Here is a 214,549-nt window from a genome sequence, read left to right on the forward strand (position 1 = left end):
ACAACATCTGGCAAAACAAGGAATGCAGTAAGAGAGTTCCTCCCCTTGAGGAAGTGGAAAATGTATGCATACAACAGAATGCACAACTGAATCCACAGTCTTTAATGAATGCAGAGATTTGTTCTGGACACAGGTACTTTTGTGATTGTCCCCACACCCTCTTCTTCTCCCCCTCTAAAAATTATTCTAGTTAGTGAAATGTAAAACCACACAAAGACCAGAATACATATTCACACATCAGAGGGTTTGATACTGTTTTTCTTAAGAAAATTTCACTCATTTAGAATTATTGACTGTAAAGTCCAGTCAGTACAGCAGAAATATTCTACATAGATCATTGGTTGGAATGCACAGTACAATATTTGTGAACACACTGTCACAAAAGACATCTGGATGAACACTAACAAGTGTCGTAGATCTGTCAAACCACATTGCAAGCATGTGCATCAAACCAGTCTGGGTTGTATGGGAAATTACCAGAACATGGAAAAAAAGATGTTAAAGTACATGGGAACCTGCTACAGTCACTTTCCTCTAGAGTCACTGCTGCCACTAAAAGGTCAGGAAACTTGAACTGCTGCTTGTCACCTGAAACTTTGCTTCTGTTTCACAGGGATTGATGTCACACCTTTATTTCCAGACCTGAGTTATTGTAATTTTGCTTGAACTGGAGCAAAGAAGAGAAGGACAAACGCACACCCCATCTAGCAGAGCTTACTTCTCCAGACCTGCATGGTCAAACAGCTTGAGATCAGAGGTCTTGCCTGTAAAAAGGCCACAAAATTTGAAAAAATAAACAAAGCAGAGCTGAAATAAAGCAAACGAAAAAAACCAAAACCAAAACAGAGATAACATGATTTTATACAGCCTGCAATAAAGCTATAGTCCATGGTACATTTTTGTTCACATTACACTTATTAAGGCTTTGACTACTGGTCTTCTACATGCACATTTTATATACAAATAATCCTCTGTGTGTAGGCATAAATTACTTTACTTTTCTTGATCTAAGCAAGAAAATATTTTCATGCATTTGCTTCTCCTAGTATTCACAATACTTGGCCCATATTCTATTCAAGGATTTCTGAAGAGGGCTGGGTCTACTTATTATCCATCTCAAAAATGCCCTTATCTCCAGGAATGTTGTTTGTGTCAGACAGTGGCACTGGCCCCACGCTTCTCCACAGTCATACACCAGAGAGGAGGTGCCGCTCCAAAGCCTGACAGCACAATGGTTATGTAAACATAGCAATCCTTGGATTATAAATACTTTATTAAAGCTAACATACCTCAGCTTTTAGCTCATAATTGCCCGTGAGTGCCTTAATGAAACATTCAGAATTAAGTATTTTTTTTCCTCCCATGTCAACTGCTCAGTTACAGTGGTTCCCCCAAAACATACTTTTTTTTTTTTTTTCTGAAAGAAGCACCAAGCTACCTGTTAATTCTTCAAGCCTGTGGCTGCATAGCTCTCATAGGCAAACAAGAACATGTCTGAGCTTTATAACTCTTAAGTGCTCTAAGTCAAAGTTACCATCTCACTTGCAGCCTTGCCGTGAAGTTAAGAGACTGGGCCAGCACCAGTGACAAATGGGGAGGAAGCAGAAACCAGAAGAACTCTTCCATTTCTAGCCCCATGCCTGCAGGTTGCAAGTTTGACAGGTTCCCAGAGATCACCAAAGCTGACCTTAGCATGGCCTGTGTCCCTCTGCCTCAGGGACACCATGATTTCCCCTGCCCCAGTGTTTTCTTCAGCGAGATGTTCTGGCCAGCTGAAGTTGCAGAGCACCTCTAGGTTGTGGTAGGGAGCCCTGGGGAGAGCAGCTCCACTATGAAAAGGAAGGGCTCACAGGGAAGTGGTACTACAGAAAGGAAGCAGTGTAAAGAAGGCTGAGAAAGCAGGCATGGGTGGAGTGAGAAGGAGAGATTCCTTATTAAAGACAGGGCCTGGAGTGCTGCCACAGCCCTCTGAGCTGCCATGCATGGTGATATAACTGGGGCAGGCTGTCAACACTGAGCTTTGCCACCATCATACAGCTTTGCCTTGCATCTCACCACATTTCCCTGTCAGCCACTCCGCCCTTGCCTTGAGCACTGCATTGAAGTATTTCCATTCAACATATACCATGACAATTACTACAAACCAAATACTGTGTCCTCCTCATTCCCTGGAATCCAAGTAGCTAGAAGAGACTGTCCCTGTCCCCTGCCTTGCTCTCCACTCAACAATAAGCAAGACAGTAATAGAGAGGACAGAAAGAGTGATGCAGGCACAGCCATATGGTTGGTCTCTTATTGCACAGAGTAGTTGGGGCAGGTAGGGTGTGGCTCACAAAGTCCTTTGAAAAAATCCTACTGGATGTCTGTCCAAAACACTTGCTCCAGAAAACATGTTCAGACAGCTCATGTGGATGCTTGGGAAATGTCACCTAGAAACAAGATATGCAAGAGATGAAGGCTATTCTCAATTCAAGTTCAGTCTTCATTCAGCCCCATGGCAAGTTGTGCAAAATACAATGTTTATGCCCTGGCAGGTATGATTAAAACACAATTTTTTGGTCCTGGGTAGGTTAACAAGAAAGGGTCATGCTAATAATTGCAGAGGCAAACCTTTGAGACTGGATTTAGTTTTAGTTACAGAAAATAATGTACACTGCTTTTGGCCAAGTGCACAGAAGCTTTAAAAATAAAAGACAAAGATCACAGTTAAATGTCTCAATCTTCAGGGGAATATCTGTGAGGAGCAGTCAAACTATTTTTTCATGTGCAATGCATCCTGAAATTTGGTACTTATGTATCGGGCATGAAATCCTTTCTTGTTGATGGTGTCATCTGTATGGAATCGAATCATAATGGAATCCCCTGCAGAATAGATTTCTTCCAGAGGCTGCAGAAAAGGAAAGAAGACAGTACACAGTAGTCAAATATGGAGACTAAATAACTGTCTGCATCACGACACTAGAGTTTAAGCCCACAGTGAAGACAGTTTGGCCAGTAAACATGGAGACTTGAATGCTCAGTACCTCCTGCCCTTATCTGCCTTCCTAAGCACATTCCTTTGTTCTTTATGTTTGAAGACTGATGTCAGTCCACTCTACAACCCCAGTCCTTCCAGCTGCTTTTTTCACAGACCTCTCTGAATATTCTCATTCCAGTCTTCAGGTTTACTCAAATTTGTCATTGTCTTTTCAGGAGAAAACTAGAAATTGTTTTGCAGCTGAGGCTCTCCTGGGGTTCAGATAACTCAGGTACTTATCTTACATGACCTTTCTGGTTATGTCCCACACTATTGTGACCTGCTGCAATCTCCTTGTGCTTCCCTTTCCCAGCCATCTTCATTCATCAGCGTGCAGGTAGGTAGATTACTACCCAGCTGCCTTGAGCTTCTTCACACCAAGCTGCTCTGCCTTTATTTGCCTTGGTTTCCACACCATTTCCCCAGTTTGTGAGAATTTCTTCCACACACCTGGTCCCTGACTGTCTCTCTTTAAATTCAATAAGAGACATCTCCATTTCATTGCTGAAGGCCTAGACAAATCAAACACAGACCTTCTGATTTCAAAAACCACACACCATTACTCATGTTAGAATCACTTCTAGTAATGGGGATGCAGGTGACAGTTTAGGGGACAGCAGCAAGCATCACACAGCTCTAAGTCTCTCCACCGTTCACCCTTGCACAGCCACAAGACAACTTGGCTTGAGCCAGAAAACAACACAGGATGAAACTGGCCTTTAGAAGCTATTTCCCACATTTACACAAGACTGATGGCAGGTCTGGGGCACAGCAGCATGGCAGTCTCATCCTGCTGTACATGGCCCTGGGCTACAAAGGACAGTCAGGAAGAATTTTCCAGCCAACACTGTGTAACAGAAAATGGTCGTGATCTCCTGAGGAAGGGAAAGAAGCAAAACCCAGCCACAAAGCATTCTCAGTACGAGTTATGACAGCTGCCCCTCCCCAAAAACAGTATGAGGGTACTTCCTTGGCCCTCTCAGTGACCCCTCTGAAATCCCTGCTCTCATGGCTTACCCCCGAGCCACAGAAGCGTCCCAGACGGGGTGCAGTGCTGTCGTAACCATCGTAAATCTCCATGTAGTCGTACCCACAGTCAGCCTCCTCCTCTATCTCAAACATCTGGAATATTAGCTCCACCCCATAACCATCTTCTGCTACAATCACCCATTCACAGTTGGCTTGACCTGGGTAGTTGTTGTCCCCATACTGAGCATGGGAATACAGATCCTTAGCTTGTACTTCAGCCTTTAAGATCCCACCACACTCTGAAGGGAGAAAAGGACACAAAACAGTCTTTCAACGTTCTTAGTCACAACAAAGACTCATCCCACTTTTGGGTCAGTCATAAGCAGAGAAGACTTCCAGCTTGAAGTGCAATAGGAAAGGTAATTAAACACTGCACCAAACTACAATAAACCAGTGAATTCTACAGACACCCATGAATCCAAAGACCCACAGAGCTTAGAGGAACTTGGTTTTTTTGGTACAGAACACACATGGAAAGAGGTGATCAGTTTAGACTGTAGGACAGGGTTTTTGACACATATTCTGGGAAATTTTATTGTATTAGAAAAAAATCACTTTGCTCTTTGCATTTGTCCCGTAGATGAAATTCTGACCCCAAGTATTTTGTCAGCAGGAAGCAGAAGCACATCAGAAAACTGGTGACCAAAACAATCCTTTTCTGTCCACACAATGCACAAAAGTAGCCCTTTGTTTGTGTAGAACATGTGTGCTTTAGCAGAGCTTTCCTGCAGCCAATGAGGAAGACACTTCTTCACCAGTGTCACGTGCACGGCTACTTCGAGCATGTTTCATCTATTTACAGTGGCAGGGATTTCAAAGAAATGAATGTTGGCACAACACACCCACCTCTGGGCTGCACAGATAGGAGAATCAAGCTGTGTCATCCACAGCACAGCTCTGCTTCTACTACAATCAATCTAATGTGGGCCTGTTCTGAGGGTGGGCCAGTACATGGGCTAAATTGCATCACCTCCTTGTCCAATGGTTGATGTGGAACAAAAGGGATTATTGCTCAACCAAATACCTCAAATTAAACAAAAGAGCCTGAACAGGAATGTCCAATACCAAGAGAATTTGGAGCTGTTATGGGCACTGGTATTTATGGTATGACACTGGCAGCAGTCTGGGAACTGAATGTACACCACTTAAAACCTAGGCTAAGCTTATTTAGGAGCAAGGTGTATCTGTTTTTACCTAGTAAAAAATGTAGTGAGACTTGATGACATCTTTTGGCACTGGGGTATTGGCAGGCAACCAGCTTACCTGTGCTGTGCTTTGCCTGGAAACCTCTCCTTTGCACAGAAGCATCAGAGTAAAACCTGAGGAACATCTTGTTGGTAGAAGCCACTACAGGGTCTGGTTTCTTGCTGCCACAGAAGCGCCCAAGGACAGGTGACTTGCTGTTGGGCCCATCATACACTTCTAAGTGGTCATAGGCACATTCTTGGTGCTGCTCAATCTCAAACTCATTGAAGGTCTAGAGCAAGAATATGGAGAATTAAGACAGTTAATATGGAGAATTAAGACAGTAAATCTGACTATTTAGCATACAGTGAAATGCCAAGTGAGAAACAGATCAAATGGTACATGTGTCCCACTCTCCCCATAAACTAAAACAGAATAATTTACTTTCAGAGAAGAGTGATCTCAAGGTGGCAAAGATCAGAATTCCATATCAGTGTGCTGTGTTGCCTCAGTCTTGCTGCCTCACATGTGTGCCTGACAACAGTTATCAAATCCAAGCCTCATAACACTTATTTTTCTGGCTGGAAATTCTGCCCAGCACACCAGAAGGGCAGTTCTGTAACATCACTTCCACTCAGCACAGGGATTATTTCCCCCAACATATTGGCCATCTGCACAGCTTTGGGCATGTCCTACCATTTGCATCAGGGCATGATGTAAAATGGGCCTGACACCTCTCCCTCAGAGGGGCTGGGGGCTGGCTCAGCCACCACCTTATATAGAAATGGCCCCAAGAGAGTGGCTCACAAGGAGGGGTAGGGGTGGGAGGGCATTTATGCCATCTGTTCACGGAGGGAAATCCTCTACAGCTGTCATCTGCTGGAGCCTCCTCCAAGCTGCCTCTCCTCTGCCTTGTGTCCCTCTGAGATCTGCCCTTCTGCAAGCCAGGGCAGCCTCGCAGAAAACTCTCCTCCAAGAGCCCCAAACAGGACCTGAGGGCATCAGCCTCCCACTCACAGAGTGGTAGTGGGGAGTCACTTCAGCTGCTCACAACCCAGTCTGCTTCTTGCCTCACACACCCGCTCTCTGGCTACTCACTACTTTCACTCGGTGGCCAGGTGTTGCAGAGATGTCCCAGGTGCACTCTTTCCGGCTGGGATACTTGTCAGGCCAGTTGGGACTGCTCATCATTCCCTCTGCACCACTCAGCTTGTGCTCACAACCAGCTTGGGAGAGAGAAATCGCATTGGGGCAAGTCTCACATGGCAACCCTGCAGTGTCCCACATGGTCCTCTCTGCCCACTGAGACCCTCTGCAGGGCAGAGATATGGAAGGCTTCAGTCACCAAACAAGACCTTTTACTATTACTCCATAGTTCTGGTGGGGTTGTCCTGTACTTATTTTGAGCTAACCTGGTGATGGGGAAAGGGACCATCTCACTCTCCTGGGCCTCATTAACCTAACCTATGTCCTCACACCCTAATCTACTCTCCTGCTCCTTCACCTCATCTGCCCTGTTGCCAGGGCCATAATGTCAACCCCTCCGCAGTGCTGGCTCCGGAGCTATCTATCTCAGCCTTGCCTTGTTTTGCCAATTTGGAGAGCTTTATCAGCTCATGGAGAGGTCAGACAAGGACCCTAAACCATATACAGGAAAGCCATGGGAGCACACAGCAGGGATAGCGGTGCAGGAAGAAAGGTAGTTTTGGCATCAGCAAGTGGTTAGATCAGCCCATCCTTTCTCTTCTGACTCACACACAATAATTAAATGAAGCAGCAGTGACCAGTCTAATGATGATGTCCCACAACTGCTCCTTTTGCAAGTCAAATTTCACTCCCCACCCTGTCTGTTCCCTGTGGGCATATAGAGAGCAAGACTGGGGAATGGGAATGGTCCTATTTCTAGCCAGTTTTGCAGCTAGCTAGGGCTTTTTCACTGCCCTTACTTGGTAAGCTGTACAAACTTCCTTTCAGCACAGGTAAACCAAACAGTGTTTGGAGTACCTTGGCATTCCTGAGGGCAGGAGTGGGGACTTTACCTTCTTTACAGTCATGGCCGTTTTCATGCAGCACGAAGCCATTTCTGCACTGGCACATATAGCTCCCAAAGGTGTTGATACATTCGTGCTGGCAACCACCATTGTCTTTGGAGCATTCATCCTTGTCTGGGCAGGATCAAACCAACAAATAGTGAGTTAACAGTGACACAACCTACCACAGTCACCAGCTGAGAGCCCCATACCCAGGCTGGTAGATAGCAATGTAAACCTCCAACTATACTGCTGGATTAGTCCAGTCAGCTTTTCAGTCCAGATCCTATTCTCTTCAACTGCCTCGCATTCCATAAGATGTATCACAAATGTGTTCTATTCTATAATATAAGTTATTGGTAAAACACTCCTGTCTAAAAGAAATCTAGAGCAGCATCTCATTCCTTAACAATAGAGCCCAGGAAAATCATCAAACAAATTCACTAGCTGAGATAAAAATCTACTTCATATTTTCACATTCTTATGTGCTCTAGTGAGCCTCCATTTCTAAATAGCTCTGTCTGAGCACAAACAGCCAGCTGATGAAGAAGATCTAAAGTATGAGCTGCTCCCTAAAGCTGAAATATGCCTCAGTGGATCTTGACTCCTGTGTGTTCAGGACTATGCTTTCCTCAGTCTCACTTTCTGAGCATAGGATCTGCTCATGGTTTCCAGTCCACTTTAATGCATGAGAAGTTTATCTCTACTTTTTCTTGGGATAATGCTCTCCCTAGATCTCATTAAATTAATCTGTCTCTTCACTCCCAAACGTATTTCTAGATGAATCATACCCACCTCATCCTTCCTCCTGTACAATTTATTAAGGCAAACCCTTAGTCCTGATTCTACTCTGCACCTGTCCTAATTCAAGGCTGTTTTTTCTGATCATTCTCCTCAAAAGCATTAATACTCCTAGGCCTCTGCTGGAGAGATGCAACGAAATTGAATTTCTGCTTCCAAATGACATACAGGTAACCTCCAGAACTGCCTGCCAACAAGGCACATCACTGACAAAGGACTGAGAACAGGATGAAAAACTTCCACTAGTACATGCTGCTTTCATGGGAATGATTACTATATAGAACACAACTGGAAATTTTTGAAATCTTCTAGTTTCAGAGGAAAAAGCTTTCCTCTAATCTTCTAGGGACAGAAACAATTTCCAGGGTTAGGTTCCACATTGCTTCCTGCTGTTGAAGGACTGGAGGCATTGATGGAACTCATCCATCTTGCTGACACCACACTACGAAACTGGACCATACACTGCACTGAGAACCCAAGATGAAGGTAACACAGAACAGAGCAACCACACTTTTAGATTTAATGAACCAGGTCAGGCTCTGACAGGATGTCGAAGAAAATTCACCAAAACCACGAGGTTCAGTCAGAGGAGACAGGTCAGCAAATGAAAGAATACAGCCACATACCAGAGAAGTAGTGAACTTTAAAGCCTTTCTTGGAGACCGTGTTGTCAGATTTGAACTCCAGTCTCATGTTGTTGCCATATGATGTGATTACTTCAGGCTTCTCTGAGCCACAGAATTTGCCATGTAGCTTGGAATCAGAAGCCAGCTCACTACGAACCTCAACATAGTCATATTTACAGACCTGCCAAGAGAGGAAGAGATTTCTTAGCTCTGTGGCCTTGGAACAGAGCATTTCAGAGGAAGGGGACAGAGAAGGAACAGAAACAGCCTTGTACTCAAATACATTCCTAACTTGCGAAAAATCTCCTCTGTCAGTTTTCTCACCCCTTCACTTGCTGCCCTGATCTTAAATGATGGGTGTCTTTTTCAAAAGAGGAAAGGTTCAGTGAATTTAGCAAAAGTAATTATTTCCACCTTATCCAAGAACCTGACAGTGTTGAATGAACTTTAGCAGCCTCTTGAATTATGGAAGTGCCCCATTTACAGCAGGGAAATGCAGACCTGAGTGCTTTGCTCAAACTTTACCGTGCATGGCAGAGAACACACTCTTTTACTGTTACTTCCTTTAGCATTGAAGAACTCATTGTTTATTTCCAACTATTTTCCTGCAAAAGCAGCACTGGAGAGGTGGGAGGCGGGACACCTATTAGGGATGGAAAATACCTACAATTATGCAAAACTAGTAGAGAAAATAAGCCCATTGTGCTGGTTTTGGCCGGGCTAGATTAAATTTTCTTCACGGTGACTGGCACTGGGCTGTGTTTTGGATTTGTGCTGAGAAGAGGCTTGATAATATCAAGACATTTTGTTGCTGCTGAGCAGGAGTTGCATGGAGTCAAGACCTTTTTTTGCTTCTTGTACTGCTCCACCAGTGAGGAGGCTGGGGGTGCTCAGGGAGCTGGGAGGGGACATGGCCAGGACAGCTGATCCTCACTGAACAAATCGATATTGCATACCACAAGAGATCATACCTAGTATATAAAGTGGGGGTGAGTAGAGAGAAGAAGCAGGAAGGGGAGACATTTGGAGTGACATTGTCTGTCTTCCCCAGTAACTACTATGTGTGATGGAGCCTGGATCTCCTGAAGATGGCTGAACACCTGCCTGCCCATGGGAAGTAGTGAACTAATTCCTCATTTTTCTTTGCTTGCATGAGTGGCTTTTGCTTTATCTATTAAACTCAACTCATGAGTTTCTCTCACTTTTACCTTTCTGATTCTCTCCCCCATTCCTCTCCACGGAGGAAAGAGAGTGAGCAGTTGTGTGGTGCTTAGTTGCCAGATTGGTTAAACCATTGCACCCACTTATAATAGAACAGCTTTAATCCTTCCACTCCATAGAGAAAGCAAATCCAGACTTCAAGGAGAAGAGTCACTGTTATTGTTGTATTTACATTGAGGGTGGGAAAACAACCAGGAGCTCCACCAGTAAGACAGAGCCTCCTCCTCCTTGTACCCCAAGGGTTTATCCAGTTCTGATTTAGCCAGTAGTCCCACCTCTGAGATGCAGGGACTGGTTACGTACATCATTGCCTTCCAGCTCAAACACTTCGAACTGCAGAGAGATCCGGTACTGGGCTGGAGCTACCACCTGCCAGACGCAGTTTTTGTTAGTAGGATATTCCTTGGGCCATCCAGGGCTAGTAATGGTCCCATTGAGCTTGGTGATGAAGCCCCCACAGGCAGCTGGAGAGGCAATAAATGAACACAAGTTTTACTTGGTTCTGTTCACACACACAGATTGGGCCACAGTGCTAACTAGCAAATGAACCAGATCCTGGTGGGTGGCACATTTCAAACCCCAGCCTCCAGAACAGGCTTAAAATGCTGGGAAGTGTGAAGAAGACAGAAACTTCACCTGCAGTAAATCACCTCCCAATGAGGCTATGGCCCTGAGAGCCAACAGGTAAGACTTAATTTCCTTTTTCATCTCCCTCCTTGGGTTTTCTGTGAATCAGTTGACTTGACATGCACAACATGGCTGTAAAGCCCAGCTTGGTAAATTCACCTACACTCAGTGCTGCAAACCTTACTATTTTAAGCTTATTAGTAATGGAACAATTACAAGATAATGGAATCATAGGGAAGACATTCCTGTCAACTCTTCAGTGGTTTATTATATTTGGATTGCATCTTCTCTAGGGAAAGTTGAAGGCAAAGTCAAGACTTAGCTGTATTATCCCACAGCCTTTAAAAATTTAAGACATCTCAACTTCATCCTCTTGTGGGAGGGCAGGACTATTACCTCAAAGGAGTAAATCTCAATTTGCTGCAAAATTCTATTTGCAACAAAGCATTTTTTTACCTTGCTGTTTCTTGAGAATAATGAGATATAGCCACATCATCAAAACCCACAGGGATAAAAGCTTTCTGTGTCTTGTTCCCAGCATCATTTTGCATTAAGAGGACTAACCCTAACCCAAGGGAGCAGCTTCAATACTAATAGAGTAGCAAGCAAGTGGTTTTGGAGAAAAAAAAAGCAATTTACTCTGATGTATATTGCTACGATTTCAAAGACTATCCCTTCTGTTTTGCCCACAAATGAAGTTTAAAATAGGAGGTTAAGAATGAAGTTCAGAAAAAACCCTCCCAAGTTATAGCAATTTAGCAACTGGCTTGCTAAAATTGTGAGGGATTATGGAGAAAAAAAAAAGCTTTCAGAAGCCTTTTGCACACACCTGACTGCCCTCACCAAGTCAACAGCACTCTTACCCAAACAGTTTGACCAAAGCAGAAGGCAGGGCAAACCAGGTGATGTTGAGAGCACACTGATAGCATGTGGAGCTCCCCAAATGTCCCTACAGACAGAGTTTTGAGACAAGAACAGTGGATGGGTTTTCAGCACACCAACAACTGTATTGTTGGTAGAAGCAACACTTGTTGCATGAGATTAACTCTCTAGAAAGCTGACACAAACACCTTCTATTATAGACATGGAGGTTTTTTCTTCATAAAAGAGGAAGGGAGGAAAATTCTCTTCAGTGTGGAAAAGCATGTTTTGCATGCAGACACAACATTGATATTTTATTATATGAAGTAAATTCCTTTATGAAAAACAAATAAATTCAGTGTTTGATTTAAACACTTTTGGGCCACTCAATGGTTAGGTTGTAATGCCTGCCTCCATCATGTTGCACTGTGGGAGATCTGGTCTGAACAGCAATCTCTGGCCATGAAGGTCAACTGGCTTTAGGGATGATTAGCAGTATAAATCAGAGCATTTTCAGGGTTTTTTGAACCAAAACTTGTTTCTTAATGTAAGATTTTAAAAAAACCAAAAATATCTGTTGGGGCAAAATAAAGTGAAATAAAGAGGATGGAGGGGTAAGGAAAATCACACCAACACTGTTCAATTCCATTTATAGCTGTAGTACCTCTCCTAGAGTCAGGTGGTTCAATCTGTGGGTTACTTACCTTCACAGCTCTTTTTATCAGCTGTCAACTCATAGCCAGGCTCACAGGTGCATTTGTAACTGCCCAGTGTGTTCTCACAGTGCTGCTCACACCCACCATTGTCCGGCAGAGAACACTCATCCATCTCTGTCAGGAGAAAACCAGAGCAAGTAGCACTTTCCTGACCACCCAAACACCCTGATATTCCTCATGCAACCCTTCTGGACAGAAGGAACAGAGCCCTGACTGCTGAGCCAAGGCTGTGGAGCAGGCACTGCAGCAGAGCTCACAAGTGCTGAAATACTCCTAACACCAGAACCATTAAGGACTGCCATTACTGCTACTTGCCAACAGTGCTTTTGCTAGACACAAGCAGGAAAACACTGTAAAGACTTCACTGCCTTTTGTTCTCATATGCCATTTTTTGGCTTTGAATTGTTTGTTTTAAATTCCTCACCCTCTTGAGTAACTTGAGCTACCAGGAAGTAACCCACTATGGCCCACACAGTAATGGAGCTGAGGGAGGTGATACCCCACGGAACAGGGTGCTGCAAAGGAGCTGGCAGGACATGCCAGTATTTGTCTTTTCACAGGCACATGAATCTTGCTGTCCTAGACTCTGAAGTCAGGTTCTTCAATCACATCTCAACAACCTGAACTGACATTTTAATACAAAGATAGGCCCTGGCTTCTCACCCTGACCCCTGATTCCACATGCATCCCTTAACAGACAGTTTTATTAACATAGCTGTGGTGGGTTAACCTCAGCTAGCAGCCAAACTCCCATCTTGCTGTTGGATCATTCCCTGGCCTGCCACTCCCATGGAATGAGGAAGAAAACAGGAAGAATAAGAGCAAAAAAGTTCTGGGTTGAGCAGACAAATTATCCACCAATTACTGTTCTGTTCAAACAGACTCAGTTCTGGGGAATTTAACTTAATTTACTGCCAATTAATATAAATATCTGAGTGCTGATTTAGGTATGAGGAAACCAAAACTGAAAACAAATATGTTAAAACACTTAGAGAAAACATCTTTCTGCTTCCCTTTGTCGGCTCAGCTTCACTCCAAGCCCTTCTCCCCCTGCCTTGTACCCCTACAAGTGACACTCAGCCCCTTCAGCAAAGCCATGGGTATGCAAAGGCAGGAGGGGATGGGGAGCCAAAGCAGTACATGACCCTGCTGCTTCTTCTCATTCTTCTCTCCTGCTCCAGGTAGATGAACTAACACTTCAACCATATAAAAATAGGCTTCAATGATACAAACAATTTGTTGCCAAAATGACGACAACTAACAAGAATAACCCTGAAGGTATCCAGGATTACCTGACTGGGTGGGCATGAGCTAATTGCTGTCCATATCTTCCTGGCAATGCATCTTGGGTGTGACCAATGGCTTACCCTCTGATTGCAGCTTTATTTTCTCTGAAAACTTAGACATTACCATTGCATGGTCTCACAAAGCATAGCATTCAATTCCATCCTTAACTCTGATTTTTTAGGCTAAGTTATTTTCTTTCAGTGTTGTAAGACATTTAATTGAAGCTCTATTCCTTTCCTTATTCATTAAGGCAAAGCTTACCCATTGCTCAATCAGCTGTGAGAAGCAGTCTGAAGAGTGCCTGCAGAGCCATCTAATTTGGTCTCTTTGCTCACAGAGTGTCTCTCAATCCCCCTGGATATGGAGGTAGAGACTGCAGACTTCAGATTCCAGCTTGAAGCTCCACATGTAGCCTGTACATGTGTCTACACAGCTTTTGCACACAGACATCAGCTCTGCCCACGATACAAGCTGGCTAGAAATTGTGCAGCTATGACTACTGTGATGGTTGGTTCAGGCAAAACCACTTTGCTCCTCAGCTGAATTTACTGGCATGGACTTAAAAATGCTCTAATCAAAAATGCTGTAACCACAAGCTATATGGTTTCTAATTCAAATATGAACAATTCAAGCAGACACTGAAAAATCTAGTCTGCCAGCAAAAACTCCACAGAAAATACCTGTGTCTCCAATTGCATAAATGTACAAGTTCACACATTTTTACATTAAAAAAAAAAAAGAAACTAATTTATTTCTGCCTATCTGCATCGCAGAGAAAGCACTTCAGGTTCAGGTGTTTAACTTTCTTCCCCTACAAAATTGTAGGTGAAACTCAGATTTTAGAGAAAGATGTGCTGTGTCTCCATGTAGTGCTACTCTTGAAAGACATCTCTGCCACACTCAGCCTGCACTGTTCACTCTGGAAAGGGCCAAAATATCTTTAGAAAGAAATATTCTCTGAGCCTTTATGCAACCTGAGAAACTTAAACAAGGAAATCTAGGTACTGTGAGACCTGTCCAGGGACTGAGATCAAGTGTGACAGTATTTGCCAGTGATCTTGCAATCACCCTTTGTCACAGTCCATTAAGACCTCTCAAATTTATGGGTGAATATAATCTGTGAATTAAACTTTATTTACCTTTTTTTTTTTTTCCACTTAAGTGCATGGTTTAAGAATTATGGGTTACAAATGATGACATTTTATGCCTTGAATGGTGAATAAGTGAATTCATAGGACAGACTAGTCTGAGCCAAGGGGATTGAGCCCTGACATGTTTGTTTGTTTAAAGTCTTAAGTTCATGAAATAAAGTTTTACAGAGTTTCACAGAGTATATTCTCCTGAATATACTCTGTGAAATGGAGTATGTCTCCTAAATGGACCACGATACTCTTAATACAAGATAAAAGTTAAGGTAGAAATAAATAAAGGACTTATGCAATCCAAATATTGGCATTGCAACTATTATTTCTGTACAAGTGCTACTGAACCTAAGACAAACATGACCCTCTGATCCCCAGCAGCTCCACAGGTATTTTCTCAAGCAGTTAGATATTTGGTTCTTGCCTCTATTAAGCATCCTGGTAAAGGACCATTTCTAGGGTCTAGCTCTTAAAAAAAAATTAAAGTCTTAGTCTTACATCTTCCTGAAGAGAATCTCAGTTTGGAAATACATTCATCTCCTAATCTCCTAAAGGTCTCAGTATTCTTTTACTAGGACTCTACTTGCACTTAGATTCATCTTCTCTCCAGAGGCTTCTTTTGGAATAGAACTTAATCAGAGACTGTTTTTAACACGTCTTGTGCAGTATTAGTACTTGTTTGAAAATGTCAGTGTCCTCTGCTATGGCTAAATGGAGGTGACATTCCATCCAGCTGTGCAACATTTATGCTGACACCAGCCCAGCAGAGTTTATTTCTGACCTAATCAGGGAGGAGGTGTTTCTGCCTAAGCATCAACCCCCTCTACAGTCCCAAAGCAATTTGTACATAAATTCAATATTTGCAAACAAATTGTTCAAAAAAATACTAAGTACAAGTGGATGGAATGATAACGTATGAACTGATAGATAGAATGAATTGATTTGTGGATGGCAGTAGCTTAAGGGATTAATTATCCCCAGCTTTGATTGTGAGAGGCATTAGATCACATACCTTTAAAGAAATTTGCTGCAAAGCCTGCTTTATTGATGGTTGCATCAGATGCAAACTTCATCCATACTTTGTTTGAGCTGGATTTGATGTCTTCTGGCTTCTCGTAGCCACAGAAGTGGCCAAGGAGGGGGCTCTGCTCAGTGAGGCCGTCTCGGATCTCCAGGTAGTCGTAGGAGCAGGCATCATGCCACTCAACCTGCAGTGGGAAAAGTGTCTGTCTGTACCTCACAGTGAGATTTCCTCAGCCAGGCTACTGACACAGTTAGACTTTGCCCACAGACCAGTTCCCCAAACAACTGGCTACAGTCAAGTACTTGCTGTGGCTGCCACTGAGCTCTTCTGCAGCTCAAATTGCATTCAAGCATAGGCACATCTCAGTTCTGCCACTGCTTCATGGCTACCCTGCAGTGAAACCCAGTCCCTGACCATCTACAAACTGCTTCTGCAAGAGAAGCTGTAAGAAACAGAGCAGAACAACTGCAAACCAAGAGGCTCAAGGAATAGCCATGGTGAGGCTGTAGTGTCAGCCCTTTACAGGACAAGCATGGTGAGTGTACACAAGCCACAGCAGCCTGTGGGATGGATGACATTTAGGCACCAACCAAGGTCCTGCTCACTCCTGTCTGTGACTTAACATCAGCAATCAGAGACTGATCACTGGCATGTAGCTAAGAGTGTAAGACATCCTATAACCAGCAAAAGAAAACTCTGTGTGACATCTTCAAAGTCTGTCTGCCATCTGGGTACACAATGTTCCTTTGGGGAGTCACATCCTGCAATCTGACAATTCCCAGTGACACCAACTAGAGGTTTTTTTGACTGTGACCATTGACTTCCATTTGACCAGAGAGAAAATTTAAGGACTCATGAGTCCCTATCTAACATCATCAACACTTTTGAGTTCCTTCTAATTCCTTCTGTCTAGAGTAACAGTTTTTGAAAACTCAGCATATTTTAAACTTCAAAACTCAAAATCTCTGAGCAAATGTCTGGTCAGGTAAATAGTACTCTGAAATAGTCAAACAATTTTTTAATTATTACTATTATTGTTATTATTACTTTCTTCTTAATTTTAAAGGGTTTGTAGAGGCAAAATAATATCTGCAATATAATATGCAATGATATTTCTCACCTCAAAGGCTTGGAATGTGATTCCTATGTGAAAACCCTCAGAAACTGTGATCTTCCAGATACACTCTTTGGAAGGTCTGTAGTCATCTGGGTAATTGGGAGATTGGATCTGGCCAGCATCTTTGTGTATTTCTCCACCGCAAATAGCTTCATAAAAAACAAACAGCGAACCCATGAGATTGCAAGTTTGTCTCCAGGTAAAGCCCACTCCATACACACCTTTCTCATCAAATCTGTTTAAGTACTGCTTGCTATACAAAGGCATCACACAAGTCATAGATGTTTTCAATATTTTGTCTTATAACAGTGTCTCCTACTTTGCTGTCCTAATGTCCTCAGAAGGCGAGCTCACTGGGACAGAGAATTTTTATACATTTGTGTTATTCATACTCCTGCTCACCTTCAAATCTCCTTAAAACCTGCTACCAGCACTAAGAACCAAGAAAAACTGGGGGTGAGGGTGTGGGAGAGGGGAGAAATTGCAAATCTAATCCAGCCACACGATGGCAATATTAACAAGCACAACTTGAGCTGTTCACCACCAGACCATCAGGCTGACTGCTGTGCATGAAAAATAAAGTTTTACTGCCGAATATAAGAGTAAGTTTAAATAACAAAATTTTATGGAAATCTAGTTTAATACAAAACTAGTGAATATCTTGAAGACAATAGCAGCTCAGCAAAATTGTCTGCAAGACTATGTAAGAAATGAAAGCAAGATCAAGATCACAGGCTAAAACCTGTGTTACCCATGATGCACAACACACATCTACAAAACACATGAATGTTTTGGCTGTGCCTAAAGTCAAGGAAACAAAAAGCACCAGCAGAAAGTACAAGAGAGATGCTACTGCAATCACACCTGCCAGATGTCAACCATCCTCACCCCTGGCTTCTCCCCACAAGGCACTGCATTGCAACTCAGATATGGGTCTCCACGCAGTGTCCTGCATTGGGTAACACTGTCTTGGTCTTGCACTGTAAGCTGCTAATGTAACCCAGTTAAAAGCACTGTTTCATTAGTGCAGCTAACCTCCGTCTTACAGAATCAGTACTGAAGCACCACCAAAAAGTTGCACCCAAAAGTCCAGCTGCAGAGCACAATTGAGAGTGCAATTTGAGCTCATCTATTCATTGCTACCAGTGGTGCTTGAGAAAACCTCTGAAGGACCCTTTAAAAAACTCTCCCCCACCCAACAGAAAGAGGCTGTCAAGAGCAGAGGACTTTTTTTTCTAAGAGCCATGAAATTGACAGCCAACAAATAATATTTTCTCTATCCACTGGTGAAGTTCACACTGACATACAGCTGAGTGTCAACTATACTTGGAAAAGCCTTACTGCAAAATGGAAAGAAAGAACATCTATGGAGAAGATGGTAATGATGGCACATTCAGGGCTGTCAGCAGTGCTGCAGGGCAAATCCACCAACATCTTCCCTTCTTAAATCTCATGAAAGCAAGGGAACAGAATGACTGAACTAAGAGGACACTTTCACTACATAAACTGTCATTTAGGATCAAGTAATTCTACCGTCATGTGGCTGCATGCTTCTGCCTCTTTCCTCCCATCCTCTGAAAACTTTAGGGCCAAGACTTGGAGGAATCCAAGCCCAAAAATCCGTTTTCACCCACAGTTTCCAGAAAAGTTCAGATGCATGAGCATTCATATACACTGTCACTAAAGCAGAAGACAGAGAAGTAGTGCTAAATTTGAGGGAGGAGGTCAAAAGAAAAAGAAGAACTTACGGCATCAGAGAAAGATTTTTGACAAAAATTGATAGAAAATTAAACAATTATATGCTATCCCTCCTGGAAATAAAAGCTATCTTTATTGCCTAAGCACAGAAGTCACAAAACACCTGAGCAAGCCACTTTGCAAAGGGCAAAAGAAACCAGACATTATCAGAACTTGCCTAAGAGGGAAATAGGGATTAAAGAAGACTTTTGGAAAATCTCCTATTTCAGCAAATAAATTATGGAGAGACGTGTAGATAATCTCTCTACCTGCTGTTCTGACAAGAGGAGGCTGAGATATCCAGTGCGTAAGCATTCCCTTCATCATCCAGAGATAAGAATGAACCTGTGCAATGAGCCATCACTGTGTCTGCTGTACAAGCTGGTTTACCCCAGTCATACTCTGTGCTTGCCCTCAGGCAAAGCCACGGATTTGGCAGCCTTACAATGGGAAATTTCTTGCAGGAAAGGGTTATGTAAAAAGCCATTCCTGAAGAGGCAGGAAAACATGAACTTGGAGTTTGTTTGACCACTAGATGCACATTCTACCTTCAGTTGCTCTATTCAAAAATCAAGTGAAGTAAGCTCATATTTACTGAATCTTTAGGGAACACTTATTAATCAACAGGAAATATGGGAAATTGTCAAGGGAAAACAAAGTCACTTTGCAAAGTGACTTTGGAATGCAGCCAATGTAAATTTTTTTTCTTCCATTATCATTTAGCAATATGAAGGATGATGCCATACACATTAATTTGATCACTTCCAATTCCAACAAACTACCATAAAAGGGGTGTTACAAACCACATGCTCCAGGCAACAGCTGCTTTTCAGGAGAGATGTTTAAAAAAACCCAACATCAGGCAAGCTACTTCTGTCTCTGGGGCAACAATTCCTGCAGAAACCAGATATTTCTCCTGTGAAACAGATTTGTTAGCCCCAAACTGCTGTGAAATCCTCATATGCTTTATTTGCACTTCCCCAACTGTCCCGTATTTGTTTCACTTCCCTCTGTTAGCATCATTATTCATGAGTTTATGGGACACTTGGGCACTGGGCTTCCAGCACTATGCTTGTTCCTGTGGCTGAAGAAAGAAGATGATGCAATGTTGGTATCAATACAGTCAACCTCAACACTGTTAACAACACTGGTATTTCTAAAAAAAAATGCCTGCTGCCCCAAAAACAATGAGAGCTTTTAAAACATTTTAGAATCATTACTGCAAAAAAACCCAAGCATATATGGAAAAGGGAAGTTACTGATTTTTAATGACTGTGGTAGTATTGTTCCTCCACTGAAGTGGTTTCATCATCTCAGTGCTATGCAAATTTCTAAAATACCTGACCTGTAGAAGATCTGAAATGCTAATTTCCAATTTTCCGGAAGTAAAACATACAAAGGAGAAACAAAAGACTAACCTTTGAATTTGAGAAAAAAAATCACAACCAAACAAACAAAACCACCCCAAGACAATCTATATTAAGTGATATAAAATGTATGATCCCAAACAGAACTTTGCCTGTTAAAATACTGAAATAAACTCTTGCTCCATACTCTGTTGCTTGCAGGGGCTGGTTAGACCAAAGACAACCTAGCCTAAGTATGGAAGCTATTGCTTTGTGTTCCTATCTTGTTGTGCACCTCAAAATGTGATAATACAGTTGGAAAATTCATGCCTTGTCTACTGAAACAAGCCACAAAATCTGGCAATTCCCATAAAAACGAGGGCATAGCTGTATCTAACCACACAGTGCAGCAGAACTTCTGCTGATCCCATAAAGCCCTGCATCCTGTTTCATCTGCTCCCTATGATGCAGACTTGTGGCTAAGGGTTGCACCTTCATAGAGCACAAAGAAGCCTTTGCCCAGGATGTTACTGCTGCTTCGGAACTCGATCCACAGCCTGCTGTCCGTGGAGATTACTGGTTCAGGAATCTTGTCACCACAAAATCTACCTAGAAGGCAAGAAAGCAACAATAAAGATCTCTACAATCTCCTGAGGGACAGCACAGCATAATGGGCACCTGTGACCCTGGCAAGCAAAGAGTCTTTGGTAAAGGAGTGTGCTTGTGTAAATACCTTTCACTCCCATCAGCTGTGCTATTGAAAAAGTTTGTGTGTCCCCCCCTTCATTAATTCATATTCTTTTTCATTATTAAGTGAAATAAAGTTCTCTTCAGCTGGAAGCAGAATCCAGTTACGGATGAAGTCTCTATTGCCCTGGTAAATTCAAATTGTCTTGATCACGTAATTGAGCACTACCATGGTGGGGAAGCATCCCCCTGTCCTTCTAGAGATGTGGCATTAGGGAATGTCCTTTCCACCTGCTAAGTCTTGAAAACTCCTTCAGCACTTTGCACCCAGGAGCAAGTACTCCAAGTCAAACCAAGGGCAGGACATGGCCATGCTGATGAGAATAATCACTTATTTCATTCTCTGTTCAACAAATCCCAGTTAAGCTTCAGCAGTCATTTAATTTCTTTCAAGAGAAAGACACCAGGAGCCATTTTGCTCCATGACTGCCTTAGCTTTGAGCTTTCTGGCATGTACCAGCTCTGGTAAACTCCCAAATTTTGCCAGTAGGAATGAATCCTGAAACAGAACAACTGTAGATGGCATCTGCAGCCTGGACAACCTCAACAACCCAAATTTGGTGCTCCTACTTTGAAGCCAGAAGCTCCTCACAGAAACAGAGCAAGCACCAAGTGTGCACTGATAGGCAGGGACGTGCACTTGGGTCAGGGGCTTGCACAGAGCAAACATGGTTTTTCACTTCAGCTCACACCAGCAGGGCTATACACTGAATTTAACATGGTCTTGGCACCCTGTCCAACTGAATCCCAGTTGGAATCTGACAGAGGCAAAGAACAACTCTTCAGGTTGAATTCAGTCAGGACAGCAGTGATAGGGATCCTGGCCTCCCAACACCAGGCAAAGGCATCTTTGAGCAACTTCCTGTGGGTATAAACCTGGTTAGTGCCTCACCTTCAAGACAGCATCATATTTCCCATTAACTGGCTGGGAATGGCAGTTTTGCCACCAGTTTTTTTTCCTTGCAGAGTCACCCATCCAAATATTATCTTGGACCCAGCTTCACTCAGCTACAATTGTGCCCCAAACCCACCCAGTGCTGTTGGAGCAGTGTGACAGCCCTGAAGCATATCAACAGCATCTCTCAGCTCCACTCCCAAAGGGGATGCTAAAAACAGCATCAGCACTGCAAAGCTTCTTCCTCTAGGGTCACTGAGCAACTTCCTCCTGGATTTAGGCTTCGAGTTTAACAAGGGTGTCAAGAAGAGGAAACACAGATGAGGAACGAGAATGAGCAAGCTCCTCAGAGTGTGATAAAGGGCCCATTCATAAAAAGTTATACACCATTTAAAGGCTGAGTTTTCACACACTTCCCTGGGAAAATATGCAGCACACATGTATTTTTTCTCTCCACAAGAAGCCTGTGCTTTCACAATTCACAGTAATCCCCCTCCTCACCCCCTGCTGAATTGCCGTCTGTCTGCCTCTCTGACCTAATTTCATGGGCTCAGCCCCATGCGGGAACCACGGCCACTCACGCAGCATCTCCTTCCAGATGGAAACACTCCCAAGTCCACCTGCACTAGGGGGACAGGGAGGTGCTCGGCTTCTGAAGTACCTTTAAATTACTCAGCAGAAAAAAAACAACAAATGAGGAGCTAAGTTGCAGCTGCTGGAGCAATGTTACCTGACACATATGCAGCAGAGAACAGCAATATGTGCTGCCAACCCCAAAATAGGCAGTAAAGAGTAAAACCAGCTGCCAACTGCCCTGAAAGGGAGGCCCACTGAAACCTGGGAAGCAGCACGGCTTCAGCCTCAGCACCTCACCTGGTACAAGAACTAGGATGTCCAGTGGGGCCAAGGAGAGCATCCAAAACTCCCTAAACCCTCTGACCCAATGCTCACTAGCCCAGTCGTGTGCTGCAGCACCTCTAACAGAGCGGGGGATGATGCCCAAACTGATTGCTTCTTTCCCTTTAGGCAGAAAGGGCTGTCATAGTGCCACCTTTCATGTTTGGGACACCGAGCTTAGAGGATGAGGTCAGGATCAGAGGCAGGGGCAAACAACTTGGCATGGCATGGTCTAGCAAGTTCCCTGCTAAGACTACAGAGGCTCAAAGTACAAATACTGTGTATTTGTAAACACAGATTCATGAGAAATAATGGCAGGAGCGTGGGTCAGGAGCTGTGCAGCTGCTTCATTCTCACTGCCTCACAGTTCTTCCCTGGACTTAGGAAAGAGCAATAACAAAACTCCAGAGACTACATTTTTAGTCCCAGCCAGGGCCCTGGCTCACTTCCCTCCCTGCCTCATTTCTCAAGCTGGAAAAGGAAGGAATAAAGCCTTTGTGACCACAGGGCTTGGAGCATGGATCACTGGGAGTGAATACAGCACACCGACATCTCTGGATGGAGACACTGTGGGATGGCCAGCGCACAAGCAGGACCTAGGATCCTTCCAAGTAAAGGAAAGCTTGTTTCTGTTTGTTTTCCCCACCCACTCTCCAAAGCATCAAGCAGAATACACAAAATGCAATTAAAATGAAATAGCTACTCACCCAGTAACGGAGCCTTCCTCCAGTAGCCATCGCGCACCTCCACATAATCATACCAGCAAAGGCGACTTTTAAATAAGTCCATCGATGTGAAATTTAACATGATCTGAAAGGAGAGAGTGCACATTTTCCTTTGGGGAGGGAGTTACTTTAAAGAGAAGACTCTACAGGTTGCTTCATGTTTCATTTTCACTACAGCGCTGCCTAAGTGAGTATGCACGGCAAAGACAACTGGGCTGTTTGCAGGATTTGTACACCACCTTTTCTCAAAGAAAGGCTTCTCAAGGTGTTTCAAAGAAATCATGACAGTATACGACAGCAGAGAGCCCCTTACTATCAATTCTGTAATTCAAATTCAATACTTTTCAGTTACTAAAATGTTACTTTAAAAAAAGCCCAGTTCAGATTTTTAAAATTAAACCCTTTGGTTTTGAGTAATGTGAAAATCAAATCATAGAGAAAGACATTGTCACAAACCACACATATTTGGGGTCTATATCTGAATATAAATGATATGTGTAAGAAGTATCAAATTTTGCTAATTAGGTTCCACATTCTGACCATCAAACTCACATCATCACTGCGAAGCAATCACATTCAGTGGCTTTAACAAACAGAACTTGGCATTAAAATGTTATTTTCATTTCCTTCCTCTCTAAGATGGATCACTGGTCTTGGTCTGGGAGGTCACCATTAGCATGTACTTGTCTTTTTTTTCTGGCAAGATTTGACCCATGTAATTAATTTACATCCAGAATCTGAACATAGTCACAGAAATGTCTTTATGTTAAAATGGATGTTTTCCCCCAAAGCACTGGTTGGGTGTGCAGAGTGCAGTTGTAATGATGTCACTCACTTTTTTTTCACAGTTTTGCATTATTCTGACTTTAGACAGCAAAAGGAGATTAATCTCTTTCTATGCAGATGAATGCTATAAGCCCAGTATCTGTTCTGAGCTAACACCTCAGTGCAATAATTTGCACCAACCACTGCACTGAATTGAACAGGTAAATTGAAGCATTTAATCTGAAATTAATTCTTTATTTCCTTTTTCAACACTAGTGGTTCAGCATTAATTAGACACTGGGTCCTTCCTGACACAACTCTGAAGAGGCTGAGAAGCAAAGGGAGAGTTTACAGTAGATTGACACCAGGAAACTCTCAGTGCTACGGTTGTCAAACCTGGACAGCTCTTGGCCCTCCTGCCCCAGCGATGCTCTCCCTGCAGCTGGTGGCAGGAGCTCAGCATGGCATGGGACTGGGCTTGCAGGTGACAGAAACAGGTCCTGGAGCCCGGCAGCTGCTGCAAAACAAACGAGCTCTACGCGTCTCGGTCCGAGCGTGAGCCTTAAGCGTGTCTGCAGGGTGATCCTCAGCAAAGTCACTCTGCCAAGGAGGGGGCTGCTCATTCCTGCAGCCTGCCATGGCGTGACAGGCCTGAAGGGCTGGTGTTGCTGGATTAAGAAAAGATTTCATTTTTACAGCAAGATCAATAAAACAAAAGGAGCTGGGAGGAAGGTGGATAGGGTGGGTGATTGATGTGCAGCGGGGCTTGGCGTTTCCAGGCGGGAAGTGGGAGTGCCCTGACAGGGACATTATGCCTGCATGACAGGGGCAGGCCACGGATGTCACTCATGGCTCCTCAGCTCTCTTCAGGACTCCAGATTGCAGCACATTTTATCTAACTCATCTGACTGGCTTTGGAATGTGTGCTTGCCAAATCTAACAGGTGGCAGGAAATGTCCATGCAGGGTTTAGTCTCAAACTGAGAGGGAGGATCAGAGATCAACACACAGCCCAGATATGTGAGGGGCTCTGCTCCAGCATCACCACTTCTCAAAATCACATATTCCTGACTCCAGCTCTCTCCTGAGTGGTGCTCAGGAGCCTTTTCAGGCTCCATTCCTGCACGCCAGACAGGCAGAGATCTGGCAGGTTCTAACACTGTCATCACAGACAAAACCTCACAAGAGGGAAGTGCAGAGTATACCTTGCGCTGCTGTGGCACCTACCTTCTCTCCTGGGGTCACCGAGATCCTCCAGACACAGTGGGAATAGGAGGGGTAGCCATTTGGAAAGCCAGGGGCTGAGAAATTACCTGTTGAATCTTGCAAGGTCTCTCCACAAGCTGCAGGAGAGGGGAAAAAATCCTATCAAAAAGGAGTGACTCTGAAAGACATCAGGGTCTACCAAACTGACTGCTCATGGCTGCTGTGTGCAGGCTGGTGGCTGGCACTCCAACAGGGCTCCTTCATGGTACTGGCCAGAGGTCACTGACCACCTGAAGCCTTGCCAAAGGGTGGTGTGAAATTTGTCAGAATTTCTGGGATAGAAGGTGATCAGTGCCAGGACATATGAAACAGCTACTAAAGAAGAACCCTTCTTCCTTCATCATCCTTCCACATGCCAGCACTTTCATGTTTCAGTTGAGGAATATCTCATTCACTAATCAAATGCAAAGTATTAACCCCATCCCACTTCACAACCCCATACTGCTGCCAGCAAATCTGTTTTCACTTCATTACAAGCTGCTCAATGAAGTTCTCCTTAGTTACCATTGTAAATTTTCTTTTTTGGGCTTAAAACATCCGACACAAAAGCAGGACAAGTCCCATCACCTTCATGTTTCAGCTGCCCAGCACCTTCCTGACCACCACACTGCACAGGACAAAATATGAGCACAGCAGTCCACTGCTCTTCAACTTCCTGTTCTGTGGCCTGCTGCAGTTGATGAAATGTAGATCCCAGAGTGACTTTTGGGAAGCAAAGAATATGCACATGCATATGATCCTTTAGGGAACTGCAGCTTCCAACATCTGGAAAAGCTGTGACTACTGTAGTTCTGCTCTCTGAGACAGGATGGCTGAGCTGGAACAAGGACCATCCACACCTGCAGAGCACCTGGCTGGCTGGGTGGGAGGACCACAAATATCAAGGCTCCCATTCCCTTGACAGTGCCCACCAGACACATCCAAATGCCAATTGCAAGGAGCAGGGCCCGTGGCTTGCCTGCTTCCCAGTTGTTTTTCCAGTTTCACAACCGATATTATAAAGCTCCACTGGACCTGGAACTCTGTTTCCTCAGAGATGGCAAGGCAGCCCCCAAAAATCCCTGACTGAGCAGCAGTGCTTTGAAAGATCCACAAGGCCTTCCCTTTCTCATGGAAATGCCAGGGGTTGTTCCTCTGCTTGATGCTATCACAGGGTAATTTTGCAGCCATGATTACATTTAGATGGGCGGTGCGCAGTTGGAGGTGAAAAGAGACAGGTTCCATTGAAAAAAGTGTAATATGTTCAAGCAGGGGAGAAGGAGTTACCTAATCTGCAATTTCTTAATTTCCCTAAGGAAGTTTGGTCCACAGCTTAGCAGATCAGACTAGATGAAGGAATGTGGGGACACAGAAAGGAGCTTTTTATTTTTTTTTTTAATAAATAGGAGATTCCAATCCACAACTCACCAGGATAAATAAATGTTCTTTTTTTCTGCTCAAAAATCTATTTAAACAAATATGAAATTATAAAGGTAGCTCAAAATCAGAGGAAACGTGCACAACATGAGCACAGTGATAGGAGATTATTACCCTCAGATGAGCCATAGTGAAGGTTCCCAACAGGCCAGACTTAATTCTCCCAGAGTGTAATTACACAATGACTGGCAAGACCCTATAATTATGAACAGGTACTATTGTGTCTACTTGCAAAGACTACATTGCTGAAATATGAAAGCAGACCTATCTAACTCTCTGCCGCCCCAGCCCCTGTGCCAGGCTGGCCTTGCAGCATGGAGCAAAGTGCAGAGCAGGGGAAGCACAGCAGTGAGCAATGCATCTTTGTGGGGAGAGCACAACCTCTTGCAGAGCACCCTAAAAAGCAATATGACTGTACTCCACTTAGTAGCAAAGAAGACAAGAAGTCCAAGAAAGAACTGTTCAGCAATTCTGGGATCTGAGAAACTGAGCAGGTAGAAAGAAACAGAGGTGAAAAGCAAAGCAGTAAGGTGAATGCTTCAGAACTCATTTGTAAATGAAGCAGTTGGGCGACAGGCACTTACAGCTCATCAGCTGGCTACTGGTACACTGTATCCTTTTGAAAATGCCCAGAGAACTGGAGAAAATTATATAATGCAGGACCATTCTCAATTTACTGTTTAACCATTCCTGCACAATTAGCACAGCTACACAAGCCTCCTTTAGCACATCATCAGACAGCAGGATGAGCTGTTTTGAAGCTTTTGTAGTCACTGTAGTCATCAAATCCTCAACTGTGCAGCCATAGCAAATCTAGCATTAACTACTCTGTAGCAGACTGAGATTGCCTTCCAGAAATTCCTTCAGTGAATTTCATTTCATTTCACCTGGCTTGGCACTAACTTTAACCCAGCAGGTATAAGCTTTGAGGAATTAAGAGCAATTTAGACCAGCAGGGTTTTAGAATGGACAAGCTAAGCAAGCCCTAAGTGCAGCAGGCACATGAGCTCCAGTCTAATGAGCTGGAGAGCCCTGTTTCTCACAACAGACACAGCAGTTGTTCTGACTGATTCCAGTGCATGCCTGTAACTCATCCTCCACCATACTAGCACTTTTTTTGGGAGATATTATTAGGTATTCTCAGATGGAGACTCTCTTTGTAAAAGGGAAGCCATCTGCCACTCAACTTCTGAATTATGTTGCTGCATTTTACCCTAAAATCCTCAGCTTGCCTGCTGAACAAAGTGTCTTCATCCTCAAGTCTCATTCAGACCCTGCTTGAACACACAGATGAAGTCCTTTGGTTTTGAACCCCTTTGCTTTGTATTTTGCAGAGGAAGAAAACTTTCCAAGCTACAGATTCAAACAGCAGAAGAAGATGTCACAGTCATTAAATATATTGCACCTCTTCTCCTAAGATGCAACTTGTGTAAAAATCTTAAGGAAAAAAAAAAAGCAGAACAACAGGTATTTGAAAAAAAAAAGTTTAGTAGGCTTAAATCTCTAATTAGTTTCCTGCCTAATATGTTCTGAACTGCAATAACCTCTGGTAAAGCTTTGTGAAAAAAAAAAAAAAAGTAGGAAAAGTTCTACTTCACAAATGGAAAACTTGAGACTCACAGAAGAGCCCTCATTTTAAAGAAAGTTGCTTTGTAGCTTTTAGTTAGTACCTCAGGCCGAAGTGGCTTTTCAGCTTGCCTTGAGAAATCTAAATCTGTAATTGATTCTTCTAGCTATGGGAATGAAAAGCCTGGTTGGATTAAGTTTGACTCCAACAAAAAAACATAGTGCAAAACAAATTAACCCCTAGACTAATCCATGAGATAATTTTGCAAGAACAACATTTTATTCAACCAAAATCAATTTAGAGATAATGATGAGTGTAAAAAGAAAAATGTAATTATGAGGTAAAAAGAAAAAAAATTAATTAGAACTAACAGATCTACAAGTTATACCACCCATTATAAGATAAAAGCAGTAATCTTCAAACATATAGACCCTGAAGCCCTCAGAATTCATTCTAGACCCTTACAGACTCATACTTTCTGACCTCTAGTTGGATACAGAAAAACAGTGGATTTGCACACCAACTATCTGCCACTTTCCAGGGCCTCAGTCTACCAGACATCTTTCCACCATTTTGCTAACTCCTAGTCTCCACTCTGTCCATAGCCTTGTACATCAGTTCAATTTTCTACAAATAGAGTCTACACTGGAGCAATCTGAAGCCCTAAACCCAACAAGAATCCTGGCAAAGTACCAACAGGAGACACATCTTAGGCATGTTCTCTTCTCCCCCATGGCTCCAGCCCAAAGCATTTGATAGCCTGTGTTTCCCGAGTCTCTTTCCTCAAAGGCTGGGCTCTTGAACTCCAATGCTCTGCACATAAGCCATGTGTCTGTGGTGAAGCAGGCTCCACCTGCCAGGCCATATTTACCTGGGCACTTGTACAGCTTCCTCGCCTGGGCGATGTCCCCCTGGCTCAGGCGCACACGCTGACCGATGGTAGGCCGCACCCCATTGTCGTCTCGACGGGGAAGGATGGTGTCGAGGAAAACCCCTCTGAAGGGAAGAGCAGATACACACAGAGCAGCGAAGGAGGGAAAATGACACAGTGAACAGAAAGCAGAGCTGGCAGGCCTCCCACACCCATCCCCCTGACCATATATCCCGCGCTAACAAGCAGTAGTGGTTCAGCTTCTAATAACTGCTAACTATCTCAAGACAGCCTGCTCACTATAGCAGACAGCTTCCAAATGTACAAGCAAGTCTGCCAAGCCAAATTCCTCTTGGATATCTCAAAATTGCTGCTGCCTCTGTTTGAGGTAGCACATTCCTTGCCATAAATCAGAAAAAGCAATGAAATATTGCTGCAGACAGTTCATGGCACATCTGGCTCAGCTGGAGCACAGATCTGGTGTTTAAGCCAAAGAAGCAGAGGAAGGGGAGTTTTCCCAGTAGTAGATGGGGTTGGGCTGGCAGTGTCTGTGGCTGCCACAGACAAGAGGAAAAGATCATGTGCTCTACCTTTGTTCTGTATGAGTTTCCAAGCTAGTAACTCCACTTGTCTCTACCTCTTTTCACTTGCTACTATTTCTTCCATGTGCTTCACACTCAGGAGCTCTTCACTGCACTTCTGATCTCAGTCCAGTGAAGGATTTAAGCTCAGGCCTCACTTCTATCAAAATGCAGTCCATGTAGCCAAGCAAGAGCTTGCACACAAAAAGAGACCCCAAGGGAGCATTAGGACTGTAGGGAAGGAGGGAGGGAATCAGAAACCTCAACTCCAGGTTGGCAAAATCCAAGCTCTTGCAGCCAGGCCGTACAGTCCACAGGAACCTTTCACTGCACCCCTGAATGCCAAACAGGCTCGGGAATGCCAAGGCTAGCACTGAGCTTTACCTTCAGCATCAGCTCAGTGAGGCAGACTGCTCTTTCTGAAGGACAGGATACAACTGTCCAGAGAGCCCAATGGGAAATCAGGGCAGAAGCAATAATTTTAGTGCTGCCCAGGCCAGAGGTGGGGAGGGAAGGGGGAAATTGTTTTGTAAATATTCAAACTGAAGAAAGAAATAGAGGGAAAGGAATTTAATCTGTTTTGAAAACTGGAATCAGCTGTTGCATGGGAGATGTTTGCATGGGCATTTTTTCAGCAGCGGAAAAATTCCTGATCAGCACCAAAACCAATACTTACAAGATCTGAGGTGAGTCCCGCAAATTTCAATTTATAAAGTCAGTTTGTTTTTCTAAATGCCAATTGCATGCCTTGGGCTGAATTTATTTAAGTTTATGTATTGAAAATAAATTCTCCAATTCCAGAAACACCACAAGCATAGAAACAGATCAATTTGCTCACAGTAAATTTTCAAGCCTCCTCAGGAGTTCATAGAAGAACCCAGCATTTGGCAGGGACATACTTCTGTGGCCTCTGAAATGCTTTCTGCAGATCTCCAAGCTCAACCAGGGAAGAATGACAGAGTTTAATAGAAAAACCACCACTTGCACATGCAAAGTTTTGATTCTTTTTCCCATTCCAGCCCTCACAACTGTGCACTCACAGCCCTCAGCTTTCTGCACGTAGTATGTACCTCAGGCACTGCTCACACAACACAAACAACCCACACAACTTCAAATTACCCTTGCTACCTGCCAAACACATTTTCTTCTAGAAGGCTGTACTCTGTGCTGAGGCAGTAAGATTTTTGGTTTCGCTTTTTCCTCCTTTCATGTGAATTGCTGAACATGACTCTCAGCTACAGAGCAGTAAGTACAGTTTCTCTCATTTTACCATCAAAGGAAGCAAGAATAGGAGAATCTGTCTGGCCCAAGCCACACAAGTCCCAGAAGTCTCATGCTGTCCACTTAAACCTCATCTGCTTAGAAACATTTGGTACGTAAAGTTGCACATTTGGTGAGTGTCTCTAAAAGTGCAAATACTTAAACTCAAAAGTTAATAAACAACAAACAGACATCATTAAACAGAGCAGCTCAGGAAGTATAACACCAGAACCATGCTTGAATAAAACATCTAAACTCCCCTCCCAGAGGTAGGAGAAGAACCCATGAATCCTGGATGCCCCATTCTCTTGCTGTCCAGGCACAGGCAGAACACGCATTAGCTGCCCAACGCAGCATAAGCCAAGCAAACACCCCACCATTCCTACCAGCTAAGAACAACAGAGTCTGACAGGAGACTCACACAAGTCAGTAGCATCTGCACAGCACCCTGAACATGCAAAGTGCCAGGCCAATGCTATGAAATTATCAACTGACCTCAACAGATGCTAAACATTCATGTCCCAGGAGACAGGGTAATAAATAGAGGTGCCTAAGCAGCACTCAAGGAAGGAGATATTCAAGGCAGGTTAAGGACCCAGCTGCAGAAGAGAGACAGCATGACTCTTCATGCAGTAAAACCTGTGGAGGATCCATGTATGTCTTGTGCAGGATTAGGACAGTGCATTGCCAACACAAGATGTGCCTCCTGGGCATGGAGGCAGTGCTACCTACACCCTCATTTGAACAGGAGCTTCGCAGAGGTCATGTTTTGTAACTCCAGATTCTGCTGTCATGTCTACTAGCAAGCCACTCACTGAATTAAGGTAACCAGCTACTTGCTTAGGGCTTTGTAAAGGTTTAGACTTTCTTCTTGTTAAGTTGCCTTTTTTATGTCTTGACAGCTGTAAAAGAAATTGTTTCATGATACAGCAACATTCAGTTTAGATTGCTGCTATGTGTTGTAAGAAACGCACCAGGAAATAAAAGCCTGCAGCCACACTCTGCACAACAAGCAAATTTCTGACCTAGATGAGAACAAAAGTTCCAATGGTAAAAACTTGGTCCTGATGTCATTACAGCCTCTTGTGCCATACTCCTATTTCTATTAGCCACAGACAAAAATGAGAGGCATATTTTGCTACGAAATGGAAAGGGGTGACTCTACACCAATCCTCAAAAGTATCACTGGAAACTGCTAGGACTCATCAAATCTCAGAAAGGCTATAGCTTTCTGTCCCAGGTAAAAAGTTTAGAATAAAAAGGGCCCAGCATTTATAGCAGCATTTGACCATGGCAAGCACCATATGATTTACTATCATCAATATTGACTGTTAAAAGTTAAAAACAAGGTTATACTAAGTGCCAAGTAAGAATTGCTACAAGAGAGCAAGTCACAGACATGGCTGTGTGTCCTTCCCCTGCTCACTCACACATCCCATCTCCACTGGTCAGGTGCTTACACCATCTTACGTTGACTTTTGGTGTCTGCTACTGCATTAACATACTCAATGCAGCCCTTCCCTTGCAGGCCCAAGCAGGAACTCTCTCCCTTTCCTAGCCACTGATCTTAATGAAACCTGCTGGAACTTAAAACCTCCATCGACTCTGTGCTTGTGTCAGTTTGGGTTGCAATTGGCCAGCAAACCTCAGTGAGGTGGGAAAGTCAGGTGCATGCAGCCACCAGTCTCTCTGGCTGGTCAGCGCATTGCTTCCTTAGGGGAGCAGATGTCAAGACAGGTCTTGGCAAAGTAAAAGCCAATTCCAGCCCTGCTTATTTGTGCTAAGAGCACAATCAGCCTACCAGGGCACTCAGTGCTCAGTTCAATTACTGCACAAAGTCCGCAACTGGGGTAAGGGTGGGTCACAGAGACAAAGAGCTTAAAGAAAACAGACTTAAAAATCCTATCAAGCACCAATTTAAATCTAGCAGGACTCTTGCCATTTTTACCCATTTTGGCCCAGCAGTGCTCTGAAGGACCCTAGTTTTCAAGAGACACAGACTCAAAGGCATCCGCAATATAAATGGCGGTAATAACTTAATCTTGCTTTTGTGCAAGACAATTCAAACCATTAAGAGTTTAGCAAATGCTAGGAGGGTCCAGCAGATGCTTCAAGGGAAGAAAAATTGTTTGCTTTGGATATCTAATGCAAAGAAATCTGCAAAGTCTGCAAAACACCCTTGCTCAGGCACCATCTCCTCCTGCCACAACAAGCAGCATTTCAGCAATTTTCCACTGGTTAGTGTGAAGTTGTCAAAAGAAAAGCACAAACCAACAGGCTTGGCCCTTCAATACAACAGGGGAGTAGGAAAATGTAAAAAGTCACAAAGACATTTTAATTTTTGCAACAAAAGTTTTCCAAGAGTGTGAATACTTCCACTGTACCTTCCAACCCCTTTACTAACAGTATGTAGTGACAGAAAGCTCTTGGGAAAGAGCAACAGTAGGATTCATGGAAGAAAACTTCTAACAATGCAGCAAAATGAATCTGGTCATCCAGTAACTCTCATTCCAAACACAGGACATAAACTGTGTTTATATCACCTCTCCATCCAGTGGAGCAGTCTGATCAGAAAATGGGCTCCATCTGGAGGTATGAGATGGGAGACAAGGACAAACAGCCTGTGCAGAAACTGGCATTAGTTGGGGAAGGACTGATAACTCCTCCATGAAAAAACCCGGTCACACAGAACCACACAGCTGCAGAGGCCATGAGTGAAAGCTCATGCATAAATGGGTAAAAAAAACACCCAAGCAATTAAAGATCATGATCTAGAGTTCAACTCTCCCTCAACACAACCACTAGAGACTCTGATGGCTGTATTGTGACTCCAAAGCATAAGCTGGGCAACCAAGAGATTCAAAGCTTCTTCTAGTATTACCCAACGTGCACATGGGCAGATATGCACACAGATACATGTGTGCTGCCTGGGAAGACTGCAAAGAATGTCAGCAAGGCTTTGGAAACTCTGAGATTACCAGGATTATTACTGAGTAAATGCAGTGGAAAGGGGAGAACAGGAGTCCACCATACTACACCCACCTTGTTTCTTCAAACATTTTTCAAGCCTTGCAATGCAGCAATAGATCAGAGGTCTCCTTCTGGGCTCTACATATCCCACAGAGTCAACCACAACTACCAAAAATGGTCCTAAGGACATGTAACCTTGAATTATCACCTGGAGAATGTGTTCCTAGCATAGTGCATGATGCTGTCAAAGTCATAGGTCTCTCCAAGTGAGTTCACTTCCCCAGCTTCCATCTTTAAAAAGTTGTACTCCTGACCTGTGATGACAAACAAAAAGGAAAAGAAACAAACCATTCTTAGAGAATAAAAACAAAAAACAACTTTTACCTGTGGGAACCTAGAATGAAATGGATATGCTCCTCTGTTTCAACAGCTCCAGCCGGACATCCAAAATTTCTATTCATACAGCTATTTTGACCCTTACTCCACAGCAATATTTCTTCTTCTCTATCCCAACCTTCAGACCATCAGCATTTTCCACAAGTGTAGCAAGAAAGGTTTCTACCCAGCCAAAAGCCAGGTGGAATAACCTGAAGCATGATTTTACCTTGCTGTATGTTCTCTCTGATGATAGTGACATGCTGGTCCCTGTCAGGCCGCGTGTGCTCGTGCCAGAAACCCACCACATGACCCAGCTCATGAGCCACGATACCAAACTTGTCACAGTTCTTTCCAATGGAGATTGCCTGAGGGCCCCCACCTCGGCGACCCACGTAGGAGCAACACCTGGAAAAGAAAACCCACAAACCCATCAGCACATCAGTGACTTGAGGAACTCTAAAACACAGGAACAGAGCATGGCATATGGCAGGGCTCAGGAGAGGCCAGCAGTTGCATACACTATATGTACTTACATGTAAGTACAAAGAAAACATAAAGAAAAAAGTGTGTACCTATAAACAAGCACATGTACACTGAAGTGTTATCTCAGGATAAAAGAATCCAGAAAGGCTTAGCACCTTCTGAGCAAATACTAAACGATCCTAGCAATCCTCACTGAAAGTGACCAGCTGCATCTCTGTGACAGATAGATTTCCAAGCTAGCCATTGGTGTTTTCTGGGCCAGACTTACAAAGCCAGGTGTGACTGAAAGTGCTGTTTGCAATAGAGAGCTGCAGGGAATGTGTGCATCACTTACCCACACGTTCTGTACGTGAACACAATGAAGCTCTCTTCATCAGTCCTCTCCACAAAGGTCACACAAGTGTGCTTCTCCCAGTGCCTCATTGCTTGCTTAAAGATAGCTCTCTGAGTTCCTGGAAAGGAAACCAAGAGGAGCAAACAGTGAAGGCCAGGCTTTCAGGAAAATCTCTAATGGATTTCATCTGGATATGGGAGCAGTCAACCTTTCAAACAGCCAGCCTTATACTGTAGACACCTCTTGGACCCTGGAGCCAACTTCCAGCTATAGCATTACCTTCCTGTATCTTCTTTTCTCTCCTTATATCTGATGGATTTATTGCTCTAATTAAATAGGTAGAAAACTTTACAGATTAAGTACATCAATATTTGTGTATATAAAACATATCACCTTTCTAGGTACAGGCCATTCTGGCAGAGCTGCCAGGTGGTCTGATCTGAACACCACACACAAGTGATGTGCCAAATTTGCTCTCATGACATGAATTAATGATCATGCCCATCTTTCAAGACTCAGGAATCTCATGAGTGCTACAGATGCTCTTCAAAACTAAGGCAAAGTTATTGCCAGGACCCCAGAGTACTTCTGCTCCTGCTCTTCCAACAGCAGAGAGAATGCTCTTCTGGAAAAACAGGGGGCAAGCACAGCTCACCAATGGCTAGCTCACAGGTCTGGCCTCTAAAGAAAAGTGACTCAGTCACTCAAGTATTTCTTGGACTCCAAGAGAAGAACCATCTCAGGGCACACCTCAGCTTCAGGCTTCCACAGTGCACAACTCCTCGTGCAATCATTCCCACCCTACCTCAGCAGACAGATTCCCAAGGACCTGAGTCTGTGGGACAACTCTGCTCCAGAGATTTCCTGCACAGTTTGACACACAGACCCATGGCAAAGAGAAAGCAGTGCTTTCACCACTGACCGGTGAAATTTCCTCCGATGACATAGGGGATGACGCCCCCAGGCCAGATCCTTTCGGCCCGGGCCGTGGTGGCCCTGCGCACTCTGGCAGAGGGGTGTGCATCCATCCCGGGCTCATCCGTGTGCTCCTTCCTCCTGGGGCTCCCTGCAAGCGTCCTGTTCTGCCTGCCGTCTGCAACACAGAGTGGCAACACTGTTTAAATCCTCTTTAGCTCCACCTGCAGCCCTCAGGCAATACCCTGGAGCTTCAGAAAAAGACAAAAAGAAAAAGCAAGGTGTTAAACCAAAACAGAAGTCATAACCTGATTTGCCAGTGATTTTTTTGGGACTTTGAGACTGCTAATCTATAGAAAACTGTCCCTTCTTGTTTTGGAGCCTCCATATGCACCATGCCAAAGCTGTTCTCCCATTAGGGTGTCAAAGCACATCCTTCCCTGTCTCTAGCCACTCCTTCTCTGCAACAGCAACTTCACAGATGGGGACACAGTACTCAAGGGGAACAGAAGGTAGAAATCAAGCTTAGATGTCACTGTATATTCTCAACTTGCCCTATCTATCCACTCATCTGCAGAGAATGGTTTGTTCTATTATGAACAGCTTTACAGCAACAACTACTCATTTGAGCTGGCTTGGAAGAAGGTGACAGACTCTTAACTCTGAAATCTGTACTGAAAAGTATTACTTTGGTTTCACATACCAGGTCTTGGGTGGTTTGGAAATCTATAAAGATGGGACAGTCTCTGTTGGAGGAGGATGCTCAGGATGGGAAAAACAGAAGTGCAGATCTCCATCCATGCTGAATCTCTTCATTTTAATGAAAAGGAGTAAAAATACAAAAGGGAAAGCACAATACATTTCTTGTTACAAAGGGTACAGGAGCCCTGCCTGTGTGGTGTTCAGCACTGACCTTGAAATCTGCAAGCAGATTCACACAGGCTTCTAGGCAGACCCTGTCCCTTGCCCTGCATTTGTGCTGCTGCTCACTATCTGCTCAGATACTGGTTATGCCTAGACAAGTTGCACTTTTAATGGTTATGCCTACACGAGTTGCACTTTTAATGGTTATGCCTATACGAGTTGCACTTTTAATATGCTGGTATCTTTACTCAAAAAATCCTTTACTCAAAGCTTCCTGATTGTTCACCCCCTAATTGAGGTGCCATGGGCAACTCAAACCCTCAAAGCAGCCACAGTCCAGCTGAGCTTTACAGGCCTCTGTGCGCAGACACCACTGCTTAGATAAGCTCCCTGTGCTGCTCAGCCAACTCATCAGCTGGACTAGGGCAAAGGAATAACAGAGTACAGGGGTTGCTATGCCTTCAGTGAGTGCTGGCCTCAAGGGTCACTCCAAGGTGAACATCTTTGTCACTCTGAGGAGCAGCACCACTGACAGTGGCTCACAGCACACTGCCGTGCAGCCCAAGGATGGCAATTTGTATGTAAATCAGCAAGACTGGCCACAGCTTTGCTTTCCAAGTCAGAGACATGGGCTGCTGGGTTATTAAAAAGCAGAGGTCCTGCTAAGACCTTCCTCTAGTGACCGGGGGGGCTGCTGAGAGCCTCTTCCCCTATTCATCCCTCCAGCTGAAGCACCAGTAAGCAAACCACTACTGTCAAGGCTGAGGGGATCGATACAATGGGAAGGAAATCCAGGCAGTATAAGGGAATGAAAAGAATGAACTTTAAACCCTCCCTCCTGCTTCACCAGGTCAAGCCCTTCCTGCTGAAGACCTTGCTCTGAGCTGCAGGACAAAAACGGGAATTTGCCTTTTGTTCCTCTTACTCCTAAGCACCTTCCTGCCATTTCAGAAGCTGCCCCATCCCCAGGCCAGCTGCTGGATCCTGGAAGGCAGATGCTCTGAGGTTGGGGGTTCTCCCAAAAAAGGAAGAACCACCCTCCTGCCTAGACCTGGTACTGCTGGTACCAGGCACCAGCACAAACATCGGCATTGAAACGGCCACAGCTAGAAGTAATAGGGTCTCAGGATAGAAGTAGTCTTGTCTTCTATCCACAAACTGCTCCTGTGCCTGCTCAAAATCTCTGTGGATTTGCACATGGGCAGCTCCTGACAGCAACCCCAAGTGAGGAAGTGTCTGCCCTGGGCTCTCCTGTGCCTGGTGCAGCAGCAGCTCTGCACAGGGGACTCTGGGTCCTCACTTCTGTGCATCAACACTTCCATTCCTTGCCAGCAACACACACTCTCGGGCAAGTTCTCCTCACCAACACCTCTTGACTGCTCCTTAGTAGGTACTTTTCTGCCTTTAACAACTGAAATTTATTAAATTCTCCTCCCTGGAGAGGCCTGACGCATTCTTCCAGCAGGGCCTGCTTGTGGGTAAGAGTGAGCTGTTGCCTCTGTATCACTTTGGTTATTTTTCCCCTTTCATTCACTTATTAAATTATCTTTATCTCAGCTAATGGGTTTTCTCACTCTTGCTTTCCCTGCTTTCTCACCTCTCCTGCTGGAGGACGGGGAATAGTGACTTGGCTTGGCTTCTGGCTGGGGTCAACCCATCACATTATACAAGGCAAACCCACCCCTTCAGAGAGTTCACCAACAGCAAAGAATGCATGGGCAGGGCTGATCTCCCAGGCATGGAGGCACACACACGTACAAAACAGTACAAAATATCTTTTTACAGAGGGTAAAAAAAGTAAATAAAAGATACCCAAAGGTCTGGGTGGGGTACCACATTACCCTTTTTAACTGCTTTGTCACTGTGGTCGGTTGAAGTGGCATTTTCACTCGACACCTCTTCTCCCAGGCCTCCTGCAAAAGAAAAAAGAGCAGAGACTCATCTCTGGTGAGCTGGCAGGCAGAGCTCTGATGTGGAAAGGACAGCAGCTATCAGTAATGCCAGATGGGGGTCTGCTGGCCACAGAAACTGTCTGCTTTCCCTGTTCAGGGAGCAGGGACTAAACCCTTGATAGAGCTAGGCATTTTTCCTAGATTTGTTCCTAGCTTACAGTGACACTTTGCAACTCATTACTATACCATGGCTAAGTTTCTCCATATGCTGAACAAGCAGAAAGTCTTTTCTAGGGAAGGCTAATTTCATGGAGATTTAATGAGAGCAGGAGCTGAATGAGCTGATCTCTGTAGAGGTATTGCAAGAGCAAGTTTCTGTAGTCTTGGTGGCAAGACAAAGCATGAAGAGCATGGTGAAACACCACATGCAGAAAAGAATACACTGTTGGTCATACAGCGCTGCTGGATGCAGTGTGGACACTTCCAAGACAGCTGGACATCTTCCAGTCACTGAAACAGTCCTGCTTTGCCAGCTGGAAAACTCTCCTTTGCTCTGGAGCTGGCTTCTAGCAAATTCTTCTCCAGCCTGTCCAACAGGGCAAGGACAGGGGAAAAGGGATATCTCTGGCAGCTTGGAGAAGGACTAAGAGGATGGTAACAAATCTCCAACATTATATACTATAACCGATATGAGTATCAGGAAAATGATGATGAAAGATAGCTACAAAACAATTCAGAAGAAAATAAAATACCCAGCCTTTCAGCTGGCTATAGGTTAGAGCTTCCTAGTCCAAGAGACACAGTAAATCAGGGTTTGTCTCCCAAAGGAAGTGCCATAGTTTAACAGAGCTTGGCTGGACAAAAGCCATTAGATGTGTGAACAGGAACAAGCCTGATTCAACAAGATGGATTGCTCTGAACTCTATCACTCTTTTCCAGCTTCAATGTCCCATCCCAAGATTTCCCTTTGTTTTCTTTCATGCCCGGTCCTCGTCACTTCCTTAAGCCCAAGCTCAACAAAAGTTCCTCTCCTCAGTTTTACATCCCCAGGACTTCTCCCACCCCCACCCCTGCAAAGTATGCTATTCTTCACACAGTATCTTATTCCATTTAAAGGAAACCCCAACTAGCCATTCATCACCAGAATTATTAAGGCATGCAGTCTTTGCTGAGGCAAAGGATAATTTTATATTTCTAAATAAATGCAGCTTGCTTCCAGTCACAAACAGATTGCTTCTTAATTGAACTTAGGAGGGGAATTATATGGTGAATTAGGGAAAAAGAACAACTCTGTATTTAGTGAATTGTTCTCCTAAGAGGGAGCTGCATGGGATTGAATTGCAAATGATGGCACCAACCCCCGGAGCCGGCCCCTGTGCGCTGCCCGAGCCGCTGACCTCTGCCGCGCCGGTGCCGCCGGAGCGCGCGGCTGCTCCGAGCCCTGAGCGCATTCTTTCCCAGAGATCAGCACAGGCCCTGGTTTCTTATGCAAAGAAGAGGTTTGAATAAACTAGCGTGACTAATGAAATCTACAACATCTTTGCATATTTTGTCTTATAGCAGCCCGTGAAAAGGAAGAGTGCTGCACAAAGGCCAGATACGGGGGTGCACATATACCAGATATTTTCAAACTCTAATCTCACTCATACAGACAAGAAACACCCACAGCTTTGTGTCACACAAAGGTGTTTGGAAACAAACATGAACATTTTAGAAGACCCTTTTCTGATTCACTTGAGTTTTTAGACATTTCCTATCACCATGATGCCTAAAGATATCCCAAAAATTAAAGTCACTGGACAGACATTTAGTCCTCTTCTGATTCTTTCCAAGAGAGGGCTAATGTAGGATCCCAGAAGTGGTGATTGGTCATTAACAATAAATAAGAAAGCCAAGAAATGCACCTTGTATCTGGAGGCAGTTGCACATAGATTGCAGATAATATGTAGGTCCTGCCATCCCCCCAACACATTCCTGAAGTGGTACCTCTCTGTCAGACTACTCTGTCACAGCCAGAAGCAGAACATACTCCAGTGTTACTGCTCCAGAGCATGAAATGCCCAGATTTGTACTGAAGCCCATTATCATTGGAAGCACTGAAGAGGAGAAGGGAGATTTCCAGTTTGACATTGTGCTCTGTAGAAAGCCAATAAAAGCAGGCTGGGTATCTCACAAAGACATGACATTGACTTTAATGGATTTCCAGCAGTTAACAAGCCCCAAGATCACTTTCATCCTCACTACTTTCCACCCACTGCTGTGCTAGACCAGCACTCATCCTTCTTCAGCTTGAGTTTTGTATGCTTCTCCCACAATCAGTTGAAAATACAGAATTTGTTGGGTCATGTCTCCATGCACAGAGCTGTACTAGATCTCCTAAACCCTCTTAACCTCCACATTTTTGTAATTCAATTCTTCCTAATAATTCATCCTATTTAACAGGTGCAACCCCAGCAGAACACTGCTGGAGTCCCTGACCAGGCAACTTACTTCCGTGCATGACCTGGCAGAGACACAGAAGAGATTCTCTACCCAGGCTGGGGAATATTCCACCTTCTACCTACAGTGCACTTGTACAACAACTTGTTTTCGTGTTTCTCACAGACCAGCACTGCCAAGGGAGCTTGGCTAACTGAAGGAAATGTCCAGTAGCTTGAACGAACCACAAATCTGAGATAAACACACCATGTCTGCAAGCATGGCTGAAGAACAGGTGTATAAATTGTTTTCAGGAGCTAGAAGCAGCCTGAGGTGGTAAGTAAGGGTCCAGTGAAGCAGAAAGCAGCAGGCTGGGGCACTGCTGTGAGGAAAGCAGTTTCTCTCACTCTCCCAGAAGAGGAAAATGAAAATCCAATTTTGTTAAATGAAGTCCAAGTTGTTCAGCTGAAACCAAAGTAAAGGACAACATATTAAGAGAGAGTGCACAAAGCATGCCAGCAAAGCTATGCTGTTGGTAGTTCCCTTGCACCACTAGCACAGGCAAAGATGTGCAGCCTGAAGGAAGAGCAGGGAACAGATTCCATTCAGAACCCTCACTTCCAGTAAAAGAGGGTGGGACTTGGAGAAGTAGCAATATATCAGACCTGAAAACGTGCCTTCTACAAGATGCAATTTAGGATTGAAGGCATTTATTGCTGTGCATGTTCTGGTTTGGCTTTTTTTGGTTAAGCCCAGGTAGTCTGAATCACCAAAAAGGGGACAACCAGATCTCTGGTCAACTAAAGCTTCTGTGCTTCTTCCACTTGTTTATGGACCATGAAGGGCTTCTTGTCTGAAAAAGGAAGAGGAAAGCCAGGCAAAGCAGTGAAGCAGCCTTCTGGTGAATCAGAATGCATATAATTGGCCCAGAAATACCTACCACCCTCCTATTGGGCCCATTTAAGATCTCAAAGCTGCTTGAGGAGCCGCTGACTTCCAAAACATTTTAGCACCATCTGTCTTTTAGCTTGCATTGGAAAATGCTACTCTGAGGCAAGATGAGTTATCCAACTGAAAGCAAGGGAGAAACATCAGTCTACCCTGAGTCAAACTTCATTTTCAAATGATGCCTATCTATAATGTTAGTCTAAAACCCAACAAGTGACAATAGGAATTGTAGTTGTCTGAAAAACTGCAGTCTGAGAACACAAAATATTCTTACACAGGAAATTGGATGGGATGAAGCTTGCAACACCACCTTTTTTTCCAAATTGTAAAAGTTGCCATTAAAATCAAAACCTGTGTCAGAACAGGACCAAGCCAGGATACCTTTTCCTCTCCAGACCAATAAAGAATCTTTTCATGTTCACAGAGTTTTCTTTTCCCTTTCCTGGTTGCTGTCCACACAGGGAAAGGGTTCCACAGCTGAACTTTGAAGACAGCTACCACCCATATGTTCATCACCTCTGCTGAGGACAAAGGAGCCCACAGCGAGCACTGAGGACTTTGACAGATTTTCCAATTTTTCTGATTTAGCAGAGAGTAACTTGGCTGTGCACATAATTATTTGCTCTCAGGTGAATCAGACCACATCAAGACTTTTTCGAATACATCTTACTGTGGAGAAAAGGCCATTTCAGAGCTGGGCTACAACACAGTGATAAAAAAATGCTTTTGAAAAATTATTAATCACTTCATCTCCCCTATCTTATATGTTAGAACACCCTGCTTTCATAGTCTCACTCAATATACAGGCTGTTCACATGCCATGGCTTAGAGACTGGATTTCAATCAGAGAATGAAGCACCAACAAAACCAAGTAGTGTAGTTAACATTAAACACTAGGCATTCTTTAGAGTTTCAGCTCTGGTAAGTGCTGTCATATTATGACCATCAGAGAAGCTCCTGGAAAAGCAGGATAAGTCAGACAATGCAAACATGCAATTTTTAACTTCATTAACCAGTGGTCAAGAACTGTTTAGCATAGGAAAAAACTTTATTTCACTGGGTTTTCTAAGCACAGAAAAAGTGATGATTTTATTAAAACAATTTCTGCTGGGAAAATGCATTCAGAATACAGAACAGATGTTTCCCAGAGCTGGTGGAGAGTCTATAGCAAAAACCTTTCATAAACCCCTGTACCCTGGAGATCTGAGCAAATGATTTGAGATATATCCTTCAGCATTTCCTGTCAGTGGAATAGCTGAAGCTCCCTCAATTTACTTAAAGAAAAAGAAATTAAAGAAAGGAAGAATTCTGAGCCCCAAATTCCCTGCAGGAATCTGTTTTTCCTATTCAGAGTAAGCTGACTAGCTGCAATAACTCAGGAGAGTCCCAAGGTCCAGAGGCTTGACAGGCAGATGTGTCATCTCCCCATCAGCTGTGAATGCTGGTGTAGGGAAGGAGGACAGTGGCCTCACAGGGAAGTTCACGAGAGGAGGAAGGTGAGTGAGCTAAGCAAACCCAGGGCTGCCATAGACATGAGCTGCAAAGCACTTCATGGACCAAAATCTTCTGCTGGCCAGCTGTACTTGGAGTGGGATGGCAGGCAGAGCAGAAGTGCAGGCAGCACCATTCCCAAACACCCTGTATTTTCCCTGGATACTGCCTGCTCTTCTGGAAGTGGCAACATTGCTTTTATACTGTGATGCATCCAGTTTTTAAAGAAGGCATTGCAAGAAAGGGGACAGTCTGACCCAACCTCTCCACTGAGAGTTAATGCTTAAGGGGACCAACACTCTCTGGGTAAAAGGAAGGACTGAAGACTGAAAGAGGTGTTTTCTTGTGGGCTGCAACAATCACTTCTGTTTCCTCAGGTAAAAAGACAGATGAATGAGAGATAAATGATACCTACAACCTGTGTCATTTCACTAGTTCCTTCCAGTGACAAAGAGCCCTGCAAGCACAGTGCTTTTACTGAGGCAAGTGAAAATGAAATACTGAAGTGGGCACATGAGTATCCTGGCCATGTGGGTGTCTCTGTTATGCAGCCAGGTCCCCACGCATGGTGTAAGACTTCTCCTCTCCCAGCATATAAACTGAGTAATGCATAGTACCAACTGTCCCCATCCCCTTGCACTTGATTTCTTGTCAATCTGATGGATCAAGATCTACTCCTAACAGGTGTCTGCTTCACTATTACATTCCTCTCAATTCACAAAACCCACCTTCCCTCCCTGTCTCTCTTTTGGAAGGAAACAGAAAGGAAAAGGAAGAAGGAAAGTGAACTTGCAGGCAATAAGGAAACTGTAAGAGCTGGCTTGGGTTCACCCATTGCTGTCCTAGTGGGCAGTACCAACCTCACAGTCCCCCTCTGGCTGACATTCCTTTCCTTCTGACCTGCAGAGTCTGATTTCTTCAGGCTCAGTGCAGCCCAGGCTGCTCCAGACAGGGCCATGCACTATTCCGTGTGCTGCCCTGCTCCAGCTGGGGCTCCAGGGAGAGCCTGCTGCTCCCAGCAACCCAGCCAGGCCACTCCGTCCCTTCAACCTTCCTAATCCCCTTGTTTTCCCCCCACCTTGTTTATGCTGGATAAAAATTCACTCAAAATGAAAGCACTTACATGGGAAGCTAAATTATGTTTGAATGGAATTAAAACTCTTTCCATGAAGAATGTTTTGTGCCACTAAAGAGACCTTTCCTCCTGCCTAGACATTCGGACACTCAGAGTCCGGGAGCTTCTTGGAGAGTTTTTGGTACCTTCTTATGCCCTGGGAGCCTGAACAATGTTTAACAGGCAGCTGAGCAGCCTAAGCACATAGAGCTGAGACACTTCATCTGCTTGTTACCTACCAGCTCCACCACAGCCCATTTAAACAGCACCTGAAACCAACTGCCAAGCCAGGGAAACTGAGGCAGGAGCCATTACTGCAGCCAGACAAGTGGGACTTAAAACACTCTGGGAGCACAAGCCAAATGTAGCCACTCTTAGGTAACCTCAGACCATCTCCTTCCACAAGGTCTCCCTGCCTCCCTGGTGGAAGAGGTGCCCAAATCCCTTGCTGTCATTGGAACAGCTGTGGGGGAATTGAGGACTGAGGCCCTTTCCTCCCTGCCCCATGGGTGCTGGGGGAGCTTCCCTGACCCTCCCAGGGCCATCTGTGCTTTGCAGGGGGAGTGGGGTGTCAAACCCACCCACCACAAACTGACTCCAGGATTCAGCAACAACCGAAGAAAAGGAGTGGCTAATCCCCTCCCTAACACAGCCTGATGCATCTCACACTCCCTTTCCCTCTCTAGGAAGTGGAACTGCAACATAATCTGAATATTTCCTTTTGCTTCTGATCTTTGCCCTGGAGAAACTTGTTACCCATTCCCTAGGGCTGTCCAAGTTACCATCTGGCCTCAGAAATACAACAGCAAACACAGTCCAGTGTTCCAGCCTAAAACTAATTTGCTTTCTTTCCCCACTTGACAGCTGAATAAATACTTTGTCCTCACCATTTGAAAAGGGGAGCTGCAGCAAAGGGGTTTTGTCCACTGCAGCTACAAGCATCAGCCTTGTCTCCAAATTAAGCCTGAACAAGTGGCTCAAAGTGAACACATTTATTCCACAAATGTAACCCCTTTCTGCTCAGAATCAACCACGAGCAGTTTACAACTTCTAATTTATTTGTTGCTTGCTATTGTCCAACAAGCCATTTTGGCAATTGATTGTTCCTTGGACCTTCCAGACATTTTTCTGATCAGTGTAAGCAACTTTTATTTTGTGGACACAGATTCCTGTTTGAAAGTAGAGAGCCTGAGAGTCAAGACAGCCCAGCCAGTCTTTCAGACTGATCATCCTGCAGTGACTGCTCTCAGAGCTTATTAGACTCTTACTCTTTCATAGACTGGCTCTGCCCCCCAGACTCATTTGCCTAAAACACTCTCAGAAATGATGAGGCAGTTTATGCAATTGAGGCAAATACAATTTTTCATTTGAGCAAATATTCAAGGAAATTAGGCATTTGCCCAGCTCTGAACCACAAATGCATGATTTAGCCAATGCCACAGTTATTGGCTAAGCACTGTCGAGTTTTACAATTAGGGTAATGGATTTAACTTTCAATGTAATTTCCATATGGATAAACTGATCTCCTCAAGTACATTCGCCCATGTGCTCCCTTCATCACAGTTAATTAATATAAAACTATTTAATAACGTCCACTCAAATACAAAAGACCATTCAGACTCTTCTGGCGTCAGTAAAAGCAACAGCCTCCAAATGTGATACACCAGCTGTAGACGAGAGCAAAAGAAAATTTAATTAAGAGCGATCAAGAGCACGACAGTTGCAAACAGAAATCAGATTTTATAAATGTTCTACACTGTGATTATCCCAGCTCCTGAAAGGGTTAATTGTGCCAACCAGTACCAACTCCCAGGTGCTTTAGATGTGCCCAAGAGACCTTTGAGATGAGGAAAGTAGTGGGGCTGTGAGCCAAAACCTGGCATAGCTAAGCATGGAGCAGCAGGGATTTGGCATCATGTGTGCAGGAGCACTGCAGCAGCCTTGCCCAGAGCTGCAGCCCTGCCCAGAGCTGGTGGTGGCACCACACTCAACAGGAAGAAACTACAGAAACACTGTTTGGAAGCAGCTTTAGCCATAGCATCAATGGATAGCTTCTGCAGATGTTTTGGGTGCTTAAATAATGTTAATTGCTCATTAACAAAATCCATGCTATTTCATTTCTGAAGTGAAGCATTTGACAAGAGTGATACTGAGTTACCTGCCTTCCTGGATGATTTCTGAAAGAAGCATATGAATTGTGACTCACAAGATAAGCACAACTGAAGTTTCCACTAAGAATGAGTAAGTGGCAGTGTTTGAAATAGCTGGGGATTTTTGTTACAATGGAGAAAGCTTTATTGCTTGGATGGATTCATTTGTGCAATATTGCAGCACTCATAAAGCCACTAAAATAAAACTGTGTAAGGCTCAACATTGACTGCACAGCAGAAATCAAACCACTTATTTTGACAGGTGGAAGGCCACCATCCAGAAAACTTGATTTCAGGGAACAGTGCATTTACAAAACAAACTCTGTGGAGCATGTGACCAGCTGCCACTGGGAACTTAGACAGGAAGAAAAAGAACATCTTAGTCCACAGGAAATGTGGAGCAAGTAACAGGGCCGTGCCATTCAGGTTGTGCTCTGCCCATTCAGGTGTGCTCAGCACCTATTGCTTGGGACTGTCTTTACCCTGCCCAACCTTTACCACAAACAAAGGGGAAAAAGGAGATAGATTTCATTTCTCTGTTTGTCACAAGTCTGGAACACCACAGCCAAGTGTGTAAAGGAATACTGCAAGCCCACTAGCCCCGCCTGGTTTCAAAGCAACACGCAATACTGGAAAGACCCTAGCTGAAAGAAAATCAGAGCCTGCCTATCTGTTGGTGGGACAGGTGGAGTAAAGACTCTAGCACCTCTTGTTGCTTGCTTCTCAGGCAGGTCTCAAGCAGCACCCACCGCACAGGAAGGCACTGGACAGCCCCTGAGAACAGGCAGATGTGGCCAACCTGATTGCCATGCTGTCCTGACTCAGGGCTTCTTCTCCAGCCTTACCAGGGAGATCTGTCCCCTTTGCACATATACACCTCCACACTTTGGCATCTTCACTTGATGACCTTCTCTCCTACCACCAAGCACCAGACTGGCAGATTCTAGTCCTATGACTAGAAAAAGTGCATCCCTAAGATGAGAAAAATCCCTCTCAATAATTTCCAGAAAAGACTTCAAGCTGGCACTCAGAAACCCACAAAGAAAAGCACTTGGTGTGAAAATATCAAACCTAAGATAGGCATTTTCTAGCAGAAGAGTCTTAACTACAGAGGGAATCAGAAGGTCTACCAGCTAATGGTATGGGATTTATGCTTAGTTATCTCTATGCTAGAGAAAATCAGGCAAGTCTGAGAAGGTTGCAATATGAATGTAAGACTCTGGGCTGGGAGAAAAAAAGCACAGTATCTGCTTTTCTTTAAAGAGAAGATCAGTGGCTTATTGCATGGAAGGGTAGATTTGGGACAGGGGATAACTCTGAAAAGCAGAGGGAACAAGAACACTCTCAGTCCTAGAGGACTTACTCAGCTCCTACAAAGGGGAGTTCCTGCTTTGCCTTAGCAAACCACAGAACTGTGGGAAATGCATTTCATGGCTGTCTGCTCTGGTAAAACCCGAGTGAATCAACTCACAGAGGTAAACATTTGGACTAGTCATAGGAAAATCATCTGGCACAGCTAACCAAACCTCAGCATCAGGCCAGCTGTAGGCACCTACCTTTCCACTCCTGAGGCTCCTCTTCCTGTTAAAAATGTGCCTGGACTGCAAAGAGACATCCCCAGAGTGCATGTCACGTGTTGGGGAAAACTGAAAGGAGGTATGCAGACAGCTGGACAGAGCCCTCAGACAGGTCTGCTGGAACAAAGATGCTCCTCTACTCACACAGGAGGAAGCAACCTTCACTAAAGATTTCCCACTAGGGATTTCCCAGGGAAAGAGCAGACCCCTGCAGAGAGTTCACAGATGTGGGTTATGTTACAGCACGTACACAGTTACTTGCATTGCTTCTGGCCAATTGTGACCAATACAGCTCAGGTTAAGTTAGCACAACCCAGAGACTTGCTCCAAGCCTAAATGAATTAAAAGCTGGGCTCCAAGAAGCCCTAAATGCTATGATTCTGTGATTCTGTGAAACCTAGCAATGCTGAAGTCTACTCCTCCTACCCTGAACTGAGTGACATTACAGTAGAACACCAAATATGAGTTAGAGTGGGAAAACCAGCTGAGGTGGCAAGCATGTGTCAAATCAGCTGAATTTAACAGTCTTGTTTTCAAATCCATAAATCAGATCATCCCTGGAATCTCAGTCATGGTCTAAATCCCTGGATTTTGCAGTCTTCTAGAAGTATATTTTGCACTAAGTTAAATTTCACTAGAAACACATGAGTAGCATTCAAAAGGACTCTGATGCAATGTGCAGCACTGCTACTGGCCACAGCCCCTCCGGTGAGGAAGCTCTCACAAAGTGAGAGAGCAGAAACCCTGCTGGTACTGCCACCAGTACCTTAAGCATTCCACTGGAGAATTCCTGCTCTCCAGCCTGAAGTTAACTAGCACAACTCTCAGCAGGAGAGCTGCACTCCAGCAACCTGTCCAGCAAGTAAATCCAGCTTACACAGGAATCAATGCCTTTCCTCAAGAATGCAACCAGAGACAGACGAGCACCGTAAAACAAGAAACAAGCAAAGCATCCTGTTGCAGGTGGGCTCATGTGCAGATGTGGTGAGGCAGCAGAGCAGCTGAGTGTATTTTCACAGCACACTCAAGAACAGCAGAGCTGCTGCCAATGAACCAGGTCCCTGCCCTTAGGACAAGGTCTAATGTCAGAGCCTCCAGTCACTGACAGCAGCCTCTGTGTCCCCTGATTTCAGCAGAGAGCCTGGGCTCAAAATACATCCCTCTCCCAGCTGCACTGTGATCTGAAGCATTACTCTAGCTAGAAAAGATGCTCTCTGAATTTCTTCTGCCAGTCATTTGTGGCAGTGTGAAAGGCACATCAGGGCCTTCAAGCCATGAGCCTCAAAACCTCTCAGGATGACAGGTAAAGAAAACTTGTTTGGACTGTTCTTGAAAAGCATTCTTGGCCACAGTGGGATGTGGAGTCAGCTTCTTAGCAGCAAGCCCAGCACAGCATGGCATCAGTGAGAGCAGCCAGATGCCCTCAGCTTCTGATCTGCTGCTGCCAAACCCTGAAGAGACAAACTTGCCCTTCTTATTTACAGAGGTGCCTTTCAGGACTAGAAACTGTCTCTATGATACAAAAGTCAGGTAAAGGGGTAACGTATCAGAAAAGTCCTCATAATCCCCAAAATGCCCATAAAAACTTAAATCAAGCCAGTTATAAAACAGGCATATACTACTAAGAGGCATGGCAAGAAATAAAGTCTTCTTCCTCTGTGCCTAATGCTTCAGCAGGTAATCACCTTGCACCGCTGGACTCATTTGGGCCCAAAAGAGAGGTGACACTGTGCAATTTCCCATCCTGCCTCTAGATTCTCTTTTTTTTTCCCACTGCAGCAGATGAAGCCTGAAAGTTTTCAGTCATATTTCTTCTAAACTAAATTATATCGTAAAAGCAAATATTTTCACTAGAGTTTAAAAAAAACCAAGAAACTTTTCAGAACTGCAAACTTTTTGAAAAATCTTTCATCAAAGTGATTAGGGGTTGGTGATGCATGGGCTTGCTGAGATAGCACTCACTGGCAGATCTCCAGGTAACAGATTCATTTCATTATGTTCTGAACCATTACTGTCTCTCTACCAAATCCTAAGGGGATCCATTTCAACACCACTGCATAAGAACACCTGATTTTCATAGTAAACATAACATCTAAACTTGATCCCACAGAAACAGAGATAGGGAGGCAGCTAAGACCTGCATTTTAACAATATGCCTCATTGTTTGTGCCTTCTTCTAGCAGGAAAATATTTTTAAGGAAGAGGAGAAATTCCTTGTTAGGCAGGTTTTATATGGTGCTACACATGGTGATAGCAGGATGAGCAGGTGATGTGGTGGACATAGTTTGCTCTGCAAAATTTCTTATATTATAAAGCAACAAACAAAAAAATCACAAGCAAGTCTCAGAGTTTAGGACTTAGGTCCAAAGGAGAATGGCCAATGAGGGGGAAAAAAATTCTGGCTTAGAAAATTAGAAAAATCTTAACTCAAAGAAAGGTCAAATGTTCAACTTTAAAGAGCTCTTTTGCCAGATCACTGATTAGAATAAAACTAGGTTTCAGGTGAAACAGAGCTGAGGTGAGAGACCTGTGGAAAGGAGCCCAGAAGTCATGTAATGATCACAATTAAAATTGGGTTGGAGGACAGTACTTTGGGAAAAACCTTCAGGGATGTCATGGAAGGGTCATAACAAGAAATGAACTAGTTGGTAGCTCTTGTTAGAGCACATCTCCTGGCATCCACTCACACTTAATCTGCACTGCATGCAAACAGCCTCACACAGCTCAGAGCTGTACCCAAGTCACTGCAGATCAACATGCAGACTTTAACAGCTGCTTGGATTAACTGGGTTCCACTCAGCCACAGACCACCACCATGCCTGCCTTTCCCTCAACAGGCCTGAAGGAAACTCCACTTGTACAATGTGATCTAATGCAGGATGCTTGCACACAAGATGCTATTGAAAACCTACTGCAGTTTTAGATGCTTGACCTGTACTCTTCCTGGTAAATTTTTAGGAAGGAAGCTCCTTTGGAGCAAATGAGACTGCTCACATGAATAAGGACTATCAGGTCATACACTGCACTCCAGAAGGCTTTAAGTACATAACACAAGTGAAGCAATTCTCTGTGTAATGTCAATTCCCAATGTGACCACTAACACAAAAGAATCTGAGTGTAATGGACACAGAAATCCAGACAAAGCCAAAGATGACCATCATTGCTGGAGCACTGAGGTAAGGTGTCAAGGAGACAGCCACCCCTAAAATCCACATGAGCAGTTTTTGAGGGGATTGCCAGAGAGCTCTGAGCCAGCATTGCTCAGAGGGAAGGAACCATAGTCCTGTGACTTTACCAAGGAGACAATGCTATTTGGTCCATTGCTTTCAGATGGTAGGAATAAAACACCAACTCCAATATTTGCTGAGAAAATGCTTGGAAACACTGAACTTTAAGGCATTTCATTCTCAAACAGGCTCACAAATATTTAGTTTCTGAAAAATTACCATGGCATTTCTGCAAGCAGGAAATTATTGGAGAAAACATGCCTGAAGCACACTCATACTGTGAAATTAAGCTGAGGACAGAGATCCATGACAGAGACCCATGGCAAAATCCAAAGATTTCTCTGATTCCCTTCCCGTCTCTCTCAAGGACCCAGAGAAGTACCTAGCTATTTACTAGACAATGACTGGGAGAGGGTGAAGAAGGGGAAAACTTGAAACATCTGACAGTCTGTGTCTTTACCAGCCAAGGCAAAGCTTTCCCCCAAGCAGTACAATGCTGGATCCAGAGGACCATGCGTCCAATCACTCCTGAGCACATGGGAACCTCAATCCTCTGGCAGAGCCTGACAGCTGCAGATGCTCCACACTACCTATCAGGGTGCACACCTACAAACAAGCCCAGCAGTGTCAAACTGCACAATTTTCCATTCTCCTTCCAGCTGAACAGCATTTTCTGGGAACAAGGGAACAACAGTGGGCCAGAAGAATGCCTGGATGCTGAACAGCATGGTGAGAAGGGCAGCTCCCTGCAGGAGGAGCCTGGGTGTCTGTATATAGGTACCAAGGACTTCCTCCACTATACCACTAATCCGATTAACAGCTTTAGGCAACTCTGAAATGTTATCATTCAAGGGCTTCCATTCATAAAGGGTCTTAGGCTGTTTCTGTACAGAGGTTGCATTCTTCCCACTAGAAATAAAGCAGGGAGTAGCATTTTCTCCCAGGGAAGAATGGAGCCCAATCCCCCACCATGCTGAAGTAGGCCACCCTCTTACAATTCACAAGAGTGTCAAACAAGCCTCACAAGAGAAAAATCAACCCTTCCTGCCCATGCCAAGAGTCCCTCACAGGGCAGGTGACCACAGAGATGCCTCTGTGTGTGCCCTGCAGAAAGCATCCCAGTCCCAGGGGCGGCCCATTTGTCAGCTGCACTCCCAGGGGTACAAATGAAACCTGCTAGAGATGAGGACAAGGGAAAGTGAATGAGGTGACATCTCCATTCACCCAAGGCAAAGCACTGTATGATGCATCAGTAACAAGTGCAAAGAAGAGACTGGTCCAAACACACCACACAAGCCATGGCTGTAAGAGACCCATGGCAGCATTAAATGATACAGATGTGAGTTATAAAACCCAGTTCGTTTTCCAGATGGCACAGGTCTGGCACCAGTGCCAAGTGAAAGAAATGTGCTAGACATGACAACTAAAAAAGCTACCAGAGAAAACGGATACATTCAAACATATCTGACTTTACTTTCCTCATCTAATGTCCTCATCTAACTTCAGGAATCAACAAAGGGATGTGAAAGAGATTAATGCTACCTGTCCCACCTAGTCCTCATTTTCTGATATATCTTCTGCTCCTAACAACCTACTACCTAAGAATGTGTGACAGCCAAAAACATGATGGGCTAAGTGACACAGCAATACAGGACAATGGCATTTCCAGGGAGCTAGCCATAATCTGAAGAACTGGACAGCCCTTCTCTACCCAGAATTTCAGGTACATTGACAAATAAATATGCCTGTGTTGGATGTGTCATGTTTCACACTCATCCCAACAGGAAGGTGGACCACTCATCCCCAGAACCAGACCTACATGGTACTGAGATGCTCTGAAGCCACAGCTAGGCAGTTACAAGGAAAGAGAACCAGCCATCAGTGCTTTCAAATGACAGATGAGCTGAGTTGCACGGGGGTCAGGTGAACATACAGTTTCAGTGATTTTTGCCTTTACCCACCCTGTCACCCTACTTGCCTAGAGGCAGAACAGCAAAGAAAAACAGAAATTTGTTCTGACCCGCTTTGTCTCCAGTCCCTCTGGTACATCTCAGAGCTCAGACTTCCAGCAATTTCTCTCTTGCAGCATAAAGTGAACTAGAGGGAAAAACACTGTGGAGAGCCCTCTGATTCAGATGCAGTGTTTCAGAGACTGTTAGAGCTGCAGTCCAGTCAGAGTCCTGAGTCAAGAAACACCTTTGGTCCAGCATGAGACCGAGCACACATTAGGGTTGCACAGAGGACAAACTGAGCACATGCTTTACAGAAAATCAACACCATTGTTAACCTATTTTGATTAGAATATCACTTCTAGGGCAGTCTGGATGCACAATTGCAATGAGTTTCACTAGGCAGACAGCTGAGAAAATGTATTATTCCATTAAGATCATATAGGGAAAGAAAAAGGAGCACAATACGAGTCAGAACTCCTGACAAACTGAGTGGCTCAACTTCAAACATATCTCCTTCCAAATTAGCAAAAAGCTATTTCCTCATAGAAAGAGACCAGTGCTATAAATCTGAAAACATCCCTCAGACAAGATAGGATTTGGCTATATCAATCTGTGACTTGATTTTTATTTAACAAAGCTCAGAGCTGGATCCCACCCTCGGTGCCATAGCTGAGCTCTGCACACACCACCCTGGCTGTGGGAACAGCACCAGCAGGGAAATGGAAGCGCTCCTTCCCTAAGGACAAAAGCAGGTGAGAGAAGGCATCCCCACGCCAGGGCTGCCCTTACCTGAAGTGTGTCTTGCGTTGCCATCTGAGTGCTTTGTTAAGTCAGCAGTTCTGTCTATTTGAAACAACTTCAGATCATCTTCATCTAAAGCGATATCTCCCCAAAAGGCAGCTGGAGAGAAACAAAGTGCAATTAGTTCAGTTTTTATTTTGGAAGGAAGGCACAGTTCCCAGCTAGCTTGTATCACACAAAAAAGGCAATGACTTCATGGACCAGAAAAAGGCCAAAGGTTGCTGCAGTTCTAGAAGTACCAACAGGGGATGGACATCAGTGGAGGCCAAGTGACAGCACTTCCATTAAATCCCACCATAGATGCACCAAAATGAGATGATTACCTGGGATCCCTTGTGCCACTCACTCACTCACTCAGGTGTGACTCCCAACAAGGTGGTGTTCACTCCCCATTAAAGCCTGCAGGAGGCAAGCACCAGCACTGTCCTATCTCCTGTGAAGGAGCCAAGTAAGTCACAGCTCAGATCCTCACTGAGACACTGCACTGCACCATCCCCAGGTGAACAGTGTGTGTAAGACTGGAGAAGAGCAGTGAAGCACTCCAGCCCAGCAGTGGATACCTAAAGGCTACAGGATCAGGATCTCACACACCCAGACACACTGCAGTGGTCCCAGTCCAACCTGAGAGCCAGCCTACCATTTCCACTTAGCTGGAGAAACACCAGTTATTTGTCCCCTTGTGGATTAGTTCCCTAGATTTAAGTTTGCAGAATTTTCAGTTCTGTAAAAATCTTTGCATTTCAGTCAGAAGGCAGGAAAATAAGGTAAACAAATGGATCACTTGACATTCACAGCTCAGAGAAACAGACTAGAAATCATTTGAGTGGAAAAAATTACACCCCTGGAGTATCCTGGCTGAGTTGATGCTGCACAATACCAATAGGTACCATTTTGAGAATTTGAACAAAATAAACACAGGCAAGGAGGCTGTTGACCAAGCCTAGCAGATCTTTCAGAGATAAACATTACAGAGCTCTTAAAACTCATACAAGCAGCCTGTATAGGCTGATGAAAAATTAGAAAAAACAGAGTTAATTAATCAATGATGCAGTTGAAGAGAATTCAGTCAGACAGACGAGGAACGATAGTAAGGCACTGTCTGCAACAATGACCAGATTTGATGAAATTTCTTTTTACTTCTCTTGTTAAGTCAACATTTACATTACTTGAGGGGAAAAAACATCCCATTGCTGCACTAGGAACATAACTGATCAGAGCATGTTAGACCTGAAAAACCAATGTGCTTTACCAATCATCTCACTTTTACTGCCAAGACCAAATGGAACACGGACCTTTGCCTGAATATCAGAAACTTGCAATCAGATCTATGGCAATTGAATTAAGAAGGGTTAACTCAGAGTTCTCTGACACAACATGGTACTGGTTCTGATACGGGACTTCATTCCTGTATTCTGCACCTCAGTCAGTACAATAGTGTTTGCCAATGCCAATGTCACTGGTCTGGGATGTGGGCATGGAAAGACATCTTTGCTTGCTGCTGCCTGCTACAAGCAGCAGAGCCCTGGCATGAGCAGAGGGAGACTCCACTGCTTCTCCCCTTCCCTGGGACAAATCTGTCTCCCCTGTTTACCTGGCTGTGGCAGCCTTAAGAGAAGCTGGTTCCAGCTTTTTGACTGGGTCTCCTCAAAACTGCTACCAAAACCCAGGTCCAGAAGAGGACACAGCTAATCCAGACAAATCTATAACAGACTAACATCATCAATAACTAGGGTAGACCCTCCATTTGCTACACAAACACAGAACTAAGGCTCAATTCTGGGCAATCCAAGCCATGACTCAGAACAGAGAACACAAAACACCGGCAGATCCCCCCCAGGTAACAAGTCTACCAGTACAGCCAAACATCCCAAGCTGATTGGGGTGGAAGTGGAAGAAAGCAGTGACATAGGTTCCTGTGACTGCAGTTTGAAGAGAAGGCGTTTTATCCATCCACAGAAATGACTTGCCCAGAGCAGTGTGGCAGTGAAGAGGCAGAGATGCAAATGGGATCCCAATGCCATCCCATCACCTCCCCAGCCACGTCTGGGGAGTCATTGCTGTAGTGGCCACCTGCCACCAGCGTTCCCTTCCCTCTTGTCACACCCACTGTCCCAACTCATGGCCACCACCCTGGGCTCTCAGTGGCTCTTTCCCTAGCACCACACAGTCTGTCTCTCAGGCTAAGGCAGCCCATGCCAGAACACAGCTCTCAGAGCAAGCCTGCAGTGTGGATTTACACCAATGGAATTGTTATGTTTCTCTTCCCAATGAAAGGCAGCAGTTTACTCCCAGTTCTAGCAAAGAGATCTCTTTCTCTTACAAAGTAATACATCATCCTGAAAGACAGCCCACTACAAAAGCAGAATTTTTCCAGCTCTCAGCAGTCCCAGCGTGCTCCAGGGTAACCATGATTTATCCCAGTCCCCAACCAGCTGAACAATTTTCCTTGCTGGAAGTCCCAGCTGAGAATGCTACACTGCAACTTCTCCTGTGCCACCAAAGACCTCTTCCCAAAAGCTGCAAGCCTGAAAGGCTGCCTGCACCCAGAGGGAGCTGTCCCACAGGAAAGCCCAAGCACTTTATTTTAAAGGGTCACAAGTTCAGAGAATGCTGGCAAACAAAGCATCTGAAACCATCCCCTCTGGATTCTTTTACTGAGTTCTCCATTTTAATTTAATGTGGGAGGATTTCCAATTAAAAAAAAAAAAAAAAAAAAAAACAAAAACAAACCAGAAACAAACAAAAATATAAATCTCCAAACAGCAGGCTAACAAGCTTGGAAAGCAGAGTTTCTCTTGGCAGAGCTCTGCAGTGTACACCCAGGTGCAAACTCTTAACACACAGTGCAAGAGCATGCCAGCTTTTCTTTTAGAAAATGCATTAATCCCTCTGGATAGCAGGAACAGAGCAGATCTTATTGAGCTTGATGGAGCCAAATTTGAGAGACTTTGCTCCTCTACTGGACTGGGAACCTGCACCAACCACCTGAATGCTGAACCTCACCACCCCCAGCACATGCAACAGAGAGCAGTTCTTTCCTGGGCAAAGGGGAAGGATGACTAAACAAACAAATTCAGCACCAAAATGAAAAAAGCAGCCTGGCAAGCTGTCTGCATTCGCAGCACATTTCTCCCACAGGAAAACAGTCCACATGCTGACATCTGAATGTGTGCTGAGCACAGGGTGCCATGACAGCAGGAGCTAAGGCAGGTGGCACTGGGAAGGAGAACACTTCCTCTGGGCACAGGACAGGCTCAACAGTTTTTCCAGAGCCCAAAACCATAAATGTCTTCACAGTCCTCATTTTCCACAGTAACATTTTGGGGAATCCCCAGCAATGTGACAGCACAGTGTCTTCTTTCTAAAAAGTTCATCACTCTCCCCTGTGATTCACCTCCACCCTGCTTTTTCCCCCCTAACACCACCCTTCTCCTATTCCCACTTGCATTTTCTCCTTTCCCTGGTTCTGAGTAGCACAATCTTATTTTAGGGGAGAAAAATAATTGTGCTGTCTCTCATGAGAATTCAATTCAGAAATGTTCACAACAGTTTAAAACTTTCATTTTCCACGAAACGTGTGTTTCATCCAGGTTTTTTAATAATAATCTCATACTTTGTGGGTTTCTTTCTCTCCTTCAAAGGCACATAAGGAAAAGAATAAATCATCAAAAGAAGCTTATGGTATTCAGACAGAAAACAAATAATATGGTTTCTAAAAATATATCTCAACCCAAAATGTACTGTTGCAATTAATTAAAACCAGGCTTATCTTGCGGATGGGTATCCTTCACCCCTAACCACAGTTAGCTACAAGCTTCTACAAGAACACCAGCCACTTGAGCTGCCAGAAGAAAAATATAACTCCATCCTTGAAAAACATCAGCCAGTGTCTGTGTTTGAACTGATCTTCAGCCACCAAGTTGGAGCACTCCTTTAATCCATTTGCCTGTCACAAACTCTTGTCAGAAAGCCCCTATTCCAGTACAGGTTTATCCTGGTGGCAGGGATCAGCAGGGCAGTGCCCCTCTGCACACCGTGGAAGAGCACTGCAATGTTCCCTCTAGCACTGGCCAGAACCAGCTGTGACAGAGAGTGACAGAAAGAGAGACTTTGGAAACATGCATACACTGCCTGCCAGGAAAGCACCTCCATCCCCCTCCACCTCAAATACAGACTCACCATCTGAAGCTGTTATTAAAAAATGGCAGGTTCTAAGTGCTGAATGGGATCTGAACCTAGATTGAAGACCATGTCTTAGTCAAAGGGGCCTCTTGCTTTGGGGTCACACCAAGTTGTGTCACCAGCTCAAGGATCTTCTCTGCATTTGCAGCTATCTGGCACAGCTCACACCGACAGATTTCCTTTCACTCCCTCTAGCACAGTTCTAACACAGTTTTGCTGCTCTTCTTGAGCAGGTGTCCCACAGGGTAATGCAGAAATGGGCAGGTTAAACAGAGAGCAATGTGAACCCAAGTAGGTGCCTCAGATTTGTTTTATCGATACTCACCACCCAAACTCAGTTTTCATGAGCATTCCCAGCCCCTGTGTGTAGATAATAGCTGGGTTCCCAAGCACAGGTACCTCATGACTTGTGCCAGTACAAAATATACAGGGAAGAAGTGCCTGCACAACAAACCTTCACATCTCCAGCTCTGTGAGCATCACAGGCAGGCAGCTGACAGAGCCTGCCTGGCACAGACCCAGCTGTGTCACCCCAGTGATGAGCCAGGCACACCCTCTGTTGGTGCCTCAGTGCAAACCCAGGATGTGCTCTGAACCCATCCACGAGATCAGTCACACCTGCATTCCTAAGGCACAATCTCTATCCCACCACATCTCTGCTGTCCATCATGCACCTTATGGAAGGTCCTGGGGCACCAATTAGCTCCTTTTGTTCTAGAGCTGACTGTACCACATCCAAATAATAGAAGAGAAAACCAATGTCCCTCCCACCTGAGCCACAGGAGCACCTGGCAAGGGGTGCTGGCCATATGTGGACATGGTAACACATCCCACCTCCTGGCAAACAGGAGCTCCTCAGGGACTGGCAAAACCATGCCAAGTTATTTCTGAGCATTTGCAGAATGCTTCCCAACCTGACAGGTCTGGGTGGTGGGAGATTTCATTTTCAGGGCTGGCCAGGCTCTCGTTCAGGCTGACACTGTGCAGTCTAACAATAAGAAAATAAATCAACAGATCAAAGCAGGTTCCCAGCACCTCCATATTTCTTTTCTCACAGGCAGACAGGTCTGTTGCTGAGCCTCCTGCTGGCACAGGAACCAGCAGAACAATATTCTGAGCTATGCTAAGATTTATACCTTAGAGAAAAAACTCAGTGCATTCCTCAGGGCAAAGTAACAGCTGGGTCAGAGGGAAAAGCAAAGTCTCAAAAGGCAGAAACCAGTGAAAGAGGACAGAGAAAAAATCCCAGACCAGCAATCTGGAAATAGAGCCAGATCATGAGCATCAAACACTCAAACCAAAGGAAGATGGGAAACAAGCAGCTAGTTAACAAAAAGCATTAATACTGCCACATTCAGCCACTGTGTTTTCATCCAGATCAATTTGTTTCTCCCCACTGGCCAGCTTTGGGGCTGAGCTGCCATGGAGGCTCTGGGGGTAACCAGCTCCACTCAGCAAGGCTGTCTGGAGTCTGAGCTGGTGTCTGGCATCACTGGGGCCTCCTGGCAACAGGGACTTGGTGCTTCTGTCTTCAGTGGGAAGTTCTCTTGCCCAGGGAGCCCATTTTGTTTCAGAAATTGCTCTCAGTTTGTGTAGGAATGCCTATGAACATGGTCTGCTTCTAAACGGCAACAAATATTTCAAAAACATCAAAATCTCCTGGGAATCAGAGTCCAAACCCCTATTCAGATATCTGCAGAAACCTGAACTGCTAAATTATCATGTGTAGTGCTCCCAAAGCACCCTCTCTTGGGAAGTGATCTGCCAGAAATCCTGATTCATATTCAATGGATTTCCTTTCCTGGAGGGTGACAATGCAGGAACAATGAAATACTTTGGGCTTGAGCTTGTTCAAAACTGCAAACATACATGTGAGCCTACACAATGCCCAGCTTTGCTGTCCCTGGATTGAATACCATGTTATTTTAACCAAGAACCAAGGAATAGCGCTTGCCATAATCACGTTAGCACAAAGGCATTTTCATTTTAAAATTCACATCTCTTTTGCTGCTGTGACTTCCTCACTCAAGGTCTTCATTTTTTCCACTTCAGCATGGTATTGTCAAACCAATCCAGTAATCCTAATCTACAAACCCATTCCATGTAAAATGAGCAGTGCAGGAGGGCATGTGTGAGCACAGAGAGCTGGAAAGCCATGCCACAAGCAGCTGGAAATCCGTGCCACAAGCAGCTGGAAATCCGTGCCACAAGCAGCGGAGCAGCTCCCTCTATGGGCCCTGAAATGGTTAAACACCTGCGCCTTCGGAAGCGAGCCCGCCCGGGTGGGCGGCTGTGCCAGCACCCAGAGCACCTCACGGCTTTGGGATCTGCTCCCCTCTAATGCGGGCAAACCCAAGCACCTGGCTTAGCCCCTCATGCTTCCACAGGATGTAAATTAAGCTGTGGGAGCCTCATAACACTCTGTTTTCTGCTCCAGGTGATGGTGCCAGTTCCATGGCAATGCTGACATGAGGCAGGGATCTGGCTGTGCATCTCTGAATTTTTCTCCCTGAAAGCTGTACACACTCTGCAGAGTGCCTCTTGGCCACAATTTTGGTGTAGGCAGGAAACAGCCTTTAGGGAGAAGCTGTCATGGACTCATGAACACATGCAGTTTGAGCTCTGCCCCAACACAGACAAACATCCTCAAGGCCACCCCAAAGCAGGTAAATTCACCTGGAGACCTCACTCCCTTTCAAGTGAAACCAACTCAGCAACTCACTTGGCTTTCCTGACCAGGCAAGTCCTGCCCCCTCCTGCTACCTGATGGACACAGGTATCCTTCCTGGATTCTGTCCATTCCACCACAGCCATGATTCTCCAACAGCTTCTGTCATACCCTGCTCAAAGTTATTTTAGTTGAATGAAGGCAGCAGACAGAGACAGGAGACCAAGAATCAGCCGTCTCCACCCCTGCCAAGGCCTGCACCCCACAGGGCATACAGAAATGGGAACCAGGAAACAAAACCATAACCAGATAAAAGGATTTTGTGGTCTGATCGTAAACGATGAGACCCATAAATAACACAGGGGCACTATTTGACAGAAGCAGCCCTTTCTCCAGGTGCCTATGGAGTGACCCTTGTTAGCTCAACATGCAAAGCAGCAATGCTGCCTTGGAAACCCAGCATAGCTTCAGCTGTCCTTTAAGAGCAGGAAATGGCAAGGTTCTGGGTAATGAAATCCAAGAATGCTTTTGTCAATTAATTATGGAGAAAGCTGAACTACACAAGCCCCATCTCACCCCCTTCATCATTTTTGCTGCTCAATATAACTTTAATTAATCTTTCCTTTGGCAATTTGAAGGAAGGGTGAGCACGCTGCAAACACCCACTGAGTATTAAATTGATTTTCTGTTTTATAGTCCTCTTTCCCTCCCTATTGGCCAAGCTGTGATTTGTGCCCCTTCCCTTGGAGGCATTTTTTCCATGCTAATATAATCCAAAGCCCCAAGCAACAATAGCATCCAGAAAAGTAACACTTTGCACAGCCCATTGCTTCAGCACAGCCTCTGCCAGCACAGAGAAGATTCTCTCTTGCCCCCTTTTCCCCCACGCCACAAAAATTCAAAGCAACCACCTCATTTCCATATCTTCATCATTTTTGCCTAAAAAACTGACAGTGTCTTTGTCCTAAGTAACTAACACATCAGGTCCCTGTGGTTTCCTGCTGCCATTTGTAGCTGTGCATCTCAATTACCCCAGCACTAATGGAAAGCCTGTTCTGCTGGCAAACACGACCTCCCAGCTGAGCTACCAGGCTGCTTTGGTACTGCAGGTATCTGGACCTAAAACCAGAAGGGAGGAAAACAGCTCAGCTGAGGCCCCTAATAACTTGACTTGGTCCCTAATAATCCCACCTCAGGCTGTGGGGCTGCAATCAGGATCTTTAGCAGCAAGCACACCCCAGTCACCAAGTGCAGCCCAGCTGTGCAGCAATGAAACAAACTCTTTTCATGGGACTTCTCCTCTGCCTTGTAGGGACCCAGGCCCTATCACCAGTCAACCATTTAAGGATGAGAGCAGTCAGGGATCACCTTCTTACCCCAGCACACCTCAAGGACAGGCATGGAGACTGGCTGCCAGCAGTTTCTGTCTCAGGAATTCAGGCTTTTTTCCATCACCACTGGTTTTGGTACCATCAGTTAGGAGACCTTGACCTAAAATATTCCATGTCCCTTAGCAGCTGTCCCATAAGACTTTCTAAGCCTTATGGCCACCAGTTCCATTCTGCTGGGAGGAGACATCCAGGTCAGACCTTTTCCTCAGATAATTCCCACACCATGGGACTTGTCCTGGATTTATTCTTCAAAATTCAGACAAGAAACATAACCTTAGAGATGACAATAAAAATTTGAGACTAAAACTCTTCTAATTTCATTTAGAATGGTTCAGTGGCTAAGCACTGTCCCCCTCACCCCCACCCTGAGCACATTTCATTTCAAATTGCATCATTTGGGGAGGGATGTTTTTCCTTCAGGTGGCCAGACACACACAGAGGTGTCAAAACCTCACTGTTCTCACCCCAAGCACTGCAAGAGGGGAATGGGTGACCCCAAACAGGCAGAAAATTCCCTGTCACCTGCCCAGCCGTGGAAGAAATTGGCTCATAGCAAAAATGAACAGAAGAGGAGCCATGAACTGAGCTGCATCCTCAAAAAAGGAAGGTGGCAAAGCAGGCCTGATTGGAGCAAACTTTGAGGCAGGCTGACAGTTTAAAACCACATGGTCCTGGATGAAAGGAGGCAGTTCATGATAGATCACATCTATTCAAGGGCTAGACAAGGAAAGCAAACATAGGCTCATTTTACTCATTGTTCTTTATCCACCAACACCAGGAGAGGAGTGCTGCAGCACCGTTGGAAGAGAAAAAAGAAACGGACAGCAGGCAGGGAAGAAATGGGAGCTATTTATGGAGGATAGCTAATTTGAGCTGTTTACAGACATTCCTCCTGAAAGCTCGGGGATGGGAGGGTGGGCAGGGAGGTGGTTTCAGCCATTAAAAATACAACGTGAGAATCCATTAATTTTCCATAGAAACAATGTCGTCACAGAAGCGAGACAAATCTGATCAGTCATGCAAATGTGCTGATGTTAAATTCTCAGGCCTGGGTGGGGAATTTGGGTTGCCAAAAACACCACAATGAAGAGATCAGAATGAGATTAGAAGCCAGAGTGGCTGCAGCATTGACAGCATGGTGGGGGCATGGGATGTAACCAAAGGCACCCCAGATTACAGAGGAGTTTGTGCCTTAAACCAGGCACAGGTGCCCCAGCAAAAAAGACAAGAAAAAGTCATCCTGGCATGAGATCTCAGGGACCAGGCAAATGCCACATTCCTACTCTGCAAACCAGAAAGGACCACAGCTCGCTCCAGAGAATGAAGGACTCAGAAACCCACAGGACTGGGGGCCACACAAGCTGCAAAGTCACAGCACCAGCAAAAAGCAAGAGGTGATAGCAGAGGAAATGGGTGAGCACAGCCCAGCAAAGCACTAGGCAATTCCAGTTTTAGAGAAAACTGTCCCAAGTAAGCATCAGCACTGTCCCAGGCGCATGCTGAACTGTGATGAAGTCTTAAACATTGCATTTACGTTGTGTTAATAAGGGGGGGGGGGGGGGGAAGTTTATTTCTCCTCCAATAAAACAGACCAAAAAAACCCTCTAAACAACCAACCAAAGGCCCTTTCTTCCCTCTTCTCTATAAAAATCAAACTTTCCAAATACTCCCTGGAAGGAGATGCTACATGTGAAAAATTACAGTGGCACTCTCAGCAGGAGGAGTGGAAATCACTCACCCTGGGCAGGGAACACAGCCCTTCTTTGCTGTCACCATCCTGGACTGGCCTCACCACAAACATTTAGAGGATAAAAATAACCTTGCAAAATGAAGCGTTGCACCCCCAGTAATACACAAAACATTCCAGAGTAACACCTGGGACAAGAATGCTTCCCAGAGAGTCCCACCACCGGCAAAAACAAAGAACCACATGAATAAAAAGAAACAAGAGGTCAAAACACATCACAAGAGGTGCTCTACCCAGGTTCATCCATCAGTCAAAGTATCAGTGTTTGTCCTCACAAACAGCTGCTTGGTTCACCTGTTCATTTTGAAGATGCATTGGGTTTACATTTGAAACCTTTGGTGCTACAGCCATGGGAACCCCTCCACACAAGGGCTGCTCCTGCTCATCAGGTGGCTGCTGGTGTCCACAAGCCCAGGAAAGGGATCAGCCCTCCATGTCTGAGAAAGGGCACTCACATCACACTGTGCACCTCAGCAAACCCCCTGCACCACCAACTTGCCCCAAAACAGACATTTACCAAGTACCAACTGACATTTACCTTGGGTACTGAAACCTGTCTCTAGTGCCATGGATTAAAGACATGGCTCCCCCAGGAGGGGACAATCCTGGAAGGGTGCCCCAGATGGGTACTGTGCTGGAAGCTCAGTGCAACACAGCACAAACTGCTCTTGGTTCAGAGAGACACTTGGTTCTAAAACCCCTAAAGTGCCCCATGCCCCTCTGGCCATTCACTGTCCATTTTAAACTCCTACAAGAAGCCTGGAAAAAAAAAAAAAAAGGGGATTGCCTCATCATTTATACAGAATAAAAAGGATCTCCTGCATCCCCTTCTGTGGCTAATGAGGCTCACCACCAGTCTGCTCAAATGCCTCTCTGGAGCTGCACCTGTGGGCACAGAGCAGAGGATGGAGCCAGCCTGCTCTGGCAGGCACTCCTCCGGTCTGCTCCGCAATGGCAAGCACGGCAAATCTGGCAGCAGCACCCCCTCTATAAATACTGCACTGTGCAGACATGCCTTGCAGCACACAAAACCACAGGCTGCCCTCACAGGAGAGGTCTGCATCCTGCCATGGCTTTCCTTCAGATGGTTCTGATGTCCCAGAATGTTCCCGAGCCCTCCCCCTTTTGTGAATATCCCTGCCATAAATGTTCTGCTCTTGTATTTTGGTACTACTGTTCCACATCAGCTAAACTCAGCCACCCAAACATCTACAGCAATAATCACTGACTTCTCACTGACTCCCACCTTGGTCTATCCCATCACAGCTGGCATGCATAAAGTCAAAGTTCTCAATATTCAAGGGCATTTTTACAGTCACAGCCATGCACACTGCAGTGAGCATCGAGGACTGTAGTAGCAACACAGCCCTGCCTCTGTACAGAGCTCCACACAGCTTCAGAGGCTTCTGCAGCTCCCCTTACAGAACATCAGCTTTGGGTGCCACTTCTCACCATACAAAACTGCTCTCAAGATTCACACCCAAAAGTCACAGCAGCCAGTTTTCTGTTTTGTTCAGCAAGACCTCATTACACTCTATTTACTAAGATTGCTTAGAAAGGTGTAGAACTGTGCTCTGGTCACACCTTGGAGTTTTAAGGTAGGTTAGATAGACTAGCATACAAGTGAAAGATGCTATAGCAAGGAAGTCATGCACCTTGTCTTCTTCTGACACATCTGATCCTGCTCCAGCTATGAGCAGCCACGAAAGCAGTGAAAGGTTAAGTGTCATTACCTCCATTCACATTATTTATGCAGTAGGTACCCATAGGAAGTTGGTCTTTATTGATACATTCTTTAACATGCCAGTTCTGTTTCACTTCAAGCACTTAAGTACATCTGGGTGAGGACACGTTCTCACTTCCCAAGCAAGCCAGCTGCACCCTTCACTCGCTCAGACACCAGCGATGAAAGCCTGCTCAAGAACATGCATCTGTTTCACGCATGGCTCATATGGCTAATTTAAACACTTTCCATATGTTGCCAAAGAGCTGTGACCAAATGCCACTTGCAAATAAATGAGAAGATTGTCTGGCATCCACAGAGAAAAGTTTCATCTTGGAGCAACAGCTCCTTTGTTCCCAGGATGCCTGGGCATCCCCAGCCCCTTTCACAGTCAGATGTTGCTGACCAGTCCAAACACTGCCTCCTCCTGGGATCATGCCCCTGCAGCAACAAACTCCACACATCAGGGTGGCAATCTTAGGAAAAGACCTGTGATGAACACCTCAACACGTGGAAATCATAGAAGGGTTTGGGTTGGAAAGAACCTGTAAAGGTCTTGTTCTAACCACGTGCAATGGAAAGGGACACTCTGAACTAGACCTTGTTGCTCAGAGCCTCATCCCGCCTGAGCTTGAGTGCTTTCAGGGATGGGGCAGCTGCCACCTCTTTGGACAATCTGTTCCAGTGTTACCCTGATAGAGATTAATGTATCTTGTTCCAGAAAAAGTTACTTACCCATAGAACAGCCATGATTTTTCCTCAGTCCTTATCCAGACATTTCCATTGGGCACCAGGCTGTAACTGCTGGAAATGTTCAATGCATAAATGAAGCTGCATATAAGCAATAATTTCATGTTTCCATATGTTGCTGTGATACTAGAAGCTACCATTTCACTTCTAAAGTACACACAGTGGCTTTCCTCTCTATTCCAGCCTGCCAAGAGGTCACTTGCCATGTTACAGCTAGACCACATCAAACTAATGGTCTGTAGATGTGTAGTGGGAGGACTGTCAGTAAGGCCTTCACCCAGGGTTACTGCTCTCCAAGAGGTAGATCCAGTCAGAAAGCATATAACAAATATCTCTGTTTGGAAACAGACAGGAAGCTAATAGAAGGATTTAAAAATTCAAAGGGGAAGGGAAACGGATGCCACTATTTTCCTTGTCAACAATGGCACGTTGTACTTGCACCCAGGGAAGTGCAGTGCAGAGCCCGTGCCTGCTGGACCCGGCCACGTACAGTAAAACCCACATGGTCTCTTCAGCCAGAGCTTGCTGGAGCAGGCACCAAACAGGTGCCTCAAAGAGCCATCCAAAGACACACTTCTCAGCCTGTCCTGAAGAAGTGATTATTTTATGGTTACAGAACCCAGGATAGAGCTGGATGTCCCTGATCTCCACCTCAGTGCTCCACTATTAGACAGACCATCCACTGCAGACCAGCACCAATGTGCTGGAGCTCCCCCCCCCTTTCTTGAGGGTGGAGGGTGTCCACTCCTTGGCACTTCACAGGCAGAAAGGGCAGTCAGACCAAGTGGAGTGTGAGATAATCGAGCTCCACTCTGCCTTGGACTGGGGGCTGTCTCCCAGTGCTCAAGGGCAGGAGATCCACGCTCACCAAAGCTATCCTACTCCTACATCTAGTGGCCACCTTGCAGCATCTCCTCGCTCTTTGGGGAAGTTGTTGGGAACCACAGACACAGTTAACAGAAAATCTCCCTCAAATCTGATATTGGGGGAAGCACATGAAAAATTACTGATGCAATTGATTCACATGGCTTCTGTCATTCAGAAATTCCTGCGCATCAAGGGGAGGTGTGGGATTTGCACATAACCGACTCAGACAGCTGCAGATTTCCATAGGCACTAAATGTCTGCAGGCAGAAGCCACTCCTCATGTAATCCCATTAAACAGCTGGAATGAATGAAAATGCTGTGCAATTCAGCATACTAGCAGCAGCCACCCCTGCTTCCTCCACCATTAGCGCAGGGTCCTCTCCAGTTCAGCCTCTTCCCATGGGTCCAAATTACAGGAGTTATTTCATGCCCTAAACTTTGCAGGAAGCCTGGAGCACACGCGAGCCTACAAGAATGGAAGACTGGTGTCAGGAAAGTGCTCAGAACACATCCAGGCTCCTCATCGGAGTCTTCTTCACTTTTGGGGATATCACTGCAGAAAATACAAGTCTTCTCATGAACAGAAATCAGTACACTGGAGATTGGGAATAGAATTAAAATCAACACACCACCATCTCCAAAGGCAACAAGGTGGAACTCACACAAAATATAATTGCTTGTAGATTGCAGGTCCAGATCAGAATCAGGCGGATCTCAGGTGGAAGCTGTTTGCCATTTAAAGGCCTTTCATGGCATCACTGTATCACACCACAGCAGTTGTGAAGAGCCACAGAAAGATAATGTTCAGCAATTTGAAGGAGGCATTATTAATCCTTCACCTCCCAGAGAAGGCCAAAGCTGAGCTCTGCTCCCTGAGGCATCCAGAAGAAGATGATATTCAACAAGGCTTACACTGCATGCATATGCAAATTTCCTCTACCTTTCACACTGTCATTAACTGTTAACTCATCCTCAGTGCTTTCCAGTCATATGTGATGGTCAATACATGAAATCTCCTGCAACCTCATGGAAACTGTAGGGTCTCTCAAGGAAGGTTAACTACAGCCATGACTCTCCAGAGAAGCAAGCAGGATGAGATAGGCACATGCACAACAGAAATACCAACAACTGTAGATGGCATGCAGCTTGCAGAATTGTTCATTTACTCTCCCAGAGGCAGCTGGGTTTATCTCTTTGTATCCCATTTTCCTTTCCAATCACTTGTTCCTCTGAACTTGCCTGTGCTACCAGGAGCATTCGGAGGACTGGAAAGTAAAAAACCTTGGGTTCTGAGCAAAAACCAGATCAGTCCCCTCTTGGTACTCCATTCCTATAGCTCACTGATACTGGGAGAAGGAGGATGAGAAAGGAAGACCATCTTCCTCAACAGCAGCCCAGCTTTAAATTGGAATAAAGGGGCCTGGACTGCAGCATCAGTGGACATGGCTGGGCAGAGAGCAGTTGTGTTGGACCCTTAGGCAGTGGGTGAGCTTCTGCCTCAGTGTGCCCACCTCTTGCTTTCCAGCTTTGTCCTGAATACAAAGCATCAGCCAGAGATACTCATCCCAGGCCTTCACAAACATTCATAAGCTTACATTGTAAATACTCAACTATGTAAAGATTTAAATCATAAACATTTCTGCTGGCCATCCCCCTCTGGAACACCTCAGCTGCACCCTGTGCATTAGCCCAGTCTTTGCCAAAGCTCTGCTCCCCACTTTGTGACAGCAAGTACTTGGCACTTTTGCAAGTGATCCATCTGCTCCTATGCCAAACACCCAGTAAAGCACAAGGCTAGCAAGGATCTTCTTTCATCCTTGCTCTGTGTGTACTGCCCTGACTCTGCAAGAGACGAGGAAGGATGTCTGTCCAAACCAGTGCCCTCTGCCCCACCACTGGATCTATTCCTGAAGCAGTGCCATGCAATCACACAATTGGCAACTATCACAACATGTAGGGTAGGGCAGGAGGTATTAAAGCAAACTTCAATTTTGATCTTTCTCAGCTTTAATAAAATATCATTACACAGACAAGTTATTCCCTGACAAGCTGTTTGTGCCCTCTGGATAGCAAAGTCTTGTGTCAGGAGTGTGCCTGTCTTTGAAGTGGGAGGCTGCAGTTTGACAAAGGCAGGGAGCAAAGGCGAGAGGGACCAGAGCTGCTGTGAGGCAGTTGCCAGAATTCAGCAGTGCCAGTACAGCTCTGTGCTAGCCTTGCTTTGAGACAACGAAGCCCTTTTTTGGCTCAGGCTCTAAAAACACTCCCCAGCCACAGGCAGACTAGTCAGGGAAAATTCCAATCCCAAAACCAGCGAAGTAGCATCTAATTCCTGTCCCACAGCTTTAACCCTGAGCATCAGCAGCAGGCAGGGTCACCAGCCCTGCTGGAAAAAAAAGGAAGGCACCAAAACAGAAAGTGGCTCATTTACTGCTTGTCCTGGGTAAGAAAGAAGAGGTGGTGCTCAGGCGTTTGCTCCAGTGGCTGCTGGTTTTCAATCCCTCCTGCTCCTCCAGAAGATGCCAAGGACAGGGGATTAGCTCAGCAGGAGAGCCTGAGGAAGCAGCAGCAAACCCCTTTCTCTGCCACATAAGCACAAAGGATGAGGACAGAGATTTGCCTCTGGCTCACCCTCTCAGAGCCAGCTCTGGATTAGTGGAAAGCAAAACGCAGGCACTTTCCAGAAGGGCTGCCCCCATCAAAAAACATTTCCATCCATTCTGCTATTCTAACAACCTAGCAGCAGATCTGCTCCCCCTCCTGTCAGTCACCCCTGTGCAGCCACATCAACACCCATCAAATGCCAGTGCTCCCTGCATGGCACAAACCTTGCACAAGATCAAAAAACATCATAAAGCAGCATGGCCTAACATGGAGGTTTTCAAGCTGTGCTTTTCTTATTCCCCTCCAGATTTTGCACAGACCTGCAGCACTGTGGGGAGCAAACCTTCACACATCTAGGTGCAAGAGAGGACAGAGCTCTCTCACCATAAGACACTGAAGAGCTGAAAGCAGGCAAATCCACTGGCAAGAAGGGTTATTACCAGAGTCCAACAGTACGAGGATGTTGAGAAAAGTAATATTCAAGGCAGCTCAGAAAAAATAATTCCATTTCCAATGGAGCATATTCATCAAACAAAGCAACTAACGTGTTACTTAGGCAGGAGAAGCTCACAGAGTTCTTTAACACCAAAAGTGTCCCTGCTGCAGGACATGGCATACCTGTCACACAGGAACTGGGTGTCACTGGATGGGGAACCATTATTTCCATGGCTGGTGATGGCTTCACATGCCTGGCTTTGTTTCCCTGCCAGGTCTGACTGCACAGCAAAGATTACAAGCGTGCTACAATGGGAGAGAGAGCAAGGGAAAGGGGGAACACATCAGTGTATTTCTCTGGGCCAGTTGCTAATACACCCTGTTACCCCCACACACCTGATGATGAAAAACTGTCATGACTCATGTGAAACCTCATCTGCTCCACCAGTCCTACAGAGGACAACCAGCCAAGTTTGGGGCAGAAAACCCAAGGAACTTCACAGATCTGAAGCAATAAATAAACCCCAAAATATTCCCCTGAAGAGGGAAGCCAATGCACTACACTAAGTGCATTTGCTTCTGCCATCAGCAGGGAATACTGAGCATGAGCTGCCCAAAGGACTGGCACTGCCACTTCATGCTCTCCAGGAGCCAACAGAATGAGGACAGGCTGTGAACTTCCACAAGCTAGGAAGTGTCCCTATCCACTGCTCTTTAAAACTGCTCTTCCTGGGTCACCCCTGGCTCCTAAGTAGAATCCCAGAGCGGCTGAAAGCCAGTTATAAGCTTGTATGATCTGGGTGCTGCAGAGAGGCACTAAGCAGCTCCCACAAGGTGTGGAGCACAGCTGCCTGCTGCTGCCCTCAATGCTTCCCCTCCTTCTCCACAGCCCGTGTGATTTCAGACTTCTTAAAGAAAGGAATTTTCCTTCAACAGCAAAGGGTGAGCATTTTCTGCTATTAAAACCAGCTGAGTTCCTCTGAATCTCCCCAAGACAGGAGCCAACACGTGGGAAGCTTTGGTGTAAAAGGAAACAAGGATGGAAACAGGTAGGCAACACTAACTAAACCTCTGAGACACCAGATGCTCTGACTGCTTCACAGGTGAGTAAGAAAAGAGCACAGGGATGCTGCAGTTAAGCTCTGGCACTTTTTATTCCAGCAGGCTATGGATGCTAAAAGCTTACACAGGTTCAAAAGAAAGCAGGTGGAAGACAAAGCTACCAAACAACATTAAAGGCAATGAGCCATCCCTGGACAGGGATTGTGGAGTCTGCAGCAGCCAGGGATACTTCTGGATGTGCCACTCTGTCTTACCCTGCTTTTCTCCATCTCCTTTGGCATTTACTGCTGCCACACTGAAACAGGTTACAGAGTTTGTTTTGAGGCAGATCAGTCATTCTTAACAGTACATTTCTATGGGATCATTTTAGCTTTAGCAAAGCTCCAAATATAAAAGAACAGATTAATAAAGGCCTTGAGAAAGTATTTTCCAAGTGCCTTTCGGCTCCCAACTAGCTTTAAAATTCTGGTCTGAACGGTCTTGGTGAAAAAGGATAATTTTCATAGAGTGTCTTTAGCAAAATGGCAGGATGCAATCATCTCTCTAGGGTGACACTCCTCTTAGAGAGAAGTCACAGTAAAACATGCGCTATGTTGGACACTGAATGACAGGGCAAATTTTGTAAGCAGAAATGAATACCATGGTCACCAGGTGGGAAACTACTGAAGATGCAGAGCCAGACCAGACTTCATGGTTGGAAAGCCCCATTCCCACCACTTACAGTTTTATTCTAGCCCAGCTCAGAGAGCACTAACAGGCTGAATAATTCCTGCTGGCCCCAGAGCATCACAAATGGTTTCACAAGTGGGAAGGTGTTCGAGGCAAAGACCTTGCTTTGAGGGTCCAACTTTCAGGCAGCAAGAGAGAGAAAGGGAAAATGCAAGGCTGAAATCAGCTCAGACATTCAGCTGGGCCCAAGCCTCCAGCAGTGGGATTTATTCAGAGCTTAAAGCATTTCTCTGGGACTCTTTGTCACAGGAGTGTAGGTACAAACAAACAGTAGCTGGGACAAAGGGAGGCAACACACATTTTATTAGTAAAAAGTTAATCGGCTTAAAGTGTGCAACTAAATAAGCAAAGCTTACATTAAAGTGACCCAGCAATAAAAGATGCCATGGAAATAAAGTTATAGGAAATACAATATAGTCTCTATGTTCTTTTGTAATCCATCACGATAAATATTCATGATTCTGGGTTAATGGGGTATGCAGCTCTCAGCCACCACAATAGTTTTTTGTTTATTCTCAAGACCATGAACTTTGGAACCATGAACCTGAATTTCAGGACTCTGTATTCATGCATGTTAGCAAAATTCAGGGCAAGGCAGGGTGATGGAGACAAGGCCAGGACCTTGGCTTGTGACAACGTAACAGAGTTTGCTGCAGTTTTTGACAATGAGTAACAAGAGCCCCAGGATGCACAGAACTTCCTGTGGATCTGTCATCCCCCCTGCCTCCAGGCCAGCAAAAGGAGGAGAGAAGAGGCACAAGCCTGTCCCTCACTTCCAGTCCATGGCTCATTCCAGTCTCCCTGCTCAGAAGACAATGACAGCCTCAGACCAGCCCTCGAGGAGGCAGAAGCTGCTGGCACCACACAGCAGAGCAGAGCACAGCCCACTCCTCACACAGGGGAAGGAAAATCTGCACACTCCTGAACACAACCTTTTGAGCCTTCAGCTGAGAGGACACTTCTGCTATCTGAGAACGGTCCTGAAGGAAGAGGACACCAAGCTCCAGTCCTGCATTCACCAGACAGAACACACCATTCCAAAGTGTGTTTTAAAGAGTCCCAAGCCTCCCCAGCCAGGCCCACATCCAGTTGTCCTCTGATGGTGCCACCCTCTGCAGCATGACCAACCTTCCCTCCAACCTCTCTACTCCAACTTGCATTGATGTGGACAGACTACAGAGCCCCTTCGGGGTTAGTGAAGGACATGTAGAAACTTAAATAAAACCAACAAAAAACCAACCACCACAGACTCGAAATTCAAAGCCTTGAAACCAGTAAGAGGAAAACAATGTTTGATCAAAGGCATTTTAAGACATTTTATTTTGTTGTTGTTTTTTTCTCTCAGCTGCTTACAACTAACAGGAAAAACTATGGTCCAATAAGGTCTCCAGCAGATTTCTAGTGTACTCCAATGAAGCATACACCCCCTTTCCCAGTAAAAACTTCCAATTATCTTTTTCCTCTTTCCCCACATAATGTAGTGACCCATGAAAGCAAGGCCTCCAACAGCCTGGCACCAGAGCCAGGCCCTGTTTTGCTGGGAGCACAGCTCTCCACTCTGCACCCCCCTGGATCAGTCTGAAAACAGAACCCATCCCTTCACTGACCCTTGGGCTCAATTGCCTCTTTTAGGGAAAGCACAGCCTAAGACTAATAAATAAATAGGACCTTTTATTCATGTACCTTTCCTCAGGACAATCTAGATGACAATCCTTGCCACCCAGAGCTCTGTTCCTCTATCTGGGCAAAGCTGATCACTGAGATCAGCTGAATGTGAACAGCTCTAGGACCAGCCATGGCTTCAGAATGCCCTGTCCTGTAATAGTGAAAAACTCCCTTCCATTTTAAGCCTTTGATGCTTCAATTGCAATAGTTAAACAAAGGACAAGCATAGAACATTTATACATAAGGAAGAAGAATTTAGCAAGAACCATGGAAGTTGAGAAATTACCACAAAAGATGAAAGTGTACTTTTGGAAAGAAAACTATTTCTCCAACTACTGAAATATCTGCCTTGAATCATGGAAAGGCTCTGCCTAAAATCAAGTACATCAAAAAACAACAGCCTTCTCAAAACCAAGGTTTCTTGCTGAGACTGCATGTATTTAGCATTGTAATACTTGGAATATTTTATTTTTACCTGCAATAGCACAGAGATGGCTGCTCAGAGGGAGAAATACACAGATGTGCACAGGAGGAGGGGAACTGGCTGGGAAACACTTTGCCCATGCCCTGTGTGGAATTTGGCACTGAATGGCATCCTTCTGAAACAGGGGACACCCCCAAGCCCAAATCCCACTCAGATCCAAGGAGAAACCTCTTCCCTGCACACTTCCCACTACCAACCTCTGTAACAACAAACCTCTGGGACAAGCCCAAACCTGGCAGCTTCTTCCATTTCACCACAAAGCACCAGGATCCAGGCACTGCCACTGCCCAGGGGGACACAAAGAGCAGGCACAGGTGATGGTTTGAGGTCTCCATTTCATGCATGCTTGCAAACCCCATGGCAAATGTGTCACACTTCTGCCAAGAGATGAGGGATTGTACAATGGGCAAAGAGAGAAAAAGATGCTCTTTTCAACATCAAAACAAAAGAGGGCAGCCAGGAAGTTTTACTCCTCATGTCAACATCCTATTACCAACCAGCAGCTTGCCTTGACAACATAGCTTTCCAAGAAAAGGCAGAGACGTGGGCACTTGAGCAGCGGCCTCAGGAGATCTCAGCTCTTTGCCCAAGAAACAGAAAAAAAAAAAAAACCAAACCAGCATATCACGTATCACCTTCCTACTGAAGCATGAAAAAAAGGAGAATATATGGCAGAAGAGGCCAACAAGGGAAAAAGCAGAAATCAATGGGATCTAACAGAGCGTGACGGAAAATCACTTCCCTCATAAAAAGAGGTTACTTACCAGGTTAATGAATCTTTTCTGTTCTGTATTTAGACACCCAGGAAATGGAAGGGGTCACAGGAGCAGTGTGGGTGGGAATGAAATCCCTAGAACATGCTTTCAAGAACAATCAAAGGTTAGAGATTAAATCCAGACGGCAGTCAACTGCACAGCACATCAGCAGCATGGCACAGGCACCAGCTGCAGCTCGGTGTCACCAAGCACAACACCCTTCCACCATCAACAGCACAGCAAAAACCAGACTCCTCTTCCAGGGCAAAACCAGCCAGACAGGCCACCCCTGCCCCAAGGGTCAGAGCATCTCTGCCTGCTTGGGTCAGCAGTACCAGCATGGTCAAAACAAAATGGTCTCTGGGTCTCTGATGGGAGTAACTGCAATAGAGCCATGAAAAGCAGACTCCAGAAATCACACTGTGCAAATCACATAGACAGCTCTTGGTCCTGTGGCCAAAACGTCTCAAAACTCACTTTTATATAAAGTTCTGTTCCTTACCTTTGTTGGAAATGCACAGGGAAAAAAAAACCCAAAACAAAACACAGAAGAATCTGGGCAATGGCAGGGTATGAGATCTGGTGATAACAGAAGACTGAATTAGACCTCTGGAATATCAAACACATCTGATGCCCTATGGCACAGCCACAAATAAAGCACAGAGCCTTGCTGCTTTATCACTCCCCTGCCCACATCCAGTTTGAGCTACTGACAACAAGGGACCCAAGGAATAGATCTGCTTAGGTCCAAGGCACTCCATGAGGGAAATGCAGGCACAGAGTTCCATCTTTTTTCAATGCCACTGAACTTGTAGGTCTCTATGCTGGGTTCCCCCACTGCCTGCAAGAATCATTTACCAATGGATGTTTCTCAGTTTGGCCATCTTTACTCTGGTACAGTTCAAACACCTCTGCCAGCAGCTGTACAAGCTTCTCCTGCAGCAGCTGCCTTGTTTACTCCCCAATTTCTGCAGCAAAGACATGGATAATGCAGCCAGAAACCCCCTTTATTATTTGCATTAATGCAGTCTCAGGTTAGATTTGTTGCACAGGATAGATGTTCAAGTCAGAGTTCCATGTCACATCAGCTGCCTTCATGCCCAAGGAGCCACACCACAAGCTCCAAAGCAGACCTAACACTGGCATTTCTGTGAGCTTGGACTTGGCAAGCCTAGTGAGTTTAAAGATTTTTATATCTGAGGAATTTCAAAGCAAAACCGATGCCTTACTGAACCAATACCTTCATCACACCCGTGCTGCTGACACACAGCAGTGTGGACAATCCCTCACAGCAGATGTCTGTCCCTGGAGCCGGGACAAGCCCTTCTGTCAGGTTAGTGGGAAACAGGCACAGTTTGTAATTACAGCTGTCTCTTTCAAAGCCTGCTCTTTGAAATTAACAGCCTCCAGCAGATCCCACCTAAACTCCGCACGTAAAATGCCAAAAAAGCCAGCCAATTTTGCCAAAGTTCTGAGCAAATGGAAGTGCTGCTGATTAGGCACTGCTGTTTGCAGCAATGCTGAGTTCAGTCACACTGATGGAGGAGTGTGAGACTGGCAACACCCACGGTGACATGAAAAGGGGAGAAGGGCAATTCTCAGCACCCAGTACTGTATCAATCATCTCTTCTAACAAGGAGGCAGAGGGACCCCACTGTACTCCCAGCAGCAACTCTCAGGAAGATAAGATAAAGCACTTAGCAGGCTTAAATCTCCATCTTGTATCATTGTGGTATGGTTTGCTCTGTCAATAGCACTGAGGTTTGTGGATGGAAAATTAAACAGATGCTTTTTACTTGAGTGCTGACATTTATATGAACACAAAACGACTTGAGAGGACATGAATTTCCATTCAGGTCTAAAGTTGGGCTGATTCATGGACCAGCAGCAGCTGTGGGTCTCTATTTGTACCACTCAAACCAGAGGCTTGAGAAACTAGGATTTACCAGTTGCTGAGATTTCCTGGGGGCTTCCTTCTCAACATGCAATTAGAGATTTCTCTCCATTGCAAGCTAGGCTGACACAAACTGGCCAAGAAAGGGCAATCAGTCATTGAGAGTTGTTTAATAAAGGGCTTCCTTGCACATTTTAGCAGTTTCTATTGACAGGGAACCTTCCCGTTGAGGAAGTGCTAGAATGGGAACATCAAAGAATGCCTGGAGATCAGCATTTCTGGAAGCTCAGCTGCAACAAAGGAGAAAAAAAAACCAAAACCAAACAAACCCAGAAGTCCGAGCAGCTGAATCAAAACAACAGCCAGTTTCTGCTTAGTCATCTATCTCTTCTGAGTACTGAAATCACATTTCAGCACTAGTTGAAAGTGGTTTTGTTACAGCTTAATACCTGCAATACTTGTGATCCAGCACAACGGAGTCATTCAGTGTCAGAGGTGCCTCCTCCCTGCCAAGCCTGCCCATCTCCAACCAGCCCACAGACTGCCCTGGCAGGTCAGTGCCCCCCCAGTGCCGTCACCACCCTCTCAGCACAGACAGCTCTGCACGCTGGGTCACAGAAGGCAGCCCTGCATTCCCCCCCTGCTCCTCAAGGGAAGGGGAGCTGGGCAGAGCAGCCCATTCCTCACAGCCCACAGGCTGCTGCTCAGAGCTGGCTGGGCACAGCAGCAGCCGCACTCACAGCAGGGCTGTTCTGGGAGAACAAGCACAGGAGAACCTGCTGACCCCTGGGAGCCACTGCCAGGATGGGAGAGGAGATGACGGGAGAAGCCTGGGGGAAAGGGTATTGCAGAACACCTGGGGCAGGAAGCAGAGAAGGATCTGAGCAACTCTCCAGGCAGGGTTTGGAGAAGGCTTCAGCAAAAGGAGATGAGGGAACATCTGATATGAATCTGTAGGAAACACAGAGGGAAGCAGGCAGAGAGCACAAAGGTCTCTGCAGTGAAGGCCGGGGAGAAAGGAAGGAAATGAAAGTGTCAGAGGAAGCAGGTTAGAATGTTTCAGACACACAGCACTGCCAATTTCCCAAGGAACCCACTAAGCAGGCTGCAGTGGGTACCCACAGCCACACAGCTCTTCCCCAGGCTGGGCTGGAGGCCACTCACCTGGGAGACACCCACAGACACAGTGTTAGCAGCAAGAAACAGGTGGGGCACCAGTAAATGCAGCAACTTCTTGTGTTAACCACTGGCAACACACACTGCACAGGTTAGAGCAGGAGGAGAACAAAATCTCCAAGCACAACTGCAGAGGTATAATGTAATTACACAAATGCAAAGTGCCTCCAACCAAAATCCCCAGCTTTGTGCACTTTTAAATCCTGGAAGACTTAAAGCACAGTTTCTAAATGCCTTTTTCTGGGACTCTGTGACTTTACTAATCTTATGCTACCGAACAGCTGAAGAACAAGCAGCATTCCTTGATCCCACCTGTGCAGGCTGTGATTGAGGGCAGACACCCTGTGATTGTGAACTGCACCCAGACTAAGAAGCTCAATAAAAGCTCTGGAGAAGTATCCATGACAACTGCAAGCACCTCTTCCCCACCCTACCAGGCTTTTTTAAGGGGGAAAAAAGTCCTCTGTCCTAAATTTGCCCATTTTTGTTCCGTCCATTGCTAAATCCCAATGCGTAGGCGTAGAACAGAGGATTACATCTCCTACAGGCCAAGCAGATCCAACACGCCCCAAGAAGTGCCAAATATCAGGCATGATTTAGTCAGATCCCAAGAAGACAGGTAAACACTGGAAGGACTTCAGACCCAGATCTCAGGTTGCAGTGATCACAAAGTTTTGCTCTCCAACTCCCCAGGCCATTGACTTCCCTACTGAGGAATCTCAGGTGCAATAAAAGGGTTGCTGGTTATTATTTCTTTAAGCCAGAGCCATTAGCTTGTGCTCAGCTAGAATTATAATCAAAGTCACCTTAAACCTTCCTTTTGAGGAGGAAACTTCTGCTGCAGCTCTACCTTGCTGCAAAACACTTCCCCAGTGGCAAACAGCTGCATCACTGAGGAGTGACCCCGGTAGTTTTCACCCACCTGCTTTCAGTTCTGTAAGTGCTGTCATCTCCCCAAAGCAGGTAAATTAAAGACTGAACAGTCTGGTCTCATTCTTTCCCAGACCACCCAAAAAGAGTCAATTTCCTCCTTGAGTATTTAACCCTTCCTGCAATGAACCAGGAGAAAAATGCAGAGGGAATTATTGCCAGTTAGAGTTCTCTCCTTCCTCAGTAGAAGTTTCCATCAGCTCAACACTGAAGATTCCACAGACTGGGTCATGTCCCAGGCCCTTCTCTCAAAGCCCTCCTATAAGCACTGGGAGCAAAAGAAGGAATTTCCCTTTTCTGGAAGGCCATATACCTTCTAAAGCCTGGAGAGCAGGACTCAACCCTGCCACCACCCCAGGGACCGCCCCTGGGAAGGACACAGCTCCCACTGTCTTCTACAACTCAGACCCCACACCAGAGCTCTGGTACCTTCACCACAGCTGCACTGCCACCTTCCACACATGCCCACAGGCTTCAAAGCTGTACAGAAAACCTGTAAGGTGGAAATGAGATTTTTTCATAGGATTCTGTGATTCCCAAGCAAAGGCAGGTTGGCACACACTCTGCCAGTGCTCCCACCACTGCCAAACTAAACAAGACCACTTGCAGGATTGCAGGAAAGCTCTTGTCAAAAAGTGAGTGGGCTGGGTCCCTAGCACAGCCTGCAAAGAGCTTTCTGGTTGCCCTGCTAACATGGTGTGTCTGCGCTTCCAGCCAGGAAAACAGCATCTGCATCCCACTCAAAACCCAAGCAACATTCAAATGACCCAGGCTTTACAGATGCTGTCTCCCCTTTCTCATTTCATTATCCCCTCAAGGCTTTCAGTTCCTAAGAGCAAATTCCTCAGCTGCCCACAGAAATGTCTGCACCTGACTTCAGATGTTTGCACCACAGCCCGAATGAAATGTGCAGTCTCCAGAACAAAAGGCACTGTGCCTGTACAGAGGAAGAGCTGTGAGGAACAGAACAACAATGAAGCACAATTTACAGCTCTCATGACAGCACTGGGAGTGAGAACTCTAAATACATGGGGCATTTAGAAGTTAGTGGATCAAATCAGCAAGTGGAGCAGGAACAAGGATGCACAGCAGCATCCTGTGATAGACAAGCAGCATCCACACTTGAAGGAGCCTTGGGTTGCAGGAAAAAATGATCTATCATTGCCAAACTGCTTCTCTAATAACTTTTGTAGTGATAAAGAAACAGGAGATATGGAATTGCTGCTCAGCTGATGCCCCTTCATACCTCTTGCCCCAGTTCTTCCCCTTTTGAGCTCATATCCTGAAACTCCACAAAATCCATGGAAACTAATTCACTTTCTAGGTGCTACCTCCCTGCCAGAGCCCTGCTCTGTTTTGCAGCCTCCCCAGGCCAGGCTCTGCTCAGAGCACTGCAAGCAATGGCCCAGAGCAAAAGCCATGGAGAGATCTGAGTCTCATGGAAAGAAGCTGAGCTTGGATGCAAGGCTCATCTGCACCTACAGGCAGCTGCTCCTTGGTCCAGCTCTCCTCAGCCACACAAACCCCCCTGAAGGACTCCTGAGACACAGCAGGAGCTCAGGAGCACATGGCTGGGCAGGCAGCTCTGCCAATCCCTCATGCAGACACCTTCACTCAGGAATTGCCTTGGGCCTGGAGTCCAGCCTGGAGCCAGGACATGTCACACCAGGGTGAGCTGCACAGGGCAGAGAGAAACAGGACTCCAGCACAGAACACCCTCCCTGGAGGATGACCTATTGCACATGCAGCTCACCAAAGGCAGGGAGTACCATGTTAGGAGCTGAAGTACCCAGGAATCAACATGGTGAAACCAAACTGCAGCTTTTTCTCCCCACCTGGCAAGTGGAAAAGAGCCTCATGGCAGGCTTGAGCTAGAAGAAAGGGATCATCAAGCCTGTAAACATCCAGAGGACAAATTATTCAGTGCCCAGCTCTCCCTCCCTATTTACACCCACCTCCCCTTGTTGACATAAGTTGGATTATCCCCAGAGGTCACTTTGAACCTCACAGATTCTGCTCTTCACCTCAAATTAAGGTTTGTACAAGCTTGCACCCAAATAACCACCAGAACAAATTACAGGCTATTTAATTCCTTTGGTTCCAGTTTGTCTGAGGAGGCTCAGAAGGACATGCTTGTTTTGTTTAGAAGGCATCCACGGTTCCTCCTGCTGCCTGCCTGTCATACAGCCTCACTCACAGCACACTGGCCTGGGTGTCCTTAACTGCATCCTCTGAGCAGCAGATCCATCCAAAGCACACGTGAGGCTCATGACATTGTCCCATCTATTACAGAGCAGTTCCGGGCAGGAACCTTTGTACTATCCCCTTTGAAAGGCTCCAGTGAGCTGCTACAACACTCAGCAAAATCCACCCCACAGAGCCAGCACTGCCACCTTCCCTGGCAGCTCAACCTGACAGTGCAGGGCTGCCTCAGCTGCCCCTGGATCAGCCACTCAGGCAGCTCCTTGTTTCCTTCTGCCTTACAAAGAGGCAGGAGAGCAGCCCCATTAGGAAAAGAAAATCCTGGATGGTGAAGTTAAGAGCAGAGTTCTGGCCCATCATCTGAGCCCATCATGTGCTGGCACCAGTAGCTCAGTGGTTGCAGTGCTCTGGGATGTTACTGCCCTGTGCTGTCCCTCCTGCCTTGCTGCAGGAGATTATTACATCCTCCACTAATGCAACAGAGAGGAGCCTGTGCCAGGAGCATGTTTCCACTCCCAGTCCAGCAGAACAACCATGGACAGCCTGCACTCAACCTCAGGGCATGAGCTGCAGGGGTGAGGAGCTGCCAAGCTTTACATTCTAACCTGCCAGCTTTAAATCCATAACAGCTTCTGGGCCACAGCCATTAGCCCACAGGAAATTAGAAAAAATAAAAGAAGATAATAAATAAAAAGAAATAAGTAAAGCACTGTAGTTCTAGCAGCTTCATAAATCATGCAAGAGGAGCAGCAGCTTGTCTTCACCGCAGGCTAAGAGCCTGCACACAATCTGCAGCCACAAGAGCGTGCACAGGAGCCTGTGCCTGCAGCAGTGATGGAAGCATCACCATAAGTCTCAGAGCGCTCACAGTCTCTGTTTCCCCTTGCAAAACATACCAGACACCTGAGCACTTCACAGCAGCCACTGCCCTCTCCAGTCATGCTTCCTGACAGATCCCAACACTGTCCCACGAGTGGAGGAGCTCAGGCCTGAGGAACTTAAGGAGATTTGTCACTGCTGTAGTTCATCAGGAACAGAGTGGGATACACTTCCCATACAGGCATTAGCCCAGACAGGCCCTATTAGACAGGCAACCCTATTAATGGTGCCTTCACCTTATTTCACTAATAGAAATAGATCACTTATCACTCTCAGCTCAGCTAACCCTTTGAGAGGGTGTCTGCAGCAGAGAACACCTGCCCAGCTCCACAAGGTGCTGATGGTCCAGGCCAGGAATAGGAGGAAGGCTGTGAATGCAAGGCAGGGTCTAACACAGATCCTTGTGGTACAAACCTTGTTTGGTTTGTCTTGGGGCTAACTTTAAAAACTGGAACTATCCGGCACACAGAGAGGTACACAGCATGAAAGGAGTGTCCTGCTCTCTAAGTGCTCTGCACTTTATGTGGACACAGCCACATGAAGAGAAACTGGATCAGAGAACCTGGACATACAGCCAGCCAGGACACACTGAAAGAACCAGTCTCTTTCTTCTACAGAACACAAGAGTGAAACTTGAGAAAGCCAGAGATGGTGCTCACCAGAGCAGGAGGCTGCAGCACAGCAGAAGGCACTGTACTGCCCTGCACACATGCACACACTGGTGAGCAAGGCAAACTCAAGCTGCAGCCTCGGGTCAGGAAGCCAGAGCAGGGCTGGGCCAGCCCCCAGCACAGGCAGCTGTGTGCCAGCACCACCAGAAACACCAGCCTGCCCCGGGAGGAAAAGGAACCACCTGCGTGACCTCCACAGGCCTCATTCACTCCTCCCTTTCTATTGGAAAGAAGACATTGGAAAAGCATAAAAGGCAAACACTGAGAAGTCAGAAAATAAAGACAATTTCTGTGATTGATCCTGCCTGAATTGAATTAACAGGAATAACACACACAAAGTTTTTCTGACCACCACAAGAAGAGATGCTGATGTAAACGAAGGCAGGCTGTCCTTGGCAGCACAAGCTCTTTTCTGTGTACATGCAGAAGTGAGAGGGGGAGAACTTGGGAAATCAGGGAACTGCAAGAGGAAAAACTAAAAGGTCCTGCAATGAAGGCAGGCAAAAGGAAGGCTGCAAAAAGATTTTTTTTCTCCCTTTTCTGCCATAGGTTCCCTGTTAGATGTAGAGAAGTCAAAGTAAATGTTCTCTGTGTGGTCCTTAAAGGAGCATTCCTCATCCTCCACGTACTTGATCTGACATCAGCACCCGGCAGTCACAAGGGCAGCTGAGGCAGCAGAGATGATGGTATAGTTTTGAGGAGAAAGCAAGGATGATACATTTTCAGATGGGAAGGCTGAAGCACTGTACCTGGAGCTCTCCAAGTCTAAACCATAGCTGTGTCACTCACAACTAGTTTCAGTAGCAAGAGAGATCAATTCATTACCATTTAGAAGCAGACACAAATACAGTAAAGCATATTTGGGCTGGATCCTATATTCATTACAAAGAATTAACCTCCACACACACCAAACTATATATCAAATGACAGATGACTTGCTGATCAAGGGAGTGTTTTGTGCAAAAAATACTCTCTGGAGAGGACTGAGCTGAATTTTGGAAGGAAACCCACCACACTCAGCCTACATACAAAGCCAGCTAAACTTGCTGTACCCGGCAGAGAAGCTCTGGAAGACATTACACTGACAGAGCTGGTCCATGTGAGCAGATACGGCTGCAAGCAGCGCAACAGCAGGCAGGAGAGAGCTGATAACAGGAGAAGCTATCACCGAGGGACACTGAGTAACAGCCAGGAGCACATTCAGGGCAAAGCCCCGACTCAAGAGAGCAAGAACGCCACCCACGAAGAAACACCTTTCTTTTTTCAACTCCTACAGTATTAAGAAAACAGAACTTCACACAAAATTATCTGTAAATGTAACACAACTAACGAGGTATCAGTTGTCAATTTCTCAGCAGGGAAGCAATTCACAAGACTACAACATTCTCTAATAGAACCAAAACGAATTACGCTCACATCAAGAGTACCTCCTAGTTTTCCAAAGAGAAAATCTAGGTCCATATTCTCTTTGAATTAAGGCAATGCAACATTAGGGACAACAGCAGCTCTTTTGGAACTCAAAGAGATTAAAAGCAATGAGCTCAGAACCAACAGAGTGCAGTCTGTCAAGGGAACGAACAACTCCAAGAAAGGGACGGAGGGAGCAGCTGGAGGCTGCCTGGAGAGGCACCCAGGCAGCTGCGGAGTACGTGGCTGCCCCGGCGGGCCGGGCTGGGGGCGAGGCGGGGCGCGCCGGCTCCGCTCCGCACCGCCCGGGAGCCCCCGCCGGCCCCGCACCGCCCCGGGAGCCCCGCCAAGCGCCGCCGGCCCCGCACCGCAACTTCGGGCCGGACAGAGCTCGGGGCGAGTTCGAACAGCGGCCAAAAGGCAATGAAAATGCACGGAAAAAGCCAAAACGGTTGAGGGCGCGGGGGGAGAACCCCCCACCCCAAAACGCGAAGCACGGGCGGGTTTCCCTGGCTTTGCAGAGGGAATGTGTCGCGGGAGGGAGCGGCACAGGTGGGGCAGCGGTGCGGGTCTGTGAGGCGATTTACAAAAACAGCCCGGCATAGCCTCCCACCGGGGTACAGCCCCCGGGCAGCGGGGCGCAGGCGGGAGGCAGCCCGAACCCTCCCGCGGCGGCGGCCGGGGACAGCGGGGCAGCCCGCGGGCTCCGGGAAGGCACCGGGATGCCGGGGACGCTCCCGGCCGGCCCGGGGGGCTCCCGCCGCCAGGTGAGCCTGGGCACGGTTCGGCCGGGCGGAGCCGGGGCACCGCGGAGCGCCTAGCAGGGACACCTGTCCGCCGCCGCCGCGCTTCCAAACTTCTCCCAGAGTTGCAGCCAGACCGCTTCCCTACCGGCTTTGCATGGGTCGCGGTACTCCATCAGCTCCTCCGCCGTCTCCGGTTGCCCCAGCGTTAAGGAGGCTGCGGGTGCGCCCGTGCCCGCGGCAGGCAGCAGCAGCAGGGAGAGCAGCAGGCGGCGGAGCGGGGCGGCCCCGCGGCCCATGGCGGCGGAGCGGGCGGCGCGGCTGCCCGGGGTGCGGGCACTGCGCGGCCACAGCGGGCCCGCGGCCGCGGGGGGCGCCGCCGCTGCCACTCACCGCGCCAGCAGCCAATCAGCGCCGCGCCCGCGCCTCGGCCCCGCCCCCTCCCGCCGCGCTCGGAGCCGGAGCCCGACGGCGGCGATAACGCGCTCCAAACACCGGGAATTACCAATAGTGCCCTCAGATACTACTAGCGTTATCTCGTATTACTTTCCCTCAGTCGGTAACTTCAGGGGCAGCCAAAGAGAATTAGCCCGTCCGCCGCCGGGAGAATCAACGTTTCACATGGCAGCCTTGTAACCCCCGTGTAAGTGGAGTCGTTACACCGTGGATGGAGAACGATGCGAAAGAAAAATAATCACTCCAAACCAAAGAATGGGAGAAATTAAGAAAGATAGGACTAAACATCAAGATGTGCATTTATCCCTCTCACCTGCTTTTCACAGCTGTTTTCAGAGGCAATTAGGCTGTTACACTATTAATTTGGGCTTTGGGATAATCCATATACTACAAAGCCTGGGAAATCAGGAAGATGGATCACGTGCAAGATGCTCAATTGCTTCAAAATCTACACCTTGGTATCTGATCTAGTGGCTGGCTGAGCCTGTACAGTATCTTGGACAGCTCTAACAGCAGAACATGGGATAACACACTGGAAAGCATCATACTTTTAGGGCTGCTGGCTTGTGATGGAGGTAAATCACACAGGCACAGTGACTCTGCATAGTGACAGGGCAAGGGCAGAGACCCAAAGCCCAGCCATCTCACTGGGTGCTGAATCATCTTACAGATAATCTCACAAAGGCCAGCCAGGGGGTTCCACGTGAATTCAACACTGCCTAGCACAGCCTCTGGGCTGGCAAGATGCTAGGCTGAGGCTGCAGCAATATTTCCAAGTGGTCCCCTGTGCTTGTGCTGCTGAGCAGACACAGCATTAGGCAGAGAGGGCTCAGCTGGCATCCCGGTGAGCAGGGGACAGCTCACAAGGGTACAAGTTCAGTGGGGTGAACGTGTATACACAGTCTCCTGGTGCCAAAACTGCTCCTTCAGCTGTGTACTTCCCAGCTCCCACTGCAGGATTGTTAAGCAGCATTTCCCAACACAGCACGGGCTCCAAGACCTCCCTTCACTCAGACAGATAATCATTTGCCATCCATAAATTTGACCCTTCTCTCTTGCAACCTACAGAAATGAATGATACTCAGCACAAAAGGGCACAACGTGATTCTGGCATCTCCTCAGCAGCAACGCAGTCTACTGCAAACTGCTCCCACCACTCATTTAATATTTAAAATTGTCTTCAAACCTTCACAGAAGCCAAAAAGGCTGCATCAAACTCTAACACGAGTGGTGAACAGCTCTGCTACTCAAACATACAGCAGTTTCTTACAGCTAGTGTTCAATGAACCAAGGATGATCTAGGTTTCAGGCAAGCTTTCTAGCAGTGAAACAGGGAAGTTCTGGAGCAGATTGCCATCAAGAACTGTTGTCATCATATTGAAAAGCTCCATACCGTCTCAGTGACTTCTCATGGACAGCTCCTCACAGCACAACCAACAAATTCCAACTCTCTCCTCACCCAGCTATCCCACTCTTTTGTAGCACTCATCTTCTTACTGGACACAGCTGTGGCTTATTAAGGGCAGGGCTGTTCCTAATCTTTGGTGATTGGTACAGCTGCAGCTCCTCAGGGGTGAGATTGCCTTCTGCACTATTTTCTTACATTCTATCCCTCCACAAAGAACCAGGGAGTTTCCATCATTGTAGGTTTTTGAAGTGTAGACTAACAGCCATCAAGACTAAACTTAGTAAGGTAACTTTATCCATTTCCTGAGTTTTATACTGCCCATTTACACACTATCTACTTTTTCTTTTTCTGTATTAGGTTGCTACTTTCTCTGATTTTGTCAGGTGGAAGAGCAGTCTAATAGTTATTTTTAAGAAAAAATCTTTAAAAGAAAAGCTGATCACCTCTCAGTGTTTCAGAACTCCCAGTGGGATGAGCACTAGCTGCTCTTTTCTCTCGGCACAAAGCCTGGCAATATACCTTTCTGAGGCTATGGGAAGCCAGAAAACGAAAGCTTGAACCTTGTAAGGGTGGTCAACAGCATCACTGATCAGGATCATGGACCCTTGTCATCCCTGTGGAAAGCTGGCCTGTCACCCACTAAGAACAGTCATTTGACCACATGGAAACTGCTTGTTAAGCTCTTCCAGCATGACAGTTTACACTGGGGAGCCTGACCCCTTCTGCACACAGAACCTCCATGATGGATGGATGGATGGATGGATGGATGGATGGATGGATGGATGGATGGATGGATGGATGGATGGATGGAGAAGAGGACATCCTACAGCTTTGAAGGAGGAAGAGAGCAAATTAAAATATGGATCCTTAATTGTGCAATTAGAGTGAGTCTGTGAGGGAGTTCAGAGGAGTCTATCACTATTATTCACACACAAAAAGTAGCATTGCCCTACTACAAGGAACTCTTGAAGTCTCTAACATGAGAACTGTTCAAACTTTCCAGAAATAGTTCTCAGTAACAATCCTGGCACTTTGCAACTGGCAGCCAAGGCAGTGTACCCAGAGCAATGACTGCAACCAGGTGTTTAGGAGATCAGCTCATGTCATCTTGATTGGCAGGGCCACATCAGTGCAACTAAGGAACACAGCCCTGTGAAAGGATCTTTCTCATCCGAGCTGTTAAAAGTCAGTGAAGTCTCACAGCAGCAGAGCAACTTGTGACACCAATAGTTAATTATCTGGAAAGAAAACAATCCATATCCATTGCTGTCAAAGGCAGTCTTTTTCTTTGTAGAACCCTCTCCTGCCCAACACACACATACAAAATCCACTGTCCTTTCAAGCCTCACCGAGCAAGAATGCACACAGCTCTTTCTGAATAGCACCCATGAGCAAAGCTATGTGTGAGCTACTTAGTGCTAATGGAATATCCCTGCACACAATATGTCCTGAGGCCAAAACACACACAAAGTTTGCTAGGTCTTCCACAAGACCTGCTTCTTCCCTCTTGCCAGCACTTGGGGTCCACCAATTCTTCTAACAAAGTGTCTGAGGCACCACTCCCTTGGAGTCTGTCCCACTGCTGATCCCACAGCTGCTGCCGAGTCTACCAAAAAACAAACACACCAAGGTGTTTGCATCACCAATGCAAGGGCAGATAGAGTCCTGGAGAGACAGAGCAGGACTCTGAACATAGAACTTTCTTCTTCCCTCTGCATTTTTAGTGCGCCTCACTTCTCCTTTAGATTCTTTCATTGCTTCTCTTCATGGTAGGAAAGAACTCCTGCTGCAGGTGTAGCCCAGTGAGCTGCACCATGGGGCCCTCTGCAGAACCATCACCCTCCCTTTGCTTCACCCCTTCTAGCAGAGGCTCATTTACTCCTAGAACCATTGCAGGCTTCCTACCCTGACAAAACCTCATTTCTCCATCTCCCTTTTCCTCTGACTGTTTATATCTAGCAGTCTATTGCTCTCATGCTCCTTATCACTCCTAGAGTTGACCACTCTTGGGACATCCCTTCTTCCCTGAGCAGTCACAGACAAATCCAGGTGATAAAGTAAGGGTCAACCCCTGCTCTCTCTTCCTTCCATCACCCATTTTAGTTTCTTGTGCAGTAGATTGGGGGTGGGTAAATGTTTTATCAAGTTTATTGCCTTACCACCCAGGAAATACCTGCATAAGGTTAAATTATTTGCTGCCTAAAAGGAATCTTTCAAGATGCTGACACATACATGCTTAAATGTCCCAGGGGTTCTGAAATCCACTGTAGAGAGATCACTGCAGTCACAGGCACATTCACCTGTGCATTAACAACTCAAAGTATAATTAACAACAGCCTTGTCATAACAGGCAGTGACACTTAGAGAAACTAGAAGTAAGCCATGGTTGGAAAATTCCTTTTTGTTCGCCAAAGTAGCAGCAAGAAGGATTTGAAGTCACCCCACATAAAAAAGCACCAAACATTTTTCCCATCATTAATGCAGTCCTTGAACTATGTGAGAAAAACCAAGATGCTTATGGGGTAATTTTGAGTTGTATAGGGACAAGCTGTGGGAGGCAGGGAGAGAAATCTGTCTTATATGGAAGCATGAATTTTGGCTTGACCACTGTCTCCCAAACTGAGGCATGTCAAACTGATGTTTCATTACTTCACTTAAAATCCATTTTCAGGGTTCACACAGAAGTCAGTTATGCTTGGGAAGCATTGAGCAAGGCTGGTGGTTTTGGTGATCTCTGCTGCAAGGTTAAGAAGAAGGGCATGGGAACATCTTTGGAAAAGCATCTGCTGTTAAAAAATTTGAAGAGCTGAATCCATTGGTTTTTCCAAAGTGCTTTTTGCCATAGGAAAAGTTCTTTTTTTTTCCCCTCCTCTTTATGCAGATGAATAAATCTGGGAAAGTATAAACATATCTCCAATCCTCTGTTACATGATGGGATAATAGCATTTCCCTGCTCACAGGCAGGCATCCTTTACAGAGGCTGGACCATATGCTACCTGAGTTAAGGCTGTTTGACAAGTGGGTAGAATTTAGTGAATCTCTCAGAAAATATGTTGCTCCATCAAAAATTGCCTTAGAGAATTTTCCCAGTTACAGCTTCTGCACAGGGTTTCTGTACAGAGAATAACTATAGTAACATCTTCATCCAAACCACAGACAGAGAACATGCAGGTATTCATCTTCTTAGGTAAGCAACACCTTAAAATAGGTTCATCTTACAAGTCACTCTTTGGATCACTAAAACCAGGAACAGTCATTTCCTTTGTCATTATTTATTTTGCTATACACATAATTAAAATTATGGTAATTTCCGCTTCAGACAAAGATGGGTGTTCGATCACTTTCTGGTAGTGAGATGAACAGAAAAAAAATTCTTAACAAAAAATCACCTTTTATCTTGCCAATTAAAATAACTTTAAATGATTCTGCAGAATCCAAATGCAGAACTTAAACTAACAGTATTTCTTCAACATTTTATTATACAGGTCTCCAATTCTTGCAGGTAAATGGGTGCCTGACTCTAAAACTGTCACATCTTTTTAAAGCAAACAGTAGGTAATGTTCACTATTCACCTGCTAATGTCTGGTCAGGCATTAACAAAATAAGGTGAATATTTCCACCCCAGTCTTGTAGTTACTCCTGTGTAGCAGAGCAAGAGAAGCCTCACACTAAGTTAATTACATAACCCACTTTTCTCAGCCCAATAAAGTGATAAGACAAATTATTCAGAATGAAAAAACAGCATAAATTGAAATCCAAAGAATTACATATCTAGCAGCAGAGAAAACCACTGTACCTTGCTTAGTGCTCTAAATCTGAATTTCCTGATACAAACCTTTCAAAAATGAGAGCGAGCAGCCACAAAAGCTTCCTTGAATTCAGCCTCATATGATGTTCTCAGCCCTGTTTCGAAGCCGCTCAGAAAAAGTTACTACAGCTCTCAAAACATTTCAGAAACCAAATAAAAGCTTGTGACACACAGGGTTCAGGAAAAAAATAAATTCACTGTGTGGTGTCTAACTGTAGCACATTTTTCTAGGTTGAGCAGCTTGCTACACAGAACTGCTGGAGACTGGCCTTTCTCACCCAGATCCAGCATTTCCAGTTTATGGGACTCAGGTCTAAGCTGGAATCTATCTAGGTAATCATTGCATCATACGGGTAAGCACACCTCACAGTATTAGGAGAATCCTAAAATAACAGTTTAGTAAAAATAGGTATTTTGTTAATTGTACATAAACTCCCAATCCTACAAATACATGTGTCTTCTGGAATGCTGTAGTCATCCAATGCCAGCTGAAGGATAAGCACAAGCTTGTGAAGGAATGCTTTGGAATGCTCCAAGCTCATGGTCCTGAAGGAGATCTGTGTAGAATGTAAAGAAAGTTCAAATGGGTTTGGTTTTCACAACCAAACAAGCCTCAGCATGGTAGGACCTCAAGAGAAATTTGACAAGTTGTTCTGTACTGTATTATTAAGAGCTGGTGAGAAAATCAATACATCAATGAGGCAAAAATGCTGGTACCAGGCAATATCACCCCCTTGTACACAGCAGATGACTCCTTGTGTTTTTGCAAAAGCATTGCACTGTTGGCAAATAGACTGATGAAAATAAGAACACTCTAACTGGTACAGGGCTGGGGGCAATGACATTGTTAACAGCATATCTGTTTCAAGGTCTGCCTTTAAAATAGGTTACTCCACCAGATAAAAAAGCCATTTTCTTATCCTTTTCCTAAATGAATTTCTGCCCTTTAAAGTGATTCTCTCCAAGAACTACACAAAGCCTTCCAGATTCATGGGTCCTCCCATCATTTTTACAGTTTCCCCCCACAACCCAAACTCCCAAAATTGGAAGAAAAATTTCAGAACCACTGAATGAAAATACTGAAAGTAAGGAAGAACCCCTTTCCTGAACTGAAAACACACTCTTGGATAAAAGCACACTACTTGCAGAATGCACATGCAGATGTCTCCTCTACAAGTTTTGAGAATTTTCTCACTGATGCCATTTAGCAGAATGAAAATGTTCAGGGCTAACCCTGGTGTGAGACCCTGACCTTGGATGGCAGCAGTGCTAACAGCTATTGCAGGGCTACTCTGGCATAGAGCATTAACCTGGAAAAGATCCAAGGGATCCCAAGCTGGAATTCTTCATCAATCAGTTCCAACAGACTTGAAATGAATCATAAGCTGCAGAGTCAAGAATTCATTCAAGAAAACAGGAGCCCTAAACTCCAGCTCCAACCATTCAGTTTACTCGTCCACAGACTGGAGGAGACTTCTCTTCTCCTGAGCTGATGCCTTCCGGACACACTGCAGTGGAGAAATTCCTGAAGCACTCACAGTTGCAGAATTTTGCTGTCTTCAGTGAAACTGTGTATATACACTCCCTTGGGCAAATCTGGCTGGATACTGGTGATGTTGAAGTTAGAGCAAAACTTAACTTTCTCATTTGTGTTAGCTCTGCAGTAATGATAGTGATAAGAATGTGCTATCACTTCTACTGTTTTAGTGTTTTGGGTTTGTTTTTTAACTGAAACTTGTTAAAGAAATACACCTAGGACTATCCTACAAAAAACAATTTTTGTGCCCTTTATACACTTTGGAACATAATTTTGGAGAGGAATTAATAGACACTGTGGCTTCAAAACATTCAGACATCAAAAAGAGCGCAATGTAATGATTATTTACAGTGTCCATCCCCTCCAATCCAGCATTCATATATTTTCAATATGAATTACAAGAGGCACTTTCTATGTTGCACTCTGCCTCACCCGAAAATATTTCCAATTATATTTACCTAAAACATTTGGTCAAGACTGGCTATTGCTTATGCAACTATTTACCCAAATCCCTGGCACCTGTACCAAGAAATGGGAAGAAAAGCACTGAGCAGCCAACTCAAGAGTTATCAAAAAGCCTGAATTCAAGGACCAGAAACTCTTAAGAAACAACCATGGTAAGAGGAGTATTGTCTGTAAGATCTTTATTTCTTCCATAAAAGAGGAAGGACTACATCATCTAAGCAGAGAGCTTCCAATTTCTATTAAGCAAGATGGTTCAAGCTATACCCACATTTTTGGGGAGGAGGGCAAGGAGGGGGAAGGGGAGCCAACAGCCTTGTCCCAAACAGCAACCATAAAGACAAGCTGTTGAAAACTGGTCACATTTTGCACTCCTTCAGAAACCAAAAGGGAGAAAACAAAGCAAACTCCCAACTTACGTGCTAGGGTGGCTGTATAAAAATGTCAATTATTTAAACACAGTACTTCTTGAGGAACCTGCTTGCAGAAACAAAAGCAATGCCTGTGCAGTAAGTATCTTTCCAATGTCACTTTAGAAGATATACAATCCTGCATGGATATGCAAAAGCCAGTAATACCAGAGGATAGGAAAAGCAAGTAGGCAACCCACCATCCTGTGGCATTAAAAAGTGATTAAATGAAATTCACAAATGGTTTAGTGAAGTTTCTGATAGATTAATCACATAGCGGGGCTCTAAACAGAGAACCAGACCCATTATCATAACATTCCCTTTAAAATAACTTTTATCTTGGCAGAGTACTTAATGTATTTATTATATGGAGAAAATGGCTTCTCACTTCAGATTTAGAAGGAAAAGAGGGCTTCCCACAGCAAGTACTAGTACAAAATCCATTCTTTGCTTTAAGTCTCCATGTTTTGGAAGAAAGATGAACTAACTGTTGACCCAGGTTATAAGCTCATGTTAAAACTGGCCTGTACTTCAAAACAAAACAGACAAAAAATTATTCTGCTGTGCAGCAGTGTTCACCTACAGACAGCCATGATTCACCTGAAGCAAAACTTAATTATTTTCTGACAGATTAGCTAAAATTGGCCAGGGAAATCAGAACTAAAAGCTCAAATACTTTTCAGAAGCCATATGCAGCAAGGATGCACTGCTTCCCTCTATTACCTACCTGTACAGTTCACCAAGCTAAATACGGATGTTTCTCATTGTGGCTACTGCATTATCTGTACTTTTTATATAGAAACAGTACAATGCTAATCAATACAAATATTTGGCTCATTTTTTAAATTCAGGGAGTTTCCTTTTACATGACAGGTGCTCTATTTCAGATAGCCACACTGATGAAAACATTCCTACATGGCAGATGTCTAAAAAAAAATCCCATGAAAAAATCAAGCCAATGGCTCTCAAATCTGTCACAAACACATTCAGGATATTTCTAGGTAAATACAGTGCATAATTAACAGTCATCTTAGAAAGACTTAACCTTTATTTGCCCATTTTTTTCAGTCCACACTTACCCCCACTTTTCCCAGTACACTGGCTGGATCACAAAACACTTTGCCACAGCCAAGAAGAATCTTTTTGGGTTGGTCACTCACTTTGGAGTTGTATTGTACAATACAGTTGTAAGCAAATTCTGAATTCAAAGCAAGGGGGATTGACAGATGAAAACCACGCTAACATTGTATACAGAAACTGGTGTTCAGCAGTATTGCCTTTTCAAACATTCTCCATTGCAAACTCATCTATTTTCACAATCAAAACATTTTGTCTGAAAAGTTTATTTTAGTTTTCTGAACACTCTAAAGCAACTGTGCTTTTGATGTTACAAGTGTTCAGATAGGATTAACAAAAATTAAAATGTTCTAAATTACAAATTTAATTCCTGTAAGAGTTTGAGAAATAGAACAGAAAAGCATGACATACACACACTGTGAAGAAACCCCAACTTTTCATGCAATGGCAGGCAAGATGTAAAAAGCCACCTGAATTCACACATTTTTACACCGAATCATCAGAAAAAGTACTCTGTAGTAAATCTGTACATCCAAATACATTTGGGATCTACACCTAAGTTACATTATTTAATGTTATATACACTTATTACCCCTTGTATGACGTCTAAAGGAAAATCTTCATTCAACCCAAACCCAAAAAAATATGCAAGACTAACTTGGAGAAAAGGAGAATCACTTTAGACATTCAGTTAAAACGTTGGTTTTGTTTTAATCTAGACCTCAGAGTGTTTATTAAAAAACAAACAATCCTCTTCATTTAACATTTTGCTTTCTAACTGTACAGTAAATTGCATTGCAGAGAACACATCCCGTCTTCAGACTGTATTTTCTTTGGATGGATTTAAGATGTAGCTGGATATTACTTTAAAGATAAATAAAGGGAAGTTGGTCCAACTAGAGCAATAGCTGATATATTACATGCATATGGGAGTTTTATATATGTTTAAATTATTTTTTTAACAAATGAGTGTAGGGTAGTTGATATTGCAAATAAACCAAAAAGCACCTGGAGTTGAAAATACAAAACATACCTCCTATCCTGGCAATGGCAGTAAAAATCAGAAGAGTAATCTTTCTGGAACAGCATTTTTACATAATTTAGAAATGTTGAGTACCAGGAAGACTACTAATCAAGTAGTTTTAGCAGCCAAGTTTCCCTCTTTATATTGAATGGAACAAATGCTTTAAACAAACTGTTTGTCCTCTTCACTGAAGAGAGCTAGTCTATTCATCTTTAATGAGCTAGGTTTTTTGTTTTTTGATGTTGGTTTTTTTGGGGGGAAAGATTAGCCACATACTGTAGTAATGCCTACTGCATATAATCCAAGCATTTGCTGTGAACAGTTGGAGAAAGCAGTCAGTAAGAACCTAGGATCAATGAAATAGATGTTACTTTAAGCCATCCACGAAATGGAGACCCATATAGTGCCCAGTGTTAAAACCCAAATCTCTTCTCGCGCTTTTTGCTGTGCAAATTCATCCCCAGGAAAACAGGAGCTGATCCATAGTTCAATTTTCTTATTTCCTTAGTCAATTTTCACATTAGTGTAGATTTTACGAACAAAGGCACTTGTTCCCATGTAACCAATAGCTCCTGCAAAAGAAACCAAAAACATTCAATATGTTAGAGAGCTGATCATCAGAACAAGCCAGCGGCATAAACCCCGCACACTTCAACAGAGAAAGTCACACAAAGCACTTACTCTGCACACAGAAACTTCTTACCTGCAATACTTGTTCTCAAACTCTAATTATCCATGTTCCCCTGAAAGGCTGACAGGAATTTCCCCTGTCTAGCAATCCAAATCCATTAAGCCATCTTACCAAGAGGCCATGCTCACTTGGCCTTGATAAATATAGCAGCCCCCCTACTGCTGCCAATAACCAAGTCCATTTTTTCTGAGCAGAGGGTAAAAAACATACAATCACCCACTCTGCAGGGAAGGTGGATGGGAGGGCAGGTTTTTATTATAAGTTACATGCCTTCTGGATGACTGTTTTATTGGCAGATGGCTTCTTCCCTCCCACAAAGCACAAATAATAATAGATCCCCATCCCAGGAGTCTTACACTCCAAGGAGGTCTGTACAAAGACATTAACAAGTAGCAGTTAGTAGTTCAAGAAATTGCAACCTGTGGTTTTCAAATTAGTAAGAGTCATGAGCAAAGCATGCATTGTCACAGCAGTAATAAAAGAACAGGTCACTGAGTTTTTGATAGGGGCAACAGTTTATGCTAAACCCAAAATACTGCAGTATTAAGGACATCCAGAAAAATTAAAGAAATGCACTGGACTAAGGCCTCTTCTCAGAAAGAGATTCAGCAGCTCTCCTGGTCAAACCCAGAACCTCAGGTTTGCCAGGCTCAGTAAATACTGTGGTCTTACAACATCAGCAGGGAATGTCTTCATCTCTTCCAAGCAAAATGAGAGTAAGTCAATTTGGCTGATCGTCATGTTTGAAGTGAAGTTGAAAATCAGGCAAGAATTAGAGACAACTGCTGTCTGACTGCCAACACAGTTGTATTTTACAGAACGGATAGAGAAGTCAGGGTCTGTAAATCACTACAGAGAACTCCTAACATTAAATGCTTGGATGCTTGGTAAAGAACACTCTTAAGAGAAAAGATATTTTTCCTTCCTTGAAGAAATGAAGAAAAGCCCAGAACAAAGCATTGCAGTGAATTACGATGCACCAGAACTGCAGAAGAAATGTTAAATATAGAAGTCTAACCCATGCTAAAGTTTTAAAGCCAAACTTTCCAGTAAAAATATAAAGTGGTTGTTTTGCCTTTACATATTAAATCTGTACAGACCTGCAGCTGGCATTGCTGACTATGGAATTATTCAGGTTCTGAAGAGTTCTTTAAATCCTGGAGACTGATGGGATAATTTATGAAGCCAGCCATTAAGCTGCCACAAAATTTTGATTTTTAGACCCTCAAGAGCCCAATATTTATACCCAATCAAGAAATCTGCACAAAGCAAAACAAAATAACTAACAATAAATCATTCCAGCATTTTTGGAGCAGTAAGGAGCTTGTGGATTCAGCTTCTGTACAGGACAGCATTCCAAGTTGTATAAATATCATGGCAACCATTCCACTGGCCAGCAACAAGAGATTTGCATTACTAACTTGGGCAAAGCAGAGTTCCATTAAAGCAAGTACAGCACACACAAGATCAGGTTGCTGCCTGCAAGCAAGCTGGGGATGCAGCAGAAGGAAGGCCTGACTGTTCAAGGAGAGACCAGTGCAGCACTTGGACAGACCCAAGCGCAGGCTGTGAAGAGTCATACAGAAGCATGTGCAGACTTTTCTGCAGCTTGTCAAGAAATTAATCTTCTGTCTTATGAAGTAAATGAACAAAATAATGGCACTGGACTCCTGCTTTAAGACTCACCAGGCTTTTCCTGTTAAAGCAAACCCAGCCAACAGTCCAATTCCCATTTCCAGTGCTAAACTGAGATACACTCCAGAACTTGTTCTTTAAGAGTTCCTCTAGTGATGTGATGCCAGGTATCACAGAGATTTGAGAGAACAAAGCATTAACTGTGCTTCACTTGGGATCTAGAGAATGCATGAGGTGGAAGTGAGGGGGAGGAGTAGAGAGTAGCAGTCACATGAGACCACAAGCTCTCATCCCCATAAACAAATCATAATCTATTCTGAATCAGAGAGGTGCCTTAGCCAGCAAGGCCACTAATGGCCAATACCCAAAGCAGGGGTTAAGCCTCAAGGCTACTTCACAGGCATTGAATAAAACATGGGGCGGGGAGGCAGAAAACCCTGGGCAATGAGAACTAAATAACATCCTCCTAAGTCAAATGCAAGGCAGCTGGCTCATCTGAATAAAAAAAACCATAGTAAAGGGAAATACTTTATTTGTTTATTAAACACCTTAGCAGATGATATTTATAACCTGGTTATGGCCTATTTGGTTCAGCAGAAATAGACCGCAAGCATATTTCAGCAGAACAATAAGCTTTTAAATAAAAAGAAAAATCCAAATACTGAGGAAGAACAACCACGCAGCAAAAAGAGAATAATTCCCATCTATTACTTCAAACCAATTACTATAGTTGTGACTTTGTAAGCACCATTTTTTTTAAAAGCTCTTTAAGCACACTTAAATTCTGAAGTGTGGTATTGCAAGAGTTCTTTCTATGTTATGTAGCCCCTAAGCATTCCACTAAGTTGGGAAATGAGTCTTAACCTTTTCTGCCACTAAGAGGGAAACATGAGGAGCTCAAAAGGTTTGGAAATTCTCATGGGCTCCCTGCTGTCCGGTCCCAGAACTGAGATGCTCTGCAGAGAGCAGCAAACTTTGTGGATCAAAGCACCCCACAACATGCGGGATTGAGTTCACTAGGCATTGTCAAGGGCATTAAACCCAGAGCTGGATGATCCATTCCTACAGAGAGTTTCCCTGTGGCTGCTTTGGGCCCTAACCAGTTCATCTCACATCCAACTGTGATGCCCAACACGCCCACTCCTGTGAGCCTCCAGAGAACAGCTCCACACCCTTTTCACAGACCTACAGGCAGTAGCACACACACTGCACAATTCTTTAACACAAATGTTTTTGTTAGACCTCAATGGCTGCAAGTTCCCTACACAAATGCTTTTTGACAGGGGATTTTTCTTCTCCACTCTACATGCTGAAAATGGCACTTCTCAGTAAAAAGGAATCTCACGGCTTCTCTTCCAACACATTTAAAAAGACAAAAAGAAATTTCAATAGAGTTGTGGAAATAAAGTTTAGTGTGCTGAAGTATTTACTGGTTTTAAAAAATTTGGATTTTACACTAATATTCCATCAAATAGTGTCCTACCATGAAAAGAAATAATTTGACAATCTCCCTTTTTTGTGTTTTAAAACACATTTTAATTACAGAAATTGGTGGACAAGCTTGGCTTCTGCATCACAGACATTTTAATCAATACTGGCCTGAGCACTTTTGAAAGAAAACATTAGAGCTGAAAAGTATAAGCCTATTAAGGAAAAAAAATGGCTGCAAGACTACCAAAACAGCAGGGAAGTCTTGTAATGTGCCAAGAACCTGATGAAGCAAAATTACATTGTATGAGAGAAAAGGGGAGCAGGTACTCAGCTGTTAAATGATGAATTTCCTTCCCTTTTTATAAAGCATTGTGGTATTACCCACCCTTTTGAGATATCAAGAAATACATACTTTACAGAAGTAAGTTCCTGTAAGACATCTCGTGTCTCAAATATAACTCTAAGAAATCTTTCCACTAGCTATAGGACTATTCATTCACTGCTAAGAAGTATTAAATTAAGATCACTCACCAAAAAATCAACATTAGAGAAAAGTGCAAAAGAATCAAGAAGCACTTGCTGAAGGTCATAAAGGAAATTATAAAAATAAAGTCAACATGTGAACAAGTTTTTGGCCTTAACAAATGACCTCCCTGCCATGAACTATGTTTTTGTCTAAACATCTGTCAAAATAGTACCTTAAAAAACAATGAAATCCAGCTGCACACAGGAGCACCCTGCACTCTCCTCACCTGTGAATATTGCAATACTTATTCTCAATAGTTATTGCAATAATTATTTTTCAAATGTTATCCTCCAGCTCTCAGTCCTCTGACCTGCTCACCCTCACATATACATGCCACAAGACACACATGGCCCTGTCATCATTGATGCCTCAACGGGTGCACCTAGCTCCTTGTCTTGGGTGACAGTAAAAAATCCAAAGCAAAATGCTAGCATGGTCTCAATTTCATTTGGAATTTATTTTGCAGGATTTCTTGCCAAATACTGAGTCTTTCAATCTTGCATAGAGGCTGAAATTCCCTGCACAGTATATAAATTATCTTCCTATCAGAAGACACAATCCACAGGAATCTCCTATATAAGGAAGAACCAAGTCTAAGCAGAAAACTCTTCAGATTCTTCTTAAAGACTTTTTGAGCAGATCTTTTAGACATACACATTCTACCACCAAAACCACAAACTAAGGTCAGAAATATGAGTCTGAAAAAAAACTGTTAGAAAACCTTCAAAATATCTGGAACTTACCACACATTATTCCCAGAGCTGTGCTAAATACTGCCATATAACCAAAGTAAAATGATGTTTGAAACAAGCCATACATCCTGAAAAAGAAAGATAGAAATTTATGCTAGCCGTTTCCCGTTTTTTATTAATAAAACTGATTTGGCAATACAGTAATCTGATATTCAAGCAAGAAAAGTATCACTTACTTTGTCTTGAAAAAGTAGTAGTAAAAGGAGTACATGTAAACATAAATCGCAGTTGATGCCGCAGAAAGAAAGCTTGTCCATTGCCTAAAAGTAAACACACGTCCATCATACAACCAGCCAAAAGGCTTCCTAAGAAGATGCACAATGCACTTGGAAAAGACCCATCTAGACTGAAAAAACACTGCTTTTCCACACAAGTCTCCCAATCTGGTTACCTATGCAAACAGTGCAACACTTACCACCTGTAATCCTCTGCATTTAGCAGGAAATACGTACAAACGATGGTCACACAAACTGTCACAATGCACAGGATAACCAGAACCAGCATCATAAAGCCATAAACATAGTAGATCTTGTAAGCCCAGAATGAAGTAAAAATGAAATACCTGAAGAGAGTAAACAAAATTTGCAGATGATATTGTAATTCAACTTAAACTGTAATTTTTAACCAAACTGGGAAACAGCTGAGGTACTCACATTTCAATAAAAATTGATCCAAAAGGGAGGATTCCACCTAGGCAAACAATAACAGCTGGTTCCATGAACCTGAAAGATATTAGGATTAGTTTAGGGACAACTGAAATTTTTCCTTTATAAACATATTAAGACCAGATTATTAATATAGCACAGGAGATTGTTTAAAAGACATGCTAACAAGAACACTTCTGTCTCATACCAGCAGATTAGAAAGATTCCCTCAAAAATGTCACATGTATGGATAAAACAAGAAATTACTCTTGGGGAAAGCTGAAACAAAACATGAGGCTGATGCCTATCACCTACAGGCATAAGATTAGCCCTCAAACCAGCCTTAAGGCCACAGAAAGAATCTTTCTGGACAAAAAGGGCCAAAGCAATCAAGTTCCATTACATCCACTAGCCCTGCAGGAAGGCAGTGAAAACACAGTGCTGTTGATGGCTACAGATACAGAAAAAAGCACAGGCAAAATTTCACAGGATAATGGTTATATAGATAAGAACCAGTGTTCATTTTTAATGCTATACTGAGTCATGAACATATAGTTAAAAATGAATACCCAGCTACCTGTAAAAGACACTGTCACTAAAAGGTGACCTCTGTTTAGCACTTGCAATGATGCTGAATCCAGCTAGTAACCAGTGATTTCATTTGCAGCTTCTTTTATTATTTATAGGGAGACTTGTCTAAGCTGATGGTGTGTTACTTCATCATCATCAAGAGAAGTATTTTTAACTGCCATGCTGATCCAGAAAAATCCATCAGATTTCCAAGATACTAGTCACAATATAACTTAAATTCTAACACCTGAGCTGCACAACCCACCACTAACAAGAGAATCAGTGTGCTGCACTTCTTGGACATTACAGGCGTACATGTTTCAGTACCCCTTTCACTTCATCTGTTCCACTCCTCTGAACAGGGAAAGCAAGAAAAGTCTATTAAAAAATCCTCTGAGGATATTTTAATTTCCGTAGCTTGCTGCTTTCACCTCAGAATTAAATTAATAGGAAAATGTGATTGCATTCATAATTTTCCAAAAACCTAAGACTAGGCACCACTTTGCATTCACATCAAAAATTATAAAGCCTTCTTCACAGTTCAAACCATATACCTGTAATATTTTAGGCTCTGTGCCATCAACAAAAGTACAGAATTGGGAACAGCATTGCAAGCTTCTCCCCACCATAACCCTGCAAATATGTCTCAGTTTGTGTTAGGAGACCATTAATCAGAGCAGTTCTGCCTCCAAGGCACACTCAATCCTAAACCTGTAAGAGGCATTAACTGAAGTGGAGAGGTTTTAGTGTCAATATATCTATACAAGAACTGAGTTGGCACCACCCCCTTCACACAGGGACTAAAGAACATTTCAGGAAAAATGTGAATCAGTGATCCAGGAGTGTAAAATCTGCTACAACTATTAACCACGGTGTTTTAATTCAAAAGAAAAATCATATTAGGAAAATGTCAGTTGAGCGGTTCTTCTAGGCATAACTCAATTTAAATTAAAAGGAATTATTCCATTAAAGCTGAAGACCAGAAAAGCCATTTTAAATGTATTGAAGTGAACATTTCTAGTTAACATTATGCTCGTGTTTACCATTTCTTCTCTGGTATAGGACGAGGCACTGCATTGACACGACATGGGAAATTAGGCTGTCCTGACAGATTTCGGCCAAGAATAGTCCCAACGAGGTTCAGTGGAAGGATGACAAAGAAACAAATACAGCACACTGCCACCTGCAAGCAAAAATTTACAGTTGCAATTAAAAAAACAGGTCTAAGACAACAATATAAGATAATCAACCAGTATTAGTCCTTAGTAGTTATTGCCGTAGAATCATACTCCTACTTATGAAGCATTAGTCACCATATATTTTATCAAATAGAAGCATTTTTTCCCTGAGAAATTTTTTAATAAACATTATTAAGCCTATTTTCATCCATCAGTTGAGAGAACAAAACAATTACAGACTGCTTTACTGTTTCCACCTAATTATTATACTCAATACATTGCATAAGAAATAAAATGAAATCTTCATGGTACTTCATAACAGAAAGTATTGTCAGCGTTTATTACAGTTTTGCAGAGAGTGCAAGTGGGAATTTCTCTGGGAATTAACATAAGTGGGAATTTCTCTGGGAATTAACATCTAGCAGTTAGGTAGTTGCACCCAAAATTACAGCTGTTGAGTGCAGAATTTTTAATCCAATTAAAAAAAGAAAAGCCAACCAACCCAATAACAATCACAAAACTATGTAAGAATGCTACCAATTTTGATTCAATTTTGGGTTCAATGTTTTCCACTATGCATCAACCAGGCAACTAAGAACATTGACTGACAAAGAAACCAGTGACCACTGGTACAAAAGATACATAATTTAGAAACACAACAAACTTACTTACATATAAAAATCAAGTTCATGCACAATACAGGAAAGAAAGGTCAAGTCAATGCTCCAGCTCTTTCCAGCCTCTCTAAAAATCTACCATGAATCTTTTTCTGCCACTATACTTATCTAGCTCCATTTTTGCTATTCCTTAAAGGCAACATAATTTATCTCCCAAAAATAGGAAAATTTCAAGTGTGAAGTAAGACATTCTGAATTCATAACTCTTCAGCACAAAAAGAAATAGCATTAGACAGTTTGGTAATTTTTTGATATTGATAACTAAAGACAGAACAGCTGCCCATAATGCAATCACTACAGTACTGAATATTGACCCGGTGACCTTTTCTATGCAAACATATGAAAATATTGCCTTTTAATGGCTTTGTTGCCTGAGGCTGTGTGTACACCCTGGTGCCTCCTGAGCAAAGGAGCTACATTTGCCTTCACTCCAGCAGAATGCAAAGTCCAGCAGATTAATGCAAAACAACAGACAGCAGAACAGATCTAAGAGCACACATTGACTTGCTTTAGAAGCAGTTACTCAGAGGATAAATGAAAGCTGCTCATGTATGTTGTATCTAAGAAACCTACAGCAAGCACCTGAAAAGAAAGAATGACATTAGTTCAATACAAACTTAGCAATAGGTGAAACACACAAATTTAAGGCAGCATTTGACTAAAGTCAGTGGGTTATTCTTCTATTAATGGCTAGCTTAGGTCAGATGTGAAGGGAAAACATTGCCTGGGGTTGAATGGAGCAAACCTTCATGCTTCACAGGAGGGGTACACCAAACTGGTGGCTCAACAAGCAGAAGCACTTTCCACACTGCTCTGTATATCTTTGAGAAGAGGTTATTAAAGAATTACTTCATGAGCCACTAAAATACGAAGTGTCACTGGTAAATAAGGAGATGCTAAGTTGTACTTATACTTGAAGTACAAATAATATAGTAACAATAAAGCAGTTTTTACACAATTAATTTAGTATCTCGCATTTATCTTCTTCCATTACTCAAAAAACACAGGTAGGTAAGCAAGCATAATGTTTTAAGTAGGAAACTGAGGCTGCCTAAGAAGAAATTTCAGGAGAAGCATACAACTCACTCAATGGATACAGGTTCTGCCCTTGAAAACTTCTCAGTCTAAATGAAGGAGCAGATGAGAATTTTCAGAGAAAAATGTCAAAAAGTATCAGAAACATCAAAGAACATCATCTTGAGTGCTACATTTATTAAAATCCTCATCAAAACATCCCAGCTTGCTTTAGGTGCAGTGGGTAGAAGAGATTTTCAAGAATTAAGGCTTGGATAGTATCCAAAAAATTTCTGAGCTGAACATACTGAAACCACTTCCATTTTCAAGGAGAGTGTGCTCTGCTTCCTGCAGCAAGGCCCTCTGGATGTGTCAGGTGGTCCATCCTGCTCTGCAGTGGTGTTCCAGCAGGCAGCTTTCACACCTGGCTGAGGCAGAAAGTTCAGATCCAGGCAGTGAAAGAGTATCTGTACTGCTCATGCAGCCACAGCTGTCATTTATAGTGCAGGTTTTAAGATGACTGTAGCTTAATTTCTTGATCTTAAAATTTCACCTGACTGGGGACAGTGGTAGAAAGAGAATCCACTGCTTTACTGCATAAAGAAACTGCGCAGGAACTGCCTTGGGCTCTAAGCTCACCTGCAACAACACTTAGCATTTTGCTTTTGCCCATCTTGCAAAATGTGTCTATTTTACAGAATCCACACAGGAAGATTATAACCTTGGACAAGGTATGGAGCAAGGAACATCTAGGCCTTAATTACTGATTAGCTGGCAAACTCCTGGATGAAACAAGGCTGCCAGTAGCATTTCATTGCAGTGGTACCCTCAGCACAGCTGAACGGCTTCAAACCAGTAGGCAAAGGAAAGGGCTCAACTTGATCCAGCAGGGTTTGGCTGTTGTGTTATCCAGGAAACTGACTCAGCAGTAGCTTTGAAATCTAAAATGTTCATCTGCATAAAACAAGCTGAGACAGATCAAGGTCCCTTGAATAATGACTTCAGTAAGTACAGTCAAGCTATCTCTAGTACACTTATAATTGGCATTCATCAGAAAAATCTGTGGTTTCATTATCAGATCAGTCAAAGTATGACTGATAATGGTGTAACACCTCACATTCTGTTATCCAGTTGGCTGAAAAATTAACTGATTTCAAGCAGAACAGCCAGCATCTTCAGTGATACCAAGCAGCAGCACTAGATAAAGTCAACATTTTGTTTAACAGTGAAATGCCACCTGTCTTAATGCTATCCTGTGTTCTGAGGACATGTGCAAGTGAAGTACATTTTTTTCCTTTTATCCTGGAGCCACTTCAGGAGTCTAAAAATTATCTGAGGTAAGTCTGGGGTGCAAGGGAGACACAACTGAGCAAACAAGGATGAACCATAGCAGAAGCTCAGGAATGCCTCCTACTCCCACCTGGCTCTGATAAGCTGCCCAGAATGAAGATGTGCATGTTCTTTTTACTGAGATAAGACTATTCTAGAGACAGCAACCTACTGGCCCTGGTGAGATGACCAACAAAACCAGTACTGGTTGTACACACCATGTTGAACTCAGCAGCATCTTCTTTCTTGCTTTTCACTCATTGACTCACAGGTAGTCTACCAGCTCAGATTGATGACTGGTAAAAAAACTTTCTTCACTCTTGGCAATAACAAGCCTTCCCTGGATGTAAGAGATGACTGGAGATAGCTGGTGGTTTTCAGGCATGTTCCTCTTAATTACAGGGCTGAGGTAAAACCAGCGCCCCTCCTCTCAAACTAAACAGGTAGTGCCCGTAGCCACAGATGGCAAGGACAATGTTTGCAGGCTGGGCAATATCCAAACCTACAGAGTCTAAATCTTAATTGAAGCAAACACAGGCTACTGGGGTAACAAGTGTCTTAAAGGTGAAGTAACAAGACTTCTGCCTAAAAGGTTTCCAAGAGTAAGAATATAATGGGAAGAGCAGTTCAGGCACTTAATGGCCTCCACCATCACAGATGGAAAGGAAAAATGAAGACAAGACCAACACACAAACCTGCTCTACTCTCCTGCCAAAGTCACTGACAACATACTAAAAATCCAATCCCATTAACAGCAGTTGTGTGATAGGCAGAGATAAGAAAGTTACATTTTTTCTGAGTGTTTTAAGAGTTATTACTGTAACATCAGCCAGGGGAAATTCAGAGAACCGTTTTAATGACTACTTCATAAAGCACAAATTATGCAAAGAGGCAAATACATCAGATCTTCAAACCTGGTTTTTCATCAAGCAAACAAGAAGAGGTTCTCTATAATCCATGTTAACCAAAACAAATTATGTGAGTTTTTGTACCAAGCCACTACATTAAAAAATACTTCTTTAATTTTGACTGTTGCAATTTTGTTGTACAAAATATCTTACACACTAGCAGCCAATTTAGTTTGCACGTTTCAGTTGCCATAGAAGAGACTGTCAACCTCACCAAGCCTGCATTCCTTCTAACTTCTTTTTTGTTTTGTTTTGATGGGGAAAAAATATTCTACTACCCTTGACTGAATGTGCAGAATTCAGTTTTCCATATTTGAAAGGAAACATTGTGAAGAGGGATATAATTTATTTCCTAGTGCCACATGTTTCATATTTCCTGACAACTGTAGATTAAACTTCTTTCAAGGGTGATAATTAAAATTTTTATGAGCATATCTAATATTAAACAGCTACTGGCAGGCTATGGTGCCACGTCTGCTTAATGCACAGGGAAGAAAAGCAATAAAAATTAACTGTCAAAGCAGCAGCTTGATCTTCCCTGTCAGCTACCAAAATGCACTCTGAGTCATGAGACTCCCTCCCATACAGAGGTTACTAAATTTCTGTAACACAACAGTTTTCTGCACATTCTCCAAACATTACAAGAAAAAGAATAGAAGGCTTCAACATAAAGCGTTACAAGTTTTATTACAACTAAGTTGTTAATCTAGACTGTAGCTTTGAGTAATAAATTGAACTGTTGAAAATGTAGGCAGAAGAATTAATGGGTGTCTATTTTTAGCAAAATGAAGGAGTCTGACCAATGGTTGCACAGTCACTTTCTGCTGAATGCATGTAATAGGATTTTCTCCCTTTTTCAGTAAGGTATATTTCTTTATCTGGCTTAAGGCATGAAAATGGTTGGCACCACCAGGTCCCCTTTTTTTAGTGGCAGTCAATAGTCATATCAACTCAAAGCTGTCAGGGAAACCTTGGATTAAGCTATCTGTTGGAGGAAACACTTTTTTCTTTTCAAAACAAGGTACAAAAGATGCAAACAGGGTCTCAATCCCAAGAGAAATACTGTGTCCTTAACTTTATTTAATTAAATCATTAAAAATGCACTGGAAACCTTAGCCACAAAGGAACCTACTGTTCAAACAAAACAAAAATAATAAATCTTAAAACGGTTAATAGAAGCTGCATAGATTTTGCAGTCAGAATATTACATTAGTCATAGTAGCCTTAATGGAAATCTTTAAATTATGCATCACTCACAGAACAAGGTAAGCAGTCACAACTTATGAAATGCCAGAATTAAAATGGTGCCTTCAAATTCAATCATGCTGTACTCTGTAGAAATTCTGCATTAGTCAGTATATCTGCACAGAACTAGTAACATACTCCTCAAACTTATTATGGAGAAATCACTTCACATACCATTATTTTAAAACTCTTCTTAAATCTTCCACACTCCACTTTTTACATATCACTCACACACGCACAAATATAAAGATGATTGTTAAGTATACCAGAAAGACTGATAAACATCAACAGACAGTAAGTCAAGATGTATAACAACTTCAGAACTCAATGTTCACTAGTAAGAGGACATAATAAACAAAATACACCAAAAAATCAAATTTGGACTCCAAAGGCATGAATAACTGAACAGTACCCATTGCATTCCTATAAAGGTGAAGGGATGAGTAAAAAAAGCAGATTTTGTATCTCCTTCATATGCTCCGGAAAGCTTCAATGCATTAAGTTTTAAAAAGGTCTCATATTTGAATAAAACCTGTCACATTCTTGATATAATTCTGAAGGGAAGGACAGCTGAAAGCTACCCCAAGGAAGAGATTAAGTCTTTGTTTATGCTCATGGCTTATTTCCCTGCAGAAGGTTTGGCATTCCACAGGTAAGATAGCTTGCAAGTATTTCTAAAAGGGCTAAGGGCAGAGTCACAAGAGTGAAGACTGATTTCAGAAACAAACTTTCCATTTTTCCAAACTTTCATCTTCAAGGGGATCCCAGACACCAGGAATGAGTTACACAAGGTGAATGAAGTTTTGAAGTTCAAAACAGACTACAACAATGCACGAAGGTCCTGAAGAGCCCAATCCATTTGAGGACTTCAAGACAAAGTGTAGAAAAACAGATACCAGGCAGGTGAAAGACACAGAACTGAGTGTCAGTTTGGATGTCGTGGATTTGATTTTATCAGCTGCCCTTGCCTAAATTCCCTATGAAAACTCCTCTGGACAGAAGAAATAAGTCACAGAGACTACTTAGATACTTCACTGGAAGTGGCAATGCAAAACTGGTAAAGTAGAGGATGACATATTTAAGAATAGTCTCTTAGCAACCTTTTTGCTATGGAACTTTTTTCAGTAACTCAGTTTCTGCTTTTTCCAGATTTATGGCAGTCAAGTGAAGGGGCAATACTTGCCAGCAATTTAAATCAAGGAGGATGGTTTCAAGACATGTCAGGGTAAAGGAAGTTATTTCTGTATTCTAATACATTTAGGTGGCAGAGGTTTTATTTCCCCAAGAAAGCAGCAAATTTGCATTAGACAATTCTGGAAGCCTCTTTACAGTGAAAACAGAAGTGGAAAGACACAAAGGGATCTCATCCATAAAGCCAGAGGGCTTCCTAGGGACTTCAACCTCAAGCATAACATGGTAATTGCAAACAATTTCCATTTCCTCCTACAAACCAGCTTGTTGATTTGAAGCCATTAGAGCGCTGCTCATGCTGATGAAGTTTCCGATTCATAACCTGCTCGCCTGCTAACTCCACTCAAGTTTTATTGCCACAGTCACAATGATTCAAACGCTTTCATAAAACCTGGCAAACATTAAAATCACTCTGTATGGAGAGTTCTAACATCCTGGTGAATTGAACCCTGAAGATTTATATATCAGTTTGCTTTTCCATGCACATGCCCACGGTCTTAAAATACAAATCAGTTGAACAGATTCACAAGAAAAACTTCAGTACACGTGGAATTGCCTTCCCTCAGCATTCCTGGCCTCCAAATGAGAATACAAGTGAGAAATGGGATACCATAACTGCTGGCTTAGCAGTAAAACAGTCTCTTTACACATATCAAAGATCAACGCTGTAAACTTTTATGACAATACTGTATATAGCTGCTAGCACAGGAAAGAAAAAATAACACAATATTGCTTTGGGACACATTGACCAACTAACACAAATATATTCAAAGATAGAATTTTAATCTAATTTCTCGAAGAAGAAAATGAGAAAAAATAAGTGAAGAGTTTATAAACATGTTTAGCTTTATATTACATTTAATGGTTTTACAGAAATTAATTTAACTGGTAAAAAGCTGGTATTTAGGCATTCTTTGAAACTACTACCAATGAGGAGGTGACTAGAATCAGCAACGTCACTTTAAGTGTCACTTTAAGCAGAGATAAGACTGTTTTTGGCATCCATCAGCTGTTGCTATTGTGATTAAAATTAATTATATTTGAAGCACCTTAAGCCCCCTCCCATGATAAACTTCTAATTAGCTAGCTCTAAACTATGACTCACAAATATATTTCTATTAAAAAAATAACATTTTTCTGTGTGTACAGTGGAATTTAAATTTGCCAATGAAACAACTCACCATGGTTGCAAAGGGTATAGCTCTTGAAGCATGATAATAGATGGCAATGAAGTTGATGAAGAAGGCAGTTCCACACACCATTGCTGGAATAAGGAAGGCTCCGATGAACATCTGCTTTATCCATCGCCTTCCTGTAAGAAGGGACATTTCGATGGGACTGGTAAGACACAGCACATTAAAAAAAAAAGGACTAGCAAGCACTCCAGAATTTACATGTTTGACTACTTCTCCCACAAAAAGGTGAAAGAAGTAAGTAACAACATACTACATCAATACAAGAGCTAAGAGCAAACTAAGTTTTGGCTGACTCTGGTCACTCACAAGATGCAGCACATTAATCAATTTAGTGGGCCACGTGAAAAGAAGAAAAGGGATACAGCATGAGAAAGGCAAAGGGATGCAGCATGAGAACATTTCAGCTGAAGAACAGCATATGCTGACTAAGCTGGCCAAAGAACCTGGGGTGTGAAAGCTGAGGGTGCATGTAGCTGCAGATGAGAAGAGACAGAGATAGCAGAGCTGGCCCTGTGCAGCACCTGCATTAGACAATGCTTGAGGAGCACAGGAGAGCTCAGCACTGCTCCCAGGAGAGCTCAGCACTGCAGCTGCTTCCAGGCAGCTCCTGCTCGGGGCTGCCCTGGTCCAAGCTGGACCCAGCCAACGCAGACACACCTTCAGGATGCATTAAGGAAAGGGCTATCCCTGCTAAAAAGCAAAATGCCACAGCATTTAACATACAGGAAAACTGGACTCTTGACATTTTCAACAACAGAAAAGGTAGAAAGAAAGTGATTTCTAAACTCCAAGCATCAAGGGAACAGAACACCTGTTAGCAGTTATTACTAAGTTTAGAGCTCCCTGAGGAGATCAAAGAAATCCTTTTGGGCAACATCTTAAAAATTTCCCCCATCTGTATTCCCTGTACTTTCTATGCTCTTAAAAATGGTCCACATTTATACACTGTGATATTAATATTCAGTAAGTAAAAGATATTTTTAAAAGCATATTTTTCAAGACACTCATAAGTATTTTCACCATGTGCCCACATAATCAGCATTTAATGGTTTGATACATGTTTACCTGTAAAAAACAACCAACAAACTTATCTGGCTCAACTACAAATAACAATACATTACAGCACAGCAACCCCTTTCTAAGTAGATCTGGTTTTGTACAAATTGCTAGGTTTATAAACAAGTCACATGAAAAAAAACTTCCAACCTCCAAACTCAGAGTTGAGATTGAACATTAACAGGTATATCATGCTAAAAAGATACAAATTTTTTTTTGTGAACTTACCAGATTTATTTTTTTAAGCACTCTAGAAGATAATAGACACTGATTATTCTTTTATTGCAGCATAGGGAATGGATGAAGCTAGTGCACTGCAAGAATCTAACTGGTCATAACTCAGAGGCATAGTGGAGAGCATTTGAAGACAGCCTGTTCAAATCTTCTGTCAATTTTACTTGGCTTCTGCTCTCTACTGATGGTTATTTTGATTTGCTAAGTATAAAGCAGAGCAATACTGGAAAGTAGAATAACTTTCTTTAAAAGATTATATAAACAGTTCTCTCCAACTGCAATTAATGGTCTAGTAAATAATCTATATTTGTCCTTTTTGTGTTAGCCTAACATAACCCCCCTAGCACATAAAGAAGAGGACTATGTAGGAGTCAACTGGAGAAGATGACATGAGCTGTTTAACAACATGTTACACAAAAGGGAAAGGCTGTTATACTCTGTGGATGTCATGAGCCAAAAATGATATACAAAAGTATTACAAGCAATTTGGAAATCACAACTGTTAAAAGTTCTTTAGCTCTTTTAAATTAACCTAAGACTTCAGTTACCTTTTTAGAAAGCATAGCCAGTACTGACTGAGTAGATAATATGAAAGTTAAATATACTCAAAATATTTCCTGTTTATTAAGAATCTAATGGATTCCATCTAACTCCAAGAGGACTCTTCTACATTGGTGCAAATCAGAAAATAACAACTTCTCAATTTAACAATGCAATGAAAATGCTGAAACATGAAAACAATTTACCTCCTTGTCTAGCATAAAGGCTTCCTCCAAAATATCCATTCACTGGTGATGTTGCAGCATAAACAAATATAGCTGTACTAAGCATTGATCCTCTCCTACAAGAAGGGATGTTTTTGGTAAATTACATAATGACATACAAAACCAAACATGATTAGAGCAAAAAAACCCTGTACTTTTAGCAGAAGAAGTTATTTAATATTTTTATGTACTACAAATATTTAGAAGTGCTTGAACTGTAAAATCTGCGTTAGAATGAGAACTGTTCGTACACAAGGCTTTGGCCAAGTCTAATTCAATGTGAGAAAGAGAGTTTTGACATACTACAGTCTTTCCTAACATGCCTTTATTTTAACTGGAGTACAGACTCTCACCTCTGATAAATATACCCTGACATTTGGATGCGTGTACTTTGTGCATAAATAATTATTTACATGACATCCATTAAGTGTAAGATTCAACTGCAGATAAAATGTCAAAAGGCCAGTATTAACAAAAATATACTAAGATTGTGAATAATGTTTCTGCCATCCCCCAGAAATTAACTTTTAAGATGGAAAGTGCTCATCTGGCAGAAAATTAGATTTAGAAACTATAAATACTATAATGAAGTCACAAATCAGCATTAAGTATTGCAATCAGAAGAGCTTAGTAATTTTTAAATGTCACCCCATTAAACGTTGGACTACTAATTTTGGCGTAATTTTTCTGAAATTTTACAAGCAAAGCTAATAATTTTAAATCAAAGAAGCCATTTCCAAATACATTTTAAAAGATCGCATCTAAGAATAGGAAGATATAAATGTTATTCATTAATAGAATTGTTTCCCCACATCCGTCTGCTATTCTTCAACAGCAAATAGCAGTAGGTTTTCAGCTGACTTACTGTACTTCCTTCAAATTAGTTGCTCTGAGAGATTCTAGTTACTGCCATTTTGGTGTTTGAGGAACCATTCCTGGATGCCTGCTGTACTCAAAGAAGCAATCTTGAGCACTTAAGCTTCCATGACAGCATGACCAAAGCAAATATACCTGCTGGTCACACACACTGAAGGACTGTTCTACCAGTATTTGTTTTTTAAAAGTTTCTCCTAACTTAAGACAATTTAGAGAGACATGCAAAACCCCCAAGAGCAGGCACAGTCTGAAACGGCACTGCCATTGTGGAAATCCAGACTACCGGTAAAAACACCAGACTTGGTGCTGTTTTCCTAAACATAACAGTTGTCTGCACCACATTTGGTCAATTATTCCACTACACACCCAGAATTAAATTCACTTTGAAATTGACAGAAAGGCCTATTGCAATAAAAGACTAAGTGCACACATCTTTTAAAAAAATACTACTCTGATACATTTTACAAGTGTCATGACTAACCTACAGGGCACATACATTCTGAAATGGTTTCCTTTTGTCCTCTGAAGGGCTGATATGCTGCACAATTAAAATGTGTATGCATTCCTGTCTAGAAACACCACCATGAGACACAAGGAGGGGAATAACACCCTATGGAAAATGAAAATATGCCAAGATTCTGGTACTACAGAGTGGCTTTTTAAACACACCGGTAAAAGGCCACTAAACTGAAAACCAAGTGTTCCCTCCAGCGGCACATTAGAAGCATTACAACTTGCTAAAATCAAGTTACAGGTGACAGAGACCAAAGTTTAGTCACTGCTTAAAACAAATCACTTGTAAAAAACCCCCAAAACCCAAACACAAGCCAATAATTCCCTCCAATACCCAAAACACAATCACTACAGAAGCATATGAAGTCCACCCAGTAACCCAAAAATCTCAATCAAATTAAGAGGTAAAGGAAGAAAACAGGTGAACTACAAGTACTGTGTTAAATTTAAACTTGACTATTATTTCTTTTTTTTAATTGATTCTTTCCAGTCAGGACCTATTTCTGGGGATTTTACATCAACACAGGCTGAGCACAATGTGTTCAAAAGAACTAAAAGAATTACATTTTCATTCCCAAGCAGACTTGTGATAAGACTGACTTAATACTGACTTGTTAGCTGAAAACAGGACTATTCACAACAGAGCATACTCTTATTTCAGTCTTCACAGGACATGGTGGGGAAATGGGGCCAGAAATATAATAACATCTTGTCACTCTGGATGAAACCAGGAGTGAAATATGTACCTTTGAATACATATAATTCCCATATTATCTACTAGTGATTCTGCAGAACAAACTAGTTTCAAAATAAATCATTCAAAAAGCAAGCACTAAAAGAGAAAATCAAAGAAGACTGACTAACGTGATAACAGTAGGACAAAGTTTCATTACAAATTAAAAGAGCACTTCTTAATACTACATCTGATCTGCAGATTACTACTAGAGACTCTCAAACACTTTTATTCAGGCCACTTAGAACAGAAATTTTTGTAATTATTTTGTTCACTTAAACATTTATATATGGAAGACATGGCACAATTATACTTACTCTGTGTATAAATCTTCTATCATTGCAACAATAATAACTATAAGAGACACAGCAAAAATTTGACAGCCAGACCCAATAAGCGATGAAAATATTAGAGGATGACTGGATGGTCTAAACACATCTCCATGGACCTGCTTCCACCCATACTCATCACCTAGATCTCTGTCCTGGGAACAACAACAACAAATTTTAAGTCTAGTCATGACAATTCAAGACAAACACACAAGCTACATAAAAACAAAAGGTCTGATTTAATAAAGCAACTTCAAGTGAAGTGTGTCTTGTCTTCTAAATGCATCAAATCGAAAACTTTTCAGATGCTTATGAAGACAACAAATTACTACCTGAATGTATGACACAATAGAATCTACCAGAATCCCTCCCTGTCCCTAAAGCCTCTGAGGTGCTTAGGAGTATATCAGGCTTCTACTACAAAGTCAGAATGGACCTAGTTAATCCTAAGGTTGGATATGAACATTAACACAGTGACTAGAGAGAGATTTTTGGGTCGCAACCTAGAAGCATGTTATAAAGAAAACCAGTAACACTTCCAAGACACACAAAAGGCATTTTCTGTCCAATTGAAGAAAGCCATTCAGAGCTGCTAACACAATGAATGTACAACAGGAAAACAATAAGCCTTAAAAAAGGAGTTTTTAAAGCATATATGCAGGTCTTACCATATCATCCATTTCTTCCTCCTTGCTGTATCTTGCATAATCTTTTCGCAAAGTTCTCATTAATATCATAGACACCAGGCCAACCAGAAAGATCACCATCATAAAAGAATTGAAAATTGAAAACCAGTGAATCTACAAAAAGAAAACACACACATAAAATTTAGAACTGTAAATGTGTTTGAAATTGTTCCAATAAGGATAAATTGTTGCCTATAAGGACAGCTTGTCAGCACTAGCAAAGTAACACTACATTTTCAGAGAGTGACACTAAAACTGGCCTGTGAAACACCACTCATAAACCTTTTTATCAGCCAGCCTCGATCAGGACCAAGTTATCACAACTTAGTTAAGCAGCAGCAAAGTTTGAACAATTGGCTGTGCATGCTCCCTTGATAAGCAAAAGACAACACCATGCACTGCTGCCTTCCTAGAGAAGAGGCTCAAGTAGAGAATCCAAAGGAATTACTGCTCTGCACAGGATGAAAATGTGCAGCAGCATTATTTTTGCTCTCAAAAGCATATACTTCTGGTTTTCACTGAGCTCCAAACAGAATGCAAAGCCCCTAATTTCAGAAAGCAGCACAGCTCAGTACACTACACTTAAGGAGATTACAACCTCAGATTTAAACACAACTGATAGCGCCACAACTGATAACTGGCTTAGTTAACGCTTTTTGCTCTGCATTTGCTTCAGAAAGAAGTGTACCAATGGCCAACTGCATTTATTCAGCTTACATAGTTGCACAGTCCTGTCCCTGAAGTTTCATTGTTTCTGGTCACCTGAAAGGATTTTTTTGAACTACACTATATTTTCTGCAAGCTTGAGGCTTGCCTGCACATTTACTGAAGTGCCCCAAAAGAACAGAGCCATCCTATTTTAGCAGCAACACTGCCACTTAAACAATAGTCAGACCTGCCTGCTTTATTGTCCCAGAGCACCTGGAAAATATGAAAATTCAATGATGTAATCCAAAACCTGCATGACATCTAAACTAATGCAACCATTGTAAAGGGATGTATTGTAAGGCTGTCGTGAACAATACATACTCGGTGCTGAAAGAAAGATGGGTCAAGATACTTGTCAAAACGGTCTTCAAACTTCACATCTGATTTCTTCCATTTCACCTGAAGAGAGAAATGTTTATATTTTTACAGTATTTTTAGCTATACTCACATGCAGAAACCCAGAACACATATTAAAAATCATCCACTTTAGGTGTCCTCTTCAATATGAATGGGGTTTAGCAAAAAACAATGGAATTATATTCTTAAGGACTGGCATCTACAGGTCAGGCACAGAATGAACACCAGCCTCCTCTCCTCATGGATCTAATCTTGTACATGCTTGTGTTTAAGAACAAGGAAGAATCAGTCTTGGATTAGCTCAGTTCTCTCTAAGGGTTAATCTATGTGAGGTTAACCAAAGATACAGATTTGTAGTTGTCAAATACCACAAACCTTTTTCATGATTATAGAATCTATACAACGTATATATACATAAGTATACACACACACATACATGTAATTACTATGAATCTAGACACTTCAATTGCCAATAAATTATTCTGAAACCAACTGGAAGAGTATGTGATTATGGACAGACTATCACAGGGTAACAGCATATTACAGATGTCAGTTCTCCACCAGCTGCAGAGAGGACTGCTTTTGATTTGGAAAATGTAATTGCATTAATGAACTACATGGTGCTAATATGGTAGCACAGAGTATTTTTGTCAATTTTTGCAAGACTGTATTTAAAAATCAAAATAATTTTACAAACTAAATACAAGCCTATCTGAAAATCTTTTTCAAAAGCATGCCAAAAATTACCAGGATTTTTAGTGATAGTGAAACAAATGTAGCCCCCTTGTACATTCCAATTTTAAAATTCATGAGAAGTAACTATCCCTTCCAAAAGCTGTTCTCTTACTGAGTATAGAAGAAAGCATATAAATGTAGATTGAACACCCCAATCACTCACCACAGTCCTGAGACATGTTAAAAACCCCAAGATGCCAGAACTACACTTTGAGGTTTGATATTAATGTTCCTCAGTTCAAATTACAACTTTGTTCAAGATTAGTAGCTTTCAAAATTGTTTCAAGCAGAAACATTTCTCATTTGAGCACCTGCCACTATGAAGCACAGTTTAGAACAAATCCACCAGTGACAATCTGTGAATTAAACACCACACACAGGACAGCCCAGCAATTGCCCAGCGGTGCCAACAGAATTTGAGAGAGAAGTCCTGAGCTTTGCATGCTAAAAAGTCTTTAAGGGAGTATCTTATGTTATTTTTATTACTGGTTGCTACTCGGCTTTTAAGTTGCTGTCCAACTTCAAATTCAGAGCAAATGGACTTCACAATGATGGTAGAATTTGAAATAGCAAATTCTGAAATTTCTACTATCAATTTTGCAGCAAAAATAGGGAAATTAGCGTAAATGTAATACTAAAAAGCACATACAAAATCCAGTTATCTGCTCTTCAAACTATACAACTTATTCAGCACAAAAGAAATGTAACTGTGGCAAGAATATTTTCTGAAATAAAATCCTATGCTGACATCCATGTATGGAAGAAAAGCAGTGCATTAAAAAATGGTTTCACTATACAAATGTGCTGAATATGACAAGTGAACCATCACTTGATTTAAGTAACATCAACTAAATAAAGAGGAAAACTGAAAAAAATCATCTGTCTCAACCAGCAAGCATTGTTTATTCATGACCTTTTATCATAGCAACTCAATATCATATCAGAGAGCTTCAGAAAAAGAAATTTAAAAAATTTAAAACCTCATTAATCATGTTATATAAATAAGAAATTTCTACTGGAATAGCAAAACAAAGTAAATTTTGACATTAACTGCTTGCAAAGTATAAAGGTTTACAGTGGGTTCTTATACTAGCTGAGAATCCAGTTCAAACCCATGATACAAAGGTCAGAAGTCCAAACATGAAGACAATGTGTACCTTCTCATGGGTCCTCTATACTTCCAGTCTCCATTATTTCAGGGTATCTTCCTTTCCCACTAAAACACTTTTCTGCACATTACAGAAGCTCCAGTTTGTTTGGAGTACTTCAAAAATAATAATTTTACATTCATTATTAATAAATCTATCAAGGTTTTTCAGCAACAAAACAGAATAATTGAAGGAGTGAAGATGCATCTTCCTCTAACACAGCCCAACATATCAGTACATATTATAGTATACAAGTACCTATTTTTGAGTTATTTCACCATGTAGAATTTATTATTACATGTGCATCACCAAATTACTTACTGAATATGACATCTGGATTTTTGTGTTTGGTACCAATTTCACCTTTCCTTCACTGGTCAGATTGACATCTACAATTCTATTTCCATTGAAACCTATTTCAAGTTTTTTGTAAGTCCAAAGGTAATAATCTTCCCCATTTTCATCTGCTTCTCCAACAATCCCTGCATAGAAAAGAAGTGCAAGCATGTATTATAGCTATGCTTTTCATATATTTTGCATTTACTTTTTAAAAACATGCATTACAAAGTTTTGCCAGCTAAAGAAGCAACATAAATAAAGAGGCCACAGAAGACCATACACTTTTCTTCTCAACTCTAATATCTGGACTCCACTTTCAATCCATGGGTCACTGAAAGAAGCATTTAGTAATGGCATTAAAAGAAAAAGCTTGCAGCTACAAACACTGCAGAAGACCCAACAACAGTGCCTCTACTTTTATTTGCAATTCTTACCAGATAAATAACTAGCTAAATAGAGATTCATTCTTCCTAGCAGAACTTAGCCAAGACCTCCACAATTTCCCATCTTCCAACTATCTATTTGCTTGTTTTTCTTCCTCTTAAGAATTTTACTTTTTCTCTGTAATTCCCATTAGTTTACTTCCCAACAAATGCTTCTTGCTCTTGTTTGCACACAAGTTTCCAATGCTTGCCAAAAATGTGGTTTTATATCAGGAAGAAATTCTTTACTGTGAGAATGGTACAGGTTGCAGGTTGCCCAAGAGAAGCTGTGGCTGTACCATGATGAGCTTTATGCGCTCTTCCATCTCAAACCATCCTGTGATTAAGTTCTTAATTTTCATTAAGTTAGTGCAAAATGTCTCATCTACCACAGAAGAATTCCAGAGACTGTGCTATGTTGGGTGAAAATAAAAAGTTTAATAGTCAAGAAGTTCCCAGGCTGTAAGTGTCACCTTTGATGTCAAGATCCAAGATCACATACAAGATGTACAAAATGGAAAGTCACAAAAAAAGCAGCACTCAAGATACACACGGCTGAGGGGAATGGGAGAACAAGGAGGTGAAGGATATGGAACAGACTATCACAAAGCACCAGGGATATGAAGGAAGGGCCTTTGTGCATCACCTGTGTTTTTTAATTTTCAAGGTGGTATTTCTGTCAAGTTTTTCACTATGCTCATCCATCAGGATTGCCTTGTATATGCCATCTACACAAAACATGTACCAGTTTGTGCCTCCACCATATAGCCTGGCACCTGCCATGCCATCTGTTCCCATGGTAGTATCCAGAACCACGACAATATAGACCTCTAAACTACTTAAAGAACACTCTGATTAATCACTCACTGAAGGAATGAACTAACACAGTGCTTCACATAGCTAGGGAATGTCCTGAAACAATCAAGCCTAGTCTCTCTCTCCACTGTGGGACAGCAATTCAGGAAAAAACATAAAATGGAATAATTTTTTCTGAACGCACTTAGAAAGATCTTGTTGCCTTTTTCAGATTAGAAAACAGTGTAAACCTTACAGAGCCCTCAAACAGCAGTTTGATGTCATTACCTTCAGTTACCAGCAGTTAAGAAAGGTTAATTTAAGCCTAGTCTCTACTGAAAATAGAGTAGTCCTTACAGGGCTTGAGGACTTCCAGGGTGAATTTTAAGAATTAGTGTTTGTGCATATGTCTGGTGTAAGCCTTATCAAGGCGAAAAATCATAAAGAACATAAAGGATGAACTTAACTAAAGTTTGCCAGGAGACAGGAGGAGTGCCAGGAATGCATCTGGTGGAGCCCAGGGAAGTGAAAGGTCTGCTTTAAGAATAGAATTAAAGAGAAGTTGCCTAGAATTCTCAGCAAACATTAGCACCATCTGAATCCTTTTTTTTTACACTCTTCACAGAGAACTTTATTTTGGTAGCACTAAAAAAGGATTCCAGCTATCTACATTTAGGGAACAAAATTTTGGTTTAATCCAGCTACAAGATGCAAAGCAACAATGAAAAAAACCTGGATATTGGATCATACAGTATATTCAATACATACTGGCCAGTGAGGTTCTCAAGATGGGTAATCCAAATAAAGTGGATCAAGATGAGAGCCTTCACACAGTAACAAAAAGTCATTCTGCACAAGCTATTTTTAATGCAAGCTGAGGGTAACCAGTTCTGGACACTATCCCCATGAAACCAAAAAAACCCTTCTCAGTTTTCAGAGTATTTCAGAGATGCCATCATAACTACTTCAGATCTTACTTCCATACCCAAGTATCTTAAACAGTCCTAACAGTTTCCTTCATTATAATTACTGAAATTTAGTAACTATTTAGAAATACTTACAGCTCTGAAACAACAATCAAAAGATATTTGCTTTCTTCAGTGTCTCTACCTGCCACCACAGTACGTGGTACTAAACAAGTCTACACAACACACTCAAAGGCACCACAGGCTGGCAGAGGCATGTGTACAGCATCATTCATGCCATATTCATAACAGAAATACTTAAAATAAAAACTGTTCAGTTACCAGCAAGTTTCAGTGCTTTAAGTTTTAAGCAGCACTCAAAGCCCAAAACATTTCTGTTGCTGAACAGAGACCCAGGAAAACCAAAATTATTGCAGACAAGCTATATTCCCAGTTTTCTCCACTGTACTGGGAAAACAAAGGTCCAAAATACTAATTCAGACTTGCAGATAAACTCTTCTAATTAGTTCAGGTGCATCCACTCCTTCCTCAGCTCCCCACCAAGAACTCATTTTAATTTTTAGAATATAAGTCAGGCTAATATTGACCAACCTGCAGTCCTGCTACTTTCACCTAACCTGCAGGAGACACAGACCAAAACTGTCAGCACCACTTGCCTTCACACCTGATGTCAGATTGTATCCTTACATAATATTACCTGTACTTATGATCCTGGAGTCCCCATTATGTAGCACAGCTTGAGATCCTGGTTCCAAACTATCAAAAGCAGCTTCTTAATATCTTAGAAAGATAATACCTATATTCTACATGTTTTCTAGTTGACTTCTTGTGCATAAAAAGCATACTACTGGGAAACATTAAAAACACTCAATCACAGGAAACCAGATTTTTTAGCTGAGAGCATAACATTTGTCATATGTAGATTTAGTAGGTATGTTTGTTTTTTGGCATTTTGGATGATGAAACATGACCAGAAAAATAAATTTCAAAAAAGAAAGCCTCCAAGACTTGTTAGCCACACAGGATTCCAAAGAAGTCAGCTTAGCATCCATCATACCTGGGCAATTCAAACCCTACATACCTGCCACTAGTCTAGAAAAATAATTCACTGGTCTTTTGCTGAAAGGCCAAAGCCATTAAAATATTGTAGCAACAACTGTCACTCATGCATGCTTTTAAAAAGCCTACCAGCAATTGCACAAGCAGTACAGTAAAGGTCACACAGAATAATTCAGGTCTACTCCAAGCCTGGCTACAGAGCCATTACACACAATAAACCAATCAGCTGAAAAGAACAAAATCAATACTTAAGTACTTCTCTTCAGGCATTATAATGGTATCGCTTAAAAACAGACACATTAAAACAAACCCAGACCTTCCTGACAACCAGATAAATAATAAATAAATGAAGTGTTAATATTTCTGCCATGTTAATCTAACAGATATTTTCTAAAACATATTAAAATAAGAAAGAACTAAAAAAAAGCAGCCTTAGTCAAAATGAATTAATGATGGATAGCCTTATTCATACCAGCTATCAAAGAACTTTTCTTGCATGACTTGAACTGCGTTTCTGTAGGTGCTGTGGGACTTGGTTTAGTTTGGGCAGGTTTACCTCCTTCATGGAACACAGGCAACAAAGAGCTTATGGCTGCTTTTCATTTCCTTCCAGTTTATATATCTACAACAGGGTGATCAGGCCTTGGAGAGTTTGGTTGATTGCTATCAGTGCAAAGTTCAATCTGCAGAGCATTCCTTACTAGGTATGTGATCACAGGTTATGAGGGAGCAACAAAACACAGAGACCTTAGGAGACAATGGCAATAAAGATACACACATTTTCATTCAAGACACAAGCACTTCTAAACCCAGGTAAATAATACTCAGCAAGAGAAATTCTGAGAACTGTAAAAGAGTAAGTAAAATAAAACACAGACAGCAAAGCAACACTAAATTACCATGAAATTAAACCAAATAGTTTTTGCATGAGTAATAAAGAAAAGTAGCAAAATAAATTTTCAACTCTCAAATAAGCTTGTTATTAATGATCAGAATAACATGGCCCTTACAAGTAACCTACCTAATTGCCACCTACTTGAACATCTGAACAAATTTAAACCTAAGAACTTACTGTTAGTAAATCAGGGCTTTAGAAACAAACCAGCTTTTCACTGGTTTTGTATTTCACTAGTACAGTCACCCTACTGTTCTTTCAATGCAATAAGTCATCAACTTATTTCACACAGAATTGATTAGGTTGGAAAAGACCACTGAGTCCAACCTATGACCCAACACCACCTTGTCAACTCCACCATGGCACCAAGTGCCACATCCAGTCTTTCCTTAGGCAGCTCCAGGGGTGGTGACTCCAACACCTCCCTGGGCAGCCCATTCCAAAGTCTAATCACCATTTCTGTGAAGAAATGCTTCTTAATGTTCAACCCAACTCTCCCATGGTGCAGTTTACGATTATGTCCTCTACTACTTTACTTCAAATTCTTGTGAATTAGACTTGCATTTCTTGTGAAATTCTTGTAACAAAGCTTAGTCATTAAATGACTCCATGAAACCCACTAGTACAGGACTTGAGTAGGTGTAATCCAATCATTAATGCACAGTATCACTCACCCCATATTGGCAAGTCATCAATATACATCTGGTACCAATAGTGATTTTTGATAGCATACACAAATGCATCTCTTCTTCCCTTGTCCAAGTCAACTTCACAGTAAGTGGTCTGCATCACATCATCTGCAAAAAAATTGAAGCACAGTTGAAGATTTATTAATGAGCTGGCTCAAAGTGAAGGCAAATCAAATGTAGGAATGGACAGAGCTGAAGTCTCCAAGCCCTCTTGGGTATCCTCAAGTAGATAACAATAAAGGACATTTTAAAAGGAAGCATTAAAGCAAATGCATGATTGTGTTCAGAAATCTACACTTCTGCATTCAGAGGCTTCCCACATACTGGGCAGGGAAAGGTTTCACAGTATCCATTTGCTGCTTCACTCACACTAGATTAAGGTAAAAAAGCTGATGACAGATTCACCTGAACAGATAATGAGATCTCTCTAACAAGAGATATGAAATTATTAAGAAATACCTAAAACTGTCTACAGCATTATCTCTGGTTTAGTATAATCGGCTTCACTGACTAGGAATAATGTTTGTAAAAAAACCTAAAAAGTTTTAAAGTTCTCAGCAGTTTTGAAGAAACTACCCTAAGGAAAAAACAAAGCAATCAGAGTAAAGATAGAGAAAAAAAGGAGAGAAGACAAAAATAGGAATAATGCAAAGGACACACAAGAGGCTGCATTTGGAAATAAAATAAATCCACCTCTTTCACCCAGAAAGTTATTCTTCCCCATCTACAGTTCCTAAGTTATACTGTTAGCAGCCATTCTTTTACATTTCTGAAGAAGTACAAAATGCAATTTTGTTAAATCATCCTTTTCCTCTTTACATTCATCTTCTCTAACAGCACAGTATGGTAATATCAAAAATAAATTTTCAAACTGAAGTTACCATGATACCAATGTTCAATCCATTTAAAAATTTATTAGGTCTCAGGTGTAACAGAGGATGTCACTCAAACACTTGAGTAAAGAACTTGACATATTAATTAAAAAGCATTATTATCCTAGATTTAGCTTGACAAGATAATTAAGCCAAATGAAAACTTAGAAGTTATATTACAATATGAGTGTATGTTACTATTTAATTTCTTCCTTCATACAGGTATTTATACAGATTTGAGACCTGTGATGTAAGAACATTGTTCATATTGAAACAAAAGGAAAATCCAACTATCTTGTATGATTGCATGTATCCTTTCATATGCCACACTTAATACAACAAGAAACTCTACTTCATGGAGGCTTGAATACACTGTAGATTCGCCCCACCAGTCACCACCATGGGAGTGCAAGTGGAAACCTTCACTCTCAGAAGGGCACATTTCTGCAAAATCATGTTTTTATTCTAGTTCAAAAAATACAGGCAATGCCTACTGATTCAAATGCCAGTTTTATTTACACAGTTTAGTACTTCAGCTAATAACAGCTGTAGCTTAAACAATTCTTTGAATATGATGAACAACATGCAGCTTCACACTTACCTGCTACTGCTGCCCAGTCAAACAATGTTGAGAAGGGAATTATTTTTCATTGCAGAAGCTAATTTATTAGAACAATTTTATTTCCCTTTTACTAACTTTAGAGAATAAAAACCTAAGAGTATGAAGTTCAAATCTAATTTTGCAAACTCATACAATACTTTAAAGAGAAAGAAATGCCTGCAACTGTTAATCTTGCCATAATGCCAAAGACACATAAAGAAAAGCACAGATGCCTGTAAACTCAGAATTTAGATATGATTCATATATTCATGAAGAAAATCTGTGCAAGTTGATTACTTATTATCTTAATTATTTCAGCTGCAGATTTTAGATACTCAACACTCCTTCAAGCTGTATCTTTTACTTAAGAACACATGAATCTATTGGTACCAACCAAGCCTCTATCTGCTTACAAAAAGAAAGAAAAAGGAAAACAAAAACCAACCAAAAAACCAAATCACCCCAAAGCACCAACAGCCCTGTTTCAATTTAATTGCAGCAACTCCTGGAACACTGACGCAGAGCTGAAGCCGATATCAATCACACTGAAATAAAACTTGTCCATTACAAAAATATTGTTTTCAATTTCACTGATACAACCAAGTTACAAGGGGAAAAAATAAAAGTGAACACCCTTTCTGCACAGAACAAGGTCTACCACTAAAATGTCACCAAAAAACTGAGCTACCATCACAATTTAACAATCTAACTGGAAAGGAATTAATTATACAAATGCTAAACATTAGAGACTGGTCTATGAAATCCAAATTTTACAATACATAAATTGGATACAAATTGTACTGGGTTTATGACAACTTCTAAGCCTCTAAAAAATGAATAAACTTTATTAATCTTCACCAATTATTGAATTGCTGCCAGTTGCCTTCACTGTCCTTTCCATTTTGTGTTTCTGAGGACATTCTATGAGGTTTGACAAGAAAATTATTTCTCCCACACTGAGTAAAATTTTCACCATGATACGAAGTGTAACAGACCAGTAGTAAGACTGTTTCCCAATGTTTGTACACGTACTCTTTCTTTCTTAAAAGATTCAACTCCAAACACCTTTAGTGTGGCAGTGCTATCCTCTATGCAAATTTTAAAATTATGAAGAATTTAAGATATTAACAAACTTTGTAAAAATCTTTTATTCAACTTATCCTACTGCTAGCAAAAACATCATTAGCTCTTTTATTTTACAGATGTCCAGTTTTGGATAAAAATTTACAGCTTACAGAAACTAAATCCCATCTGACTGTAAATGCTCAGACAAGAGATACTATGCTAATTTCTCCATCCAGTTAAGCCCAAGTGATGAAATGCAATGTTCTGGAAAAAAAGATACACAGAAACATAAATGGAATTAAATTAATAAATGTTAAAATTCAAGAGGCAAAAAAGAATCTATTACTATTTGAAGTTCTGAAACTACTAGCTACAGACATCTGAAAGGACACACAGTGAGAAATTATGCAATAGAAGACTCAGGCCTTAACACCAAGAAATATATTTGCTAAAGAAGTTAAATGTCTTCTCGGGAATAGTATGGAAAGATGGTGAGGACAGGGAACAACAGGGAAAAAAAAAAAAAACAAACCAGCTTCATCCTGCTCCAGCCTGACTGGCATGAGTTAGGGACAGCACTACGAAGTTATTCTAAACTAGACAGTAATCAGAAGGATACAATCATCAACTTTGTGTTGAGGTGCAACTCTGACATACTGAGCCCTTGCTACTCCTTTGCAATTGCAGTAAGTCTACAAGTATTCATCATCACAGGAAAAAACTACATCTTCAGAACTGGTAATTCCAGGATATTAATTCCAGGAAATTATCAAACATTCATATGCAGAAAAGTTAAGTTTTATTTTGTAAAATGATATCAGTTACTTCAGAAGCAATATCTGCTGCAAGCATTTTCCTTCAAGGGCACATAGATGGAAGTGCAAACTCAAAAGCCAGTGGTAGTACCAATCAACCATACAAAATACACTCAGCTGCTAGCAGCAAGAAAATTTCAGTTTTTCTCATTAAAAGATCAAGTTTGAAGAGTTTGTGTATTTTTTTAAGTGACTAAATGCACTTTGAATTACTTACCTTTAAATTTGATGTCAAGCCCACTAAATTCCAGCTCAACTCCTTGAAGTGCTTCCCCTAGGGTTTCATGGTAATGGCCAATGCTTTTTTTTGATCCCACACAGAAAGGGAGAGAGAAGTATTTGTACGTTTCTTGGCGATTGTGGTAGGGTCCTACAGTATTCATCCACAGAACAACTTCCTCTTTATCTTGGTACTGAAAAACAAAGTTATTGAGTTAGATGAGAAGCTCAGCAGAATAAAAATATTCAAGAAGCTCTTATTCATATCAACTAGCAGGGCAGAATTGCTCAATCACAGGCAACAGCCACATTTAAAGACAGCTGAGCATTTTTGTCTTTTGCACCACAGGGACTCCAGGATAAAATTTCAGCCTGCTTTCATAGGGAAAAAAAAGCCAAGTTGATCATACAGTTTCTTACGGCCTATCAGTGAAGTATCAGACGAGGGGGATTTAAGAAAGATGTAGAAGATGCAGCGAGCAGAAGTTTTGAAAATAAATAAGCTTTGACTAATTTTGTAAAAACACAGATCAGTTAAAAGCAAAACTCTGCTTATCTCAACTGTAATAAAGGAAACACCAAATTAATGTCTTGTTAAACAAGACTTTAGCAAAGTAGTCAGGCAATCTACCCACACTGCCAGGTATTTTGTATTTTCCTAAAATGCAGCTCCTTTTCTTTTTAGAAAGGGTATAAACTGCATTCAAAATTCCCAGAAGAGCACAATGCCTCACAGGAAGCACTAAAATTAAACTGTTGTGTACCTATAGCAGTCAAGAGCCAATGTCAGACAGAAGAACTGTATTTTGATGCATTTCCAACATTCCCACAGTGAAAAAACAGAACAGCAAGAAGTCTGGTGGCTGCCATGAAATTCTCTCTGGGAACATTTACTCTTCACTTCCCACAGCTACTGTTAGCCAGAAAAAGATATTCCTTGTCTAGGAGCCAATATTTTTTTCCAAGCCCTTATTACTTCTGAACAACAAAAAAAAGGTACTTAGAAGTCATTAATCTATCAGTATTCAAATACTGGACAAATCCAGGAAAATTAAATTATCTGAAATAGTAATCTGCATTATATCTGTATGCATCTGGATGAGGTATCAGATTTGCTGATTACTACACAAAGTCCCTCACACACAACACTACTTCACCTATAATTTCAACAGAATCAGAGGGACAGGGACAGCAATGTAACTTCTAAGGCAGGAAAAAACCTTATTTATAATTATATACACATAAAAGCAAATTGCTATACAGGTCTTGAATTTTTTTTAGGTACAGAAGTATAAAGTACTGTTATAAGACCAAAACACAGACACAGAATACCTTGGAGAAGAAAAGAAAGCAAAATGTTAATTAGATGTAACTATTATATAGTGCACAGCTGAAATACTGAACACAGTTTTGTATCTCCCTTTTTAACAAATGAACAAAGGTTGTTTAACTCCATTTATTATGAACAACCACAGCCATACCAACAAGTCAATGCAGAAATTTTAAAAAAAATTCCAGATGAAGTGTTTAAAAGTTAAACTCAAGGACTTAAATAAACTTGCTTCGGAAAATAATTTCATCCCTTTAAACTAACACACCATCTCAATTAAAGGCTCATCTTTTTTTGTTTACAAAGATGTACAAAGATCATTCCAGCCTCCTGTGTGAGTGATTTCCAACAAGAAACTTAAAATATCTTAATAATTTCATTCTGAGCTGCAGCAGAGACCAAACACTTACTGGTTTCACAAACTTACCCCTTTGCAGAGCACACACTTCAGAGCAGTTCTGACAGCTAAAGAATGTCAAAGAAGCATCAAATAAAAAGTAAACAAGAGAAAGCATGAGAAAGTAGACATTCCTCCTCTCTGTCAGCAATCAGAAAGGTCATACCAGTGCAGCATAGTTGTCCAAAGTTGGGAAAGATAAGAGAAAGAAAGCAAAATCCCAGTTCCAATCCCCTCAGCTGCAGAAACAGACATTGGAGTCTGCACATGGAATCCGCCTCTAGCTCCTGCCAAGAGAGCACGGCACAAGCTGGTCCATCTCTCTTCCTAGCCTGTTATTTCTATCATGTCTTCTGTTTCTTTCTCTAACAGCTGCAGAACATATTTCCAGCCCTTTCTCAAAATGGTCTTTACTTGTCAAGAGCCCACTTTAGCACTACTTACACCAAATAGCTTACACGTGAGCTGACCTATGTCTCTGCTTAACCTTCAGTAATAGAATATGACAACATCCTTGGGTCTGTCAGTTCATCACTGACAGCCTGAATAAAGAAAGCACTGACCACTGCTTTCCTCAGCTGTTCCTTTCTGACATGCTTCATACTGAGCTGGCACCTCCACATTTTTGGAACTCGTGACAGATGAGGCAGAAAGCAACAGATTTAGAACATAATATGCAAAATCTTGCTATGTTTTCTGATCTACCAATGTAACTAAATAGTAATTACAACATCTGCAATAACAAGTCTGGTTTTTGCTTGTCTCTTATCCTCATGTGGCTTAGCCCCTCTTCAGGGCCTACATGTTTTTCCCACAATGACTCCAAGATGCCATCAACCTACTCTAGAGAGAAAAGGGGCCACATCTAACAGATGCAAAGAACTCAGTCTGCATTTATTACTTCCTCCTTTCTCACAACCACCCCAGAACAGCACCAGATAAATCTTTTCAGGATTGCTACACAAAGAAACACAACACCTCATCCAGCCCAGGGTACACCTCACTCACACAGTCCTTAGGCACAGCCATCTGCCATCCACCAGGTGCTCCCAGTGACTTCCTCAAATTAAGGGCATTGTAGTAAGTAAAACAACTTAAGCACCTTCAGCTTAAATTTGGGGGTGGTGCCTAGCAGAAACGGAAGGACATTTTCTTCTCTCTCCATCTGTTGGGTTTTGCTCATTGTCAATTATAAGGATGAGCTTTCACATTTAAATACATTTCTCTGACATATCTTATCCTTGCATTCTTAGCCTAGTGCTAGGGTAAGATGTTGGCAAGAACACAGTGCTATTAAAGAGTTCAAATGTGGCAGTTTGATGGTGGGCTTTCTGTCTGGTTTCTTTTCTGTTCTGTTTCATTAGGGCCTTCATAATATCAAAAAGTCCACAATAAATAACAATGCCAACACAAAGGAAAACTTATTTAGGCAAGACAAAGCACTAGAGTATTTTGTAGGATACTGTCCTGTCACCTCTTTAGGAGGGCTGCTAAGTTGTGAGAAGGCTTACATATAACACACCTTTCAGCAAAAAGGTCCCACTATGAGAGAGAGAACATAAAGTAAGCCAAGATGAACATAGTAAATGACAAGGCAAAGAAGGTCAACAAATAAGATGCAATCTGTACTCTGGTATATCTCAGCAATCTCTTCTGGTTTTGGTTCATATGAAGGGATAATACACTGCACATAGCTCAGAGATCCCAATTATATTCACAGACACAAACATTTAACAACTTGGTCACAGTGCCACAACTCACACAGTTCAGTACTTCCACACGTGAGAGAAGGCTACAGAACACAATTTTATTTATGTTTCACTTACTGTAATTTATGAAAAAAATGTTTGTAAGCTTCACATATTTTTCTGCACTATGCTTAATATCAGCTCGGTAATTTCTGTAGCTATCTGGAATATATAATGATATATTTATAGATGCAGCCTGAAAAGTCTCAGAATAGACACAAGTTACCTACCATATAGCTGTTAAGCTAAGGGAGACAAACCTTCAGAAACTTCTTTCTGCAATTGCCAACCAGGTGGTGGAGAACCAATCTGCACCTCAAATGCAACTACATATCAACTACAACCCTCACCACAGCTGAGGACATCTGCTCCAAAGCAGCACAATATGGCCACAGTGCCTGTTCAGAGCACTGGGCTGCAGGGATGTGCCTGTGCAAGCTAAAAACACATCCAACCCATCCACAGTTCTTCCTCATTGCCTGTATTGATGGGTCCACTCTAGCTCCCTGCAGAGCACTAAAGGGGCAGGAACCCTGTGTAGTCTGACACGGCCAGGAGTGCACATCTTCTGTGTAATACAACTAGTGGAAAACTGGGGGGGTGCACCACTTTGAGGCTTAATACAGACAATTTCCATAGATCTATACAATTTAGAAACTATTCAAGTATAGCAATACTGCCTTCAGTACATGCATCTTTCTTTCCTGTTACCCAACGGCACTCGTGGTATGGAAAGCAACTTTATGTTTTCTTTGCTCAACTGTAGAAATTAGCATGCTAACCCTAAAAAGAGACTATTCTAAAAAACAATTAAGGCTAGATGAAGTCAGTTACAAAAGGTTGCAGAAATAGATATGAGACTGTTGCTGATATTCTTTAAACCAGGAAAACATTTTGCAAAAAAGTGAGGGGGGCCAAAAAGAGCTTTACATCTGCCAAACCTCATGTGATGATTCAGCAAAATAAATTCAAATCAAGACAGTTTCTTTCAGAAAGTATGTGATTTTACTCCTTTCCTCGAATAGAAGTCTGGAATGGCATGCCCCACAATGCACATCTTGCAGGGGGAAAAAAAGAACCAACATTATTTGTTACTGGCAAAGCAAAGATGTAGAAGCAAGATAAGAAATACAGGAGGCAGCAAGCAAGACTCACCTGGCAAGTAATATCCCAGGCTTGCAGTCCCCAGTATCTTAGAGATATCCCATCTATTGAGCACTGTGATAATACTCAATGTTTGCAGCTCACATCCACACCCTATTAAACTGTGGGTTTCAGCCTCATGCTCACCTTTGGACAAAGCAGGCTATTTCCAGTAACACTTCTTTATTTCTCTCTGAATTTTAGGCCTCATCAAGATGTGTCTAGAACTGTACCAGTGGCACAGGCTGAACTTCTGTACATGCAGTACTTTTACTGTTACACTTCCTCGATGCACAAGATTGCTCAGGCACACCACGTCCTGCTTCCATGACATTTATTTCACCTCTTCAAAATGGAAACACAACTTCAAAGAGGAATCAGGCCGCTCATCTGCGCTCAACTTGACATGCAAATAAGTATTTTACATGAACTGAAATGTTTTCCACAGTGTTTCTCTAACAGACAATTTTCAGATACTATACAAAGTTCCTAATTTTACATACTAATTTTAAATAAGCCTTACATTCTCAGGGTTTTAACGTATTTGATCAGGGTATAAATCAAGCAAAAACGCTTTTCTCAACCATATTAAATTAGGAATTTTGCTATGTAATGTAGGCTGGGTTTTGTTTATTTTCAATGTTTTTCATGTATTTCCATTCTTACAGAGCACAGATAATTAAACTGAAGCAACATTAAAATGCTACCTACTCTCTAGACCATTCTCCTGCAACAAAAACCACAGGATATTTCAGAATGTTTTATGGTTTGTCTATTACATCATCAATTTCAACAAGTCTAGCAACAGAAGATGCGAAATCAAAGGGCAGGCAGGAGCCCCCAGCCCTGTTTCTGCAGGATCAGTGTACATTGTGATAAGGCCACCAGCACCCCATTGATACTATCACTTCCACAAATAAAAGGACAATTGTCAAAAAATGTTGCAATTGTTATAATACAGGCAGTGAGCAAGTACATTACATGCTCTGAAGCATGAAAATAAGTTAAAGAATCACCAGACAAGTTTTCAGTTAGTTCCTGATAAACTGTTCTGTCATGGTCTGAAGTTATGCTGCTGTACTGTCTTTAGACAATGGAGATTTTAAGTACTGTGGCAAAAATTTCTCTTCACTTACTACTCATTTTAAATAACCATGTCTTTATCTTATAGTTGTATTTAAACTATTCTTCCTCCAAAGAAAAGTAAATGTGATTTCTAAAGACTAACTGAAATTTAAGATAAAGGATATAAGCTGTTGATTCAATGACACTATCCATACCTAACATATCCAGAAACAATAGCACAGACCTAGAGTTTCATGCAGAGTCCTCTCATAATTACCTTTTATAGTATTTGCTTAGAAGCCCACAACTAAATAAAATAAAGGACACGTGTAGTACATATTACAGCACATAGTGCATACAATTCCATGTTACAGCAGCTTTAAAGGCTTAAGACAGCACTTCTGTATGTCCAACATGCTGAGCACTGACAACACCCTGCTCAGCTGTGTCAGGGTGCACCAGCACACCTTCCCCCAGGGAGCTGCACACTGAGGAAATGGAAGGACAAGGATGTGTACTCCTACCAACAGGTCTCGAGTCTTTAAGTCAGTGAAAATTTAGTTTGAGATTATCAAATCCTAAATTTCCCTTCCACTTCTCCAAAAGTGAGCAGAGCCTTCAAAATGTAGTAAAGCACTTTGATTATAAGAAAATTAATCTCCCAGCTGCAATCATATTTAAAAGTGAAATTCATTAAAATGCAGTATTTAAGGAATATTTCCTTCAGGTTCTTTATCTTAACATCAGTACACTACTACAAAACCCTGGCCATGCTTCATTCATGCTATTAATGCTTCCACTCCAATCTCCCACACACAAGATTAAAATACCAAAATACCCAAGTAAGGAGATAGCCTTCCAAAAAAAGGTACCTGTCTTTCTACACCAACTATTCCTAACCTATCACATAACTTACCCAGTTAATAAACTGGACACTATGTGAACAAGAATACTGAACCAAAATAGACTTACAATCCCTCAGAGTTGAGTAGTTTAAATGAAAAAAATGACAAGCCTTCAAAAGGAATTTGTGATCTCCATGGGTAATTGTTCAGGTAATCATTCAGAAGATCTAAAACAATCACTTCTGAAGAGAGAGCTCAAACCCAAATAAATTCAGTGACAGCTTTATTTTTTTTCCCCTAGAAGACTACCAATATTAATTTAATAATGAATAATCCTTCAAGTCAACCAGCCCTTAAAATAAACACAGTGCAATGCTGAAAACCATCTCAGCAGAAGCCTCACTGTAAAGCATATGTTCAGCAAGAAAACTGGCACCTAAACTAGTTCAAAGAATATCTGTTTCTTGAAAGTACTGAATATTAGATTAACTTTTCTGTCATCAACTGAAGAACCAATGAAGTCCTTTCCCTTTCAAAAAACAAACACAATCCTAATCAGTTTAAAAGTCCTCAAAAATAAACGGAATGAGGCAACTAATTAACGACCCCTTATACAAAAGCTATCAACACTATTTATCTGTTTCATTAAGAACACTTGGTAAGCTTTACCAACCTCACCTTGAGAAAACTATGTTAAGAAACTCGGCAAGCATTTACCAGCCAGGCTGCTCAAGAGCAAAAAAAGTCCTGACAGTCAGAGAGAGCCAGTGTTTAATCACAGCCACGTTCTAATACACTCCACTTGCAGAAGAGATGATTTCTAGGAAAGTCTTGTTCCAAAATCACATCTCAGCTCATCACACAAACCTCCATTCTCTCACACGGAAAGCCAGGGGAAACAACACTCTGATGGAAAATCGGAAACTGACAAAGCACTAGTATTTTTTTCCTAGAGATTCCTTTTGGATAATATTGCGAGCACTTGAGAAAAACTATCCTCATGCCAATGCGTGAGCTCTCAGATCAATAGTATTTTCTGCACCCATTTTCCTTGCGGGTCCGTGGCAGGGTCCCGGTCCGGCTCTCACTCCCCAGCCCATTCCCACGCTATCCTGCCTTTTCCCGAGGGGAGCTGTCAGCCCCTGTCCCGCAGGGCTGTCAGAACCGCTCCGGCTCGGACTGAGCTCTGAAGCCAGAGCAAACATCCTCTCGGGAGGAGGGCAGAGCAAACAGCGCTCTCCAAACAAAGCACGGTACCTGCCGGGCCGTTTATCTGCTCCAGGAAAAGGTGGGACACCCCGCCCGGCCGCACAAGGATGTGCAAACCGGATCAGAGAACCCGCCGGCCCTGTCCCGAGCGCCCCGGCGTGCCCCGAGCGCCGAACCGGATCGCGGGGCCCGGCTCCGCCCGGCGCGGCCGAACAGCCCGAGCAGCGCAGCGGGCGCGGCGGGAGCCCCGCGGGGCGGCGGCCGCCCGCTCCCCCCGAGGCCGCGGCCCGTGGCTCCCCGTCCCTCCCGCCCACCGAGCCGCGCTCCCCGCGCCGCCGCGCCACGGGGGCCCGGCCCCAGCTCCGCTCCCGGGAAGCCGGCGCCGCCTCACCGTGTGCTCGTGCTCGTCGGCGCGGGCGCGCAGCGGCAGGAGCGGCAGGAGCAGCAGGAGCAGCCCGGGCGCCGCCATCTCGGGCCTCGGCGTCCCCAGCAGGCCCCGCCGCGGCTCCGGCCCGCGCCCGCCGCCGACGCCACTTCCGCCCCGCCCGCCACGTCACCCGCCCGGCCGCCGGAACCGCGGGGGCGCTACGGGAGCCCCGCGGGGCGGGCGGATCCCGGCAGGGAGCGCGGGCAGGCGCAGGGCGGCCGCGCCCCGCGGGAGCGCCGTTCTTACGGGATGGAATTGTAATTGATATTTCGTTTTGATCGATAAAGTAATGGAAAGGTCTTTGGGAAGGGCGGGACGCAGGGCAGTGGACAAGAACCCTCTGGAGCGCAAGTGTTGGGAGCAGCATCTGAGGGAGCTGCGGTTTTTGAGCCTGGAGAGGAGGAGGCTTAGGGGAGACCCTTATCACTCTCTGCGAGTGCCTGAAAGCCGGCTCCAGCGAGGCGGGGTCCGTCTCTTCTCCCGCGGAGCCAGTGACAGGACAAGGGAAAGGGCCCCAAGCTCAGACACCAGGCGCAATTTCTGCACGGAATGCCTGAGCAGATATTGGAAGGGGCTGCCGAGGGAGGTGGTGGAGCCACCTGGCCTGGGGGTGTTGGATGTTTAAGGAAGGATCGGACATGGTCAAGTAGATACAGTGATGTTCAGGCCGAGGTTGGACTCGACGCTCTCAGAGGTCTTTTCGAAGCTCAGCAGTAAAATCCACAGCTCCATTCTCTACAGCCCTCGCACCAGCAGCACACGGAGCCGCAGGGCCCAGGGCAGGCGCTGAGGCAGCAGAGCCACACCTGGATCTTGTTCAGAGTAAGGTTTCTGTCAGTGCAAGATGAAACCCACAAACCTACCTCAAACTACAAGTCCACAGTAAGAAACACCAAGCCAAACAAAGCCCTCAATGCAAAAAGCTCATGTCATTGAACACTGATTCATCAGACAACTTTAAAATTAATTACAGTAAAAAATTTCAAAAGTTATCTTACATATTATCTCAAAAAAAAAGGGGGGGGTATGCCATCTTCTCAAATAAAGAGAGCCAACAAATAAGCAGACAGACAATAAATGATACGAGCAGAAGGCAGGAACTCTGTGCTGTTACATGTCATCCTTGCTTTGCAGAAATGATGCAGAAAGCAGATTTCCCTGTTACCATCATACCTATGCTAAAAGCTTTTCCTCTTGTGGTTTCACACATTCAGTCTACCTTCCCTGCACATATTTCAAAGGTGTATTTATCTGAAGCCCTTTCCAGAGATGCAGGAGATAGTGCATGCAACTGTTTCAGTAGAAGTGAGGTCGCTGTAGAGACACTTGCCAAAACCCATGCAAAAGCCATGCTTGTATTACACACACACATAGAGAGTAAAAAAAAAAAAATCCTAGACAGTTTTGATAACACCATATGTTTCTTTCTAGTCATTGCATCTCAGTCCAAAATAGAGTAGCTTACCCTCGGGAGACAGAGAGAGGAGGCTTCAGCATCTTCAGTTTTTTCAGTACTTAAGTCTCTCAGTCAGCACCATGGCCAACCAGAGCCATCTGCTGCAGCAGGGTTTGCAAGGCATGCTGTACAAAGAACAGACACTGTCCCCAGGCCTGCCAGCTGGCACCTGACTTTGGTGGATTGGTTGATGCCCCCACAATTGGCCAGGCCACTTAAGTTTTTACAAGCAATTTTATTATCTATTCAGTCCTTGAACTCTAATATGCATCAGAAACACTTCATATTTCCCTTTCCACTTTCCCTCCAAAGCATATTCTTAAATAACCAGCAATCTGCATGCACACTGTTTCTTCTCTGGTCTCTTCTGACCTTCAGTTTCAGTGCATTTCTCATCCTGGGTGGAATTAACACACACAACATGCTCACCAGCACAAAAGACAGATACAGGGACTGCATACAGTGAAATGTAAGAGGCTGAAAGCAACTAGATGAATCCAACGTGTGTGGAACACACACGTTGGTGGCTAAGCAGGTGCATTGCTGTTGGCCTGTAAGAGGCTTGAAAGACATGACTGCATCCAATTGTTTACCTGCATCCAACAGTAAAGCCAGCTTAGTGCTGCTCCTTTTTTCCTCAATAGGGTGAGAGTCTTGCAGTGATTGTTGGTTACTGAGATCCCTCACTAACCCAGCAGCAGTGAGAGAGGAATGCCTGAAACCACAGCTGCATCTTCAGTTTCTCTCCCCTGAGGAGTGCAGAAGGGGCCTGAACAGAATGCACTTATAGCATGGCTCACCTCTCCCAGAGCACCACCAAGACTTGGCTTTAGGTGATGGGTCAGGCCAGAGTAATGAAATATCTCAGCTTCAAATGGGAGAGGGACTGAAAGGCTACTTATGAGCTACTTTCAGTAATTCAGATATAACCATGTCTGCACAGCACAAGCAAGAAATATCCAGTTCACAGTCATGGTATTAGTCAAATGCTCAGATAAATCCCTCCCATAGAGGACATCTGGCTATAACATGGAGGGGATGCAGAATTAAAAATAAGCTTGGAAAGACAGATCCCAGGGCTGCTTCAGTCCAACAATGCTGAAAGAAAATCTGCATGACACACATATAATTTGCTCTTCCTTTCCTGCCTTACTACAGTTTTACCCACATCCTACAATTCTACTTTATGTTGTACCTGGCAGATGTGAAAGCAGACAAATTCATCTTACCACATCACAGCTCCAAAGTCTGGGGCACAGCTGCAGTCAGCACCAAGATAGGGAATTTTTGAGTAAAACCAGGGAGCCGTATGCAAACCAAAGCATGTGACAGCTGAAGACAACCTGTTTATCTTCTGTCCCTAACTACTTCTTATCCTTGCTACTGTTTTCCCCATTTCAGCACCAAAACCTCCTTCCCTCCTTCCAATTTGAGCTAATAGAGATGGAAACCTTGTTTCAGTCCAAGAAGAGCACAGGAGGGCTGCTCTTACCTCACCGTTCCCCTCGCTACAGTGAAGGAAAGCAAACTCACTGAAAGTCTACAGTGGCAGTCACTGGAGACAACACTGAGGTTCCTTTAAAAAAAAAAAAAAAAAACAACAAAACAGAAAGGACACCTCTTTATCTGTGACACCTCTTTATCTGTTGTGCTGTGTATGCAGCACAGCAACTGCATCCCTTTGCCATCAAAAGAAGAGGATTTATGAACTGCATTTGGAGTCACCCAAATCCTATAAGTCTAATGCATTGATGATATTTAGCATATGTCTATATCCCTGAAAGGAGCAGGGGCTCCTCTGCCTTCAATCAGTGCTGGTCAAGTCACAGTGGTTGTCACTTCTGCAGCTTCACACATTGAGTTTGCCACCCTGCAAGAGAAAGGAACTGCAACTCTGTCACCTGCTCTCCTGCTGATGCAGGGGAGCTGACATGATCAGACAGAAGCTCTACATGTCCTGCCTCTACCTGAGGGATCACCTAATACAGATGTATGTCTGTTTTTCAAGTCATTCCCCCCTCTTTCATCCCTGAAAACCAAGTATGTAATGATGCTTAATTCTCTACCCTGAATGTTATCATTGCAGATTTCCAGCAGTGTCACTCACGGACAACCAGAGCCCTCAATTGTCCCCCAAGGGTTGGGATATGCACAGACAATTTCAAGGTCTGGAAGAGAGCCAAACCAGGAAGTCTCCTTAAGTTTGTAAGCCCTCCAGCAGAAAAAAGGCTGGACGTAGCTGCTGCAGGTTCACATTGGTAGAAAGGGACAGTAGAGCAAGCAGAGTCCAGCTCCCAGGCTGTCTGTTCCCTCTGCAGCCAGCTAAAATATGGCTGGTATTTGTGAGGGGTGTGCCCTGATAACTGGGGACTCACTACTGTGCCAGAGTATTTAGTGGAATGCCTTAATATTGCTGCAATGACCACACGTGAAAGACACAGAGCACAGCACTGCCACAAAGGCCTTCTCTAATTTGAGAGCTCAGTCATGTGATCTTTTAACACCATATCTGCAACTTGCATGAAAAAACTTAAGTCCAGTTGGTTTGTGATACAGAAGGTGCCTTACCAGCTGTCTTGGGAATTTTCATGGTAAATACAGGACACACAACACCTTGTCTGTCTTCCTCAGGAAGTGAACAGGAAAAGGAAAGGCATTTTCTAGGCTGTGTGCAAAATACATTCTTGAAGAAAATTTCTCATCCCCTCCATGGTTTAATGATTGCTAAAGGGGGATGCTACACCTTCTGAAAGGTCAGTATAATTGTATAAAAAACGTTATGCTAAGCAGTAGTACATTCATCTGCTCCTGCTGTAATGAGCATTTTTCAAACATCTTATTTTCTTTACTTTTTAAGCATGTTTTCCAGTCAAGCCCTGATAGACTGTATTGAGAGGTTTGATAACAATGCTTTTCAGGATTTAGTTCCTAAAAGGACACGTGCTTTCTTGATCAGATGGGATCTTCATGTTGATGCAGGGCTCCCAAGACACACATCAATGTTCTTCCCAATGATGATACCTTTTCTTGAAGCCCCAAAGCACCAAAATTCTTCCAACTAAAAAAAAAGTTATAAAATGCCAAAAGGTCCCAGTGAAAATCATGGGAAAAGTCACCAGAGCTTCAGGGGAGGATGAAGGGGATGAAATCATTTGGGTCCCAGTTATAAATAATTTAACGCAGCCCAAAAAAGTCTGTACAAACACATGTATAAACAAAAAAAATCTCATATTCCACAGATGTTGAGAGATTCAGCGACCTCTTGGGGGCACAGGTGGAGGATAAAAGCCTTCACAGCTCACAGGCCTATAAAAAGACAGATAATTAAAATGTATGAAAAAGTAGTAGAAAATAGAGCTCTGGAACAACACATTGCATGCAATAAAATCATATGTAAGCATAGTGTACAATCAGTAGTCATACAAGAACAAAAACAGGCTGATTGAGCAACAGAGCAGATGCCAAGCTGCCAGAGCATTGTTCCTGTCCAAGCCATTTCTTCTGTTCTTTAGTTGCAGTAATTCTACTATTACTGGAAAGAGATGCTAAAATGGTTCGTTGGAGTAAAACTTTGAGAGTTTGGTAGCTTTCTCAAAAACATACTTGCTGCCTTTGCTAACTGCCTTGCTTTCTGTCCAAGGCTTCCATAAGGATTAACTGAAAACACACATTTTGAGCAGCATTTTAGTTTTACCTGCTTGCACCTCGAGGAGGCACTCTGGGAGGCCTTTCTGGGAAAGGAAGCCTCTCTGCTTGGTGAGGAACTGGGCTGCGACTCCTTGCTGTTTCTGGGACTTCACTGTCCTACAAAATGAAGAGAAGTGTTTACAGAACAGCAGAATCTGGTTCTTGGTATCCTCACAAAAGTGGCTACATTTTGGCATTTCTCTAAATGCAATGCCAGCTCTGAGATCTTTTTTCAGCATGAAAACAAAGGTGTGTACTTAAGGACAGCAGAGCAGTACATAGCAGAGGTGAGAGCTTACCTCAGTGTCCCCTTCCATCCCACTGCTGACACTCAGTATACTCCGAGTGCTGGAGCGGTTACTTGCACTACCTGGAGGAAGCAAGAGAAAAAACTGATTAACAAACCCTGGGCATTTAACTGCAAATTCCTAACTCGGGGCTCTTTCTAACCTCATACTTAATTCTTGCAAATATAATTAACGCTTGTTTAGATTAATTTATTTTCACTGGTTTTTTCATATATTTGGGATCCAAAACCAGCATTTCATACAACACAAACCACAGGCCCAAGCAATTCAATTATGCTTTCTTTTTAGATGATTTCTGCCTTATCTTTATCCAGTCTTCTGGTCAAATACTCACAACCACAATCTATTCTTTATATCTGTCATATCATGTAATATGAAAAGATCTAATGCTAATATCATCTGGAAGTCAGGCAAATATTTTCACAAGGGTTACACACCCAACACTTACATACATTTAAATTATCAGTCCCCATATCTTTAACAACTACATGAAGATAGATGACTTTCAGCACTGTCACATATTCATTCCTGGAGTGACTGCTTAAGAAGTTATTGTTCCAAATAAATAACTGTTTACTATCCCCTCTTAAAACAATCCTCCATCACCACAGAAATGTTTCCTAGTCTATTTCCAAGCTAAAAACAAGTTTGTTCAAACAACCTTCAGCACCCATCTATGCAAACCCATTAAATGTCATGGACTCAGAGTAGGGATTTTTTTTTCAATCAGTCATGCCAATTCCAAAGGTGACAGGAACTCACAAACATTCCCTATACTGCTATGGCTGGTTTCAGTACTAAATAGATAACATTCTATAGGGCTGTGAAATATGGGGATACTACTATTCTGAAACCTGTACACTGAAATGGTGGCTAGAGAGGTTTTCTCCTAAGATGCAGTCCCTCCCTGCTAGCTTTGGTAAGTCTCATCAGCTGGTACAAACAGCAGCACTTTAGAGTGCTAAATCCTGTGCTAGGGTCCATTCTCAGCATCACCCTGTGAGAAAGAACACCAGGCTACATAGAGCAAGCTCTGCAGACTTGTTAGTGCTTCTCTCACATGTGCTTGTAAGCAAGTTACTGGCTCAGCCAGCTGCCTCTGGCACCTGTTCTGGATGAATGCCAGCTGCACCTTGCCAAGAGTCACAAAGGTTGTAACCTAACAGGAAGTGAGGTTTCCTTTCAAAGGACCCAACTGGTCCTAAATGATTTCTGCAAGAATTGTTCAGTCTGCAGTAAGAGTAAGAACACAGGGATTTAATTTGCACAAATTAAATGTAATGAAAAGCAAAGATAATAAAAATGTGCAGACTGCCTAACCACTCAAGAGGTCTCACAGTTACCAATGAAAAATGCTGTCCTTTATGTAAAACAATTGAAGAAACAACGTATAGAGACTGGCTTTCAGCCCTTCAGGCCAGAAGAGCACACAGCCTGCTGGCAGTCACAGCATGGGAGCATCCTTTCCAATAAGGCAGCAGCTGCCATCTACTTTTACGAACTGAAAACAGGTGGCATGCCTTCTCTGAGAAGGGCTCAAGAGAATCTTTTGCTCAGCTTTCAGGTTCTCCTCCTGCAGAGATGCAGACAGAAGATGCCCAAACCACTTGATGCACACCTGGAATTGCTTCTACAGTTTTGAGAACAGCTGGCCTGAGGCTGCAAGGTTTGGAGTGGCATTGTCAGTGCTGGGATTCAGGAACAGAAGTCCTGTCCCCTGGGTTGACCCCAGGGTAAGGCTTGGGAAGTGTGTTCCATCCAGCTCTCCTGTAGGGACAGTGATGCTCATAGGTTGCTTACTTGTTGTGCTGGATGTGCTTTCTGTTTTCCAGTCTCCTCGTTTTAACTCCCTTTTTGGTGGAAAAAGGTTTTTCCTGGGTGTGTATTCATATATTCCACATTCTGGTTTCCCCAAAGTATTACGAGAATGTCGAATGGGTACTGTAATTTCCAAATCTGGAAGGGAAAATGAACAGCTCAGAAAGATCTATGCAATTACAGCCTCCAAGAGACAGTTTTGCACTTAAGGACAGAGTTAAACACCATTGCATAAGGACAATCAAAACTGTGTATGAATGAATCAAGATGCACTCCACAGATGGGGACATCCTTTTCTTGGCAGTGAAAATGAACAAAGCAGTTTCCTTAAGTTTTTGTCAACTGGCACATGGATGTGCATATTAAATATCACAGAACCTCAATACACATGGACACACCTGCCTGAAGAGCTTGTTAATATGGTTAGCTGCTTCATTGCCAGAGAATTACCAGAATCAAAGACTGTTACCTGCACTTTTGTCTCTTTTTTGCTTCTCCATTTGCCTCCTGGTTATGCTGTCTCGTAGACGTTTCAGATTTTCCTAAAATCATCACAAGATATTCTTTTCAGGACTTTGGATAAAGAAAGATGAGCAGCTTTCTGACAAAACCAGTATTATATTTTTGCTAACTTTGCTAAAGTTTATATATAAAGTCATTATATTTTAGCTAAACTTGCTTTGCAGTCAAGCTGTAACAAAGCTTGCTAGACCTGGCTGAAGTCCAAACCATGTCAACAGGTTTTAATCTATTCCTTTCAGAAACCCATGTGTGCCTTTCAGAAGCCAAGTTTATTTTCTGATGTTCATTATGTATGTTAAGGTCAAGTTCACATATGGGCAGCTGCACATAAGCAGCAAATTTGATTTAGAACTCTGTATTTTCTGTTTGCAGTGTGACACTGGCACAGAAAAATGACCCACAACCAAGTAACTGCATTGTTCTTTCTGTACCAATGAACAGATTATTCTGACTGCGGGGACAGAAAGGGCTGCCATGCATCCCACAGTGTGAGGTACAACTCAGAATTTAGGATATCCCCAATGAAGAAATGTAGCTGGGAGAAAAGACTCTTCACCATTATGTGGCAGCATATTACACCTTACAGTACAAAAAGGTAGGGGGGGAAAAAAGACAACTTTTTTCAGCAGGGAAATATGTACAGATCTGAGAGGAGGAAACCCCTGAAAAGCAGAGGAAGGAACTGCTGTACCATGAAGCAAAATTCAGAGCAGAGACTTTGAAAGCTGCTCATGGCATGGGGCACAGAGCATCCACTTCATCTCTTCAACATCAATTTACTCAAGTAGCACTGTGTTCTTCTCTGGGAAAAGAAGGGACTGTTTCTGGGTAGAGAGGACCTTTCCAGGAGGAGAAAAGCTTTGCCTGTTTTGGAAGTTGTCAGCAAAATGTCACCCACTGGAGACTAGACTGCCACAGCATGAACAAAAGGCTCCAAAAGAAGCAGGCACTGGTTTTAAAGAGGGAGCCAAACTCTAACTTGAGAATGAAAATTTTAAACTACAACTGATAGTTCCACCAGTCATTATGTCACTGCTGCCAACTGACTCCCTCTTTCTGTTAAGACACCCAAACACTCTGCTTTTACTAATGACTATTGCTAGACCTTGCCCAGCTGCAAAGAACAGTCCTGTAGCCATCAACAGTTGGAGAAATCAGATCATCTACCAGCTAGGGCTTTACAGCCAATACATCATCTGGGACACAGAGTCTTCACTGATCTCAAATGGATGAGAGCCAACAAGTTAAATGTTCATCACAGAAGTCCCCTGCCAGCAGGTAGGCTCTAGGTGACCCCTAGAAAGGTGATTTAGCCAACTGGATTTGATCCAATTCCTTGTATATACAGATCATCAAAAACTGATGCTATTACTGCAAGACAAACAGATCTGTAAAACTGCTTGCTGCTTACTGGGAACAGCCTTCCCATGGCAGGAGAGAACTCTGCTAGCTGGGGGGGACTGTGTTAGCAGTCTTCCTGCTCCAACCAGGAAAAAAATGTACCCACGCTGAGAAGCTTGTGATATATACCTAGAGAGACAGATCTATTTCCTAAACAGTAGCATAAGTCTGTACCTGCTGGAAGCGGAATGATTCTGATCTCTTTTTCTGGTTCAGTTGCCACTCCTTAAAATGAAGTACAGCTTCATCCACAGTGAGGATGCCCATTTTCACTTGCTCCTGTAATGTAATCAGCTGCCGCTGACCTGGGGTTTTCATTCCAGCAAATGGATCATATATACTTGATTGAGACAGGTCCCTTACAGGCCTGACTATTGTCTCTGAGGAGAGAACATCAGCAAAAATATTATTAAACTTGTGGATCTACCTTCCTCGCTGAATACAAAGAGAGCAAGTACCCTTGATCCAGCAGACATTAAAAAAAAAAAAAAAAAGGAAAAAAAAGTACTACAGACTGAATGTTTCCTAAGTGTTTTCTTCTTAGGCCATCCTACTAATTGTCAGGTCTAAAAGCCCAGCTGAGGGGTAACATTGTACACAAATATATCCCAGGGATAAGCTCTGCTCTTAAAAATGTAATTTAGGTAAAGAGCACAAAACATATTCCTTAAAGCACCTGCTTCTTCAGCAATTCACAGAACAGTGCTTTTACCTTAGCAGTCACAAAGCTAGATTCTATCTAGGTAATCTATGTAGTTTAAGCCCAGAAACTGAAAACTCATTTGTAACATAAAGAAGAGCTCCCCAGACATGAGATGTGCTCCCCTCACACTCTGCACTCATAAAAGTTTCCAGTGTCACAAATGGTCAAAAAGATTGGGTCATTCATAGAGGACTGTTATCCCCAGAGCTTTGCAAAACAGTCTATTCTGTCATATTTCACACAAATGAAGCTACTATAACAGATCTGCTTTTGGATTACTGAAAGGATTTTCAGGGTGAACTTCTGCCTTACCTTTCTTAACCCTTCCTCTAGGGACATAAAGATTCTCAGGTCTTTGAGCCTTCTGTGCAAAAACTGCAAAAGAAACATTCTTTAGATACTGAAATGCATCTCATGAAGACAGAAATAGCAAGGATGAATATGGCAAGCATACACAATTCTGCGCTGCCTTACAGCTTCTGTTACCCTTCTCAGGCCATTGAAGAAAATAAAGATTTGTACAGCAGAATTTCCTTTCTATTGACCTCAAAGAATTTAGCTCAGACACCTCTAAGAGAAATCTGGACATGATTTCTCCTTAGCTCTGTCACAGTGGGAAGAAGTCACAGAAATTACTCTCTCACATGTCATTGTGGTTCTTGTTAGAATGGAAAGCTTGGTCATATATCATGAACAAAGCTGCCTAATGAACTAGGAGGAACAATCTTCAATTTCAATAAAACCCCACCTCAGAGGGAGATACTGAGGTATAAAATCATGTCCTAGACAGATGCAGTTGAATCAATGATAGCATTACAGATCAGCAATGTCTCAATTTATTAGCTCGATTGTGTCCTTATGTCAGGATCTTTCCTACTTAGTTGGACTTGTTTATACCATTTGGGGTTAATCTGTCATGCTACTGCTTTCAGGAAGAGCAAGCTTAGGCCAAGATCTTGGGATATAACATCCCCACATTTTCAGAGTAGGCAAAAGATGAAAAAACAGATATGAAATTGGATCCCAAAGGTAACTTGACTCCAGAGTCAAATAATCCAGTGATTCTGGCATTTATTTGGCAACTGGAGCCCATGTCAATTGTATCCTACAGTTTACTGGTCTACATTTCCACTGATAACCAACTTACTTTTGGAGATGTACAGTTCATTGTCTGGCTGTGGAGAGCTAGATTCTGGTCTTGGAACAGGAACTGGAGGTCTGTTAGCCATTTCCTGTGGAAAAGGGTCTTGTTCCACTGAGTAATACACGTCTTCACCATACTGCTCATGACCTCCTTCCTCAGAATCTGGCACATCCGTGCTACCACCTACAATGAAGCAGAGTTTGTAAGAATAATAATCTGGCCACTTCACTGAGCACTGGTTCCCTCCAGATGCATTATGTACCACATTCTTACCAAGCTGGTCATTTCACAGCCAAAACCGCCCAGTTTTGCAGTGCCTTAGATGTACCAAAGACCTTTATGACAGGACTTGATAAAGTCATTAAACTCTAGTAGCATGTAACTGCCACTATGCCTGTACCATCTCTTTAGAGAAATAGTGAAAAATCTCCTAACTCTCCTTAAGAATTTGAACAATAGCTAGTTTAATTAATTTCAGTTAATTAACGTACTTTAATAGTGAACAAATCAAACAGATCAATGGTTTCCAAAAGCTGTGTGATGGTCTACAAAGTACTAAAGAGAATTAGTCCTTTGTCTGAAAAAAGCTAACTACGTGGGCTATCTTCTATCCCTAAGAGATCATTAAGAACTCTCTGGTTCTGTTTAATTGCTTTAACTGTGCTACTGCCATCCTTCCCTCAAAATAGGTCTCACCTTCTAAAAACTTGCGGAGCATTGAGTCCTTTGTAGTTATAGAAACTTCATCTCCAGCAACTGGAGTGTCTGGTTTGGACTGAAGCATCTCTACATCTGAGAAAAAAAAAAACAACCCAGAAAAATGAACCTGTCAATTATAACCTTCAATACATGGAACTATGTAATATGACATAATGAACTGGACCTTTACTTTATGGTGACAATCAAAGCAGCTGGGCAAATGCCCAGACATTCTCCTTGAAGAAGGCTTCTAAGTTGCTATGTTCAGTCCACTCTGCACAAATTTTTTCCAGCTGCCTGATGCTTACACTTGAGGGTGAGTAACAATCCTATTGAGAAGTTCTGACAAGGCTTCAAGCAGGCATTGAGTTTTGGCTATTCTTGAGCGTGTGTTGGCCAGGTGAAAGTTTTGACCTCTGGACAGTGCCCCAGAGAGGAAACCATGTGCCTTGGAAAAACAAGACATTAAAGGCAATTTTCCCATGACACATACGATAGCGTTTATTTTATTTATTGGAATAAAGTCAAAACAGTTGGCTGAGTTAATTACTTGGATCTGGAAAGTGTTTACAGGGTCAGATGATAATTCAGCATTGAGAAAGGACTGACAGCAAACAATAAGATACTTTGTTAATTCAGTGTTTTGACATAAAGAATTCTGATTTTAAAGAAAAAGGTGAGCCTCATCATAACACTAATACTAATCTTAAAACTAAAATAAAATGTTAGGTAACCATAATCCTAATGATATTAAAAACAAGAGTGATATCAATGGATTGCTGAGGCTTATTGATATAAGTGAATTTTTGAGATATATCTATGTCATAGATCTACTACTATGTAAACTAGATAGTTTGGGTTACATGTGAGAATTTGAAATACTTTTAACTCATTACAACAGCTTCAGTCCCCTGTTACCTTATTCTCAAACAAGTTTCTACCAGAAAAATTGACCCTGTGGTATCTAATCTTCCTTTGATCAGTCTCTGAAAAAGTGTGGTGGAAGCACACCTTAATCACAATAAAGGGGCACAGTGCCACAGTATGGCTACACCTAAAATAGCCCAGGTATTATCCTCTACACCACAGCCATATCTACTCACATACAGGTAATTCCTAGAAAAAGTACTTCAAGAGAAGTTAGTTATGATTCCTTAGTGAGCCATCCTCACAAAGTCAGTAGATCCTTCAAGTCAGTACAAAAGCTTAAATCCTTTATTTGTGATGGCAGCTCTAAACCAGCCAGCACTCATATTAATTTCAGTGAGAGTTTGCCTGTGTGCTGGTATTCTAAATGATATTGAAACAATTTCACTTTGAGAGAATCAATCCAAGTGCTGATAATTGCACCAATTTAAACTTATCTGTTGTGATACATGTAGATTATAAGCACTGTTCAGACAAGTTGTTAATATTCTTCAGGCAAAGTCTAACAGACCAGGTAAGGAAAATACAATTTCAATAAAAGACTTCTTAATGGAAGGCAGCAGAGCTTTGTGTGCAGAAGCAACACACTAGAACTCCAGAAGAAGCAGGAAACAGAGGCTTTCAGAGTCCAGTTCAAAAGTGCTAAATTACAGGGAGCTCAATTTGCAAGAAAATTCCATGCATAGTTTCTGGGAGATCTGGGCATTTCAGGCCTGGAAGAAGGGGAGTTTGGCTTAGTAGTGTTGAGCTTGTTTTCTAACCATCCACAGGCTTTGTCAATCAACCTCATTCAGAGGTGCACTGATTACCGGCAGACCTACCAAGCATCGAGAAACTCTCACTCATTCCTGCAAACAAGAGCAGCTTTGTTCCTTGCAAGTCCAACCTGATTTACTGCTTATCTCCACCTGAAGACAGAATAACCCTGGTTTTGGTAGCAAAACTATCCCTGCAGTGGCCAACAACACTTAGCAGAAAAGAGTTTGTGATTTCAAGGAAAGAACCAACAGTCTTCTGGACTTCATAAACAACAAAAATGTGTTTTATAGTATCATTTAATCTAAAAGAGGAGAAAACAGTCCAATATAGCCCATAAGCACAAGTGTTTCAAAAAGAAAGCTTTTCCCCTGAGGCAGCACACTTAAAAACTGCAGAAACACTAGAAGTCCTTAAGTACCTTAAGGAGGTACTTAAAATATAGGAAGCAAAATTTTCTGCTCATTATGGGAATCATATAATAGATATCAGTGGGATTAAGTCAGACCAAACAGATAGGTGAGTAAGAACAGCAAATTTACAATTGCTTAACAGAGGTAATTAATTTGGCATTGTCAATTGGCCTCACTGAATATTAATGAAATAGTAAAAAAGTTAAACATATGAATATTTATCAGAATTAGCTCTTTATTTTTAGCAATAAACCAATCAGATTAGAATAATGATTTTTCACTTATAATCTTTTCGGTATACATATTTCTAGATGTTCACTTTCTTTTGCTCTCAAGCTGTTGCACAAGAATCTCAACTCTTGTTTTTCAGTTTCCCAGTTGTCAGTAAAATCACATCTGACAGTGTTCTTTTCTGTCAACGTCAGTTCCTAGGTACCAGTCCTCAGGAGGAAAAAAAGCAGGACATTGTAGAAAATTTAGTCTCATTTCTATATGTTAATTTATTTGCTCAGGGTTCAGGGAGTCCTTAAAACACTGAAGAAACAGCTCTCGATCTTGTACACTATCAATTAAGAAAAGGCATAGAGCAGTTTTGTCAGTCAGCCAATGATGGAACTGCAGCATAGTTTCCTTGTGGTGAGAGCAGAAAAGCTGTAACTGAGGAACTCCTGTGTGTGAGAGAGATGAGTCTTGAGCAATCTGATCTAAACACACCTCCCATTGCAGAGGGCTTGGACTGGGTGAGCTTTAGAGGTACCTTCCAACCCAAACCTTCCCATGATTCTGTAACTCTATGAATGTACATACAAAGATCTTCTGGGGCACCCGGGACAAATCCAGCCATGGATTCATAAAGCTCTTCATCGGAGCCTGGATTCAAGGAACATTTCATTAACAGATCAGTGGACAGGTGAGCCATGGACTCATAAACAGACTCATCCTCCTCGCCTTGCATCAGCTCTTCCTTTATGTGACTCTTTAGCATATCTGCAGTTTCCTGGAGACAAAGGAGAGCAAAAAAAAAAATAAAGTCTCTTAAATAAAGAATCTAGAGAATAAAAGCAAGCAAAAGATATCTCACTTTGTCATCAGTGATAAAAAAAAAACAAAAAACTCTGAAGACTGCTCATTCCCAAAGATTAAGGCTTCTCAAGTGACTTAAATCCCCACTACAGCTGTCTGGGTCAAACTTTTGAGATCTTTATTGTATTAATAGGTAACAAAGGTGAAACAAGGGCTGCTGACACATTCTGAGTAGCCATTGCAGCCTCTCACCCCACCAATTTCATGTCCTACCCAATATCTGCAAAGTCCCAGAACATAAGCACAGCTCATTCTAAAAATACAAATGTTTGTCAAAGGCTATTTTGGGGCACGCATAGCTAACCATAAAGGGGAAAGTTTATCACATGCAGAGCACCTGCAAAATAGCAAAGTTTTAGCTTTGATGTAGATTCAGTTTCAGTTTCTTGGCATTAGCAGCAGCATGTAACACCCAGAGTGGGAGTACACAGACCCTTTTCTGTGATATTAACAGGAAACCTCATAGCAGGCAGCAGTTCATGCAATACAGGCAACTTCTGATTCACAGGAGAGCAGAATCCTTTCTTTTGCATTTGCAACATAGAGCAGGGGGGAAGGCAGAGCTTCACCAAATCACAACACAAGGAAGCAAAAGGTAAAGCTTCATCCCATTCTCCTTCCCAAATTCCAATTATGTCACAAGCACCACCTTAATAGTTGCAATACTACAAGATACTCTTCCATTCCCAAATGCAGACTCATGGGCCCTCAATCCACAGGGCATGTGTGTCAAAGCTGTCTACACATGCTTCCCTCCACAGTCAAAATGTGTCAGGCCAATAGTTCACACAATGCTTTACAAAGGTGCAGAGGAACCTTTGCCAGAGAGAAAATCAGGTGAGTAACGGGGTTTAATGGGATTTTCAGACATCCATACTAGTGATAGTAGTGACACTATTGCAGATGTTTGTGTGCTTTGTACTGTGCTGCACTGACAGTTCCAGCAGGTCAGTGAGGAGGACCTGCTCTTAACACAGCTCTGTCACTGTGCTGGTGGAGAGAACATGGGAGGAGCACAGTACTGCAATGAGAGGTTGGAAGGACTTCCTGCACATCTCTTACTTACCCCAATGCAAAGATTGTGATCTCACTATTTACAGTTTCTGCAGCCCTCCTGATCTCAGAATATGGAATGGCTTTTATTTAGCTCTAATGTATAATTGTCAAGAAGCAAGGCCCAAGTCCAAGAACTACCCGTGCCTCCTAAATAGGGCTCAAACACTACAGTAATTGGCTGGCAGAACCATGCTAAAGCTACCAGATTTATCACCCAGCACTCAGACAATGTTAAGGACAATTAAACACAACTTTTCAACCTAAAGCAAAGGCAAATAGAATTCAGATGTGGTCAATGTGACCCGAGTCAAGGAGCTCCTTGTTATTTTGAAGCATACAGGCCAGAAGGAGCTCAAACTGAAATGAAAGGAGAAACCCTATGAGTACCCAAGTACTGCACAGAAACAATTGCTTGGTGCAGCTGGAGTCAGGTCCACATCATAATCTGGAAAAGTCAGAGTGTATTTTCTGGGGGTGGGCTTAGCTCAAATAGAAATGAACTGTCAGTTGGGATCCCTGATAGAACAAACAGGGAATGGACAGCTATACCAATGCAAGGAGGAATGGGTATCAAGTGAAAGAGGCAGACTACACAGATCAGCTGTGAATGAGCTAGTAAGCAATCCTGCCTGTACTAAAACTAATAAGAGAGCACCTCAAATTGTATCTTCCTAAACATATTCTCTTCCCATATTATTCCCTAAAGTAAGCTGGATGAAGGGGCTCTTTCCCAAGATCAGAACTACAAGAATGCACTAAGCACCAACCACATATCCTCAGAAACTTCATTAGATGGATGGAGGAATGGAAGCCAGCTTGGCAGTCTCTACTTCCATCTTACTTGCAAATGCCCCAGGAATTTCCCTGGCTCCAGAGACACACCTAACCCTCTAGCCTGAAAGTTTGCAGTGTGGCTGGATGTCTGTGTTCTACATCCTACCAAGACACTTTATCACCCCAGCACTCCTGCTCAAGTAACACTGAGTGCCAAGCTCGGTGCCAGAGCCTGGTGTGGGACGAGGCAGAAAGATGGCTCAGCTTCCCCTTACCACATATTCATCAATGAACTGGCGCAGATCCTTAAAGCCGTGCTTTTCTGCGATGGTGTTTGGATAGTGGCCATACTTGTTGGCTACGCTGTAGGCCTGCAGTGCGCCAGGGCACGTAAGCAGCAAGGCAGTAAGGTTCTTCAGCCCGTATCTTGCAGAGAAGTGAAGCAGTGTTGGCAACTCCTCATCCCTCTGATCTGTGAGAACAGGAGCCCATTAGAACCTAAGTTTTTCTCTAGTAGCAGCAGAGCCAGCAGGTGAGAAACAAACACAGCAATCACACAGAACAAAGCAGCTGGGAAATCCCTGGAAGGATGTATATGGTTTCAAAAGCGAGCCAACAGCGCAAATTATCTTGTGCATCTCCAGGCTGAAGTCCTATAACCTTTAGTGGGGAATATGACACTGTAATAGCTTAAATGCATGTAGGATCACAGATTTGCAAGGACTTCTTAGACCATCATTACAAAAAGACAGCATACCAACCCAACTGCTCAGTGCCCACTGTATATCTTAGGAGTTATGGGGTTTGGGGAAAAGGACTGGGCTGTGGAGAAAAGTCATGAGGCAAAAGAATAATGCAGAAAATCTGGGAGACATTTGGGGAGAACCATCTTTTCACTCTGGTATGAAGCTGTCTATATAGCAGCATCTGTCACAGTGCAGGGAAGTGAGAATGACAGATGTAATATAAAAGGGCCACCTGACTCAAATAGCAATTCCCTTTCTATAGACATTATCAAAATTTAGCTTCCTGGCTGAGATCCAAGGTTTTTGAGACAGCCTGTGCAGGTACCACCCACTGCAGTGTTAAAAGTGCTTCAAGGTAAAACAACTGATAGAAAAAAAATCTATAAACCAAGTGTCTTTAAACATACTTGCTGTCATATCTTCTTCTTCCAGCTGGTTGATTCCAAACAGGTGTAGACCACTAGCAGGAATGTTCTTCTTGAGTGACTCAGTCAATAGTTTGTCCAGGGCTTCTATGCTGTATGGCACAATTTTAAAGGCCTACAGATAAATGGAAAGCACTTTTGTTTGGTAGAATCTGGAGATTCAGTTAAGGTGAGATTTATATGGTGTCGTTATTATTTAACACAATCAGAAAACAGTAGGTATAAATACAAAATGTAGAAATGTTCAGGTCAAACAAAGAACTTGGATAGCTTCCTGGTGTAGAAACAGAGTACCATCAAGCTCAACAGATGAGAACTGTATATTCCACAAGATAGCACAATGAGAAAGTCCCTCATGCAATTGGAAGCACAGAAAACTTGCTTCCTACTTTCTTGGCAGGTATACACTTACTTCTGAAAGTGTTCCAATGAAATAGCACTCCTGCTTTAAGTATGCACTAGTCCATTTTGAATTGTACGCATGCTGAGTTCAGCTTTTGGACTGGTTCTTTACCACTGGGAAACAGGCACACTCCCTAAGCAGAGGCATCAACCTGTACCAACTGCTACACAACTTGAGCTAAAAAGCAAGGGAAACACAGCCTCCCCTGCCCCAGGTATATTGGTGACTAACAAGGCTGCTCTGTAGGCTTCCATTACATGGCGGATCAGGAACATGCAGGCAGGCAACAGGGCAACGCTGCAGAAAACTTGCTTGTGCAACCTTTACCCCTCTAATAGGGTTCAGGTACCCCAGCTGGGCAAAACAGAATAGGAAAGCTGAGTGGCTGTATTGAAAAAGTGTTAAGAATCAGCAAATCCTTTTATGTTACTCTGCTTCGTCCAGCTAATATGAATCTTTGCTACTATTTACATATTTTTTTAATAACACCTAGGTACAAATTCCAAAATGTTTCATTTCTTTATGGTACTTTCTGTTATATCAAGTTCTGTCATTCCAACCTTTTGAAGTCATCAAGATCTAAATGTAGGTGTTGATTGACCACATTTTTTTTTCTTAGTTTGATAACCTGACTCACCTTAGCCAGCTATGTGCTCCAGAGACAGAAAAAACAGCCATGCTTTCAATAACAGGGGATATGAGAGTTAGGTGAAAATCCCTAAATAACCTTGCATTTCTTCATTTCAGAAGAGCTACTTCATGGCAAGCACTTTTGCTTATGCCTGTTTGTTCAGCCTCTGAAAGAGCTGGTTTCCAAAGCAGCTGATTGCTAAAGTCCTTACCTGGCACATGAACTGTACAGGGTTGGCTGCATTAGCCAACAGATTGCTGATTTCCTCCATGTCAGTATGGTAAGTGACACTTGTTTCTCCCACCATCAAGTCCCCTGAATATATCTGCAGGGTCACTGTCCCAGAGGTTAAATCTTTGAAAAGGAAGAGCAAAAATAACTATTAGCACAAACAACGGGCATGAGTTTGCATGATGTACTGTGAGGACAGGAGGAGTTTGGATATACTACCAGATGGCTACCAAAACAGTTTCTGCTATATTGAACTCATGAGAAGTCATGAGAAGAGTCATAATCTTGGAACTCTAGGTAGGAAAGTACTTTGGAACTACCTTCTTTATGGCTGCGTCAATGCACATAACCTGCTAAGTCCTCTGCTAACAGTAGACTGGACCACTAATGTTATAAGAACTCCACCTTGAATAGAAAGCCACACATCTCTCCACCCCTGGCTTCTCTGGAGCTGTCTATAAAGCCATACCATAAATACAAAGAGCTGGGGAAGAAAAGAAATCAGAAAAATCACTAGAGATTTTGCAATCTCTGTCAGCCTCACTAGACTCTGAATAAAATCCATTAAAAGGAATTCCAGCTTTGCAACTTTACCCATGCACAGGATTACATTATACTTGCACCTTGGAGGTTCTTGATGTTTTGCTTAATATGCATTTATAAGTCTGAACTTTCTCTTTGAAACACAGATATTTTGAATCCCACTAAAGCTAGTCTTTCCCTGTTAAGAACTTGGGAAATTATGAAACCATTAATAACACAAAGGAATTAATTATTTCTCTTACTGTTAGAAACTTCAGAGCTTACACTGTACACTCCATCAATGTGAAGGTCATGTTTATAATTCAAAGTACAAGTTAGTTTTCAGGTCAGTGTTTATATTGTAAGACTTAAGACATTAAATTAAGCCCTTATATGTTCATGAGGTCACCTTTAAAATCAACTCACTTCACTGACTTTAGGGTAGTTGCTTTAATGACTGTTAGTCTATTCTCAGAGAGAATGGCAGAATGACTCTTCAAGAGGACAAACTAAGGTAGATTAAATAAAATAATGCTGAGAAATAATAGCAATCCTTAAGGCTCTGAAATCATTCCCTTAAAGTTCAGTGAACGTAAAGTTTAGGCAACCTTCACTTCTGTAAATGTAAATATTTAGAGTGACAGAACGTATCTAAATTAAAAGCCAGAATAAATAGTCTCAGCTCTGATCACAGAGATCACTACACATTAAACACATGCCATTATAGTCATGTAATTATTTACTGGCACTTCCCTTCTCTCTTGGTGCCCTGCCAATGCTAATAATGGTGGTGGTCATAACACACAGCTAAGTTCAAAGTGCTCTACAAGCTGCAATGTGTTCTCAGAACTCCCAGCAAGGTGTTCCCACCCTTCAACCCTACTGCTGCTGAGGGGAAACAAAGCCCACAAGCAGCAGTCTCTCTCAGTTCCTCATCAAAAGTATCACAGGTGAGAAAGCAAGTTCAAGATTTTCTGGACTCAAGTTTTTCTGCACTGCAATCTTTAGCCTTATGCCCCTGGCACTTCTCAGGACAGGCAGGTTGAGATAGAAAGGCAGCAATGGTGAAGGAGAGAAGGAAAAAAAAAATCTCAGTTCATCTTACTTGGAGCCTTCACAGAGATTGTGTACTCATTCTCCATCTCAGCCAGCACACGCACAGAGGATGCATTCTCTGGAGAAAATTCAACTTCAGTTTTCATTTCACCGTCTAGTTTACATTTCATGATAATATAAACTGTTGTCTGCACCTAAAACAAAAGGCATTACAACACAGAGGTTCAAAACAAAAACACTTACTTGGTTAAGTCCATTTTCTAGGGATTTTGTTCTCATTGCAACTAACACATCGATTATCACCTATCATTTTCAGTTTTGAATTGTTTTCAGGAGCATCTTCCAGTCACAGACTAACTGGGCAGGTGACTTCTGCTACAGCTTGCCTCAGTATAGATACAAGCATTAAACTGATAGAACTCCAGATTTATTAGATAGATTTATAAACTGATTAGGGCTAAATTTATAAAATTATTTACTTTCAACTCTATCCATCTCTTCCCTTAAGCAACACAGCCACATTCTAAACAGAAACAAAAGAAAGAATCTTGGATTCTTTCTATCTGAGGAGATGCTATACTAAAAAGTGCTGCTTTTCAGACAAGAAGCCATGATCCAAGCTTTTCAAGGTCACTTGCAAGGCATGCACCAGTATTGTCATATTAGACTGAATACTGACTGTGGAGTTAATCAGTTCATTACAGTCATCTTACTCCACTTGCAAGCAGAGCAGAGGAAGGGAAGAGTGTGAACCTGTCTCACAGCACCCAAGTCAAGCAGCCATGTTAATGGGGCAGTTATTAAGTGACAGTACAGCCTAGACAGCACTAAGCTCTGCACCAACTGTCACCAAGCTACTCTGGGCCTAGGCAGCCAAGCCCATGAAACAGGAGACATGGAGGACAGGGGGCTGAGCAGGAAGGTGACAGAAGAATTCAGGACTAATTTGCAGGCCTGTAAAGCTGAACATTACAAAGCAGCATAATGGGCTGCAGCAGCTCACAGTAAGAACACAGCCCAAGGAGTGGACATACAGTACCCCACATTGTATGCGGCTGGGCTGCACCACTGGACAGTCCCCAGTGCTCCTGGATGATCCATGTTCTTCACTCATGGCAAGTCTGTGGGACTCAGCTGGATTCTTCTCATCTTCTGTTTCTGTATCAGTCACAGAGTCACAGCCTGAGTCTAAAATAAAGTATAGAGAGTCCTGTTGCCTCACTCCCCTTTGCTGAAAATGCTTATCACACCCATCCATCCTGAAAAACAGCTGTGAAGGTGGTGGGATGGAACTTGCTATTCCTCTCAAAGTAATGCTCAGAAAAGGGGATCTAGTTGAAGAAGAGGAAACTAGAGAGTTTCCTCTTTTTTTCCCCTTAAGAGGATTTGAGGAGGAAATTACCAAAGACATGAGATCAGTAGAGTAGCACTGAATATGCTTACGGAGTAAACAGTGGCACTCTGCTGAGCTGGATAGTCCCCTCATGTTAAACAGGAAAATCAGCATGTGAATGTCTAATATTAGAATGATCAGCATCTGAACTCATCTGACTCAAGCAGCACTCTGATATACTCTAAGAATGGCAGCAGCCTTTGGTCTTACTTTCCTAAAATAAAACATGAAAACCATGTTTTATTTGTCATGTTTGTCATTTCAGTAGCATCTTTAGTTTTTTTAGTGCTGCTTACCCCAACTCCCCAACTTTGATTATTGCATCAAAAAATAAAACATGAAGCAGTAGTCTGAAGGGGTTCTGTTCCTTGGGCAAGAACCATAAGCTCCAGTATCTATACAAGAGTGAAATTGAAACCTTTGCATTGAAAAGTAACAGCACTTTACCTAAACAGAATCAAGAGCAGAATTAGCACATGTAAGCCGACAATATGTGTGTACAAAACAATGTTCTCACTCTCATTTCCCAAAACCAGCATGGATATTGATAGAAGTGCAAACAAACTGAATTGATACCACTGGCTGAAAAAAATTATCTATCCCTGCCAGGAAATACTTTTCTCAGCTAGAGAAAGGAAACCAAAGACAATTACGTAGCTACTTCGCACAGGACACTTTTTTTAGCCAGTTTCTACTTCTTGATTCACATGGTTCACACCATTCCCCCCCCATCTCCCAGAACACAAGGCAAAAGTCACTGACTCCACTTATAATGACTTCTTAAACTATCCCCTGTGGTCAGAATTTTCCAAACTTTGTAAGCCTGTGAAGCAGTCAAGGATTTAAGACAACATTTTGGAATTTACATGTTATTTACTACTTAGTAAAAAAACAAATCTGTAAAGAGTAGTACAAATTATTTACCAGATAAAATCTCAGACTTGGACAGTCATTGTTCTTATATTAGTAAGAAATATTCTATTTAAAATGCTCAATTCTGATGGGAAAGACATAAGTGAGAACTGGGCTGTCAAACCTATGGCATCCATACAGTGAAGCTGCCAAGAATTTTACTCAGAATCCTCCAATCTTCAAGCACATCAATTTTCCACAAATCAAGAGAGACAAAATAATTATAGAGTGGGCCACCATTAGGAGTTCAGATCCTCCTAGTTTCAAACTGAAGCTAGAAGCCAGTCAGAAACATTAATGTAGACATCTTCATAATTATTATTACCACCAAAGACTTAAACTTAGGATATTAGAAATGCTTTGTCACACAATTCTTTAAAAGGTATTTTCAATTCATTTAAATGGGATTTTAGGAATTATAAGAAATCAACCTCCTTGCTTTCAGGAGAGAAGTTTTAAGCCACAAAACTTTAGCAAACCATTCAGGTGAAATTTTTTTCACAAATTTTGGTGCACACACACTTAACTAAGTATGTGAATCTCTCCACATAGTATAAAAGCCTACTCACATGAGTACAAGTAGATTGCTGCATTAATGTTTGCTGTAGAAAGAAGAGAGCCAAAAATTTGAAGCTCTGAAGCTTAAATAAGGCATGACCACTAACACCAACATTTCTTAAACAAACCTAGAACAGTATATGTAATTTAGCAAACAGATTTTAATGCTGAACCAAATCTGAAGATTTGGCTAAGCAACTGCTTTGACACAAGGCTGAAGGCTGTACTGAAGGTGGTCTTTGGGATTTTCAGACTAGTACCAAGTATTAGAAAATTAACTGGGGCATTATATTCCTTAACTCAGGGTTTCAATTTGTACTGTTCAAAGTCATCAGCTGCAAGAACCAGATACATTTTGGGAATCCTTCTCTTAGAGAAACATGGACTACTCGCACCTGGGAGTCCCAGGCTGCCCTGCTGCATAGAGGAGAAAAAGCACTGGTCCCACATCCTTCCCTTACACGATAGCTATCAATTCAGGTGTTTGGCATATGCAGAGCAAGATGCCATGCCTTCTGGGGAGAAGAGGCAACTGTTACTAGATTAGTGTCTCTGTAATCTCTGTTGGTTACTTTCAATATGACTAAGTCAGAAAGGGTTCACTAAGTTCACAGCAGATGAGAGACCCTCTTGCTCTACAGTAAGATATTGATGTTCCTGCAACATATGCACAAATGGACACTTGCCAGCATCCTGATCCTCAGGGCTTCATCCCCAACCCAACACAGAACCATTAGTGTGTTAATTTTTACCTCACTTGGCCAACGTGATTTTTCAGAGAAAAATCAAACCAAAGCTATGGATCTCAGCTACAATATACACAGTAGGCAAGGGTAAGAGGAGTGGCAAGGAGGGAACAAGCCCACTAGTCTCTCTGCCTTAACAGTGTTATTTGATACTAGAAACCATTTAGCAAATAAAGAATAACTAGAGCTTTCAAGAAGTTCTGGCATTGCACTTCTGCATTCTTGTAACAGAGTTGACTGCCTGGAGGTCATGTGAACACAGAGCTGTTAGGTAATACAGGAAGAAGCACGCAGTGTTAATCAGTAATTGGATTAAAAGCTGAAGGAACAAGCATTCAGTTCAGGTATGAATTATTCATCTGTTTTTTCATTCAGAAAATACTGAAATTGCAAAGTACCAAATTCCCACACCAGCAGTGAGGTGATCCTATGATTCATGTCGAAGTTCCAGCCATGTGCTAGTGACTGACTCATGAACATGCAAGGTCTGGAAGAGGAAACCATTCCATAACACTTGATAATACCCATGCTCTAAAGCATTGTTAGAGTAGGTTTCCCACCCACTAAGATACTTGAATAATGACAACCCATTTGCATACACAGACAGCAATTATAACACTGCAATTACACTCTAGAGAGGCCATCATTGAGAAGAGCAACAGACTTATTAAAGTTAAGTGAATACCTGAATTAAGCTTCGCCATGAGCATGTGCTGTAGGTCAACACTCATAGTTATAAGAGGTTCTCCTTTTCTGCTCCCTTTGAAACAAAGGCTCCCTCAGGCCTCACTTGACGGTCTGTGAAACATTTGTGAGAATAGCAGCAAGGGGAGGAGATGTGGTCCAAGAAACCCAACCACATTTCCCCTTGAAGAACGCGCACCCCTCCAGGATGCATCAGCAGCTGAGCTGCAGAGAGCAGCCTCATGCTCTTCTTGCCTGCCCTGCTGGGCCCCCTGCACAGCTGTCCTGCAGACACTCACCCCAGGGAAAAGCCCAGGGGAAACACAGGCGTGGACATGTGCTTCAAGAGCCATTTAGCAGCTTTAGAAAGTTCTAGGAAGCAGCCAGCTATTTTGACCTGCTGCTGTAGAGCACACAGCTCTCCCTATCATCCATTTCCTCCTGGCGAAGCTGGCGGGCTATCGGCATGGAGCTGACAGCTGTGGTTTCTCACAAGTCAGCCCTCACACCAGAGGACGTGAATGCTTGGAAGAAGTCAGCAGTCTGTCCAGAGCACTCTGTCACCTAGATATTAATGCTAATGGCACAACTGGGCAACAGCTTGTCTCAAGTTCCGTGTGGGCAGACCAGCCCCTCGCTGACATCTGCAAACACCTCCCATGCTGTCCATCAACCAGTTGAGACAATCAGCTCTCACAAGGCCTCACCGCTTAGAGCAAGAGGGAAGACTAAAAGAGAGTTCCTGCTTTCACCTGAAGCTTGCAACTGGCCAGTATCCTTTCCCAAATGCTAGTAAGTCTCCCAGAGCAACGACAGCTACATTTGCAAGAAACAGACAAAGTACTGACAAGTAGTTGGGGAAAGCAGGGAAAGTTATCTCTCATCATGCTAACATCAGAGCCCCTGCTTCACCAAGGAGATAAACGCGCATCAGAGCAACATCTTGTGATAAACCCTCAGAACTGGGCGATACTGTAGCAACACTTCCCGTTTCAAATGAGCGGAGAGAAGCATGCAGAAAAACAGCAGTGTGAAAAACAAAACACAGAAACTTAGGACTTTGTAAAACTGTCCATGCAGAACAAAAAATGTATGGGACATCTCTCCCTTCTCTCCAAACCCCTCACCCCAAGCGGCTCATCTACAAGCACAGCACCTACAAACAGATTTTCAATTCTACGAAAAGCAGAGTAATGTTTCACATGTCGTGCAAAGTTTGAAATGAACTATTTCTCATCCTCCATCAAGGAAACAAGGTATATTTGACTGTCAAGTTTTACTAAGGTTCTTGCAGGTCTAGCAGTCAATTTGTGACTGGATCAAGTGTATAAACCAAAAGAAGTAGCTGGGCTGCACAGGAACAGGACAGAGATGGGGAAGACATTGAGGAAGAAGCAGGGTTCTGGCTACCCAGACAAGAGACATTGTGTACGTGACCAAAATCTCAAGAAAGAGAGGCTGGAATAGTTCACTTCCACTACTTCTGGCAGAAAGAGACAACACACACTGACAAGGCATATGCACACCTCTTACGACTCTCAAGGGTGCCAAGAACCACATGATATCCATCACTGATTCAAGCCTTCCTGAGAAGCCACAGGTAAGAAACATGAACATCCAGACTGCTAATTCATTATCTCCTCTTGCAGTACCTCCTTGCTTCAATTTAAGTGCAATGTGTAACGCTTGCATGATAGAAAAGACAATCCCCATAAAAGCCAACAAACCTGGAACTCCATCTCCGAGAGCTGGGCAGCTGTTTGGAAACATCCCACCAGTCACTGTTTGACTGAACGTGTGGTTCTACAAATGGCTCCAGTAGATCTAAGACCACATTACTACTGCAAGGGCAGTCATGCCTTGCCTCTCCTTCAAATAATTTCTCTTGGAACACCACTCTTGTAGTCCAACACCACACCCAATCAGACAGATGAAAGGTGGAAAATGAGGCAGACACTCTTTTGCAGCACTTCATGCTAAGGTCAGCCTATGCCACTGGTCAAACTTCCCCATGGGACACTCAAGATACACTGTTATTCTCAAGTCACTTTTGAAAAACATGTCAAAAGTTTTCTGAGGTAATAACAAACAGCCATAAAAATCTTACAAAATGCAATCCTGGAAGTAAAACAACTGTCCAAGAAACCAAAAAGGATCTGTGAAATAACTTAAACTCTGTTCCATACATCTCTCCAGACCTGCTCTCCAAAGCATCTTTTTCTTGACCACATACTTCTACTGAGATTTTCAGAAATGACTTCAGCTGCTCCAGACTTGAATATGATCAATGATGGCCACTGGGCTCTTACTTTAAGCAAGTATCTTAAAGCCATGCAGTTCTCATTAGCAGATACCTAGAATTAGTCTGAGACCATAAAGCAACCTCTGAGGAGATTGTCAGAACCACAAGCCACAGAGAAATACGCTTAGTATTTACAAGGTGCATAAAGACTATAACAGTCTAAAATTCTTAATCACAACAGTTTGTCCTTTACTATTTCTGGGCTATCACTGTCTCTATTTAGAAAGCTAATATGCACTTATGCTAGCACTGCTTGAATTTTATAATGCCATGAAAGAAAACCCATGATGTATTTTTATGTAAATAAACTGGGACTTTATGAAACACCTTGATGACAAACAATTAATTCTGCAGCTGTGAAGATTATTTTAACTGCTTGACCCCATACGCTACAGATGGATAAGAACATCCACGCATTTCTCTCAGAGAACTCTCAGTATCACTTGGGAGCTTAGTTAAGGTTTCTCCAATTGCTTTAACCAGCTCTCTAAACTCTCTGATTTTCCAGCAGCAGTCATGTACACCCATGCACAGAGAGGCATGCAACCAGCATGTTCTCTCAACCTGAACTCCTGTGCAAGAGCGTCACAGTTTCCTCTTCTTGACAGGCAGTGAGAACCAGCCAGGCTGCTGAGCTGCCATATAACAAAGCAGGCTCTCATTTGCACCCAGAGGCTGACTAATAGCTCACCCACTCCTCTTCAGTGAGCAGGGTCAAAGAACCACATCTTATGTCTAAACAAGATAGAACAGAGAAAAATATCGCTTTAAGAATTAATTTAATTTTACCCCTTCAAAGAGGAGGGAGAGAGAACTGCATGCTACCACCTCACATCTTTGAGACCAATCAGCTGGCAGAAGTCAATGTTGGATGTAATTAGCTGAGATAGAACTACTCAGAACATATTCCTCCACAGAGCACTGAGAGTGGAGAAGTAAACACCACATGATAGTTCCCATCAAGTTTAAAAATACTTTGTGAATTTAAGTCTCTAGCCCTAAATGGCAGCTATTAGCAAAAGTAAACAAATAAATCAAATCAAATAATTACAGAAACAAAAAGCTGTAAGGAATCTCACATGTACTACAACTTCACCTATCTGGGTTGAGAACATCTGTCCAACATGACCTTAAATTCTGAGTAGATTATTCCAAGATTTATCTTTACAGCTTGAGTCCAGCGCAGGACCATAAAGATGATTAAGGAACCACAGCATCTTCCATAAGAGGAGAGGCTGCAAGAGCTGGAACTCTTCAGCCTGGGGAAAAGAAGACTCAGGGGAATCTTATATGGACAAGATAGCAGAAAATGAAAAAGAGGGAGCCAGACTTTTCCATAGTGCTCACTGACAGGAAAAGAGGCAATGTGCACAAACTAAAATGCATGAAGCTCCATCTGAACACAAGAAAACATTTTGTTACTCTTGAGGGTGGTCAAACATTGAAACAGCCTCAGAGAGGCTGTGAAGTGCTGCAGTCTCCACCTGCAGAGACATTAAAAACCCAACTGGAAATGGTTTTGGGCAACCTGCTTTATTTAACCATGCTTGAGCAGAAAGTTTAGATGATCTCAAGAGGTCCCTTCCAACCTGAATATGATCTTAAGTCTCATCTGTGGTTTCATCAGTGCAACAGAAGAAAGCCAGAAATAGAATTCAATTCCTTGACATGAACAGGAGGAAGAATTATACAGCTTATGTGGTTCTTATGCCATTTACCTCTCAAAAAAGCTTTCTACCATGGTCTCTGGCATCTGTTAATGAGCCCCTCTGAAAGTGGCGTAACATTTCAGCTCTTCCTGACCTACAAAGTTAAAAAAAGTTCTCATTTTCCTTCTACTTGCCCAAGGCCCTCCATCTTCACCATATGTTTTCTTACACCGACTTCTGACCCTCTTATTTCACAAAAAGTTTGTTGGTACTCATCTTTCATTCTTGTCTCTTCCAGTGCACAAGAGCTCTGCTCAGCCAAGGCTGCCCTTGTCCTCCAGCAGCACCGTTCACTGCTGCTGTCATATTCAATTACCACCTCAGCCATCTCAGGCACATATGGACTTCCCCGTGTTTTTACCCACAAGAGATGGCTTGGATGCAGAGAGCTCAAAGCCACTGATGAATTAGTAAATGCTTTGGAAACATCAGCTTTTCAAGTGGGAAATTTGAAATGTTTCAAAGCAACATAGGTAGGGACAAATACCCTGAAGCAATTTGAAATGTCACATGAGCTTTGAGAACACATGAGGAAGAGAAAGATCACTGCCTCTGACTGTGGCTCAGCCTCCCAGCTGCTCAATGCACACAGCACAGCTATCACAGGCCAGGCAAGAGGGGTTAAGCAGCAGGTGGTCACTGCACCCTGCTGGACCTGAGCTGGTGTGTACAGACATCCTGAACAAGATTGTTTAATCTGGAGAAAAGGAGACTCAGGGGGAACTTACTGCTTCCTACAACTACCAGAGAGGAGGCTGCAGGCTCTCTTCTCTCAGGCAACATGCAACAGGACAAGACGAAAGTTTCAAGTTGCTTCAGGGGAAGCTTAGATTGGATACTGTGAAAAATTTCTTCACTGAAAGGGTGGTTGAACACCAGAACAGGCTGCCCAGGCAAGTGGTGGGATCACCATCCCTGGAACTGTTCAAAAAAAAACATGTAGATGTGGTATTGAAGGACATGGTTTAGTGGTACACATAGCAGTGTTAGGTTAGTAGTTGGACTCCATCTTGAAAATCTTGTCCACCCATAATAATTCTATGATTTCTATCCCCTTAGCACAGTTATTGCATAGTCTGAAAAAACTTCACCACAGATAAGAGGAGTACCTGCAAATGCAAACCTTCATGTGCTCTGTAGTTTTCCCAGAATTGAGAAACTTTAGAAGTAAAAATACCACATCTACAAGAGAGCAAGAGGCAGCATCAGCACATAGTTGTTCAACAAGGCTAGATGAATGTTTCCTCATTTCTGAATTCCTACTAAAATAATAAAAATTAACATAAGTTTCAGCATGTGGTGTCTGGGTGCCATAGTCCCATGATGCCCTAAACACCAACAGCTGTGCTAGAGGCAACAGCACAGCCTGCACAGGGCCAGTGTGCAGCCTCTGGAGAAGAATTTGCCCTGACTGCATCCTGTAGACCTGCACCACTATCACTATCTCAGGATTCAGCAATTTGGAAGCTGAAACAGAGAAATTTTAGCATCAGGCCTAGTTTTGATGCTGCTGTTAGAAGTACAGGTGAGTGCATGTGAAGAACTTCCCAGAGGAAGACACCCAGACCCAAACAATTTCAAATATAGTCATGAACTTTCTCTGCTAAGTGCTGTAAGAATTAAGGGCTGCCTTAATCAGGAAAAATTCAAATTTAACTAAGACCAGAGCAGAGGCTGTGGTTCTCTGTGGGAGAGGTCTGCTGTCACAAATATTTTAAGTTACTCATGCTGCAACCAAATCATGCAGATTTTTTTTTTTAACCAGCCAAGAAGAAAGTTTTCAGAGTTTCAACCAAAAAAGGAACTATGTACACCTGGGGCTGTCTTCAGAGGAAACATCAGAACATTTGCATTTGAGGCCATTCACAGAACTTGTATAGAAGCACACAATAGAAGAGGTCAGAGTCATTTTTTCCCCACACAGAAGTAGGATCTGATACATTAATCCAAATACTTTGGCCATGAAAGTAGCCCACCTTAAATAGGTTCTTCCTTCACAAGAACCACAGTGACAGCAGATGGCTCACCTTTGCAACTGCTCTGATGTGCACAAATTTGACATGGTATGCAGGTGACAGTCACATCAGCCATGATTGCCATAACAGTAACCAAAGTCCAGAAATTCTGAATCTTTGTGTACCAAACTGTCTGGAACATGTTACAGCAGACTCCACAGCAAATGAGTTTAGTTTTACATCATTTTTTTTCTCCCAGTCAAGTGCTTTCTAGATATGCTGTCAGTTTGAAGTCAGTTTGAGATCAATGTATGCTTATTAAAGTGAGAAAACAGAAAACAAGCTGATTTTTTTTTTTGTTGTGTAGAAACAGCAATAAAAGTCCAAAGCACTAACTACCTTTCAGAACACCTACATAAAGCCAAAGCACAGCTTGTTTCAGCCCATGCTAACTTGCAGCACAGGTGGAGAAGGACTTTAGATCCAACTGTGAGAAGTCAGACTCCAGAGCCTTTATGCACACAACACTGGACACACTGCCTCACTTATGCCATGGAATAGAGATAAATCTTCAGCCAAGATGCAACCACAGGATTCCAGTCTTGCTGAGACTGACAAAGAACACTATAACCCTACCTATGGCAATGCCATAAAGATACCCAGGCCACCATGACTGCCCAGAGCTCTCCACCTTCATTTCAACAGAAACTATGAGAAAGTAATTCTACACACTTTTCTAGAGTTTAGGAAAACTTGGAATCAATTAAAACTCAGTACATTGGGTTTGTGTGGTCTCCAGCTCTTAATACTTCTGTGCTAGTAAATCCTCTACATTAGTTACAAGGGGATCACCTTCAGACTGGCTGGGTTATTTTTAAGGCCACCAGTGGAATTCTTCATTAATGTCTGCCTTTTCATCACAGGTAACAAAGTGATCTGCTGCCAGTATGGTTACATCTTTGATTTTAGGCTCAATGCTAAAGAATACATACTAGACTTTATTTTGGTTCTGGTATGACAGAAACAAGTCTGAAGAAAAAGATAATTCTTTTCCCTAAAATAAATTTTAAAAAGACAATTTTCCATTGATTTGGGTCAATAAACTGCAATATTTACAGGCAGTATTTTAAATATAGAAAGTTTTAATTTTCAATTTGCTTCAAAAGCAGCCACCCAAGATAACCTCAAATTCAGAAGTTGTCTGTGAGTTGCTGGTAATTTCTCCTGAATTAGGGACCAACCAACCAGGCACAGAAAAATTTGCTTGCATAACTTTCTTGTTTACAAGAGTTGGACAATTTGCTTTAGTTTGCTCATTAAGTAAAGCACTTTACCAGTGTAAAAATACAAACAAACAGCACCACACATCTCCCTCCTCCAAGAAGAAAGCACAGCTCCTAGCTATGGTCTTACCTTCTGAAATAGCCCTCTCAACAGCTGCAAGGTAAGCATCAGGCTCATCATCATTTGTGAGTTCTTGCCACTGATCCCAGTCCTTGAAAAAGGTCAAAAAGTCATCACAGTCCGTAACACCACAGAACAGCTTGACCACTTTGCACGGGGGCCATAAAGCTTCCTGAAGGCTCTGCTGGATGTGAGGAATGTAAAAACTCTGCACCAGCTCAGCAGAAAGCAAAAGGATGATACTCCGACTCCCGCTGAACAGGTGCAGCTCCTGCTGGGAGATGGCAGAGCGGTCCTGCAGCTGGTAGCTCAGGATGCGGTGCTTTCCTACTCGCCAAGTAAAGAGGAAGAGGTTCTGCAGGTACTGGCACCATTCAGCAGCGTCACTTGCATACACAATCAGCACATCATATTCTCCAGGGGCTCCTGTACAGGTGCAAGATGATCACAAGAGAAAGGATTAAATTCAAACCATGAACTCACCCACAGCTTTGGAACAAAAAACCCCACAGCACTGTCTCTAATTCCCATCAGAAGCTACAAAGCATTTCAAAAGAACAGTAGCTCTATCTAAAGTGAGGTGTTCACTGCCACAAAGCAATTCTAAGGATGAATTAACTCCTACTTGCATCTACTCCACTAAATTTAAGTAGTTTTTTCATTCTTAAAAGTGAAAAAAATTAAAATGGTCTTCCTATAAAGGAGAGCATTCCCTATGTAGTTTCAAGAGAAACAAACTACGCAGAGATTTACAGATTTAAAGCATTCTGATAAGGAAAAAAAAAGCCACAAAAACCAGACCTTCAGAACAAACTAGCTTGAAAAGGGGAGTTCACTCTCACAAGAAAAGTTAAAATCATTTTAGGCAATTATATGGTCTCTGCAACGCAACTGCAGATCATTACATGCCCAGGCAGACACCAAAAATAACAACATACCTAAAATAACCAATGAGGTCACACAACGCCTACAGGAAGTCACTATGGCCCCCGTAGTGTTAGATATTTGCTCTCTTTGCAGCAGAAAGCAAACTGCCTGAAAAGCATGCATGCAACTGAGGGAACATCAGCCCCAGTGCTTGTACCACAGCCACTCTGTCCTTCAGGCTTCAGACATTCCACAGGGCTGTGTTAGAGTCCTTCCTCAAAATTGCCATCAAAAGCTTTCCCAACCATTTTTGGAGTGACAAAAATTCCCTCCCTTTAGAGGGAAAGAACTAATACAATGGTGGTGGCCATAAGACAGGCCAAAATATGCCCACCAAAGTTGACTTCTTCCACAATTCTCTAGAGACAGGTTCTACCTACAGACTCATGCATTTCAGTGCTCTGGCACAAAAACACTTAAAAATGTTAACAGCTTGCTAAGAGTAGATGCAAATTCAACCAGTGTGACATGATGCAGTGCTCTCCCACCAAGCTCAAGGAAGCTTTTATGTCTAAATTTAATTTTTCTTTTTACTAATGAAAAAGTTTACTCAAATTTGAAGTTTACAGCTCAGGTCCACAGTAAATTTCAGAACTGAGCATTTAAAGTCTTGTTAACAAATTGTCTGCTAATTCCAGTTTGACTCTTTAAATGTCAACATTTTCATCTCCATCATGATGCAAGCAAAGGCAATTTTTTCGAATTAAAGCAGAGAGCAATGCCTAAAATTTGGCTGCCAAAAAGAGGATCTGCAGAGTTAATTTACCTGAACTGAAGATGACAGTTTTACAGTCACCTTAGAAAAATTCAACCAAAATTGCACAGACTCCAAAGACTTGACTCTATCACCTTCCCCAGAACCTTCATTGTGAAATTAAGGCAGAAACAATGTCTAAGCTGAGGGACTCCAGCCCTAAACCACACAATTAACACCTTTAAACAGTAGCTCAGCAGAAGTGATACAATTGAGAAGGATGGAAGATGTGGTCAGTGCTTGACCAAGAGTGTTCCAGTTACCTGCATAAATAAGGAAGTCTCTAGCAGTGGAAGGATGATCTCCTACCTATGGAGAACGTGGCCAGTGCAGTGCTGACATAGTCACTAGGACAGCTGCATGTTTGGGAGTGAATACAGAACCACAGATGGAGGCTTGTAGGAGACAGCATTCCCAAAGGAGAGGATCCAGCAAATTCAAAGTAGAGTCCTCAGGATTCAAAACCTTGGGGTCTTTAACCTAAGAGTGCAGAACTGCTGTGAAATAAGATGGCTTTCACACCAGTGAGCACACCCCCATGGCCAACATATCACTGGTAGTGGCTGAACACCACCAGGCAAAACCAACAGAATTACATGAGCAAAAACATGAAAACCAAGCAGAATTCAAGTTTTATTCTAGAAAGGGAGATGTACCACAGACTTCTGCTTCCACTCTCCTGGGCTGATTTACGTGCAGTACAGTGGGAAAGGACAGCACAACTGTCTGCTGAGAATGGAGCCCACGCATTGCACCACGGCCAGATAAGCCCAACCTCAACAGATGAGGAGACCACACAATGACTCTCTGAGGTGTGCCCAAAGCTCTTAAAGTCCTACCCTGGTGCTCTCTGGCAGCAGCCCCACCTCCAGTCTCCGGAAGAATTAGTAGTGGCCTCCTGGGCACTTTTAACATTCTATAAAATGGAACAACTAATCCTGCCATTTACCTTAGGAAGCACAATCACACAGCTTCCGCAGCTCCACTTGTGAGCCAACACGCCCTTCTCCAGGCTTTCAATGAAAGTAAGCAGCTGTGCTTGGAGACTGGGTGGAAGAGCCACTGACTTTAAACATGCCTCGCACTGCAGGGGCACTAAGTATCCAAGAATCCCTCCCTTCTCTGCTATGTAGATAAAGGATGCAAACTGGACAGACTCACTGCAAATTCCCTGCCAGAGCAGTGCAACCTTTGCATCCAGCAGGAAGGAACTTCCTCTGGTGTTCAGGAAAGGTGCTGATTTCCCAGCTAGCACTGCTCTACAAGAACACCATTCCCCTTAACAGAGCTGTACCAGCTCCCCTCAGGCCTTCTTCCCTCAGCTCCTACAGCCTTTTACACACATGCAATCAACTGAGGAACAATGCTGCTAAAACAAGAACTGAGAAATAAAATTACTGACTCCACATGTAGAGCCCAAGTAACGCTCCATGTTCATAAGCAAAAATACTGGAAGTGGGTCTTGCAGAGCTAAATAAGCTTAAGTCAGCATTGGGACTGTTTAAAAAAATCCCCAAAAATCTAGAAATAACTTCAATTGCAACATTCTCCTTTGAAAGAAGAATGACTCAGGACTCTCCTTCCTAGACAATGCTATTATTTGTCTAACCAAATAGCTGCCTTTGCAGCACTAACTACTGTCCAGTCCTCAGGGAACCATGTAAAAAGAACACAGAACATTTCAGGGAGGTTTTTCACAATTCCTCAAACATCAGAAAAACTCAGAGAATACAGCTCAAAACATAATGTATACTCTGCCTATTGTAAGCATATAGGGAAATCCTTTGGTGAACACCAAACATTTATTTTTAAACCCTGCCCTTAGATAGATGGTTTGACAATGCTTTTGACAGGCTGGTTTGGGGAAAGTCTTCAATTAAAGGAAGACATATATGAACAGAATATACAACAGCAAGATGAAGAAAAATGGTTGGCTGGTGCAAGTCTATCTTTCACACTCTCAAGTGTGATCTAGTTCAAATTTTAACAATACCTTGTCACTGGATTCCTAAGCTTAGAGTATTAATAATACTTTTGCCTCTGTTTACAAAATGTTAGCACTATTAACAACACTGCAGGGCATGTTCATTTACTTCCTAGAAAATCGTAAAGGCACAGTTCTGTTGTAGTTTGAAGTGATAAACCATAACCTTTGGAATGCTTTCCAGCTGTAACTGCCTCTCCAGTGTTAAGCTGCACACTTCACTACACAGCAACGATAAACTGATGAGATTACAAACCAGTACCATAGAAATGCATAAGACCTATAATTGCAGTGTAAGCCCCACAAATTAAAGAGCACAAATACTGATACAAAGCTTTCCCTAGCTCACAAACCACACATAGAATGGAAGAGGATTAAACAATTCAGTAAAAAACACATTTGCTTAGGGCAAGCATAGAGAAGTATGCATGACCATGTCATGTCTTCACAGTCTCTCTCTGAGAAGCAAACAAATCAGGCTCATATCCGGATTATATCTGCAAGTAGTGAGGTGATAATCTTTAGGCTAAGCCCAAACATGTGATAGTGGTTTATGGCCATATCATAAGGTTCTGATTGCCATGGAAATAGCTAAACAATTCTGTGGGAAGCTGGCATATCAGCTCTGGGTAAAACTACATCTTACATTATCCACTGTTATTATCTATTATTTCATTCCATAAGCCAAAAGGTTTGACCCTTTTTCAATTTACAGATCATAAACTTTTCCATTGTACTTGTTGGCCCCATAAAGAATATCCAGGGCTTGCAGTAATACACAACTTTTCTCTGTCATCTTTCACATACCTCTCATAAGTAGACCATGATTTCTCATTGTCCACAGACCAGGTTAAAAAACTGAGACTAAACCCTTCATTCCAACTCAGAGGACCATATGCAGTGGCAAACAATTTATCTTCATCTGCCAGAAAAAAATCCATCTCCAATTCTGACTACATAAGAAAGGCATTATGTAACCTGTTGCAGTGTGATTTGTGATTCATGTGTATGGAGGATACAGAAATAATACTGTCCAAAACAACAATCCTTGATAGATGGGAATTCGCTCTTCATGAGAGACAATTGTCCATGGTATAAAGGAAACGTAACTCAAAGAGTCTTAACAATCAACTTCTTAAAAGAGAGAGCACTTCCAGGAAGTGATAGAAACTGCTGGTGGGCCATTAAGAGAAGTCCTCAGCACCTTCCACATTTCAGTATGTGAAGTGTGTGTATTTAAGTGATGTATGATGAAATAAATGCATTCTCTGCATGCATGGAATGCACAGTAATAGTGATCACATGAGACTTCTTACCTCGACTGGAACAGAAAATCTTCACTTTAAATAAAATGCTGTAAACAAGCAAAAGGAAATAACAGAATCAAAGCAGATAAAATTTCTGCAAACCAAACTCCACAGAGAGGAACAAGAGATTTGCATTACAATACGTTAATCTAAAGTTGTTCTCTTTTTAAGGGTCTCTGTGAAATCACCTTCTGTTTATAAAGAGAAAAGTAGTTTTGCCCACAAGTCTCCTGAGGCCTCCATTTAGCTTATTTTTACCTCACAAGGAGATATGGGTCAATGAAACGCAAATGTTACTTCACACCCTGAGAATGGCACGTTTTTTCCTTTTTTAGATAAAACCCATATGCTTCCCTGCAAAGAGAGGAACTTGCAAATTGGGCATTAGCAAGACTTACACAATAGAGGCTAAACCCCTCTCCCCTTCAGTCTGCAGCTCTTATTCTAGGTAGTTTTACCTGCACATATGTCAGCTAAAACACTTTCAATTATGGCAAACCAGCTCAGCTTGGGATCCTGGGCCACTGTGGCAAGGAGCACCAAGTTATACCTCCAAAATGAAGTGGTGCTAAAGAATAAAGCAGTATTTAAGAAAAACTGACTTCTCTATGAAACATCACAGAAAAACATGGAAGTAGTAAAGGCGGACAGGGGAAATTACCCTACAGATCACCCTCCCTCCAGAGCTCGCTGATCTGCCAAGCCGAAGTGCACTTCAGACGCAGGAAAGCTCTACCAGCAGCAGCCCTGAACTCCAGGCAAGCGAAGCAAGGCGCGCTAGAAAGCGCTGCAGCCCGGCTAGGAGCGCAGGAGGCACCGCTGCTCTGAAGAGCGCCAGGGTTCCCTGAGCGCGGAGAGCGGAGCCCCCTCGCCCTCTGCCCGCAGCGGAGCGCCAGGGGCGCGCAGAGCCGCGCAGCGGCACCGCCCCGCGGGGGAGCGGGCAGGGCTCCGCCACGCTCCGCTCGGCGCGGGGCAGCTGCGGAGAGCCGCGGCCCGCGGGAGCACAGCGCGGAGAAGCCCCGCGGCACCTACCGGGGGCCGCCATGGTCCGGGGCTCCGGGGAAGGGGCCGCTGCCCGTCCCTCACATCGGCGGCGCAGCGAGGCGGTGCCGCATCCCCCCCGGCCGCTCCCTCGCCCTCGGCGCGGCACGGGACTCGGGACACGGGACTCGGGACACGGCCCCGGGCTCCTGCCGGCCCCGCCCCCTGCAGAGCCGGGCACCGGGCGGCCCCTGCCCGGCCGCGCGTCGCCTTTCCGGCGCTCGGCGGGACTCTGCCCCCAGCAGGGAAACTGCCCCTTCCCGCTGCTCCAATCACACATTCCCTAGGGGGCCGAGGAAAGGTTGTGTTACAGTAATAACAAGCGATACTTGCTTTATACTCATCCCTAACTTAGGTTTTGTCATGGAGCAAGGAAAACTCCAAGGGAGAAGCGAAGTTGCCCGCCACAGAATGAAGTAACTCGATGTTCTATATTTTCATTGAGAAGATGCTGCTTTCAAAATGAAATTCACCCCTTTCTGTAAGACCGTGCCCATGTTTGAGTACAGAGACAAAAAGCAGCAGAAAAACACCATTGCTGTTAAGAGAGTAGGACTCAACTTACTAATTTTGTCACTGAAGACAAAGTAACAGATTTTGCCTAAATTATTCAGCCTATTCCTTTGCAAACTTCGAAAAAAACACTTGTAACCAGTGAGATCTTCCATTGATGCACTTCAGCACAGCAAAAGCAGACCCCTTACAACCTGGCTTCCCAGTCAAGGCAGTCAGTGAACATTCTGTATGCAGCTTAGCGTCACCACTAATGTTAGAACAGAGGTGATTACAAGCAGAAAGGAACCAACTATTTCCCACTAATCAACTCTATCTTAGAATTTAGTCAAACTCTCGTTACCTCCAAATCTTTCTTTACTCAAAACCTACTTTAAGCTTACAAACCCTGTGCCACTGCCTGTCTTCCAAAACCAAGGTGTTTGTTCTCTCAATAGGGAAGTGCTAGAACAAAAAGCACTTCCTGATGATAAAGCCTCATGAGTAACTCCAGGTATGCAAAGAAGAAACTTTCCCCTTTGAATCATCCTAAAAATATACACTAGAATAAAGAACACATGGACACTGGATGGAGAAGTGTGCAAATACAGAACCAACTTGGGATTTATGTCAAAGACAAAAGTTAACTAGTCAGAAACTAGAGTCTATAAGCCAATTATTTTACTGTTATGGAACAGCAAGTATCTTTTAAGAAGTATTTAAACAGATGGATAACCACATGTACAACTTTATGACTGTTCCACATTATTTCTCTTGTTAAGCTGTGTATTTTCCAACTTCCAGTATAAAAAATTAAAAATAAAATAATCTTTCTGATGTTAGATAAGAATTTCAACATGCTCTTATGAAATGAACTTTTAAATTGTCTCTCCTTAAAGCATTGCAGTAACACAGAGAGGGAAAGCAGAGTCAGCTTCCAGGGAACCCACAGGGTTTCTCCATGTCAGTCAGTGTCACTCAGGATACTCTGCATTTTATTTAATCAATGCAAAGCCTCTTCAGCATTTAAACTTCCCAAGTCTCTAAAGGGAAATTAACGTGCCTCCACAAATGAGCTGAGTAAAATAACTACTAGTGTGTTGTTTCAGCAACCTCCAACTAAAAACTCAGCAAATGAAGGCAAAAGCCCCTCCACACCCTACCACAGTAGGCAGGCTTAACAAATGCTTACAAACACCCTAAAGAAATAATCAAAGAAAAAAAAAGAGAGAAGAAATAGAGGGAGCATTTCATCCTACCTTGCCCAAAATTGACTGTACAAGTCTTTCCTCACTTCAGTTCACTGCAGCATACGAACACAGCTGCATCTGCAGCATTATCCTCAAGGGTCTGTCTTGTCCCTGTCCAAAGAAAATGACTAGATTGCTCTTTCTGGAGCCAATGCTTTTTTTGCTAGGCACTTACAACCAGTAACAAGGAAAGGATTGAGTATGTGTTTGAATACTAATGCTACCTCTCTTCACTTTTTCTTGGTCATGGAAAGAGTGGAATGGCCAGAGACCCCTAATGGAAATGTTCTCTTCCGAGATGAGCTGGGAAATGAGAGGCAGGAGAGCAGTGCTGCAGAAACAGACCCGGGGGTCCTGGGGGATGGCAAACTGAACATTAGCAGCAGTGCCCTGGCAGCCAGGAGGGCCAAGCCTGTCCTGGGGGGCATCAGGGACAACACAGCCAGCTGGGCAAGGGAGGGGGTTGGCCTGCTCTGCTCTGGGGCCTCCTCACCTCAAGTGCTGGGGGCAGTTTAGTCACTGTAATATTTAAAAGATCCCATGCATAGCTCTCCCTGCAGCCTTAACAAAAGACACGTGGCAGACAAGGGGAGGACTAAAAAGACTTGGGAGTAGGTGAGGGGAACAAAGGAATTCACAAGCAGTAACATAAATCTCTTGAATTTGCTTGTCTTTTAGATCCCAGGATCTCCCAATACTGTCTTGAAGGATACAAGGACAAAACAGCTTTCCCTGCCAGGTCATCTGGACAGCTGCAGGCACAACACAGGGGAACCCGGAGAGCCGCACACCTTTGAAGAGAAGCTGCCACACAGCACAGGGAACAGACGAACTGGCAAAGGCCAGGCCGGAGAGGGAGATACTCATTAACCAGAGGAGAAGCGAAGTGAGCCAGTGAAGCAAACACAGTAATTTCCCTGGCTCCTCTTGGCAGTTACTTCACACAGCGGGGCTTAAAGTAACCACAGTTTACCAGCAAAAGCTGCATCTTTTCCTTTCCAATGTAGGCAAAAGCATAAAAGTTTGCTGAGCTTTGCAGATGAAGCTTGCAGCTGCAGGTTACTGTAGAGGGAAACTACAAAAAACTAGGAAACGTGAGTTCCTGCAAACAGTTTCTTTTCTGCAACACAGTCTCATGTTATTCCATAGATAAAAGGATTTAGTAGGAGTATTCAGTTCGCTCCTGTATGGGTCCAGCTGCTTCACAGCCCATTTTCCTGAGTACCGGCGAACGCCGCTAGCAGCGCCGAGCCCGGCCCGCCGCGCTGCCCGAGCGGGGCCGGGCCGTGCCGCTGAGGGCTCTGCCAGCGCCGAGCGGGGCCGGGCCGTGCCGCTGAGAGTTCTGCCAGCGCCGAGCGGGGCCGGGCCGTGCCGCTGAGGGCTCTGCCAGCGCCGAGCGGGCCGGGCCGTGCCGCTGAGGGCTCTGCCAGCGCCGAGCGGGCCGGGCCGTGCCGCTGAGGGCTCTGCCAGCGCCGAGCGGGGCCGGGCCGTGTCGGGCCGTGCTGCTGAGGGCTCTGCCAGCGCCGAGCGGAGCCGGGCCGTGCCGCTGAGGGCTCTGCCAGCGCCGAGGCTGGCCGCAGCTCAGCTCCCGGCTGCTTCTTCTCCCTAGAGCAACCCAACTTCTGCTCTCCAGCCTTCCCTCAACATTCTCCTTTCGGTGATTTAAAACGCATTACAAATAGGAGTAAGCTGGTGAGGTTTAAGCGGACTTAAGTTTAAGTTTTCCCGCTTCCAGAACCGAGTGGGCACTGCCAGGTTCCCAACTCCGCTCCTGCCTTTGCACTACAGGCAGCCGTTCGGCACTGCGCGTTGCCTTGGCGCAGGCACCAACACCGAGCGGCTCCATGCCCTCACGCCGGGAGCGCAGCCTCCCACTCGCAGCCCGCGCCCCCATGGCGCCCCGGAGCGCCGCCGCGCGGGCAATTAGGCAGCGGCAGGGGCGGGGCCGCGGCGGCGCGCACACGCAGGCACGCACGTAGGCACGCACGCAGGCGTTAGCGCGTGCGCGCGCAGCACGTGTCGGCGTGTGCATCATGGCGGAGCGGCGCGCGGTGCCCAGCGACCTGTTCCCCCTCGTGCTCGCGTTCCTGCGCGAGAGCGGCTGCCAGGGCGCGGCGCGCGCCTTCGCCAGGGAGGCGGCGGCGGTGAGCGGGGAGCGGGGGACGGGACGGGACGGGACGGGACGGGGGATCAGCGATTGACTGACTCTGGCTGACGCGGCCTCTCTCGCTTTAGAAGGAGCAGGACCCCAACGCGGCCTCGCTGCTGGACATCTTCACCTACTGGCTACAGTAAGTGCCCTCGCGGTGCGGGCCCCTCCGCCCGGCCCGCGCCCCGCAGGCCCCGCTCAGCCCTTCTCCCGCAGGTCTCCAGCGGCCAAGAAGAGAAAGCTGGTCCCGAACGGCGCCCAGGCCAAGAGGAAGCCGTCGGCCAGCAGCAGTGACAGCTCTAGCGAGGAGGATGAGAAACCCCCGGCCAAGAAGCCTGGTAGGTTTGTGCGCGGCCCTGTGCACGCCGGGGCTGTGTTTGGCGCTGGCTTCTCACGTGCGTTTGGAGCTCAGCTTCAGCAGCTCTTGGAAGGCCTTTCAGCAGCTATCAGGATTAGGCTTGTATTGACTGATCTCGGTTTCGGCAGGTCTTTTGCCCATGCTATGGAAGATAGCTTAATTTTAGTTAAGGATGATCTCTATATCTTGCTAATATTTAGGTACAGCCGTTTGTGTCCCATGGAAGGTTTTAGCCATTCCAAAGAAGTGCCGGGCATCCGTACTCACCTGCTGCCTGTGTGAGGTTGCTACCCTTTTTCCTTTAGAGCTCGTGTACTAGTGCTACCAAAAAATACATCCCTGTGCTGCACTTTGCTGTGTGGTGAGCTGTATTTTTCCATTTTATCTGCAACTGTTCTTGTATCATTTATTAATCACTATACACAAGGTTGTGTGTGTCTAGCAGTAGATTTGCAGGAGGGAAGGAATAAATGAGAAGAGACACAGAAAGAAAATATGTCTTTGATTTAACCCATCCTAAAGCTGAATTTGAACTTATATCTGATTTTTATTTGATAAGGACAGTTGTAAATATAACGTAAGACAAAACTATTTTTTTGTTTTGCTCCACATTACTGAAAAGCAATCAGTAACCAGGAAATGCATTTGGTCAAAACACATTTGGGTGTCTGGAACCTTAACACGACATTGCAGTGGTTCTCTTTGCAAACACCTGTCTGTACTTGTTCAGCAGCTTCTTAAGCTGAGAGGTGTGCAGACCCAGCTAATATTATCTCAGTTTGAGGGGTGCTCTTCTTTGTGGGCTGTCATTTTTGGTGATAGAAAACTGCACTTTAATTTGTGTGTGACAAAGATAAATTCTAGAATTGCTTACCCATTTTAGAGCAGTCTCACACACTGCTTGAGAAACAAAGTCAGTGTTGTGAACTTCAGTCATGGTTTAATGATCTTTATATATCCTTTAGCTCTAATACCCACTAGTGCAGGATATAGGTACACGAAAAATGTCAATTAACTTATCAATATATGCTGTCCCTTATTTGCAGCTAAAGCATCAGCTGTGCCCCAAGCAAAAGCAGCTCCTGCAGCCAAGACAGCAGAGAGCAGCAGTGAGGACTCCAGTGATGATTCAGACTCAGAGGAGGAGAAGAAGCCAGCAAAGGTTGGCTTTTCTTTCCAGCAGTCTTAGTGCATGTTTGACAGTGATGAATAATAGCAAATTTAACCAACAGAATTGCATGGGATATTGAGCTCAACTATGAGCTCAACATGGTCTTGAACTATGAAATGCCCATGCTGCTGCAGATACAATGCAGAAAGACATTTCTGTAGTGCAATTTGGACTCGTCCTAGGAAAAATTAATTTTTGGTCCTGCACCCTTGTTTCATATCCCAATCTGGTCCTTCTTTTATCCTAAGACTGCCAGGGCTTACTTCCTTTGCAAAGAAAGATCCGGGTCTATAAGTTTGATCTTTATGTATGTATATATGTGTATGTTTAGGTAAAAAGAGGTAAAAAAAAGCTTTTTCTTGCTGCAGTCATGGTCTTAAAGTGGAGGCAAGGAAGAATGGTGGCAGGGGAGGAAGAGTGATAACATTGTACACTAGGGGAGACCAGCCAGAGTTGTCAGTATTTTCAGTCTTCAAGCTAGTGTGATCTGTAGAGGGAAGAGAACAGTGCCAGCCTCAGAGCTGCCCCATTTTAAGGAGGCAAAACTGAAGACTGATGTGCAAAGGAGGTTTCCAATGTATTTCTGGGAGGTTTTCTAGAGCAGAACTGTTATCCCAGAATTTTCAGACCCTGACCACTAAGCAGATTGGTGTTTTCAAATCTAAATGGTAACGTCTGTGAAAGACAGCTGTTTCTACACTCTGTGTATGTGTCCATCTTATTAGCCTTGTTTTCTTTTCATGACTCTGAGGGTTAATCAGTTTTTCCTGCTGCTGTTTAGAAAGGTGCAAAACCTGCTGTGAAACCAGCTGGAGCCAAAATTCAGCCTCAGAAGAAGGCAGAGAGTTCCAGTTCTGACTCAAGCAGCTCGGATGAAGGAGCACCAAAGAAGCAACCACCAAAACCAGCAACACCTAAATCAGGTACCTGTTATTGTGGATCATGAGTGAAGTACAAAATCAAAAAAGCAGGGTAGGAGTGCTGGGGGCTGCACCTACATGCAAAGACATAGATATTAACATAGCAGTCTGAAAATCTGCTTTCACTGCTATTCCACTCCAGTCTAGTGTGTTCTGGCACAGAGCTGTAGAACTGAATGCAAATAAAACATCTGGTCCTGAGCACCACACTGTTTGAATAACTGTTTTTGTTTTGCATTTGTCATTGTCTTCCCCTCAAAAAGCAGGGAAGATCTTTACTAAGCCTTTAGTTTTGGAACTTCCCCATGAGCTAAAAGACACAGTTTCCAGAGAACTTTCTCTAAGGTTGCAGTAGGATAAACCAAGAGTTTTGCAGTACTACTACAAAAGCAGTACACTTAATGTGCTCTGTCGGCTTCTGTGGGTCTTTTTTCTCTGAGATACTCACTGCTCAGTGTAATTACCCTCATCTACATAGCATGTTTTGCAATGTGCCTTTTTACTTCTCTCCAAAGGAAGTAAAGCTGCCCAGGCAGCTGCCAAAGTTGTCAATGGAAAAGCAGAAAGCAGTAGCAGCAGCAGTGAAGATTCTGATGAGGAAAAGGCTCCACCAAAAAAGGTAAATTAGACTATGGGAAACTTCATGCACAGTGTAGAAGTCTGGTAACACTGGGTATTATCTTGCAGGCACAGGCTACACAGATGCTGTGCTCAATATAACTCTTACACCTGCTTCTCCTTCATATGCTGGGATTTTGTGTTCTAGCATCTCTCCATGTACTGCTTTTTTCTTCCCTAATACCTCCTTGCTACTTTCTCTGCTCCTTCATTTACAGGAAAACATCTTGTTGTGTCATAACCATATTGTGTCTCCATCATAGAAACTTGCTTTGTCCTGACTCTTTCATGTTTAGCTGTTACTTTGAGTTTTCCACTAGCAAGCATTTAAAATGATTCCTGCAACACAAAAATAATCATAGTTGTTTTTAATCATGTGGCAGTTACTAAATTCCAGTCAGTCCTCTGCCCTTTTGTCCAGAGGAACTCATCATTAGGGGTTCACGGAGCAGAAAACAATAGCAGAGGAGCTAGAAAGATAATGATACTCGTGTGTTTCTTAAAATTTGCATTTGAGAATCTCTCTTAATCTTCTTCCCTTTGTCTTGGGAGCTTGCTCTTAAGTGAGGCATGGAATTAAACAAGATCCAGTTGTCCCTACGAGATTTCTGAATTTCCTTTTTTAACGTATATTTCTTTTGATAAGGCTGTTCCCAAGAAATCACCTCTGCCAAAACCTGCAGCCGCTCAAACATGTCCGGGGAAAACCAAACGTGCCAAGGAAAGTTCCAGCAGTGAGGACTCATCTGACAGCTCAGATGATGAAAAGCCACCTGCAAAACAAAAGCCAAAATCTGGTGCGTAAAAAATACTAAATAGGGTTTTTTTGTGAAGTATCCAGGGCCATTCAGTTGCAGTCCAGCTGATGGGCTGAATGGGCCTCTGATCAGTGTGGTATAATGTCTTAGGCTTCCAGTAGAGAACTGGTCTGAGTAGAGGGTCAATCATCCAAGGTCAGTCTGACTCTCTAACTAGAGGATTTGAGAAGGCAGTAAATGAAAACAATGAAAAATTGACATATCTGATTTTTTTCTGTAAAAGTTTGCTGGCAAGTTCCCGTTCTTCTAAAAGTGCAGAGAAAACTTCTGCAGAGATGGTTGGGTGAGCTGAACCCTAAGAGGAGTAGGGTTTCTACACTAAACTCAGTAGAAACAAGGAGGTAGCAATGGGGTGGGTATAATCTTTCAAATTATAAGCTAGTGTTGGATTGTAGCTACAGTAGGGGAATAAATGGAAGTGAATAGCAGAAGTGCTTTATTCTAACTACAACAAACACCTTGTGCTGTTCACGTTATCATGCAGGCATCTGTGTTTCTCTTATCATGCAGAATGCTGTGTTTCTCTTCGTAGGTCCATACAGTGCTGTACCACCTCCTCAAGGAACACAGGCAAAGAAGGGCCTTGCTAAAGCTCCTGCAAAAAAGGCTGAGAGCAGTGACTCTTCAGACAGTAGTGATGAGGCAGAGCAGGTGCCCTCAAAGGCAGGTATGTTGTGAGAAGGAGAGGGTGCAGGGGAAGCACTACATTGTGCCAACAAGGTTTTTGCAAGGTCTTGGCTTCCTTGAAAAAGCTGTTTTTCTTTGCTCTGTGTTGCTATTTGCTCTTCTGGAAGCTTCTGACTAATTTGAAGGCATTCCAAACAACACTGTGTAGAACTTGTGGATCTGAACTGTGGTCAGGTTGCATTTGCACATACTGATTTGAAAAGTCATTGGGATCTAGTTTAGTGGGAATAAGCCAAGTTCTTGCGTGGCTTCCAGTAGGTTGGCTGAGTGGCTGGTGTACTGAGAATGGAGCTTTTTCACTTCTACTGAGTATGGATCTTGGGACAAAGGTGTGGTGTGGATGTGGCCTATTAATTTTAAACTTGCTTTTTCAGGCAAAGCAGTAGTAGCTAAAACACCCCCTGCCCCCCAGAAGAAAGCTGTGACTACCAAGAAGGCTGAATCCAGTTCTGACAGTGACTCAGGTAATTCAAGAACTCAAGTTCTGATTCTTTTGTGTTCATATTTTTACTGGCCAAGTTGCTCCATAGTGATGTATCTAAAAGCCTTAGTGTATGAGCTTAAAAGCTTCAGAGTCTCCAGGAATAGCAAGATACAAAATTGAAAACCAGCAGCCTGCAGTTCAAGGGAAAGTGTGACCATAAAACAAGACCATTGCCAAGTGAAGTCCATATTGCTGGATGGAAAGGGCAGGCAATTGTGAATCAGGTTTCTTACAGACGTTTAATGGTTAAACTGTTCTTGAACATCTCTCTTGAGATTTTTGGGGTTTGTTTTTCCATTGTTTTTGGAGAAGTATCTGAAATAAAAGTGTAATCACCATATGAAGTTCAAACTAGACTTAGAAGATGTCTCCCTTCTTCTGATGTGGCCCTAGAAATGGGAGCAGTACTTTGTCTCTTGTGTCAACAAGGTTTCAGGTTTGGTATTTCCCATGTAAGTTCCCCAAGTGCTGCAATTTCCCTCTGAGTTCAAGATGCTCCTGTGGCATATCTCAGCATCTCTGGTGGCATGGCAGAGACTGGGTAGCAGCTGCCAGTCTGTCTGCAGACAGCTAGCCCTAGCACTAGGTTGTGTGACACTCCAGTGAATGTCAGCTGTTCTGTGTCTCCTGATTTTGTTACCTCGTTGTCAAGTTTTTGATTGCTGTTGCTAAAGTGTTCAGCAATACTGGAATAGATCAGGTTTAATATTCCAGATCCATGTAGCACAAACAAAGGTGTGTTTGTACTCAAGAGTCTCCATTTTCAAACTGCTGCTTCCTCATCTGATAGAAGAATTAGCTAAAATGAGATACTGTGCTGTTGCTGCCTCACTTTGCATGCTTTGTCAACTTTATCTCTTAATTTTTTTATGTTTTTTCTGACCCTTACCACATAGATTCTTTTTTCAATGTTTCTTCTCCCCACGTTTAACAATACTGGTACTTTCTCTAAAATTCCTTATTCAGTACCTCTTCTCCTACATTATTCTCCAAATATTTACTTCCTTTTGCATGCATTAGTGAACAACTTAAACAGTTTCCACTTTCTCCCAACAAAGAAGATGCATGAAAAATGAATGCTGTCCCTTGACTGTTCAAGTGTTCATCAGATGCTTGCCAGTTGCCTAGTGGCTCAGCCTTGAGCCATTTTGCTTTTCACTTACCCATAAATTACATACATGTTACCACTAAAGTAAATTGCACATGAAGCCTCTTAACTTGAAGAACTTTTTTTTTGGTTTTTTTTTTTAGATTCTAGCTCTGAAGATGATAAAAAGAAGGTAGGGAATAAGCTCCCTGCTAAACAACCTGTGATAAAGAATACTTCCAAACCAGCAAAAGTAATTGTCAAGCCTGGACAAGCAAAGAAAGATTCCAGTTCTTCCTCAGACAGCTCAGGTATTGGAGTGGGAGAGAAGGAGAATTTCTATCTGCATGTTGTTCTTGTTCAGAGCTTTCTGTTTCTGGGCAGGGTCTGAAGATGCAGTTGGACAGGAATACCCATTGCAATGTTGTTTCAAGCAGATGATGAAGTGTACTGTGTATCAACACTGAATCTGAGTGCTGGCCTTGTATTAAAGGAATGAGACTTAGCCTTGATTGCTCTTTTTCTTTCCATTCTAGATTCTGATAGTTCTGCCAAGAAGGCAACTCCTGTGAAGCCCACAACTAAAGCAGCAACCCCTGCAGCAAAGAAGTCTCCAGCTGCCACAAAGAAAGCACAAAGTAGCTCTGATTCAGATAGCAGCTCCAGCAGTTCTGAGGATGAGAAGAAGAAGAAAGGTCCTCCAGCTAAACCAGCTGGCAAAGTGGCTAAGCCACTGTCCAAACCTTCTACTCCAGCTCCCAAAGCAGACACATCTGACTCTGATAGCTCAAGCAGTGAAGAAGAAAAGCCAGCAGGAAAACCAGCCACTAAATCTACAGGGGCAGCAAAAGCAGCTGTGGGGAAGAAGGCAGCTGCTTCTAGCAGTAGCAGCAGCTCATCAGACAGTTCCAGTGAAGAGGATGAGAAGCCCAAAAAGGCAGTGAAGGGGGTGCAGAACGGTTCTAAAGCCCCTGCCTCCACAGAGAAAGCAAAAGCATCTGCAGTAGCTGCAAACAACGTGAAGTCTAAGCCAGCTGGTGGCAGTAGTAGCAGCAGTGAAAGCAGCTCTGAAGAAGAGACTGGAAAAGTCAATGGAGGTATTACCAGCAGTGTGGGAAGTGGGTCTGTCAGGCAGTATTACTGAGCTAAGCATGAATGGAAGACTTCATGAAACAATACTCATTCTAATCTCTGTGTGTTTGTGCCATTTGGTGCAGTAGTAAGAGGGAAGGGCTAGTTTTGAATGTGGTGGGATCTTTTTTGTCTGCATTGCATGGCTGCACATTACCACATTTGTGGTAATGTGAAGTACATGTCTGTGTAGTTGTTGCCAGTGCCAGTTGCCATCTGTGCATGCACATGATTTAGTGACAGCAAAGCAGACTGCTGGAGGACCTTGTCTGTGTGCAGTGGGACACCACAGTTGATGCCCCGGTGCACAATTTCAATCTTTAACCTTCCAGAAGGAAAACAACTAGTGATGCACTACTGATGTGTGCAAGTGCATATGGTATGAATCCAAAATCTGGCAAATTTTGGCTAACAGAACTCTCTCAAGTATGCAAAATCGTTCATATAGGGCTATCCTATTGCATAAAATTTTATCCATTAGGATAGGATGAGGAGTCCTTGCTGACTCAGAATTTGTTAGTGTCTGGTACAGCAGTCTCTTTTTGTGGGTGAAGTAATGCAGACACCAGTTCTCACACCTGTGTCAACACTGGGTTTGCTTTCTGGGGAACAGAAGCCATTACTTTTCCCAACGCTGCCTTTAAAGTTCTGCTGTACATCTAACAGGTACAGTTGGGAAGAAACAGAAGAGGGAAGATGTTCAGGAGCCAGAAACACCACACAGTAAAAAAGCAAAGATCAAAGCCAAAACACCACACACAGTTCCCAAGGTGAAACGGGTGAGTGAGGGTGGACTGTGGCAGCTGGCTGAAGAGGCATCTCTGCCTTCTGAACAAGTAGAGGTTTTTCTGGGTGGTTGGGCCCACAGCATTATTTGTATTTTTGCTATCTCCTTAAGTACTCTAACCTTGTCTGGAGAACCCTAGGGAGTGCACATAACATATTATTCTGGCAAAAGCTGATTTGATATACTTGCACAGGAGCACTCCTGAGCTGTTGGATCTGAAGTGGGGAAAGAATGGTGAATCTGAGAAACACTTAAAGATTGAGATGATGTGAATAGGGTTCTGTATTTGCAGGGCAAGGAAGGAGGTTGTTACTAAAGGAACATTGCGTGTTTGTTTGTGATTACTGTTTCTCATTTTCTTTTTCAACAGCCGTCCTCTCCATTCCGTCGCGTAAGGGAAGAAGAGATTGAGGTGGATGCCCGTGTGGCTGATAACTCATTTGAAGCAAAGGTAGGGCTAGGTGGTGCCAGAGTGGTAACAATTGGTCTCTGAAGTACCTGACTGCAGAGCAGGCTCGGTGTGCTTCTGGGGAGTGGTTTTGGTGAGACCTTCTTCCACCAGGAGGCGCATGGGAGAGCAGTGTCAGCTCCTGTGCCAATGTGCTGGGAAGTGCAGAGCATTGCCCTCACTCTCTTGGGTACTGACTTGAATTTATTTTCCCCCCCCTCCATCCCTCACAGAAAGGAGCAGCTGGCGACTGGGGTGAGAAAGCTAACAACATCCTGAAATACACTAAAGGCAAATCTTTCCGTCATGAGAAAACAAAGAAAAAGCGAGGCAGCTATCGTGGGGGCACTATATCAACCCAAGTCAATTCTGTCAAGTTTGAAAGTGACTGAGAATGTTGAAGTTCATAAACCATCTGCTCACCAGAACACCTGGGATGGGCATATGGACATTATGGGTGTCAAGCCTGCCTGGAATGCTACCTCCCCATGGCCCTTGTGGGGCAGGCAGCTCCAGTGTAGGGATGTGGGAGAATGGTTGGATGTTTCCCTGTTTTATTTCTAAATTTTAGTCTCCTAATTTGAAACCATCCTTAAGCTGGTGTTATTGGCACCACTAGGGTGGCCGCCAGGACTTATATGTTCTACAGTCTTATTTTGAAAGGCTGGCAGCGTTTTTTACTTTTGGTTTCCTGCCCATCTACTAGAAGAAAGAGAAATCATTGTCGTGTATTTTAACCTCCCATTTATTTTCCAGCCAGTTTAACTCTCATACCTTTGAAAAGGCAAGTATTGTCACTTGCCTCTGACAAGTAACTGTAAGAACAACTGATTTGAGCGCTTTGGCTGTAATCCCCAACCCCACTTGACATTTCAAGTTTACCCTTGTAGTGTAAATACCTACTTTCCTCTTCCTTGCACTCCTGTGGAGGCCACTAACCAGACTACTTGGAGAAGCAGTCTCTAAACGTGGTTTAGTAGTTGAGTAACAGTATCGATTGCAGTTGCAAGGTGGGGGCTGTTGTCAGAAAGACCAAGGTCTACAGTACTGCTGTGGCACTCCTAATAACACTTGCATTAGTGTAGCTGGGGAGTGAAGTTGTACAGAAACTTGACTGCATGGGGATTGTGAAGTTTCACTTGATAGGAAGGGAAAAGGAGACTGAGGAGATGAAGGCCTCTTAGCAAAAGGCAGAGGTGGATAAGCAGTGTTACTGTTTCAGAGGCTCTGGCTGCAGTGGCATCACTGCTTGTTCTGTCTGAACATAAAATGTGCCAGCTTGCATTTACTGCCAGCAGTGTGAGATGGAGCTTGTTAGGAGTCAAGGGGAATGTATCATTAATGCCTTAGATTTCTGAGTTAGACCACTTGGTCTTTAATCTGTTTTCCATCTGTTAAATCCTTCTTGAGAAGATAAATGCCACTTTCCCCCTAGCACTAGGCAAACCCTGGTGCTGTAAGGTTTGAAGCATGAGCTAAAAGTGTATGTTCAGTATGGGCAGCCACAAAGAAGTTGAGAAACTTGCAGCCTAAACTGAGATTTCATGAGCAATTGACAGTGTAATGGTGTATTGAGGGGTGAGCTTGCATTCACTCAGTTGTGTGACTGCTTCGTCTGGTGCAGCTTGCATTTGGTAGAAAATATTCCCCCTCTGTTAGGTGGGTTAAGTTAACTAGTTTGAGGAGCAGTGGGTTGAGCCCACTGCCAGTATGAGGTGAATAGTGGTAGTGCATGTTTGGGAAATGGAGTAGTGGGCTGTGAAATATGCTTACCCCACATGATGAAGCTGTCAGCCACTGAGAGGTAGTGCAGGGCCTGATTTCCATGTTTCCATTCCCTCCCCAAAGGGTGCCAATGAGAAGAGCCTTGTTGTAGGAAGCTGTGTTTGTGTGCAGAGCAGTGTCACCTAATTGAGGGTTGGGATGAGACTTGATGAGCCACCCCCATGTACATGAGTGGCAACTTTTTCCAGTGAGCATTTTTCAGGACTTCCCCCAGCTTGCACAATCACTGGGGCTACAGTGCAGAGGGGCCCAGGAGACCATGGTTATTACAATAAAGTAAAGGTTAGAGGCCAAAGGAAGGTGGGAAAGAGTATTTTCTGCATGGGGATTTGAACATCATCTTTCTTGTCATTTGCCCTCTTTTTTCTGTTTATCTGGAACTTACATTTGAAACTGTTTAAAATACTTTTATGCTTTGAGGTTTTTAAAAAAGTATAAAATGTGAGAATTTAATGTGTCAGAAAATAAAGATTGCTGCCTTTGTAGTCTGAGTGGATCTGGTAGTTAAAGATATGGGATAATGGGTGGGAAAAGGGAGGGTACCAGTGCTTGGGGATAAGAGCACTGTCTCTACATCTGTCTACAACTACTTGTCATCTTACTTAAATGATTGTGGACATGTAACAGACATTCAGAAGTAAAAGGTTGCCTGTGCAGCTGGCTGGTGAGTGACTGAGAAATATGGGTAAGATGCTAGAAGCTTATATCAAAAACTGAGCCTGCACAAATTCCTTCCTATCAGAATATCTCCTCAGGTCTTCTCAAATATTGCTGCCAAATCAACTGTGTGGTAGTTGGCCATATAAGCACCAGTATATAGAAAAAAGAAAGAATAGGCATAACTAAAAAACCCTGTATAGATCTAGTTTAAATAACTGATTTGTGTCCCCTTAGATTTCTTCCCCTGTGTGTGCAAGGAAAAGAAACTTGCCTTGTGGAGATCTTGAGTGCTGTAATGCTCAGTTTTATCCCTCATACTGCAGTTTTCTGGAAAGAGTGGGATAATGCACCACGTGCTTTGGGCTGTGTGTCCCTCTGTAACCAACACTCTGCCACAGCCTTCCAACTTGAACGTGATGCTGTAAGAGATGTCATGCTGTCTGAAATTCCAGCACAGAGAATGTCATTAGCCTTGCTGGAGATCAGCACCTGACTGAGCAAGTGCAACAAGCATTGGGGTGGGAAATGATTTGTGAGACTCTCAAAAGTGACATGCTTGACACTTCTGGGAAAAACTGGTCCTTTCACAAGATTTTGCAGCTGCTAGACATACTTAGCCTACATCTCTGCTCTACTGCTGTCCTGGTGTAGAGGCCTGGTTTCCCTGTGCAACAGTGGTGCAGCTACAGCTGTTATTAGTGCTGGAACTGGACCAACAGGACATCCCCGTCTGGTGTGTGCTGGAACAGTGTCCCTCACATCCCGATTCCCTTGTGCACTGCCCATTCCCTTTTGCTGTCCTGACTATCGAGTTCTGCTTGCCCTCCTCTCAAGGGGGTTCTGGCCCTGGCCGTGTCCGGGCAGCGGTCACAGGAGAGATGCTCTAAGGGCGATCAGAGGCACTGGCCGGGCCGGAGGCACAAACTGCAGCGCTGTCCCGCTGCCCGTCGAGCTGCCGGGGCGGGGCAGCGGGTGCGGCTTTCTGTGCCCACCGCGTCCTTCTCTCGCCCCGCCTTCGTGCCACAGCCCCGGGCTCGGCGCGGCCCGTGGGCCGGGGCTGCGCCTCCCGGCCCCACCTGCGCCCGCCGGCTTGAAAGGGGAAGGCGGGCGGGTGGCGGCCGCATCCCTCCCTTCCTCCCTCTCTTCCCTCCCACTTCCCGCACCGCCGCGCCTCTCGCTCGGGCCGCGCTCCGCCGGGACTCGCTGCAGGTGGGTGCCGGCACCGCGGCGCAAGGGCGGGGGCGGCCGGCCCGGAGGAGCTGCGGCCGGCGTGTCCCCCGGCGGGGCTGCTCGGCTCCGCAGCGGCGACGCTGTCCCGCTGCCGTGCCCTGCCGGGCTGCCGTGCCCTGCCGGGCTGCCGTGCCCTGCCCGGGTCCTTCGCCCTGCGGCATGCCTGCGGGGTCGGTGGGATGAGCGGTCGGGAGCTCGGGGTGGCCGCGGGCGGGGGGCTGCCAGCTGCGCTCCGGGTGAGCGCTGTAGGGCCGGGCTGGGCTGATGGCACCTGAGCTCTGCCCGGCCGGGAGACGGGGACGGGGACTCGGTCTGAAGTCTCGGCTGTCAGCCTGGCCCCGGCTCTGCCCGACGCGCGTGTGCAGCCCGGCTTGCTCCAGCGAGGCGCGAGTTCGGCATCTGCTTCAATGCGCAGGACTAGAGCCTTGGCACACGGACGCGCGTTCAGAGCGCCTTTGTGTAACTTGCTTCATCTTCCTTTAGAAGATTACATCTCAGGAGTATCTTCCATCTGCTGTTCTGCCTCCTCTTCCTATGCAACCCTCTTCAACCTCTGTTTACGGCAGCTCAGCCAGGTCTCATTCCTCTGGTGGGCTCAGAGCCAAGAAGCTCTTTGGTTTGATTGTGGGTTTCTTTTACGTGAGGGCGTCAATTGTTTCATTGAAGATAAGACTCATCCCTAGCTTCTCTACTCTTGTAACTCTGTCAAATGTGATCAGACTTGTCTGTCAGGACTTTATCAGTCCCCATAGCTTTCTACACAAGATTTCACAACTTTCTGAGGTGTTTAATAACTTTTCTTTAAATATGCTGCTTCTCTGCAGAAAGAAGTTGAAATGACAAGGCAGTTAATGGGAAGATTCTTTTCCTCCCCATTCCTCTTGACTGCTTCCCTAAGGTTTGGTGCGCCTGTATCTTCCCAGTTTTCTCAGCAGTCTGAAGAACTTATTTAAATTGAGTGTCATACATTCTTCTTAAGACCATCTAATGCTCTGCCCTGTCATGTGCTCTCACTTTGAGGTCTATGGCTCACACGACTATTTGGAAATGGCCCCAAGCTGTTCTTTCTCTTTCATCCAGGGATTACAAATAATGTTCTGACTTGCTTCCACATGGCAGACCTCAGACCACTCACAAGGGGCACAGTCTCACATCAGCTGCTCTGTCTTGCAACCATGTTGTAAGTGAGAGACAAAGGCTGTCCAGAAGAACTTGTTATTGCAGAGCACCCTGTGTCACAAACCATCTCTGTTGCTTTCACAAGACAAACAGGAAGCCTGTGGATATTGAATGGGGGAAATATCACTTACTTCCTAGACAGATTTAATGTATGATGAGGGGCTAGCTGGGGAAGCAGATGTGTGGTGTCTGGCACCATCCCCCAGCTCAAGGTGTGTGTAATTTCAAATACTTGAAGATGTGTGTAGTTTCAAATACTGTGACAAGCTGAGATCCAGATCTTTATTTCTTTTCTCAGTTGTTATGGACCAGTATTTCCTTTAGTATCATGGTTCCCTGGCACTATCGTCTGGCAACCTCCTGCTAGCCCACAGATTCCCACCTTGCTTGTAGAACTTCCTCCATATAACTCTAATGAGACAGGAAGGATGTTGAAAATGATCCAAAGTACCAAAAGTCAGGAACTGTTTGGGGACTGCATCAATCTTTGTCCAAAAGAGATCAGCCAGACCACTTCTGGTGTTTTGTGGCAGCAGTAGCACCAATGTGGTGAAAGGTATAAATCATTCTGATGCTGACCTGATCACTGCTGTGATTGTTCCCTTTGGTCCTTCCAAAGGGATCTTGGAAGAGTGATCTTGGCTTCCTTCATTCTCTGTGCTTGCAGTGGGCTTCTATGAATATGTAAAAGGAAAAATGCTAGAAAGGTATGTATGTTGTTTTGAGCAAACCATCTGTGCCCTATTCAGTCTGTGTGCAAACAGCATTTTAAAAGACCCTCAGGGATACAGACTGCCAGGGGATGCTTATATCTGAAGGGTTTTTTTCCTTTATCTTTGTTTTCTATACTAAAATACTAATACTTGTATTGGTATACTCTGACATTAGTATGCTATAGTGTTAATGTAAATGTTTTAGTGTTACTGTAATTTACCCAGGTGACTCTGGTTAAGTCAGAGTCTGTGATAAACCAAAACCAGAGCACAGAAGCCTGGTTAAACTTCCCTATTTCCACCTGTGCTTTGTTTGCTTTGTACAGTATTGTATCCTCTAGGTTTTTACTAGGGATTCCCCTGGGCAGCCCCTGCTGATAGTGTAATATCCTCCTGCAGTGACAAAGTTGCTCTTGGAGCTGCATACCTGCCTGCTTTCACAGTCTTGGCTTCCATAAATTTGCTGCAGCTAGGCTGGCTGTCATCAGTGTGATGGTAGCAGAAGATCCTGGGCTTTTTTGGATCATACCCAACAGAACAGGCAAATCTCAGTATCTTATTCCAGGAAGAGTTTAGAGCATCCAGGTGAAAGTATCTTTTGCTTTTCAATTAATTCTGCTGCTTTGTTAACTCCTGAGAAGTTTGCAGTGAAAACGTTTCTTACTGTGGGCAAGAGCTGCATAGATGCAAGAGCTCCAGGATGCAGGAGGGGAAATAATTCAGTCCCATGTATACAGGCCTCCAGGTCCTGGGCAGGAACTAGGTAATATAAAAAAGTGAGGGAGAGATACAAATGGCAGTCCTTGCATTTGAGCCTGTTCATAGCCCTTTCTTTGTGGGGTTCTTTGCCTTGACTGCTTGCTGTGACAGGTTTTAGTACTTCAGCCTAATAAAAGGCATCTGAATTAAATTGGAGCTGTGGCTGTTTGGTTATTTCACTTAAGTTGATTGGTGTAATTTTCCATCAATACCGAAGCCATACCCTGTCAAACATGTTAAACGGGGCAAAATCATGGGACAAATTTCAGCCTAGAAAGAGGTTTCTCAGGGGTATTTCAGAGGACTGTGCCCTCTCTACTCCTTTTCTGCTGCCTCACTTTTCAGCACTAATGGATTGCTGTAGTTTTGAAAGTAATCTCCCAGCAGCTGGAGGTGGACAGTTGTGCAGGGTAGGGGGGGATGCTGCTGCTTGCTGTGACAGTCTCACTTTCCCAGGTCCTGCTCCCACTGAGGTGCCTGCTCTGCCCTGAATACTGCAGTGGTGAAACTGCTGTGATGTGGGCTTTTCCAACAGTTCCCTTGACCCCTGACTCTGGCTGCCAGTGTTAACTGTGATGTTAGGTCCATTGCTCTGCCAAGCACTTGTCATGAAAACAGGGAAGGGTCTATTCTCTCTTTACAAGCCTTTCCCTTGCAGTGGCAGGATTATTTTTGCAGTATTTATGTGATGTAGCCACTAGGACTTCCAGACCACACACAAGGAGATGGTTCCGTCTACTCTGCTCTCGGGCCTAGTGTGCAATCTGTCATTTACCTGTTGTCATTTACTGGATTTTGCACCTCTGACAAGGCACAAACCATGAATTCACCTTCCCAGAGAATCACAATCCCACGTGATTGAAGGTGCCTGAAGATTTCTGAAGATCACCTGCCTGCAGTAGCTGAGCTCCCATAGCCAGAGAACTGGGCTGAACTGGCTGCACTGGCCACAGCAGCTGCCCAGGCTGCAGAGCTCATGGAGCAGCTTTTTTGTTCAGTGTCAGTAAGAAGTAAACCAGTGAGGTGAGCAGGTGAATTTTGAGCCTTCTAAACTGGGCCATTTAGCCCTTGTATAGGTCTGGGACTCCCTTCCCCTTTGCCATCAGCCTGAGACTTCAACAATGACTAGCTGCTGAACAAGCCCTTGTGCCCTTTTTGCTGGTAGTTAGCCTTTGTTTTATCCCAATAGCACTAAAATTGGATGTGTCTGGTGCATCCAGCACAGCTCTAGGGCTGAAGCTATGACCAGGGTACCTTTCTGGGCATGGACAGAGCAGAGATTATCTCTGGAGATATTGAGCTGAAGTAGGAAAAAAGGTCTCTTCCTGCACCCTGGCATCCTCTCACATCTTAGCAAGATTTATAGCCTCCCTTATTGCTTGGGTAGGGAGAAGAGGTTCCTGAGCCAGCACCTTTAGGGATTGCTCCTGATTTGGAAGAGATGAAACCACCAAGAGCAGTTTGCAAGTCTCACTGAGTCAGCATCTGCCCCTGACCTGAGGGCTGAGATTTGACACCTTACTTGTCATTTGGATTTTGGTAGTCCCCAGAGGGTCTTAGCTGAGCTGAGGGTCTCAGCAATGTCTGGCATGTAGGTCCATGGCAGAACACAGTCCTTGGCTGAAGATGGGTGACTATTTTTTTTCTTTAAATAACTATACCTTTTACCTGGACTATTTCTTCATCTTTTTTCTTGTTGCCCAATAAGAAAACACCCTACCCCACATATAAAACCTCTTTTACTCTTCTTGGCATACTTATGTGCATGTATGACCCACTAGGTGCCCCAGGGAAAGCCTGTGTCTGCTTCTCTCCTTAACTCCCTGCCATCCCAGCGGAGATCACATGGCTGCCATCCTTCCCCTGCTTCCTGGAAGCAGCATGTGCTCCTGGATCTGCTGTGAATGTCATAGCCAAATGCTTTACCTTCCCTGGTGTTGGGCAGGATAAGTTCCTTTTGGGCCTCTCAAGTAATCTGAGTACCAGACCAGCTTTGTGGGCTGTAGCTCTGTTGTGACCAACGCTTTGTCACAGGCCAGCCTGTTTCCTGCTGTTAGGGAGGCAGGATGCTGGGCAGATCCTTACATTCCTTGCAGAGCTTATGCTTTCTTCTTTCCAGCCCATCACTTTTGTCTATATTCTCCTGGAGCTCTTGTTCTGTGGGTTCAGCTACCCTCTTGGTATCTGTTAGCTTTTTCTCGTGTTTCTTATCACTCGTGCAGGCACAGCCACACAGTTGACCCTGGGTGGGAAGGATGGGAGTCCAAGCACTAGCAGGAATTGCCTTTGAAACAGGGGAGGGTCCCAACCAGTAGCTGCTCTGTTTGTTTCCCATGTCCTGTCTCCACGTGGGACAAGAAAGCACTGGAGGAAGAATAGGGCAGTTTTATTCTCCCATGTCTTCGCTCTCATGTGCTTAGTTTAGCCAGAGAGAGGCCTGCTGAGGGCAGTCTGAACACTCTATTTAGCAGAATCTTGTCCATTACTTTCTTTCCCACCTCTTAATTGATCAAGCACTATTGGCGGGGCTGTCAGAAAATCTTGTACCAAATTCCACTCTACCACATCCCTGCAGCCCCACTGGGGCTTAGCATGTGGGGGTCATCCAAAATCCACTTCCAGCTGTTCCCATTGTAACTTCTTCCTCTTCCCACTGCTGCTTCCTAGCATGTCTGAACTGGGTTCTCAGAAAACTACTTTGCTTCTGACTATTCCCAAATAATTATCACATAGTTCTTCTCCCAAAATAATGCTAGGTGTGGGTGAGGCGCGTTCGCTTCCAGTGATGTAGCAACATCCCTTACACAACAGAAATCTTGGGTGTTTCACCAAACTGCAGAGGGGATGACGGCTTTAGGAGTGTGACTAAGGGGCGTCAGTGTGACACAGGTGTTGCATGTCATCTCTGGGATTGCTTTCTGGGTTTGCCTTCTTCTAGTGGATGAGTATCCTGGCATCCACTTTCCTTTCCCAGCCCTTTCCCCAGAGCCTCCTATGACTGAGCCATACTGGAGCAGCTCTCTGTCCAGACTGTAGCTGTGCTCTCTGGGATTGTGGCTCCTCTTAGTGGGTCCTGCTGTGACCTGGACTTGCTCCTGCCTTGTTTGTGCTGAGCAAAGTGCCTTGCCAGCCATGTGAGGGCCAAAGCCAGAGCACACCTCATGGCCTTTCCACCAAGTTCTGCAGGCCTCCCTGCGAGCTTGCAAAAACATCAAGGCCTCAGAGAGAACCAGCTGTTCTGGCTGGACAGAAATAAAAATAAAATCCAGCTGAGCTGGTTCCATAGCGGTAAACAGGGACTGAGCAGCAAGTGTCCCTGCTGGTGCTGTGACCCAGCATAGCTCCTCCAGCCACTCACCCTCAGTAACTCTCTGTGAGTCAGTCTGCTAGTTTTTGAGCTAACTTAGGAGCACAAAGAAGAGATTTTCTGGAAAACTCCCCTGATATCTGACTTTGTTGTTGGGGTATTTTTGTGGGATTGTTTCTGGTTTGGTTGGGGTTTTTTTAGGGCAAGGCAGAGTGGATGGGGATGGATGTTCCCCAGTGAAAGACTCCAGACTGCTCTCCTGTCCCAGCTCACAAGTCCTGGCTTGCAGCTACAATTCCAACTGTTATTCCTGAGTGCATGACAGAGATACTGCATTAATGGCATGTTTGTCTCCTTGCAGCGATAAAGATGATGAAGGTGCTACCATGCCCTGCTGCTCTTCTTTTCCTCGTGACTGCATTCACTGTGGAGCCATCTCACTGTGCCAAGGTGCTGATCATGCCCACCATAGTCTTTGACAGCCACTTGCGAGTCTTCATGCGGGTGGCAGAGGCACTGACTGAGCGGGGCCATGACCCTGTGCTGCTACTCCACGAAGGTCGGGATGTGGAGACCTCCCTGCCCGGCTTCCGTGTGCAGAGGTACTGGGGAACCTTCAGCACAGAGAACGCAGATGCCTGGGTGCAGGAGAAGATAAAGCGTATCTTTCAAGGGAAGATGACCTCCCTGGAGGTGTTTTCATTTTTGGAGAAGTACCTGGAAAACTGTGACCTAGTACTGGGAAATTCTACCCTTCTGCAGAAACTCCAGCTGGAGCACTTTGATCTGCTGTTGGTGGACCCCAATGAGATGTGTGGATTTATCCTGGCCCACATCCTACATATCAAATATGCTGTGATTTCCACTGGCTTCTGGTTCCCAGCAGAGATTGGTGCCACCTCCCCCATTGCCTATGTCCCTGAATTCAACTCCCTGATGACAGACAGAATGGGTTTTTTTGGTAGGACTTGGAATCTCCTAGTCTACATAATCACTCGTGTGGCTACAAAACTGGTCATCCTGCCCAAGTTTGAACGTCTCATGGAGAAGCATACTGTGGAGCCCAAGACATCCATGTTGGACCTTGTTCATGGAACCAGTCTGTTCTTCCTCTGTAATGATGTGGTGTTGGACTTTCCCCGTCCAACCCTCCCCCATGTCATTTTCACAGGGGGGATCCTGGCTGAGCCTGCAAAGCCCCTTCCAGTGGTAAGTGCAAGAAAGCTTTGATCTATGATTGCACATCAGCTAGGGAGGCTACTTAGTACAGATCTTCTCTGGGAGAACCTTGTAAAGTTCTGAAGCCCCAAGTGTCTGGAAAGCTGTGGTGTTTTGGTGCTTGTGGGTGCACTGGCGAGACAGGGAACACTGAAGGTTGCCAGGCTGCAGGGAGGATGTAGAATTAAGTGGACCACGCTGAAGTGGGATTTGGCCTCACTGTCCATGTAAAATAGTGTGTGGAGTTTGTAAGATGGAAGTGCTGCCCCTGGGACTTGAGAATTAATAGTTTGTTTGCTCCTGTGGGAATGGGAAGAACAATTAATCTGCTTTGTTTCATCACTGATGTGTTAATCCAGAATTTCCTCCTTCATCCTATTTCCCACAGAGCATTTCTGCCCTTGAGCTTGTAGTGTTAAGAAACCACAGGGGACAGCTATTCTTGTTCCTTCATTAAACTGAGTGTAGAATCCCAAAATGTAGAAAACTGCAGGGTATCAACCCCTTTTTCTCAAGATTCAGTCCTGAAAACTCCTCTCAAGGCTTTCTCCAGCCTGTGCCTTACTAATCCCAGGAATAAATTCAGAGGAACAAGCTCCTAAAGCCTCTGGCTGAAGACAGTATTGGAAGAGAGTAGGACTTGTCTTACCACTTTTACAAACATTGAGGGGAAATAAACCTGGATAATAAAACTTGGGCAGTCAAGATGTCCTAGCGTCCTGACTAAGGGTCTGAAATGGAGATAAGATTTCAACTTTCAAATTATTAGAGGCCTCTCAAGATCTCTGATGGCAACCTCACTGATGCTGTGGATACCAATATCTTTCAGTTAAAAAAGAAGTGAGATCAGGTGCCTTAAAAAGAAGCTCTCCAGATGTGTCTGACTGCACATGAGCCTTGCCCATGTGGCACGGCCTGCAGGTAATGAAACGCACGTAGGGTGCTCCGAAAGCTGTGTCAGAGGGTGGCTGCCTCACAGCTCTTGCAAAACTCTGGCTTGGTCCAACCTGACCACGTACACACCTGCCTTATAAAGAAGGGAGTTGTTTGTTAGGGCATTACTCATGTGCTTCACAGCTTCCAGAACAGATCCCAGGGCACCTAAGGAAAGAATGATGGAGATAAGTTTGGAGCCCTGAGGTAGGTGGTGGCTGTCATGCTAACAGGTAGGCATGTCTGTGTCCACATCATGGGATGCCAGCAGAAGAGAAAGCCTCTGTAGGTCTAGGTGTGCCTTAAAGAATGTCCCATTTGAAGTGTAATTAAATGCTTATTTCCTCCTATTTGAAACACTATGATTTTGAATGCTTCTATTTAGGACTTGGTTAAATATAGATTTGTAGTTGAGAGAAAGTGAGAACATTTGGTGGTCAACCATGCTTCCCTGGCAGCTTCAATGCTGTTTCTGAAAGATAAATGTTATGGCCCAATTATAATGGATAACATAGTCATCTGGTTTAGGAGTCATTATACTTTTATTTAGGAAAGGAAAACCAGCACTTTCTCTTCTGTAGTAGTTTCAGTGGTTGCACAGCTCAAAGGATGTAAAACTCAAAAGAATGGAGAAGCTAAAATATCTCTATTGTAAACTTCTTGATTCCTGGATTGTTTTAGCACACTCTAAGCATTTCTGAAAAGGCAGGCATGAATCTCTGAAGCATATAACAAAGGAGAAGTATCCCCAGAGAACAGCACTAAGATGTGCTCTGTAACTCTTTTGTACTCTGATCCCCTAACTTTTAAAATACAACTAATATTCTGTATTAATCACTTTAGTTTTCTCTTCTAATAACATTTTTTTTAATTCAATTTCTCCTGCATATTTGTTTTAGGAAGTATATATATTCAAAGATAGATTTTTATAAAACTTCTCTAAAATGCTCCTGACTGAGATACATGGGAAACTTGAAGCAGGACATAATGAGAAATAGATTCAGCCCAGCCTGGCATAAGAGGGAACAGTCCATATTTGCTTCACAGTAGCTGTGGTTGCTGATTTCTTCTCCCTACTACCTTCTGGCTTTGGTTAAAAAAAGTACAGACTCTGTTCTAGATACAGACCTGTTTATGTAGCATTACAGGTAGCCTCTAAATGAAGGACAAATGACCATGAGTTTTACTGGATCTGTAGCTACCTTTCTGTCCAGTGATCAAAAACTAAATCTGCTGTCTGCAAGTAGCTATCAAGGATGGTTAGAAGTCTCCTGTCAATATGGCAAGGCTTTCTGCCACCATCAGAAGCCTTTGACATTGGAGAGTTGTAGGAACTTTCCAGGAAGAAGTTGTTCCTGACTGTGTGATGTTTTGTCTCTTGTATCAGCTTACATCTAGAGATCCTGACAGGCCTCCTGTCTTAGTGGTAATGGGAAAATAGCCTCCCTTTTTTTGCTCCAATTTTCCTCTCTCCCCTAGCTATTCCTATGTGGTACCTCCATTTCCAGACCCTTTCTTGTCAAAGACTAATTGTGTTACCTCCAGCAGGAGATAATGCCATTGGTCACCTCCCTGCAAACTTCCAAGACCAGGTGGTGCTCAAGTAATTTCTGCCTGTCTGGGTGCAAAAACCACAGTGGTTTTAGAGTTCGTTGCCTGGTGAAAACCGTGTAGCTTTGTGCTCTGGGTGGATTTGGCTTCATCTTCTCTGTGGACAGTTTCTACTGCCTCTGTCAGAGGCAAGAGTGGGAAGGGCCCTTCTGGAAGAATACTTCAAGGCAGCTGTGTGTGTTTTGCCCACAGGGTCTGCGTCTCTGGGTGGAAGCAGCAGAAGCAGGTGTCGTTGTTGTCTCCTTTGGCATCGGGATCCGAGCTCTTCCAAGCGATTTGGTGGAGAAGATGGCTGGTGCATTTGCTCGCCTCCCACAAAGGGTGGTGTGGAGGTGAAAAGGGAATGGGATTAATTTTCACTAGAGTTGGATGAAAAACAATGTTGAGGGGTGATTCATTTCAAATCACAGAGTCTGCTTTCTGTTTCTTGATCTGATTGAATTTACTCTTGTTCTCTGTGTTTCTCTTCTCCTTTTTTCTCTTGCTCTGTCTCCTCCCACAGATATTTTGGTCAGAAGCCAAGAAACCTGGGTGAAAATACACTGATGATGGGGTGGCTGCCCCAGAATGACCTGCTAGGTAAGGCTGGGTTCTGTGTATGTGTGTGCCACTAGCAACACCCCTGGAGTTTAGCCCAAACCACAGCAAAGGCACATAAGGATAGCAGCACCTGTGTGGATCTAAGTCTGTTGCTCCTTGTGTGTCTGATCTGTACAAAACATGTTCCTCACCTAACACCTGCTTGAAGCTGCTTGGCTCCTATCTCCCTTCTCCTCCAGGCTCTACTCAGCAATTCTGGGCTGCAAAAACCAGATGTATTCCCAAAGGAATCCTCTCTGCTTAACATCCTCTCTGCTTAACATGCCTGTTTTTCCCTGAACATACATCAACATTGTGTGTTAAGGTAGCCCTGTTGCAACGTGGAAGGCATTGACTTGCTACTCTTCCTTTACCTGCAGGCCATCCCAATGTGAAAGCCTTTGTAAGCCACTGTGGGATGAATGGTATATTTGAGGCAATTTATCACGGTGTGCCAGTGGTGGGATTTCCTTTCTATGGGGACCAGTTTGACATCATGACCAGAGTGCAGGCAAAGGGCATGGGTATCCTCATGGACTGGAGCAGACTAAAAGAAGAGGAGCTTTACCAGGCTGTCATCACCGTCATCTCTGACCCCAGGTGAGGCATCTGGAAGCATCAAACTCCTCCTTGGTGCAGACAGTGTGTAGGGACCAGTGTGTCTTTGTGTTGACCCCTACACCACCTATGGTGGCTTCTGTACCAAGCACAGTGTCAAGCATTGCTCAGCTGACCAGATGTATCCATGCCTCAAAGTCCTTAGATGCAGCACAGGAGGAGATACTCCAGCATTTGCTTCTAAGGAGTGTGATCTAGTTCTGTCTGACTGTAATGTTCCTAGAAAGTTTTCTGATCTACTGGGGAACAGACCTCTTAAGGCCATCCTGTCATCAGGGAGGGTGAGATCACAGCCTCCCATTGGGACCTCCCTGAACTTGTCCAAAAAACTTTCTGTAGAAACAGAGAGGGAACTGCAGGTAATGCTCCATCTGCTCCTTCTGTCATTCATATACTCTGCTTTTTCCTAGAACTGAAGCAGGAACAGAAAAGTGACACAGGGCTCCTGTTTTCTAATGGGACATGTGCAACTGCTGATTTTTGAAATGCTTTCTGAGAGCTTGATTTTGAAAATATTTTGTATTTCTTACTTATTAAGAGGTGTTGCAGTTTGGTATCTAGAAAGGTTTGGCCACTCATCAAGTGTATAGCTTTTGCTTGATGCTGGGTGAGGTCTTAGGGTGTAAACTCCCCTCAGAAAGTGTCATACACATGAACTCACTGAACAGGTACTTGCAAGCCAAACTGTCAGTGTTATTAACAAAACACAAAGAAAAATCCACTCTGGTTTGTGCCTTCATAGCTGGCCAGTGCCATCAGAGTGGGTTTCAGAAGAAGAATGGGAGAAACTTGCCCCTCTCCCAAGGTATTATTTGGGACTTCAAAGCATCACTGGATGTGTCAGGCCACTTCTCAGTTTGAAGTTTCTATTGAAAGGTAAATGTCTTGTCATCTTCCCTTGCAGCTACAGAAAAGCAGCCCAGCACATCTCAGCCCTGCACCTGGACAGACCAATGCACGCTCTCAACAGGACAGTGTATTGGCTGGAGTACGTCCTTCGGCACGATGGGGCGCCCTTCCTTCGCCCGGCTGTCTACGACCTTTCCTTGTATGAGTACTTCTGCCTGGACATATTGGCTCTTCTCTTGCTGTGTCTGGCTGCTACTGGATTTGCTCTCTACAAATCTGTGCTGTGGTGCAGAAGGAAAGGGGCCAGCCCTGTGTATCAGAATGGCAATTGCATGAAAGGCCACTTCACAGATGAGAAAAAACTGCAGTAGTGGCCGGTGTGTTCCAGGGCATATCCCATCACTGTGAAATGAACTGCTGCTGTGCCAAGAAATGTATGGCATGCAGGCATGGAGAGAGGTGAAAGATCTGCAGGTCTGGATGAGAAGAGAGTGGGGAGGGAGGAGTATTGCAAAGGCCTGTGTCTACACCTCTGTGTACAGCACCTGTGGGCGGGGGGGTGAATTCAGGCGTGGGTGGGAGCACTTGGCCAGGATGCTGGGAATGGGGCATGGGTAGGTAGACTTCCAGGGAGGAGTGCAGGTGGTTCCCTTTGTATTGCACATTGGTTTAGATGCTGGAGTTGCTCTTCTGGCTTTTTGGATCATGGAGGCTCTGGAGGCAGGAACAGCATTTCATATGCAGCAGACACCATTTCTCCTCTGCCTTGTTACTAAGAGCCCCAGTAGTCAGGATACCTTTATGTGCAGATGAGAACTGAAGCAGAGCTGTGGACAAGGAAGGGCACTGAAAGTATCATCTACAAGAGAGAAAAACTGGTCTAAAAAAAAAAAACTGTGGATAAATATTGTTCTTCCTACTTCAGTCAACACTCTGCAATCCTGTTTGTGTTTGAGCTAAATTATTATTTTTTAAAATAAACTTATATTCTTTCTCCTCTGTGGCAGTTCTCTGGTCTTGGTTTAATGTGAATCTGTGATTCTCATAACAGGAAGTTGTTCAAGCAAGATGGAAGTGCTTTTCCCTTCTCATTACTGCTGCTATGGTCTCCATATACCTCCATCAGCAATGTTTTAGCCTTTCTGCAGGCTTTCATGTAGTGCCTTCTCTCCTCTGTCTTCATGTGGCACACACCCATTCCCAAAGCACCTCCAAACCTGTGATGAAAGAAATCTGGAACAGATGCAAGTGCAAGGACCAGCAGCCAATAACTCAGAGAGCTGGTCACAGCAATGGGCCCTACACCACATTTAGAGAAGCAGCAGGCTCTCCCCATTTCAGTGTGAACAGACAATATCGTTGCCCTACTTGGGCCATGCTATGGAGTGATACCTAAGGTGTTTTTACTCACCCTGGACTCTAAGGCAAACCTTACTGGGCTGCAGTTGCACAACCTGCCCACAGCATTGTCTGATGTGCCCACTGCCAGTGGCCCACACAGAGGATCAAGGACTCTGCTCCATGCTCCCACTGGGGCCACTGCAGTGCTCCCAGTAGCTGGAGAGTAACCTCACTGCCACAGCTGCTGTCACTGGTGGTTCTAGCCTCTGCTCTTGCTTGCTGTCCCATGTGGGGTTTCTCCCAGACAAGAGATGTGTTTTTACTGCAACCTGTGAAACAATAGTTTGGCTGGGCTCCTGGGCTGCTGTAGGTTGGAATAGTGCCTGGCTCTGACTTGGGAGGTCTTCTGAGGCCAGGCAGTGCTGTCTTCCCTCCCTAACCCTCAGCTTGCAGAGGGGCTAAGATGAAGGTGACTTTGGATGACCTATCAACATTGCTCTGTAGCAGCCCTTTGTGGCTTCATTCCCACTGAGCTGAGGATGTGGAGCCTTAGTCTCTAATGGCAGGAAGAGGGAGATCAGAGCAAGGTGCTGATAGATATTCGGGGGAAAGTGGGCATTGTAGATAAGTAATAGGAACACTGTCTGCCTGACACCTTTCTGTCTGCAAACTGAAATTAAGAGGTTGATGGGATTTGGGGTTTATTTTTAGATAAGAAAAGAGATATTGCCACAAATTTTCAGCATTCCTGCCTGTTTCCAGTTGCACTATAGTGACCTTGTTGTCATCTCCTAGCAGATGAGTTTGGACAAGGGGGTGGAGGTGGGGCATTTTTTCATCTCTGAGGTGGAAGAAGGAGATCATTACTGCTGCCTACGTGAGAGTTTGGATGTTTAGATCAGGTTGAACATAGGAAGAGAGCTGGCAAACTTGTGGCTTGGTGACAATGTTGGATTGTTTTGAACTTGAAGAAGAAAGAGGGAGAAGACAAACACACCTTGTTTGCAAACTGGAGGCATCATGGCCTGATGAGGACAGAGACCTGCACGTGGCTTTGTTTGCAAGCAGAAGAGCAGACAGAAGTATTTGAGACCCAAGAGTCTGTGTGGACTTACAAAAATGTGAATCTATTTTCCTATGCTTCCTCCTTGCTATTCACAATTTCAGAAAGAAGCTCAAGCAAGCACCACATGCATCATTAGCATGTTGTCCCCTATCAGATATGCTCTTAACTCCTTGAATTTCTTATGGCTGCTTTCATTCCCAAAGCTACTGCAGAGTTAGGAGGCATTTCTACCCAGGGAGTCAAGTCTGTTTAAAAACGATTCCACAACTTGGTGGCAACTCTTTCTAGTGGAGTAAAGCATTAGCCTGCCCAAGGACCTTGTGAGTAAGAAGTGGACATTCCAAAAGCACCCCTGAAGTAGTCTTCCCTAGGAAAACCTGTGTACTGGCTTAGAAACTGTCAGGAGCCATTCTGTAAGTTATAAAGTAATTTTATAGAAGTATTTAAATAGACTCATTAAAGATGAAGGCTACTCTAGCTTTTCCATCTTATTTATGTCCTCTGTAAATCTTTTCCTAATAAACACACAGCTTTCTCTCTTTACTCTTCTCCTTTCTCTCTTTTCTCCTTGTTATTCTTAAAGTATTGAATACAGAAGAAAAGTATGACAAGGGCTCAAGCTAGTTATTAAGTTAAATTAGGAATAATGAGTAGTCTGTCACACAAATTAAAAGCCATGGTGGGGGAAGGGATGTAGGTGAGCTTTATCCTTCATGCAGCTCTGCCTTCAGCTTGGTGCCTGATCCCTGGGCACGGTGCCGGCAGTTACTAAATGCCCTCCCTGTCATAGGTACTGAGACAGGCACGCAGGGCTGTGGTGTAACTTGGGAAATTAAAAAATTGAAACTGTGGTTTATGAGGCAGCAAGCAGGGAGCAAGCTCTTTTTCTGCCTTTTTTTTTTCCCCTCTCTCCTTCCCCTCGAGGAAAAGTAGGACATGAGTCAATACCTTCCAGAAGACTGAAGAAGCCTCACCCAAGAGCTGCAACCCCAGCTGAGCTGTGCACAGGGCAAAGCTGCCTCCTGCCTCGGTGCCTCGCTGCCGGCAGGGCAGGGGCATCATGAGCAGGGTCCCGCAGCAGCCGCAGGGTGCAGCAGCACCCCCAGTCTCGCTGCTCAGCGCGATCTCCCTGCAAGGGCCCCGAGTGCAGCGGGAGGTGTCCGGGGCACGCTTGAGCCAGCTTTTCAGGTTCACCCGGCCCCACAGCTCCTCACCAAACTTCTCTGCGTGAGGCCCTGTGATTGGGAGCCGTCCTGGCTTGGAAACACCCTGGGTTTGCAAATGAATGTGTGTTCCAGGTGATGGCTGTGCAGCTCTGCCCAAACCCTGGGCTGGGGGCAGCTCCCCTGCTGGGACCAGCTCCTTGTGGGGCATAGGGAGGGGGTGAAGCCACTCGCTGGCATGGCTCCTGTTATGACCCCTCTCCTCAGCCCAGTGCCAGCAACTGCAGTACTGCTGGAGCACACAGCGGGGCCTGGCACTGCCTTGGGGGCTGCTCCCCTGACGGACTTTGCAACCAGCTCATAAACTACGGCTGCTCCAGCCCGGTGCTGGCTTTGGAAGGGTCCCCGCACACCCTGGCAGCATCTCCATGGGAGAATCTGACCGTGGGCTGCCACAGCCACATCAATTCCTTATCTGGTTTTTCCAGCCTAGTAAGGTGGAGGCACCAAGCTGTGTCAACAAAATTGGGCTAATAAATAGGAACTGTCTCCCTCTGCAGGTGAGTGTGAAATCGCTCCATCTGGCAGTGAAAAGACTACAGAAGACGATCATTTTTACTTACCCACTGTTTAATGACACTAATCAAAGAGCACTTCTGTGGCAGGAACCCCTTCCCTTGGCCTGTGCATGGCTCAGCCCCAGCCTCTCATCTCTGCCCGTGGGTATCTCCCTCATGGCCCCCATGCACCTCTCTGATGCTCTTGAGAGTGCGGGCAATGCTTTTCTCTGGTGCTTGCAGGTTACAAATATTTCCCACAGAGGAAGGCAAGGAGCCAAGCTCTGTGAGTCCCCAGAGCCCAGCCGTGGCCATTTGCCATTGAGAGCACTGTTGGAGCAAGCTAGTCCCTCTGTCCCCAGCAGGGCCTCCTTAGGGCTGTGTCATGGCAAATGGAACTGCACAGCAAGTCCTGAAGGCAGTGCAATGGAAAGCAGCTTTCTCCCAGGCACTCAGGTGAGGCATGATCTCAAAACCCAGAAATGCCTATGGTGCCTCCCAAGCTGTGCTTTTGGAAGGGCTTCCTAAATCCTTGTAAACACCAAGGAGAGATTACACACCAGCCAGAAGCTGGGCACTATGCCTTCCAGGACAGCTAAGGGCAGCCAATTACTCCAAACAGCTAACAGATATATCATGATACAAAAAGCTCCTCCCTTGTCTCTAAGCCTTTTCCCTCTTTTTCAGGGACTGCTGCTAAGATGCTTCTCCCTCTCCAGCTGAGCTCATTTACCTCAGGACCACTCTACCTGCTGCAATAAAAGACTCTGGGTGGGATGCAGCTGGGACCAGTTATTTTTCAGGTTCTTACATCTTCTCTCTGTGGTGTCCATAGTAGGAATGGTTGTGTAGCAATATTTTTAAGGAAAACTTTTCAATTATTGTTTGGTAAAATATCTGTACTATTGCTATAGTAGTGATGCTATTAACTAACCTAACCCTGTCTCCTTTGAATTCAGTTTTAATGTTTCTATAAGGGAAGTTCTTCCAAGATCAAATCATGTCCTGATGTAAAACTCAGCTATTTTAGTAAAAAGCTCTTTTATTAAAGAGCTTTGCAGAGTTGAGTTTTCTTCTGTTATTAGTAATCCTGGAAAACCAGAGGGATCCTGCTTGATTGTGAAGAGGTAAGTGTGGTTATAGTGATATGCAGAACTTGTAGTTCAAGGGAAGTCGGTTTTGAGAAATAAAAGATAACAACGAAGGTTGGAGGAGTTATTGAAAACATAATGGTATGGTTCATGAGGGCAATGGCAGGCCCACATAGCTAATGTTTACTTTTAGAAAAGTACACCAATAAACAGAAAAATAATATCCAAAGCATTCTTGAAAACAACACAGATTAGCCTCTTTATCTCACTGGGGAAAAAAGAAAAAAACCACAACATTACATATTCTGCAAATGGGAAACTCCATATTATGCCAACAGAGTTCAACAGATGCTTTAGATGGAGTTGAACTTCAGTGCCCTTCCTGTAAAGCTTTGGGTAAGGTCATCTGTCAGATCAGGCAGTGGTAATGCTGGATTTTGGGCTCTAGGCAGGAAAGTATTAAAGGCTATGCCCTGAATCACCAATTATCTGCATGGATTGCCACTAAGAATAGTCTTTTTAAAAGCTAAACTGAGAAGGAAGGTTGAATGGCCAATTTTCATTAAAACTAAACAGGTAAGAAGCTAAAGGCCTTGGCAAGGATAAAAGACAAAACTGGTAAAAGTTGATGTTAAAAGCTCTGCCTGTAGTTTGGGTTACGAAGTGGGGAGGAGCTGAAGAAACAGCTGCAGGCCTTTTGGGCAGCTCAGAGACACCTTTGGCAGTTGGGTATTTGGATTACATACCATCCACCTTCTGTCAGGACTGCCCAGCAGCAAAAGAAGTGAGCACCTGTACTGTAAGAAGCTGGGTCTGATCAGGGAAGTTGCATTACAGTAAGTTTTGTAACAAATTGGTTGGAAAAAACTCAAATGCCGAAAGAGGCTTGAAGACTCTTCTCCTTGCAGGTCATACCTTGCTAACCACTGAGTCCTCTAAATGTATCAGTTCAGAGTTGGGTAGAGGAGTATGGGTTTTCATTATCAGGACTTTCCAAAGATATTTCAAAAGGAGTTTTGCAAAAAGAGGCACATAACTGGTGGTGGCAATCCAAGCTTTACTGGGGATCAAATTAATCTCAAGGCAGAACCAAGTAGAATGAATGCTGATTAGTTTAGTGTTGTTAAAAGGCAGAAACAAGCACTTTCTGCAGGAATAGCATTTTAGTCCCACTTCTGTAGCCAGGGCATTGTACAAAGCAAAGTGCTGAGCTTTGGTTTTGTGGTCTCAATGTCATCTGGGATTGGCAAATTTACCTGGACTCTGCAGTCTTGATAGACTTAAACCAGAGGAAAGACATTATGTTTTCTGCATGTCTGGTGTTGGTGTAACTTCTGCTAACTATGACAACAGATGATTCAACTGGGGAATGGAGCACAGGAATGATTAAGTGGAGAGGGGCCACCATAAAGCCGTTGGCAAAGTCTGGCTGTGAATGACCCTTGAGCAATTTTGCTTATTTTAGCAAAGCAGAAGGGGCATTGTATTTTTGAGAATGCAGGGTGGAGAGTTTTACACACTATGATCAGTGTAGGCAACAGCTCACATCAGCAATTTCGTCAATTCAATAATGTTGTTATTGTGCTGTGGTTTATTTTACTCTGATTTAAGGCACAGGACCAGTTCTGGTTGAGAAATACTGAATGTTTGTACAAAGTCTCTCTCTAATGAACACTTCAGAAAACACAAGCAGGTATGTGCATGAATGCTTGTTGGTGTTCTTAAACTCTGCCTGAGCTTTGAGACTTCTGTGATAAAGGCATAACTGATTGGGTTTTTCAAAGGACACCTTTGATCTTAATCAGAACTCATCCAATGGGGTTTTTTTACATGCATCGGTTCAAGAACTTGTTAGTTAAACTAGTCTCTGCCTCTAAATTTTCATTTGTGAAAACAGACACTGATGAATGAAATTAGCATATTCTCTGCTAATCTCAGGTTTTCTGGATTCTGTATATGTATCCAACTATTGTTTTCCAAACAAAGCTTAAAGACGTAACTCCAGGCAAAAGCCCAGCTGCCCACCCAAGTACCTGTTTTAATCAGTGTTTCCAAACACCAGTGGGCCTACTTACAGGCTTTAGAGAGCAGAAGGGTTTGTAAATGATAGGGTTTTGACAAAAGAGCTGCTTAGAGGTGATTTGCACCATGAATGTTTTACATGGGATTTGTAACCCTTAGCTTAGAGTTGATAGCATTCTCATGAACGGTCATTGCAGATTATGACATCTTTGGGTTAATAGCTCCTGATGTCACCACCATTTTGTTTACCCCTTAGGATGTTTAACCCTTAGGCCCTTTGTTATTTTTTATTTGAAGATCTTTCAAAGTGGTTAGAGCAACTAGGTCAGAGAGCAAGAAATAACTTGGCCACTAGTAAGGACTCCAAGTGGTCCCTTCTGAGAGGTCTCATATTCCCATTCAGTGCATCTGCTTTGAGGTTCTTTTCATGCTTGGAAAACACTGTCTTGCATGGCAGAGGGAAGGCAGACACATCTAGTGTGTTCCCCAGACGGCAGCTTTAAAAAGGGACACTACTTTGTCTTGCTCTATGCAATATTGTTCTCAAATGCCGAAATTTCTTGATCATCACACACATCCTTGAGAAGGACCATGCTCAGACACTGTACAGTGAAGGTTTGATACAGATACAAGGGCTGCTGATGATGGCTGTATCTTGCTAGGGTAGGAAGAAGAGGTGCTATTGCTGAACTGTGTCTCTTAATGGCCTCTAGTCAAACATGCAGGAAGCTGCAAGGAAGAATTGATTCCTCTGATACTGTGCAGTTGTTAAACCCCAAATTATTTGTACCAGCCTGCTTGGGTGACTCTTGCAAGGCAATGAAGCTCATCTGAGGCTGGAGAAGTGGAAGGAATACAGGGACTGCTTGCAAACAGCAGGGGATCCTCTCTTCACCCTGGGCCCGAGGGCATGTTTCTCCAGGAGAGGACAGCTAACACCTCCAGAGAGTCAGGGAGAAGCACAGCAAACCTCCTGCCTGCTCTTGCTTTTGGGTCTCTGTTCAGGAGGTGATGCCTCCCTGCACTTTTGCAGTGTTCATTCCCCTCTAATGGCCAAAGATCTGAGAGCCCCTTGGTGGAGACCTTGGTGTCACAGGCCGTGGTTGCTGATGGCAAAGGGTGCCCTGTGCTGGCAGACCTGTGAGGCATCGAGCCTCAGGTCCAGGCATGCTCACCATTACCCAGCACTGGGATGGGGTCTCCTGCAGCTCTGATTGCTGGTGTTTATCCCTGTATTCCCTTACATCTCCAAAGGAATGCACCTGTGCCATGGTGGCTGAGAGAAAGAATTATAGCTAAACTTAACAAAGCAAGGCAGTGAAGGCAAATCGGTGAATCTGCACAGGTCTTAGTCCTCCCTGAGTCAGAATCTCCTGCCTACCTCCTGACAGAAGCTCTTTGCCTCTTACACTGCGACTCTTCCTTCTTCTTGGAACAAGTGATGCTAACTACCTGCGTTTTACCCAACTATTAATAATCTTCTGCAGATTGGTTGTTATGAGGTCTCAATCTATGCAAAAACGTGTGTGTTTGTGTGCTTGAGGCTTTGGTTTTCAAATAGCAATGCTATTTTTTGTGCTGCATTACTTGCTGTTGCCCTTTCTAAAGAAAAGCTTTTCAGAGCTGTCCACATATGAAGTGTAAGAAAATGTAAATAATCTCATTTTGCATCAGCTTTTGTACTAGCGGTTATCATAGAATGGTTTGGTTTGGAAGGGACCCAAACATCATCCAGTCCTAAACCCCCTGAAATTAGTAGGTACATCTTTAAGTAAATCAGCTTACTGAGAGCCCCACTCAGCTTTGAATGTTTTGAGAGACAGGACATCTACCATCTTTCTGCACAATTTGTTCCACTGTTTCACCACTTGTGTGGGCTTAAGTTTTGTGTAAGCCTAACAGCTCAGGGTAACTCCCCCAGCACTTTATGTCAAGCTCTTTGCAGCAATATGTGTTAAAACTAGGCTGCTTTCCAAACTTAGGGAATCAATCATGAGAGAATGTTTGTTTCCTTATCTTTACCATTTTTTCTTCCTATTAAACCTAATTGAAACAAACTGTGATACATGTAAAATCATGCCTTACCTGCCATGCCACTTCTGTTGGTGTCGAAGGAGTTAAAAGATACTGTGATTAAGAACACAAAGATTGTTCTCTGTTTTCATAGTGTGGTCAGTCTGGTGAAAAAGCTGGGACGGCCCATATATGAAGTCATATTCTCTGCAGTCAAGAGGGTCGTATGGAATCAGGTTGTTATCCTAAGCTTTCATGAAAGCTTGCAGGGCTTGTGCAAGGAGATTCCTCCATGGCTTTCACTGCTCTGATGTGTAAATCACAAGCAACAATCACAGACAGTACAGCAAACTGATTTGGAGGTGGTTATGTGCAATAGCCTTGTCTCCTGGGCAAAAAAACCCCTCTCTGTCCTCTGCACTGGTGAGGCAGTGTAACTCAGACCAGCAAGGCCCAGCCTGGGTGAGGCTGACTCTGTCTGTACTCTTGTCCTGCAGAATGTCAGAGGCCTCATATTTAAGGGCAATCTGAACTGGCAAATTATACCTGGAACTATTTTTTTTTTCATCAACAACTCTGCCTACTTATTTCCCTGTCCCCACCTATGTGGATCAGGCAGGTAGTTGGTGGCAGTACAGTGACAGTCAGCTAGCCAACAGGCACTGGAAGACTGGTGGCCACATTGCCTCTGGCCCATGCAGTTATAATGTTTTGCCCCATTCTAGTTATTGTAGCTGCTCTCTTGACTCCTGCCACTGTGTTTAAGTCCTACAGACCTCTCTGTGTCATCTTTTTTGTGTCACTTGCTATGGAAGTTGATCTGTGAGGCTAGGGAGCTGTAAATTCTTGCTGTCCTTTATCTTTCCTGAAGTTTTGGTTTGGTTGATTTGTAGTATTCTTAGAAAAGAGATTATGCACTCTTTCTTTCTAGAAATCACTTTCTGCACTTTGTACCAGGATTTGGCATTTGTTACTCATTCTGAATGGTGCCTGCAGTCTTTCACAAACATCTTCATTCTCTCAAGTCTTGAGAGGAGGCAAATGTGCTATCTACCACTAAAGGAGTCTATTTGTTGTTTACTGTTCTGTTACAGGAAATTAATTTTAACACTTGGGATACAAAATTGGATATTTTTGCAAAAATCCATTTTCTTATACTCTTGACCACAGAGCAAATAAGATGTAGGTGATGCTCAGTCACCCCATCAGGAAGTAGTTATCTCTCTACATGTATTTTGGTGAAAAAGTGAATCTTTACCAGAAAACAAAAACTCTTTTTGAAAATAGCAATTTAATCTTTAAGTGAGAATTTGATCTATTTGAGTCTACCTCAAAGAAGAATCAATTCTGGAATGCTGTAGAAGCAGTCTAATGGCACCCAGCTCTCCATAAGGATCCACAATGTTATTTCTTGGTCCTCACAAAATGGTTCTTTCTCTTTGAGGTCCTACCTAGCCATTTTGGGCTCAGAATAAAGTCATGGAGGCTTCTGTTCCATAGGGTCTCTGTCTCCTTCCCACTCAGTTAGAGGACAGAAGAACGAAGTGCTCCCCTCCCACTGAATCAGGACTACAGCCCTGATTTTCCTGCTGTGTGTGAAGTGTTGCTGGGGCTCCACTTCCTCACCTGCAGTGGCTGAGCTCTGTGCAATTCCCTGTAATGTGTGAAAATAAGCTCATCTGTTCATTTACATGTTGCTCTGATGTCAATATTGCATGTCAGTGCTGAAGCCTTCTGAGTCCAGCAATGTTTCTGAGCAGTGCCAGTGACCAGGCACTGGGCTTGGCACTCTCTGTGTGCTAATCCACCCAGATTCAGGAGGGCAGACAGATGTATTGACAGCAGGGAGAAAAGAGGATAACAAGGATGTCACAACTGCATCTGGATTGTGCAGGTGAGCTTTCAGGCTGTGACAAAGCCTGCCTTATTAAGCAAGAAATGTTTGCCAGAGGATGGTAAGAACCTCATCCCTGCTATCTGCTTCTGTTCTTTACATGTGTTGTTCTTGTTTCCATCTGCCAAGGAGACACTTGGGGAGGGCTGCCAGCTGCTTGCTCAGATGGTACCAAAGAGCTGCAGTGTCATGAGCTCCTCCTGTAACTGTACATGCCACCACCTAAGGGATGGATGGACAGACCTGCCCTAGGAGAGGCATTGTTGTTCATGTGGCATGAAAGTTTCAAAATGAAAACTTTACTGAACCTTAAACTAGATTAGGAATAAGAAGTAATGCCAATATCAGGATGTTTTCTACTCAGCTAATCCAACTCATCCTTGCTTCTCTCAACAGGTATTTAAAGGTTTTTTCTCTTCTCATATGCTGTCTTGTGTAAAGGAGGCCTTGTTTAACAGTTGCTAAAGCATAGGTCAAAAAAGCAGGTGTTTTTTACTTGTAGTGCCTCAAACAGCTAACAACTGTACTCCATCTAAGAACAGTGAATCCACAGACAATATGCAGGCAAAGAAGTCAGCAACACTGAAACCATTGTCAAGAGCATGGAGAGGGATAAATTTACAAGGTTCCCAATGTGGCTTTGCTGTTGAATAATGAGACTGAACATTGACTTGTATGCATTAGAAGTGCAAAAAGTTTGTGTTACTGTGCTGTCTCTTCTCTGCTCTTGCCCTTGGCTTTATTGGTGGTTGCACCTGTTCTTGTGGTGTGCAGAAGCCCTTGCAACAGATGAAAGTTTCCTCCAGCATGTACTCAAGTATTCTGCCTGGTGATGCTACTGCCCAAAGTAGGTGATCAAAGAGGAAAGACAAGTGACCTAGGAATGGAGACTGCACAATTCCTGACCTACAGTCTTCTGGAAGGGGAAGGACATCCTTGGTGCTGGAAACACTAGGGTGAGAGGTGTGCAAGGCACAGTGGGAGCTCATGCTATGTACAGAGTGTTTTAGGGAAAACACTCTGTGGGGTATGGTACTCTATGGGGTATGGTAAAACCACTGCTGCTGACACATGCAAGCTGAACTTTCCACAGATACATGCGAGTGCTCTGCAAAATGGAAAGTGTAAGTTGGGGTGGTGCAAAAATCGCCAAGGGATTTTAATTCCTACATGTCAAATTCTTTCCTGATTTTCTCACACTACTCCATTGTCAAATACAGAGAAAATTGTGGATGCCCAATCCCTAGAAGAGTTCAAGGCCTGGCCGGATAAGGCTTTGGGCAGCTTGGTGTGGTGAAAGATGTCCGTCCCTATGACAAAGGGGCTGGAATTAGATATCTTTGAGGTCCCTTTCAAACCAAAGCATTCTACAATCCTATGAAATGTCTCACCCAGGCAAATGTTTCCCTGTTTGAAGAGGCAGCAGTTAGGCAGATGATTTGTGCACAGGCACAGTGATGCCTGCGTGAAGCAAACCCCTTCCAAGTCTGTGAGCTTTGCAGGGTGCAGATGTTGCACCTGTGTAAAGACATGACACCTGGGAGAGACACCAAGATGAGTGACCCGAGGGTGCAATGAGATAATGCTGCATTCAGGGGATTTTGACTGCTGGAGCCATTTTCAGCTGCAGGAACTTCAGTAGGAGGTTATCCAGAACCCATCTAGTTTCCAGCAGCAGCCAGATATTTCTGTCTATGGTGAAGAAGGCACAACAGCTAACTGCAG

General features: G+C 43.5%; 5 protein-coding genes across 6 annotated transcripts; 2 read left to right on the forward strand and 3 right to left on the reverse strand.

The window, feature by feature from the left end:
• Nucleotides 1-1,914: 1,914 nt before the first annotated feature.
• TLL2 (tolloid like 2) lies at nt 1,915-85,552 on the reverse strand. Its single transcript, XM_058810281.1, has 21 exons — nt 85,378-85,552; nt 54,257-54,367; nt 38,540-38,611; nt 35,842-36,012; nt 34,920-35,037; nt 34,329-34,507; nt 33,933-34,038; nt 28,914-29,038; nt 25,021-25,136; nt 23,012-23,114; nt 20,258-20,374; nt 16,686-16,831; nt 15,554-15,749; nt 12,101-12,226; nt 10,212-10,372; nt 8,688-8,868; nt 7,270-7,395; nt 6,329-6,456; nt 5,309-5,522; nt 4,034-4,284; nt 1,915-2,887 (listed from the first exon to the last, which is right to left on the reverse strand). The coding sequence occupies exons 1-21, from the start codon at nt 85,526-85,528 to the stop codon at nt 2,753-2,755; spliced, it is 3,033 nt and encodes a 1,010-aa protein (XP_058666264.1). The 5' UTR covers nt 85,529-85,552; the 3' UTR covers nt 1,915-2,752.
• Nucleotides 85,553-93,066: 7,514 nt separating this feature from the next.
• Nucleotides 93,067-135,508, reverse strand: TM9SF3 (transmembrane 9 superfamily member 3). The gene is made up of 15 exons (XM_058810932.1): nt 135,364-135,508; nt 127,234-127,429; nt 123,649-123,771; nt 118,860-119,020; nt 116,620-116,697; nt 115,573-115,704; nt 114,893-115,059; nt 112,436-112,530; nt 110,385-110,515; nt 102,705-102,844; nt 101,101-101,169; nt 100,863-101,009; nt 100,624-100,707; nt 100,439-100,515; nt 93,067-95,984 (listed from the first exon to the last, which is right to left on the reverse strand). The coding sequence occupies exons 1-15, from the start codon at nt 135,439-135,441 to the stop codon at nt 95,917-95,919; spliced, it is 1,746 nt and encodes a 581-aa protein (XP_058666915.1). The 5' UTR covers nt 135,442-135,508; the 3' UTR covers nt 93,067-95,916.
• A 1,628-nt stretch (nt 135,509-137,136) lies between these two features.
• On the reverse strand, nt 137,137-173,929 carry PIK3AP1 (phosphoinositide-3-kinase adaptor protein 1). The gene is made up of 17 exons (XM_058810931.1): nt 173,828-173,929; nt 167,833-168,249; nt 157,200-157,348; nt 156,210-156,354; nt 154,563-154,705; nt 153,300-153,432; nt 152,422-152,618; nt 150,041-150,230; nt 147,135-147,230; nt 146,442-146,621; nt 145,607-145,669; nt 144,766-144,971; nt 143,138-143,210; nt 142,651-142,806; nt 140,842-140,912; nt 140,550-140,659; nt 137,137-140,161 (listed from the first exon to the last, which is right to left on the reverse strand). Exons 1-17 carry the CDS (start codon nt 173,838-173,840, stop codon nt 140,107-140,109), a joined length of 2,397 nt encoding a protein of 798 aa, XP_058666914.1. The 5' UTR covers nt 173,841-173,929; the 3' UTR covers nt 137,137-140,106.
• A 3,671-nt stretch (nt 173,930-177,600) lies between these two features.
• On the forward strand, nt 177,601-188,527 carry NOLC1 (nucleolar and coiled-body phosphoprotein 1). Of its 2 annotated transcripts, XM_058810276.1 has the most exons (14): nt 177,601-177,722; nt 177,814-177,869; nt 177,944-178,065; nt 179,132-179,247; nt 180,038-180,179; nt 180,692-180,795; nt 181,441-181,591; nt 182,145-182,279; nt 182,674-182,763; nt 184,035-184,181; nt 184,407-184,967; nt 185,668-185,780; nt 186,159-186,239; nt 186,470-188,527. In XM_058810276.1, exons 1-14 carry the CDS (start codon nt 177,612-177,614, stop codon nt 186,626-186,628), a joined length of 2,088 nt encoding a protein of 695 aa, XP_058666259.1. In that variant the 5' UTR covers nt 177,601-177,611; the 3' UTR covers nt 186,629-188,527. The 2 variants fall into 2 exon arrangements, with proteins under 2 accessions (XP_058666259.1, XP_058666260.1); XM_058810277.1 differs by lacking the exon at nt 185,668-185,780.
• Nucleotides 188,528-191,518: 2,991 nt separating this feature from the next.
• LOC131561608 (2-hydroxyacylsphingosine 1-beta-galactosyltransferase-like) lies at nt 191,519-202,193 on the forward strand. The gene is made up of 6 exons (XM_058810969.1): nt 191,519-191,537; nt 196,231-197,078; nt 199,824-199,963; nt 200,134-200,210; nt 200,591-200,810; nt 201,733-202,193. The coding sequence occupies exons 1-6, from the start codon at nt 191,519-191,521 to the stop codon at nt 202,046-202,048; spliced, it is 1,620 nt and encodes a 539-aa protein (XP_058666952.1). The 3' UTR covers nt 202,049-202,193.
• The last annotated feature ends 12,356 nt before the right edge of the window (nt 202,194-214,549 follow it).

Source organism: Ammospiza caudacuta, chromosome 9, assembly GCF_027887145.1.
Source record: "Ammospiza caudacuta isolate bAmmCau1 chromosome 9, bAmmCau1.pri, whole genome shotgun sequence".
Taxonomy (NCBI): Eukaryota; Metazoa; Chordata; class Aves; order Passeriformes; family Passerellidae; genus Ammospiza; species Ammospiza caudacuta.

Bases quoted from the DNA above. Each gene is read 5' to 3' on its own strand.
- TLL2 (XM_058810281.1), bottom strand. From the start codon at position 85,528: ATGGGCCGCGGGGCCGCCCCGCTCCGCCGCCTGCTGCTCTCCCTGCTG. The intron at 25,137-28,913 runs GTAAATATGGCC...CCTCTCCTGCAG, and splicing joins GAAGCTGTACAAGTGCCCAG to CTTGTGGAGAGACCTTGCAA. The intron at 6,457-7,269 runs GTAAAGTCCCCA...CTCTCTCCCAAG, and splicing joins CGGCCATGACTGTAAAGAAG to CTGGTTGTGAGCACAAGCTG.
- TM9SF3 (XM_058810932.1), bottom strand. From the start codon at position 135,441: ATGGCGGCGCCCGGGCTGCTCCTGCTGCTCCTGCCGCTCCTGCCGCTG. The intron at 116,698-118,859 runs GTAAGTAATTTG...TTCTCTCTTCAG, and splicing joins AAATCCAGATGTCATATTCA to GTGAAATGGAAGAAATCAGA. The intron at 102,845-110,384 runs GTGAGTTGTTTC...TTTTGCTTGCAG, and splicing joins CTATACCCTTTGCAACCATG to GTGGCAGTGTGCTGTATTTG.
- PIK3AP1 (XM_058810931.1), bottom strand. The intron at 144,972-145,606 runs GTAAGGCAGAAG...TTCTCTCCTCAG, and splicing joins TAGAGGAAGGGTTAAGAAAG to AGACAATAGTCAGGCCTGTA. The intron at 142,807-143,137 runs GTAACAGTCTTT...TTTCCCTTCCAG, and splicing joins AAAAAGAGACAAAAGTGCAG to ATTTGGAAATTACAGTACCC.
- NOLC1 (XM_058810276.1), top strand. From the start codon at position 177,612: ATGGCGGAGCGGCGCGCGGTGCCCAGCGACCTGTTCCCCCTCGTGCTC. The intron at 182,764-184,034 runs GTAATTCAAGAA...TTTTTTTTTTAG, and splicing joins CAGTTCTGACAGTGACTCAG to ATTCTAGCTCTGAAGATGAT. The intron at 186,240-186,469 runs GTAGGGCTAGGT...CATCCCTCACAG, and splicing joins ATAACTCATTTGAAGCAAAG to AAAGGAGCAGCTGGCGACTG.
- LOC131561608 (XM_058810969.1), top strand. The intron at 200,211-200,590 runs GTAAGGCTGGGT...CTTTACCTGCAG, and splicing joins GCCCCAGAATGACCTGCTAG to GCCATCCCAATGTGAAAGCC. The intron at 200,811-201,732 runs GTGAGGCATCTG...CTTCCCTTGCAG, and splicing joins ACCGTCATCTCTGACCCCAG to CTACAGAAAAGCAGCCCAGC.